The 221,753-nt window shown below is 45.5% G+C and overlaps 2 protein-coding genes, 2 long non-coding RNA genes and 1 pseudogene across 9 annotated transcripts; 2 read left to right on the plus strand and 3 right to left on the minus strand.

Annotated features, from left to right (window-relative positions):
- Positions 1–57,915: 57,915 nt before the first annotated feature.
- On the minus strand, positions 57,916–66,321 carry LOC117195812 (uncharacterized). Its single transcript, XR_004475629.2, has 3 exons — positions 65,711–66,321; positions 62,460–62,709; positions 57,916–60,883 (listed from the first exon to the last, which is right to left on the minus strand). It is a non-coding gene; the product is annotated as an uncharacterized LOC117195812 (long non-coding RNA).
- Positions 66,322–73,037: 6,716 nt separating this feature from the next.
- RFX8 (regulatory factor X8) lies at positions 73,038–129,681 on the plus strand. The gene is given in 12 exon segments (XM_033401757.2): positions 73,038–73,157; positions 110,286–110,397; positions 110,732–110,733; positions 111,004–111,057; positions 113,898–114,011; positions 115,053–115,178; positions 115,180–115,204; positions 117,270–117,328; positions 118,927–119,083; positions 122,424–122,518; positions 126,040–126,154; positions 126,903–129,681. Coding segments are annotated over 12 exon segments (1,080 nt in total). The 5' UTR covers positions 73,038–73,085; the 3' UTR covers positions 127,052–129,681.
- LOC125960834 (uncharacterized) lies at positions 108,271–113,514 on the minus strand. The gene is made up of 3 exons (XR_007470903.1): positions 112,376–113,514; positions 111,371–111,478; positions 108,271–108,648 (listed from the first exon to the last, which is right to left on the minus strand). It is a non-coding gene; the product is annotated as an uncharacterized LOC125960834 (long non-coding RNA).
- A 5,325-nt stretch (positions 129,682–135,006) lies between the features above and the next one.
- Positions 135,007–180,943, plus strand: CREG2 (cellular repressor of E1A stimulated genes 2). 6 transcript variants are annotated; one of them, XR_007470897.1, is made up of 5 exons: positions 135,007–135,748; positions 138,383–138,552; positions 163,432–163,595; positions 168,999–169,112; positions 180,787–180,897. XR_007470897.1 is itself a non-coding variant. In XM_033401758.2 (4 exons), the coding sequence occupies exons 1-4, from the start codon at positions 135,341–135,343 to the stop codon at positions 180,926–180,928; spliced, it is 834 nt and encodes a 277-aa protein (XP_033257649.1). In that variant the 5' UTR covers positions 135,012–135,340; the 3' UTR covers positions 180,929–180,943. The 6 variants fall into 6 exon arrangements, 3 of the variants coding, with proteins under 3 accessions (XP_033257649.1, XP_049552046.1, XP_004277789.1); XR_007470898.1 differs by lacking the exon at positions 180,787–180,897 and adding an exon at positions 171,647–172,008; XR_004475633.2 differs by lacking the exon at positions 180,787–180,897 and adding an exon at positions 172,015–172,228 and having other exon boundaries at positions 135,010–135,748.
- A 19,603-nt stretch (positions 180,944–200,546) lies between these two features.
- LOC101277214 (mitochondrial nicotinamide adenine dinucleotide transporter SLC25A51-like) lies at positions 200,547–201,494 on the minus strand (annotated as a pseudogene).
- Positions 201,495–221,753: the final 20,259 nt, after the last annotated feature.

Raw genomic sequence — 221,753 nt, forward strand, 5'->3', positions numbered from 1 at the left:
TGATCATCTCTTGAACATTTTTAAATCGGCACCTCTCTGGCCCCGCCCCAGGAGACAACCGATCCCCCATCCCCGTGTGCTTTCCTATTTTATAGGATGATTAGAGCCTGCAGGGCCCTAAACCTACATTATATTCAGTCTGGTGTGAAGAACGGCAATGATTCACAAAGGTTCAAAATGGGAGATTTGTGATGCAGAAACTTAAATAGAAACATGCCAGTTTCCAGCAATGAGCAACCAATATATGGACCTTTCTGGAACGCAGGAGAGAAAGCAACTAGAGAGTCTCACATTTTAATGAAAGAAAAATAAAACCCTATGAAATATTTAAAAAAAGAACTAATTTAACCTAGAGGTTCCATCTGTGGATTTTATATACGGAGGTGAGGCTCACTTACATGCATTCCTAACATCTGATAGGAGTGATGAACCAAGAAGGAAACAATAACAGAAATTTAGACACATACAGAACATTAACGATCATCTGGTTTCATACACCTGTCCTTTGCAGGCCCTCATTTTACAGGAAAGACACTGAGACCAGGACAGCTCAAGCATGTGCCCTAATTCAGAAATGTATCTTGGGGTGACAGATACATTTATTACCTTGATCGTGGTGATGGTTTCAAAGTACATACCTATGTCAAAACTTATCAAATTATACACTTTATTTTTTTCTGTTGCTGTACTTTAATTTGTTTCCTTTTTTTTTTTCTTTTGGCGGTACCACATGGCATGTGGGATCTTAGTTCCCCGATCAAGGATTGAACCCATGCCCCCTGCAGCGGAAGCACCGAGTCTTAACCACTGGACCACCAGGGAAGTCCCACCAAATTATACACTTTAAATGTGTGCAGCTTCTTATAGGACAAGTGTGCCTCAATAAAATTTCTTTCAAAAAAAAATGAAGGTAAAATAAGAATGTTTTCAGGGGAAAAAACGCCACTGGACTGTTACCTTGAAAACTCCAGAATGTGAGGCATGTGCTTCAGTGAATTAATTATTAAGAAAAACAGAAAGAGAAGGAGAACCCATACATCGGAAGAGGTGCAAGGGACACAGCTATCAAATGTAGTCCATAGACTTGTCTGGATCCAGGTTCAAACAACCCAACTGTAAAGTAACATCGGGAAGGTTTATACACGGACTGGGTGTCTGATGATATGAAGGGATTCATGTTTTCTTTTTTAAGTGTGGTAATGGCATTGTGGCTTTGCTTAGAGAAAAGAAAATGGTGTTTATTTTTTAGATGTATAGACAACTATTTATAGATAAAATATTAAGATGCCTGTCATTTGCGTCAAAATAATCTAGTGGAGGTATTTGAAATGTTAAGAAATTATTCGGATTTTTGGTGTGAAAAAGCTATTCTGGGTACTTTTTAAAGGGCCTTTGTATTTGCAAGATGCATGATGAAATGTCTACAGATGGGATGAGGCGATTTCTGGGGTTTGCTTCAAAATAAACCGGGCAGTGGGGAGCTGGTAGGATACAGATGGTCCACATTGAAGCTGGTGATGGGCATGTGAGGGTCCAGGCAGAAGCTCCCCTCTGCTTTGTATGCATTTGACATTCTCCCAAGTATAAAGCTTAAAACCCAATGTCATGAAATTATGAATTCAAGTCTGGATTATGAATTGACATTAAGCCATCACTTGAATGGCTAATGGGGAACTGGCATGTCCGCACACAGATTACCAGCTGAAAAAGGAGAATCACACTGCTTTTAGGATTGCATGAGACTCTGAAAAGTAAGATATACAGAGGACAGTCAAGAAAGCTATCCAAAAAAAGAAAAGAAAAAAATAAACAGCGTCTCCGAAGACACACTAAAACCATAAAACTTCCATTATCATCCGATGTCTTCACGTGCTCTTATTTAAACTGAAATAAATGTGCTGGGTTTTAAAAACGAAAAAGACACCACCAAAATACGAAGCAAAAGTTATAAGAAACTCTTATATACTTTTGTTTCTGCTTTTTCTACCTAGGTTAAAGATGATGGTTTTCTCAAAAACACCCTTAAAGTTTGGATTTTCCAGTTCTGCATCACATCCTGCTTTAGGCTGCCCTAAAACAAAACCTGAAACAAACAAACAAAAAAACACCATACTTCCAATAGGCTCTTCTAGTTCTGCAGAATGAAGCCCATCATTTTTTCCTTTGGCTCAATTTTTATGTTTGTGTCTCCTTTGTCAATATGTTTATCTTCCTCACTTTCAAACTGCATTTCCTGTCCAGAAACACTACCTCAAGCGTTATATTTAGCGCTTCACATAGAATTCCTCCTGCTGCATCAGGAAACAGAGCCCTGTAAGTGGAGGGTGGGACCCCAGGGTCAAGGTGTTTCCTGGATAACAGCTCCATCAGTGCTCTGTCCAAACTTCCAGCTCCCTCACCGCGCACCACGCTCTCCTCCATGTCAGAGGACATGTGTGATGGTGAACAACTGCTAGCAAATGAGGAGCTAATTTCGTGGGACAGTTCCTGCCTCCTGGTGACAGGGGAAATGGATTTTGTTGACCCCCATATCCTTGTAGACCATGAATGTAGGTGGCTGTCACCTAGGTACGTGATCTTTCTCTGTCCAACTACTTAGCTCGTCACTGCCATTTATCACCCGTTCACTTTACGCAATGCTTCAGAAGGGATCGTTTCTCCCCGAGTATAGACCCAGTTGAACGGTAGATGCAGCAGTCGGGTAGATAGTGATCAAAATATCAGCTTGGTTACCAATAAAAGCTAGGCTGGAGGATGGGGTGCAGGAGAGGAGCCCTCCCTGGCTTCCTAACACTCTCCACCTCGTCCTCCTACCCACACATCCTGGTCATGGACAGCCCATATGATGGGTTTGCAAGCACATCCTCTTAGCCAAGATTGTGCCTGACACTGGTCTGGGGCAGAGAGGGAAGAAGAGAGGTTGGTACCTCAGTGCTTAGAGCCTTGTAATAGATTAGAGCGTGGACCAGTGGCTGTCACCCATGAATCACATAACCTGTGGAGGCATGAGTAAGGGATAGGGCAATAGGCCAAGAGGGACACTCAAGGGGCCATCACCTCATGGGCACTGGGAGGAGTGGTATGAGCATTTCTTTCTAGTAGATGGATGTGTCCTGGGGGTGGGGGAGGTGGGAGGTGGCAGTGAGGGTCCAGGTTAAAGGAGCAAAAAAAAAGAAAACTAGGCATCAAACTCCCTGTCCTGGGGATCACGAGCTTAATGGAGGGACAAGACCAAGAAAGGGCTGGTGTCAGATGAGTTATTTATGGGTTCAATTAACTAAGTGATGGCCTTTCATGTTATAGCTTTGCTGAGTCTAGGCCTAAATAGATCCTGAGTGGTAAAAAGGAAGCTTAGTGGGAATTGTTTTTAAAACACAGAGCCAGATGAGAAAAAGGAAATCCAGTTTCTTCTTCAGGACCTAGGAGCAAAATTGGATAACTGACCCTGTGGTGGCCTTGGCAGTTAAGCTGATACACACAGGAAATGACATGGCTTTGAGCAACCTCTAAAGTTAACTTAAATATTCATGGTCTCACTCCAACAGAGGGAAAAGGAAGTGAAGTGCTTATGTACTGTAATCATTGTCATTATATCTAGAATTAGATGAGGCCAAATATGTAAATTTCAATGTTTATTGATTATTGTGGTCAGAAAATATCTGGAGTAAGTCCATGCAAGCAGGGGCAGTGTCAACTTTTGCTTACAGTTTTATTCCTGGTACCTAGCAGAGTGCCTGGTACATCATAGGCACTCAGCAAATACTTGTTGAATGAATGAATGAATGTCAAGTTAGTGGGCACTGATAGAATATATATTGTTGGGTTGGAAATTAGGAACTGGTTTTATCAAGGGGTTTTCTGCTGTCTAGGAGGACAAGGAAGAAGGTAAAGAATTTTGATTATCAGAGGTTAAATAAAGACATAGACAACAGCCAAACAAGTTAGTCTGGGCTTGGAGAAACAGGTCCATCACTGAGGTTAGATGTAAACCAGAGAACAGGTTTCCAGGCTTGGCGATATCAGGTAATGTGTTCTCTGACCCTGCTCAGCAGGAGGCGTTGAGGTTCAGAAGCTTCATCAATTTCTCATCTAAAAAAACAAGCCTTTGGGACTTCCCTGGTGGCGCAGTGGTTGAGAGTCCACCTACTGATGCAGGGGACACGGGTTCGTGCCCCGGTCCGGGAAGATCCCACATGCTGCGGAGCGGCTGGGCCCGTGAGCCATGGCCGCTGAGCCTGCGCGTCCGGAGCCTGTGCTCTGCAACGGGAGAGGCCACAACAGTGAAAGGCCTGCGTACCGCAAATAAATAATTAAATAAATAAAATAAAAAAACAAGCCTTTGTTGTTGGATGGAAAACATTCAGAAACAAAATGAACTTCTGCTTCTTGTCCAGGTGGAGTAACAAGGACTGGATTTATCCTCTTACTTGAAACAACTAAAACACAGAAGAAAATATAGGTTTTCAAGACATTGGGCATCAGGCACTGAAGGACCATGATCCCTGAGAGGGAAAAGCAAGCAAAATTTGCCCCAATTTCTGTAGCACAAGGAGGAGAGCCTCAGTAGAACTTCACAATCTCTCTATGTTGACTAGATGGAACAGGTAGTCCAAGGAAGCCAAGGTGACTGAGTTCTCAGGGCAGAGAACTAAAGATCTGGGAGCTGCATGCAGAGAGCTCTCTAGATCTTCAAGGGGTCCCCTCAAGTTTTCCTTCACACACATGTGAGGAAACTTCCTGAAGTCAGGGAAAGGGTCACCCAAAAGGATTAGAGGGAACAATCCCCTAAGCTCACACAGGGCCAGAAAAGTTCCTATTGCCACCAGCCAAAGTGGAAAACCTCACAATTCATGGAGCATCAGGTAGAGAACTCAGGAGAGTTTTGCCTCAGTAGTGGAACAAAATTATCACTGGACTAAACACTACAAGTCTCACCTAGCAAAGCTTAAAAGTAAGATCTGAAAGTATCAAACTGTTTCCAAGTAACTTAACTGCATCTCAAAATAAAGTTCAAGTATATTTATAGGAATATGAAAATATCCAGCACTCAAAAGATAAAATACACAGTCTGCATTCAGTTAAAATTCACCAGGCATACAATACAAACAGGATAATATGATCCATAATGAAGGGAGGAAAAAGCCATGAATAGAAACCTACCCAGAAATAACACAATGATAGACGCAGTAGTCAAGGACAGGAAAACACTTACTATAGCTATATTACATATGCCTGAGGGCCTAGAGGAAAGATTGAACATGATAAATAGAGACATGGAAGATATAAAAAGACCCAAATCAAACTTCTAGAAGTGAAAACTTCAATGTCTGAGATGAAAAATATACTGGATAGTGTTAACAGATGATTAGAGATTATAGAAGAAAAGATTAGTGAACTTGAATACATAGCCATAGAAATCATCCAAAGTGAAACACAGAATAAAGACTGGGGAAAAAAAATAAAAAGGGCATCAGTGAACTCTGGGACAACCTGAAGTGACCGAATATACATGTATATGAGGCCCCAAAGGGAGCAGGGGACAGAAAAAATATTTGAAGAAATAACAGCCAAAAAATTTCCAAATTTGGGACTTCCCTGGTGGTCCAGTGGTTAGGACTCTGTGTTTCCATTGCAGGGGGCCCAGGTTTGATCCCTGGTCAGGGATCTAGGATCCCACAAGCCACGTGGCATGGCCAAAAAGAAATTTCCAAATTTGATAAAAACTATAAACACACAAATCTAAGATGTCCCATGAATCCTAAGCACAAGAAATATGAAGAAAATAACACCAAGGCATATCATGATAAAATAGCTTTAAAACATGACTAAATAAATAATTTTAAAAACCACCAGGGAAGAAAAAGGACATATTATGTACAGAAGAACAAAGATAAGAATAACAGATGTCCTGTTCGAAGCAAGGGAAGCTAGGAGACAGTGGAGTAAATTTATGAAGGTAAAATTGTCATCTTAGAATTCTATATCCAAAGAATACATGTACAAAACAAAAGTGAAATAAAAACTTTTCTAGACAGACAGAAGGTGAAAAAATTCATCACCAGTAAAGTTGCATTGCAGGAAATGGTAAAGTGCTTCCTTTAGGCAGAAGGAAAGTGATACCAGAGGGAAACCTGGGATCTATGCAAAGGAAAGAGGAGCACTTGAAATGGTAACTATGCAGATAAATGTAACAATTTTTTATTATTTTAATCTCTTTAGAGGATGATTGGCTGATTAAAGCAGTGACAATGATAATACGCTGTGGACTTTTTGACATATGTAGAAAGAAAATGTATGACACCAATAGCACAAAAGCTAGAAGGGAAGAAATAGAAGTACACTGTTGAAAGTTTCTTGTACTAAACATGAAGTAGTAAGGTATCACTGGAAGGTAGACCATAATAGGCTAAATCACAAAGCAACCGTCATAAAAATGCAATAAAGAGTTATCGTTAATAAACCAACAAAGGAGATAAAATGCAATTATTTTAAAATGTTCAACTAAGCCAAAAGAAGGCAGAAAATGAGAAAAGAACAAAGAACAGATGGAATAAATAGAAAACATATGGCAAGATAGCAGATTTAAACCCAACAATGTTCGTAATCACATTATATATACATGGTCTAAATAGTCCAATTAAAAGGTGGAGACTTTGGGGTTAGATAAAAGATTAAAAAAAAACAACAGAAAGACTCAACTGTATTCTGCATCCCAAAAAGACAGATGTTCTGTAACCCATTAACCCACAATGTCCTGATGACACCAGGACAAGTGCCCCCTTCCCTTGCTAGTCTCTCTATCTGTAACTGGTCCTTCTTCGTCCAATGAGCCTCCAGTCCTAAAACCTTTTATGTCACAACATATGGCTTTAAGTCTCTTCTTCTGCCATGATTCCCATTACTGACCCACTCAACTCAGACTTCGTTTCAGGCAACTGTGTTTTGCCCAACCAGCTTCTGTCTGTTGACAATTTGGCCACTATGACCAGCCCACCTTCCTTCTGTGCCAGCTCTCAGCCACACAAGCCATGACAGTTACGTGAAGATACAGGGGATCAGAGCTTTGCGATGCAGGACCGAGATTTGCTTGGGCTTATCTATCAATCTTCCTCAGCTCCAGTTGCCTCTACTCCTCAGGGCGAGGGCTGCATCAGACGGATGCTGCCTTTAGCAAAAGCTAAGGGAGATGACCACAATGCTCCCTCATGGCTCACCTGGCTGTGACCATGTGCCCATTTGTCATAACTTCCTGAAATGCACCCTCAACTCATGCCCCAGGTCTAACAGATGCCCCTGAACAACTGCAGACTCTGCCCACTGGCTTTCCTGTTGCTGCCTGGAGGTTTAAGAGTTTCCCAATCCTGGTTTCTCTCCAACAGCACTCTCCCTGTTTGTCAAAGAATACCCATTAGCTTGTGTTAGACAATCCCTGACATCAACGACAATGTCATCACTCCCGCCTCTGCTGGTGCCACCAGCAGCAGCAGCAGCAAGGAGCCGTGATTTACTTGCCTGGGCCACCCCCCATCTGTCACTGTTGCTCTGTCTTAGAGTGATGGCCTGAACCTCCTCCCAGTACCTATTCCACTTTAACCACATCTAAAGTCTTTCTCACGCTGCAATGAGCCTTCTCAAAAGAGTGGATGCCTAGGCTGAAGATGACCAAAACACCTTGGACTGTTTGATCATGACTTCTGAGAATAATTACCTTGGAGAAAACTGGGAACAGCCATGGATGGACCAGCTTGTCTTTTATACATTCATGTCGGTGGTTTTTTTTTCTCCCTAAGAGCATCAGAAGCCATATTACCAATACTTACAGGTGCTCTAGGAGAATGGAAAGGGCTGGGTCACATCTGGCTCCTCCTGATGTCTGCCTATGTGATTCATTAAAGAATAAACAACAATCTGTCTTAATGTCAAACTAAAGCCGTGACTACTGTATGTAAAGGGCTTAGCCATGTTTATTCTTCCTTCAGCCTCAGTCTAGGCTGTGGTTACTGTTCATCCTTGAGTTGTTCAAGACAGAGAAGAACCCAGGCAGTGGTCTGCCTACTCTAGAAGTCCAATAAGTAGTGCTAAGTTTGAAAAGTAATTCTTAGAAGAAGATGTTGTGTTACCGTATGAGAGAGGGAATGAGGGAGAGCAAAGGCAGAAAGTAGGGAGAAATGGTTTCGTCCATGAAATTTTGATGTCTTCCTAAATGATGCATAATGGGAAAGAGCTCCCCACACTCCACCCATGAGTGCTGTAAGGCATAAAGGTCAACCGAGGAGTATTGCACCAAAGAGAGATGGATCAGAGTTCATTTATAGTCTGTGTGTCAGGGAGTCCATGACAATGCAAAATGTCAGCTGCAAACTATCCTTGCGGCTTGCAATTGTGGAACCAACCTCACTGTCCCCTTGGTTCCAAAAATGGTACAAGTCGTGAATGAGCCATACATACGCATAGACTCATCCTTACCACGTCTATGGTATTATATGTAATCACTGCAGGACTTTTTCTAGCTGGACAAGGCGGGTAGAGCATAGAAAATGAGGTTCTTTATTTTAAAAAATAAAAATCTCCGCCCCTATTCATCATCACATTAGGTTATGAAATATACAAGGAAAGGAAAAGTAAAGGATGAACTGAAGCAGCATTAGCAACACCAACTCACCACAGATAGCTGGACAACTCAGTCCAAATCCCTGCTCTTGATGGAATTTTACTTAACAGATTCCTGTGGTCTCTAGTTCCCAGGATCCCTGACATTAGGGTAGGGCTTCCCATGATGTATTTATCTGCCCATTCTCAATCTGGAGACACAGTAAGGAGAAGAGGGCTGGGAAGGGAAAAGTTCCATCTGTCCAATGCCATAGGGGGATGAGGCCCCACTTGGGAAAACTTTTATTTTATACCACAGTCCTATTTGTCTCTGTTTTCTAAGAGCTGGAGAAAGAGAGAGGGAAGGAAAGAGAGAGGGAGAAAGAAAGAATTCTCATGACTTGGAAGCAGAAGACAATGTCCAAAGTTAGCAGGCCTCATGTTTGAAATGCTTCCCCAGAAACAGGACAGGCCGCCCTTCTGTCTTCAACCCAGTGGGCAGGGGGTAGAACAGTTGTTCTTTGGGCAAAGATAACTGCCCAGTTTGGGCTCCAGCCTGTGCTTTGGCTTTCACTTCCCCATGAGAATCGAACCTCTCAGCCATGGGTGAAACATACAGTCCACACTAAAGGAATTCAGAGACAGGACAGCAGTAAGGACTAGTGTTCCTTACAAGGAAGGTTTCCAGGCAGAGGGTGTGTTTGAACTAGGCCCTCAGGGTCTTTACAGAAGGATCGCTTCTCTAAACCTCAGTTTCCTCATTTTTAAAATGAAGAAACTGGATGGCCCTCAATTTCCTTATTAGCTTGACTCATGGAGAAGAGAAGGGCTTTCCCAGGAAGGGATGCCCGGCCCACCCACAGGTGGAAGATGCTGTTCTTGGAAATGATGCCCTCCCCAGACCCGCCGTCACATTCACATGGACCATTTGAAGACTGGACGTGCTTAACACCTGTCATGAATGACTCCAGCCGAGCACATCTAGGGAAGAATTAGTTATACCAGGATAGTCATACTTTCCATGTTCGACCTGGGACATGGAAACCGTCTCCTCTTTTCCATCTTTAATGTTGGGGTAGGTTACAACTCACCATTGTTCCCTTGATCTGTCCCTTCCAGGCCTGTAACTTTCAAGAGTTGTCACAAAGCCACGGAGGGCGGTAAATGACTAAGGCTCTGGTGCTCAACCAGCAGCTCTCAGAGCCCAGTGATTAGCTGGGGACTCCCGCGAGCTGCTTTCCCAGCTCTAAAATGTGACTTGTAATAGTTAATGTAGGTGAAACAGTACAAGGCCAGGGACTGAAGCACTGAACAAGTGTTATTGTTAGTCATCTTTTAAAGACACAGCCACGCCAGTAAAGTGGTCATGAAAAATCTTACCTTCTGTCTCCCACTGGGGGCTGCTGTAAAATTTGAAGTCATGAGTATTAAAATACATAAACATCTGTCTACTCATACATTGAGCTCCATCTACAAGTCTCTGCTGAGGATGGCTACATTGGGGAAAACGTCCCCTGGGGAAGGCTTTTTACCATTCCATTAACTAAACTCCCTTAGATTAGAAAGGCAGATAAACCAGTATGGGGCAGTTCTGCTCTGTAATAAGTGAGGCGGGAGCAGGCTTCAGGATCTAAGAGGCAGTGTTCAAACTGAAACTGCCAGTTGCCCTAAAGGAAATAGGTTTCCGTGCCACTGGCTTTGTTCATGGGATTTCTGGCCATGGCCAAGTAAGAAGATCAACAAACCTCCTCAAAAAGCAACTATAAAGCTGGGTAACTTTGACAAAAACAACGATTTCAGTGCCCTGGAATTTGACCAAAGGCATACAAAAAAAATCTAAGAAACATTTATGCATGAAAAACTGTGAAGTACAGTGGAAGTCTGGCATCCTTGCCTGGGAATGCTCCAGCCCCCTCCCCAGGTCAGAGGAGGAGAATGTCCCACCAGGGCAGGAAGGACCAGCAGCTTCACAGCTCAATCAAAAGGCCTTGCCTGATTTGGAGCAGTGGGTCACACCCACATCCAACTGCACAGTCTGGAAACGACCATCCTGGCAGCGGACGAGCTGCTTATTCCATCAGACTGGGGTTGCATTCGTGGTGGGGGCCAGCCTATTCATGGCTGGGTCTGCATGCATGCACAGCTAAGCCACACACTCCCGGCCAATCCTGAGGTTATACACGAGACACAGAAGGAATGCAAAAAGGCCAGGTGGAAAGGAGAAGCTTGGGGAAGACTTGAAAGTGACCCAGGCTTCGCATGTGCCCACCCCCACCCCAACCACGCACAGAACCAGCAGTAGAGGACAGAAGCCTAACTGGCTCCAGGTGCTTGGACAAAACCTCTGTCAGGTCTAAACAATCAAAAGGCAGAGACTGTCATACTGTATCCAGAAGAGAGTTCAAGTAGGTATATTCATATCAGACATGATAGACTAGAATATAAGACGTATTACTAGGGTTATAAAGAAATATTTTATAACAATAAAAAGGTCAATGCGTCGGGAAATAGAATAATTACAAATGTAATATATGAGGCCAAAATTGACAGAATTGAAGTTGAAGTAAACAATTTCACAATAATAGCTGTATATTTTCAATACTCCCCTCAATAATCAATGACAAAACTAGATATAAAATCAACAAGGAGGGCTTCCCTGGTGGTGCAGTGGTTGAGGGTCCGCCTGCCGATGCAGGGGACATGGGTTCGTGCCCCGGTCCGGGAAGATCCCACATGCCACGGAGCGGCTGGGCCCGTGAGCCATGGCCGCTGAGCCTGCGCGTCCGGAGCCTGTGCTCCGCAACGGGAGAGGCCACAACAGTGAGAGGTCTGCGGAAAGCAAAAAAAAAAAAAAAAAAATCAACAAGGATATAGAAGAGTTGAACAACACTATCAACCAATTTGCTCTGACTTATACAGGACAGCCGACTACAGAATACACATTCTTTTCAAGTGCCCATGGAACAGTCCCTAGGAAAGAACATATGTTAGGCCATAAACCAAGTCCCAATGTATTTAAGCAGATTAATTATATAAAGTCTGTTCTCTGACTACAGTGAAATTAAATTAGAAATCAAGAAAAGAAAGAACCAGTTCATCTGTATCAACTGGTTTGCAGGGCAGAAATAGAGACACAGATGTAGAGAACAAACGTATGGACACCGAGGGGGGAAAGTGGGAGGAGGAGGTTGTGTAATGAACTGGGAGATTGGGATTGACATATATACACCAATATGTATAAAATGGATAACTAATAAGAAGCTGCTGTATAAAAAAATTAATAAAATTCAAAAAAAAGGAAAGCAAGAAATATGGAAATCCCATAATATTTGGAAATTAAACAACATACTTCTAAATAATCCATGGGTCAAAGAAGTAATCACAAGAGAAATTAGAAAATACGGTGAGCTGAATGTAAATGAAAACACAACATATAAAAATATGTGCAGTCAATACATATTGATAAGTGGGGGTGGGAATGGGGGAAGTGGAGGTGGGATTATCATAATTTACTAAGATTTTCAACTTACGGCTTGTAAATTGCAAAGGAACAAATCCAGAAATGTTTAGGGCTATCGCAATATTACTGGAATAAATAGTAAAGTAAAGTAGCCTGAGGTAACTATGTGGGAAGCGTACTTTCCAGCATATTATCCTAAATCCTTTTTCCCTTTGTCATTTATTATGAACACAAATTAAAGAAAGTAAATCTAGAACATGAAAAAAAAATATGTGGATGCAAATAAAGCAGCGCTTAAATGGATATTTACAGCACTAAATGCTTATAGCAGAAAAAGCTCAAAAATCAATAACCTGAAGTTCCACGTTAAGAAAGTAGAGGGCTTCCCTGGTGGTGCAGTGGTTGAGAGTCCGCCTGCCGATGCAGGGGACACTGGTTCGTGTCCCGCTCCGGGAGGATCCCACATGCTGTAGAGCGGCTGGGCCCGTGAGCCATGGCCGCTGAGCCTGCACGTCCGGAGCCTGTGCTCCGCAACGGGAGAGGCCACAACAGTGAGAGGCCCGCGTACCGCAAAAAAAAAAAAATTACAATTACTTACTCATGAAGAAAGAAACAATCTGAATAGGACTCTAAGAAGTAGAGAAATTGAATTAGTGTACAACATCCCACAAAGAAAGCTCAGAACTTGATGGCTTCAAATAATTAAAGAAGATATAATATCAAATAATTAAAGAAGATATAACACCAACCTTTCATAAGCTCTTTCAGAAAATCAAGGTACACTTAACCACTCATTCTGGGAGCCCAGTATTACCCTGATATTAAATCCAGACAAAGACAGCCCAAGAAAAGAAAACTATAGACCAACATTCCCTAATACGCACAGATGCAGCTATCTTTAACAAGATATTAGCAAACTGAATCCAGTAACATATAAAAAGGATGATACACCATGACCAAGTGGCATTTACCCCAGGAATACAAGGTTGGTTTAACATCTGAAAAACAATGACTACAATACAATATATTAATAGAATAAAGGACAAAATCCACATGATCATCTCAACAGATGCAGAAAAGCATTTGACAAAATCCAACACCCCTTTATGATAAAAACTTTCAAAGTATTAGGAACAGGAGGGATCTTCCACAACCTGATAAAGGGCTTCTGGGAAAAAACCATAGCTAACATCATACTTACCAGTGAAAAAGTGAATACTTTTACCCTAAAATCAAAAACAAGGCAGCAATGTCCACTCTCATCTGTTCTTTTCAACATTGTACTGAAAGCTTTAGCCAGTAAAATAGAAAACAAAAGAACAACAACAAAAATTAAACTCATCCAGTTTGGAAAGGGATAAATAAAATCATATTCTCAGAACACAAGACTCCGTATGTAGAAAATGCCAGAGAAGTCACATAAAATTAATAAGAACAAAAATAAAACAAGTTTAGCAAGATTGCCTGGCACAAGAACCACATTAAATTATCAATTGTATTTTCATATGCTAACAATGAAAAATCCAAAAAGGAAATTAAGAAAACAATTCCATTTACAATAGCATCACAGAGAGTCAAATACTTGGGAACAAATTAACAGAAGAAGTACAAGACTTATACACTGCAAAACTACAAAACACTGTGGAGAAAAATTAAAGATCTAAATAAATGGAGAGATATTCCAGGCTCACAGATTTGAAGTCCTAATATTTTTAAGATGGAAACTCTCCCCAAATCGATGTATAAATCTAACACAATCCCTATCAAACTCCTAGTAAGCTTTTTTGTAAAAATTAACAACCTGATTCAATAAGAAAACTATGTGAAAATGCAAAAGACTCAGAGTAGCCGAAAGAGTATTTTAAAAGAAGAAGAAATTAAGGACTTACATTACTTAATTTAAAACTTACTATAAGACCACACTAATCAAAACAGTGTGGTGTTAACACAAGGATAGGCATATAGATCAGTGGCACAGAATTAAGTGTCCAGAAATAGACTGTCACTTTTACGGCCGGTTGATTTCTATGAAGGTTCCAGACAATTAAATTCAATGATGAGGGGCTTCCCTGGTGGCACAGTGGTTGAGAGTCCGCCTGCCGATGCAGGGGACGCGGGCTCGTGCCCCGGTCTGGGAAAATCCCACATCCGCGGCTAGGCCCGTGAGTCATGGCCGCTGAGCCTGCGCGTCCGGAGCCTGTGCTCCGCAACGGGAGAGGCCACAACAGTGAGAGGCCCGTGTACCGCAAAAAAAAAAAAAAAAAAAAAAAATTCAATGATGAAACGGTATTTTTTTTTAATTGAAAGGTAGTTGAAGTACATTAAGTATATTATGTTAGTTTCAGGTGTACTATATAGTCACTTGACATTTGCATACATTACAAAATGATCACCATGATATGCCTAGTAACCATCTGTTCCCACACAGTTATTATAATGTTATTGACCATATTCAAAAGGGTAATACTTTCAACAATGTTTCTGCAACAACTGGATGTCCACATGCCAGAAAAAAAAGAACTTAGACCTTCATCTTGTAGTATAAACAAAAAAATTAAGCCCACGATGGATCATAGACATAAATGCAAAAGCTAAAACTATTGAACTCATAGAAGAAAACATAGGAAAAAATCTTTGTGACCTTAGATTGGGCTATACATTTTTACAAATGACACCAAAAGCAAGGTGTATAAAAATACTGATAAATTGAACTTCAAAATTTAAAACGTTTGTGCTTTAAAAGATACCATTAAGAAAATGAAAAGACAAGACACAGACTGGAAGAAAATATTTGCAAATCATATATTTCATAAAGGACTTATATCCAAATTATATAAAGAACTTTCTGAACATGTTGATTTAGAAAAAACAAGTAATGCAATATAAAAATGGTCAAAAATGTGAACCAAAATTTCACCAGTGAAAATTAAAACCACAGTGAGATGGTACTACATACTCACTAGGATGTTTTTAATAAAAGAGACAAAATCAACTATGACAAGGATGTCGCAAAACTGTAGCCCTCATATGTTGCCAGTGGGAATTTAAAATGGTGCGGACACTTTGGAAAACAGTCCAGCATTTTCTTAGAAATTTAAACTTACCACTTGATCCAGCAATTCCACCCCTAGGAATCTGCCCAAGAGAAATGAAAACACATACTCACACACAGATGCATATGTAGATGTTCAGAGCAGTATTATTCATAACAACCCAAAACTAGGAACAATCCAAATGTCCATTAATTGATGAACGGATAAGCAAAACGTGTCATTTGCATGCAATGGAATATTCAGCAATGAAAAGGAAAAAACTACTGATACATCCTGTGACATAGATGAACCTCAAAACACTGCTAAAACAGAGAGAAAGAAGCCAGACACAAAAGGCTAATCATTATATGATTCCGTTTGTATTAAATGTCCAGGAAAAGCAAATTTATAGAGACAGAACGCAGATTAGTGGTTGCCTAATTAACCTAATTATCTGCAAACAGGTTTGAGGGAACTTTGTGGGCTGATGGAAATGTTCTAATACTGGACTGTGGTGATCATCAGACAACTCCGTAAATTTGTTAAAGATCATTAAATTGTATACTTATGATTAGTGAATTTAAAGGTATGTGGAGTATGCCTCGACAAAACTGTTTAAACACTTGAAAACGTGAAATATAGAGATCTAAAAATCCAACTGCAATCCAGTTGGCTCTACTTTGCTCTGAAACATTTCTGCTGCTGAAGTTAAGCTAGAATTTGGAGCGATTATGTGAATGTAACTGATAGATCTCCAAGAAGATTGGTTTTAGGTACACAATGATATTTAAAGAAATAAACATTCAGTTAATTTCACCGTCTCTACAGCAATTTACTATTTGCTATGCTTTCTTCAGTGCAAGCTACTGCCCTACTCAGGGGGTATTACTGCTCAATGTAAGTAGTAATTAATTAAGGGCTCATCTCCCGTGCTAGAAGAAAGCAGAAGGACAAAGAAAGCCAAACAGATGTGCCCAAAATGAGTCTGATTCTTCTAGCAAGTTTCCTAATTACAAATAATACAAACATGTGTCATGGGTTGGAAAATACTCATTTCCTCTCAAGAATAGCAATAAAATAATTGGCCAGAAAAAAGGAGAAACCCTTTAATTCTTACGTACTGGCAGTTGAAATGTGTAAGTATAAAATCAGCTCATGCAATGAATCAACTTTGATCATCATGACCAAGTGGGGAGGATGTTTGGGTGATAGAGATGATTTAAAGAAGAAAATGGGTTGTGTTGGGGCGTCAGTGCGTGCATTTGCCTTATCAGATATCAAGATATTTTGAAACACTAGTAAATTGGCATTGTGATAGATGAACAGACCAAAGAAACCAGAGAACCCGAAACAGAGCCACATAATATTCTATCATATTATAATGAAAAAACAATACCTTAGAGTACATTGAAATTAAACAGACTGAAATTGTTGGAAAACAATTGAAACCAGATTCAGCAAACTTTTTTCTGTAAATGTCTAGATAGTAAATATTTTATGCTTTGTAGACCACATTCATCTCTGTCCCTCCTCCTCCTCCCCCTTCTCTTCCTCCTTCATCTTCTTCTACAAACCTTTAAAAATGTAAAAACCATTCTTAGTTCAGAGTCCTATAGAAACAGACCATGGGCAAGGGCCACAGTTTGCCAACCACTGATCTATAGTATTTATAAATGGAATACATAAATATAAAAATATATAAATAGAAATAAAGGGCAGTTAAAATGAATATATAGATATACTTTCTAGACAAATCCTATAAAAATTTGTTGTATCAAAAATTATATTTCAAGTTAAGAACTGAGAATAGCTAAAACACTATGAAGAGGTTAGGATGCTTCTTTCCCCAAACCTCAAAATTTATTATAAAGCTATGATGGGGCTTCCCTGGTGGTGCAGTGGTTAAGAATCCACCTGCCTATGCAGGGGACATGAGTTTGAGCCTGGTCTGGGAAGATCCCACATGCCACAGAGCAACTAAGCCCGTGCACCACAACTACTGAGCCTGTGCTCCAGAGCCCGCAAGCCACAACTACTGAATCCCTCGCGCCTAGAGCCTGTGCTCCACAACAAGAGAAGCCACCACAATGAGAAGCCCACACACTGCAACGAAGAGTGGCCCCCACTTGCCACAACTAGAGAAAGCCCACGCACAGCAACAAAGACCCAACGTAGCCAAAAAATAAATTAATTAAATTAATTATTAAAAAAATAAATAAAGCTATGATGGTTAAAATAGTATGGAATTAGTGCAAGGATAGACAGACAAACTGACGGGACAGGAGAAACCGAGAAACAAACCCATACATATGTGGAAAAAACAGCATTGCAGATCAGTGGGGAAAAGGTAGCTTCCCCATAAATGACACTGGAAACAATGTTTCCCCATAAGGAAGGAATATGGAATTGGATCCTTGCCTTATACCATCTTACAAACAGGTAAATCAATTTCAGGTACATTAAACACTTAAATATGAAAGGCTAAACTTTGGAACTCTAAGAGGAAAATATAAGACAATATCTTTGTGATGTCAGAATAGAGAAGGGTATCTTAAATAAAACCCCAAAGTGCTAACCAGAAAAGGAAAAGACTGACAAATTTGAATATTTTAAAATTGAGAATGTTTCTTCATCAAAACACCATGAAAATGAAATGACAAGCCATAAAACAGAAGTAAATATTTGCAACATATATAACCAATAAAGGATTAATATCCAGAATATGCTAAAAGTTCTGACAAATCAATAAGAAAAAGACAAACCCAATAGAAAATGGACAAAGAATGCAAAAGTCTCTTCCCAGAAAAAGGAACTGCAAATGACCAGTAATCATATGAAAAGATGATCAACATTGTTAATAATCAGGCAAATGGAAAATTAAGCTGTAACAAGACATTGTTTTGTCCCGAGTAGTTTGGCAGATGTTGAAAAGACTGAAATACACTTAATACACTCTGGTAGAGGTATACACTGGTCAAAATCCTGGTGGGGTATAAACCAGTAGAACCACTTTGAAAAATTATATTAATAAATGTAATAATATAAGGACCCAGAAATCCCACTCTTTGGAATTTACCACAGAGAAATTCCTACATTTATATACATGTAGGGACGGCTTCCCTGGTGGTGCAGTGGTTGAGAGTCCGCCTGGCGATGCAGGGGACACGGGTTTGCGCCCCGGTCCAGGAAGATCCCACATGCCGCGGAGCGGCTGGGCCCGTGAGCCATGGCCGCTGAGCCTGCGCGTCCGGAGCCTGTGCTCCACAACGGGAGAGGCCGCAACAGTGAGAGGCCCGCGTACCGCAAAAAAAAAGCTAGGGAAAAATACAGTAATTTCATAACAGCAATGTTTGCAGTAGCAAAAACTTGAAACCACTGAAATACCCAATGGCAGTACAAGATATGGTGTGTTTTTCTGATGGAATACTATACAGCACTGGGAAAAAAATCAGTGAAGCATAATTACACTCATCAACAGGAATGAACCTCACAGATATCAACAGAAAACAGTCTCGGAAGAATCCGTACAACATGACACCTCGTTCTGTATATGGTTTAAACATATTCAAAATGAAAACATACATTGTTCAGGGTTACATATATTATGGAAAACCATAAAGAAATGTAAAGAAACGATAAACCAGCAATTTAAGGAAGTGGTTGCCTCTCACAGGGGTCAGGGGGGTGAGATTTGGGAGGGGCACATGGGCACTTCAGAAGTATCAGCCGTGATCTACTTCTGGGCGGTAGGCACACAGGCATTGGTTTTGATGATGATGATGATGTATATCTTGCATATAACATATATAATGTCTTCATAATATATTTTATAAGTTTAAATGAAAAACAATACTTGGCAGAAAGTAAAGTACAGTAAGAGTAAAGCACAGAAGACAAGAGTGTATTTCGTTTCTGGACGCACACAAATAGGAAAAGCAAAAAAAAAACACCCCATCAAGACACTCACTAATACAATAAACAGTGAGTTCCTTTGGAAGAGAATGGTGGGTGGTGGGAGGGATTGCTTGGGAAAGATTACAAAGAGATTGCAACTGTGACCTGTAACTTTCTGTTTAAAACATAAAAATAGCTCAGGCTAAGATAGCCAAATATTACTATTCGTGAACTCTGAGTGTTGCGTACATAGGTGTTGGGTATCAGGTTGCCAGACCTCGCACAAAGAAAAAAAAAAAAAAAAAGCAGGACACTCAAAGTGAATTTCAGATAAACAACAAATAATTTTTAGTATAAATAATTTTCAATACGGTATATGTCCTATTGGGACAGCCTGTGTTTTATCTGGCAAACCTAGTTATATTAATCTCTGTATCTGAAATATAAGAAAATATGCTTGCCCTGCCCATATACATCGTGAAAAAGTTGCCAGCAATTCCGTATTTAGAATGTACAGAATGAGCAGAGGGGATCACAGAATACCTACTGCCTGTATCTTCAAGTCTTCTGAAAAGGTCCATTTTCTCTGATTACGTAGCTCTGAAACCAGTGTACCTATCATTTATAAATGATAATCATCATTTATCACATGCTAAGCTCTTGACATGCATTATCTCATTGGATCTCCTTAACCAGCCAGTCCTGGTATGACTGTTCTTAGGTTTCTTATAGTTTCTGGTACTTGCCCAGGGCTCAGAAATTTGCCAGGGTTGCACAGCTGGTGAGTGCTTCCAAATCCATTGTTCCTTCCACCTGACCCTCGTCAAACATAAACACACACACACACACACACACACACACACACACACACACACACACACACACACACACATGCACCATCTTTCTCCAGGTCTCCCGGTCTCTCTCCTCCCAAACTTCCCCATCACTCTGTGTCAGGGTCCTCCTTTGGCCGGGAGCATTGGTCACCTGTCTTGTTACCTCTCTAGATACAGAACACCCTCCTTCTTAGATCACGTATCACTACTCAGTCCGAGCTCCAAACCTCTGGCTTCTAGTTTCGGCAAAGAGAAGGCACTCAGTACGTATTTATCAGGACACCGGTCAGCATTTTTCCCAAGGGCGTCCTGGAAAGCAGCCGCGGACCTAGCCACTTCCAAAAGTTCTACTTTAAACACAAAGTTCCTTGCCTTTCAATGGTCGCATTCAAGTGCTCTGATCTCTTCTGGTCAGCAGAGAGCATGCCTGGGTCTTGAAGCCTCTAAGAGGACACCACGCCGGGGAGTCCAGAGATAATTTTCTTGTGAACTTCAGTATAAACAGCCCAAGTCCATGGCCACTACTAGTTTTTAAAATGCCCAACACAAACCCTTTTTGTCACTCAGAAGGAAGAGTTCCTCCTGCCCCACAGAAGACCAGTTGGCTTCCTTTCAAATATGCTAATTGCCCTGCTTCCAAGTTTCAAGCCCCTTTTTTATGCCTGACTTAAAAATAAAGCCCTGACACTACAGGCTTGAATGGAAATGCTGACGACACTGAGCGGTGAGAACCAACTGCTATTCCAGAAAAGGAAACACACGCAGAGGCAGCGGGCACGGTTCCAACCTGCGCACAGTAGGGCCGCCTCTTTCCAGCCTGGCCGACAAGCGGCTTGCAAAGGCCCAGGGCCCAGCCTGATGTCTGCACTGGGGACTCAAGGAAATGTGATCCCGTCTTCCTGTTTTCTCCAGATAAAACTGGAGCTAGCTTGGGAATTCCCTGGCGGTCCAGTGGTTAGGACTCAGAGCTTTCACTGCCGAGGGCGTGGGTTCAATCCCTGGTCGGGAAACGAAGATAGAGTAAGCAGCATGGTGTGGCCAAAAAAAAAAAAAAAAAAGTGGAGCTAACTTTGTCTCTTTCAGTTCTGTCTGAGGGAGAGTTTGGACCCCTGTGCTTGGGAGGAGCTGTTGCAGAAACTCCAGAGAATCCACGTGCACACGTGGACCCAGGTCAGTGTCCTGCCCACTTGTGTGCAGTTTCCCTCTTCCCACTGCCCACTTTGTTTGAAAGAAGTCCAGGCTGCATGTAAAGCCGCTTTTCCTGGGTGACGCTGAGAGCTGTCGTCATAATCCAAGATCTGGGCCCCGATCCAAATGTTAGCAGCTCCGTGCGGGTAGCAGCCTTAACGCACTGTGTCAGTGGAGGTTGCCCCCCGATTCTAACCAGAATGAGTGAGAAGCTCGCCCGTGTTTTCATCTCCTTTCATGTAAATTCACCTGTGCGGTTGGCATACTTGTCCTCATTTTACAGGTGAGGATCCTGAGCCTCAGAGGTTAAATCAGTTCAACAAATTGCCCTTGACCGCAGTGTGAAGAAGTGAGAGAGATGAAATTCAAAACCAACAGTGAGGGGCTTCCCTGGTGGCGCAGTGGTTGAGAATCTGCCTGCTCATGCAGGGGACATGGTCCGGGAAGATCCCACATGCCGGGGAGCAATTAAGCCCGTGCGCCACAACTACTGAGCCTGAGCTCTAGAGCCTGCGAGCCGCAACTACTGAAACCCACACGCCTAGAGCCCATGCACCGCAGCAAGAGAAGCCCCCACTCGCCACAACTAGAGAGAGCCTGCACGCAGCAACAAAGACCCAACACAGCCAAAATAAATAAATAAACAAATAAATAAATAAATTTATGTTTTAATAAAACCCAACAGGGCTTCCCTGGTGGCGCAGTGGTTGAGAGTCCGCCTGCCGATGCAGGGGACGCGGGTTCGTGCCCCGGTCCAGGAAGATCCCACATGCCGCGGAGCGGCTGAGCCCGTGAGCCATGGCCGCTGAGCCTGCGCGTCCGGAGCCTGTGCTCCGCAACGGGAGAGGCCACAACAGTGAGAGGCCCCCGTACCGCAAAAAAAAAAACAAAAAACAAACAACCCAACAGTGAGATGGGATGGGGTTCAGGACACGCTTCCCCGGGTGATGGTACCTGGCGTTGTGAATGCTTCCAGCTGAAGGTGGTTGCGCAAATGGCAGGTGCAAAAGGTCACTGACACTCCCCCCAGCCCTTCTCCCCTGAGGCCATAAATCCCTCATGCGAGAGGTGCCCTCCCCAGAGACAAAGGGACACCGAAAAGAATCCAAGCAAACAGGCCTGGCTAAGTTTCTCCCAGTTTACAACACTCACCTCGCCCTCTTTGACCTTCTGTATTTCTGCACGTCGGCCCGCGTTTCAGCAAACCCAGCAGAAGAGTACCCAGGGCTGACGGTTTCTACGAGTCTTCTTACGTGAAGGCTCCCACGTCACGTACAGTTTATATCCAGTAAAGGTGTACGCTTTTCTGCCGTTAATTTGTCGTTGTCAGTTTGATTTTCAGCCCCCGCCAGGGACCCTGAGAGGGTCCAGGAACACTTTTTCCTCCGTATCGGTAACACACTGCACCCACCCTCGCTACTCAGAGACGGGTCTGCGGACCAGCAACCTCAGTATCACCTGGGAACTCGCTAGAAATGCAATCTCAGCCCCAGCTGGGACTCCTGGATCGGGATTTGCATTTTAACGAGATCTCCAGGGCTTCCCGTGCGTAAGGAGGTTTGAGAAGCGCTGATTGACACCCAGCCCTTCTCCAGTGACCCCTGCAGAACAGAGAGGGGTGAGTGTGGCCCTGTGGGGCTCTTGGGAGGTAAAGCTGGGCATGACATGAAGTGCTGAGGAGAGCGGCTTCCACGGAGGGGCCGCACACTGTCACGCTGTGTCCCAGGGGTCTGCCTTGGGTCCAATATGGGACAGAAGAAAGCCATAGTCTCTGGACATGGGTACATTCCAATCCTGGTTCTGCTGTTCACTAGCTACAAAAGCACGTGAAAGTTGTTAAACCCTCTGGGTCTCAGTTTCTTTCTCTCCAAAATGAGAATAGAGCTACATCCTATGTTGTTCTGATGTTCAATGAGACGTGTGTGTGTGTGTGTGTGTGTGTGTGAACATACACAATGTGACTGGAATGTCATAGATCATCAATAAGTGGGTACGTATTAAATATTAATACCCACGTTAGATATTATGTCATCCAGAGTCTGAGGGTACATTAAACAGAGTTTTGCAAACACCAGAAACCACTCTGTCTAGTTCAAGGGATTCATGAACATCATTAATGGTGTTCACCCTTCATTAGGTGGTTTACAAAACTCACTGTCAGAGGCTGATTCAAGCGGGAGCATCCTCCCGCCGCCTTGCAGGAGCCTGCCCCCACCCCCCAGCTCGCCACTCGCCCTCTGCCCTCTCCCTCCTGGCTCTGGTCCAAGCCGAGTCCCCGCTGAGGCGCATCTCACTGGCAGAGCCTGGATCCCAGTGGGAACGGGTTGCAAGGAGATCTGGGAAATGCGGTTGTCAGCTTCCAGTGGCTGCAGAACCAGGAGGCACTCTGGGAGGGGTGGGACTGGATGGCCGGGGACAGTCACAGTAGCCACCACAAGTCTGATGGCAAGTCTTCACGATGCCCTGAATAGGACAAGCTGATCTAGGGGTCGGGGCCTCCTCTGGGGGCCGGGTGGAGGGGGGTAGGGATAGGTCAGCAGACGTGAGTAACTGGAGAGCAGAATGTCTCTCCGAGCTGCAGAACAGCCGGTAGAGAAGTTCCTTCCGGGGACTGTGTGGGATTTGCTCTGGGGGAGGGAATTCAGAGCTGGTAGTTGGCAGGACTTTGTGCGGTGACATTAACAGGCAAGCTTTCTCTTTGTGCCCAGGCCTGGCACCCAGCCTGGAACCCACATTGCATCTGGGCACCCCGATGCCCCCTGCAACCCGCAACCCCGGCAGCCATACTCCCTGGTAAGACTTGATCCAGAAGAACATGGAAATTAGGGGCTTAGGGCTTGATGAATGACATAGTCCCAGGGATGTGTCTGAACTTCGCTGGCGCTTCCCGGTAGTGAGTTCCTGGCCATGGGAGCATGCAAGCAGAAGGTGGACACTCAAGGGTGATTCAGGCACCATACGGAGCATTGGGCCAAATGGCCTCCAGGCCCTTTCTAACCCTGACATGCAGTGTTGCTGTGAGGCTCCATATCTTAACCTCCCAGAAAGAGGCTGTGGTAGGTAGGAAGGTAGGCATTGGGCAGACTGACAGGGGAGATTTGGGGCCAGGGTTCCCTACAACCTGCGAATCGTCGTCAGAGCGGTGTCTACTTCCCTAGTTTACTTACGCACCTGACCAAGGGGCTTCTTAGAGGCAATAGTACCCCATCCCTCTATTAGACAATCAAAGCATTGTTCTGTGTGTGATTGACCTGAAACAGTTAATGCTCTTCCCAAAGAGGCCTGGCTTAGGCACTGAAAGGATGAGAGGAATGCCCGCTTTTACAAACCAACAAGAGTTGACACATAAATAGATTCTTTCTGTAATATTATGAATGTCTGTGGACCAGAACTGTTCGAAAATCTGAAACAACAAAACAGAACAAAACCGTGTGTTGTGGGTAGCAGATAGGATTACGGTTAAGTTTCTTTTACTCTTTTATTTTAATTTATGTGACTATTTTTATAAAGTTTCTTTATAAAGACTTCAGGAAAAGAAATCATTTCTCTGGACTCAGAGGTCATTTCATTAATCACTATATTTGGAAGATTCAGGACATGTTTCTATATTTGTCTCATTTCATCTTTGGTGGCTATAGGCTATCAGTGGGTCCAAAGGCCTTGGGTCCATCTAATTCCAAATCTGAGTGGACGGCATTTCCCGTCTGTGTGTGTCTTTGTTTTGCTTGGTTTGGTTTGATGCGGCCAGGTGGGCAGATTTGAGGTGTTGGTATCCCAACAGCAGCAGAGAAACAAGAAGCTCTGGAGTCTTTTCCTTTCTTACAAAAGCAAACGTATTCCTTGCTGGTCCACTGCTATGGTGCTGACTTCTGGGGAAAGATGGCGGCCTGAACCCCTGCCTCTGATTCTGGTCTTTCCTGAAACCTCACTGAACTGTAACAGAGAGAACAGGGGAAGAGATACCAAGGTTTTGGAAGCTGGAAAGCAGATCAAAGCCAAATCCGGCAGTGCAGAAAGACGAGATTCTCCACCATTGACATGGTAACATCCTCAAAAAACCCAGGAAAAGGCTGACCAGGCACTTCTGGGAGTGGGGGTGAAGGAGGAGGGCTGCAGGGTGTTGGAGGAGCGGTTAGGTCTGCAGGTGCCCCCTACCCCAACTGCCTCTCCCCATCCCTGTAAGGAGACTGGAGATCTAGTCTATGGAGAAAGCAGACGGGACCATCATGCTTACGAGGACAGGGCCCTGCGCTGAAAGGTGGGGAAAAACCACACGCATTGTGCCCAGTGGGGGCTGCGGTGGGCAGCCCTCTCCTCTCCCTCATCTCCCAGAATGCCAACAGGCAGGTCCTCAGCCTCCATGGAGGATACTGGGGGCTCAGATGCTGGAGATGCTGACATCACACGGCCCGGAGAAGATCACCCCACCAAGAAGCTGATAGTCAACAGCACCTCCCAGCCCCAGTACAGCGTCCAGCCAGCCTTCTACTCCCTGCTCAGCCATCTTCCCCTCCTCTGACAGGCAGGGAGCTGAGTGTCTTTCCGCCTCAGGCCCCACTCCTCTTGGGTTCTCCGCCCTTCCCTTTTGATCTTCCCAGTAAAGACACTTTGAACCTCTTCCTGTCAGAGAATAGAGCCTTCCAACTAGCAATGGAGCCACCAAGTCGCTTCCACCTTGTGGAGCCTCCTTCAGTCCCTTCCCACCCCGTCTCCCGTCAGAGCTGATTTCCTCACCTTCTCCTTCTCCATCCATTCCAGACAGTCTTATGCCTCACAAACCCCCAAAGTCCACCTGCCCAAGGAAGGGCATCGAAATTACTATAAACAAGAGACATCTCAATCCTCTTCTTGACTCAGCAAAACCACTCAACGGTGTTGGCCACCACCTTCTTGAAATACTCTCTTGCACTGGCTTCCAAGGCACCCTGTTCTCCTAATTTCTCCCCTACATCACTGGCCACTTCTCAGCATCCCTGGCCGCCGCCTCCTCCCCTTCTCAATCTACCAGTCCTGGCGCTCCTCAGGGTTCAGTCCTAGGCTTCCTACTTTTCTCACTCTACACTCTGTCCTCAGCTGACCCTATTCACCTGTTCCCAAACCTGTGTCTCCAGCTCAGGCCCCACCTCCATGTCCAACTTCAGATTTGGAGGTCTTGCAGCATCTCCAACTCAGCGTGTCCAGACTGAACTCGCCATTTCCTTGCCAACGTGCTCCTCTTCCAAAACCGTCCTGGTAAAGGGCCAACATCTGCAGAGAGAGTTGTGTCTGACACCCTCTCTTCACCTCCCATGTTCAAGCCTATACAAGCTAAGTCCTGTTGATTCTATCTCCAAACCATATGGCAAATCCATCTTTCTCCATCTCCACAACCACCACCCTAGTTCCAGCCCCCTGCCTCCTGATGGCCTGCCCCATGTTCATTCCTGCTTTCCAGTGTCACGCCCCTGCTGCACTCTCTCCAGTGGTTTTCCACTGCTTCTATTTTAGAACAAAATCTTTCACTTGGCTTCCCATGCCCAGGCTAACCCGGTCCCTCCTCCAGCTTCCACTTTTGCCTTTCCAGCCACCCGGTCACTCCTTCCCCTCATGACCCTGGGCCTCTGCACTTATTGTTCCCTCTGCTCACAGCATCCTTCCTTCCTTCCTTCCATCCTTGGTGTTACAAACTGAATGCTTGCATTCTCCCCAAAATTCATGTGTTGAAGCCCCAATCCCCAATGGGACTATATTTGGAGACAGGGCCATTATGGAGGCGATTAAGGTTACATGAGGTCATAAGGGTGGGGCCCTAATACAATAGGATTTGTGTCCATATTAAAAGAAACACCACAGGCCAATGGAGTTTCCCCCACCCCACCCCGGTGAGGACACAGCAAGAAGACGACCAGCCATCTACACCATCTACAAGCTAGGAAGTGTTCCTTATCAAAAACTAAATTGGCTGGCACCCTCATCTCCAGAACTGTGAGAAATAGATTTCTGTTTTTTATTTTGTTACGGCAGATCTAGCTGATGAATACACTCAACTAACCTCTATCCTTCAGGTCTCTGTTTAAACCACTTAAAAAAAATTGCTGATTCCCCACTCCCATGCCACACTCTCACCTGGACAGGACCCCTGATACTCAGTGTCATAGCAGTTGTATTGTCCTTTTCAGTGTTACTTTTCACAATAGCATTAATTAATTGTGTAGCTATCAGCGCTTCTCTGTGAGTCTATGCTTGATCAAGGTAGAGATAGCATCTGGGTTGTTCAGTGATGTAACCCCAGTGTCTAGCATAGGGTCCAGACACAGTAGATGCTCTATAAATATTTTTAAGATGTGATCATCTTAAAAACTGTCTCTGGGGGCTTCCCTGGTGGCGCAGTGGTTAAGAGTCTGCCTGCCGATGCAGGGGACATGGGTTCATGCCCCAGTCCGGGAAGATCCCACATGCCACAGAGCGGCTGGGCCCGTGAGCCATGGCCGCTGAGCCTGCGCGTCCGGAGCCTGTGCTCCGCAACAGGAGAGGCCACAACAGTGAGAGGCCTGCGTACCGCAAAAAAAAAAAAAAAAAAAAAAAACTGTCTCTGAATTTGAGGATATCTTTTGGAGCAGTTTTAAAAATTGTGTTTCTAACTCTACAACCTTATAGGAGAAAGGAAACCAACCTTGCAGTTTGTATCACCCTTCTTCATTTGCAATGTTGAACATTATCAGCACTCAAATATACATTTTTATGTGTATTCACTAGTGTTGCCTTATATTCTGCCATTTTTACTGCAGAAAGGATGCAGTAAAAGGATGCAGATGGAAAGGATGCCAGAAAAGTCTCCCAGTGGGACCTGGGCCTCCAAGGGAATGCTGGCTTTTTCCTTGTGGTCACCAGACTGTCCCTTACAGTGGTTCAAGCCTGTGGGCCCTGAGTTGTATACAAAACGGTGTGGCCTGTAACCGTCTGGTAGTTTGAATGTAGGTCAAATGCTAGGTCTGAATGACAAGCCTGTGATTGACCATCAGCGATGCAATCTGAGTAGATGGTAGTTCATCTGTGCAAGTGCGGGCTAGCCCCTGAGCACCCGGCCTCTCTCCCCAGAGCCATGACTACACCCAGTTAGTCCCACAGAAGAAGCAGCTCTCAGGCCTTCCCCTGGCCTGGGCTATTTCTGTGTTTGGCCTAACATTCGCGGGTAGAATTGTCCCCACTAGTGGACTAAATGTTTGTATCCCCTCAAAATTCATATGCTGAAGCCCTAGTCCCCAACGCAATGGTCTTCGGAGGTGGGGCCTTTGGGAGGTAATTAGGTTAAGATGAGGTCATGAGGACGGGACCCCCCATGATGGGATTAGTGTCCTTATAAGAAGAAGAGACCAGAGCCCCCTCTCTCTCTGCCATAGGGGGATATAGCAAGAAGATGGTGGTCTGCAAGGCAGGAAGAGAGCCCTAAACTTGCTGACACCTTGATCTTGGACTTCCAGTCTCCAGAATTGTGAGAAATAAATTTCTGTTGTTTTAACCACCCAGTCTGAAGTATTTTGTTACAGCAGCCCAAACAGACTAAGACACCCCCCCACCCCAATACCTCCTCCTCGTAAGTCTGTACTGTATTCTCTCCCATCTGGAGACGGCCCACTTCCTTCCAGGGTCTCCGTTGAAGGAGGTTATTGAGTTTACTTTTTTTTTTTTTTTTTTGCGTTACACGGGCCTCTCACTGTTGCAGCCTCTCCCGTTGCGGAGCACAGGCTCCGGACGCGCAGACTCAGCGGCCATGGCTCACGGGCCCAGCTGCTCCGCGGCACGCGGGATCTTCCCGGACCGGGGAACGAACCCGTGTCCCCTGAATCGGCAGGCGGACTCTCAACCACTGCGCCACCAGGGAAGCCCTTGAGTTTACTTTTGTTTGACTCCTACCTGGGGACATTTTGCTGTCTGTGTAAAGTCTCACTATGAGGAAAGTACCTGCTCTTCATCTCACTCTCTAAACTAGAAAATTCATCTTTGACTAGAGAAAACATCACCTAACAGATTTCATGTGCACAGAGACAGAGTTCACGCCTTCCACCATTTTTCATGCCCACGTGTTCTACTGATTCCTCACAGGTGACTGAGTCATTCTCTACTGTTGATCCAGGTTTTCTGATGTGAACATTTTTATACCGGTCACTTTTTTCGAACTCTTAGATTGTTCCTCAGAAGAAAGTTTCCTCGTTCAAGCATCTGAGTTATTTTATGCCTCTTCTGTGAAGCCACCTTGCTTCACCAAAGCCACAACTTTCCGCAGAGCGCCAGCCGTGCACGGAAGAGCCTGCTCCCCCCACACCCCCCCACCCAGGGTCCTGCCGTCTCTATTTTCAATATTTCTTTCTAGACAGAGTTACGTTGAGATGAACAAGATGCCAGCGCTCAGAAAATCAGTCATCGTCTGCCAACAATCAGAAATCTCTGCTTGAAGACCCTTCCGCTCTGATGCTGACACAGCGCTGTCCCCATTCTCAAAGCCGCAAGTGATTTATTTTTAATATTAGTGATACTTCAAGGGGTTTAAGGGGACACAGGGCGAAAGGGAAAGCAAACAAATGAGCAGATAAGCAAGTGTTTCCTTCGTCAGCGAGGGCCTCTCCCCGCCACAGTGTTCATCGAAGGCCATCTAGTGGATCCACGTGGGAAAAAGGCTCAGAGCGGTGGCGGGGAGACCTGCCCCCAGGCACCTCGGGAGGGGAGCAGGCCCTTCAGGCCTCAGAGTCCCGTTTCCCCGCAGGAGGGAGAGCTGTAAGTCTCCCCAACTCCCGTCAGCTCCCACGGACTATCATTTCTCATTTCTTGGAGGAGGCGATAGGACTGATGCGGGTGTGTGGAAACCGGAAGGGAGCGAAAGAGTTGTTACGCCTACTAGGCCGCACAAAGTTGGGGACTCGGTTAAAGGTATGAATTTCGAACACACACATAACCACGATTCCCATAAATGGAGGTGCCAACGTTGCGAGTTTTTATTCATTCACCAAATATTACTCGAGTTCCCGGTGTGTGAGCAGTGCCGTGCACGTTGATGCTGCTGAGACCTACCATCTAAAGGAAGGGAAGAGACTTCCCCATGGAAAGTTAGCTAATGGGAGAAGGCTGTGAGGTGTCAGGGGCGTGAGGTCCCCCTGCAACAGAGAATCAGAGAAGAAGCTTCCACGGGGAGGTGGAATTTTTTTCCTCATGGGTTTATTTTTGGTTATAGTTAAACAAAATAATACATACTTATAAAACTTGAAAAAAGCAAAAGTGGACGTTCCTCTCACTCCCCATGTACTTCCATTCTCAGCAGGTAACCACTGTTTAGGGTTTGCTTTGTGTAATTCCAGGAGATTTTTTCTGCACTGGGTCTTCCTTGCTGCACATAGGTTTTCTCTAGTTGCGGCAAGTAGGGTGTACTCTTCACTGCGATGCACGGGCTTCTCATTGTGCTGGCTTCTCTTGTTGTGGTGGTTTCTCTTGTTGCAGAGCACGGGCTCTAGGCACATGGGCTTCAGTAGTTGTGGCACACGGTCTCAGTAGTTGTGGCTCGCGGGCTCTAGAGCACAGGCTCAGTAGTTGTGGCACACGGGCTTAGTTGCTCCGCAGCATGTGGGATCTTCCCGGACCAGGGCTCGAACCCGTGTCCCCTGAATTGACAGGCAGACTCTTAACCACTGCGCCATCAGGGAAGCCCTCCAGGAGATTTTAAACTGCGCCTTAGAGGATGAAAATGTTTGGTCAGTGGAAGAAAATGGGAGAGGGACGGGGTGGTGGGACTCTTTGGAATGGGAAGAGTTAACTCCAGATGGGCACCCACCCCATTATCATTGTGATATACTAATTTTCTGATGGTCTCAGGTCCCTTGAGTTTCTAATAGTACTTATAATTTTTTAAAAAAGAGAGAGAGAGAGAGAGAGAGGAAAAAGAACTAGTTAATTCATTCCAGATACCTGGCTTTTTTCAAATTCCCCAGATTTTTTTTTTTTTCTTCCTTGGTTTGACCACAAAGTGAACCTAAGAGTATGAATCATAAGCCTTCACCTCATGAATGTTTTATTCCAAGAACGTTGACTTACAGAACTTTTTATGTTGCATTCAAATCCACAGGCAACTCAGTATTTTCCTGCTGCAGCTGGCCCTTGGAAAGAAGGGCTGTGTTTATCTGTAAGTGGGGCGGGAGGTCGTTCCCTCTGCAGCAGCAAGAACCTAACTCCCAATTCGGTTACCAGCAGCCTTGGTCTTTGCAGACCTCCTGGACTAGTTTCTGTGCCCTTCTTCTGGACAACCTATACTTACCTCTGTCAGAGGACTTAAGAATCCATGGTACATTGCTGTTAATTATTGGGCTATATGCAGCCCGTAATATCCGCGCAGCCTGTCTACCTCAGTGGTGGTCTCAGTGCCTCGGACCTCTGATATTTGCAGAAGGAATGTATGAGTGATGACCATAGAAGTTCTCTATTCAAGAAGGGGCCACAGGGCCAAGTGCATCAGTCACCAGCCACGTGGGATAAAGTGACAGCTCACCTGGGCATACTCCCCACACAGGAAGTCGGATTTAGCCTCCTTTGGGGGTATCCCAGCTCACTCACCCTGGAGGAGAATTAGAACTTTCCAGGCTCCAATTGTCCAGTGCATGACACACTCTCCCTGACCCTTTCCCAGCCACCACTTCTCCAGGCAGCGGTGACCCACAGTCAGGGTGTGCCACAAAATCCTCATTAGCATACCTCCTGGGTTGTGTCACCCCACGGCCTGTGTTTCCCTTCCCCAACCCCCCGGACCTTCAGAGGGACCCAGCCCGCCGTACAGAGTGTGGACAGCCCAGCATTCATGTCTCCCCAGACCCCCTTGCCACCAGCCTCTTGGTCCACATTTCCTGTCTCTTTCCCTTAACTCTTCAGCCCCTTGAAGTCCTTCTCAGCATCCTCGGGTTCTCTGTGTTACTAGGTGCTGCTACGAGAACAACCCCTCTAAAAATCTTAGAGACCCGCGACAGTAAGAGCTGATTTCTTGCTTAGGCTACACGTCCACTCTGGCTTTTGGGGGGGAGGAGCTCTGCTCACTACGGTCATTAAGCGACCCAGGTGGATGGAGGTTCCCTCCCCACGCACTATCCCATGATCACAGTGGGATGAGGAAGGTGACACAGCAAATTACACACAAGCTCCCTAAGCTTCGGGCCATAGTTCATTGGCCAAACAAGCCACACAGCCATGCATCATCCCAGTGAGTGTGCAGTACGGTCCTGCCATGTACAACAGGACAGCAGAACTGGAACATCTGCACAGCTTTGGAGACTGACTACCAGACTCTCCCTTTCCCGACAGTGTGGTTGGACTTGTTTGTCAGCCAGGCTGACATCGGCCATCCTGCCCAACTCTCAGCTTTGCCTGTGTCTGCCGTTTGAATCCACCCATAGTTGCAAGGGAATAAATCTCTCTGGCTGAGGAAACCAGGCCGCTACTTCCTGCCAGAGGAAGGAACTGATCATCATTCACGGGAGATCAAGAGGCATGTTATTAACAATACTCCCAGAGAGTTTCCAAACACCTTCTCAGCCAGCAGTTTTCATGCAGCCAGCCAAGGAAGTTCCTCCAACATTGCTTAAGCCCATTTTCTGTGCCAAGGACTCTGGGAGGTGCTGGGGTTACACCTACCGACCACATACTGCCCCTCCTGTGAAAGAACTAACGTACAGCAAGCAGATTCAGAAATATCCAAAGCAAGTCTTATCTCTTTACTATCCCAGGAGCACAGTGGGTAGGGATGGGCAGAGGAAGGCATCCTAGGGGAGCGAGTCTGGAAACCCAGCATCCGTGGGGTCAGCCGTGCTCAGGAATGTAGCTGCCATTGGTGGAGAGGGCTCAGCCCACACCGTTGTCTATGGCAGAGAAGCTGTGTCAGGAAATTGTGTCATTGCCCAACTTGAGGCAGGACAAATAGAACATAAAGTTGTTACTTCCAGCAAACCAAGGCTTTACCGGTTAGTGAGGTGTCTAATGGCTTTTGCACGGCTTCAAGTCTCGGCTTCTCCACCTACAGGAAGGCCAGTCTCTGGGCTGTTTTGTCATCTGTAAAGTGAAGTTTTTGTGAGGCTTAAGTGAGATACTATATACAAAGCACTTACCGCAGTGCCAGGAAATGTCAGCTTCTGCTAACATCACTGGAAGCGGGTCCAAGCACCTGCAGTGGGCACCCAGAGCATTTGACATCTGGAGTGGAGGGAAGAGTTTTTATCCCCCTTCCTCTTTCACAACAAAACAGTTTTCAGTAGTAATTAAAAAATGCGGTAAAGTTTTCCTTTTACTGAACTTTCTAGATAATGATGACAGCAAAACATAAAATACAAAAGCAACACCCTGTACAACAAAGGAAATAAATTTCCAGTACAACAAAGGAAAGAAGCAATGGATTAGTGCTTTTTGATTACATTAATGTATTTTTTTTATAAAGGAGGAAAAGGTATACCTAAAAATTAGTCCATCATGGTAATGAACAATACTATAGTTTCAGAGCAATTGAATAAAAAAGGAAGGCAAATACAAAAAATAAATTTGAATTTTAAATAGTCACATTTTCAAATATCACTTACATTTAATCACATATTTCATGTATGGAAAATTTGCACGTAACAATTATACCTGGCAGTTTGCACAGCGTCATGGTTTTAAATTTTAAAAATAAACCCCCATGTGATCATACAGAACGCCAGAATAGCAGTCATATTCCATTTCGCCTCCACAACTGTACTGCTCTCATACTTTATTTCAAATCTGCTGCTTCAACGCAGGAATATGCCGTTCCACAGAGGATTAGACATAAACTCAGAGTGAACTCGCTCAAAAGGGACGCAAGGGTATAGCTGAGCCCAGGCTGATCCAGGGCCAACGGCATAACTGGAATCTTCCGATTCGCTTTCCCCTAGTGGACAAAGTTTACTCAGGATGGGGGTGGGCAGAATTCTAAGACGGCCCCGAGATTTCCAGCCCCTGGGTCCAGGCACCATCTCCCATTAGTCAAACACTCACTGAGGCACTGCTGGGAAGGACTTTGCAGATGGAATGACGGTCTCCAATCAGTTGGCCTTTTAGGAAGATTATGGAGGCGGACTTGGTCTGATCACAGGAGCCCTTCCAACCTGGGTGAAAAGAGACCTGAAACCCAGGAAATCAGAGATTTGAAGCAGGAGAAAGACTGGACTCACTGTGGCTGGTTTGAGGATGGAGGGGCCGAGAGCAGGCCCCAGCTGGCCATCAGCAAGGACGTGGGAACCTCAGTCCTGCCACAACGAGGAACGGAATTCTGCCTCAAGGATGAGCTTGGAGACAGGTTATTTGTCCCCCGGAGCCTCCAGGTGAGGACTCAGGTTGGCTGACACTGAGCGGAGACCTGTCTGAGCATCACTGCGCCCGATGCTAAGTATCACAGCTGTGAGCTAAAGAGCAGGTGATGGGGTTGGTTTGTTTAGTTGGTTTTCAGCTTTCCTGAAATATAATCGATGAGCAGAACTCTGTATTTAAGACGTACAACTTGATGTTTTGAGATATGTATACATTTTGATGTGACCGCCACCATCAAGCTAATTAACCTGTCGAGCACTTCACAGGGTTACTTTCTGTGTGTGCGGAGAACACTTCAAGTTTACCCTCTCAGCAAATTTCACGTATACAATATAGTATCGTTCACTGTAGTCACCAAGCTGTACGTTAGATCCCAGAACACATTCATGCTGCATAATGGAAACTTTGTACCCTTTGACCGACATCTCTCTGTTTCCCTGCCCCCCGGCCCCTGACAACCCCTGTTCTACTCTGTGCTTCTGAGATTGACTTTTTCTTAGTCTACATGTCAGTGAGCTCATGCAATATTTGTCTTTCTGGGTCCGGCTTCTTTCATTATCTTAGCATAATGATCCTCTTGTTCATCCATGTTGTCACAAATGAATTGCTTTCTTTTTTATGGCTGAATAATGTCTATATATAGATGAATATTTTCTCCTTCCATTCATCCTTCAAGGACCTTAGGTGGTTTCCATGTCTTAACTCTTGTGAATAGTGCTGCAGTGAACAGGGGAGTGCAGATGTGTCTTCTATAATGTCTTCTGATGTGTCTTCTAATCAGTCTATCTACACTGATTTCAGTTTTTTGAATGTATGTCCAGAAGCGAGAGTTGTTTTAAGCCACCACGTTTGTGGCCATGTGTTATACAGAAATAGAAAAACTAATATAATGGATAAGTAATACAAATGTGCTAAGGTTTACATAAATATTATTTAAAAATCTACAGTAATTGCGCCAATCATTTAGAACATAAACCAAAAAAGATTCTTGGGGGGAAGGAGTATTTTAACACTGATTTCATTTAGAATTGCTCAAGTATGGTGATAATAAAAAGATGATGGACATCTAGTCAGTCTTATTATTATTTTACAATTATTTGCAGGTGGGGCATCCCCTTACTGCCGCTCCCTTTGATCTACTCTTGGTGAGCCACTGAGTACCTGGGACCCAAAGGGAGGAAGAACCTTCCAGATCAGGCAGCTACTCTGCAGTAGAGCAGAAACCCAACCCTGGGCTCCTTGACTCCCAACCCTCCCTCTTATTAAGGGGCCCTTCATTAAATTAAGGCTGCAGATGTGCTGGGCACAACTGTGCCAAGTCTTTTACAAGTTTTCTGGTAAAATTCTTAGTAAGATAACCAGCAAGGATCCATCAGTAATCACCAGCAAAAGAATGCAAACTTTTGTCCAAAATGAACACTTAATTGATTTAATACTACTTATACCAAATAGGGCTGCTTAGATTGCCATCTGTCTTAGTCTGCTCCAGCTGCTGTAACAAAATACCATAGACTGGGTGGCTTAAACAACAGACATTTGTTTCTCACAGTTCTAGAGGCTGGAAAGTCCAAAATCAAGGTGCCAGTCCATCTGTTCCTGGCGCGAGCCCCCTTCCTGGCTTGCAGACGTCCATCTTCTTGATGTGTTCTCATCTGGCAGAGAGAGGGACCTCTGGTCTCTCTTCCTCATCTTACAAGGGCACTAATCCCATCAAGGGTGTCCCACCCTCATGACCTCAGCTAAATCTCCAAATACCACCTCGAAATACCATCACCCTGGGGATTAGGACCTTGACGTATGCATTTTGGAGGAACATTCATAACGTCAGTCCCTAATACCATCATATTCCTCTCTGCTGTGATATGATTTCATACCCTCTGAAGGATGTGCTATTTCAGAATTATACAGCTGGAAAGGGCCCTGGAGATCTTACACTCCAGGTGTCCAGTTCTGAGTACATTGTCCCCCACCGTGGCTTCTTTCCACTAAATCATCAGTCACACTGGCCACGTGAGGGTCCTTTATTCCACACTTGCTTCAGGGACCCAGAACAATGTCCAGAGAGCCAGGGGCCCAGGGCAGGCTGGTCACCACTCATACAGACCTTGGCCATAATTCCTTTACATTTAGAGACACCATGGCCACATTTATTGATATTTATGTCACAACTCATTGTCAAGGGGCAGCTGTGGCTTGGCAGTCATATGTAGTTCATTACCCATTTAGTATATGGCAGCATTTCTCAAATCTGTGAGCCTGGTGACACCTGCGGATATATCCCTGGCTCCTAGTTTGAGAAACCCTATGGTAAAAGTTAAGTACCATATCTTCCAGTAATAACTGTACGAATATGTTTCAGCCACAAACAAAAATGTGGACAGTCACAGTACACGGCTTTCCATATTGAGTCATGGTGGGGGGGGGGGCGTCACTGTTACTAATAATAGAAATCACTTGTGACCTGCTCACTACGCGTTGTTGACTGTCTCATGTGCTCCTCATGGCAGCTCTAACTTGGTACTTTTCTTTCAATATTTCCCATGGGGAAGGTCTAGACAACAAAATGATTTGCTGTCATCACACAGCTAGGAAAGGGCAGGGCCAGGATTTTTTTTTTTTTTTTTTTTTTGCGGTACACAGGCCTCTCACTGTTGTGGCCTCTCTCGTTGCGGAGCACAGGCTCCAGGTGCACAGGCTCAGCGGCCATGGCTCACGGGCCCAGCCGCTCCGCGGCATGTGGGATCCTCCCGGACTGGGGCACGAACCCGTGTCCCCTGCATCGGCAGGCGGACCCTCAACCACTGCACCACCAGGGAAGCCCTAGGGCCAGGATTTGAACCCAAGGAGAGAGCACTGTCATGGGAGGTAAATCTTCATGGGTGCAAGTGGGGAGGGTTCCTTATGACCTGGTGAACCCCAAGATTATACTTGTGGGAGACGTGGAATGGTGAGGTGCAGAGAGAACCCCAAAAGGTGAGACGGGGTTGAAGAGAAGGAAGTTGAGCTACCACACACATTTGCCAAGAGCAGGTACTAATTGCTTAAGATTCAAAGAAACAAATTGAAGATACTACATCCAAGAGGAAGTGAGAGGGGCAGGCCAGGCAGGGTGGGGATCCGGCTAGATGAGCATCCCAACTCCCCCAGGAGTTTTGTGTCTGGCCTCTCTCACTTAGCCCCATGTTTCTGAGGATCACTGTGTTGTAGCGTGTGTCAGACTTCGTCCCTCTTCATGGCTGAGTAATATTCCACTGAGTGGTTGGGTGGCTGGATGATGGATGGATGGATGAGTGAGTGAATGGATGAGTGGATGGATGGGTGGATGGATGGATGGATGAGTGGGTGGATGGATGGACGAATGGATGGCATTGCTAGTTCTTTCTAAGCCTGTGCCTGGCCCTTCCTGCCTGCTTGCCTGCCTTCCTATCTTCCTATCTCTCTCCTCCTCAAGGGCAGGTTTTCACTGCCCTGTTATCAGCACCTAAACAAACACCCAGCAGATAGTGATCCCTCTTAAGCATTTGCATCCTGACCAGCTGACTGATTTGTTTCCATCCCCTCCCACCTTTGTTGTTCAGCTTCCAGCCTTATTCAGCAACAAGTAATTAACCACCATCCCATCTTGGGAGGAGGCTTGGGCCCCATTCAGTCTCCCAACAGCCTGCAGTGCAGTGTGGGGCACTTTCGTTCTATAGCTCCGTCACCATCCTTGGACTCAGAGGTATTTGCAGGCCCATCCGGAGTTCTGGCAGCGGGAGAGCTGCCCACATGGGGAGGCTGCCCGGGGAGCCAATTAAGCCTCAGGGCGCCCTGGGCGGACTCGTGTGTGTGGCTGGCGGTGGAGGGGGGTGGACCAGGGGGACCGGGAAGGTATTGGGAACTGTCCGCGGTGAGCACCCCTCCCTGGCCACCCTCGACATAGGCAGTGTTTCCATCCATCAGTGGAGCAAACTCAGATCCTCCCTCCATCTTCTGGGCTCTGTGCCTCTCAGACCTGGAGCACCCTCTCCTGATGTGGGGCACAGAACCTAGTCTCGTTCTTGCCACTTCTCCCAAGTATTTTTTCTGTGCCCAAAGCCAGGAAACCCCTTTGTCACCTGCTGACCAATCATGTACATCCCAAGGAAGTGAGCACAGGACAGCGTCTGTCTGAAGTTTGTGCATATAGTGAACTGCTTCAGGGGCCTTTTGTGAATGATATTCTGGAATAAAATGGTGACTAGGATCAAGTCCCCGCCCTTAGGAACCTCGGGAGCTGGGCGGAGTGTCTCTCTCGTGACCACCAATCTGCCCAGCTTTTCCATCCCATCCACCTCGCCAGGAGCCTGGCTGTTCGGCTCTGATGATTGAATTAGGCTCTCTTCAGAGGTGGGAGTAGCTTAGCCTCCCAGCTCCGGTAACTGTTTCCAAACTTACCTCAAGTAACATTATTTCAATAGATGTAGCACAAAAGTGTCTAAAGTGCACTTTATAAAATAACGTGAAAGCTACTTCTACAAACAGACTAAAAAGCATTCTTTTTTTTTTTAAAGCCAAAGTATTCTCATTTTGCCATTCACAAGATGCCTGAGAATGACCTGCAGAAATATTTTTCCCAAAGGTTACAAAACGCCTTGCATCAGAGGTGGCTCTTTGATTTGGTAATAAAAAGTGATCACAGGGGCTTCCCTGGTGGCGCAGTGGTTGAGAGTCCGCCTGCCGATGCAGGGGACGCAGGTTCGTGCCCCGGTCCGGGAAGATCCCACATGCCACGGAGCGGCTGGGCCCGTGAGCCATGGCCACTGAGCCTGTGCGTCCGGAGCCTGTGCTCCGCAACGGGAGAGGCCACAACAGTGAGAGGCCCGCGTACCGCAAAAAAAAAAAAAAAAAAAGTGATCACAGGAGCCTATTCACTTACAGAGATACTTCAAGCCTGGGATACAGTCTAGAATTTTGTAGGCAGTTACTAACAGCTGCAGAAAAAAACACCGTGAATCCTGGGGCGGAGAAGAATCATCATAAAAATTATAGCAATGGAATCTGCAAGGATGAAAGAGCAGCAACAATATAGTAGCAATCAGACTAATTTTAGCTTAGAAAACACGTCATATAGCTGAGCGGCCTCCCTGGATTTAACCTCAACTCAGGTGAGCACAATTGTGAGCACCTATCATGTGCCAGGGATGTGCATGGGCCATAAAGACCAAGCAGCTGTGATAAGCTCCATCACTGAAAAAGTACCTTCCTTCTAGAAACACAGTGGAGGGAATAACTAATTTTCACCAGGAGTTGGGAAGATTCCTAGGAAGAAATCCCTTCTGTCCACTGTTTGGATCTAAGGCAGGGAAACAAGAAGGGAGGAACCCAAAATATCTCGAGGCTTTCTAGCCTGGATATCAGGACAGGTGAGGCTAACTAACCAGGGTAGGCTTGGAAGGGCATTGGGGCTGAGTCTGCACACCTGACATGGGAGGTGCCTGCAGGATTTTCACGTGGCTTTTGGGGAATTCAGGCAACAAGAGCAACAATATATTGTTATTTTCTCTTTTTTTAAGACTGCAAACACAGTCCATTTCGTACTTTTTAAAAGGCGGGCTGCTAATCTTTAACAGCCGAGGTTCTTAAATTATTCTTGGCTCTATACTTGGATGTGTGTGAACTCAGAGCTCTCCTTCGTTTTCTCATCTCATGCCGGGGGAACCCAGATAATTTCTGGTCACAGCTGCAGATCTGGGGTTGTAAGTGATCTCCTGGAAAATAGCCGTAAAGTTGCTGAAATTATCCTTTAAAATTTTTTATTTCATCTCATGACATAAAATCCTTGAGCTTTGTTCTTGCGGCTCAGTCTTGATTCCTGACATTTCCCCAGCCACGCTGTATTATCAAAGGGCTTCATGCATTTTTAAACAAAATGATCTTACTTCCCGGAGTCTTTCATTTCTTTTTTCAAGGGCTTCAACTTTTTAAAGATCAATTACACTTGCAAAAAATTCCAAAACATTACTAATGGTGGCTTCCATTACCCGCATGTGAACTTTTAAACTTCTCCTTTAAATACATTCTTGGAAATTATTCAATCTTTTGTTTTTCTAGTAAAGTCATCTTTTTCTTAGTGTGCCATTGTTTATGACTATGCAATTAATTTTTCCTTGCCTACCTGAATTTGTCGATGCTTAGAAATAACCCAACTTCCACAGCACCCAGAATATAGATAAGGATGTAGAATCAATCCCTACCTTCTAAGAAATTCTAAGCTGCAAAAGTATATATATGATTTTATCTTGATACTAGGATCACAAATTATATTTTTAAAGGTTAACTATGTAAAATATAAGACTTGCACATGGCAAAAATTCACCCAAACAATAAATTAATTAGCTATTTAACAAAGCAAAAGAAAGGTACAGGGAAATGTTTGCAAAATATCCAACTGAAACGATTAACATCCAAATTACATCCTTACTATGTAAGAGGTCTTACGAATCAATAAGAAAAAACCAAAAACCCTAATAGAAAAACTGTAAAGAATACGATTACTCTTTTCACAAAAGAAATTCAAAAGGCATGAACTGTGAAAAAGGAAAACAACTTTAGTAATAATCAAGGAAATAAATATTAAAGTAGAAATGAGGAAAAACACATTGATTAGATTAACAACTTTTTTTTTTTTGAATTGGCTTCCAAGACAAACCCCAAACATCTGATGTTGACCAGGAAACAAAGACATGGGCAAGCGTTCTGAAGCATTGTGTGTTTCAGGAAAAGTAGGGACAACTTTTCCAAAAAGCAATTTGATGGTATCTATTAAAACTTTAAACATGCTTCTTAACCCAACAATTCCATGTCTAAGAAAACATACTAAGAAAAGAATCATCCACTTGTAGAGAGAACTCTGTAGAATTTTATTCATTGCTCTATTGTTTAAAATGAGGGGAGGGGATAAGATTTCCTATTTGTTTAATGACAAAAAATATTGCCTATTAAATAACAAAAATGAAGCCAGTATTACTGAGGGAGAAATAAAGTAAGTCATTGAAGTTTTTCCAGAAATGAGAATTCTTTATTATATATACTGTGGAGAGCAGCAATAATTCCTCATTCACTTGACACAATTTGGGGAACCTAGAGGTGGCTGAGTGCTGGGGAGTGTCTATCAAACATTAAAATAAGGCAAAGGTCAATTTAAACCAGCATAATGTTAATAGCTAAGAACGCTCAGTTGGATCTATCATCATTTATGACAGAATCATTTGTAATAGATACATTAATTATTCATGTGAAAATAGCTCTTATAAAGTAAATTTAAGCATCTATGGAAAAAATTAATTTTAGTTTCTTAAATCCATTTTTCCCACAATACAATGGTTTGATTTAAACCAGTGACTAAATTAATTAATGAATACTTACAAATTTATTATGAGTTTTGTTGTGACTTTTCAATCTATATATAAATTGAAAGAAGCAATAAGAGTTTCAGTGTTATTATTAAGTGGATTTTGCCAATAACCTAATCTTGGAGAAATTCCATTGAGTTTCTCTGACAGACTGACAATTTTCCCAATACCTACTGTATATTACTTATTTTCCTAACCTCTTGCATTGTCTCTTGTCTGTTTTTACATTTTTGTTGTATTTGTTATACGTGTGGGAAAAAAAAAAAAAACTATGCCAAATTGGGATTACGATAAAAGGGTGACTGCATTTCCTTTCAGTATTATTTTGGGACACTGTTGAACAGGCCTGCTCAAAGTTTATTTGATTCTCTAGGGAACATACCTTTGTTTGAGTTATTAATTACTACTAACTATGGCCCAGATTCTTAATTACAGGTTTGTGTCCAGTAGATTTGCAAAGATTTCTGTCTGGTGAAGAAAGTTACACCAAAGGTTACAGTTTTCTTGCCCTATTAGGATAGTAACTAGCTTTGTCTCTGACACTGAGTCTTAGGGACTGAATTTTGTACCGCTCCCCCAAATTCATATGTTGAAGTCCTAACCCTCAGTACCTCAGAATGTACTTGGAGATAGAGTTTTAAAGAGGAAATTAAGTTAAAATGAGGTCATTGGGGTGGACCCTAATTCAATAGGACTGGTGTCCTTAGGAGAAGAGGAGATTAGGACACAGACACACACGGAGAGCAGCCACGTGAGGACACAGGGAGAAGATGGCCGTCTATCAGCCAACCAGAGAGGGCATAGAAGAAACCTACACTGCCGACCCCTTGATCTCTGACCTCTAGCCTCCAGGATCATGAACAACTAAATTTCTTTAGTTTAGGCCCGCAGTCTGTGGTACTTTGTTATGGTAGCCTTAGTAAACTAATACACTTAGCAAAGTCATTTCAGCGTGCCTTTCCGAACTGAATAAATAAATTCTTGTATTCTCTGAAGCAGCTTTAACGTCTTGCTGAATCTCTCACTAATGTGTTAAATAAACCTCCTATATTTGTATGAAATTCATGTTTTTAACCTTTTGAACATTATACTTTGACATAAAGCAATGCAATTACCTCCCTATTCTCCTATTGGACATTGATTCCAACTGAGTACTCATTTCCAAATGTCCTATTGTTAATTCTTTTGATATCTGATAACATATCAACCAGTATGTTGTGAGCCAGTATTTTCATCAGCTTTTATTTTTTGTTTTTGTATTTTATTTTTAGCATCCCACAGGGACTTCAGTTAGAATGCCCTGTGCCAGCCTTTTTCCAGTTCATCCAGAGAGTTCTCTTCCTTCTTTGTGTTATCTTAGGTCAATGGTTGCTGAAGGATTTTGGCCACTGAAAGGTCCAAGCCCTGAAAGGCTTTTTACAGAGGACAAGCAGGTGAGGGAAACTGAGGCTTTTCAGGCTTAAGAAAGCTGTTAGGGAGCAGTGCATCTGGCCCGTCACAGGGGAGGGGAGGCTGCTCTGTGGGGAGCATGACATTGGAGATTCTGTATCAGCCCCATTTCAGTGATGTTAGCAGACATACAGTCTAAGAGAGCCCTTTTGCCATTCATCTGGGACCTTATCTTCAATCTCACCCATCAGAATCTGACACTTTATTCACAGCAGGACACCCTCTATTTATATTACAAAAACAGCTATGCCACAGCTCGAGGGTGGATTAAATTGGGGCCATTTACCAAAGACAGGGAACAGGCCTGATTCCTCACAATGCAATGGGAGGTAGTTGTTTCTATTTAGAAAGATACTCAGTAATTTTCAATTAGGAAAACATGTTTTAGCTTATTCACGGGACTTGGAGGCCACGAGGAAGCCCTTAGCCCAGGGTGGAAAATGGTATCAGGGTGTCTGGAATAATTAGTTATTAAACAACTATGTAATTACATAATTCACTTAAAATTAATGATTCACATAAAAATAAATAAGAAAAATTACATTTCAATTATAATTATAAATTTAGCAAAACTAGCGAGCACTAACGTAGAGGCCTGCTGGGTTGGGGAGGGCACAGGGTAGTAGAAGTCAGTTTGGAGGCTGGGGACCCTGGCCCTGAGTGAGTAGAGGCCCTGGGACAGGAGACGGAGAAACTACCACACTTATTTTCTTTCATCCCCAAGAGGAAAAAGCAGTAAATATTTTAAGTGTCTGTTTTCTGGAAAGTGCTGTGCCATCCGCTGTCGGGGCCAGGGATGTACATGCTGGACCTGCCACTGAGCTCAGGGCTAGGATAACAAGAGTAAACACTGTCCACTTCAGGCACCTGGTGGTCATTGTCCTCACAACCGACCCTGAAGAGGAGCTAGTCTCCTCCCCTTTACAGATGAGTGAATAAAGATCACAGAGTTAGGAACCTCGCTCACAATCACATGGTGGCCAAGCTGGGCACTAAATTCTGAACTCTGGTCTAATCAATTCCCCAATTCATCCCCTTTTAGGACACATGAGCACCAATAATTCCAATGTGAGTCATCAAATGAATTAGGCATGACCTGGAACCAATAAGCATCTTTCTTAAATGTTTTATCTCGTCAGCCATAGTGTAACAATGTTACATAGCATTTTTAAAAGAAAATAATCATAATCAACAAAACCCTGTTCATCAACATTTGAAGGGTAACCAATGCATCCCTACCTCATTACCTTACAGCTTATGCCTTCTTCCTGTCTGTTTTGCCCATGGTTTGATTTTTTTCATTTCCCTACTTTGGTATTTTTTTGCATAGTTGTTTTATTATCTGACTCTGATCATGTCCCTAAAGTCTACCTTTGCTGTATTGTACAAATTTGATTTTGACATTACACAAGGGTTCTTCTGATATCTTCCTCCAGATCAGGAGAATGAACCCACTCCAAGAATGCATTCAATCAACAAATATTTAGTAAAAGCTCCTAAAAACTATGTCAGGCACTGACAGTAAGTGCCAGGTTCTGAGGATACAAAGAATGAAAACAAGGCAGCCCCTGACCTCAATACACCTTAGACCTGGAGGAAAGAGAAGTGAACACTTGCAGTACAGCTGATAGCAACTAGACCATTCAGACCAACCCACCTGCTAAAGACAATACACCTTAGACCTGGAGGAAAGAGAAGTGAACACTTGCAGTACAGCTGATAGCAACTAGACCATTCAGACCAACCCACCTGCTAAAGACAATACACCTTAGACCTGGAGGAAAGAGAAGTGAACACTTGCAATACAGCTGATAGCAACTAGACCATTCAGACCAACCCACCTGCTAAAGACAACTTTAAAAGGTGAAGAAAACATTTTTTAAAGAAAACTGAAGAGCATCAAGGAGCTGATAATGTGACAGTGAAATGCTACCAGGCCAAGATCCAGGAAAGGTAAAAAAATCCAGAGGGATGAGCGATGCAGTTGGAGTTGCCTTGGTGTGGGGGTATTTTTGAGCTGGAATAAGTGGCTCAGAGGTTCCACTGCATGTTTAGAGCCTCCTGAACATGTAGGGACAAAAGTCAGAGTCCAGAACCTGCTAAGGGTGGGTACCCTGCTAAATTTATTCCCTACCTCAAGAAGGGACCACAAAGGTCTGATTTTGAGAAATAAGGGTAAGTCGAAAGAAAATCGGCCCTAGCATGGAAGAAAACCAGATTTTGAGTCCTTTTGGTGACTCAGAAAATCTCTACTACTGAAGATAGTTTAAGGTCATACCCTATTGCTAGAGTACCCACACATCTGACAGACAGAAATGAAAACCTTTTGTAAGGGAAGACAGCATTATTCTAAACTTCAGATTATTTCTACATATCATTTCTCAAACATAATGTCAACACGTAATAAAAAATAATCAGGCACCACCTCACACCCACTAGGATGGTTATCAGAAAACAGAGAATAACAAGTATTGATGAGGACAGGATAAATTGGAACCCTTGTGCTCTGTTGGTGTGAATGTAAAATGGTATAGCCGCTGTGGAAAATGTTGTGCTGGTTCCTCAAAAAATTAAATGTGGAATCTCCATGTGATCTAGCAATTCCACTTCTGGGTATACAGCCCAAAGTTGAAAGTAGCATCTCAAAGAGATATTTCTATACCCGTTTTCATAGCAGCATTATTCACAACAGCTAAAATGTAGAAATAACCTAAGTGTTCATCAGCGGATGAATGGATAAGCAAACTGTGGTCTATACTCACAGTGGAATATTATTCAGCTTTAAAAAGGAAGGAAATTCTGACATACGCTTCAATGTGGATGAAACTTGAGGTCATGATGCTGAATGAAATAAGCCAGTAGCAAAAATACAAATACTAAATGGTTCCAGTTACATGAGGTACCTAGAGGAGTCAAATTCATAGAGACATGGAAAGTAAAATGGTGGTTTCAAAGGGCTAGAGGGAAGGGGAAATGGGAGAGTTATCATTTAATGAGTGTATAGTTTCCATTTTGCAAGATAAAAAGTGTTCTGGAAATGGGTGGTGATGAAGTTTGCACAACAATATGAATGTACTTATTAGCACTGAATTGTACACTTAAAAATTGTTAACATGGTAAATTTTATGTTAGTTGTATTTCACCACCATAAAAAACATTGAGAAAGTATTTGAAACAAACAAAAAAATTACCAGGCATCCAAGAGACAGATAATATTAATGAGAATTTTCAGGAACAGCAAGAATTGATGATCTTATTAAGTTACACCCAGAAAGCAAAGATGATAGGCATGGAGGTTGTGAAGATGCTGTTCACTCTGGAGCCTTTGATGACTGATCTGATTTCTTTTATTTATGACAATGTTAGAGGCAGTTTTCTTGTACCCTGAGTATTACACATGAAAGTGCAAAAAGCTTTCAAAAAAGAAAACAAACACCAAAACATAGAAACAAGGACTCCAGACATGGGAATTGCCAGATTATAAAACAACCATTCTCACTATGCTCAAAGAAATAAAAGCTTGAAAATTTTGGCAGGGAATCAGAAGGTGTAAACAAACAGAATCAAGTGTTTGTTAGGCATTCAGGGAAAGGGAGTGGAGGAATAAAAAGATGAAGCCCTGGGATTTTTAGGACAGTGAAATTATTCTGTATGATACTGTAGTGATGGGTACAGGGTGTCATGCATTTGTCAAAACCCATTGAACTGTACAACACAGGGAACCTTACAGTAAACATGGGACTTTAGTTAATAATAATGTATCAATATTGGTTCATTAATTGTAATAAATGTACCACACTGATGCAAGATGTTAATAATAGGGGGGTGGGGAGGGAGGAGGTATATGGTATAGTGTCTATACTATTGGCTTAATTTTTCTGCAAACCTGAAACTATTCTAAAAAAATGAAGTCTATTATTTAAAAAAAAAAGGAGAATCACCAATATTTTAAAAACCAAACAGAAATTTTGGAAATGAAAATTACAATAACAAAAATAATTCCACAGATGGGTTTAACAGCTAATTAGAAACAGATGGAGTGAAAACTGAATGAATTGGAAGATAGGTCAGAAAAAAAAGCTATCGAGAATGAAGCACAGAATGTGAAAGGGATGAAAAATACAAAAGAAGAGGATTAGTGGCATAAAGAATAGAGTGAGAGACTTCCCTGGTAGTTCAGTGGTTAAGAACCTGGCTGCCAATGCAGGGGACATGGGTTCGATCCCTGGTCCAGGAAGATCCCACAAGCCACAGAGCAACTAAGCCCGTGCACCACAACTACTGAGCCTGCACTCTAGAGCCCACGAGCCACAACTACTGAGCCTGTGTGCCACAACTACTGAAGCCTGCATGCCTAGAACCCATGCTCCACAACAAAAGAAGCCACCACAATGAGAAGTCTGTGCACCACAACGAAGAGTAGCCCCAGCTCGCTGCAACTAGAGAAAGGCTGCGTGCAGCAATGAAGACCTGATGCAGCCAAAAAAAAAAAGAATAGAGTAAGAAGATGTTACGTACATGCAAGTGGCATCCTAGAAGGAAAGGAGAAAGAAAATGGGGCAAAAATCAACATCTAAAGAGATTAAGATAATAGCTAATCATTTTCTAATACTGATGAAAGATATTAATTCCCAAATTCAAAATCTCATAAATTCCAAATAAAGTAAAGGAAAAGAAATCTATCCCTAGACACGTCATAGTAAAATTTAACCCTAAAGGCAATGAGAAAAACTTAAAAGCAGCCAGAGAATTAGAAATAGATTACCTTCAAAAGTTAGACAGCTGACTTCTCAGAAGTGCAGAAGTATGGACCAGAGGGTATGTTTTCAATATGAAAAAGCAAATCTGCCAACTTAGCATCCTATAAGCATCTTCAAGACATAAGAACATTTCCAAATGAAAACTGAGAGTCTACCAGCAGCAGAATTACACTACAGAAAATTTGAAAATACTCATTAGACAAAAGGAGAATAATGGCAAATGGGTGGTAAAGATGCAGAGGGAAAGAAGTACAATGCAAATGATAAATACATAGGCCAAGTTAAATGAATATCAACTCAAAAAGCAATGTAGATTAAAAAACACATAGAATAATTATGTATGACATCTAGGGCATACAAGTTGGGAGGAGGACAGATGAGGTTAAATTTTCAAGGTTAAATTGTATTGTTCAGGAGGATAAACGTACCAGTCATCATTAGACTCCAATAATCATGGCTGCATGTCATAATTTCTGGAGTAACTACTGCAAGAATGACCAAAATTTGAATATCTTTCAAACTAACACTAGGAAATATGTAATAATAAAATAATAAATCAAAAGTTAGCAACGAAACAGAAAAGAGAAAGGGAGGAAAGATAAAGCAAGTACTAAGAGGGTAGATTTCAACTAAATTATATGAGTAATTACACTAAATGTAAATTTTAACTTTTTGAAATTAAATTTTAAATTAAATGTAAAAATTTAACATTTTAACCAAATGTTACAGTTAAAAAAATAAACATTGAATTTCTTTAAAATACCCCAAGCACGTACTCTTTGCAGGAAGCACAAATAAAATATGAAGATGCAGGCAGGTAGAAAGTGAGTTGTAATTTACCTAGCACATCTTTTTTTAATCCACCCATTTTCTCTATTGATTGATTTACCAGGAAGATAAAAGACTTTAAGATCTCTACACCTAACACCATGGCATCAAAATATATAAGAAACAATGGAAAAAGTACAGGGAGAAATAAATAAGTACACAGTGGTAGTGTGAGATCTTATGAAGAAGGAGATAGGAAGAACCTGCAGAATTCATGTTCTTTACAAGCACACACGATTTACTATGCTATCAAGTAAGTCTCATCAAATTTCAAAGGATTGAGATGATTCATAGTGTATTCTCTGACACAGTGCGATTATACTTGAAAGAAATCACAAAAACACAGTCCCCATGTGTTTGGAATAAGAAACATATTTCTCATAAATCAAAATACAGATCATAACATACGGTAGAAAATTATTTGAGCTATATGATAAAAAATACTACAAAAATAATAAAATTTGCTGAATGTAACTAAAGCAGTAATTAGATGGAAATTTCTAGTCTTGAATTCAAATATAAGAAAAGCCTAAATTTAGGGAGCTAAGGGTCAGTGTCAGGAAGATAAAGATAACCCTCTTAAAAAGTACAAAAAAGAGAATTATTTTGAAGTAGAAAATAAAAGATGAAAAATAGAAAAATACAATTAGAGAAGATCAACAAAGCTAAAATTTGGTTCTTTGAAAGAGAAATAAAACTAATAAACATCTGGCAAGAGTTATTAAGAGAAAAATGAAAAGACACAAGTAACTACTATCAGGAATGATATAGTTCTCATAGTTATAGATTATTAATAGATCTTATAAATATTAAAATGATAAGAGAATATTTTGAAGCACCGTATAATTTAAAAATTACTAGGAAAATTCAATTTACCAAATTGGCCCAAGGGAAAAGAAAAACTAAATAACCTATAAGTATTTTAAAGTGGGACCTATAATTAAAACTTTAAAAAAAAAAGTCCAGGTTCAAGTGACTTCCAGAGTGAGTTCTATTAAGCTAAAGCCAGTATTGCACAAATGTTTAGGAGAATACAAAATAAGGCAATATTCCCCAACTCAGTGTATGGCAAGCAGAACTTCATATCCCAATCCAGCAAGTATAGTACAAGAAAGGAAAAACATAGGGAATTCCCAGTGAAGAACATAGAAGAAAAAAAATCCTAAACAGAGTATTAGCAATTCAAGTTCAACAATATTACAAACTACCATATGAAAAGGATAATAGATCATGACCAAGTTGAGTTTATTCCAAGAATAACAATCATAATTCGCTACATTAACCAATTTAAAGGAGAGACATCATATGATCATCTCAATAATGCAGAAAAAGTGTTTGATAAAATATAACATCAGTGCATGATAAAACAAAAAAAAATCTTAGTAAGTTAGGTAAAGAAAGAAACTTGTGTAATCTGGTAAGTATTATCTATTTTAAAACCACAGTAAGTATATTTAATAGCTAAAGCATTGAAATCTTTCCCTTTTTTTTTTTTTTTTTTTTTTTGCGGTACGCGGGCCTCTCACTGTTGTGGCCTCTCCCGTTGCAGAGCACAGGCTCCTGACGTGCAGGCTCAGCGGCCATGGCTCATAGGCCCAGCCGCTCCATGGCACGTGGGATCTTCCCGGACCGGGGCACGAAACCGTGTCCCCTGCATCAGCAGGCGGACTCTCAACCACTGCGCCACCAGGGAAGCCCGAAATCTCTCCCTTTGAGATGGGAACAAGACAAGGATACTTGCTATCATCTGTTTTATTCAATATGGTATTGAGGTAACAGTGATGTAAGGCAGGAAATAAACATATAAAGGCAGTAAAGGAAGAAACAAAAACTGTCATTATCCTTAATATAATTTTATCATAGAAAATACAAAATAATCTATAGAGGAGATCTTAGAATTATAAATCAAGTTTAGCAGTATTGCTGGATAGAAAGTCAGCACATAGCGTATGATACAGCAATTCCAGCTTCCAGGTAAATACACAAGAGAAATAAAAAAACATGTCCATACATTGGGAGACTGGGATTGACATATCTATACTAATATGTATAAAATAGATAACTAATAAGAACCTGCTGTATAGCACAAGGAACTCCACTTCACTGTATAGTAGAAACTAACAGAACATTGTAAAACAACTATTTTTTATCAATAAAAAAAATGTCCAGACAAAAACTTGCACAAGAATGTCCATAGCAGCATTATATCCCAAAGGTAGAAACAACCCAAATGTCCATCAAGTAATGAATGGATAAATAAAACGTGATGTATCCATACAAAGGAATAGTATTCAGCAATAAAAAGGAAAGAAGTACTGACACATGCAACGACATGGGTGCTCCTTGAAAACACTGAGCTAAGTGAAAGAAGCCACATGCAGAGAACCATATATCGCATGATTCCGTTCATAGTTGAAATATCCAGACTGGGTAAATCCGTAGAGACAGACAGTAGATTAGTGGTTGCCTAGGGTTGGGGAGGATGGAGGAGGTGGGGGGTGACTACTAAGGGGTGCAGGTTTTCTTTTGGGAGTGATAAAAATGTTCTAAAGTTAATTGTGGTGATGGGTACAAAACTCTGGGTATACTATACTAAAAGCCATTGAATTTTACGCTTTACATTCTCTGCTGGATTGAATTTCCTGCCCGAGAGAGTGGGGGAAGTGTCCACTCAGGCTAGAATCTTTTATCTTTAACCACGTGGAGCAGCAGGAACCCTCCTACGCTGCTGCTGGCAGTGAACACTGCTACAACCCCTTTGAAAATAATTTAGTATGCTGAATAAAAGCGACGAAATACATACCCTGTGACCTAGCAGTCCTACTGCTAGGCATTTCTGGTAGAACAGAAATGCTTGCACATGTGTACCTAAAGACGTTTCATAGGAACATTATTCAAGATAGTCCCAAACTGGAAGCAACCCAAATATCCATAAGGAGTAGAAAGGATAAATAAATTGTAGTATAGTCATACAACCATGTGGAATGCTATACAGCAAAGACAATGAACTAACTACAACTGGATGCAGCCACATGGATGAATCCTAAAAACATAAGTTAAAAATGTCCTGATGCAAAAAATTAAGTGATTTCATATATAATATTCAAAACAGGTAAATCTATATTGTTTAAGGATGCATATTATTAAGGTGGTAAGGCTGTTTATAAAAGCAAAGATGGGGCTTCCCTGGTGGCGCAGTGGTTGAGAGTCTGCCTGCCGATGCAGGGGACACGGGTTCGTGCCCCGGTCCGGGAAGATCCCACATGCCGCGGAGCGGCTGGGCCCGTGAGCCATGGCTGCTGAGCCTGCACGTCTGGAGCCTGTGCTCCGCAACGGGAGAGGCCACAGCAGTGAGAGGCCCGCGTACCACAAAAAAAAAAAGCAAAGATGGGATCATCATAAAAGTAAATATAGTGATTTTGTTTGTGGGAGGAATTATGATTGAGAAGGGCCAAGAAAGGCAATATTTCATTTCTTAACTTGGTTGATGGTCACAGGAATGTTTTCATATTAGTATAAATTACTATAGAGTCAGCAAACTATGACCTGTGGGCTAAATTCTGCCTGCCACATGTTCTTGTAAATAAAGTTTTGTTGGAACACAGCCTCACTCATTTGTTTACATATTATAAACATGTGGCTGTTTTTGCACTACAGTGGCAGAGTTCAGTAGTTGTGACAGAGACCGCCGTATGACCACAAAGCCTAAAGTATTTACTATCTTGTCCTTTACAGAAAACATTTGCCAACTCTTGGTTCATACTAATTTGTTAAGCTGTATTTTATATTTAATGTACTTTTTGTAGGTGCAGTATATCTCACCAAAAAAAAAAAGATTAAAAAAGAATGCAGTGTGATAAGTACAATGATGGCAGTATACTCATGTGGACAGGCTTTGGGGTCACGGGGGCAGGGCTTGGAGTCTCATGAGAAGAGCTAGGAGTGTAAGGAAGTACTCTGGGGAGTTGATGCCTGAATGTGTCTTGATGGGTGAATAAGCATCAGTCTTAAGAAAATGACAGAGGAACTTCTAATTTCTGGGAATACAATGGGCTAGGTTACTCGGAATAATACTCCTGCTATAAATCAATGAAAAATAATATATGAAATATTTTTAGATACATTAAAAGTACCAAAGAGCTGACAAGATAATAAGGAATTACCAAGACAAACATCTACATGGAAACCTGGACAGTCAAGTGAAGCTCTGTTGTTCCTTCCACCCTGGAAGCCTCTGCCAATCTGCTCAAAACTGAGCTTGGATTTTCTTGGCTTCATAGGACAATGGCAGAAAAATCAACACCCAGGGCATGATCAGGGTCGAGCTGGTCTTAGGGGAGACCCTCCCTCCATAAAGGTGGGACCAACAAAAGGCTATTACTTCAGTAAACATCCCATGAGAGAACAGATTATAAGGAAAATTTAATCGCTACTGAGCAGAGTATAGGAAATAAAAATTTCCTTAGAGTCATAACCACAAGCCAGCCCTTGTGTGGATTTGCAGTCCATGACCATATCACCCAGTGGTCCAATAATACTCAAGCCTTGAGGTTAGTTTAAACATATCCTGCACTAGTAGTGTCCAAGACTGCTGACAAAAATAAGCAAAAAATTCTCTCTAGAAGAAAGCGCTTTCAGCCTAGGGCAGATAAAACTCCAAAGATAATTTTTCAAGAACAGTGGCCAACACATAGCCAGAGCAAACAAGCATGCAGAGTAACCAGACACCTTGAGTGAGAACTAGTACAGTAGTAGATTAGAGAAACGGAACTGCCGAGATTTCAGACAATCAATCGTCAGATAGAATATATAGCAAATGCTTGGTATCTTTTTAAAAAGAAAAGCTCATAAGAATCTAAAAAGTTATGTTTGCAAGAAATACGAAAGTATGAATGTGATATAGCAGATATTAATAATAACCAAGCAGAACTTCTAGAAATGAAAAATACAATAATTGAAGTAGAAACTCAGTAAGTGAATTAAACAAAAGAAGAAAAAAATCCATAAAGAGAAATTTAAAGACTTAGAAAATAGACTGAGAGAATCTAACATCCATTTCATCAGAGTTCCAGAAGGAGAGAAGAGAATCAGATGGAAGAAATGTTTGAGGAGATAATAGCTGAAATGTTTTCACAACCGATGGAAGACACTGATCCGTAGATTCCAGAAGCACCACAAATTCTCTTGAAGGGTAAAATATAAGAAATTCACATCTAAGCCCATTGCAGTGAAGCTGAAGAACACTAAAATCAAAGAGAACTTAAAGGAAGACAGAGAAAAAAGACAAACTTCCTTCAAAGAAAGAACAGGCTTACAACTGATTATTCGCTGTCAACAATGGAAGCTAGAAGGTGGTGGACTATCTTCAACATGCTTAAGGCAGTAAACACCTATCAAGAATTCTAAAACCAGTGTAAACATCTTTCAAGAAAGTGAGCAAAATGAAGATATTAAAAAAAAAAATTTGAGAGAATTTTCCAAGAGCAGATCTTCAATAAAGATAATTCTAAAAGACAATCTTTAGGTAGAAGGGAAATGATGCCAGATGGGAGTAGTGTGATGAAAGAAGGAACAAAACAAACAACAAAAGAAAATGGAGAATATATTGGTAAACCAAGCAAAATTGGCTGTATAAAAAATATTAACACTGGGAAGTGGTAAAAAGATAGAATTCAAATAAATGACATCTATATATAAGTAGAAAGGTAAAAGGAATTAAGCATTTTAAAGTTTCTTTTAGGCTAAACAAATCGACTGATTTCGACTTTGAGAAGTTAAATATTTATGTTGTAATTTCCAGGGTAAGCATTAAAAAAAAAAAAAGAAGATATTACTTCCAAACTACTAAAGAATAAAATATGGAGTGATGAAAATAGTAAATCCAAGAAAGGAGAGAAAATGATTTTTTAATTTATCATGATAGATGATGCTCAACAGATAATGAAACTAGTAACACAGACATCATGATAGGAGGTCACTATTAAATGAAAGGAAAGCAGGCATTCTTTCTCAGCAATTATCAGAGGGAGGCATAAGATAAGATCACAGACAGAATCTCTGTTTCACCACCTACACAAGCATGTGGGGGACTCAACCGCACCTAGCTTCCTCTAAAACATTTGATGACTTCATGGTGTGTGTTTAAACATGTATATTGTCCAAAGATGCTATAACTAAGTGAATCCATTCTCCAGTGGGGCCCTGACAGCCCCTCGTCCCTTGACCAGCCTATGGGTTTGCAAAGTCACTTGACCATCAACCTGTATTATGAATATTCCTCTCATTCCCGGCAAAGCTGCTTTATCCAGGAAGAAGAGTTGCCTTTCTTGGGTTTGAGGAACTCTCTTCCTTGTAAAAGACAAATAGTTTTTTCAGCTACACGAGAGCTGAGTTTGGGGGCCATTGTTTAAGCTTTCCTGTGCTGCATTTTGTGATAAATGGAGACTTTTGTTTTGTTTTGTTTTGTTTCCTTGCAGAGGAAATCAAATGCAGCAGAACTCTTTATGGTGGGCTGTGTCTGAGGCGGCAAAGGCAACCAACTCAGGAAGTTCAAATGATGTCTCCTAGGATGGGCCCAAACAAAAAAACACCACCCCCATCTAACAAGACAGAAAATATTATGCTGGAGCAAAAGATGCAGGGAATGGTCCTTTTGAGAAACACAAAACTCATCTCTTCTTAGAGGACATTTCTCATTAGTCATTCAACAAACATTGCCAGTATCTGTCCACCACTATGCTAGGTACTCCCTGCCTTAAGGAACTCACTTTATAGAGGAGGGACTGCCCAGCAGGAACAATCCTGGATGAGTATGGGAGGGCACTGGGAACACCCACTTAAGCCGGACAAGGGGAGATTAAGCTGAAGTAGTCTGGACACCAGTTAGCCAGGAGAAGATGAGAAGTCCTGAGATTCCAGGCAGTGAGAGCAGCTTGTGCAAAGGCCCTGAGCCATACACATGTGCAACTCCTCACGGAACTGCAAGTTCTGTGCTTCGGGGAGGTGGGTGAGATGAGGCTAGAGCAGCAGTTGTTCAAATCTGAATAATTTCTGTAAGAATATTTGGAACTATAGGCTTCTCTCTGTGGAGAAGAAAAGAAATCCTCAGGTGTGTGGTCAGGGACTTGTCACCATTTTTGGTAAACTGAGGATCCAGAGTACGACAGAAATGTGAACGACCAGGGCACAGATTTAGTTGCAATAAAAATTGGAACTGTATGATCTTGACCTAAATGCCCCACTTCTCTAAGACCTCAGTTGATTTACCTACAAAACAATAAACATATCTATTCCACAGATGGATGGACATGAAACTGTTTCGTGAGCAAACGTGATATAATGGTAACAATGATTGCATTAAGGGTCACTGGGTTTACCGTTAGTGTTATTACGATCGCAATCTTCATAATTATCAGATGACTACCATAATCATCATCACGGCAAGTTTAATGACTAACTTCCCAGCATGATGAGTGATGGAAAGGAAGGAGCACAGAGAAGATAAAGTGAAGGCGGAAAGGAGGGGAGGTGCGGGGACTCCAGACCCCAGAGGCCCTGGGAGTGTTGGCAGAGGGAAGCCAGCATGGAGGGCCGGGAGGAAGGCTGTGGCCGTGGCGCTTGGGCTGCAGAAGGGGAAGTGGCTCATTGTACGGCAGGCAGATAAATTAAAAAGGGAGTCTGTGAATTGACATTCTGTGACTCTCAGCATATTTCTTGAGCAGTTATGACCACACTCTTTTTATCTGTTTTTAAATAAAATTTCCAGGGCAAGGAAATCCTAAACCGGTGGGTCTATTCAGGTTCCACGGGGCCTTCCAGGACACAGTCAACACGTGAGTTCAAGTGCTGACTAGCGGAAAATAGGAGAAAGTCTGTTTGTATCATAGCAGAACACAGAATGTATAAAACGTGACTCCATGTGTGTTTTCGACTCCACAGGTTACCTCTCCTTGGTTAGAGCCAACAGCTGACTTAAATCCTGCCACAGAAGCAGACTGAGCCATGTGCGATCGTGGAGGGCAGGGTGGGAGACAGGCCTTCACCCCAATCCCCAAGGAGAGGAAATGTTTCTAGCGCTTCTGGTTCACACTGCTCCTGTGGAAGGGGTGGGTGCGATGAGCTCAAGAGGTACCCCCCCATCTCTGGGTGTGGGGTGGGTCCTGGGGAAGGAGAGATGGGAGCAGAGAGGTGGACACAGGAAGCAGGAGACAATGACCATTCGTTTAAACCAATCTACACTCCTGGGACAGCCCACAAGATCTGACTTATTCTGCACCGCAGTTCATACCAGTGTTTCCCAAACTCGGTTCCGTGGAACCCCAGTACCCTTTAAGAGGTTCATCCAGGGTATCAGTGTCAACAGACAAGTAAGCCAAAAAATGGGGGAGGGGTGGGATTCTATAGACAATTAAACTTGGAAACACTAAGTCAAACGGAGGGAGTGAAACAGACTTATTTCCCACAGGACCTCTCAGATCCTTTAATATGATAATACACCCGGGAATCACCAAGCCAGAGATAGTATTTGGGAGTTTCAAAAAAAGAACCTTTTTTTTTTCTGCAGAACATTAAACCAGAGTCCTCATAGTGCCATACTGATAAAACACTAGTGCTCATTATGCTGTTAATAATGTATCATATTTGAGTATCTGACACGTTGAAGAGAGTTTTTAGGCAGATCTGAAAGTAGTGTGCGTGTATAAATGTCTTTCATGCGTGATCCCCCAGAATACTGATTATATATATATATATATATATATATGAAATAACTGAACTCATTTTATTAATTTATTTTTTTTACTTGCTTATTTTGGGCTGCTTTGGGTCTTTGTTGCTGCACATGGGCTTTCTCTAGTTGCGGTGAGCAGGGGCTACTCTTCGTTGCAGTGCGCGGGCTTCTCACTGCAGTGGCTTCTCTTGTTGTGGAGCACAGGCTCTAGGCACGCGGGCTTCAGTAGTTGTGGCTCACGGGCTCTAGAGTGTTGGCTCAGTAGTTGTGGCACACGGGCTTAGTTGCTCTGCGGCATGTGGGATCTTCCCAGACCAGGGCTCGCACCCGTGTCCCCTGCAATGGCAGGCGGATTCTTAACCACTGGACCACCAGGGAAGTCCCTGAAATCATTTTTTTCATTTTTTTTTTTTGTGGTACGCGGGCCTCTCACTGCTGCGGCCTCTCCGGTTGCGGAGCACAGGCTCCGGACGCGCAGGCTCAGCGGCCATGGCTCAAGGGCCCAGCTGCTCCACGGCCTGCGGGATCTTCCCGGACCGGGGCACGCACCCGTGTCCCCTGCATAGGCAGGCGGACCCTCAACCACCGCGCCACCAGGGAAGCCCCCTGAAATCATTTTAACAATTCCTTTTCAAGGGCAGCTGGACATAGGCAACAGTCACAAGTTTATTGAGCACTTACTATGTGCCAGGCTCCATGCTCAAAGCTTTATCCACTTTCTTTTGGCCTCACAGCTACACTCGGTGGTAGCTACTATAGTGGCCCATTTCACAAACGAGGAAACTGCCACTTAGACCTCCCCCAAGAGTGGTTAAGCCTGTGGCCCTGTGCGTGCGGCCACTTATACACTGTGTGGCTTTGGACATGGTTTCTATGAGCCTTCTTTTCCTCCCTGTAAAATGAGGCAAACAAGAAAATTCAACTCGAGTGGACTTACAGCCTCATGTCTGAGACCCTAAGGGTGCTGTGTTCTCCTGCGTGTGCAGGGTACCGGGGGAGAGATCTAAATTTTAGTGTGATCTTCTACAGTGAGCCCATGTAATGATTCATTCAGCCCTCTGAGATCATGCCTGGTCTCCTTAGGTAAACAGGATTTATCTCTCAGGTTCATTTCCTTCCCCTGCCTTTCCCCAGGATGGCCCTCGGCCACAGGGGGAGGGAGGTGGCTTGTGTGTGGGAGGATCACGTTATGTACAGTTTAGGCCAGGACACTCTTGAGAACGGCAGAGAGCTAGAAACAGTTGCACAGGGCTGCAGGCGTACACCCACCTGACGTGGATCCCCTGTCAGGCCTTGCCCTCTTCCCTGGCCGCTGGGACTCAGAGACCATGGCCTTGTCCTCTGGTGGCAGCAGGGCCAATGTCTGCGGCTGGGCATGGCTGGACCTCAGTCACCCTCCGTGGGGACTTGCTCCCTCCCCTTAGTGAGGGCCCCGGAGGTCTGGCTGTATCTCCCCAACGCTCCCTGCCAAGAGCCCACCCTGGGACCCTGAGCTATGTGCCCGCTCTGACAAGGTCCTTGCTAGACCTTCAACCACTGTCTAATGTGTTCTCTTACACAGAATATTTGGGGGTAGTTCTGTTTTCACTCCTGTGGCTTTGTTAGGGGCAGTGATTGCTGTGGGTACCACCAGGGCAGGTACCATCGCCATGTGTCCTTCCTGAGGTCTCCACAGCCCCGAGTACGCATAGCTCATGTAAGTGCTTCATAAACATTTGTTGAGTGATGGCTCAAACCTAGCCGTCCCTCTGCTGAGCCGTGATACACTTTGAAATGCTCACCTCCAGGATGGTGTGGGACCGACCTGCTCCTCCCAGAATCCTCCCTGAGAAGATAAAATACCTGACAAGTATTAGAAACGCATCCATTGGCCACAAGGAAATCTGCTCAAAGGAGCTCAAGTGTAAAGGTAGTTTGTTGGAGAACACAGAGGAATCCTGCGGGACTCAACTTCAGGAGGGACCGCTGAGCCACCTGGGGACTAGAAGGTTCTCACACATCTGCCCTCTCCAGCTCTCCCCACCTGCGTCCACGGCCTCTCACCTCAGCTTCCCTCGGCTCATCTGCTTCCTGGTCAAGGTTCTAAGAAGTGTTGCCCAGCTGAGCGGTCTGGGCGAGGGTGGGGTTGCCGGGGGTGGGAATTATCAGAGGCAGGTGGGCGATGGATCTCCCTGGATGGCTCAACTGCACGTAGATGAGGCTGAGAGGCACTGAGCAAGCTTCTAAGCTTCTGGAACAGCAATGACACATGAAAATTATATTTGAGAATGATGATCTTGACAAACTGTTTAGGTCTGGGCCTGGCTCTTTGGGGTCTTAATGTTAGTGGTTTTTTAACCCAGGTGAAGACATGCTTCTTTTCATCAAACAGACTTTAACAATCTTTTGGCACGTATTGGGATGTTTACCTTTGTTCGGTAACAAAGCATCCAGGCAGATGTTCTTTATAAAGCAGCTTCTTGCCTCTCCCTGCTGGGGAATTCCAACTGTGAATTAGCAGGAGGGGGTCGCACAACCCATTGAAAGGTGTCTACCATCCTTTAGCAGCTTTCAGAAAGATAAGTCAAACATCGACTTTGTTTGGGGATGCTTTAGTGAAATTCATTTCATGGTAAGGAGATCATGAGATAATTCCATGCAGAGCAGTGAGGACCAAGCAGCTGTCAGAGTATGTTTTTACCAAAGAATAATGTAAACTGTTAGGAAAGATGAAGGTTCGTCACGTCAGAAAGTCAGCTCATGCTACCATTTTTAAACTGCCTTAAAAAATGAATTCCTCCATGCTCATGAAAACCTTTAAAATAGTATTTCCAGAAGCCCAAAGTAATTACTTAATGTGCCTTTGCCCGTTCTCTTGGAAAGTTATTAAATGAATCAGGGTATGATTTATGATTTTGCACACCACCATGATTTGGACAAGTGCCTTTTGAGGTTATGTGACAGCCTAACAAGAGGACTTATTAAATTCCTACTGTTCCTTTGCAAACAAGGAAACCACTTTCCATTTTTGTTTTCGCTTGGTTTTCTATCAGACTTCCAGAAAAAAAAATCCCACTTTTAATGTAACAGAAGAGTTCAAACGTGTTACTCTACAAGCATTCAGTGATGAATGAAGCCTGTTCTTTCTTATTCCACAAGTTCTCAGAGTTCCCAGTAGATAATACTGTCCGTCACATACCATGTGGCCCGCCTTTCACGTGACCTCTGCGCAATGGTAGGAAGGAAAACCGTGGATCGGTGGAAAACAAGTTGTGCAGAAGGGGTGCATCCCTGCGGTGCTCCAAATCATGGATTTCAGATCAGGAAATGGCAGAGATGTGCTTGATGTGAAGCTGGATTTGCCCATCACTCACATGCCTGTAAATGTCGTGTTCCCATCAATTTCAACTAGAACGTGAGCCAGACACTCGGAAGGCGAATCTAGACCAAGGAAAATTTTAACATATGATAGTGATTTGGAATCTCTCCAATGAGATCGTTTTGCTCCGGCATAGTTTGAAAGTCTCCACGGCTTATTAGTTTAGAGCCCAGTGATCTTAAAAGGTCTCTTCCAAGCAAAAGTGGAACATACAGCTGTCTGTTCTCTGTAATTCCCTGTGCATACAGATGCTAACTACACTCTACATTCTTGACTAGATGCATCAGACTCATTAGCTGTATTTTAAAAAATACATCTATTGCCTGGAGACACCTGGTACATCCACAGAAAGTGACTAATTGCAAGGATTGAATGAAATTAAGCACCCCGGATCGAGATGGTTTTGTGTGAGGATAAGGCCCAGCTGGTGCCCTTTTAAAAGGTGAAATGAGGCTAATTGGATCATCTAGAAACCAAGTAGACTGAAGTAGGCGAAAGAAATTGATGTTCAGCTAAAAGAGATATATTCTCTGGAAGAGGGAGAAAAAGCTTTGTGTGTGCACAAAATGTGACATCAGGAATTGGAAATCTTTTGATAGAAACTTTAAGATTTCTTTTCCCTTGTAATGATATAGGACCTTTTGAGTGAAGATGCTGAATGTGAATTAGAGGGAGGCTGGACTTTTCAGGTACAAAAGAGCATATACCTGTGTCTGGCTGTCTCATGAAAATTCTTGTTAGGTCAGTTGCAATGAAACATGCTTTGAAAAGAAAATGGATTTTATACCTAATTCTACTTAGTAGTCTATGTGGCTATATGCTCAACCCAAATGAAAGCCTTAATTATGCTGCTAGTAGAAGAATCACGTGCAGAGGTAAACGCCCTTTGCACATCCAGCACATTAGGAAGGCAGAAGTTGTGAATAAATCTGAGAGTGTTATTGTGCTAGTATGTACCTACTCGGAGGCTGCATCTGTAAGAGGGCTGGTTAAACTAGGGACACCAGCTGTTACCTGCTACGGATGAAATTAACCAGTCCTTCAGGTGGAGGGTGTGAAATTGACCCAGTGGCCTCATTCTTATAGTCCTCTAACCACCAGACCTCAACAGCTCTGGAGCAAGGTGAGGTAATGTTTGCGTTTCATAGCATCTTATATTTGATGCAGTGAACAGCAGAGAGACCAGTGGTCAGCCAGAGGGTCCTGGTGTCCCACTGTATTTCCAGGGTCTGTCCCAGTGCCTCGTGCTGACTGGGGCTCAGTAAACATGCAAATTTTACATAATCAGCAGTGACATAACAGGACCACAGGTTGGCCTTAAATAACGGTAAGCGCTTCTCTTGTTTATTTCCAATCCCTGTGGAAATGGGTAGGCATCTTGGGGAGTTTCTTGGGTGGCAGGGAATTGCTGCAGGACCAGCAAGAGGGATGGAAGGAGCCATGCTTTCGGCTTCCACAGGCTACTGAGAAGGACGCCCACTGCTGGGGGGTGAGCACTCAGGCCAAAGCAAAGCCCATGAAGGGGCCTCACAGGGCTTCTGCCCAAGGCCCTGAGGACCCTGCCACCTCTTCTAGAAACAACCAGAGAAGGGCTGGTCTCAAGAGAGCTGCCTTGGAGGACCTGCCGTACCATTTTACCTTGTGGCCTCCTTTCTCCATCACTGCGGGTCCTCCGTCACTGTGGCCTCTCTGCCTTCCCCAGCAGAGTCTCCTGGCACTGCCTGAAACTGGCTGCTGCTAACCTGTTTCTTACCCACGCAGTTGGCGTCCCATCCTTGCCGGTTATGAAGGAGTCTCTCCAGACATCGTTACCCTTGGTTCCTGGCTTGAGAGGGGCTGACGTGGGGTCAGCTGTCCCCTACTGGATGGCTTTTTAAAGCAGCCAGCCCTGAAATATAGGACATTCAGCTGAGAAGAGAAATAGGGCAGAGAGCAGCCGCCATCGCTTGTTAATTACAAGTCCTTCCCAAGTACCCGCCCATCCCACCACCACCCGCCCCCAGAAAAACCTCCCCAAGTTTCAGGACCAGGGTGATCCCTGGCACAGCTCCCCAGAGGAGAGCCAGGTACCATCTAGGGTTGGCTCCAGTGACCTGTCAAAACTCAAGCCTCAGGCTCTGCAGTGAACGTCCTGTGATGTCTCCTCTGGGACTGCCCTTGGAGCCTAACCCCTGATGCCCTGATGCTGGGGTGGACCTCTGGGGTCCTCCCTGACAACTACATCCCAGTGCTGTCACATGGAAGGCAGTCAACACTATTTGTGGACTGAATCTCTGCCCTGCTTCCAGAAGTGGTTGTCAGATGTGCATATGGTATTATTGGTGGCGGCTGGATTTTTGTTTTGTTCTGAGATTTTTTTTAATTTTGGTAAAATACACATAGAACATAAAATTTGAGATTTTAACCATTTTTTAAGTGTACAATTCAGTGGCATTAAGTACTTTTACATCGTGATGCAACTATTGCCACTATTAATCTCCAGAACTTTTTCATCATCCCCAACTGAAACTCTGTACCCATTAAACAACTCTCCATTCTCTCCTCCCCCCGCCCCTGGTAACCACCATTCCTTCTGCCTCTATGAGTTTGACAAGCCCGGGTACCGCATATAACGGAATCATCCTTTTGTATCTGCCTTGCTGCACTTAGCATAATGTCTTTGAGGTTGCATGTTGCAGTCTGTATCAGATTATCAGAATTTCCTTCCTTCCTAAGAGTGGATAATAACCCATTGTGTGTATCTACCACATTTTGTCTATCCAGACATTGGTTGATGGACAAGTGGGTTGCTTTCATCTTTTGGTTATTGTGACTAATGCTGCTATGAACTTGTGGGTACAAATTACAAGTATCTATTCAAGTCCCGGCTTTCAATTCTTTAGGGTACATACCCAGAAGTGGAATTGGTGGATCGTATGGTAATTCTATTTAAATTTTTTTAGAAACTGCCTGTTTTTATAGCAGCTGCACCATTTTACGTTCCCACCAGCAATGAACACCATTCCAATTTCTTCACATCCTCATCAACCCTTACTTTTTTGTTTTTCTTTTTCTTCCAACTTTCTTGACCCATAATTAACATACAGCACTGTATAACTTTGTGTCCAGCATAATGACTTGACTTACGTACATCATGAAATGATGACCACAAATGTAGTGAGTATCCATCATCTTATACAGATAACAAAATTAAAGAAATGAAAAAAAACCCTTTTTCCTTGTGATGAGAACTCTTTGGATTTGCTGTCTTAACTTTCATATATAACGAAGAGCAGTGTTAATTATATTAATCATGTTGTACATTACATTCCTAGTACTTATTTGTCTTATAACTGGAAACTTGTACCTTTTGACCACCTTCATCCAGTCCCCACCCCTCCACCGCCGGCCTCTGGGACCCACAACTCTGATTGACGAGTTTGTTTGTTCGTTTTTGAAGTATAATTGACTTTGAAGTACAATATAATTGTTAAGTATAACATAACAGCACTATGTTAGCTCCTGGTACAAAACATAGTGATTCGATATTTCTATACATTTCAAAATGATCACCATGATAAGCCCAACTACCATCTGTCAGCATACAAAGATATTACATAACGATCGACCACATTCCCCACACTACATTTCATACCCATGAAGTTCCAGTTATTTTGTAACTGGAACTTTGTACCTCTTAATCCCCCTCACTTATTTCTCTCCTCCCCCCAGTACCCTTCCCTCTGGCAAGCACCCATTTGTTCTCTGTATCTATGACTGTTTCTGTTTAGTTGTGTTTGTTCATTTGTTTTTAGATTCCATATACAAGCAAAATCATACAGTATTTCTCTTTGTCTGACTTATGTCACTTAGCATAACACCCTGTAGGTCCATCCACGTTGTCGCAAGCAAGATTTAATTTTCATGGCAGAGTAATATTCCACTGTGTGTGTGTGTGTGTGTGTGTGTGTGTGTGTGTGTGTGTGTATATATTCCACATCTTCTTTATCATTACTCTTTAAAAAAAATTGCAACCTCAGTGAATGTGGAATAGTATCTCATTGTGGTTTTGATCTGCATTTCCCTAATGACTAATGACATTGAGCATCTTTTCATGTGCTTATTGGCCGTTTGTATGTCTTCTTCAGGCGAACACATTCATTTGAGTCCCTTGCCCAAATTTTAAGTGGGCTGTTGTTGTTCAGTTGTCGAATGTGTTGTTGTTGTTTTTTTTAACATCTTTATTGGAGTATAACTGCTTTACAATGGTGTGTTAGTTTCTGCTTTATAACAAAGTGAATCAGTTATACATATGTCCCCATGTCTCTTCCCTCTTGCATCTCCCTCCCTCCCACCCGTGTTTTTAATCTAGATGAAGAAATCCTTACCAGAGGCTCTCAACCAGTCAGCAGTCCAAGTAACAGTGGCCTGACTGAGCTCGTGCTCACGCCACTTGCCTGTGTGTGAACAATCACATACCCCGCCAGAGAAGGGCGGTTAGGAGAGAATAAGCAGCTCAGTCTCACAGCAACGCATTAACTAAATAGCTCTTGAAGGCAAGGACCACCAAGGCCGGGCTGCAGACCTGGGGACTCATCTAGGGCAGGAGCTCTCACCCAGGCTCAGCCTCTCAGAAGTCCTGACCCAGCCACGCTGAAACTCCCAAGACCAGTGGGTCTCACCACCGGGCGCACATTAGCATCACTAACCTCCAGGGCAGCTTATAAACACGGGGTTTGGGACTTCCCTGGTGGTTCAGTGGTTAGGCCTCCGTACTCCCAATTTAGGCGGCCCGGGTTGGATCCCTGGTCAGGGAACTAGATCCCGCATGCCTCAACTAAGACCCAGTGCAGCCAAATAAATAATTTTTTTTAAAAAAATCAGGTTTGTATAGGCCAAACCCCTCATACCTCAGACCCTCTAGGGGTGGCGCTGGGGCAGTGATGTTTTTGAAAGGTGCCCAAGTGATTCCGAAGTGCAGTCAGATTGACGACCACCGCTCACCGAACACCGCGACCTGACTTAAAATGTGTGCGTCCGTTGGTTTTTCTTTGTTGTTTCCCTGTTGGATTGCTTGTAAGAGCGGCACTTGTGTTTCTGTCCTATGAGCGTTTGATCCTGTGAGAGAGGACGCCGCCTCCCAAACCCGCACAGCAGGTGCAGGGCGTGGCCCGACGCCATCCCGAGGCCCGCGTGGCCCCCAGGCTGCCCCGCACGCGCCCTAGCTCCGCCCCCAAACGAGCTCTGCCGCCCTCCTCCGACCCCGCGCCCCACGCCGCCACGTGGCCCTGCCCCGCCCAGCTCACGTTCGCGGCCGGTCCCCTACGCCCCCATGCGCCTCCTAGGCCCCCGCGCGCCGGGCTCTAAAGTAAACACCCAGGAGCGGCGGCGGCCGGACGGTGCGGCGCCTCCGCCCGCTCGCCGCCTCGGTGCCGCGGGCGGGTCCAGCCATGGCCGAGGGCGTGCCGGCCTCCGGATCGGGCGGCGCGGGCTGCCGGGGTGTGGCCGGGGCCTGCGCGGCGGCATCTCCAGTGGTGAGCGGGACCGCGGCGGGACCGGGACCGCCCCGGAGGATGGGAGGGGCGAGGGGGGGGCGAGGAAGGTGAGCGTGGCTCCCTCGGCTGCTGTCCCCAGGACCTCGGACCAAGTGCCAGGGGCGACCGCCTGCGCCCCCGGGGCCCTGGTAAAAGGTTCAAAAGGACAGCCGTTCACACGCAGGACCAGCGCTTCTTCATGCCGCCTGGGATGGGACTGGACACGCACACACACGCACACACGATGGGGCAGTGTGGGTTTCCCACCTTGGGGCCTCCCCTGTTGGTCACGCTTCCCGTGGGAAGCAATCCAGCCTGCCCTCCACCGAGGGGCTTGTTGGTGGGCCTGGGTTTACATATACATCTGAAAGCACGAGGGCTAGGCCAGGAGAGGAAATGTTTTCTCTCAGTGTGCGATCCAGAATGGGATGTTTCCTAACTTAAAGCAAAGCAGTTTTTAGCTCTAACAACGCATTCCACCTTTGAGAAATTCACTTCTGGCCATTTAAATAGAGGAAGAAAAAGCTGGAAAGAAAACTATCATCAGCCCTTGGGACTGATGAACTCATGGGTTTGTAGCGCTTCATAAATAGGAAAATAATTGAAACCAGTCCTAAAACATTTCGTTTTAGAAGGTGAATAACTAGTAGATAGCTGATTACTTCCTTTTTTAAGTTTTAAGGAGTATTTCTCAAGAAAGAAATACTTTCTGAAAAAGTTCAATGAGTGAAATAGAAAAATGAAGGGGGAGTGTTTGTGATTAGAACCCAAGAAGGCCTAAATGGTCACCCCTTTCCTCCGAAAGAAAATTTTTGATGTATTTTCCCTTGCATAAGAGAAAAAAATCAAAATAAATATTTTTAAATAATTCTAAAAATATTTTTTTAAAAAAACAAAACACCACAGCACACACAGTGTTTTTAGAGCGTTGCACAGCAGGACTCTATTTCTTTCTCACTTATACCCCTCAGCATATCTGCACCTTCAAGTTTCAGGTCACCATTTAGTAAATTAGAGTTTCTAGGACTTGAATAAGTCGAGAGACTCGTAAGAATGGTTAGGGTTTCAGAAAACACCTAGATGTTCTCCTCAGGTCATTTGTGAACTGACGGTGCAGGCTGCCCGCACAGCAGGTGCCCTCAATCACTTAGGATGGTACTCAAGCCCTGTGTCACAAACTCCTGTCCCTGCAGGCCTCGGACCCAGGGGGCCAGGTTATGCTCTTCAGGTGGGGGGGAGGCGGGGCCACGGAGGTGAGGAGGGGCAGAGTTTCCCTTGGAAGACTGCTCTTTAGGCATCCCATCTACGAGGTGCGATGCTTGAGAGGTCATTGTGCAACCCACCTGGGTCCCTGGACTCTTTAATCAATAGAAGTTGATAAGACTCCAGAGGAGAAATTCAGGCAAGGCTTTATTGGGACTCGAGCTACAGCAAGAGGGAGCGAAAACAAGTAACAGGTCTCCTTGCTTGCTCTCCGAGGAGGGCGGGCTGTCGGGCTGGGGGGCCGGGGCTTAGGTGGCGTGCCCACCCCCTTGGTGGTGCCTTGCGCAGGGGTCGTGTGCAGGACCCTGCTTTTGCTCCTAGCTCCTCAGAAGTGGCAGTTGGGTTTTGGCGGTTTTGAATCTTCTTGTTCATAATTTGCCCCAGCTGCATGTGCATGCAGTTACGTGTAGTCCCTTATGTCAATAGTTTCTTTGTATTGATGCTCTGGGAGACGCTTGTCTGGGGCAAGCACTCTGGTAAAGGGTCCCAGGTCCCAGCCTGTCTCAATTGGTGCTGGTGGTTTGAACATTGGCATTAAAAATGCAACTGCAACCACTCCACGCTGGTTAGGATGGCCACTATCTGGTTAGGATGGCCATCATCAAACAAACAAAAACAGAAGATAACGAGCGTTTGTGAGGACGTGAAGAAGTTAGAACCCTTGGGCACTCTTGGTGGGAACGTAAATTGGTGTAGCCACTGTGGAAAATAGGATAGTGGTTCCTCAAAAAATTGAAACTGGAACCACCATGTGATCCAGCAATTCCCCCTCTGGGCATATGCCCCAAAGACTTGAAAGCAAGGATTGGAACAGACATTCGCATCCCCGTGTTCAGAGCAGCGTTATGCACAATAGCCAAAGATGGAAGTAACCCAAGTGTCCATCAGCAGATGAATGGATAAACAAAACGTGGTCTATACGTACAACGCACTATTATTCAGATATAAAAAGGAAGGAAATTGTGATACAGACTGCAACGTGGACGAACCTTGAAGACATTATGCGAAATGAAATGAGCCCGTCACAAAAGGACAGATAATATGTGATTTCACTTATACGAGGCACCAAGAGGAGTCAGCTTCATAGAGACAGAAAGGAGAGTGGTGGTTGCGAGGGGCTGGAGGAGAGGGAACGGGCAGTAGCGTTTCTGGCCGGTACAGAGTTTCGGTTTTGCGAGACAACCAGAATTCTTTGGTTGGGTGGTGATGCACCAGCAATTGCACAACAGTGAGAAGGTACTTAATGCCACTGAACTCTGCATTTAAAAATGGTGCATTTTATGTTACGTATATTTTACCAGAATTAAAACATGAACAATTTTTTAAAAACCAAACACAGCAGAGCCCCTCGGTTTGTAACAGAGCTTGGCGTCCTGGAAGGTGTTAGAGGATGGCCAAGGAGACCAGCTTCCTGGAAGAGTGGCGGTGGGTACCGGCGCGTGAGGTGTCCAGGTGCCCAGAAACAGCTCAGGCTTCCGAGTGAAAGCCCAGGGAGGGGCTGATTGTTGTGGTGTGAAAGAAACGCTCCGTTTTTAGCATATTCATTGTTTCATCTCCCAGTCAGTCCTGGTTGGGCTTCCCATGTTCCTTAGAGACTTCAGTGCCTCTGCCACCAACTTGTGATAAGTTCTCCAAGGACAAAGAAAGGTCCCACAAGGAGAAAGAAAGGCCCCGCCCCTGGAAACCGAAGGACTAGAAGTTTTCTGTTTCACGGACAGGAAGGATTGTAGAAATGGGGAGAGAAGTGGTCAGACCTCTGAGGAGCGCAGAAGGATGAAGTGACCTGATTTCCTCTGCTGCGGGTACAGATCCGGCAGGTCGGACAGGTGGGCCCCCTGGCTCAGACCTCAGGCAAAAAAATCTAAATGTCACCTAAACCCTACGCACGCAGAGCCTGGCTGTAGACCAAGTAACTGTCTCCTGCATATAAGTACGGCTTTCGGATTTCTGCAGACTCTTGCGGTTCATAAGGTGGAAATTTACTTTGAAAGGTACAGAATTCGTAATAGCCTTTGATCAGGCTGAATCAAAGGGTACAGTCACTCCCAGTGTTACATTTTTCTTTATGAGGAAAAGGAGCCCTCAGAAATGTGAGAGCTGCAGGACCCGGTGTGGGTGCTCTGAAGTTGGCAATGATCAGATTGTCCATCACTCAAAACGAGGAGAGCATCATGAGGTTCTCAAGACCTTAGCTGTCAGCTTCATCTGATAGTGAGACCTGGGGAAGGTGATTATGCACCCAAGCAAGGAACTGAGTGATCTGATCGAATCCAGCCTTGGACAGGCTTTATAATCATGTATCACCAAAAACCGTATTGGTGGCTCCGTGTGAAAGCAAGCCTTGGCCCGTCTCACCTGCCAGGAGTCCTGGCCAGCCCTACTGCCTGCATATCCTCATCGCACCCCCCACTGGACCCACGTGTAGTTCAAAGTCAGGCTCACCTGCAGTAGGTGCTTCTGTGCTGCCGGTCTGCCAACGTGGACGCCTTTCTTGCTTCCATTCAGGATTTTGGAGGTGGACGTAAAAATGATAACAGTAAGAGCCGCCTGTGCTAGCCAGTGTACCAGCCACATCCCATGCCTGGATTTCTCATCACAAAAACTCCAAGAGATGTCTCAGAGTCAGAACCTACACCTGGGTCTGTGAGCTTTGAAGCCCTGGGTCAGAGTCATGGTCGTAAGTTCCTCTGGGCATGGAGACTAAATGCAAAAGCACGTACTCTTTAAGCCGAAGTAAAGGCACCATCTGAACATAGATGCTCTTACAGGACCTTCCACTTGTCCACTTAGTGTGTGCTGCCTCCTCCCATGGGCCATCCGTGAGATCTGGCTGTGAACTTTGGGGAGAAGATGAAAGGCCCTGGGCTGAATCTCCTGGAGCAGCAAAAGTACCAAGCGTTGGCGCTGGGCTCGCGACCAGGAGGCAGCCCTTTCTCTGAGTGTGGGCGGAGAAAAGACTCTGGTCCTGGACCTTGGTGGGATATCACTGATGGTATAATTTGGTCTTAATTGTCCACTCAGATGGCCGTCAGACTCAGCAGTGTCATTTTGAAATAGGAGGACAAGAGGCCCAGAGCACATGAATTTCAGTGACAAGGAAGAACAACTGGCAAAAGTTCATACCCAAGCTCATTTTGGAGGGTATTTTGGGCATTTCTTTTCTAAGGAGACCATTCCATGACTACATCGGAAGTAGCTATGAATAAACAAAAGTGAGCTTGTACTTAATGTTGGTCACGTTTTGCTGCCCCTCCCCAAACTTAGCCAGTGTTTCCCTGTGACACTTCACATGCCGGTTTTTTATACGTCAGCAAATGTCTTAATAAAATAAATATCAATATCTCATGGATCTGTGAATTTGCCACTGCCCCACACACCACCAGTGACATTACCCCGTGTTCAACCGTGAAGCAAATAATTGGTGTCCCAGCAGCTGTAAATAATCCATTGTGAGGTGTCCAAAGTGTCAGGTTCCCACCCTGATGCTATGGGAGAGTCTCAGAAAGTGCCCTCCTTGGGCTTGGACTGGGTTGAATGGTGCCCCCCCCAATGCATGTCTGTATGGAATATCAGAACGTGACTTTGTTTGGAAATAGGGTCTTTGCAGATGTAACCAGTTAAGAGGAGGCCCCACTGGATTAGGGTGGGCCCTTATAAGAAGAGACGACGAGGGGCCTCCCTGGTGGCTCAGTGTTCGGAATCCCCCTGCCAATGCAGGGGACTCGGGCTCGAGCCCTGGTCCGGGAAGATCCCACATGCCGTGGAGCAACTAAGCCCGTGCGCCACAACTACTGAGCCCGCGTTCTAGAGCCCAGAAGCCACAACTACTGAGCCCACGTGCCACAACTACTGAAGCCCACGCGCCTAGAGCCCGTGCTCCGCAACAAGAGAAGCCACCGCACCACAACAGCGAGTAGCCCCCGCTCACTGCAGCTAGAGAAAGCCCGCGCGCAGCAACGAAGACCCAACGCAGCCAAAAACAAAAAAAGAAGAGGCGAGGAGACAGCCAGGTGAAGGCGAGGGCACTAGAGTGATGCGTCTACGAGACAAGGAGTGCCAAGGGTTTCTGGCAGCCACTGGCAGCCAGGAGGAAAGCGTGGAGCACACGCTTCCTCAGCGCCTCTGGAAGGAGCCAACCTGGCTGACACCTTGATTTGGACTTTCAGCTTCCAGAACTGTGACAGAATATACTTCTGTTGCTTTAAGCCACCTGGCCTATGGTGATTGGTTACCTGAGGAAACCAATACAGGGCCACAGCTTCCCCTCACCCCGCCGTCCACCGTATGTTGACTTTTCCTCCTTCCAGGAAGCAGGTGGGGTTAACAACTGTGGTCTCTTGCTCTCGAGGAAAGTAAATGTAGGCCTCAGCCTGCCTCAGCCCAGAAAATAAGCTGTAGGTCATCAGTAAGAAAGGAGGAGATGCATTGTTGGTGAATTCCCTGCTAAAGAATTCTTCGGTGTTTAAAAACTATGCTGGCTTGCTTTATGTATTTCTTTAAAAGAATGAGGAGAAACCTGCCAGTCTGTCCCCAGCCAGAAAAGGGAAGGCTGTGACTGGGTGTCAGGGTGGACCACACCTTCTGAGCCCAGTCACCTGCCGTACCTGCTCCCTCACTCCCATCCTGCTGCTGGGACAGGCACCTGGCGGTCCCCTCGGGGCTGGACTCTGGGCTATGAGCCACGGGCACAGCCCCTCGTTGCCAGGGGACCCCACCTGCCCCGGGGCCAAGGAACATTTGGGCCATTGAAGGTCCCACCCCGAGCAGGGCCCTGGGGGCTGCAGATCACATCTGAACGCTACCGAGCTCTGCGCCCAACGGGAAGTAAAGGGCAGGGAAAGTGGCCTGCCTCTCTGTCCCTAGGTGTCTTCCATCTTCCATCTCATTACAATTTAAAGAATCAAAATGTAGTGGCCCCGCCCTAAATCACTCGGGTTTAACAGTCGTGCAAATGACGGCTTCGGGGGTGGGGGGAGGGGGGAGGAGCTGTGCACGCCTGTCCTGGGTCCTAGGAAGCCACATGGGCTCCAGCTGTCACCTGCAGGGGTGATCGACTACTAGCGGCAGGCTGGCGGCATTGTTTTGTGTTTTAGCGAGTAAATCTCTGCGTCACAGTGGAGACCTTGGCTGCCACCTTTACAAAGTTACATGAAGCAGCGTCTGCTGAGCCCAGTAATTTGGGCTTCTTTTTAATATGCCTGCACGCCAGAAAGATTGAACAACAACAACAAAACCTCACCATAGTCTAAATCAATATTCTTAACTCCGGCCTGAGCACATTACAGATGCCGAAGGGTGAGACTTTGCATTCGATAAAGTAAGCGTATTTCATTCTGTTGGGTCCCTTGCTTGCGTCTGCCCCTCATCAAAGTGTCCTCACTCGAGAAAAACTGAGGCCAACCTTCTCTTCCCGCTCTTCTTCCTCCCCGCCCCCAGGTTGGTTGACACCTTCTGCATCTGCGAAGGGTACATTGTGCCTCGCTGCCTCATGTATGAGACTTACGTGGAGACCTGCGGGCAGAATGCTCAGAGCCAAGTCAACCCAGCCACGTTTGGGAAGGTAGGTTGTGAAGATACAAATACATGTCCACTGAGTAAAAAGGGCACGCAAGTTAATGACGAGGAAATGCTGGGATTTATTTGGGTCTGATGGCTTCCCAGGGCATATAACTGGCTTCACCCTGGGAACCAGCCTCATCTCCATCTGAAAGCCGTTCCGTCCTTTGTCCATACTTCATAGTGAGGGGCCAGGGAAGTTCAAGGGTGGGGTGGCATTCACCCAAGCGAATGCAGCTATGGCAGCCTCAGATACCCCCCATTCTCAGCCAGCTTGCTGGGCCGTTATTCCCTGCATAGAAATGCCACAGCTCAGGACCCCACAAGCTCAAAGAGCCACTTTGTGGTGTCAGACAGCTTATGCTTCCCACAATTCGGTTGTTCCCAGAGAATTCACGGGCACTCAGAGGATTCCTCTGGAGGTTAAGAACTCTGTCAGGGGTTTGTTTAGACCACGCAATACACAGCAAACGTTAGCACAAGGGTGGCCTATCTGAGACCCTCCACAGCTAACGTATTTATTGAGCAGCTGCTATGTGCTGGCACTGTTTTAGGTGCTGAGTGTACAACAGTGAACAGAACAGAGAAAAATTCCTGCCTTTACTACATTTATTATATTATAGTTGAGGGAGATAAAGAAGATAAAGTATATAGTCTCTTAGGTGGTATAAATGCTAAATGGAGCAGAAGGAGGAAAGGACCGTGTGTGTGGTTTGTTTTTTTGGTTTGTTTTTTGGGTTTTTTTGCGGTACGCAGGCCTCTCACTGTTGTGGCCTCTCCCGTTGCGGAGCACAGGCTCCGGATGCGCAGGCTTAGCGGCCATGGCTCACGGGCCCAGCCGCTCCGCGGCATGTGGGATCTTCCCGGACCAGGGCATGAACCAGTGTCCCCTGCATCGGCAGGCAGACTCTCAACTACTGCGCCACCAGGGAAGCCCCGTGTGTGTGTTTTAGGGGAGGCCTTGTAATTTGAGGGAAGGCAAACAGGGAAGGCCTCCCTGAGAAGTAACATTTGAGTCCAGATTTCCAAAAGGTGAGGCAGTGAGTATGGGGCTATATGAGCAAAGAGCAGTGCAGACAGAGCCAACGCAAAGGCCCTGAGGCAGGAGGGGGCTCAGGTAGCAAGGGGGCTGCAGTGGCTGGAGGGCAGAGACCAGGGAGACACGACTCAGGGAGGTGGGAGGAGCCCAGGCATGCAGGGAGTGGACAGGGATGCAGCAGCGGGTGTCGTGAGAAGGGGTCAAAATCTGGGTGTATTTGGAAGACAGAGCCAATAGGATTTGCTGATGGAAAGAATTAATAGAATCACGGGGCTTAATTGTTATTAAATTAACAATAATAACTTTCAATCGTATATTGCATCGTATTTATTTTCAATCCGGTTTTCAGAAATAGACAGACATCCACTCAAAACAAATTAAAAGGAGAATTTTTTTAAAGGGATATCTCATTTAATCCAACTGCAAGAAGTTGGACTGGGCCTTATAGAATTTAGTCCAGTACTACCCAGTAAAAATGTAATAGAGGCTTCCCTGGTGGCGCAGTGGTTGAGAGTCCGCCTGCCGATGCAGGGGACACGGGCTCGTGCCCCGGTCCGGGAGGATCCCACATGCTGCGGAGCGGCTGGGCCCGTGAGCCATGGCCCTGAGCCTGCGCGTCCGGAGCCTGTGCTCCGCAACAGGAGAGGCCACAACAGTGAGAGGCCCGTGTACCGCAAAAAAAAAAAAAAAAAAAAAAAAAAAATGTAATAGGAGCTATAGATAGAATTGTAAATATTCTAGATCCTCATTTTAAAAGTTTTTTTAGGGTGAAATTAATTTTTTATAACTTTTAAATTCAACCCAAAATATTCAAAATACTGTCATTCAACATGGAATCAGTATTTAAAAATGAACACGTTGTTTTTTGCATTCTCTTCTTCGTGCTAGATCTCAAAACTCCGACACGTCATTTCACATGTACAGCCCGTCTCAGTTCACATGTACAGCCCGTCTCAGTTCACGTGTACAGCCCGTCTCAGTTCACGTGTACAGCCCGTCTCAGTTCACGTGTACAGCCCGTCTCAGTTCACGTGTACAGCCCGTCTCAGTTCGGACCAGCCACATTTCAAGTGCTCAGTGGCCACGAGTGGCTGGTGTGTCCCCTCTGAGAAAACCCATGACTAGATTACGTCACCAGGCATCTCCTCTCTCTCCCTCTGGTGTATCCGTATGTAAACCACTGGGACCCTGCTTCTCCGCACTGGGCTGCTCCCGGCCCCTTCCCAGAAGCCAGCTTCTGCCACCACTTAGCAGCTTCCCAAGGTGGCTGCTTGTCCTGTGATTCCCGTGATGCTGTCCGTGACCACCTGCCCCAGGGCCCCACACTGTAATGGTCTTTAGGTGAGAGAGGCCCACAGGGAGGACAGGTGGGTGGGAGGAAACAGTTGGCATCTTTGAGGCTTTGTCTTGTGTCACAGCCATCAGCAGAGGCTGGTAGCATTAGAAGTCAAGGAACAAACCAGGAGTGATTACGGTGGAGGGTCCCACAGCCGGTTACAGTGCTTGGGCAGCAAATCTGGTCTCCTTCGTTACGGGTCAGTCCTCTTTCCACCTGCTGTTCCCTCACAAATATCCTGGACTTCCAAGAGAACTTGGAGGTCACTGGTCCAACTCCACATCCAACGCAAGAGCCCTTCAAAAGCACCTCTGGCTGGGAGCTTTTATGAGAACAAAATGCCCTCTCTGGGCAGAGACAGCCATGGGGGCTCGGAGCTGGGAGTGGGCAACGCGTTTCTGCAACAAGGAAGCTGCTCTTCCTCTGGGCAGACGCGGTCCCTCCCCAGGATCCATGCTTGGCAAGCAGAGCACAGGCGGATGGAAAGCCACCCGACTCCTTGCAGGCCTGGGGACAGCTCACAGCCTGCAGGATCAGACCCCTGCAGGGGCCACCTGGCCGGTGCTGAAATGACCTGGGGGACAAGCCTGCTCACGGCCTCAGAGATGCCAGTTCAACCTCTTGCTCCCATCTTTCCTCCCTTCCTTCTTGCTCCCTGTTTCTCGGTGGTCATCAGTGGACAGAATGGAATCGGTTCATGACACGCTCTTACCTTAGATCCACTCACAGCCTGATTCCCTCTGGTTCTTTCGTTCTTTTTTTTTTTGGCGGTACGCGGGCCTCTCACTGTCGTGGCCTCTCCAGTTGCGGAGCACAGGCTCCGGGCGCGCAGGCTCAGCGGCCATGGCTCACAGGCCCAGCCGCTCCACGGCATGTGGGATCCTCCCGGACCGGGGCACGAACCTGTGTCCCCTGCATCGGCAGGCGGACTCCCAACCACTGCGCCACCAGGGAAGCCCTCTTTCGTTCTTTTTTAACAATGTTATAAGCATCTGTGAACCCACCGCCCTGTATGAACCATATGGCCAGATCCCTGTATCCATCTCCCTGCCTTCCCCGCTGGTGGGAACCATCAACCCCTTCATCGTTATCTTTCCTTTCTAAAAAGAGTTTTAGTGCATTTGTATGTCTTTCTGTTTTTCTTTTTTTTGACCTTTGACCCCCTTCACCCATTTTGACCACCCCCATCCCCTACCTCTGGCAACCATCAATCTGTTCTCTGTTTCAGTGAGATTGGTGGTTTTGTTTTACTGTTGTTTTCTACATTGCATATATAAGCAAGATCATACCATCTTTGGCTTTCTCTGTCTGACTTATTTTATATAATGTATTTCTTTTAAAAGCCCATTTTTTATTTTTGTGGCTTAACTTTTTAAAAAGGAGGGTCATGTTATATGTCATCTTTTGGGACTTGTTCCACTTATTATTATATCAAGATTCCTCTACATTCATTGACTGTTGTGTAGTAGTTCAGTTTACCTACCTTCTCTCCCTTTGATGAGCATTTGGGTCGTTTCCCAATTTTGCTGTCGTGAACATTCACATGTGTGTCTCCTGCTATGCACGTGGAGATGTTCTCTTGGGCGTGTGTGTCCAGGGCTGAACTTGCAGGCTGACGGGCTGTGTGACTATGACGTCTGGGGATGGGACCAGATCGTTTTCTGAAATGATGGCTTCCGTTGCCCTCCCACCGACATTTCTGTAGATTCCTATGATGTTTCCAAAACACTGACATTTTTAGACCCATTTCTCTAGCCGCAGTCGTCATCCCTGAAACACAGTCATTGGTGGAAGCTCTGCACTTTGGATAATCATAAAATAAGGAGTAGAATCTTCTAATACGGCAGCTGCTCAAATATCGGAAAGGATTGTTTAAACCTTCGTGTCTTCCCTTCTTCATTGAATACTCTTCAGTCCCAAATTTTTACTTCCCTGACTACTTGTTTCGTTTTGACTTCAATTTATTGGTGTTTCTCTTGAAAGGTAGGTTCCCCAAGGGTACAACCCAGTGTCTCAGGAGGGCTCAGAAGACGGGGCTTTTATTTTTCTTTTTTAACTTTTTGGGCTACTGTTCGCTTTCATGCTTCCATGCCACTCTGCTGGTTTCATTTTAAGCTTGTGATCCAAAAAAAGAAAAAAAAAACCCTTCGGTATTTTTTTCACACGAATTAAAAGTAAGCTAGCCCTCCCCAAACTGCTTTATAAACTGTAAAGCACTCCACGTAGATACAATATGTTGTCCTTGTTATCAGACTGTGGTCACTATGCCCGTGACCGTGGGAACCCAAGAGTGGCTGTTCCCTTATTCCGAGTTGCAGCTTCTTAGTGCCGACCTGCCGTGTCTTCTAGACTCACAGTCATCCAGTCGTCTCAGCCTGCTGAAGCTCACACGTGGGAATAGCACATCTCTTATCCCTCCTTCAATAAATCAAAAGCAATGTGGACACGTGCAAGGTGTTAGGCTCCGGAGCTCGCTGGGTATCTCTGGAAGGTTTTCCAACCAGCCAGGAATTCCCCCGGCTGTCTTATCGCTCAGCCCACATTTGGTCCTTTCTTCACTAGGCACATTGGGCACTTCCTCAAGGGCTTTGCTAGTCTGGGTATCCTGGCACTAAGCCATTTTCTTATCTGGCAGCCTTATCAGATGGGAGTTGGGTGATGAGCTTGACATGTCTTGGTTCTAGATGATCTCTGCTTCCTTTTTTAAGAAATCAAAGGCTCCTTTTCAAAACCTCTCTCAGATTTTCTTCTAAGTGGTTTCCCCTCAAGGGCAGTCCTACTACAGGGTGTTCCGAAAAAAGAGTTAAAAACAGCCTCCGGTGCGTGACCATGGGCATTTGTCTAGCATTTTTGATCTTCCTACTTCCCTTCGAATCCATCCCCCAAGACACTGAGGTCCTGGCTTTCAATTCTCGTTGGGAATTTGCCCGAAGAATGAGTCAGTTCAGTGGTGCTGGTCTTGGAAAGGGACCCTGAGCTGCTGAATCTGTGACTCGGTGGAGAAGGGAGAGGAAGGGGAAAAGGATGTGATCCCAAAGCTTGTTTACAAGAGAAACAGCAAAATACCCACTTCTCATTTCCTGCCCCCCCCCCGGGATTGGGGTTGATTCCAGACTCCACACCAAGTTCCTGTGCAGATGTTGGGGTGTTTCTTGCTCTGCTCAGCAGTCCCGGGTGTACGACAGGTCATCTCACTCCCAGTGCAAGTGATGCCTTATGTGGATGAGGAAATTTCCCAAAGGCTGACTTCCTTTTTTTAAAGTAACATTTCCTGATGTTTTTCTGATTATGAAAGAACACATTCCCTTTATAGAAAATGTGGGAATTCGAGAGAAGGGTATAAAAGAAGAAGAAGATAAATGCCGGCTACGACCTCACTGTCCAGAGATGCAAGCACGCGTGTGGTTTATTTGCAGGCCCCCGACACACTCACATACACGTGCCAGCAGGAGCGGGGAGTGATCACAGAGGCCTCTCTGTTTCCCACGTCCCTTCGGTCCTGCCCACGCAGTGGTGCTTCCTCCCTCCTGAAGGAGCATCTGAGCAGGCAGCCTGGCCTCTCTAGAACTCCTTGGGTGACACAAAGCCCCATTGTCCTTCTAGTTTACCAAACAGTATCCGTCTGACGCTTCGAATGTCCAGCCCCACATAACGTCCAAACTCTGAGCTGGGTTTGACGTGGAATCGCTTCCGCAGTCCTCCAGCGAGGTTTCTCGCCAGCAGAGAACTAGTTGCGGGGGTCTTCTCTTCCTCCCTCCCTTTCTTCTACCACCTTGCTGGGTGTTGGTTGGACCCCGTGGGAGGGGAAGGTTAAGAGTGGCTGCAAAGTTTCTACTGCACAGCTTCACACTTTGGGAGGCCAGGCAGACCCTTGTCTCCTGGTGCCTTTGTTGACTTCTGCAGGGCAGCCCTTGGGAATGTCCTAGAATGCATCCCTGGCCTTGGTGAATGACTCTGAAGCCTGACTGCCCATCCTGGGGGGCCTTGCTGGGCAGAGTCCAGGCTCTCCCACCTGTCAGCTCTTTATCACGGGTGACCAGTGTCTGGCCATCGAAACTTCTCAGCCACTCTTGGCCTGAACGGGCTGTGGGTGTGCTGAGCCAGGGCAGCAGCCGTGCCCCTCTGCCTTCCCCCCAAGGCCACTGGCTGGCCAGCCGTCTCTCATCCATCCAGAGTCCTCTGCCCAAGCCAGACACTGACTGCGAGGGCCTCACGATCAGCCCTTCAGGCAAATCTGTGAACCCCCTTCCCCTGGGCCCCAGGTGACTGGACCATCCCGTCCTGCACACCCTTCATAGGTCAGGGAGTGGTCTTGCTGCAAGAAACCCCCTTATACATCCTCCGTTTCCTCCTCTCTCTGTCTCATGGTGGGTGATTTGAGTCGAGGACTTTTTAGAGTTTTATAACCAAATTTTAGCTGAAAGCCTGAAGGTGTAAGTCCCCTGGCAGGGCGTGTCTCACAGTTCACCTTGCTGTCTGTCTCTGTCTTCACGCCCCAGCCTCTTGTGTAGACACCACAAGGATGGATGGATTGAAAGATCAATGTGTGGATGGATGGATGGACATGTGGATGGTCAAACAGGTGGCTGGACAGACAGACAGACAGGTAGCCCTAAGCCTAGAATCAGACTAACTAGTTTATAATCCTGGGCAAGTTATTTAACTTTTTTGTGCCTCAACTTCGTCATCCGTAAAACGAGAATATTCATAATGTTAATAACAGTACCTCCTTCATAAGAGGCTTTTAAGAAATTAACGCGAAAAACACACGTAGAGAGAATTGGACAGTGCTGGCACGTAGAAAGCAACCAAGGGCCCTTAACTTTCATAATTATGTACATGCATATTTTCTCTTAGAATGTCATAAACATTTTCACATTAAACTATTTCTAAATGCATGGTGTAGAATGGCTATGAAATATTTTTTTGGCTGTTCCAGAATCCATTTAACCATTTTCCTTATTGGAAATTTATGAAGTTTATAATTTTTCTCTATTCTGAGGAACATGAGTCTCCACCTGTATCTGGTAATTTCCCTCCGAGAGATTCTAGACAATTGTAAGCCCACGTGCTAGTTCTTGATGTTCTTACCCTAATCCATAGTATCCTTGACCTAGGGAACTTGTTGGGTAAGAACTACATTTAGCTGTGTTTCAACTTGCATTCATTGTGTGGTTAGGGAGGGTGAGTCCTTTGACATGTGTTTTGGTTATGTGTATCCTTCGTGTATGTACATTATTATCCGATCACTTTCTCTTGGGGTGTTAGTGTTTTTCCTGTTGATTTATGTGAGCTCTATATACTAGGTAGATACGTTGTTTTTTTACTTATTACATCTTTTGGAAATAATCATCTCAGTTGCTTTTTAAATTTTGACTGTGGTGTTCCCGATTATAAAGTGAAATCACAGGATAGTCTGGGGTTGGAAATACTCAGTAAAATAAGACGTGTGGATTACCGTCCTGCCAGGCAACTAGGAATTTGTTTCTGCTTCTCCCTCCACAACACCAGATGATACGCCAGGGCCTTGAATCTGAGCCTGCTGCGAGCTTGAGGATAATCCTTCTAGGTAGCACGTATTTTACAACTAGACCTAGAGGGAAGGTTTTAAGCGATGTTCTCAAGAGAAGATGAAGTGGTCAATCTACAGTTGAAAGTAGGAACTTCTGGCTCCGAATGCTGCCTCTAGACGTGGCTGACGTTTTCTTTTAACTCCTGTTGTCACTTGTTTTCGTCGTACGTTCTGGTTCTCCTTCCCTGAAGGAGCCTCCATTTGGCCTCGTGACCTCGATGTGCCAAGACCTGCCTCTCCGTCCCTAACTTGTGCCTTCCCACCTGGGCTTGGGCGGCTTCCTGGAGGAAGAGGTGGGGCCTGGCACCAGCCAAGAGAAACGCTTCAAGACACTGTCAAATCCTGCTGCTTTTGGAAGCTAAGAATAAACAAAGGAGGCTGGCAGAAGCGGAGGCTGAGTGACTACGGAGCAAATTGTAGAAAATCACAGAAATCATTACATGACAGCTTGGCACATCCTGCCTTCCTGCTTTGTATTTTGTAATTTTACCACAGTCCAGGATTTCCCTTTTCAACAGACATCCACTTGGATACCATGCTTGTCATGGACCTGTGAACGACCTGTAACCCTGTAAAAAAAACAGACTTCTGTTTTTTTAAAATGTAATTGGTCATAGACATCATATCAGTGCTGTCTAACAAAACGCACATCAGAAAGATGGTGGGGTTTGGGACTTCCGTGGCGGTCCAGTGGTTAAGACTCCGCGCTCCCAATGGAGGGCGCACGGGTTCGATCCCTGGTCGGGGAACTAAGATCCTGCATGCCGCATGGCACGGCTGAAAAAAAAAAAGATAAGATAACGGAGAGATGAAACGTTGAGTCCAGAAGTACCTCTGTTATTCAATATTTAACAGCATTTGCTAACAAAACCTTTAAAATGAAAAAATTAGGTAAACAAATGAATAATAAAAAGTGAAAATGCCAATCACATTGGAAGAAAGAAACTAGTAAAATCATGGCACACTCACATGCTGGACTATTTTGCAGCGTTTGTATTGATACTTCCCTGTTTTCAGAGGATTTTTAATGGCAAGGGGAAGTGTTTATGGTACAAGCTGGAGGGAAGAAAGTGGAAAGCAGAGCTGCAGGCATGCTAATTGTGCGATGCTGGTATTTCCTATGTAGACCCCCAGAATCCGTGTACATAGTGAGGCTTCGGAAAAAGATGGGAATGGACCACATTGAGGTCTACACGGCAGTATCCCTCTGAGTGGTGTGTTTCCTTCTTTATACTTGTCCGACTTTTCCAAATTTCAGTTACATATATTTTCTTAACGATCGGAAAAGAGGGAATACAGTTTAAACGTGGCAAGAGACGAAGCTGGAAGTTCTATTTCTAAATTTTCAAATTGCAGCTTTACATCTGGCTTATTCTTTTAGCTCGTGCGCTTGGTTTTCCCTGATCTTGGCACCCGGAGGTGGGGCACAAGAGGAGGCGCCAGGTAGGTTGATCATTTTTGTTTTATTATTTTTTTCAATAACACTTATTTCTTAAAAGTTCACATGTGCATAATAGGAAACCAAAAAACAAAAGAAGCAAAACACAAAGTCATCCATAATCACAAGCAGTTGGTTTGTTTTATTGTAAATGTTAAAAACACACATTTTGAAAAAAATCACAAAATGGGTGACCAGAGAAATGCAAAACTAAACAAACGATAAATATCACCTCTTACCAAAGAGTTCCTACAATTATATGAAATTCCCAGTGCCTGGTATAATTCAGGTGATGCCAGGACCAAGTATGAGTCTCTACCTTCTTGAGAGATTTGGTTAACATACAAAAGTCACAGTGTATTTTTCTGTTTCTGATACTTCCAACGTTTAGACATGTAAATGTCTAACTGTTGAAATAGTTAAGCAACTATATCCCTAGAACAAGAAAACTGTTTTAATTACTCCTCGAACTAAAATTTCTAAGCGTTCATCTAATTCGCATATTTGGATTCTATTCTGGAGACAGAAGGTACCCGGGTGGTATTTTTAACTTGGAAGGAAATTCCAGTGTTATCGGGTGCATCCTGTTATAATTGTCACTCAGTTATCATTGTTATTTGTTGTTTGTTTTAAATCAAGAAAAATCAGGAGAAATCAGTGAAATCAGGAAATCAGTAAGAAGGGATGGAAACCAAACTAGGGAAGGAGCCTGCCACCCTTGAAGGAGTGGAAGGCATGGAAGAGTTTGCCAAGCTAAACACTGGGCAACAGTTAATTTGAAAAAACTGTGTTGGGCTGCTAGGAGCCCATACGAGCTGCTGCCTTTCCCCAGCTCAGCAGAGGAGGAACCAGCCTTCCTACTGGGGGTCTGAGAACCTGAGTCCATTCAGCAGAGGGGACACTGGCATCGGTCCACCTCCCTTTGAGAAAGTCAATGGCGGAGGCAACCGGAGGCTTTCCCTGTGGCATCTCTTTAAGATTCGAGTGTCGTAAGTCGGGAAAGCAGAGGAGAACATCTGCAAGCCCGTTTCAAAGTTGATGCATGTGAACTAGTATGAAATTGTCCACCTGACAGAGCTTGGTCAGGCCGTATGACTGGTTAGCTTTTCCTAATAAATGGAGTCAGTGATGAAACCCAGAGAAGAACTCTGGGGCTTCCCTGGTAGCGCAGTGGTAGAGAGTCCGCCTGCCGATGCAGGGGACGTGGGTTCGTGCCCCGGTCCGGGAAGATCTCACATGCCGCGGAGCGGCTGGGCCCGTGAGCCATGGCCGCTGAGCCTGCACGTCCGGAGCCTGTGCTCTGCAATGGGAGAGGCCCCGGCAGTGAGAGACCCGCGTACCGCAAAAACAAAAAACAAAAAACAAAAAAAACCTCTGTCTTCCTTGGCTAGTCTGTTCTGTGTCTTCTCTAAAGCACGCCAGTGGTTTGACATCATCTTGAAGACAACCTTTATTTTTCAGGTATCATTAACGACGGGATCCGTATCAAGAACAGTTCTTTCTTCTATGCCCAGTACTGCTGCCTTCTGGGTGAAAAAAGATATCACAGGTTAGTACCTGTCATTTAGGTCACAGCCTGATCCGTATTAGGACCGTTCGTACTTTGAACCTAACTGGCTTTTCGGCTGTTGTGCCATTCATCTTTTTAAGGATGCAAGCACACACATCACATGACCATGCCTCTGACACGGGCCACATCGTTGGCCAGAGAAATGCGCATCGCGTTCACTTCCTCGGATACTGTTCATTTTCATCCTCATCTCAGTGGCCAAAGCCGTTTTGCACAAAGTCTTCGTCCTTCTCCATCCCTCTGTCAAATATGACAGAATGAGCTACTTCCTGCGCGAAACTTCCTCTAGCCCTCAGGACTCTGCGTCATCCAGTTCCTTCCCCAGAATGAGCCCTTCTTGGTCTCCTTACCTCTCCCCGCCCCCCGAGGGCATGCATCTCCCTGAGATCCAACCCTTCATAATCCATGATGCTCTTCCCACACTTCGGCCCCAGGACACCTCATCCCTTTCTGTCTTCCACCTGCCGCTCCGTCCACGGATGACTCCTTCTAAATCACTCTCCCACCTCCTAGGCTTTTCTGTCTGGCTGTCTACTGGACATTTCCATCCAGAAGACCCACTGGTACCTCACACTGAGGATGCAGAAATTTAACTTCATCCTCTCCCTCCAATCACTTCTGCCTCTTGACGTCCCTATTTCCATCTGCGATCCCAATAGATACAACCTGTGCAGGGCGTCACCCGAAAGCCATCCCTGACTCCCTCGGGTCACAAGTCCTGTTCATTCTTCCCTTTCGGGTCTCCTGACCACTCTTTATGGTTACTGATGTTTCCTTGAAGCCCTGGTCATCTCATAATAATCAGGATTATTTCCATGGATCCCACGTGACCTCCCTCTCCTCAGCCTCACCTCTCTGTAAACACAGCCGTGAGTAAAGCAACTACACTCCGGTAACAATTAATTTAAAAAATTAAATTAAAAGTATAATAATAAATAAATAAATGGAAGGAGTAAGAAAATAATGGATAATCTTGATTTGGCAAAACTTAAAACTTCTTTATCTTAAATAATTACAGGGAAATTCCATGTGTCTATGGGCCACATTCTTAGATATAATTTAACAAATGTAATACTTAATAGCAAAATATTCATGTTAATTCATATGAAGGCTGAGAACCCAGCAGGACCAAAACCAAAAAGAGATATTTAAAAATGAGAAATATGAATTCTGAAACATATCAAGAAACCTTAATACCTTAAGGAATTCTATGAAAACTGTCTTTGTAATACTACTCATTAATATAAATACAAACCCCTAAATTTCAAAAGAAGTAAATAAATAAATAAACACAACTGTGAGACTAACCTCCCCACAATTCTGCATTTTCTTTGTCTCTTCCTTGCTCAGAAACACTCAGGAGCTTGCTCGTACCTCCTGCGTGAAGCCTACGCACCCCCCTTTCCCAGACTGGTGTCCGCCCCCCAGATCCTTCCTACTGCACTTTATCCGACCCTGTTGCCAGTTTCTCCCCCATATAAGCTGCTGGTTTCAGCCATACTCACTTTTCTCTGAAAATGTCAAATGCGGTTCTGTCTTTGCTCCTATCATCCTGTCCTTGCATGATGTCATTCCTTCTTCTCTCTGTCTCAGTGGACCTTCCTGAATCCTGTCCCTTCCCTGGGACATACCTCAGGGACCACCTGCTCCAGGGAACCGTCCTCAGCAGCCCCAGCTCTAGGGAAGACCCCCTCCTCCAGTGCCCCACGCCGCTCACTGGCTGTCGACCCAGCCAGCGTTGCCTCTTAATTCATACATTGTTCATGGGGCCTTCATGTGGCATAAATAGAGGACCACATATCCAAGCAGCCAGGGTCAGTTTTACCTTTACTTCTAGCCCAGCATGATGATTAAGAGGCCCCTTCACTCTCCAAAGGGTTCTAGTGTGGACAAGAAACTGCAACGAATTAGATGATCACCTTTTGTATAAGGTACCCTGTGTTGTAAGGCAGCGGCCAAGGGGGAGCCACGGGGAACCACCGGTATGGGTAAGACGCGGACCCGTCTCTCTGATGGCTTCATAGAGGAACTAAGTGTACATTTCGCTTGATAGCAAGTATAACGTGATGGGTGTCAGAAGTGTACACAAGGTCCCGCGAGAACTCAGAGATGGAGAGCGCACGTCTTGGGCCAGGGGATCAGAGGGGCCGGGGAGAGAGGCATGCTTTGAAGGAAGCTGTGAAGGACAGAGCATTGACGGGTGGAGAGGGAGGCGGGAGGGAGAGGATGTCCAGGCTCAGGGAGGGAGGTGAGCATACACAGAGGTGTGACGGCCGTGCAGGATGCGGAGATAGGGTGGAGCAACAGCCTGGGGAAGGGACTTGAAATCGATGCTGGGGGCAGGGAGTCTGTAAGCCTTTGGAGTCGTCCTCTGGGAAACAGGGTGGTGTCATCATGGGAACCTCTGCAAGGCCAGGAACCATGGAGCTTGTTTTATCCCCAGCATTGCCTGGAAACAGTGTCAGCCCTGAAAAAGCTGTTGAAGAATGAAGAGCTTGGAATTAAGGTTTAAAGAGACTAGACTGGAAGGAGAGAGTGACAGGGGCCAGGAAATGGTCCTCAGTTGTCGTGATGAGCGCCTGGACCAAAAAGGAGGCAGAGCTGCAGGACCCTTTGGAGGCAGGGTCTTTGGATGATTGAGCCCGTGTCCACAGATGGTGGCAGGGATGACTCAGGCCAGCCCGTCCCACTGAAACCTCGAACTCAACCTCGAGTCGAGTCCTTATTACCTGCTTCCCACCAGCTCCCCTCTTACATCTCTTATTCAGCCCTTAGTCACAAAGATGGAAAAATGAGAGCAGCAAAAATAGAGAAGTTAGGGAAGGGAGCCGGAAGGATGAGAGATGTGTTTCAGTCATAGTCGGACCTCTCCTGCGCAAAGGGGATATCTCGCTTGCTGACGTGTGTGTGTCTTTGTTTGCCCAGAGCACCCAGCAGGTGGTGTGGAGAGCCCTGCATGTGCCCCCACCCCCCACCCCACACACACACAAGGAAAACAACCAACAGGGCAAGAACTGTGCAGGGGTGAGAGGCCATCAGTGTCCTGAGGCCTCTGCATTGATGTCACAGAGAAGGGGGCTGGAGCTGGTCTTTGTGGGGAAAAAATAGGCTTTACCCTCATCGAGGAAGAGGAGGGCTTCACGGGACAAAGGTCAGAACAAGGATGACATGGGCTTATTCTGGAGATCAGCCCAGCAGCAGGTGCTTTTAATGTCCTGCGCTCCTCACGTGTCTGATAATAGATAAACGCTAAAGTCTTGGCCAATTAAGAGATTTTTTTTTAAAGCATTAAGGGTTTTTTTTTTGGAATTTTATTTTATTTATTTTTTTATACAGCAGGTCCTTATTAGTCATCAGTTTTATACATATTAGTGTATACATGTCAATCCCAATCTCCCAGTTCATCCCACCACCACCACCACCACCACCCCGCCACTTTCCTTGGTGTCCATACGTTTGTTCTCTACATCTGTGTCTCAATTTCTGCCTGCAAACCGGTTCATCTGTACCATTTTTCTAGGTTCCACATACATGCATTAATATACAATATTTGTTTTTCTCTTTCTGACTTACTTCACTCTGTATGACAGTCTCTAGGTCCATCCACGTCTCTACAAATGACCCAATTTCGTTCCTTTTTATGGCTGAGTACTATTCCATTGTATATATGTACCACGTCTTCTTTATCCATTCGTCTGTCAATGGGCATTTAGGTTGCTTCCATGACCTGGCTATTGTAAATGGTGCTGCAGTGAACACTGGGGTGCATGTGTCTCTTACAATTATGGTTTTCTCCGGGTATATGCCCAGTAGTGGGATTGCTGGGTCACATGGTAGTTCTATTTTTAGTTTTTTAAGGAACCTCCATGCTATTCTCCATAGTGACTATATCAATTTACCTTCCCACCAACAGTGCAAGAGGCTTCCCTTTTCTCCACACCCTCTCCAGCATTTGTTGTTTGTAGATTTTCTGATGATGCCCATTCTAACTGGTGTGAGGAGATACCTCATTGTAGTTTTGATTTGCATTTCTCTAATAATTAGTGATGTTGAGCATCTTTTCATGTGTTTTTTGGTCATCTGTATGTCTTCTTTGGAGAAATGTCTATTTAGGTCTTCTGCCCATTTTGGGATTGGGTTGTTTGTTTTTTTGATATTGAGCTCCATGAGCTGCTTGTAAATTTTGGAGATTAATCCTTTGTCAGTTGCTTCATTTGCAAATATTTTCTCCCATTCTGAGGGTTGTCTTTTCATCTTGTTTATGGTTTCCTTTGCTGTGCAAAAGCTTTGAAGTTTCATTAGGTCCCATTGGTTTATTTTTGTTTTTATTTCCATTTCTCTAGGAGGTGGGTCAAAAAAGATCTTGCTGTGATTTATGTCAAAGGGTGTTCTTCCTATGTTTTCCTCTAAGAGTTTTATAGTGTCCGGTCTTACATTTAGGTCTCTAATCCATTTTGAGTTTATTTTTGTGTATGGTGTTAGGGAGTGTTCTAATTTCATTCTTTTACATGTAGCTGTCCAGTTTTCCCAGCACCACTTATTGAAGAGACTGTCTTTTCTCCATTGTATATCCTTGCCTCCTTTGTCATAGATGAGTTGACCATAGGTGCGTGGGTTTATCTCTGGGCTTTCTGTCCTGTTCCATTGATCTATATTTCTGTTTTTGTGCCAGTACCATATTGTCTTGATTACCGTAGCTTAAAAAGCATTAAGGTTTAAGGGTAAGTTTCTTACCGACACCATGTTTTAAGAAATACAACATGTATATTTTGAAGGCAGAATATAATAAATGTTAATACTGTTGTTAATCTAGGAACTGTGCTGGTGAAACTGTTTTCTATTTTATTATATGACGTCTTTTACATTAGGACCTGTGTGACCTTTTAAAAATTAGGTCTGAAAATAAAAACTTCATCTCTCTGCTTTCCAGGTAATGAAAACTATCTCTCTCATCCATTCATTTATCTGTTCATTCAACAAATATTTAAGTTCCTACACTAAGTCAGGCCCTGTTCTAGCCACTGGTGATGAAGCAGTAAGCAAGATAAACAAGGCCTTCCCACTGGTCAGGTTTATTTATTTTTTTAATTATTATTTCTTTTGCCCCAGCTTTTTTTTTTTTTGTGGCCGTGCCACGTGGCATGCAAGATCTCAGTTCCCCGACGAGGGGTCGAACCCAAGCCCCCTGCAGTGGAAGCGTGGAGTCCTAACCACTGGACTGCCAGGGACTGCCCCCTCTGGTCAGTTTTCGTTGGGGAGAAAGACAGTCAAAAAGGAACGATAGTGAGATTGATCTGAAGACCATAAAATGCAGCCATGGGAGGCCTCCCCGGGAAGATGCCTTTGGAGCAGGAATGTGAAGAAAGCAAGTGGCCAAGTGAAGATCTGGGCGCCCAGCATTCCGGGAGCGGGAAGGGCAGGTGCAGAGGGCCTGGGGCAGGGGTGAGTGCAACAAAGAGCGAGGAAGTCCGAGGGTGGAGGTTGGCATGAACAGGAGAGTGGGCGGAGGGGGATCTGAAAACACACGCGGGGCCCACAGGTCTTGGGAAGGAGGCAGGATGTTATTCCGAGTGTGATGTGAGCCGCTGGGGAGACTCAGGCTGGGGAGTGACGCAGGCTGAGTGGCATGTCAAGTGGAGATCCTCTGGCAGCTGTGCTAATTCTGGGCTGTAGGAGGAGATGGAAGAGGAGGGGGAGGGGCCCGTGAGGAGGCTTAGCAGCAGCCCTGGCAGAAATGCCCACTGAGACTTGTCACTGGAATTCCTTTCATTCTCTGAAAGAGGCAGCAGAATACCAAGCAACACCACACGTGGACAGGAGCAGAGACTCTAGGACAGACTCCCCAGCTCCACCTCTAGAAAGCTGTGTGATCTTAGGCAAGTCGCTCAACCTCTCTGTGCCTCAGATTCCTCACCCATTAACAAGGATACTAATATCTACGTCACAGGGCTGTTGTGAAGATTAAATGAATTAATACAAGGAAAATGCTTAAAACAGTACCTGGCACATGGTAAACATTTAATAAGACTCTTCAGCATATTGCCCTTGGCTTTGATGTATTTATTTTAATATATCTGCATGATTTTTTCATAGTGTTATGTGTATTATTTTTATTTTGGCTCTTGTGTTTTTCGATCCTATCATTCCCACTTGGTTCTGTTGTGTAACTTCTGTTTCCTTGCAGAGGTTTTCTATTTTTTTAATCTGTTTCAAAAGAATTCATAATTACTTGGAACACTATTATAATGACTGTGTGAAAATCTTTGTCGCATAATTCCAACATCTGGTCCATCTCAGTGTTAGCGTCAGTAGATTGTCTTTTCTGATGCAAATTATGATTTCCCTAACTCTTAGTATTATGGGTGGTTTCCTTCCTCCCTCCCTCCCTTCCCTCCTTCCTTCCTTCCTTCCTTTCTTTCTTTTCTTATTGAGGTATAATTGATATACAACATAATATTAGCTTCAGGTGTACAACATAATGATTAGGTATTTGTGTATATTGCAAAATGATCATCACAATAAGTCTAGCTATCATCTGTCACCACACACAGTGACAGAATTTTTTCTGGTCATGGTAACTTTTAAGATCTACTCTGTTAGCAAATTTCAAATATATGACACAGTATTAGTAACTGTAATCATCCTGCTATACATAACGTTCCCAGGACTGACTTATTTTATACCTGGAAGTTTGTACCTTTTGTCTCCCTTCACCCCTTTTGCCCACCCTCCAGCACCACCAGCCCCTCCATCCCTGGCAGCCACTGTATCTGTGAGCTTGGTTTTTGCTTTGCTCTTCTTTTTAGATTCCACGTGCAAGTGAGATCATACAATATTTGTCTTTTTCTGTCTGGCTTAGTTCACTTAGCATACTGCCCTCAGGGTCCATCCATGTTGTCCCAAATGGCAAGATTTCATTCTTTTTTATGGCTGAATATCATTCCACTGTGTATATATACCATAATCGGCTTTATTCGTTCACCTGTCAGTGGACACGTAGGTCGTTTTCATATCTCGGCTGGTGTAAATAATGCTGCAGTGATCATGGAGGTACAATGTATCTTTGCAAGTTAGTGCTTTTGTTTTCTTCAGATAAATCCCCAGGAGTGGGATTGGTGGATCATATGGTGTTTTTACATTCCCGCCAGCAGTGCACAAGGGCTCCCTTTTCTCCACACCCTCTCCAGCACTTGTTCTCTCCTGACTTCTTTTTTTTTTTTTTTTACATCTTTATTGCAGTATAATTGCTTTACAATGGTGTGTTAGTTTCTGCTTTATAACAAAGTGAATGAGTTATACATATACATATGTTCCCATATCTCTTCCCTCTTGCGTCTCCTGTCTTCTTGATGACAGCCATTCTAACAGGTGTGAGGTGATACCTCACTGTGAAGGAAATGATGTGCATTTCCCTGATGATCAGTGATGTTGAGCACCTTTTCATGTACTTGTCGGCCATCTGCATGTCTTCGTTGCAAAAACGTCTGTTCAGATATTCTGCCCATTTTTAACTGGATTGTTTGGTGTTTGCTGTTGAGTTGTATGAGCTCTTTCTATTTTGGATATTAACTCCTTATCAGAGATATGATTTGCAAATATTTTCTCCAGTTCCATAAGTTGACTTTTCACTTTGTTGATGGTTTCCTTTACTGTGCACAAGGTTTTTAGTTTGATGTAATCCCACTTCTTTGTTGCTTTTACTTTTGGGGTCAGATTTCCAAAAATTCGTCACCAGGATCTATGTCAAGGAGCTTACCACCTATGTTTGCTTCTAGAAGTTCTTCTAGGCTCAGGTCTTACATTCAGCTCTAATTCATTTTGAGTTAATTTTGTGTATGGTGTAAGAGAGTGATCTAATTCATTCTTTTGCATGTGTCTGTTCAGTCTTCCCGGTGCCATTATTGAAGAGACTGTCCTTTCCCCGTTGTATATTCTTAGCTCCTTTGTCGTAAGTTAATTGACCATATATGTGTGGGTTTATTTCTGGGCTCTGTCTTCTGTTCCACTGATCTTTGTATTTTAGGGGTGATTTTCTGTCGTATCCTGGGCATTCGGGTTATGTTAGGACACTTGACCCTGTTTAAACCTTCTCCTTTAGCAGGCAGGCACTGATTTAGGCGTAGCATATAGGATCTGGTCTGCTTTTGTGGGCTCTGGTTCCAGTGACAGTTCAGTTTTCTGATCATGCTGTTCTGATCTGTTTCACTCTTCTGGCACTGCCGGGGCTTGTGCTCAGTTACCTGCTGGGCCACCTGCAGGGGCTGAACCCACCTCCATGGGCCACCTTCTCTGGGGAGCTGGGAGAGCCAGAGTGCTGGGCCTGCATCCCCTTATGCCACCTGGTGTAGGGCAGGGAGACACCAGTCTCTGCTGGTATTACCCCTGTGGGTAGACCGCCTGCCCTGCTGAGCTCCAAGTGTGGACTGGGCGTTGAACTGGCGAGGGGCTTCAATACTGTCCCTACGTCAGTGTCCTGGGGGTGGTAGGGGGTGGTCAGCCCACCAGCACTCTAGAGCTGCCGCTGTGGGCATTTGGGGTGGCCAGCTCCTGCTGTCTCTGTCAGGCTTCCCTCTCCTGGTCCTCTTGGGATTCAGGTCCGTGCCTGTTGACAGTTCTGGGTTCCAGGTCCCTCCTGTGCGCAGTCCAGATACACATGGGCGATCAGAACAAAACAGCGAACTCGTCACGTGGTTGCTTCTCCAGTCCTGTGCTCCCAGGCCGTCCACCATCTTCGTTCCAGCTTTCAGAGCCCTTTCCTCACGGGCGATTGAATCATCTCCAGGGTATTGGTTTGGATTCGAGGGCAGGAGCCAGGAAAAGTGAATCTACAGCCTGTTCCCTGGACATGATTCAAGCTACTCCAGAAACTTTTTGAAAAAGACCATATATACTTTATAAATCAATGTTAATGGTGAATGAAATGCTTACTTATATGTTTGTTCCTCATCAATTAAAATATGATGATGGGGGACTTGCCTGGCGGTCCAGTGGTTAAGACTCCATGCTGCCAATGCATGGGGCGAGGGTTCGATCCCGGGTCGGGGAATTAAGATCCCACATGCCGAGCGGCCAAAAAAAAAAAAAAAAAAACGTATGAAGTAGAAATCAATACTCCAGAGATCCGCTTTAAGAATGAGACACTGGTTCATTGCAGCTCTATTTACAATAGCCAGGACATGGAAGCAGCCTAAGTGTCCACTGACAGATGAATGGATAAAGAAGATGTGGCACATATATACAATGGAATATTACTCAGCCATAAAAAGAAACGGAATTGAGTTATTTGTAGTGAGGTGGATGGACCTAGAGTCTGTCATACAGAGTGAAGTAAGTCAGAAAGAGAAAAACAAATACCGTATGCTAACACATATATATATGGAATCTAAAAAAAAAAAAAAAAGGTTCTGAAGAACCTAGGGGCAGGACAGGAATAAAGACACAGACGTAGAGAATGGACTTGAGGACATGGGGAGGGGGAAGGGGAAGCTGGGACGGAGTGAGAGAGTGGCATGGACATATATACACTACCAAACGTAAAACAGATAGCTAGTGGGAAGCAGCCGCATAGCACAGGGAGATCAGCTCGGTGCTTTGTGACCACCTAGAGGGGTGGGATAGGGAGGGTGGGAGGAAGACGCAGGAGGGAAGAGATACGGGGATATATGTATGTGTATAGCTGATTCACTTTGTTATAAAGCAGAAACTAACACACCATTGTAAAGCAATTATACTCCAATAAAGATGTTAAAGAAGAAAAGAATGAGACACCGTAACACAACACTGTAAATCAACTATACTCCAATAAAACTTTTTTTAAAAAAGATGATGGAGCCTTTGGATTGGGACAGAATGGCGTAGACACATTTCTTTCTGCTTCTCCCTGCTCAGTACAACTGTAAACCCTGGAAATAATGCAAGAAGCAACCAGAGGAAAACTCTGAAAGGTGGTAAGAAGAAAGTGAGCAGGTTGGGAACCCCAGGGCTACACACAGCACAGAGGCGGGGTATCCCGCAACCCCCGACGCTAGACCCAGTGTTTCCCACCACCACCACCCCCAGCCGAGCAAGAAAAAGCATCCCAGACAGACTCATTCTTCTAACAATACCAGGCAAGGGGAAGCGCTAGGGAGATTCCCACCAAATACAAACAGCCAGAGGAAACACTCTCCTTCCTTGCTGGGTCTGAGACATCCCTTTTCCACCAGGAGATACTGGGAATGCGAGCCCACCTGTCAGGGGAGGCCCAGCTACAGCAAGCAGCCTGGTCCAGGAAGCCTCTTTGTCCCCCCAGCCCACCCAAGAAGCAGCCAAGGAGTCCAGCTGACGGAATCCCTCCGCTACAGAGGGAAATCCCTGCCCTGCCTGAGAAAAGCTCTCCAGCCCCTCAGGCCACACCAACAGGGAGCTCTCAGCCCCGGCTAAGACTGACTACAGAGATGCAGTGAGGATACACAGATCAGAAGGGAAAGAGAGGCACTGTCTGGAGGGATCCACGTGCAGCCTTTCTCCTGCTCTCGCCCTCCCCCGAGGGCTCCCACAGAGCACAGCCCTCTGTGCAGGAAAAACACAGCAACACGCGTGTGATGTTTCAGCTCAGGGAAGCCCATCGGAGACTGTACACGCAAAGGCTTTACTAAGGGCTGGTCCCATAAGCACCTTCTTCCTAGCATGTGCCGAAACCACCAAGAAAGTTTACTCAGCCTCAACTACACTGTGTGCAGAAACAGTCCAGGCACAGTGAACCCCTCTTACTTGTTGCTTGTTGACTGGAAACACTCCAGGAGCCCAGTTCTCAGACGCCAGCCGAGGGCCAGTCTGGCAAGCAGGCCTCTCTGAGGATAGCAGTCTCAGGCCTACCGTGTTCTGTCTTCTCTGCACAAGTACGTGATCTTGTGAATAAGCTAAGAAAACACCAAATTGTGCTTTTTTTTTTTTTTTTTTTTTTTGTCGTACGCAGGCCTCTCACTGTTGTGGCCTCTCCCGTCGCGGAGCACAGGCTCCGGACGCGCAGGCTCAGCGGCCATGGCTCACGGGCCCAGCCCCTCCGCGGCACGTGGGATCCTCCCGGACCGGGGCACGAACCCGCGTCCCCTGCATCGGCAGGCGGACTTTCAGCCACTGTGCCACCAGGGAAGCCCTGTGCTCTTTATTTTTATTGAAGTATAGTTGATTTACAATGTTGTGTTAATTTCTGCTGTACAGCGGAGTGATTCAGTTATACATACATATATATATGTTCTTTTTTAATATATATTCTTTTCCATTGTGGTTTATCACAGGATATTGAAGAGTCCCCTGTGCTATACAGTAGGACCTTGTTGTTTATCCATCCTATGTATACTCGTTCGCATCTGCTAAGCCCAAACTCCCAGTCCATCGCTCCCCCACCCCACCCACCTTGGCAACCACAAGTCTGTTCTCTATGTCTGTGAGTCTGTTTCTGTTTCATAGATAAGTTCATTTGTGTTATATTTTAGACTCCACATATAAGTAATATATGATATTTGTCTTTCTCTCTCTGGCTTACTTCACTTAGTATGATAATCTCTAGTTCCGTCCATGTTGCTGCAAATGGCATTATTTTGTTCTTTTTTATGGCTGAGTAATATCCCATTGTATATATGTACCACATCTTCTCTATCCATTCATCTGTCGGTGGACATTTAGGTTGTTTCCCTGTCTTGGCTATTGTGAAAAGTGCTGCTATAAACATAGGGATTCATGTATCTTTTTGAATTAGAGTTTCGTCTGGATATATGCCCAAGAGTGGGATTGCTGGATCAGATGGCAACTCTATTTTTAGCTTTTTGAGGAACCTCCATATTATTTTCCACAGGGGCTGCACTAACGTACATTCCCACCAACAGTGTGGGTGGGGCCCCTTTTCTCCACACCCTCTCCAGCATTTGTTATTTGTAGACTCTTTGATGACGGTCGTTCTGACCGGTGTGAGGTGGTACCTCACTGCAGTTTTGATTTGCATTACTCTGATGGTTAGCAATGTGAAGCATCTTTTCACGTGCCCGTGGCCGTGTGCATGTCTTCCTTGGAGAAATGTCTGTTTAGTTCTTCACCCGTTTTTCGATTGGGTTGTTTGCTTTGTTGTTGTTAAGTTGTAAGGGTTGTTTGTGTATTTGGGAGATTAAGCCCTTGTTGGTCGCATCATTTGCAACTATTTTCTCCCATTCCATAGGTCGTCTTTTTCATTGTTTACGGTTTCCTTTGCTGCAAATTGCACTCTTTAAAAGGGTGAATTGCATGATGTGTGAATTATCTCTCAATGAAGTTGTTCTTTAAAAAAAATCCCAGCAAGGTTTTTTTGTAGACATAGACGGCTTGTTCTAAAAGTTATATGGAAAGGCAAGGCCCTAAAATAGTTCAGACAACCTTGACAAAAAAGAGTCAAGTGGGAGAAGACACTACCTGATATGAAGACTCACTCTGCAGCTATGGTAATCAAGACAGTGTGGTTTGGTGGAGGCATAGGCACAAAACAGGGACAGAGTAGAGAACCAGAAATAGACCCGCTCAAATACGCTCACATGATTTTTCACAAAGGTGCAAGAGTAATTCAGTGGAACAGGACTAGCTTTTCAACAAACGGTGCAGGAACAACTAGACGTCCACGTGCAAAACGTGAACTTCACAACTGATACAAAAATCCACTCAGGATGGGTCATACACTTACATTTAAAACATAAAACCAGGGGCTTCCCCGGCGGCGCAGTGGCTGAGAGTCCGCCTGCCGACGCAGCGGACGCGGGTTCGTGCCCCGGTCCGGGAGGATCCCACGTGCCGCGGAGCGGCGGGGCCCGTGAGCCATGGCCGCTGCGCCTGCGCGTCCGGAGCCCGTGCTCCGCAACGGGAGAGGTCACAGCAGTGAGAGGCCCGCGTACCGTGAAAAAGAAACAAACCTGTACACAGATGTTCATAGCAGCTTTCTTCGTAATAAGCAAAAACTGGAATCAGCCCTGATGTCCTTCACTGGGGGACTTTAAACAAAGGATGGTACGGCCACACCATGGAATACTGTGCAGCAGCGAAGGGAGCAAACTGGTGATACAACCGCTCGGATGAATCCCCAGGGAATTACACGGAGTGAAAAAACTGCCTCAAAAGGTTCCATACTGTATGGTTCCATTTATAAAACATTTTGAAATGACAAAATTTTCTTGTATTGAAGTATAGTTGATTTACAGTGTTGTGTTAGTTTCAGGTGTGAGCAAAGTGACTCAGTTACACATGTATGTATATATGTGTCATATTCCTTCCCATTGTGGTTTATCAGAGGATACTGGATACAGTCCCCTGTGCTATACAGTAGGACCTTGTTGTTTGTCCATCCTATATGTACTAGTTTGCATCTGCTAAGCCCAAACTCCCAATCCAGGCCTCCCTTGCCCCCTTCCCCCTGGGCAACCACAAGTCTGTTCTCTATGTCTGTGAGTCTGTTTCCGTTTCTTAGAAAGGTTCATTTGTGTCATAAGTGATATATGGTATGTGTGAAACGACCACGTTTTTGAAATGAAGGACAGTTTCCTGGTTGCCAGGAGTTAGGGACCTGGGGGTGAGGGAGCAAGAGATGGGTGTGGTTACAGAGGGGCAGCCCCAGGGACCCTCGTGATGACACGGATGTTCTGTGTCTCATCTGTGGTATTGAACGCACGAATCTCCATAGGTGATAACATTGTGTTGAACATACGCAAAAAGGAGTTGAAGTGAAACTTGGGAAATTCGAGTAAGATCGGTGAGTCTGCATCAGTGTCAAAAGCCAGACTGTGACCTTGTACTGTAGATGGGCAAAATGTTGCCGTCGGGGGAGATGGGGCAGCGGGTAAAAGGGAGCTCTCTGAATCATTTCTCACCGCTGCTACCTCGATTACAAATAACGCATCAAGCCTGACCCTACAGTCCAGGAAGACACGGGACCGCGGGTCCCCTGAAGTAGCGGGTCTTCCCCTGCCCCTGTCTTCTGCTCGCGCCCAGTCCCCCTTCCCGCAGAGTCGGGCTCATTCCTGTGTCCCAGAGTGCCCTCCTCACTCTGGCCTGGGTAGGGGTGGGACAGGCAGCACAGCTGTTCACGTGGCACCCTAACCAGGGCCAGCCCTGCTGCACACCTGGGAGCAGGCAGCCCCACGGGCAGGTAGCTGTGTCCGCCCAGAGCACACGCTCAGGGCCGGCTTCTGAGAGCATGAGCTCGCCAGTGTTTAGATCCCAGATGAGCATTTCCCTTGTTCCCCAGAGTGATGGCCCCAGTGAGGCAGGCATTTCTCCACGGGTGCAGCCACTGAAGTCTGATTTACTTTCCTGATAATGTTTGCCTAAGGGAGGAGTAGGCATCTGAATTTTTCAAGGGCATCTTGTCTGCTCTTTTTTTTTTTTTCTCGACCGCGTGTTAAGGAAAGAAATGGAGCCACTGATGAGGGCATCAGCATAGAGATTTGGCCAGGAGCCAGGGATGGTGGCTTTAAGGGACTCTGGGGTCTGCTTTCTCATCACCGCCACCACCAGGTGCTGCAAAAAAGCATGTAATCTAATTAAAATCAGCTTAATCTTGAGGTAAGCCCCTGTGTCCCCCACGGTGCCCCTCCGAGCCCCATCAGTGGAGAAATTCTGATGCTCAGCTCTCTGCTACCCTCCACCCCTCCCCCTCCCCCTCCCCCATGCCAGCGGAAGCAGCAGGAGGACACGATCCCCAGCCAGGGACCCCCTTTGTTGGACACCTGACAGGTGGCCCAGGAGCAAGCAGACCGGGAGTCCTGGTGTCAACAGCATTTGTTTTCCCTGCGGAGGGCGAGGGGGCAGGTTGTGGTGGATTCCACTGAAAACTGCTGAGGCAGCACCTGCCCTGAACCCAGGAGAGACCAAGGCTTGATCTTCAAAACCAATGAGAAGCTTGAGGCTGTGTTTTTTGTGTGTGAGGAAAATGACTATAAATATGCAGTGTGGGGCTTCCCTGGTGGCGCAGTGGTTAAGAATCCGCCTGCCAATGCAGGGGACACGGGTTCGAGCCCTGGTCCGGGAAGATCCCACATGCTGCGGAGCAACTAAGCCCATGCGCCACAACTACTGAGCCTGCGCTCTAGAGCCCGCGAGCCACAACTACTGAGCCTGTGTGCCACAACTACTGAAGTCCGTACGCCTAGAGCCCGTGCTCCACGAGAGAAGCCACCACAATGAGAAGCCCATGCACCGCAACGAAGAGTAGCCCCCGCTCGACGCAACTAGAGAAGGCCCGCACACAGCAATGAAGACCCAGCACAGCCAAAAATAAATCAATTAAAAAATATATATATGCAGTGTGTGCCAGATGAAAAGGACCCCTTCCCAAAATCCAGGACGTTTCCCACCCTGCTCCAGCGTAACATAATTTCACAGGAAACAGGTCTCCCCAGATCCCAGTCTTATTTAGCAGGCATCCAGGCTGAGTCCTGGACCTGAGTCTAAGTGCTGACTTAGAACCTACTGGAGAATTGAGGCCAAAGTATATCATCAGGGGAGGGGGAGGGGAATGGAGAGAGTGTGTGTGTGTGTGTGTGTGTGTGTGTGTTGCCACATCTCGAGAAGCAGCTCTGCTTAACTCAGGTTTATTCTCTATCTCTTAGGCCAAATCCCTGGCTCATATGTTACAAGGAAAACTTTGACAGATGACTCCCCATTCTATCTCACGTGACTTCTGACGTCAGTGGGACAGAGGCTCACGTTCCTCTCAGGATATACGGAAACTAACCGTTGCCCTCATTCCTCCCCCAGCACACCACACCACACACACACACACACACACACACGCACACACTCCCTCTCTCTCTCCCTCTCTGTCTCTCTCTCTCTCTCTCTCTCCCTCCCCCTCTCTCTCTCTCTCTCTCTCTCTCTCTCTCTCTCTCTCTCTCTCTCTCTCGGCTTTTCCAATGTGGCGTGTTAAAGCCTGTAGAAAGCTGCTAACTTGGGCTTTCCCCAGTCTGCGCCATTGTTCTTCTGCCAGCTCATGAGCCCAGGGGGCTGCCCGGCGGCCCTGCGCCCGCAGAACCCAGGGCTGTGGGTCCACAGCTGGCTAATGGTGCTGACAAAGCGGAAAGGCTCAGGGTTCGTCTTTCAGACTCACCACCCCAGGAGGGTGAGGTGACAGGGAGCCGTCAGCCGGGCGACTGTGGGCACCAAGGACCCAAGGACGCCAGAACGTCAGCAGTTACCTCGGAGCTTTTCTTTCTGTCCGTGCAGCCCTGGTAACTGCAGGAGCTGAGCCCTCCTGGGGCCAGGGCTCTATCGAGCCCCGTGCGGCCTCCCTCTCAGGTATAATCAGGGGTCCAAGTTGCAACCCGCATTTGGGCCTTGTCTGCCCTATGCTTTGCTAGGCTGGTTAGAACTTGTTAAGGTTAAAAAAAGTAGGCGTTACCTGATCGTTGTCTAGCAGCTCAGAAAACATAGGTGTAGAGGATCCTGCCCTAGACTGCACCTTTGCTCAGGGAAGGTTTTTAAAAAAAAAAAAATTACTTATTTATTTATTTTTGGTTGTGTTGGGTCTTCGTTTCTGTGCGAGGGCTTTCTCTAGTTGCGGCGAGCGGGGGCCACTCTTCATCGCGGTGCGCGGGCCTCTCACTATTGCAGCCTCTCTTGTTGCGGAGCACAGGCTCCAGACGTGCAGGCTCAGTAGTTGTGGCTTATGGGCCTAGTTGCTCCACGGCACGTGGGATCTTCCTGGACCAGGGTTCAAACCTGTGTCCCCTAGCATTGGCAGGCAGATTCTTAACCACTGCGCCACCAGGGAATCCCTCAGGGAAGGTTTTAAAAGCCGGTAATGCTCTGAAGCTCCCAAACTATCTCACGTGTTCAGAGCGTCCCTCACGTGCTCATCTCCAGCTGAGACGCCGAGACAAGGCAACGAATGTGCTGTCTGCTGAGGGAGCCTGGCATCCAGTTGCTGAGTTTTGTCTCCGGAAGGTGAATGTGAACAAGTTAGACTTTCAGCACTTTTAAAGGTGTCCCGCCAGGCCATCATTTTGCCACTATTGCTCATAAAATCTAATGGGAATAGAGTTAAGCAGTGTAAAAGCAACAGCCCCCAACGCAGAAAATGACAAATCCACGGCGCTCCCCTGACCCGGTTTAAGAAGAAGGTTGTTCTTCCTAAATGGGAAAAGAATGAAAAAGAATAGATATACGTATACGTATAACTGAATCACTTTGCTGTACACCTGAAACTAACGCAACATTGTTAATCAACTGTAGTCCAATATAAAATAAAATAAAATTTAAAGAAAGAAGGTTGTTCTTTTCCACTTTGTCTCAAAACTCTCGTGTCTTCCTTTGCCCTCCTTGTGTATGTTATTTGTTATCATACACACGTGTGTCTTACAAGACGGAATAGTGGAAGAGGTCATAGAGGTGAAGACGTGAAGTTAGAGCTGGGTTTCTGGCTCTGAATTGTTTCTCGTTTCCCATGCGTAAGATGGGAACAATAATGAATTATTACCCACCACCTAACGGGTTGTTGTGAGGACTAAGGTGACGCATGTAAGGCGCTTAGCAATGGGTAAATGCTCAGCGTATTTCAGTGATTAGCATCATTAGTGTAATCAAAATTATATTAAATAAAGCTTTTGCAATCATAACACCCATCCTGATATGAATACCATTACTGACTGTTTAACTTCAGATATAAAAATATCAAGTTGAGGGTATCTTCTCCTAATCAAAACCAAAATAACTAATTCGTGTGCTCTGAGTAAAAATTGTAATTAGCTCCCTCATTGATCAGAAGATGAAGCACCTTCCCTCCGACATCTGACGCTGAACAAGTATGGGAGGTGAATTCAGTCTTATTACATTTTTATCCTCTTACCTTTGTAATCGCTTCACGTTGTTTCACTGCTGTTAGAATGATTTGCAAGGGCAAATGACGATGCCCAAATGATGTAAATGAAGGTCTGGATTAATGATAACTGATGTCAAAACCTGAGAATGTGGATGCAAATTGCAGTTAGAACTAAAAGAAAGTTAAATGCCAGAAGACATATTAAGACAAAGGATTAATCTCCATAATTTATCAGCAGCTCATGCAGCTCAATAACAAAAAAACAAACAACCCAATCCAAAAATGGGCAGAAGACCTAAACAGACATTTCTCCAAAGAAGATAAGCAGATTGCCAACAATCACATGAAAGGATGCTCAACATCACTAATCGTTAGAGAAATGCAAATCAAAACTACAATGAGGTATCACCTCACACCAGTCAGAATGGCCATCATCAAAAAATCTAGAAACAATAAATGCTGGAGAGGGTGTGGAGAAAAGGGAACCCTCCTGCACTGTTGGTGGGAATGTGAATTGATACAGCCACTGTGGAGAGCAGTATGGAGGTTCCTTAAAAAACTACAAAAAGCCAACATGACATTTGAAAGATTTTCTAGGGAAAACAAAGGATGAGTCATGGGGCAATACAATCATGTCTCAGCCCTCTTTATGTCGGACCCTTCTTAGCCAAATTGATGGTAAAAACTAATTAAAGCAAAATGTGGTTTTTACGTGTCTACGCCTTTAAAGCATCTCAAGAAAAAAAAAAGGTGGGGGGGAATTCCCTGGTGGTCCAGTGGTTAGGAACTGGGCAATTCACTGCCAGGGCCCGGGTTCGATCCCTGGTTGGGGAACTAAGATCCCACAAGCTGTGCGGCCAAAAAAAAAAATTTAAAAAATTTTAAAACTAAAGCATCTCAGGCCTCAGAGGATGATGGAAGAAGACGTCCTGTTAAGCTGGAAGCACTTGCTTCCCAGCAAGGTCAGCTCTGGGTGTTTGCTATGGTTTTCTTAGAGCCCTGTTTTCACAATGACTGTGCTTTGGATCACAACCTAATAAATGGCCCGAAGGACTGAATCGGAACCACACACGGGAAATGACACAGGGACAGTGACTGCCCCCCCCCCCACCGAGAACACGAGGCCATCCTGGCTGGACCCTGAGAGCTAAAACTGTCCCCTCCAGTCCTGCTTCAGCCCCTCACCCTGAGCGCCCCTGCTCTCGGGTGGAAGACCCCTCGGTGGGGCACCTGGCTGCCACGGTCGCCCCTTCTAGCCTAGCCCAGCCTGACCTGCAAGATCAGAGCACAGTCAGCGCTGCAGTGTTCACTCGGCCAGATGCTGTGGGCGCCGACACCCTTGACCTGGACCTGCACGGACCTTCCCTGGTAGTAGGGCTGGTCTCCGGCAGCTGTTGTCTGCTCAGCTGCTGTGTAGCCTGGCTCTAACGTGGCCACCCTCTGTCTCCTGCAGATTTAATGCCACTTGGCTAGCATGGGACCTCTGCAACTAGGTAGTTTTTAAAATAGATAATGAAGATCTTACTGAACCTACATGTTGACCCATGTGATGAGCCATTTATTGAATGAGGACCTTCCAAAGGTGGGAAGAGACAGCCTCTCTGTTCCTTTGCACAAGAGAGCTATCGTCGTCTGGCTACGTGGAGATGAGGACTTTGTAACAGATGACCGAATCTCTCCGTGAGGTTGACAAATTTCTCTTTCCCATTATTGTCGTCTCAGTGCATAAAATCCCCCAATCAAGTGCTACAAAACTTGCATATCTCCCCAGTGAGCATAGCTGCATTGCGTCCCCTTGTCGGCCTCACACAGGCTTCTGCGTGGCGAGGAGTCCCCTGGTAACACTACCCTCCTTTCAATGGCTGTTGAGTTCAGCTCATACTCTACATTGAACCGATGGCAGCAACTTGGGAGTTTCACTTACAAATCCCAAATTACTGAGTATCGCTCTCAGTGGCTTAGCCTCCAAAGCTGCCTGAGTCAGGGCTGGGGGAGGGGTGAGCCATAAGGTGGAGGGTTTCCCTTGTCCTTCCTTTAAGTCAGAAACCAGACCTTCTGGCTTCCAGATTCCTGAGTATCCAAAGGAATGTCCCAGGAAGATGGCTGTTACCATCCAAAGATGGTAAGCGCTCTCCAAGTGCAGGGTTGTGATAAGTACCAACCAAAGCGCACTGACCAGTCACAGGGGAAGCTCCCCTGAGCTGCTCAAGCTGCCAGTTTACAGGCCCCTAACCTGTTGAACTAACAAGAGAAGAGGACGGGCCCTCTGACGTAGATTCCCCTGACAGCCTGGACTTTAGCTGTCATAACAATGACTTGGCAATTATTCGTGTTAACAGCTTTTCTCCTCCACGGGCTGTAACCTCTCAGAGGGCAGACCTTGTCCGTCACAACCACAGCTGTATCCCCCAGGGCCTAGCGTGATGCCCGCATATAGTAGGTATGCAGTAAATAATGGACGCATGAATGAGAAATGGATGGACGGAGCGGAATACATTCACGGTCTTGCATTCATTTTCCAAAGAAGACATATTAGGGGCAGCAGGAGAACAGCCGTGGATCGTAGAGAAACTGCTCTCCCTCCAGTTCAGCCGACGGAAGCCTCACAAGTGATCCTTAAGCATCTCTTAAAGGCTGATGATCCTGTGTTCCTACTTGGATTCCTTTGCTATTAGCCCTTTATCCAAGGAGCCTTGGTTTCTGACATCCCTTGTCTTCCTTCACTCTAGGTTTTATGCTTTCAGGCGGTGATTGCCGCTTGTTGTTTTCGTTGCTGGAATGTCTCAGAATCTTTGTGGCCGTGGGCTGTTCACAGATTTTACCTGGAGAAACTCCGTCGTTGTCCACACCTACCCAAGATGTCATTGAGACATGACAGATGGAACTCCCAAGACATTTCAGATTCTCCGTCAATCCACCATCCTGGATCTCCTCCAGGTTGAACAGATTCCATGTCCTGAAACCCTCTTGCCAATGAGCAGTCCACAGTACACTTCCTGTTGTGATAACAACTCCTACTGAACAGTGAAGAGGGTGGCTTTCTAGTGGGCATGTAGGCAGACCCTGAATCTCTCTGCCCTGTTTTGAAATAGAATATCATGCAGAAACATTGATCACGTGGGTATCAAGTGTTCTGTCCAGATTTCCATGGAGAATGGACTGACCCAAACGTTCAGAAGAGAGCTCCCAGGGCTGTAGAGAGGCTGGGAGGGGATGTAGGATCTTCCTGTGTGAGATGAAAGCCATTTTCCTCCACTCCCCTCTGACTCCCACCCCGCCCCAGGCCACCCCTGCCTTGAAGACCATGGTCTTGCTTCCAGAAGCAGAGCATTCGCCGGCTACCTTCCTCTTTGCATATTTACGTAGAATTCAAACAGTCAGGCATGAGGACATGTGCGGGAGTGGAAGGCGCAGCCACAGCTCTGGGCAGGGCGTGGAGAAGCCACCACCTCCGCCATCTGGAGGATGCACATTTCCTGTGCAAAGTGGGGGGCCCTGGGCTCCCAGTTTCTCAATGCCCACAATTAAAGGGGAAATGCCCCACACCACATGGATAGAACTGAATCTGTTCTCTGCGACATATAAATAAACGTCTCCAGTACGATATGTGAACCCAAGAGACATGGTGACATGGAACTTACATCTTATTATTCATTCTCAGTTTCCTTGTTCTGGGAAGCTGCCCTGCTCCATCCACCAGCTCAGAGGATGTTATCGTTTCTGAGTACATCATTTTCAAAGCCCCAAATCAGAAAATAGAAGACTTCATTTCCGTGATAATTTTTCTTTTCTCACTGGAGCAAGTCCTACCCATGATGACATCATATTCTTGTTTCTGAAGGGAATAAACCTATAAAAATAAATATGTGGTTGTCCCAGTTACAGAAATGGATTAAAAAAAAAAAACTAAGCGAGTGATAATCAGCAGTTGTGGAAAGAAACTTGGAGGAGGGTTTCGAAATCAAAGTTACCCCCCAACAAATAACTCACTGCAAAAGAAACTTTATGCGGGCTTCCCTGGTGGCGCAGTGGTTGGGAGTCCGCCTGCCGATGCAGGGGACGCGGGTTCGTGCCCCGGTCCGGGAAGATCCCACATGCCGCGGAGCAGCTGGGTCCGTGAGCCATGGCCACTGAGCCTGCGCGTCCGGAGCCTGTGCTCCGCAATGGGAGAGGCCACAGCAGTGAGAGGCCCGCATACCACACAAAAAAAAAGGAAAGAAAAGAAACTATGCTTATGCTCAGAAATGGGTGTCTGACTGAAATTATTTCTTTGTTATCTGTTATGTCACAGTGGAGACGTCATTGCCTTTGACAAATCTACTAATTATAACAGCATTCTCCAAGAAGAAGGAGCAGTGAGTGTTGAATAAAATAGATTTGTATGATAGACCCTGGAATATTCAGAAATTGCTGAATTAGATGCAACTGTTTTCCTGTGTGTCACATTCTTATTATGGGCAGCCCTCAACCACTCACCCCTCCAGCCAGGACTGTTGCGTGTCCACTGTGTACACACGACATGAGGGGACAGAGGAGGTCCCTGTCCTCAGGAACAAACTACCTAGCTACTCATCAGCCGTTTAACAGTGTTTCTTCTGCTATAATTAGAAAAGAAGCATAGGTTATTAGCAACAGATCTGTGTGAAAGTGTCTCCAGTTACATTTATAACTCTTTGAATTAGGACACCAGAACTATGAATAGCTAATCTGTGACATCACGAGGTGAACTTTTCTTTGGTTGCCCAGGATGACAGGATAGCACTCTGATATGACAAGTGGCATTGAGTAGACACCCTTTGAAAAGCCTGTTTTGTGACCAACCCTCTTGAGAGCTGAATGGGGTGTGAAAGAAAAGTAAAAACAAAGAAACAAAAAGCATATTCCCCAAACTTGAATAGAATACAGTTTCGTAGCTGGGGAGCTAAGACAGACATAAAACTATGGGTGTGCTGTGAGGGGCCCGTGCCTGCTACAGGGGGATTGGGAACGCCACAGGGAGTGAGGGAGGAAGGATGTGGGCCAGGAGTAATTAGGGAAGGCTTCATGGAAGAGGTGGCCTGTGTTTGTTTCCTGTTGCGGCTGTAACATACTAGCACAAATTTCATGACTTAACACAAGCTTATTATCTAAAATTTCTAGAAGTTATGAGTCTGACTAGTTCTCACCAGGCTAAGGGCAAGGGGTTGACAGGGCTACATTCCTTCTGGGGGACCTGGAGGGGAGAATCTATTCCCGGCCTTTTCCAGCTTCTAGAAGCTGCCCACATTCCTTGGCTTGTGGCCACTTCCTCAGCCAGCAAAGGCAGGCTGAGTCCTTCTCATGACACCATCTCTCTGGCTCTCTGCAGCTGGGAAAGGCTCTCTGCTTTTAAGGACCCTCGTGATTACATTGGGGCCACCTGGAGGATCCAGGATCATCTCCCCATCTCAGGGTCCTTAACCGTAATCACATCTGCAAAGCCCCTTCGCCACGTAAGGTTCCAGGGACTAGGATGTGGGCGTTTTCGAGGGACTGTTATTCCACCTATCTTGCTGCCCTTGAGCTGGTCCTGGACAGAGTTGCTGAGGTCCTCTTTTTAGGAGGTGTTGATCTTGAGGGTATATGTAGCTTGCATTCATGCTGGGGGGTGTGCGGGCAGTGAGAACCGGAAGTGAGGATGTCGGGGAGAAGTAGACTCAACATGAGGTCCAGGTGGTGGACAGCTTTTCAGTGCCAGGCTGGGGAATTTGGGTGTCGCCCAGGAGACTGTGGGAAAACCACTGAGGCATCTTCAGAAGCAGAATGACAGGATACATTTGCTTTGGGGGTGATAATTCTGGGAGCAGTGTCTTCAAGAGTGCAGGAAGGACAAAAGGCATCAAGAGAATCAATAGAGTAACTCAGGGGTGGCAGGTGGTGCCTAAAGGGCCAGGTGATGACAGGAAGGTCCTCCAGCGTTTCTCCAGGGGCTGACACTTAGTACGTGCTCACTAAAGGTGGGCGGAATAAATGAATGATAATAACCCCAATGGCTTTTCTTGGATCTCCTGAAGATCCCAAGCTGTATTTAATACACCTAAAAAAATCTGAATAGAATTTCTCACTTTTTTCTTCGTCATTTTGCTGAATTATTTCTCCAGAACAGGAATCCCCCTGATTCTTTCCTGAATGCCTTGTCCCGCAGAGATTCAGACTTTAGTAGTTCTGCACCAGACACTCGCTCCCTTTAGATTTCTGATTGTTTATATTAGGAAGAAAAGATTTCAATTTATGATTTTTTTTTTTTTTCCTGAAAGATCAGTTCTTTTCACAGGAAGAGCCCAAAAGGAATTGACTTCAGGAATGCACTGAATTTACTTATTATTATTTTTGGTCGTAGCTTCCCTTTCCATTCTGACAGTACTGTGTTTTCAGATGACTTCCTCTGCACAGGTGAAACTGTGAAGTATCGGAAATTAGAATTTTGAATTCTAATTAGAGGTCGCCGTGTTTAATGTAGGGGTTTCTGCAGAGTTGGACGACACAGCCTGCCCGGAGCTGCAGTCTCAGCTTGCGATGCATAAGGCTCACCTGGGGAGCTGCTTAAAGCGAGAGATTTCTGGCTTCATGTGATTCATAGCGATATGAACCTCAAGCACCCCAGGAATCCTGATGTAGTTGGTTTCAGGGCCACCCTTGAGAAACACGGGCTTGGATACTGGCAGAATCAGTGTCAGGAGAGCATTGATGAGCCCGGGAGGTCATGTGTGCTGCGGAGAAAGTGGACGCGGTTAGGATCGTGCAGTGTGAGGGGAGAGAGTAGCCCAGGGTTGGAAAGGAGGATCCCTCAATTCTTCTCCAGTAGAAGCACTGGTGGCCAGGCCAGTGAAGTCCATGCAACAGCCCCATCCTTCCTGATGACCAGCCCGAGCATCGTCCCCCCAACGCACATCCTGGAAGTGTACCCATCAGAGGACTCTGAATGTTGCCAATGTTAATGGTAGGAATGAGGGTGGAACAGCCCCCAGTGGAAACCACACAGCACCCCATGGAATGATGCCTCTTGATCTATCACCTTTCTGTGCTACTGCTTTATTTATTTAGACATCTACACCCCTACTTGCTTCCAAGAATATTAACAACGGGAGTTTAACTTGGCATCTTCACAGCATGTAGTGCGTATTGTGCATTTTTCTGGGGAGAAGGTCATTTTCATCACATGCTCAAAGGGGTTCAGGACCACAAAAGAGTTGAGAAGTAACAGATTTTAAGTCCTTCAGGAGACTGTTGAGTGTGACCCTAAACGCCCCCGGACTTCAATGTGATATTGGCTGATAACAGGGAAGCATCAGCTCAGGAGAAAGCTGGCGGTGGCTGTTCTCTGTGGGTGCAGCGCGCAGCTGGGGGCACTCCTAGCCCTAAGGATAGGGGCTGGCGGTTCAGAAGGCCGCTCTGGCCTCCAGTGGCTTATAGACAAGAGCCTACTGCAAACCCACATAAACGATCTACTAAGCAAGATATAAGCGAGTAGCTCGGTAAGGCTCTGAGCGCGTAAGAACGGAGAGAGCAAAGGAGGAACTGCTGACCTTGGAACTGTGCTGCCACACAGCGGGCCATTAGGTTGGAGGAAATGAAAGGGAGCCAGCTGCCCCCCCCCCCCCACCAGCTGCAGTCCAGCAGGCTTAGCTGCTTAACTTCCAACCCCCAGGGATGCTTTCACCTACTCTATTAAAGTGGAAGCTATTCAAAAGGCGTCTGGGAAAATCCTGAAGAAATCATGTCAAATACAGTTGATGTCCTTCATTCAAACCAGGAGCACATGCCTCCCCTTGCTCTGGGGGAGGAGGGGGTGGGAAGGGGAGGCGGGGAGAACAGCAGGGATGACAAAAGGCAGGAATATTGAATTCGCTTTCCTCATGTTGCCTTTTTCCATCCTTGATGGAAAGGTTTTACGTTCTGTAATCTGTTCTTCTAAAGGAAAGTCTGTGCCCCTCATTTTCCTTGTCCGTTAGGCCCTGAGATTTTCTATATGACTCACCGTTTGTATAATCCAGGCACGGTGACCCAGACAGGATATGGTTGTAGTTCAGGGAGGGACAATGAGATAGACAAGAGTTGTAGAATGTACTTATGGCATCAAATTATCCATAGGTAATATTTTTATTGTACGTCACTATTCAGTGTTTGTAATACACGGCAGTAAGAGTGCAATATATTAAATCCTAATTCCTCCCTGATGACTGTAGTGCGTAGACTTACAGAGGAAGGTTATTTTTTGCAGTGAAATAAAAGGGAAAATTGCTGGGATCAACAGTGTGTCCAGAGGTGTGGATAAAAGATTACTCCACAGCAGCAGTGTAATTATCACCTGGCTTAAAGAAAGAATCCACGTGTAAATGGTTTTTAGGGTGACAGTCATTCGCCGAATAAGACAGACCCAGTTGGGTCGCCTTTGTCGGAATTCGGGAGAAGTGCATTCTGGGAGCAGGAACTGGCAGACAAGCTTCTCCTACAGAATAGTAGGCCTGCATGCATCGGGGAGTTTAACGTTCACGCCTTGGCTACCTGGGGGCAGTAACTGGCTTCTTAGTTTGCCTGTGACCATAGTCGTACCAGATGGAGTAATGTTTGCTTTCTCCCAGACCAGGGAGAACCAGCATTCCCTCCTGGGCTTGATGGTGGTCAGGAAACTCAGGACTTCTCTTCACGTCCTATAGCAAGGCTCCACGTGGGACCACGTTGTCATCTTTTAGAATGAGGGCCTCCCCGTGACAGAGCAGGGAACACATATGTGCATTTCCTGGAACCTGGGCTGGGGGATGTGGAGGGAGAAATTGGGGTTAGGGGAGACAGTGGTCAAAGACCGGTGGCCTTTAGAGTGGGTGGTGCAGATCCTGGAAATGTACGAGTCATGGCATCAACAATGGAACTCCATCAATTTCAGGCCAATAAGTGATGCATGACTCCACATAGCTAAAAAACCCGCGGCCCCAGGCAAGAGCCCGGCTGCTGTCATAGCCAAATAGCAACCCATGCAGCATCTCAGGGCCTCAGAAAGGTCTTTGAGGAGCAGTTCATTCTGGAAGTGGGCTGCAAACTGAAATGATTCTCCATATCCTCCCTAGATGGCCTTTCTCGCTGACGAATACTGCAACTATTGTCAAGACATTTTACAGAACGTGAGGAACCAAGAACTGGAGAGAGAAGAGTAGGTTTGAGCTGCAAAATACCAGCATTTATGACTTGTTCTTAACCTTTCTACTGGAAAAGACCCCTGGAGGGATGTCTGGTGGGAATTCATTGCCTGAAGTGCTAAGAATGCAGCTGTTTTATAGTCAGTGAGCTCTTGAAGGTGTATTTTTATTCAGTTTAATCATCTGGAAAGGTTGCAAGGTGCTCATACGGATCACTTTACACTTTAAATAAAAATTCAGCTATTTTTAGATCCTAATTCCAGCTGATTTGGAGCACCGTATTGGTAACGCGACTTACCCTGGAATCCTCAGGGATGCTTCAGAGCCGTCATGGGTCCATGCTGACTGAACAAGAAGGGTGCTCTGACACGGGTATCGTGATGATTGGATTTTATTCTAGAATTGACTGTGGAAGACACGAGCAAATCTCTTAACCATTGTGAATTCTGGCTTTTACTATAGAAAATGAAAATCCAGGGAAGCAAGTGCACTCTTAAAAGTTTTCTGAGGCCTCCGTGTTCTAAGCACTTCAGCTTTGGGAGATAATATTCACTCAGCATGAACGCATTTTGTACTTTGTGTAAAGCAGCGGAGGGAGGGAGGGACCACGCTGTCTTCAGAGTGGCCCCTGGCCTGTTACTGCTATGTTATAAACATCCATGCACGTTGGACAGCTAATCCATTCCTTCTTGGAACTTCCCTGGTGGTCCAGTGGTTAAGACTCCACCCTTCCAATGCAGGGGGCGTGGGTTTGATCCCTGGTCAGGGAACTAAGATCCCACATGCTGTATGGCATGGCCAAAAAATTTTTTAAAAAAAGAAATCTATTCCTTCTTGCCTTCATTGCTTCATCAAGTACTAACTGAATTCTTACCCTGTGACCAGCACCGTTTCTGGAACTAGGAAGGTATTCCTCAGGAGGCTGGAGAAGCTTATAGTCTGGTACTGAAAGGAACGATGTACGCCAATGAATGTGATACCGTATGGAAAGTTCTAGAACACAGTGTGATGGACTGTTCTGGGTGCCCAAGGGAAGAGGAACAGAGACAGCTGGAGCGGGCTCCCCGGGGGAGGCCACGTTGCTGGCAACTCTCTTAGAAAAGCAGAAGTTCAACAGACTCGAAATGGGGTAGAAAAGGGATTCCAGGCGGAATCAGTGGTGCGGACAAAGGCAGCAGGATGGTCACCGGCATCACAGGACAAGAAGGTCGCTGTGGCCGGATTTATCTCGAAAGCAGAGAAGCCAGAGGGGAGGTGGGAATCGGCCGGTGCCAGGAAGGGCCTCTGGAAGACCCTGACTTACTGAGGAGACAGGTTGGCAGTGACATCCAAGGGCCATATTGGAGCAAAGGGTGCGGAGGAGGTTTTGTCGCAGTCAAGGTGAGAAGGAAGGAGGGTTGGATCGGGAGATCCAATGACAGTGACGTCAGAGAGAAAGCGGGACCAATCAGAAATATTTCTGAAGCAGACGCACCGGGATTAGACGGTTTGGGACAGGGGTGCTGGGGGAGTGAGCGGAGGTGGTGCTGTCTCATCCAGACCCGCGAGCCCCAAAAGCCTCCAGCCTGGGAGTCGAAGGATTAACACATCCTGCTCATCCCACTCTTGTCTTTTTCGTTAAGTATCTATGAGTCTCTTGGGAGACGTCTTCTCTAGAAGAGAGTTGAAAATCAGGTGAGTCCAGGGTCGGGCCTCACTCCCTTGACAGCCTGCACAGAAGGAACAGCCTCTTGCCTGGGGTCACTGGAGGGCCCTGGGGTCAGTATTGTGATGTCTCAGAATATCTGAGCTGCAGGAATCCCCAAAGGCAAGAGTCCTCATGAGCTGACAACTCAGGTTGGCCACCTGGTCCAAAGATGGACTCTGAAAAGTCAGCGTGGGGGAGAACAAAACAGAAGCTGTCCACAGAAGTCCTTAAAGAAGGCTCCTTGGTGCAATGGAATCCCACCAGATCCCTTTAGTCTACGCCGTCCTTAGGTGAATTCTGACGTGATGTCAAGGAGGAAGTCTTTTTTTTTTTTTTTTTTAGTATTTATTTATTTATTTCGGCTGCACTGGGTCTTAGTTGTGGCGTGCGAGCTCTTAGTTACGGCATGCATGCAGGATCTAGTTCCCTCACCAGGGATCAAACCCGGGCCCCGTGCGTTGGGAAGGTGGAGTCTTACCCACTGGACCACCAGGGAAGTCCCGAGGTATCTTTTTTTTTTTTTTTTTGCGGTACGCGGGCCTCTCACCGTTGTGGCCTCTCCCGTTGCGGAGCACAGGCTCCGGACGCGCAGGCTCAGCGGCCATGGCTCACGGGCCCAGCCGCTCCGCGGCATGTGGGATCTTCCCGGACCGGGGCACGAGCCCGTGTCCCCTGCATTGGCAGGTGGACTCCCAACCACTGCGCCACCAGGGAAGCCCCCGAGGTATCTTTGATTCCATACGGTTACACTTCTTCCTGAGCTGAAAACTAATTGAGGGGGTCAATCAGTCAATGAAAATTTATTCTAAACTCTGGTTTTTACCCCTGGGCCCTGATCCTCATCCTGTTGAAATCAGTAGGAGCCCCCTTGTGGTCAGAAACAGCCTTCCTTCCCGAAGACGCCTCAGGAAAAGGCGGTCCACGTTCTCCCGCCCCACTGGCAGGTGGTCTCTGATGGGTGTAAAATAACTTCTGAGATACAGCTTGGAAAAGCCAATCGGCAGAGCTTGACGTGGGTTGGAATGAAATTCATTCCGTTACCATTTGGGGCTGATGAAGAGTCAGGGGCAGGTGGGCTGGATAGGCCTCACCGGGCGCAAAACGAGCGTTCAGAGATACGTTCTGTTCTTCACATCGGGTGGAGGACTCGCTCACGTCCTTCTGGAAATCTCTGCAGCAGGACACGGTCACGCTCGTGTCATTGCCTGACGTGTGCCAGCTCCTTAGATGCTACGACGGGCAGCCGTACAAAGTAGGAGGACGCTCCTCCGAGGCGCCGGTTTGCATCCTTCCCAGAAATTGGTACCAGGTGCTGGGGTTCGACCCGCAGCCCTCACTCTCGGCGGTGTCCGTGGCCCTCAGACCACGAGGCAGTCGTGGGGCCCATGGACCGTGAGCCTTGGGTCTTTCCCTAAGACTCAGCTTTTCTTTCTGAGTTCACTGAGAATCTGAGTTAGCTCATGTAGAGAAAAAGCCAGTGCACATGGTGACCTGCGGCTCCGGTGACCCGTGAACCCTGAACTGAGCCAGAGTTCTTCCTCTGCTATTTCAGCCAAAAGAGAGCTTTTTAAAAGGAGTGATTGGAGTAGCTGCTTTGCATTATATATAACTGCCAGGCCTTGCGGGTTTGTTTTTTAAGCTCTGGAGTGATTATTGTAGTTTGGGGGTCAATCATATATAATTTCTACAGTGAAAATGTGCTCCCCTTAAGCTAGTCATGAACTTTTACCTTTTATTTTATTATTTTCTTAGGGAAAAAAAAATCCAGGGCTTCTAAATTTTTACCACAAAGGTTGAAAACTGGAGGCTGGGTCCAGCCCTTAAATATTTTGGTTTGAACTCCCCTCCTGCCCCCCACCCCGTACTGGCCAGCATTTGGGGTGTTTAAATTTTTGAATCAGTTATCAATACTTGGAAATCTTGGGAAGAATTCCGATTCCAGCTTCTCCAGCCTGATATCCTGCCCAATGGGCAGTGGCCAGGGCTGCGAGGTAGCGGAGCCCTCGGCAGGTGGAGACCTGGCCTCTCGCTCTCTGTCTGTGGCTCACGTGAACTGCGGCCACTCGTAACCAGAGGCCGTCCACACCGGCCGGCAGTCACATGTCTTGACACTTCTTTGAGGCTGCGTCGTGTCTTAGTTGCGGCCCGCGGGCTTAATTGCCCCCGCGGCGTGTGGGATCTTAGCTCCCGGACCAGGGTTCCCAGGCTTCGAACCCGCGTCCCCCGCATTAGAAGGCGGATTCTTTACCACTGGAACACCAGGGAGGTCCCTGTCTTGACCCTTCTGTTGTAGGGAATTGAGGACGTTCTCCTTCATGACTTTTTGGAAGATGTTTCTATTCAGCATCTGAAATCTGTCCAGTTGTTTAGTAAGAAGTTTAAGCTGCGGTTACTCACTGCTTCGGAAGGTCCTCCAGCCCCTCTTACAGACCTCCAAGCTCAGAGGCAGGTTTCGAGGGACAACATAAATGCTGTGAGAGTAGAAGAACTTTCCACGTGGGGCAGGCCTTCTCCCCTCTTGTGTTAACTCTGTCCTCAGGCACTAAACTGCAGTCCACCAGGCCTGGCCGCTTCGGCTGTCCCGGCTTTTCCTGTGGTACATCAACACCCTCTTACCATTTCCCCCTCGTGAGTCGCAGCGGGGCCAAGGGAACAGGGAGGTGGGAAAGGGCAAGGGGCAGGCGGGCCGTGCCTCCCCTCCCTTGAGCCAGCTCCCGGCGGCAGCTGCAGTCCTCAGCTCTCTGCCCACCCAAGCAGGGCCGGCAAGGGTTCCGACCCCAGCATCCTCCCGCCTCTCCGTGCTCTGGGTGGGCTCCCGCTAGGCTCAGAGATTATCTCGCCCTCCTTAGAAATTCCGCCCACGTGGTCCCAGTCACCCTGGTGACTTTCCCCTCCATCCGGCTGCCAGGGCGCGGTGTCTGAACACTTCTGCTGTCGCAGAAGGCTGTTCGTCCGCTCAAGCCTGCGACGGCTTCCTCTTGGGAGCCCGAGCTGCTCTGCTGGCTGTCCCCGGCCTCCCTGCATCTGACCCCTTGGTATCCCTCCAGCTCCGTGGCCCTTGTGAACGCCGTCACACACCCACTGTGTGGGTCGCGTGTTTTACGGTCCTGGAAATTCCCGGTTTTCTCCCTCCTGCCTTTGTGAGGTTCTCCATCACTGCCTCTAGCTCTCCCCGCCCGCCAAGCCCTCACCACTTCCTTCCCTTCCCCTCTGCAGATCTGCCACGCTTGCACCCTGTGCGCTCTCTCCCCCGAGGGTCCGCAGAACAGGCCACGTCTAATCTTCACCCACGCCTGGCATCCCCAGCACGCCGGGCTGTGTTGATCCCTTTCTGACCCACTTGGAAAAGTTCACGTGCCCAGGCTGGGCCCTTGGGCCCGTGTGATTGCCAGCCAGGAAGGCAGCAGGAAGCGTCCTGCAGAGAGAAAGTGAGGTCTGGAACTTGCTGGGAAAGGAGGGGCGTGAAAGGGGTCCAGTTTTCCGGTGGCCCCTTTACCGCCTGCGCTAATCCTAGCCCTCTGGCTCTCCAAACCCCTCTAGGATCTTCAGTAGCTTCCTAGTTGATGGGCCTGCCTGCAGCCTTGCCCCGCCTCGGTCACACGCCCTTCCCCTCCCAGCAAGTGCTCTATAACAGCAATTCCATCAGTTAACAACTGTCCACGGCCCCCATTGCCCGGATGGTCCTCTCTCCTTCACTGCTTGGCCTCTGGCCCGACCCTGTCCCCCTGCCCCCCATGACCTGCTGGCGTTCCCCAGCACCACAGACTGGTCGTCCCCAAGAGGCCCTTATTCCTACTGCTGTCTGTGCCTAGTCGCCCCCACCCTGCCATTGCTCCCCGCCAACTCCTACCTATGCGTTAAGGCCCAGGCAGAATGTCCCCTTCCAGATGAAGCCGTCCCTAATACCTTCTTCCGCTACAACTGCTCACTTCCTTCCTGTGTCTCACGTTGCCGGGAGCACTTACTCTGCTGTTGGGACGCTGTTTGTGCTCCTGGTAACCTACCCTTTGTGGGGAGCCCCTGGAGGGTGGAGGTCATTCCCCTTCATCCAGCCGTGCAGCCCGCACCCAGCAGATGCTGCACGAGTGTCCCCGGTAAGTGAATATGTGAATAAATGCGTACATCCAGGAGAGCACCTCCTCTCTCATGTTTTCTCATTTCTGATCGTTTCCCGAGGAGAGCATGTAGAGATGAGAAGCTGGGGGAAGTCAGGGTTCCTGGGCAAAATCCTGAACGTCACGGAGCACACGGCAGACGCTGGAGGACATCACTTTCCTGGCATTGCACGAGTGGGGGGCGGTTTAGGCAATGCGCCCCTGCCGGGATCTCGGAGCCACTTGGGAGGGGCGAGCGGGCAGGGGGGTAGGGAGGCTGGGGGCCTGGCTGGGTGGGGCAGATGGACGGCTCTGCCCTCCTGGGCGGGTGGGTGCGCCCCCCGTGTGCGCTGCCTTCCTGCGTGCAAACCTGAAGTTACAGCGTCAGTAATGGGCGTGTTCATTGTTCTTCACAGAAGTTACTATGTTTGTCAAAAGACTAAGAAGAAAGACGTACCTTTCCAACATGGCAAAGGTAGCTTTCAGGCAACCAGACAGGAGGGAACAAAGCAGCTTTCCCAAAGTGAAAAGTGCAGGCTGCCAGTGTCCCTCAGAGCGGGCAGCAGGCCCCGTGCAGGGAGGCCGGCCCACCCACCTGGAGGGCAGAGGACAGCTTGCTGGGCCCCAGGTGCTCAGCTGGAAGCCACCCCTCCTCCCCTCCGGCCTCCAGGCTCTGCCCGTGGAGGAGAGGACACAGGGCCAGCAGGTCACGGTTCTGAAGTTCCAGAGGGAGGCCTCCCAGGGGTGGCGTCCCGGGCAAGCCAACGTCAGAGGTGGAAGGGCATTGTAGCAGAGCCTAGGACAGACGGACAGGCAGGCAGACCCTGCACCCTGTGCATATGGCCCTGCGGACTCTGTGTGTCGGGGCACCAGGTCCTCAGCTCTGACCTTCTCACTCCTGGGTGTTAGCAGAGGGGAGAGAGGGGCTGAAGGAGAGGTTCTACGATCTGTTCTGAAATCCCACGGCGGCAGATGGGGACGGAGCCTGGGACCGGCCCTCTGCCCCAAATCAGCCCCGGCCAGGGGGCGCCCAGCCGGGACCACCCTTTGACCACCTCCATCCCCCACCAGTAGGGTTGTTTCTCCTTCTGAGCTAGAGGCCCATCCGGTTCTGGGCACCTTCACCTTCCCCACTGGGGCGATGGCAACGACCTTGCAACACGACCTCCATCCCTACCCACTGGAGCGGCCGGCTCAGGGTCCAGAGCCTGGCCTGCTGGGAGCCGTACCTTTACGCTCACTGTTCCAGGAGAATTTACTGAATACCCAAGGGCCCCTTTCCTCTCCGTAAAACAGACATGGCTGTAGTGCCTGCTCTTGGGGCTGGTGTGAGGATGACTCACCGCTCGTCCTGCAGACCCCGAACACATAAGGGAGAGGTTTGTCCCATTGGACAGCAGAGGCCCAATTCACTGACCCAGGCTCCCCAGAGGAAGGACAGGAGAGCTTCTGAGTCCCCACAGCCATCCTGTAGAGGCCGCCCGCCCTGTTCTCCAGAACTGCACTTGCCTGGCAGAGCCCACCGTTTCCCTCTCTAGAGAATTTAGGCCCCTTGCTCGGGGTGCAGAGAATAGGGAACTGGGAGGAGGAGCTGCAGGCCCCTGAGACGTTTGCCCGTGAGCAGAAGCGTCCTAAATGCCGACTTTCAGAAAGGCGGTTCTAGAATGTGTGCAGTTTGAACATTTTGATTGTCATTTAGGATTCAGGGTTTTGTTTTGGGTTTTTCTTTTTTTGCGGTACGCGGGCCTCTCACTGTCGTGGCCTCTCCCGTTGCGGAGCACAGGCTCCGGACGCGCAGGCCCAGCGGCCATGGCTCACAGGCCCAGCCGCTCCGCGGCATGTGGGATCTTCCCGGAACGGGGCACGAACCCGCGTCCCCTGCATTGGCAGGCGGACTCCCAACCACTGCGCCACCAGGGAAGCCCTAGGATTCAGTTTTAACGGGCAAAACTACCCAAATCCACTTTTCTTTCTCTTCGACAGCAAGAAAGTTTGGGTAATTTGGAGAGGGGGCATTAGGCCAAAGTAAGATGACAAGATTTCACCAAGTGTAGCGTTTGCCGTTGTCTTTAGACCATGAGAACGGTGCTGAACAACAGCAGGAGAGTCGGCGTCCTGCAGCTGGATCTACACGCCATCATGCATCAGGGCGCCTTGGGTATTTCCCAGCAAGCCCTGACGAGTAACGCGAGCGGCACTGACGACCTGGAGGGGAACACAGAGATGAAATGTACTCCTCCTTCCTCAGCTGCTTGGTTGCAGCGTTTGGTATATAATCAGGGCTGCTGTGGCCATCACTGATTTGTAGATTTCCTAATAGAATTAGAACGTTCCTCTTTGACGTTATAATTTACCTGCTCGCACACCTCTTCCTGCAGAAGGTGAGGAGTGCCCCGAGAACCCTCTTCCAGGGCCTGCCCTGGGGTCCATAGTGCCAGGACGTATTTGCCGAGTGAGTGTGGTTGCTGATGGACAATATTTCTTGTCTCCTTTGGAAAACCCTCCTGCATCCCTCTTGCAGATGCACAGATCGCCTCTTCAGGCCTCAGTGGGATTGACCTAGCTCTCTGCCTTGCCAGTTTCTGCTCTAACTGTAGTTTTGTTTGTTTGTTTGTTTGTTTACGCACCCTCGCAGCTTGTGGGATTTTAGTTCCCCGACCAGGGATTGAACCCAAGCCCACGGCAGTGAGAGGACAGAGCCCTAACCACTGGACCGCCAGGGAATTCCTGCACCAAGTGTTATTTTTAACAATGTGAAGTTTAACGGTGGTGCTTTGACCTTATTTCACTACTTCACAAACAAGTGCTATGTAAGCCCATGAATATTCGTGCCCTTTGCTATTGTCCGGGGAAGGGGGAATTTCCCCCTCTACCCGTCTTGAGTTCTCCTGGCTGGATTAATAATCAACCTGGCGCAAGACAGGTTCACAGGAGAAAAAGACACAAATTTTAAATCGTGTGCACAGAGGTCTTATAGAAATGGGACCTAAGAAGTAGACAAAGAAACTTAGGTTTTGGGGTGCCCAGTTAGTGAAGAAGCTAAACAGAATTGGGGCTTGGGTAGTAAATTAAAGAACTAACATGGTTTGGGACTTCCCTGGCTGTCCAGTGGTTAGGACTCCGTGCTTTCATGGCCGAGGGCCTGGGTTCAATCCCTGCTCGGGGAACTAAGATCCTACAAGTTTGGCGGCGCGGCCAAAAAAAAAAAAAAGTAACATGGTTTGTTTATACATGGTTTGTTCGCAGCCTGAATTCCCTGTCTCTGGGGATAAGGGTGTCTCTTTACATCCTGGTGCCGGAAGGGCACCTTTCACACCGGAGATTTATTTCCTGTTTTCAGGGGGACCGAGGGGGAGGGTCAGTGTCCTTCCTGTGTTGGCCGTTTCTTAAGTAACTTTTCAATCAAATCAACCAACATGCCACTAAGGCACATTTTGGAGCCGCGTACTCTGGGCCCCGACACTAGCTGACAATTGTAGTTAATCTTAAGGAAGAAAATCTCCATTCTGATGCCAAAATCTGGCCTCTGTACGCTGGTGCCAGATTAAATCTCAGCGTTGTGGGTGAAGTAGAAAGAAACAGCTGTATTGCTTTGCCAGGTAAGCGGGCCATAGCGGGCTCATGCCCTCAAGACTGTGTGTCCTGCCCTGGAGGGGGTCGTGAGGAATCTTATAGCGTTCAAGGAGCAGGGCATGGTCAGCTCGTGGACACTCTTCTGATTGGTTGGTGGTGAGGTCATCGGGAGTCGGCATCATCAACCTTCCGGTTCCAACCGGTCTGGGGTCTCCGTGCTCGTGGGCAGCAGACAGTTAACTTCGCCCACCTGGAGGGGCTTTCAGTATCTGCAAAACAGCTCAAGGAGCAGGGCTCAGAATATTCTCTAGAGTCCTTGAGGAGAAACTAAAGGTCCTTGACTGTGTTTAATGGCTAAAGTATTATTATTTTGTCTTGCTTGCCTGTTTTCCTTTCTTTCTGCGTTTTCTCACTTCTCTGGTTAAATTTCTTCTTTGGCTGAAGTTTCTCTACAGACAAAAGGCAGGCGGGGGACACGGGTGGAGGTCTATTCTGGGAAGGCCCCGTAGGGTCCTCCCTCAGTTACAGTTCCACGAAGAGCTGGCTTACGCGTCGTTACATCACTGAGAGGGGACAGTCACCACAGCAGGAGGCTCCCCACTCGGGGGGAGCCGGGAGCTGCTTCAGGAGGGGCTGCAGATCAGTTACCACCTCCTTCCCCGGTCGCTAGGCTTTGGTCTGAGGGCTGCCAGGAGGGGTCAGCCATGCATAAAGCTGCCCCCCAGTGCCTGAAGCCGCCTCAAGGTGTGGGCTGTGGGCTTCATCACGGCCCGCCCAACACGGGGCTGCACACGGGGCACCTCGGCATTTCACCAGCAGATGGCTACATGGATTCAGCGATGCATTAAAAGCACCGCAAAGTATCCTGTCCTCTTCCTTTGACCTTGAGGGGGGGCTGACTTGGTAGGATTGTACCAGTTATTAAAATAGTGAAATGGGTCCTTACTTGCTGCTAAGCAGCTCCCTCCCCCCACTGCTTGCCTGTCCCTTGATTATATCCCCTGTCCCTACTGCCTGGCTGTCCCAGATCCCAGATCCTCCCCTGGGAGACTCCCCTCCAACCAGACCAGCAGCTGAAAGGTGAACACCTAACCCAGCAGGCTTCAGGGCAATGGAAGCCCCCCTCCCAGGCCACTGGCTTCCCCAGCAATCCCAGCTGGCTGCCCAAACCTTGCTCTCACCCCCAGCCCAAGCCCAGGGAGACCCAGGAGGCATGAGGCCTCTCCCCCAGGTGCCCGCCAGCCTGCCAGGGGCTCCTGGGCTCCTGTTGGCATCCTTGCATGTCCTTTGCAGAGGGCGCAGAGCCGGCAGGGAGACAGCATGACCCCTGGCAGACGAATGCCTGAGATGTGCCTGGAAGATCTTCCAGACGGAGCCTGACCAAATGTGCACCAGGGCCGTGGCAGCCCACTGCGTTATCTAAATCTCCTTGGCACATGGGGGCACTCAGACAGATGCGCTTCCACTGTCCTTCCACTCTCAGCGCTGCCTGCGTGGGTGCGGGACCCAAGTCCCAGTGTCCCGCACTTGGGCTGCAGCCCTCGGGCCTGTACTGACAGGGTCTGTAGCCCTGGGCAACTCACCTAACATCCCTCAGCGGCTTTGATGTCCACCATCAGTTAAAGGACTTGAACAAACTACCCCCTTTATAAAAATGGCAGGGATGGGTGAGGTCACGTCTGTACCCTCCAGTGAGCTCACTTGGAGCCCGGTTCTGTGTGATTACAAGGTGTAGTTATGATTTCAAACTATTTCTTCCCATTTCAACAAGTAGCCGAGGGGATTGCTAGAAGGCGAGACCACAGAGCTCTGAACCAGAAGACCTGGGGTGACAGACCCAGCCCAAGGCAGCCTTTGTGTTCAAAATGAGGGCGAGGCCGCGGGGAATTCCTTTGAACTGCAGTGGGATGTTATCCCCTAGGTCACCTGGGATACAGATACCTACGGGGAAATTCTGCTCTACCGCTCACAATCGGGTTTGTTTTGTCTGTTGATAGGTTTGAGCACTTTAATTTCTTTGCTGGGGACATCAACAGACCTCAGTGTATTCCTGAATTGTCTGTCTTCAAGCCTCCAAACATTTGTCTTCCAGGTACAAAACCACGATTTTTTTTTTTTTTTTCAGTAGAAGAAGTGGGTGTGGGTCATTCTAGCTACATTATAGCACTGAGTGCCCAGGACCTGGTGCAAAGGAAAAGGTTTTCTCTGGCGCTCTGGACAGAAATGTGTCAAGGCCGGGACGGGGTTCGGGTTGGGGAAGTGGTATCTCAGAGGCTGGTACACGCAACTCTGTGCGTGTGTTTGCTTGCAAGTGAGCACACGTGTGCATATGTGAGCGTGTCTGTGCGTGGGAGGGCATGTGAGTGGGCGTGGGGAGGTAAGTGCTGGTGTGCAGTTGAGGATGCATGCACCAAGCAGGAGTGTTCAGGAGGGAGATGGGTTGGTCTGTTTGGGGAGAACGGCGCTCATCTGGGGGTTTCGCAGACAGTCCCAGTAAGGTGTCAGGCTTGGGTTCACAAAAGCCAAGATGAATTGGTTTCGGACGTGGGCGGGTTTGGTCCTTCTGCTGGACGTGTCACTTGGACTTCTCAGTAGGCCCGTTGGCTTGACTGTCGTCATCACCCTCATCAGCAGTCACGTTACCAAATCAGGTCCAGCTGCTTGCAGCGCAAAAACCAGTACTCACGAGAGGCAGATGTCGGCAGGAAGGGAAACCGCCTTTGAGCAGGATACCGGCAGTCCGGGGAGACGGTGGACTCGGTGTTCTCCAAAACCGTCTCCGAAGATTCTGCTCGGCCGAGAAAGTTTTTAACGCGGAAAAGGGAAGTCATCTCAGGTAATCACTGAGATGGGCGGTCAGAGTGGTCACCATGCCCCACTGTGTGCAGGCTTGTCGACTTCCTGTGCTCTTTCTTTAGATGCTGCCGTGTTCACACAGTTCTTGAGATTACTGAAGGGGAAGCTGGGGAAGAGATCGGTCATCATTTCTATTTCTTTGATCTATGGAAAGAACCTACAAGTTAGGCAAAGTATCGTGTGATCAAAAGATTTGAAAGGTGTGCTAGGGCCAGAGATGAGTAGAGCATGGGGGCGCCTGGTTTGAGGTTAGTGACAAGACGAAGGGACCTCCTGCAAAGAGCTCTTTTCTGCCCAAAGCTGCTTACAGTCACCCTGTAAGAGCGGAGGATGCTGTCAGGGGAAGCCCCAGCACCTGGCCCCAGTGGGCCTGAAACACGGGGCCTCCCGCCCCTCGAGGCGTCATCCTCTGAAGGCCGAGGCAGCAGGAAAAGACCTTGACGAGGGAGTTGGGTTCCGCTGGGAAGGGTGGGCGTAGGGAAAGTGGGGGACCGGTCTAGGGAAAAGGGGGGCATCTCTGCAGCTCTCTGCAGCAAGGACCTGGAGGGCCTGGGACCAGAACGTGACTCGGGTTTTCTCCTTAAGCCTCCAGCCACATGTCTTCCTGCCCCCTCCATCTCCCCCAGAAAACCCAGGAAGGAGCTTGAAAGCTGGTTCCAAGCCTTGGCAGGTGTCTGTTTCCATTTTTTGCTCCTTGGATATAGTCTTTCCAGATTCTGTGTGGTTTTGATTCCCTCTCCTTGGTCCTCGGCAAAGCTCACTTGTACCAGTGGTAATGTGCGCGGGTGCATAGCTGCAGAGACAGTGATTCATTCGACAGGATGAAGCTCTCCATCCTCTGGTCCTTGTTTCAGACACTCACGCAGCCTCCACTTCACCCCCGCTGAGCCCCCGAGACCGTCGGTACTGGTCCTGCATGCAAGACCGTGTAACGCGGTGTTTCCGTCCTCACCCCTGCAGCATCACGAGTGAGGCGTCTTCTTCGAAAAATGGTGGTTTTGTAACTGCCTGCCTTTGAAGGGCTTGTTTTTGTAAAACAACCTGGCTGACAAAAAAACAAACAAACAAACAAAAAACCACTGTTGTCAATGAGATACTCAGACTGTTAAAATGTGACGGGCTTGTCCACGATGACTAATGGCCTCAAGTTGTTAGCACCTGGCAGAGCCAGAGGAGAGAAATGCTCAGCTCTGTCCTGCTTCATTTGTTCCCCTGGTTCTCGCGCAGTTTGGGCCCAGGGGTCCTTTCTAAATGTAGGAACCTGAGGTATCACGCTGCCGGCGAGAGGAGGAAAGCTGGGTAATGTCTGTGTTCACTTGTGAATGTTTGTGCGGAGATCGCCCACAGCTCCTTCTCTGGATGGTTTTAGGAAGCATCCTTGTGTGTGTTGAACACCAGCAGGGCTCCCCCCGAGAGCCCCGTTCCAGGTGGTCGTGTGGGGAGGATGCCGCTGCCGAGGGGAGTCTGTTCCCAAACCCAAGTTCACGTGCCCGATGCACAGTGAGGCCACACAAACCGAGAGGCTGGAGTTCGGAGCAGAGAAAGGTTTATTGCAGGACCCAGCAAGGAGAGAGGAAGGAGATGGGTGACTTGTGCTCAGAATACCCCGGGACTCCCGGAAGGGTTTCAACAAAGCAATTTGAAAGGCCAGGGGAGGGGAGGGGCCGGGTCCCGGGGTGTGTGATCAGCTCGTGCACAATCCTCTGATTGGTTGGCGGTGATCGGTCCTTAGGCCCCAGCACGTCTCATGATCATCAGGTAGTTAATTTCTTCCATTTGGTGGGGGCGGGGGGGTTTAGCATCTGAAACTCTCAGGAAATATGCACGAGATACTATTATCTAGGTACTTCAGAGAGGAGCTACAGCAGAGGATATTGGGGAGGGGTTCTGTCCTGGGAGGGCCCCATAGGGTCCCGCTTGGTTACAGGTCCACACCCACCCAGAGCCCAGGGTGGGCCTTTGGGGGCTCTCAGCGGGGGCTGAACAGAAACCGAGAGGAAAGGGCACCTCCTTATTCCTGGCCGGTCCCTGCCGTTCTTCCTCGGAGACTTGCGGTTGAGTGTCTGGGTGGTCCTCACGCAGTAGAGTCAGGAGAGACTCGGGGGGTTCACTCCAACCTGTGCTGGAAATTACATATGCCTCTGTTGGTTTGTAACTCACCTGAAGTGTGGCCCGAGGCTGCTGTCAATCTAGTGGGGAGTTCCTTAGTCTGCACGTGGAGGCATCTCCCCGGTACCCAGTTTAGTGCCACTCAGGCCATCGATGACCTTGGCTCCGCTGGACACACAGGTGGGCCTTCCAGGCCTCAGATAATTCACGCGGCGCAGCGGCCAGCTTTGTGCCTTGCAAGGTCGGCACCCTTCCTTCCGTCACTGTGGGACTCTGGGCCCCTTCTTCACAGTGTCAGACTCGCCACGTGTAAATTAGCCCCCGTCCCGCAGGCCTCCCTCCCCTGTTGCTCCCCACAAGTGACCTTTTTCTAAAAAGAATTGTGTGGGATTACAGAAAAGAAGTCAGCTGCTCTCCCACCTCCTGCCTTCTCCCCGCCCACTTCAAAGGCTTCTGCCTGGGACCATCCCCACAGGAGATGGTGCAAGACCCGGCCCAGGCCTGGGCCGCCTCTCGCCTCGGCTTTCCTTCTTCCTGCCCCACTTTGACCTCGTGAGACTGTGCGCCACCCGTGGGTGCATTTGACAACATGCTCGCCTTGATTTTTATCATAAACCCCAGCATTTTTTTCTCTCTAAAATGTCACAGCCGAGCAGAAGCAAAACGGAATTTATCAGATTGGCCACCAGCTTCCAGCTGAGATGGAATTTCCTCCTCACTGCCGAGAGCAAAGCTATGACCCTCTGGCACAGAGACAGCTTCGGTAAGTCCGAGAACGCACAGCATTTTGTATTCTACCTTTTACAGATGTTATTACAGCCTAAGCGTTTTCCACATTGCTATGTGGAACCCACTCGTCTTTTTCTCGCCTTTTTATGTAAAATACGACACACAGAGAACCACACACACACAAAACCATATTAATCTTATTATTACGGCAAGATGGTAGTTCATCAAACAGCTGGACAACACCTCACTCTCCTGTCAATGAAAATAATCAATAAACAATCTAAAATAAGAATAGAAAAGGGTTTTATGTGAGCCAGACTGAGGACTAGCCTGGAAGCCAGCTTCCCAGATGACTCTGAGAAACTGCTCCGGAGAGCAGCGCAGTTTTATATCTTGTCAAAACAAAGAACATTAAACAAGTCAGGGTTTCATTTCTTCAAGGTTATTTAAAAAAAAAAAAAAAAAAAAGAACAGACCAGCACGTACCCAGCAAGTCAGTATGGCCTTGTCACCTGGGAAGGGGGACTTAACCATCAAAGGAGTAACAGGTATCGGTGTCCCAGGAAGGGAGGCATTTAATCTTTATTTTTAACATGGACATTTTTACTTCTGGTCAGTGTGTCCTTTTCTCTAATAATTAAAGCCGAGGTACAATGTAAGCTTTGATAGGCCACACACAGGCTATTTTAGTTCACTCATGTATAAGCCAGAATGACTTCCCTGTATCTCAATACGTGGACATGTCTTTTGTCACTCCCCTGCCATCGTTGTCGGACGCGCAGGAAACCTCCCCGGGCTTTTGAATTGTGCGTTTTCAGACATCGTGAGCAAAGCAACAAGCATCCACTTTTTCTCCATCTCCCGACTGAGCTGGACCAAGAAATGGGTTCTTCGGGGGCACCCGGATTTAACCTTCAGGAATAAGAGTTGATAAAGTCCCCACTGCGTGCAGATGGTGGAAAGAGTAAAGCAGTGTCTGTTTTGCCAACTTTCTGGTCCAGTAGAGGGTCTTTCTGGGCCCAGGGGGTCCCATTTGTCACAGCTGTGGTACAGACACAGCACAGGAGAGTCGCGGGGAGGGACAGTCACCACTGAGCCCCCCAGCCCCACGGAGGCGATCAGTCGTTTCAGCAGATGTCGTGCGTCCCTGCAAAGTCCCAGGCACCTTCCTGGGCACTGGACACACAGCCGTGGACAGACAGACAGACAGAGCCTCCAGCCCACAAACTCACACACCTATCAGGGCAAGGAATCCTTGCCCCAGGGCTGCCAGATGCCCTTGCAGCGGGTACACAGGACAGGAAGAGTAGACAGGCCCTGTTCTAGACCGTTCTGCAAACACTGGGGCCCTTTGGAGGGTTGTGGCTGTACACAGCCATATATGTGACCCCCATTCGTCATGAGGCTGTCCCCGCAGATGAAGGTCAGCACAGAGTTCACGTGCAGCCACAGGAGGAAAGCCAGCTCTGTGGTTAGTGCTGTCGACTGAAAAAATGCACAGCCTGAAAGTTGAGAGTTGTGTTTTATTCAGTGGACAAACCCGAAGACTAAGGTCCGGGACACAGCATCTCAGATCACTCCGAGAGGCCAGGTGGGGGCCGGGGTAGATAGGAGCCGTTTTTGCAACAAAGACCAGGTAGTCGGAACATCAAAAGATGACTGTTAATTAAAGAAAACCGGACATCTCGAGGTAAAGAGCTTAGCACTTTTCTACGTATGGGAAGACGCAAGAGTCTGGGCTCTCTGGCATCGTTCCTTTGATGTGCTCCTCGGCTATCTGGGGCCAGTATCCTGCGTTTTCTCCTCCTGAGTCTCCTCAGGGTGCACGGCTCGGGGTGGCTGCAGCAGCTCACTGCTAGATGGGGGCATCCTGCCCGGATCCTGAGTTCCCTCAGGGCGCACGGTCTCGGGGTGGCTGTCATGTGACGGCTTCGTGGCTGCAACACCCTTTGTTTACTGATACGGCCGGTGGCGTCCTCAGTTCACAGTGCTTTCCCCTCGGCCTTCTAGGGCCTTCATGTGAAGTCAGAGTATTCACACCACTAGTTTTTCCCCTTCATGTGGACCATGGTTTCACAAAGTTAAACAAGCCAGGAGTTGTTTGTGGGTCAGGCTTATTCCAGACCAGGCCATGCCTCTCGTGGAGCCAGGTTCTCTCACCTGAGATCTAGCAGAGAATAGTGAATATCGTAGATAAAGCTTTGAAATGGACAGAAAGGGTCAACACACCCTTCTGGTCTTCTTTCTTCCTTTTGAGTTATTTTACGAATCTCGTAAGTTGTAGCAGACAGATACTATTGCAGATGATTCTCCTCCACACAGTGCAAACCAGTGCGTCAGCGGGATCAGTTGATAAGTGCCCTGAGCACAGAGCTGTGTGGCATCTGTCTGTAGATTACTGTCAGTGGCATGCTTTGTTGTCTACGTATGTATGTATGTTTAGTGTCTTGAATTCTCTCTCCTTTTTTTAAAAAAAAAATTTATTTATTTATTTTTGGCTGCGTTGGGTTTTCACTGCTGCACCTGGGCTTTCTCTAGTTGCGGTGAGCTGGGGCTACTCTTTGTTGCGGTGCGTGGGCTTCTCATTGCCGTGGCTTCTCTTGTTGCAGAGCACGGGCTCTAGTCGCGTGGGCTTCAGTAGTTGTGGCATGCAGGCTCAGTAGTTGTGGCACACGGGCTTAGTTGCTCCGCGGCATGTGGGATCTTCCCAGACCAGGGCTCAAACCCGTGTCCCCTGCATCGGCAGGTGGATTCTTAACCACTGCGCCACCAGGGAAGTCCTGAATTCTCTTTTGAATCAGCTGCAACATCTTACTAGTTCCCTCATTAATTGAGTCCCATAAAATCTTTAACACACATTCACTTTATATCTGTATAAGAGATATTTATATCTCTTCATTAAGTAATTGTCTTTTAACGATTATAATAGGCCAGATTACTGTGTAGCACAGGGAACTCTACTCAGTGCTCTGTGGTGACCTACATGGGAAGGAAATCCAAAAAAGAGGGGATCTGTGTATACGTACAGCTGATTCACTTTGCTGTACAGCAGAAACTAACAAAATGTTGTAAAAAACTATACTCCAATAAAAATTAAAAAGGAAAGAAAAGCATTAATAGCCAAAAAAGAGAGAGAGAGAGAGAGGCAAGGATGGGAATGTTACTTCTTACAAGATTCACAAGCAAGGTGTAATTTGAAAAGAGATCCAAAGAAAGTAGGAAGAAGGAGAGGTGTGAGAGTCTTCCAGAAGGGAGGGAGAATGAATCAGAGACATGAAGTAGCCCCTGGGCCCCCGTGATGTTATTGGCCATGAGTTTAAAACGATTAAGGAATTTAAAATCCTCATTGGTTTCCAGGAATATGGCAAGCTAGTGCAGTTGAACCAACTCATCAGGTGAACACAATACTTGTTAGAAAAACTATAAAATATCTTGAAAGCATCAAAAAGCGGGCAAGGGACTTCCCTGTCAGTCCAGTGTTTAGGACCCCTCGCTTCCACCGCAGGGGGTACGCGTTCGATCCCTAGTGGGGGAACTAAGATCCCGCAGCCAAAAAACGGCCCAAAAAACCAAAACATAAAAAAAAAAACCAACAAGCAATATTGTAACAAATTCAATATAGACTTTAAAAATGGTCCCCATCAAAGAAAAAACCTTTAAAACAATAAAAATAAAAAACATAAACACCAAGGCGATGTTTTGCAATCCACACAACCTGGATGACCTCTTAGTAGAGGGCAGTCATCAAATATCACACCTGCCCAGGGTGGGGAGTCCAGTGGCACAGCTCACACACCAGAACATCCAAAGGGCTGCACTGCAGGTAGGGGTGAGTCAGAAGTAAGGCTGCACTCCTGACCCCTCCTACCTGCCTCCACCCACCCAGGAAACAACAAAGAGACTTGCTGAGTATCTCAGGGTGGGGAGAGCTGTCCTGAGAAATTGTAACCAAGAGCTTGCCCCAGATCAGATTTTAAAAACATTTTTTTGGAGATATACATACCCTAAATTCTTCTCATTTAAAGTGTACAATTTGTTGATGAAAAAATTAATAAGTAGTCCATCTCAGAAAGGAAAATGTTTATTTGAGCCAACCTGAGGATTATTCAGAAAGCTCTGAGAACAGTTCTGCCTTGACCTGTCAGAGGTCAAAGCATAGTTATATAAGTTTTTGAGACAAAAGGTTATACGTCAAATGGCATATTATTGACAGTTTACACCATCCAGATCTACACGGACAAAGTGAAGAGCTGGTCATGGGTCATCTTGGCCCCTTACAAGATCAAGAAGGAAGGTTATCTGGTTAACGCAGATACACAGTATACACTATAGAGAAGGCAAACAGGCAAAGACAAATTTTATAATTAAATTTTCTTGGCTTTCCATAAAACGTGAATTTCATTTCATCAAATTCAGTGATTTTAGCATATCTAGAGAGCTGTGCAACCATGACCTTGATCTAATTTTAGAACATTTTCATCACCTCAGAGAATCCCCACACACATTCACATTCATTACCTTTTCCCCTTTTTCCTGGCCCCCAGAAACACTCCTTTTATTGAAATGATAATTCCATTGAATGGATATACCACATTTTATTTACCCATTCATCATCTGATGGACACCCAGGTGGTTTTCACTTAATAGAAAACATGAATAAGTTCGTTTCCGTTTGAATGATGCCTCTGTAAACATTTGTGTACAAGTTTTTGTGTGGACATATGTTTTCATTTCTCTTAGGTATATACACGGAGGAGTGGGATAGAGGGATAAATTAGGAGTTTGGGATTGACATATACACACGACTATATTTCAGATAGATAACAACAGGGACCTACTGTATAGCACAGGGAATTCTGCTCAATATTCTGTAATAACCTAACTGGGAAAAGAATTTGAAAAAGAATAGGTATATGTATATGTGTACCTGAATCACTGTGCTGTACACCTGAAACTAAGACAACTTTTTAAATCAACTCTACTCCAATATAAAATAAAAATTTTTTTAATTGTTTAGAATTATCTGAAAAAAATGTTTTTCAGAATAAATTGGATGTCCTAACAACTTCTAGTGATGACTTATGAGGATTTGTTTTTAATTTTGTTTCTAATCATTATTCACTCAGAGAGACCTGTGTACCCTCTACCCAGTTTCCCCTCTACCCAGTTTCCCCTAATACTTATATCTTAAACAACTGGATTGTAACATCAAAAGCAGGAATTTTCCATTGATGCAATGTATGTGTAGAGTTCTAGCATTTTCCATCACCTGTGGGTTCATGTAACCACCACCACAGTCAAGATACAGAACTGTTGATCACCACAGAGATCTCCCTCATGCTACCGCTTTATATAGCCACACACCATCACTAACCCTTAGCAGCAACTAATGGCTTCCACCCCTATAATTTTGTCATTTTGTGAATGTTATATAAATGAAATCATACAATATGTAACCTCTGAGACTAGCTTTTTTTTTCTCAGCAGGATACTCTTAAGATCCACCCAAGTTGTTGCCTTTATTAATAGTTTGTTTCTTTTTAGCGCCGAGGGGTATTCTGTGGTATGGATACACTGCAGTTTGTTTATTCACGTATTGAGGGACATTTGGGTTGTTTCCACTTTGGGCCTATTATGAATAAAGCTGCTATGAACAACGGTGTCTACAGGTTTTTGTGGGGAACATATGTTTTTATTTCTCGGGGATAAATGCCCAGGAGTGCAATTGCTGGGAAGTATGGTAAGTGTACATTTAGGCCTTTCTTTAACTGCCATCATTTTCCTTTTTGATGCCTAAATTATTCCATCTTTTCCCAGTGGAGGACCTTTCAAGTTGCTTCTTTTGACATGTTTCATTGGTCTTTTCTAGCTGCTGCTGCTGCTGCTTCTTTTGACTGGAGAAGACATCCCAGGCTCCTCTTGCACATTTCCAGCCCCAAACTTTAAATGGTGCTTCGGTACCTTTGACCATGAGCCTCTTATTGTCCTTGACAAGGTATTTGTTCATGGGAAGTGATAGATAAGCAGCAGGTCTGCAGTCCGTTTTCTCCCATTACAAGTCAGATCTGCTCGTAAATATACCGAGGACCAATTTCCTGCAGGCAGACCTCATAGTATTTGCCAGTGGGGGAGTCCTTTTCTATAACAGCACACACATGATGGTTCAGGATTGCTTACAATAAAAAATCTGAGATCTATGGGAAATGTTACCAAGCCAAGTAACTGAGCCCCAATTCAGAATAGCTCCTTCTTTGTGAAATCACCTCATGCATCATTTAGAGACCTCCTGAAGTACTCATATATTGCTAGTAGAACTATAAAACGGTCAAAAATCATTTTGGAAAACAGTTTGTCAGTGTTTTCATCTGCTTGGGCTGTCATAAAAAAATATCGTAAACTGGGTGGCTTAAAGAAACAGACATTTATTCCCCACGGTTCTGGAGGCTAGAAGTCCAAGATCAAGGTGCCAGGTGATGGTTTCCTGGTGAGAGCTCTCCTCCTTCTTGCAGACATCTGCCTTCTTGCTGTGTCCTTACGTGGGCTTTCCTTGGAGCAAAAACACTGTGGGGAGGGGGGCGCAGGGACTCTCCCTTTTCTCATAAGGCCATTAATCCCCTCATGACCTAATCTAACCTTACTTACCTTCCAAGAGCCCCATCTCCAAATACTGTCACATTAGGGGTTAGAAGTTCAACACATGAATTTGGGGGGCACAAACATTCAGTCCATAACAGAAAGTTCTGCATAAAAGGAAACATATACCTACGCTATGACCCAATGATTTTACTCCTAGGTATTTACCCAAAGGAAAGAAAACATACATTCACAAAAAGACTTATAGAAGGATATTTATAGCAATTTCAGTCCTAACAGATAACACCTGAAAACAAGACTAATAACCATCATTAGGAGAATGGATAAGCTCATTTCAGTATGTTTATTGTATTCATCTGCTTGGGCTGCCATAACAGTAAACTACAGATCTGGTGGCTCAAACAGCAGAAATTTATTTTCTCATAGTTCTAGGCTGAGGAGTCCAAGATCAAGGTTCCAGCTGATCCATTTTCTGGTGAGGGCTCTCAAACCTGACATCTCGAAGGCCTCAGAACCAGGGGGACCAATGCAGTGAGTCCAAAGGCTCCAGAACCAGGAGTGCCGATGTCCAAGGGCAGCAGCACATGGATGTCCCGCTTAGGCAGAAAGCAAATTGGTCCTTCCTCTGCCTTTCTGTCCTATTCAGGCCTTCACTGGATCAGATGCCGCCCACTGCATTGGCGAGGGTGATCTTTACTCAGTCTGATTCAAATGCTAATCTCTCCCAGAAACACAGACATGCCCAGAAATAACGTTTTACCAGCTATCCGGGCATCCCTTAGCCCAGTCAAGTTAACACATGAAATTAACCATTCAAACAAGCCAAAGACAATCTGTGACATATTTGAACACCCAAAGCCTGGAACATAGGAAATAAAATTAATTCTAATAAATCAATACAAAAAAGTACAGACAGCCCGATACAAATGGACAAAAGACATTAACAGGCGTTTCACAAAAGAGGGTATCCAGCTGGCCAATACCTGTATGAAAAGGTGCTCAACCACGTGAGCCATTAAACTAAAAATGAGTTCTCACTGCTCATCCGCCAGAGTGCCGGGATGGGGGACAGACAGCCTCGCAGTAATCTGTGTCGCTGAGAATGTGGAGCAACAGGAACCTCCACGCACTGACGGTAGCAATAAATTGGTCCCATCACTGAGGAAATCAGTGTGATGTTATATAATAAAATGAAACAGACTCGTGCCCCGGAACCCGCAACTCCACTACAAGGTACACACTCGAGAGAGCTCTTGCGTGTGCGCACCTGTACCTGAGCTTGGCATCCTCTCGAGAACTGGGTCTGAGAAGAGGACCTGCACCTAGCTAGTCATTCTGGGATGCAGTCCTACAGAACCAAAGTGGGGGGATTGACTAGAATGACTGGAACACGGAGGATGGAAAGCCATTCTAAGGGTGCATCACTGAGTTGGTTACCATTGTGAGTAACCGGGGCTCAATCCTGTTGGAGACCCTCCGAGAAATTGTGGAGAGTGGCCTTCGGAATCATCCATTTGTGACTTGGGAGTGGGGAGTATTTATCTTCTGGCTTTTGGACCCATTCGCCAAGGGTCGTGGCCATGGGGGGTTAATGTTCTGCACTCGTGGGTTTTCACATTGCTCAGTGGAACCCTACCTATGTCCCGCGTGGCAGTTGGCACAGAGGCCCTGAGGCAGAAAGCAAGGGACACGCAGATTGGTGAGGTAACCTGCTGCCGTCTGTACCACCATTAGTTGGTTACCACAGCAACAACAGGAGAAAACAGGAGCCCAGAGAAGTGAGACAGAACATAAAAGATACCAACACATCAGAACACAAGACTGTTCATAAAACTTTATTATTGGAAACAAGCCAGCTTCCCATCGATACGAGAATGTGTTTAAGGGCTGTGCGTTCATACAGTCCTCTGCCACACCATCCTGGCCACGTTCTCGCTGGCTACTGCTGACTCCCCTTTATTTTAGTGTATGTGTAGTGAGCAATTTGATTCTGCTTTTAGATGAACTGGAAGCAATGCCCTCCTGTCACAGCGAAGTGTAGGATGGTCACGGTCCTTACAGAGCAAAAGGATGGGCTTTGGCCTCAGACGGACTTGGCACTAATCTTCATCATTCGCTCGGCTTCCTCCGCCATAAAATGATAACCATCCCTACCTTGTGTCTATTTCACAGCACATAACGCTTACTCCGCACCACACACTGTTCTAAGCCTCTCCAAATATTAACCCGTTCCATCCTCCCATCCCTCACTCCCATGAAGTAAATACTGTTTTATGCGTTTCCTAATGAAGGGACCGGGCACAGAGAGCTTACGTAACTCGGCAGGGCCACACAGCTGGTGAGTGGAGGAGTGCGCTGAGCCGGGATTTGAACGCCCCCCTGTCTGGCTGCAGAACCCGTGCCATCCAGCGGGAAAGAGGCGCATCCCCGGCCCAGCCGCGCAGAGAGGACTGCGCACCGTGTCTGCCGTGCGTGCGGAGCCCCACCTCCCCACGCGGCGCACGGCTGCGAGGGCGGCCCCGGGGCCCCGCCCCCGGGCGCCTGCGGCGGGGGCAGCGGGTTCTTCTCCCGGTCCGCCGTCGGGGGCCGCTGCCCGCGGTCCCCGGCGCCGGGCGCGCCCCGCAAGATGTCCGGGCGCCGCGGCCGGCAGCCCGGGCCCCGCCTGTGCTGGCTACTGTGCTGCAGCGCCCTGCTGTCCCCGGCCACGGGCTACGTGATCGTGAGCTCCGTGTCCTGGGCCGTCACCAACGAGGTGGACGAGGAGCTAGACAGCGCCTCCACCGAGGAGGCGCTGCCCGCGCTGCTGGAAGACTCGGGCAGCATCTGGCAGCGGAGCTTCCCGGCCTCGGCGCACGAGGAGGAGTCTCACCTGCCGCCCCCAGAGGGCACCGCCCGCGCCAGGCCGCCCCCTGCGCCGCCCGGGATGTTCTCCTACCGGCGCGAGGGCAGCGCGAGGCTGCGCCCGGGCACCGCCCGCTTCCTGGCCCACGCCAGCGCCTGGGGCTGTCTGGCCACCGTGTCCGCCCACGAGAAGGTAAGCCACCCGACCGGGAGCGGCGTGCAGGGAACAGGGAGAGCCTGGGGCCACTCCCGCGCTCGGATCCAGGTCTAGCAGACGTGCGCTGGAGGCTGGATCGGCGTGGACAGCGTGTAATTAATGCAGCCAGATTGTACTTCGGTTACCCTGGCACCCTGGCAAAGGCAGGAGGGGTGGGGGGGGGTGCTGGGGGAGAGGACGACAAGCAGGCTTCCTGCCAGGTGGATGGGGACCGTAGCGCAGTCGAGAAGCGCAGTCTTGAAATGGCCAAAGAGGTGTGCAAATAACCAGCGCCCGACCAGAGACCTGGGCAAAAGAAGCCTGAGCCACCTTTGGCATCACCGAGTAGCGCGTCCAGCCCCTGCCCGCCCATAGACCAGAGCTGCCCCATCACTTACTGACCCCGAACAGGGGCTTTGGCGGAAATTTGCATTTTAAAAAATGGAATTCGAGAACTGTTCTGGAAAGGAGATTTATTGTGCGAAGCGTGTAAATGTTGGACTGACAGCGCTGTCGTCAGCTGCAGCTTTCATCGTTCGTTTCACAGATGTTTTACTCACCTGTTAGACATGATTCCACCTGAAGTGGAAATGCCGTGGATACATGATAAAGATGTAACATCCATACGTGTACACCCTCCAGAAAGCTTTTAGGGCTGTTAAGACAGATGTAAGGGTTTTATTACAGGGCAGTAATTTGAACTCCTATTTATATCATGCAAAAAAAAAAAAATACTGTTTTATGGAGTGTGTAAGTCATTGGCCAGGGGAAAGGTTCTGGGCCCAGCTCTGGGTCTCACCAGCTCAGAGACTGTGGCCAAGTCAATGGGTTCTCCACTTTGCTTTCCTCATCTATGAAATTAAGTGGTGGACTAGGTAGTTTTGAACGTCCTTTTTTGCTTTGAAAAAAAAATATCTAAATGACAACTTTTTTTTTTTTTTTTTTTTTTTTGCGGTACGCAGCCCTCTCATTGTTGTGGCCTCTCCCGTTGTGGAGCACAGGCTCCGGACGCGCAGGCCCAGCGGCCATGGCTCACGGGCCCAACCGCTCCGTGGCATGTGGGATCTTCCCGGACCGGGGCACGAACCCGCGCCCCCTGCATCGGCAGGTGTACACTCAACCACTGCGCCACCAGGGAAGCCCGACAACTTTATTTTGATGAGAAATGATCATAAGGTCTTTCACAGCTTCCAAATAGTTCTTCACAGCTATATCTTATACTCCTAAGACATACCTTCGGAAGATATGAAGCTTAAATATGAAGCTGATCTTGGTTTAAAACACAGATCACTTCAAGCAATTAAAACTCTAGTGCCAGTGTATTCAAGGTATTATGACTTTCAACATCCCTTTTCTTAGCTTTGTTAGTAGTTCCCTTTTCCAGTATTGACGTATACTCCAAATGCAATAAATTCAGAGAACATTTACCATGTGCCTGGCACGTGTGCAAGACATGACTCTACTCAGTTTGTGAGTGACCAGCTGAGAAACAGGATCTGGGAATGACATATTAGCATTTTGTAGGATTCCTCAACATTGGGTTTTCTAAAAGATTAAAACCACCCCTTATCACAATTCTACACACTGTTGTCATGCGACACTTCAAAGACAAAGATAGCCCCGAGTTCTGAGCTAAGTAACAATGAGGAACGCTCTGTGAAGGGTAAAGGTCATGATGCTGGACCCAGCAGGGCTTGGGAGAAACCTAAGAGGTATTTGTGTACGTGTCTGAGAATTTCATCTGCTCTACTGGATGATCGTGAGCAAAACATTGGTTTAGCATGTTTATGTGTCTTCCTTGAAGCTAGAAGGATAAGAAACCAAATTCCCATAAGTTGCTGAGTTATTCTATTAAAATATTATTGATTACAATTTTAAAATGTGACTAATAAGTGAGAAAGTGGTGTGACCCTAAAGGAAACAATACCAGAAAGTTCCTGGAGTCCAAAGACCAGGTAAGATGTTAGGTTAAGACTTAGCTTCTGGGCTTCCCTGGTGGCGCAGTGGTTGAGAGTCCGCCTGCCCATGCAGGGGACGCGGGTTCGTGCCCCAGTCCGGGAAGATCCCACATGCCGCGGAGCGGCTGGGCCCATGAGGCATGGCCGCTGGGCCTGCGCGTCCGGAGCCTGTGCTCCGCAATGGGAGAGGCCACAGCGGTGAGAAGCCCGTGTACCGCAAAAAAAAAAAAAAAAAGACTTAGATTCTATCCCCAAAGTTGCCAAAAATATGGGGGAGGTGGTGAAGGCAGTGGGGCTCCCAAGGGCTAGCTTGTGAGAAAGGTTTTAGTGAGCCTCCACCCTTCCATGATTTCATTGTCTTTACCCCAATAACTTTCAGTTTAATAGAGTGTGTTTGCTGTGTACCTGCAGCTTCAAGAATAATCCCTGAACCGTCCCTCCTCTACAGATGCCACTGCTAAGCTCCTCTGTAGGAATTCTGGAGCCGTCACTGGGTGAATTGGGCAGGTGGGGAACCACTTTGCTTTGATTCACGACCTGTCAAAACCACGGTGATGCCATGCTGCCCTCGCACCCCCAATGCTGTATTTCCTGGTCAGAGACACAGACTAAGCTCCCAGCTCAAGTCAATCCACAACCCTGCATTGAAAAGGCCTTTTTTGGTGTTTGTTAGATCCCAGGACTGCCGTTTGGGAACTGCCTGCCGGTCAGTGACGGCCCCCTCAACAACAGCACGGGGGTTCCTTTCTTCTACGTGACACCCAAGGACCTCCTGGTGGCTGATCTGATGAAGAACCCCACGGCCTCCCTCCTGCTGCCGGAATCCGAAGGAGAGTTCTGCAGGTAGGCAAGGGCCCGGCCTCCCCCATCCAGGTCCTCTGCACAAGGCAGGGAGGCTGTGGCTTTCACGGGGCCCTGAGATGCAAAGCATTGTCTCTGCCACTTGGCTAGGGGCAGGTTCTGGGCCTGGCTCTGGGTCTCACCAGCACCGAGACTGTGGCTAAGTCACTGGGTTCTCCACATTGCTTTCCTCATCTATGAAATTAAGTGGTGGACTAGGTAGTTTTGAAGGTTCTTTTTTGCTTTGAAAAAAATTATTGAAATGACGACTTTATTCTGATAAAGTGATCTGAACTTCTTATGTGGCTTCCAAATGGTTTTTCACAGTTATATCTTAGGCTCCTAAGACACATCTCCAGAAGATACAAAACTTAAATATGAAGCTGATCTTGGTTTAGAATACAAGTCATTTCAAACAATTAAAAGCCTAGAGCCAATGTGTTCCAGATACATTGGCAACGTATGTTGTAGAAATGTATTTTCACGTGGAAAGAGTATATATAGCCGTGGAATCAGATCAATAGAATTCTACCACTCACCAAGCTGTGTGATTGGGGGCAAGTTATTGAACCTTTGGAGCCTCAGTTTCCTCATCTGTAAAATGGGAATAGTGGTTTCTACCTCCTAGGGTGATGGAGAGAGTTGGAAAGATTTGCAGTGTCTTGCACAACACTGGATGGAGAAATGGCAGCTCTCTTTGTTACGGCAAAGGTGGGGGTGGGGGAGGGGAGGGGAGGGGAGGGGAGGGGAGGGGAGTGAAGGAAGAGCCAGTGGTTTGTCTCCAAGGCACATGCAGCATAGAATACACTTATTGTTTTTCAAATTAATTTCTACCTGCCCCAGTGAAGTGTGTGCAGTAAAGACCCAGAGTCCCTTAAATCACTTTCTCAAAAACTCTCTCAAAGAAAGGACAGTTGGGCAAAAATGGAACACTGTATCCAACACCTTTGTCTGAAATCAGAATGTGGAGCTTGAGGTCCAATCCTGCCACTGCCGTGTCTGCGCCGAGCTTGCGGAGGGTGGGGGGCGGGACGCACGTGGGAGGGCACCCCTGCAGTAGCAGCAGAGGCAGCAGGGGACCTTGGGCAAGTCCCTTCACCTGTAACGTAGTGATGCTTTTAGAACTGGGATAAGATACCCCCAGCTCCAAAATGCTATGACTCTTTATGCAAAATATGAAAAACACATTCAGCAAACAAATGTGTCAGTTCTTTGAGGAGGGGAAGTGGTAATAATCAAAGCAACAATGTACCATAAAATGCAGCCTGGATAGGACCCTGTCGCTTACCCCGGGAGCTGGTGGGAGATCCATCCATCAGGGTGGAGGCAGTTCAGCTGACCCAGTGCCCTATCAGGGCTGGCAGGAAGCCAGGAAAAGGAGTGCCTCCTCTTTTCATGGAATAGTCTCCTTGTTCTTGACTATTTCATGGAATAGTCTCAACAAGCTTGCTGTTACTAGAAGTATATTCCCAGGTACCTTTCTAGACGTCTGAGGTGTTCCTCATTCAGGCAGCCTAAAGGCAGCCATTGTGCAGGGCACGTTGATCGCAGACCCCAGAGCACACCTGTCCCTGGAGGTGGGCACAGAATGGAGCAGAGGACGCACTGCAGCACTCAGGTTGTGGAGGGAATTGTCTCCTGGAAGGTCCCAGGCAGCCGTCAGCAGGAGCTTGGGGCCGTGAGAAATCCAGCTTAGAGAGGCCCTCTCTGGGGGCTGGGGCTGGGCACGCTTGGGGCCATGTGTGCGGACCCTCTTCGCAGCAGGTACCTCCGTGCAGCACACCAGGGTACCTGGATGAGGCAACTCACAGCCGGAGGGGACCACCCAGCCCCACCCCACCCCCCAGGGCCAAGGGCACCAGTATCCCAGACCCTTGTAACTCTGGCCTGGAGGAGGAGGGATGAACCACCACCCACTGGTACCCCTCTGTCTAAGCCCTCATGTGAAACTCTACTCCCTCGCACTGTGCCAGCTTCTGAAGTCTTAAAATACAATGTAAATAAATATCTACACAATTAACTGTGGCCTTAGTAAGCATCGCGCCTCGAAGCAGGGATTGTCAGACAATGAGGCTCGTTGTCCCCCCGGGTCCACTACTTTCCAGGACCTGCTTCAGCCCAGGTGTGATTCATCTGCGTGAAACTCACATTCCAAGTGCAGCATCACCCTGTAGGTTTTGCCTCCAGAATCTTGGTAATGTTGAGCAGAGACTTAACAAGTCAAAGGCGGGCAAAGAGCAGAGCCCTGAATTGAACAGCGCTCCTCGGGCCACGGGAGCGTAAAGAAGCATCAGGTGGAAACGTCCGTGGCTAAGAACGTCCCTGACAAGCACCTGCGTGAAGTTCAAAGGGCCGCCTGCAAGGCTGCAGGAAGCTGCCCCTCCTGCCTGATCCCGGCCTGCAGAGATTCCCACGGAGCAGGGAGAGCCAGAAAAGCACCCACTTCTCACGGTGATGACGGTAAATCCAGGACACCTGATCCTTTGACCTTTGGAAAGCATGAGAATCGCCTCCGTTCCGTGAAGCAGGTGTTCTTGTGAACTGCAAACTTTCAGCAGCATTTTTACCCTCAGATCTGGTGCATTCTGTGCGCTCATGTCCCTCTGTGCACTGGGGTGGAGGTGGATTTTCCCTAAGCGGGAAGACAAAGCCAGGACCCGGCCTGTCTACACGATGCCTCCTGAGACTCCTGTAGGCCTGGGGGGCCATGTTTGTCTGAGGAGCCCTTAGAGCCTGAACCATAAACCAAGGTCGGACAGAGAGGGAGCAGCGTGGCCACTGATGCTCTGAGAGGAGGAAAGAGGTGCCTTCCCAGCCGTTTCCTGCAGGGTCCACTGGGCATCTCAGCTGCAGGCCTGCCTCTGCATCCAGCAGGGTTAGCCCTGGTTCCTGCAGAGTCTGGACTGGGGCAGTCTGGTGAGCTCGACCTCCACCGACAGGACATAGCTTGAGAAGGAAGCCGTCCAACAAACAGAAGCGAATGTAAGTCTGATTCCACTGCAAGGGCAGGCTGAGCTGGCCCTCTGTACTTCAGAGCTCCGTTGGGTGTACAGGACAATTGTATGTATAATGTGTATGTGTTTAATAAGCAGATGGGTGGACAAGACAGAGAGAGAGAGGGAGAGAGGGATGATGATAGATAGATAGATGTGTGTGTGTGTGGCTTCCCATATTCAACTATTATCTGTTCTGAGAACATATACTACAGTTGCCCCCAACTGGTCTCCCCAGTTCACTCTCTCTCACCTTGATTTCATCCTCAATCCAATATCTGAAGTAATATTTCAAAACCCATATAAGACCCTAGGATTCTCCTGCTTAAACTCTTTCACTAGGAGAAATAGCAAACTCCTGAATATGGCCTAGGAGGCCCTGCCTGGAGGACACCTGCCTCCCTCTCGGAATAAATAATAGTGGCCAATCCTTTGCTGATTGACTTAGTATGTGACTTATACCCTAGTTTTATTAAATGGAGAGGTTTAACCTGAACACTTGTAATCTAAACTGATGTGTGTGTCTGGCGTACAGCTAAGAAATGCTTTTTTAAAAAATTGAGATATAATTGATGTATAACGTTGTACATGGTGTTAATTTGATACATGTATGTATTGCAATGTGGTTATCCCTGAAGTCTTAGCCAACGTCTCTGTCACGTCACATAATTATCATTTCTTTTTTGGGGTGAGAACATTTAAGATCTAGTCTTTTAGCAACTTTGAAGTTTATAGTACAGGATTGGGGGCTTTTTTGTTGGGTTTTGTTGTTGTTGTTTTTTTAAATTTTATTTTTTTTGGCTGCGTTGGGTCTTAGTTGCGACACACGGGACCTTAGCTGCTGCGCTCGGGCTTCTCTTTAGTTGTGTGCGGATTTTCTCTTCTCTAGTTGAGGCACGTGAGCTCAATAGCTGTGGCACTCGGGCTTAGTTGCCCAGCAGCATGTGGGATCTTAGTTGCTTGACCAGGGATCCAACCCACGTCCTCTGCATTGGAAGGTGGATTCTTTACCACTGGACCACCAGGGAAGTCCCTGTAACACAGTACTGTTGAATACACTCACTGTGTTGTGCATTAGATCTCCAGGACTTATTCGTCTTCTAACTGCGAGTTTGTGCATTTTGAACAACATCTCCCCAGTTCCCAAACCCCCAGGCACTGGTAACCTGGTAACCATTAAATCTCTGTTTCTATGAGTCTGGCTTTTTTAGTTTCCACATATAAGGGATATCGTGCAGTATTTGTCTTTGTCTGATTTATCTCAGCATAATGTCCTCAACGTCCATCCATGTATTGCAGATGGCATTATTTCACCCTTTCTTATGGCTGAGTAGTATTCAGTGGTATATATAGGTACCACAACTTCTTTATCCATTCATCTGTTGATGGACATTTAGGTTGTTTCCACATATAGGCTATTGTAAATAGTGCTGCTATGAACATTGGGGTGCATGTATCTTTTCGAATTAGAGTTTTCATCTTTTCTGGATATATGCCCAGGAGTGGGATTGCTGGATCATATGGTAGCTCTATTTTTAGTATTTTAAGGAACATCCATACTGTTCTCTATAGTGGCTATACCAATTTACATTCCCACCAACAGTGTAGGAAGGTTCCCTTTTCTCCACACCCTCTCCAGCATTTATTACTTGTAGACATTTTGATGATGGCCATTCTAACCAGTGTGAGGCGATACCTCATTGTAGTTTTGATTTGCATTTCTCTAGTAATTAGCGATGTTGAGCATCTTTTCATGTACCTGTTGGCCATATGTATGTCTTCTTTGGAGAAATGTCTATTGAGATCTTCTGCCCAGTTTTTGATTGGGTTGTTTATTCTTTTGATATTGAGTTGTATGAGCTGTTTGTATATTTTGGATATTAACCCCTTGTCAGTTGCATCATTTGCACATATTTTCTCCCAGTCCATAGGTTGTCTTTTTGTTTTGTTGATTGTTTCCTTTGCTGTACAAAAGCTTTTAAGTTTGATTACGTCCCATTTGTTTATGTTTGCTTTTATTTCTTTTGCCTTTGGAGACTGATCTAAGAAAATATGCCTGTGATTTATGTCTGAGAATGCTTTACCTATGTTCTCTTCTAGGAGTTTTATTTAGGTTTTTATACCATTTTGAGTTTAGTTTTGTGTATGGTGTGTGCGGGTGTTCTAACTCCATTGATTTATGTGTAGCTGTCCAGCTTTTCCCAACACCATTTGTTGAAGAGACTGTCTTTCCTCCATTGTTGTTCTTGCCTTCTTTGTCGAAGGTTAATTGGCCATAGGTGTGTGGGCTTATTTCTGGGCTCTCGATTCTGTTCCATTGATCTACTTGTCCATTTTGGGGGGGCACAGTCGTCTTGACTCCCATCTCAGGACATATTGAATTAGGTGCTATTACCCTGTCCTTCTTCCTAGAGGAGAAAATTTGGAAAATGAATCAGACAGGATGATAAGTAGAGAATGACTTTCAGTACTGAAAAAGGACAGAGTAACCAAGGAAAGTTTCTGGAGTATCTTACCTATTCAGCACCTCGCTTTGTGCTGGAGAGGGAAGGGGAAATCTGCAGGCCTTCTGGCTTCATGGGTAGCTGGAGTCAAGATAGTCCGAGAGTGGAAAAGACAGAATAAGTGAGAACAGCGTCTAGATTGCTACAGGGAGGCTAAAAAGAGCAAACTCTCACAAATTAGAGTAGTAGAGTGACTTTCAATTCCATGGAGACAGAGTGAGGGTGACATACCATAATGATCTGGACAGCCTTGCCCCTCCCCCAGCCCAAAGATGAGAACCACTTGGGGGACGAGGCTTCATAGTTTGAAGGAGCTCGGAGGTGAGTTCTGACACTTCTTTAGGTTGGTTAGGACGTGGGGTGGGTCTGATAGGCATTTCCTGGGTTTCCAGTGAAGGCTGCTGAGAACTGCGGTCCAGCCCCCGGATGACTCACATCATTTATAAAACAAAGTCAAGTTACAGTCTGAGAATGGTAGGAAGGGAAGTGGCTTTTCCACCTCATTATTCATTACATCCATCCAAACCAGAACCTACAAACATGTCTTGCCTAATTATTGTTCGTTTGTTTACAGTTTGTTTTATTCACTTATTCCGTTTACCCCTTTGTGCTGTGATTTCTTCATTTAATTCATTAGATGAATTAGGGATGTGAATCTGTTTCCTAGCTCAGGTGAAGATGACGAGTTGAGAATAAGATTCCAGTTTGCAAAATTCACCAGCAATCAGCAACCTCTTCTTTCCCATTTCTTCTCCCTTCAACACATCGGCCTGTACAGATGCTCCTGGGACGCAGTGAAGTTATGCTCAGACCGGGGGCCCAGTTGTATGGAGATTCACTAAAAATTGACTTGACAAAGCCCACTTGAGAAATTTCTCTTCCATTGCAACGTCTTTCCTTCCCGAGCACGCAGGCCTGAATGCCGTGGGCCTACATTTTGCATCTTCTTAGCCAAAGCAAAGCAAGCCCTCGGGACCAGAATGAACCGCATTCTGCTGGCATAGGCTCATCTTTCGTGTTGAAGATCTGGAAATAAATGGAATCCGGAGGCTTTTCCTAAAATGAAAAAATGTTTTCATTTGATAGTTTGGACAAATGCTAGGTTTCTAGAAAGACAGAGTTGATTATCAAGAAAGGAAGATCTGAAGACGCTTTTTTTCCTTTCCCCAAAAGGCTTTTAACAACAGGTGGTCGTGGCCATTGCCATGGGTCACAGCCCCTTTCCTGTCCCAGGCCGAAAGCATCCCTGCCCAAACAGTGGTCAGAGCTCTAACTGACCAGGCCTCTGTGATTTGGCATCAGAGGAGATGCTAAGATTCTAGTTTTTAAAGGTATCTAGTTTCTGAAGGAGGGGTGCCAGACCATGACTAGATTGAAGCCCTGTGGGCTTATTGGACCAAGAATGGGAGCCTTTCAGAATGATGACCCATAAGGGGTGCCTATTACAGAGGCAATTCAGCACTGAAGAATCACACATCGAAAGGTGTTGCTCGGGCTTCCCTGGTGGCACAGTGGTTGGGAGTCTGCCTGCCAATGCAGGGGACATGGGTTCGAGCCCTGGTCCGGGAGGATCCCACATGCCACGGAGCAGCTGGGCCCGTGCGCCACAACTACTGGGCCTGCTCTCTGGAGCCCGTGCTCCGCAGCAAGAGAAGCCACTGGAACGAGAAACAAACAAGGAGCAGCCCCTGCTCACAAAGAGCGGCCCCGGCTCACTACAACTGGAGAAGGCCCACATGCAGCAACAAAGACCCAACGCAGCCAAAAATAAATAAATAAAAAAAAAAAAAAAAAAAAGGTGTTGCTCACATACAGTTTCGGGCAATGTGCTTGAGCATAGATTCCTGCCCTAGCCTATGAGCAGGTCCTGCATTTTATAGGCGTGTTGACAGGAGAAGAAACTGCTTTGGTAAAACAGGGTAAATAAGAGGGGGCTGTTGGTGGGAGGGTGGGCCTGCCTTTATGTGCCGTTATGTGCCGTGGGCACCGGATGAACACTTAGCACAAACAACCAAATTGTATGCACTGAGTTTAATCCTTTTTTTCTGTGCGGAAAATAAAAAGAGATTCCAGAACTCTAAATGCCCGTTAGCCATCTCTATGTTTTTAACTGTTTTTGTCAGAAGAAAAGATATTGTTGAATGATAGCTGAAAGCCTCAGCCCAGCCTAATTCCAAACGCAGGCTCTGCGAGTTGCTGCCTAGAACTGCGGAGAGGGCACGCCTCCATGGTTCTTTAGATGAGCCCCGTCAGATGAGCTTACAGAATAAGCCTGTGCTTACAGTAGCTTGCCTTCTAATAGCCAAGATGTGTCTCACGTCCACCTGGGACATGACGAGCATTTCAAAGTACAGGGCCCAGCCCTAATCAGATAAAGACGCTGAGTTCCAGTTCTCTTCTCTGAATTGTGTTCATTCCCCTTGAAGGCAACATATAAATCTTCTAAATAAATTGCTCTCTGGCCAGATTCATGTCACCTCTTCTCCTATGCCCACACATTCCTGTAATCAGAAAGTTAACATTAACTCAAGTAACTTTTATTTATTTATTTATTTGTTTTATTTTATTTATTTATTTTTGGCTGTGTTGGGTTTTTGTTGCTGCGCGCGGGCTTCCTCTAGTTGCGGCGGGGGCTACTCTTTGTTGCAGTGTGCAGGCTTCTCATTGCAGTGGCTTCTCCTGTCGTGGAGCATGGGATCTAGACACACGGGCTTCAGTAGTTGTGGCACGTGGGCTTAGTTGCTCCGAGGCATGTGGGATCTTCCCGGACCAGGGCTTGGACCCGTGTCCCCTGCATTGGCAGGCGGATTCTTAACCACTGTGCCACCAGGGAAGCCCTCAAGTAGCTTTTAAAAGAGCTGTCTGGGGACTTCCCTGGCGGTGCGTGTTCGAGCCCTGGTCCGGGAAGATCCCACGTGCCCCAGAGCAACTAAGCCCGTGCGCCACAACTACTGAGCCTGCGTGCCACAAATACTGAGCCTACATGCCACAACTACTGAAGCCCGTGCACCTAGAGCCCGTGCTCCGGAACAAGAGAAGCCACTGCGATGAGAAGCCCGTGCACTGCAACGAAGAGTAGCCGCTGCTCGCCACAACTAGAGAAAGCCCAGGTGCAGCAACAAAGACCCAATGCAGCCATAAATAAATAAATAAATAAATAAAATTTAAAATAAAATAAAATAAAAGAGCTGTCTGGGAGGAGTCAGAGAACCCCACAGAGAGAAAGCTTAGTGAGCAGATGTTTGAGTATTCTCTTCCTTCTTCTACTCATTTCTCTGGCCAGCTCACCTAGCAACCTGCAACCACTTCTCTCTCCCTTATTTTGTTTCAGCTCCATGAATTTTTGTCCCCACGGTTCCCAGGGGATCCATTTCCTGAAGCCACTGATGATTCCAGTTTCTCTGTCCTTATGTTACCATTTTCCTGCACCTTCCAGCTACTTCTTGCCATCCGGTTCACAAACGTTCTACTTACCTGTTAGACATGATTCCACTGTGAGCTGAAATGACATGAATTGACAATGAGGTTGTAAGTCCCATACATATACACCTGCCAGAAAGCTTTTAGAGTTGTTAAGGTAGATGTAAGCATCTTATTACAAGGCCCCTAGCCTCTGGCAGTCACCAGTTTATCTTCTGTCTCCGTGGACTTGCCTATCCTGGACATTTCATATAAATGGAATCATATAATATGTGGCTTTTTAAACTTAACTATAGTTGATTTACAATATTGTGTTAGTTGCAGGTGTACATCTTCAGGTTTTCCATTATAGGTTATTATTAAGATACTGAATATACTTCCCCGTGCAGTACAGTAAATCCTTGTTGCTTACCTGTTTTATATGTAGTGGTGTGTATCTGTTAATACCATACTCCTAATTTATCCCTCTCCTTCCCTTTCCTTTTTGGTAACCATAAGTTTGTTTTCTACGTCTGTGAGTCTGTTTCTGTTTTGTAAATAAGTTGTATTTTGGGGGGGGATTCCACATGTAAGTGATGTCATATAATATTTGTCTTTCTCTGTTTGACTTCACTTAGTATGATAATCTCTAGATCCGTCCATGTTGCTGCAAATGGCAATATTTCATTCCTTTTTTTACGGCTGAGTGATGGTTCATTGTATATGTGTACCACATCTTCTTTATCCATTCATCTGTTGATGGACACAAGTTACTTCCATGTCCTGGCTATTGTAAATAGTCTGCTATGAACATTGGTGTGTATTATGTGGGTTTTGTGACTACTTTCTTTCACTTAGCACAATGTTTTCTGGGTTCGTTATGTTGTAACATGTATCAGTACTTCATTCCTTTTTCTAGACAAATACTATTCCATTGTACGAATATGCCACATCTTCTTTATCCAGCCATCAGTTGATGGAAATTTGTTTCCACATTTTGGCTGTTAGAATGCGGCTGTGAGAATTTGTGTGTAAGTTTTGTATGGACATATGTTTTCCATTCTCTTTGGTATGTATCTAGGTGTGGAATTGCTGGATCACATGGTAACTGTGTTTAACGTTTTGCAGAACTGTCTTCCTCAGTGGCTGCACCGCTTTATATTCCCACCAGCAATGTATGAGGGCTCCAGCTCGTCCACATTCTCGCCAACACTTGTTATTGTCAGCCTTTTTTTTTTTTTTTTTTTTTTTTTTGCGGTACGCAGGCCTCTCACTGTTGTGACCTCTCCCGTTGCGGAGCACAGGCTCCGGACGCGCAGGCTCAGCAGCCATGGCTCACGGGCCCAGCCGCTCTGCGGCATGTGGGATCCTCCCAGACCGGGGCACGAACCTGCGTCCCCTGCATCGGCAGGCGGACTCTCAACCACTGCGCCACCAGGGAAGCCCTTGCCTGCCTTTCTTATTATAGCTATCCTAATGGGTGCAAAGTGGTGTCGCACTGTGGTTTTGTTATGCATTTCCCTAATGACTAATGATGCTGAGTGTCTTCTTATGTGTTTATTGGCTATTTGTAAATCTTCTTTGGAGAACTGTCTATTCAAAGCCTTTACCTATTTTTAAATTGGATTATTTGTCTTTTTATATTAGATTGTAAGAGTTCTTTATACATTCTGGATATGACCCTTATCAGACATATAATCTGCAAGTATTTTCCTAATGCATTTTAATCTAATTTTCTCTTCTTTTGTCATTGGAAGAAACAGAAAAACTAAAGATTCAATATGACATTCCAATTGTACATATTCTTGGTCAATGTCCTTTTGCTTCTTCCTTTTTTTTTTTTTCTTTCCCTAACTTTTAAATTTGGGCTTTTTTTAAAAAAAAAAAAAAAAGATTTTTTAAAATTGAAGTATCTTTTGCTTCTATAAGCTGGGCCTTCCCCATGAGAAAAACACACAATTGAAGTAACTTTCCTGAGATAATACAGAAGTGTACCTAAATTATCTAGTGTGTAGAAATACTAAGAAAATGTCTGACCAAGGAAAGAAAAAGATTTTAATTAATCGGCTTACGAAGGGATTTGAGAAGGAAAGCTGATACTCTAATAATGTAAAGACAAAGTAGGAGATACTGATAATGAATTCAATTGAACATTAATGGAATTAGGCATCCTTTGTACAAAGGAACATACTAAATGTGGCATTGAGAATGAGAATTTGTCCTTCCAATGATATTCATTGAGCACTTCACTAACGCCAGGCGTGCATAGGTAAGACCTAAGAGACACAGGCTCCTCCCTGCTTACTTGTCATCAGTCATTTGAATCCAGAGAGTGAGATCTAACACATGACCACATATATAAAGGGCCCCCCTTTGTTAAAACCATGCCCTTCCACAACAGGGGAGGAGTAGAATTCCACATTGTACCTGTGGTTTCCACCAGCTCAGCATCTTTTCTTCCTGTCTGTCCATCCACCTCTCCATCCTTTCCGTTTCATGCAACTCAACCTGACTTGGCCTTTAAATGTAAGACACTAACCTCCTGAAAGTTCCTTCCATTCTTTACTGCTCTATTCCCATCTTAAGGCTGTGTTCAAATTTTCTAGTCCCAGTAATTGTTCCCCAGGATGCATTTCATTTTCTGTCTGACTTTCTTTCTTTTCACTCGTGAGGACTGCCTGGGTCTCAGTCCCTGGGCCCAGACCCAGACCCCTCCCTCCGAGAAGACCACTCGGCCCCATTAGTCTGCCAGAACAGGGGGTGTTTGCACGCGCTCCTGGCCCCTTGCTGATCCTGCTTCACTCGCTTCCTTTCCGCCTTTTTCTCCTGGTTGACTGAGCTGCAGGCACATGTGACTCATGCAGCAGCAAAGCTTTCCCTGGAAAATGGGACAAGACTCCAGTGTACTTAGAAGTGCTTTCAGCCTGGCAGAGCCCTGTCCATCCACTCCTGCCTTTCATTTTCCAGGTTAGGAAACTGAGGGCCTGAAAGCTGGAAGACGGATGAATGGATGATACGGTATTCAGTTTCCGTAGCATCCCCTGTCTCCACCGCACCATCTCTGCAGCTGGCTCTCCTCCTGGCCCAGCACCCCCTGCCACCCGGCTTCTGCTCTCCCTGTCGACCCCGTCTTTCCTTTCAAGTGAATGAAGTGGTCCAGCACCAGGCAGCTTCCCCTCTTCTAGTTCATCGTTTGCTGCACACCTCTCAGCAAGGTAGACAATAGGATTTTGGAAAAGAACAACTGAACCTTCAGTGCAGGGATGGGGACGCTAGGTAATGTGTGTGTTACACGTTAGACTAGAGAGACAGCCCCTGGAGGTGCCGTGATGCGGGATAAGGAAGAAAGCTGAGCGCACTCTGAGGGTTCCTGACTCTGTGGGGGCTGCTGTCCTCTTTCTTTCTTTCTTTTTCTTTTTTTTTTTTTTTTGGCTGTGCCTCACGGTATGCGGGATCTTAGTTCCCGGATCAGGGATCAAATCCATGTCCCCAGCAGTGGAAGTGCAGAGTCTTAACCAGTGACCCACCAGGGAATTCCCTGCTGTGCTATTTCAACATCATCCAGGCTGAGACCAGGGGGACCATGGTGGAGTTAAGATTCTCAGGTGGCCGCAGCTGAGCACTGCGCCCTGCCGGCCCTGGTGGGGTCTCAGCTGAGCCGGCAGATGGCAGAGGGAGCTTGGCTGGATCACGGAAGTGGTTGATTCTGACCAGGTTTGATTCTGGAACCCTGTGGCCCAGGAACATGACTGAGGTTTGATTGTGGAACCTTCTGGTCTGGGAATATGACTGAGGTTTGGTCGTGGAACCCTCTGGCCCGGGAACAGGACCAGGTTTGAATTTGGAACTGCCTGGCAGGCTGCAGGGTAACTAAGCCATGCTTGGGGAGCAGGCTGAGACCAGGAGAGACGCCAGGTTTGCTTGTAAAATGCAGACTCCTGGGCTCCAGCTGTCTCTGATGAAGGGAGCTTAGAATCTGCATCTTCACGGAACCACTCAGGAATTCTTAACACATACTTAAATTTGATTGCTCCAGTATTAGAAGAAAGCTTCTGATTTGAGGTTCATCGATTTGACTCCTAAACCCACCAAGTGATACCTACCTGGGCGCTTTCCTGGTGGTGCTGTGCCGTTAAGAGTCCGTGCTCCTAATGCAGGGGCCCCAGGTTCGATCCCTGGTCAGGGGACTGTTATAGATCCCACATGCCTCAACTAAAGATCCTGCAGGTGCCGCAACTGAGACCCAGCGCAGCCAAATAAATGAATGAATGAATGAATGAATAAAGAAATAAAAATACGTGACTGCCCTGAACAACCTACTTAACTTATCTAGGCCTCAATTTCCTTAACCCTAAAATGGGAACAACAGTATTCCCGTGTGCTGTGGGAATGAAATGTTTCAGTGAGTGTAAAGTTTCCAGTGCGTGGTCAGTACTAATAAGTGGTAGCTATCGTCATGAGCAGCTGTCTCCTCTGTGCAGGAGTTGGGGTGACAGAGATGGGCAGAGGAGGAGAACATTGACCGCGCCCTGTCTCCACTGCATCCCTCAGAGGCATAAGAGCAATCGTGTAGCTGGTACTTCTTCTGTGTCAAGCACTGTTCTAAGCAACAGAGACGTATAACCCATGTGACCCTTTCAAGATGCTCACGAGAGAGGTGCTATTGTTAGCCCCTTTTTACAGATGAGGAAACTGAGGCCCAGAGAGAATGAGGAACTTGGACAAGAGCCCACAGTCCAAGTTCTAATGGGGGCTGAGATTCAATCCCAGACACCTGGGCTGCTCAGCCCTGCTGCTCCACCGTACCCCCTGCCCCCTCACAGCAGCTGCCGCCTGAAAGCAGGGAACCTCCCCACCTACCTCTCAGAGAGAACTGAGTCAGAAGCTGCAAGATCTACAAAAATACAGAAATGTTGTCTGTTTTAAGTTGTTCAAATATAACTTCCATCGTGTGAGTTGCACTGAGATAGAAGCAAGACATGAAATCTGTTTTAAATTCATACAGGTGCAGGCTGCCAGTCGGTTGCAATAGAACATCCGTTTCAGCATCTACTGTGTAGTGAACTGTGCTAAGCAGTGTTAGGCACAGAGATGACAGGTAATAGTACCCCCCCACACCTTTGAGAGGAGGAAAAGGTTGTAAGACACACGTGGAAATCCTTCTAGAACAAGCTGAGCGTGGTAAATCCTCCAGGAGACATTGGCCTGGAAATGGTTGATGGAGAGAGTCTCTCATGAAGGAGCCTTGGCATCTTCACTCTCTCTGCTCTCCCTGCTGTACCCCATCCGCTCCCAAACACTGCACTTACATGCCAGTGACTCCCAGACTTATATTCCCATCTGAGACCTCCCATCTGAGTTCCGGACCCCAACTCCAGCTGCTTCCTGGGCATCTCCACTTGGACATCTCAAGGACCCCTCGAGCTCAGCCTCTTCCTCCTTCCCCAGAGCGCTCCTCTTCCTGGGCTCCCCATCCATTTGGCTGTTCAGAGCAGACCCTTGGGTACCACCATTTGCTGCTTCTTCTTACACAACCAGTCAGCTACGTCCAACTGGTCTACCTCCCAGACCTCTCCCCCAGTTGACGACTTCCCTCCAGCTTGCTTCTCCCCACCACCTGGCCCAAGACTCTACTGTTGCTCACCTGGACTCTTTAAATACTCCTGACCAGTGTCCCTGGATGCCTGTTTGCCCCTTTCCAACCCACTTTCCATCCTAAAACTGGAGGGATCTTTTCAAAAAGCACATCTCATCATTCCATTACCCTGCTTAAAATTCTTCAATGTTTTCCCATTGCTCTTAGGATGAAATTTTAACATCTTAACATGGCCTCTGCGGCCTCTGTGGTCCACCCCTGGCAGTGCCAGTGTCTGTGGCATCACCCTTCCCCTTTGTGCTGGCCCCAGTGGTCTTATGGCTCTTTTCTGCCTGGGGACCTTTGCCCTTGCTCTTCCTTCTATCTACACTGATTTCCCTGCCTTTACCTAACTAATTCCCACTCATTTCCTAGGTTTCTGGGTTGATGTTATAACATGGAAGGCTGCCTATGTTTTTTGTTGTTTTTTTTTTTAAATAAATTTATTTATTTATTTTTGGCTGTGTTGGGTTGGTTTACGTTGCTGTGTGTGGGCTTTCTCTAGTTGCGGCAAGCGGGGGCTACTCTTTGTTGCGGTGTGCGGGCTTCTCATTGCAGTGGCTTCTCTTGTGGAGCACAGGCTCTAGGTGCGCAGTCTTCAGGAATTGTGGACGCGGGTTCTAGAGCGCAGGCTCAGTAGTTGTGGCACATGGGCTTAGTTGCTCCACGGCATGTGGAATCTTCCCATACCAGGGATCGAACCTGTGTCCCTTGCATTGGCAGGCGGATTCTTATCCACTGCGCCACCAGAGAAGCCCCCTGCCTATGTTTTGAGGGTCAGGAAACATAGGCAAGTTTCCATGTTATAGTAGCAACTGAATAAATCATTAATTGTACAGCAGGCTGTCTGCCGTCTGCCTCTCCTGCTAGAATGTAAGTCCCGTGAGGGCCAGGACTGTGTCCTTCTGACTCTCCACCAGCCCCAGAGCCTTGCACGTAATGAGGCTATGTTCAACTAATGTTTACTGAGTGAATATATGGAATATTTGAGTTAGGCCTTGAGGGATGGTGTATAGTTTTCTATTGCTGCTGTGATAAATTGCCTCAAATTTGCGGTTCAAAAACCACACAGGTTTATTCTCTTACAGTCCTGGAGGTCAGAAATCTGAAATGAGTCTTACGGAGCTACAATCAAGGTGTTGGCAGGGCTGGTTCCCCCTGGAGGCTCTGAGAGGAGAATTTGTTTCCTTGCCGTTTTCAGCTCCTAGAGGCCACCCGCATCTCTTGGCATCTGGCCCTTCCTTGCATCATCTAACCTGTCGATCCCATTTCCTGGATCCTACAGCTCTGATTTTCCACCTCCCTGTCTAAGGACCCTTGTGATTTCATTGGGCCCACCAGATAATCCAGGATAATCTTCCCATATCAAGTTCCTTAACTTAATCATATCTGTAAAGTCCATGTTGCCATACAAGGTAACAGTCACACGTGCTGGGCACTAGGACGTGGACATCTTTGTGGGGAGACCTTATTCAACCCACCGCAGATGGATGTACCAGTCTCAATGCATTTGCAGGTGTAGATAGAGACATGGTAATTTATTCTAACGTATGCTAAGGCACTCATTGGTGTTTTGGGGGAGTCATGATTGTTCTTATTTATAATATACATGCTTTTCAAATATAGATATTAAAATGACTCGAACATGTGTGATAATCAATGAATGTTAATTTTTAATTTAATAAATTTTTAATTTAATTTTAATTAAATTAATTTTAATTAAATTTTTAATTTAATAAATTTTTAATTTAATGAATGTTAATGTTTAATTTTAATATATTCTTAGCATGGCAAAATGATAGAGAAAGGTGAAAACTGCAGAGAAAAGGGTTATAAATTGAGCAGTCTGCTTAATCGTGACCTGTCAGAGTGAACTGTTTTTAGCATCCCTGCTCCTCTCCTGCCTGGAAGTGGACCTAGTTCCCCCTTTTGCATGTCGTGTTCCTTTGTGTATGACTGCCTGGGGTTTATTGAATCATAAGATTTGATGCTGCATAAGAGAAAATCCTAGCCCAAGATGCTTACAGAAATGTAGCACTCTGTCCTTTAAAGACATATGGCCAAGGCTTCCAAATAACACAAATTTCATTCCAAGAAACTCAGAGAAGCCATGGATAAGAGCATTGAACTGAAGGGTGGAAAAGGCGTCAACACAGCATGAAAATGGACCAATTTGTTCAGAGTCTCAAAAAAACAGAGGCTGGGAGGGTCTGCAGATGAACCCCAAATAACTTTCATAGTTATTCCAGAACAGACCATTTTTTTAAATGGTTGTGCACCCAAAACTGAGAAGAAGCAACCACCTCCAGGCAGTAGTAGTTGGGGAGGCTGGCACGACGAAAAGGCCATCCCTTTCTTCGATAGGTTTATTACTGGGTGATAAGTCAGGAAGACGATTGTCTACTCACTGTATGTGGATTTCCCTGAGGCCCTTGACAGAAAGCCCGAGTGATGTTCTTATCGACAAGATAGAATAATACGAACAAGGGATCGTAGTGCTGGGTAGGCTTCTTTCTCTCGCGTGTAATACATTTGTTTTTCTTACACCTAATTTCACGAAGATGTGAAACTGTGGATGGATGGATGACTGGCGGGAGCCCCGAAGGTGTTGATTAATAGGAGGGGGTTTCATCTGAGTGCTGAGGGGAGGATGTTTCTGGTTCCTTGGCCATTTACAGCCCCTGGAAAGTGGTGGGAACCTGGGAGCCAGTGGAAGGGTCCTGGGTTGAACCAAGTGGGAGCTTGAGACACTGAATCCTGTTGGAGAGACACAGAAAAATTGTCAGGAGAAGCTGAAGCCACAGCCAGGAAAATGGTGCCAAGGAGGAAGGAGAAAACTGGGGGGGGGGGGTGGAATTTAACTGGGACAGTGAGGCATTATACTGGTATGCCATAAAATTAGAATTAAATCAAATTTAATATAAAAATTTAGATGAAGTAACGTAACATAACATAACATAACACGACATATACACGCTTCCCTGGAAGGATGGAGTAGGGAGTGGCGGACGTGACCTACTCCTCTACTTCGTGAACCTTCTGCTCGAGCAGTGAGGTCCATCCTGGATACTAAAGTTTAACAAGAATATTGACAAACCAGCAAGTCTAAAAGCAGCCAGACTGAAACAAGTCTTGAGAAATAGGTAAGTGCTTTCGGCAGATGTCTGAAAGGCCAGGCCAGAAAATGGCAGCTCTGTTGTTCTGATGTCGCCCTGGAGGCGCGAGCAGAACAGGTGGGTGGAAGCCACAGAGGCCTCGCGGTTTCCTCTCCACTGCCGCCCTCTTCTCACCTTCAGCATCGTGCGGGTGGTCGATCCTACACCCGCGCTTCTCCAGCAAGGTTTTCACTTCCTCGGCCACATCCAGATCTGGTAGCACACGCCCCACATCCGAATCTCCGTTCTGAGCATCCTACCCCAGGCCCTTCTTGCCTGAGTCACCGCATGGAGCCCAGCCGTCCTCTGCCCCATCACCATCTTATCTCACCACGGTCAGCGCCTCCTGGCTCCCCTTCCCCTTCGCCCAGCTCAGACTCCATGGTCTGTCTTCATAACCCCCCCCAAGACCACCTGCAAGTTCTCTGCCCCTCCCCCTCTGAAGCACCCCTGGCTACATCCAACCCCATTCAACCTGATCCCTCCTCCTCTACTTCTGCACCCAGGAGGCTCCGAGTTACAGGAACAAACCACATGGCCAGGCTGACTCTCCCACTTTAAATTCATGAACAGAATCCTCCCATGCATTCCAACATCACTGGAAGATTCTCCATCTCCCACCAAGGCTCCTTTCCCACCCTCAGGTTCATGCCTACTCCCTGTTTTTCAGACCAAATCTACTCATCCCCTCCAGTCTCTCTGGGTTGCAGGTGACACCCACGTTTCTTTGACAAAATGCAAACGCCTCTCAGCCTCTCTCCTCTCCCTCCACTAGTCTGTAAATGTACCGGTGTCTGTGCCAGTGGGTCTCAAACAGAATTGGGGGGACCCCTCCCCAGGGACATTTGGCAATGTCTGGAGATGGTTTTGGTTGTTACAACTTGGGGAAGGAGGGTGCTACTGCAATCCCGTGGGTAGAACCCAGAGACGCTCCTAAATATTCTACAATGCACAGGACCCCCCCAGCCCGATGAACTGCCCAGCCTCAAGTGTCAATAGCACCAAAGTGAGAGACTGCTCTACACCAGCTGTCCTTCACTTACTAAGAGAAAGCAGCACATCGCTGTGTGTTCCCAAGTCAGGTCCCGCTGCTCGGCGCTCGAAAATCAATACTCGAGAGAGACAAATGTTGGTAGAAAGGAAAGTTGCTTCTCAGCAGAACGCCAGCCATCTGGGGAGATGGTGGACTCAGGGTCCCCCAAAAACCATCTCCGAAGATTCTGCTCGGCCATGAAAGTTTTTAAAGGGAAAAAAGGGAAGTCATCTCAGTTAATCATAGAGATGGGGGATCCGAGTGGTGCTGCGCCCCACTGTGTGCAGGCTCGTCGACTTCCTGTGCTCTTTCTTTAGATGCTATCTCGTTCACACAGTTTGCTTTTGAGATCACTGCAGGGGAAGCTGGGGAAGAGATCTGGTCATCTGTTAATTACTGCTTCATTTCCACTTCTTTGACCTAGGGAAAGAGCCAACAGATTAGGCGAGGCGTTGTGTGATCAAAAGGTTTGAAAGGTGTGCTGGGGCCGGAGATGAGTAGAGCGTGGGGGCGCCTGGTTTGAGGTTCGTGACTAGATAAAAGGGGCCTCCTGCAAAGAGCTCTTTCCTGCAGAGCTGCTTACATGGGGGTTCTGCTGTGTTTTGGGTGGCATGGTTCATTGTGCAGGAAAGTCCCATGCATCACAGGACATTTCGGATTCCCCGTCCCTGCCCGCTAAATGCGAGTAGAGCCCCCAGCCCAGCCGCTGGGACAAAGGTCCACAGATTTCCCAGCTTCCCTTATGGGCAGAAACACTTCCTGGCTGAGAACCACTGTACATGGATCGGATGGTGATTGACATTATATCCCTGTCACTCGGGGACTGCATGAAACAAATTTTTTTTCTCTAGTTTAAAGAATTGAAACAAAGTTGAATATTTTAATGTCATTCACCCAGTATGTCTATGCGTATTGGCTTAACTTCCTAAATCCAAAAAGAACATACTGTCTGCTTTTCTCTAATGTTTTTCTTTACCACTGAACACAAATACATCAAAATAAGACAGGCCTTTAAATGTATCGTACTAACCAACAAGACATAAAGTGTTTGGGAAGGTTGAATGTAAATTTATTAGAAAAATGCATCCCTTGTGAAGCTCTTAGAAAATTGTAGCTCATAAAAATGTGAGTATAAGAAAAACTGTAGCAAAAGGAGGATTACTTATCTTAAAGGATTGCTCAAAGAAAGCAATCTTCTCATGTAATTGGAAGTCATTTAAGCGCTCCACCGCTGTCTCATTGTTTCCTTTATAGCCCCTGGGTCATCTAATCCACTTTTTTACCCACAAGGTTCTAGAGCTGACTGTTCTTTCTATTTAATAGCATTCTGGAACCCGGGTGTGGATGGGCCCATGCTTTGACACAGTATTGCCTTTTGGATCTCTGCCTGTGGGCGTGAAGCCGTCTCCCTGTAAAAGAACAGACTCTTTTTATCTTTTGGTCCCTGAGTTCCCTGGCTTAAACTATCAAATTCTATATTAGATTCTGTTGGAGGAGGGACTTCCCCGTGGTGGTCCAGGGGCTAAGACTCCATGCTCCCAATGCAGGGGGCCCGGGTTCGATCCTGGTCAAGGAACTAGATCCCTTGTGGAATGTTTTACAAGTATTACATGTGTTATGATAGAAATATATATAGGGCACAAGTTTATATGAGTGGTGGAGCAAGTTACTTGGAATGAGCTAAGTTTTAATATGTTTATTAGGCAACCAGTGATAGGTGAGTGTGTGCGTGCACACACACGTGAACATGCATATGTGTGTTCATGCATGTGGAGGGTTCATCATTCTAGGAAGATAGAATGGTGTGAGAAAGGCTGGGAGGTTTGAATCTTGGTGTAAAAGTAATTATTTATATCCAGAGAGCTGCAAAGGATAAGGCCAGGAAAAAAGACAAATACCTGACCATTAGGAACATTTTGTACCGTATTTTCAGATTTTGGTTGTGCTTGTATAAGTAGAGGGGTATTAAAAGTGCATGAAATTAGAAGGTGACAATTTTTTATTTTAGAAAGATTACTCTAGCAATAATGTAAAGGAAACCATGCCATCAATGTATGAATAATAAATTAATAATAACCAAAAAAATGATTCTGTTGGAGGAAAAATTAAAATAAAAAGGTTAAAAATAAGTTCCAGGCTGGGGCGTGCGAGCATTCCCCCTAGCAGAGGCCACACAGAGCAGTAGCACAATGTAATGAACACAGCCAGGGACCAGGGCAGGCAGAGGGCAGTTCCTAGACAGCTTCTGCCACTTTCTAGAGGGTCCTCAGGCTGGTAAGTCATCCTCTGGGTTCTCCAGGTGACCACCTGAGCAGACCAGGCTTTTCTGGTCCTGCCCTTGAGACAGAAGTCCTTTTGGGTCACTAGCTGCCCATCTGGCAGAGTGCGGGTGGCAGGCTCCGAGGACAAGTGGAAAGGAGAGCGATGCCCAAAAGAACGTCCCCTAACCTGAAAGAGAAATAGAAACAGTGCAGCCCAAGGCCCTCAGCCCCGAGGGGCAGCCCTTCCCGCAGCACACAGATAAATTAACCAGATTCTCACCAACTGCGGAAGGCAGAAAGCCCGCCCAGACATTTCCAAGGAACCCGGAGAGGTGCTGATGACGCAGGTGGGGACCATCACCGCCCCCCCCCCCCGTTCTCCCTGCCCCCTCCTCAGCCACATCTGGATGTCTTATCACCACACCTGGTGGCTTCTCTCCTTTGCCATGCAGGGACACTGGGTATAACAGACTTTTACTAGGGTCTGGGGACATAGTGGGAGGGGTGACTAGGGTTGTCGGGTGAAATACAGGATTGCCAGTCAAATGTGAATTTCAGATAAACAAATACACTTTTAGTATAAGCGTGTCCCAAATATTGTGTGGGACATCTTATACTGAAAAAAAAATTGTCGTTTATCTAAAATTCAAAGGTGACTGGGCATCTGTATTGATACCTCCTACGTCTGGCAACTCCAGGTACAGCACTGGACAGCAGCCACATGGCGGGGCATCCCTGCACCATCACTGGCCACCCCTCATCCCAAGGTTGGAGGACACCCCTGCCACATGGCTGGGTATCCCCTCCAAATTCCAGGCCTCCTCCCACTGCCTTTCTTTTCTTCTCTGAGTCTCAGCGACCTCCCCAAACAAACACAGCAAGACAAAACCTTCTGTGTCTTCTGCCGAACCGGAATTCAGAACGCAGTAACCTCGGGGAGGCGTCAGCTCCCTTTCTCTCCCTGCAAACACTGGCCTGGGTGCCGTGAGGAGGGGGGCCTGGCCTTGTCCTGATAATCAAGACCCACTAATACACTTTCCTAAACAGAAGAGCAGCCCGTCCCGAGATGAATTTGCTTCCCTCCGTTACCATCCCCACTTCAACCCCAGTCACACAGAGATGCACAAATTCAGAATCAGCTGCTGTCATTGTTTCCTGAATAGTGATTTTTGTCTTGCCCCATTAGAAGTCAAGGAATGGAGTTCAGCTAGAAGCAGAGGCCAGGAAATAGCAGATGGTGTCTCAGACTAGGGGGTCTGTGCACATGCTAAACAGGAAACAAGAAGAATACAGACGGACTCAGGAGGTTCAAGGAGATGGAGTGGGACTTCCTTTGTGCCAGGGCTTCTCACATCCCCAGGCTGCGGATGGGCCCCTAAAGGCCCTGGGCTAGTCCAGGGAGAGCAAGGCCACACAAGGGTTCCAGACTTTGCACCAGCAAGAGCTCTTTCATTACCTTACTCTATAACCCATGTAATATGAAACACTTTTGTCTGAAGAACAGATAACATTTTAAAATAATTTTATTTCACCATCTTTATTTTTTTATTTTTTAATAAATTTATTTATGTATTTGTTTATTTTTGGCTGCGTTGGGTCTTCGTTGCTGCGCGCGGGCTTTCTCTAGTTGCAGCGAGCAGGGGCTACTCTTCGTTGCGGTGCACAGGCTTCTCATTGCAGTGGTTTCTCTCGTTGTGGAGCACGGGCTCTAGGCACGCAGCCTCAGTAGTTATGGCGCGCAGGCTCAGTAGTTGTGGTTCGCGAGCTCTAGAGTGCAGGCTCAGCAGTTGTAGCTCGCGGGTTCTAGAGTGCAAGCTCAGTAGGTGTGGCACATGGGCTTAGTTGCTCCGCGGCATGTGGGATCTTCCCGGACCAGGGCTCAAACCCGTGTCGCCTGCATTGGCAGGCGGATTCTTAACCCCTGTGCCACCAGGGAAGTCCCTCAGCATCTTTATTACTCAAAGATACACATATGCAAATCAGAGCTTCTGATCAGCATGTTATAATTATTTTTCCCTTGCTGTTTCCAAAGTGATTCAATTCCAACCAAAAACAGAGAAACTGAATATTTTTACATGGGTCAAAGACTGTAAAGACTCTAAGGTTTTACCCTATTTGCAAGCAAGCTCACCTGGTTCATTCTAAGTAACGAGTCAGCCTGCCGTGGTTCACGGATGGGGGCAGAAGACACAAGCCTCCTGGGTCAGAGGCAAAGGACTTTGGTACCCCAGCAATGGCAGCAGCCAGCGCGTTCGCAGTTTATAGTGGGATTTCCCCCGGGCCCTAGTTCCCCCGGGGGGATGTGAAGAGGGCCGGGGGTCATCTGCACACACGGTGGGGTGCATTGCAGGAGAGGAACCCTGAGCCTAGAGAACCAGAATCTGTACAGTGGAGGCAAGCCTGCCGCCCCCAGAGGGAGCCCATTCTGCAGCCCTCTGGACAGGCCACCACCCCATGGGGAGATGCTCTGTCTTCCAAAGCTGTTGGCTCTGTAAACATCTTTGTGAAAAGATAGTTCAGAGCCAAGGGAGCTAGTCCTATGCTTACAAGACGTTCAGAAACACGAGAGACCATGGAAAACTGCTTCCTAATACATGGTAGATACAGTCTTATCTCAAGGAAATATATAAATGTGCAAATATTTTAAAAATACAGGCCAGGGACTTCCCTGGTGGTGCAGTGGTTAAGAATCCGCCTGCCAATGCAGGGGACACGGGTTCGAGCCCTGGTCTGGGAAGATCCCACATGCCGCAGAGCAACTAAGCCCACGAGCCACAACTACTGAAGCCCACGCACCTAGAGCCCGTGCTCCACAACAAAAGAAGCCACCACAATGAGAAGCCCGTGCACTGCAACGAAGAGTAGCCCCCCCTCGCCGCAACTAGAGAAAGCTTACGCGCAGCAACGAAGACCCAATGCAGCCACAAATAAATAAGTAAGTAAGTAAGTAATTTTAAAAAAATACAGGCCAGGACTTCCCTGGCAGTCCAGTGGTTAAGACTCCAGGCTTCCAATGCAGTGGGTGCAGGTTCGATCCTGGTCAGGGAACTAAGATCCCACCTGCAGCTTGGCAAAAAAACCAAAAAAAACAGGCCGTCTTTGCTCCTCATGGATTGTTACTAATACCATCCAACGTTAGCTGGACATGCCTCAAGCATATGATCCAGTCCAAGAACAGAGACAGAGTTCCTGAAACTTGAAGCCCTTCTATAGCGAGGAACCTCTCAGTTGCAAGAAGTAGAAAAGTAAGCTCAGATGTGCTTGGAGAATTAAGGAAGCTGATTAGTTGACATATTTGAAAAGTCCAGAGGTAGGCTTTTCTTAGGAGCTCTGCAAGGTCAGCCCAAATGAGATTTTCCCATCCCTCCTCACTGCCTTCTCCAGTGTCTGCTGCATTTTGAGGGCCGCACCCTCCCACCCCTGCCCGTCCCCCACCTGTGATCCCCTGTGGCTGCCAGCCACTTCCAGGTACACGTGCTTCGTTTATGTCCAGCAACAGCGAGCATCTCTCCAGTTAGACTCCAAAGGAGAGGGAGGGGTTGCCATTCCAGAAGTCCCCAGCAAGTAGCTCCTCGAGCTTTAATGAGCAGACTTGCTCTTGTGCCCATCCCTGAGTCCGTCACTATGGCCAGAGGATGGAATTTGCTGGTTGGCTTGGGCAATCCCAGCTCTCAGGATCTAGGGACGGAACAGGGTTCCCTGAAGCCGTGTGAGGGAGAAGTGGATGCCTAAACAATATTCCACATGCATTGCCAAGAGGAGGGGGAATGTTTTTTGTCTTTTACTTTAAGTATAGTTGATTTACAATATTATGTTAGTTTCAGGTATACAGCAAAATGATTCAGTTATACGTATATATGTATATATCTATATTCTTTTTTTTCAATTCTTTTTCATTATAGCTTATTACAAGATATTGGGGAATGTCTTCTACAGCAGCTGTTCATCAAAGCACGCTCTCATAAATCAAAAGCCATGGATCAGGGTCCTGGGGTACACAGCATCCTCCTACCTGGTTGCTGTGCACTGGCTGGCCATTTGGGAGCAGCAGGTGCGGTAACCTCAGGTGTGTTGCACTCACATGGCTCAGGATAGGATTGGAGTCCAACTCCCCTCCGATGGTGTATTAGTTTTTTTGTTTGTTTGTTTTTTGTTTGGGGGGGGTTTAACTTATTTATTTATATTTATTTTTGGCTGCGTTGTGTCTTCGTTGCTGCATACAGGCTTTCTCTAGTTGCGGCGAGCAGGGGCTACTCTTCGTTGCGGTGCACAGGCTGCACATTGCGGTGGCTTCTCTTGTTGCGGAGCACGGGCTCCAGCATGCGGGCTTCAGTAGTTGCGGCACGCGGGCTCAGTAGTTGTGGCGCATGGGCCTAGTCGCTCCGCGGCATGTGGGATCTTCCGGGACCAGGGCTCGAACCCTCATCCCCTGCATTGGCAGGTGGATTCTTAACCACTGTGCCACCAGGGAAGCCCCGGTGTATTAGTTTTCTAATGCTGCTGTACCAAACCACCACAACTTAGTGGCCCAGAACAACACAAATGTATTATGTCATAGTTTCGGAGGGCAGAAGTCCAAACAGGTCTTCCTGGGCTAAAACCAAGGTGTCCTTTGTGGAGGCTCTAGGGGAAAATCCATTCTCTTGCCTTTTCTTGCTTCTAGAGGCTGCCTGCACTCCTGGGCTCTAGCCCCCTCCGCTGTGCAAAGCCAGCTATGGCCAGGAGAGTCTTTTTCCCATCATATCACCCCAACACTCTCTTTTGCCTCCCTCTTCCACTTTTAAGGACCTTTATGATCGCATTGAGACCAGGTGCGTAATCCAGGCCAGCTTACTGGCAACCTTAATTCCCCTTGGCCGTGAAAGGTAACACAGTCACAAGTTCCAGAGGTTAGTACGTGGACATCTTTGAGGGGCTGTTATCCTCCAAAAGGATAAAGCTTTCTGTTTACCTATTTAAACACATCATCTTCTTTCTAGTCTTTGTAATCTCCACCCCTGGAGAAGCAAACTGCTCCCTTCTTAAATGTAATGTGTTCTTCTATCATGACTGGAGAAGCAAACTGCTCCCTTCTTAAATGTAATGTGTTCTTCTATCGTGACTTACTTATGAATCCTAATTTCATTGCTTTCATGATGGAGCGATTTTGTGAAAAAAATTGGCTTTAATAGCAAACAAATTGGGTACAACTGATGACAGTCTCGTCTGGTTATCTGTATGTTCAGTTCCCATTTACTATTTTTATTTATTTTCTCCAGTCCATCTCAGGTTTTTTACAGAATTCAGTGTTGATTCAGTGTTTGCAGTTGTGTAGCGCGCCTCCCGTCATTCTTTCATCTTTGAAAACTCCACAATTCAGCAACTACATTTTTGCAGCGTCAAAACCTCAGCCGCCTGTAACAGTTTCAGATGGTACACGGTGTTCTGACAGGGAGCATTTCACCTGAGTATGTGGGCGTGTCCACTCTTTCTCTTATTGTGACTCAACGGAGTGTATACTAAAGAAAAACTTGTAGGCAGGTGCAAACAAGTCCCTTAAGTATAACAAAACATATGTTTTGCTTAACAAATGTACCTTTCTTTAATGTTATAACGGACGGGAATGAGCTCTGATGAGTCATGCCTCCTGGAAGCAGCCGTTCTGTGATACACACCATCTGTGAAAAGAGCATGTGCAGAGTCTGCTTGGTCAACTGTGTGGGAGTCCCAAGACCACCCTCAGGCTCAGTGATTCGCTGGAAGGACTCACAGGACTCAAGAGCTCATGGTCTGTTCCAGTGAGAGGATACAGATCAAAGTCATCAAGGGCAAAATGCACATGGGGCGCCGTCCAGGAACATCCAGGCCCAAGCTTCTAGGAGACCCTTCCCACTGGAATCATACAGGGACACACTTAGTTCTCCCAGAAATGATGTGTGACCACAGGTGCAAGGTATTGCCAACCAGAGAAGCTCACCTGAGCCTTGGTATCCAGGGTTTTTACTGGAACCCTATCACATGGCAATTATAGCATCTGCATGATTGATCTTAGCTACGCAGACTCAGGGCCCAAGAGGTTAAGCTGACCCAGCGTGGCCCAGGGTCTCAGACGCAAAAACACTCTGGTGAAGCAGGACATTTCAAGGGCTCGGTGGTATCTTCTGGGAGCCAGCCAAGGGCCAGTCCTCCTGAAGACAGGCCTTTCTTTGGAATGTGCAGGGTTTGGACAGCCCCGGTCTGCTGCGTTGCCCCTTGACTGCCCACCAGGAGATAGTGTTATGTGACCATTATTTTTTTGTCTTTTTTCAGCTTTATTGGGGTATAATTGGCAAATAAAATTATAAGATATTTAAAGCACACACCATGATAATTTGATATACGTATACATGATGAAAAGATTCCCACCATCTAGTTAATTGACGCATCCATCTCCTTGCCCGTTGCCTTTTGTGCGAGAACATTTAAGTTCTCTCCTCTTCGAAAATTTCAACTATACAATATAGCGTTATTAACAAGAGTCACCATGTTACGCAGTAGATTCTCAGACTTTTTCATCTTATAGCTGCAAGTTTGTACCTTTTTACCAAACTCTCCCTATCTGCCCCCCAGCCCCTGCTGGAAACCACTTTTCTGCATTACATATGTAATATTCAAAGAATATAGAAATATATAAAATAAAAAGGGGCTTCTCCCCCTATACACCTCGAGCCCCTCAAATCCCCTTCTTGAAATAACCAAAGTTATATCTTGGAATATATCCTTCCAAGAACCTTTTCTAAGCATATATAAACATTATATATATATATATACGTACATACACACACACACACACACACACACACACACATAGTTTTAGGATTTCTTTTTTTAATGGGGTCCTACTGCATGTCTTCAGCTAACTTTTTACTTATATCTTTCTTATGGCCACCTATAGCTCTATCTCATTCTTTTTAAAGGTTGTATTTCATGCTGTCGATAAAACAATTTATTTATGTTCTCCCACTGCTGAGCATTTTGGTTACTTCCCATTTTTTGTTGTTTTCTTTTTTTAATTTTTATTTATTTTATTTATTTATTTTTGGCTGCGTTGGGTCTTCGTTGCTGCGCGCGGGCTTTCCCTAGTTGCGGCGAGCAGGGGCTACTCTTCGTTGCGGTGCGCGGGCTTCTCATTGCGGTGGCTTCTCTTGTTGTGAATACTGGGCTCTAGGCGTGCAGGCTTCAGTAGTTGTGGAACATAGGCTCAGTAGTTGCGGCTTGCGGGCTGTAGAGCACAGCCTCAGTAGTTGTGGCACACGGGCTTAGTTGCTCCGCGGCATGTGGGATCTTCCTGGACCAGGGCTCGAAACCGTGTCCCCTGCATTGGCAGGCAGATTCTTAACCGCTGCGCCACCAGGGAAGCCTGGTTACTTCCCATTTTTGCCATCACAAATGATGCTGTAACAGATATCTCTGCACACACTCTTTTTCTGTCATGTGATACTTTTTTTTTTACCCCTAAGGTGAACTTTTTTCTTCCCCCTAAGCTGAGCTTTTGAGAAAGCATTCACCAAAAATTAAAATGTAATTAAACATGATATCTAAGAGTCCACAATCAGATAATAAGAGAGAGAATCCATAAACATTGAGCACGCATAGGATCCAGGAGGTGAAGGAGATGGTCAGTCTGGGATACGCTCAGATACAAGTGCGAGGCTCCCAGGCGGCTGCCTTCCTGCTTGAGGCCAGAGGACCTGGGCTCCGACAGGTGCTGCAAGCCCCGCGGCCCAGGACAAGTCACGTAGCCCACCTGAGTCGCATTCCCCTCATCTCTAAAACAAGGTCAGTCATCACACCTACCTCCTGGGGTCGTCATGAAGATGAAACAGAACGAGGCAATGTACAGACACACACAAAACAAGGCAGTGTACAGACACATCTTGTTGCCCCACCCTGGAACCACCTTCCCAAGCACATATGGAGAGATTGTGAAATGCGTAAGGCACCAGCTGTCACCTGGGGGAGGTGTCTCTCCTGACTTAAGATGAAGCCACGATCTGAAACATGAAGATTCAGATTCCCCCATTTATGCTTCTTCCAGAAATAGGCAGCCGCGCATGATGAGAGGTGGGTGGGAGCTCTACATTGCCCTCCCACACTTTCAGTGCCAGGTGACTCTTACAAGGAAAGTGAGCGTTTATAGAAGAATCCTGCCACCATGGAAACGCTTGGCACACGATGTTATTTCTAACATCCCTTATGTTCAGTAAGGGACCTCTGTGTCTGACGACGGGGATGCCTGAAAGCCTTTACCGTGGCCACTGCTGGATCCAGGCAGGTGCACTGCGTTGCTCCAGGGGTGCCATTCATAGTATCTCGAGGGAGCGGCACTGCCTAGAGTCATGCAGAACAGCAACCTGACTCTGCATAGTGGCTCCCTATGGGGGTGTTGCAGAGCCTTGCCCTGGCCTGTGCACTCTCGACTAGGGTACTTCCGGGGTTGTCTGCCACCCGCGAGGATGCACACTGACATCCAGCCTACACAGACACACCTGCCACACTGCCTGTACCAAAGTTTCTTAATTTTTTCATAGTTTATTGAAGTATAGTTGATTTACAATATCGTGTTCATTTCTGCTGTACAGTAAAGTGATTCAGGTACACATATGTGTACATTCTTGTTCATATTCTTTTTCATTATGGTTTACCACAGGATACTGAATACTGTTCCCTGTGCTCTACAGTAGGACCTGTTGTTTATCCAGCCTATATATACTAGTTTGCCTCTGCTAATCCCACACTCCCAATCCATCCTCCCCCACCCGCCCTCCCCCTTGGCAACCACAAGTCTGTTCTCTATGTCTGTGAGTCTGTTTCTGTTTCGTAGATAAGTTCATTTGTGTCATATTTTAGATTCCTCATATAAGGGATATCACATGGTATTTGTCTCTCTCTTTCTGACTTACTTCACTTAGTATGATAATCTCTAGATCCATCCATGTTGCTGCAAATGGCGTTATTTCATTCTTTTTTATGGCTGAGTAATATTCCATTGCATATATGTACCACATCTTCTCTATCCATTCATCTGTCGATGGACATTTAGGTTGTTGCCATGTCCCGGCTATTGTGAATAGTACTGCTATGAATATAGGGGTTCACGTCTCTTTATGAATTGGAGTTTTGTCTGGATATATGCCCAGGAGTGGGATTGCAGGATCATATATGCTAAAGTATTTTCAGGTAATTCCAGAAAATGTAAAAACCTGAACAATATAACCAGCAATGTGATCACTATTTTCTTTTCTTTTCTTTTCTTTTTTTGTCATGGTGCGCAACCTGTGGGATCTCAGTTCCCCGACCAGGGATCAAACCTGGGCCCTCGGCAGTGAAAGCGCGGAGTCCTAACCACTGGCTCTCCAGGGAACTCCCTCTATTTTTAATAAAATCCTTAGTATGTCCAGCTGTTATTCTATCGTCATTTTAATATCTGAAAAATGTCCTTCAAATGCAGAAAAAATATCGTCGACCCAGAAGATCCCCGCTGTGCCCGGTTAACGCTCACTGGCCAGATGGTCGCGGTGTCTCCGGAAGAAGTGGAATTTGCCAAGCAAGCCATGTTTTCAAGGTTGGTATCTGCTTTAAGATTGGTTTGCCCAGAAACATACAGTGTGAGAAGCAGAGGTTGGGGCTATGCCATTTGATGCCTCTGAGGTGATGACAGTAATGGTCTGAGCTGTCCTTTGGTGGCAACGCTGCCATCTGACGCTGAAAGTCTTGGTCGCCTGAGGCGGCAGCAGAGGCCACGCATGTGACCTTGCAGTGGGCTGTCCGTGCCTTTGGAGAGCGCCCCATGCTGGGGTTGCAGGCACTGTTCCCTGCATACTTCCAGCCTTTCACAACGGCCCTGCCTTGGAATGGAGAAAAAGGGGGCTTTGTAGTCCGGTCAATACAGCAGACATTTGCAAATGTCCACTCTAAGCAGAGCTCGGCGCCAGAAGTGACAGCAGTGTTCCTTCATGTGGGCCCCTCACCCCTTTTATAGCCGAACCACTTAGGATGCAGCTTTCGAGCTGCCCCCCACCACCTGCTTCCCGAATTGGATGCCCTGGAGGTTACACTCAATCAAAATTTTAAAACGACATCCCGGGAAATCGGTATACATGCTGCTAGGGTCAAAACGAGTGACACAGGAGCCCCGGGAAGCGGGGGAGGAGATCAGCGTTTGCAGAAAGTGAGAAGGGTGGTCCTGCAGGGGTGCTGGAGTCTGTCTCCATAGGTGAGGAGAGGGTCTGTGCAGGGGGAGGCCTGAGGTGGAAGGTCAGAGCTGGAGTGAGGAGGGGCGGGTATCCACATGGGGTGTGGGCTGGCAGATTGGTACTTGTCTAAGTTAGTGGGAGAATAACATGAAAGCAGGTGGTAAATTAGACAAGCCATCCGCATCCCTATGGAGATGGGATGATTGTACATACAGGGGAATCATGAAATAAGTAAACATACAGCAAGTCCCCGGCATACGAACGAGTTCCCTTCCGAGAGTGCGATCCTAAGTCCAATTTGTTTGTTAAGTCCGACACGGTTAGCCCAGGTGCCCAACTAATACAATTGGCTCTACAGTACTGTACTGTAATAGGTTTATAATACTTTTCACACAAATAATACATAAAAAAACAGACACACAAAAGAATAAAGAAAACATTTTTACACTTACAGTACAGTGCCTTGAAAAGTACAGCAGTCCAGTACAGCAGCTGGCATCCAGGGGCTGGCATCGAGGGAACAGGCAAGAAGGGTTACGGACTGGAGGAGGGAGAGGAGGGGGGAGGTGGCAGAGCTGAAGGATCTCCGGCAACAGGAGACGGAGGGCGAGCTGCCATGTCACTCACGCCCGACGCTGACGGCACAGGTTCTGGTTCCCTGCTGGATTCAATTGTTCACATCTTTGAAAGTTCACAACTTGAAGGTTCGTATGTAGGGGACTTAGTGTAGTAATAAGTAAACACAGAGAGAGGAAGCCTGGTTTCTCACCGCCATGGAAGAGAGTTAGCAACACGCACAGGAGGACACTAGATCAGCCTGGAATTGGATCCATCCACACGGACTTGTGGTTTTCAATATACAGACAGAGAGATAAATGGAGATGCGTGTGTCTGTGTGCCTGTGCGCGTCTCAGCTGTCACTCTTTAGTTCTAATTTCTCCTCTTCCACGTTATGATGGGCAGTGAGATGAAGTCAAAGCCGCAGGAGACATTTGCGTTCATTAAGTTCGTTTCCTATTTTCCACATTACCGCAGGTAACAGTGTTGCCAGAATTTCCACTACTGGATAATGTGGGTCCCTTTACCACACGCATCCAACCACCTTGTCTTTACCTTCTTTAAACGCCCATGGTCAGTCTCCTACGGTCCTTCCAGCATCCTACTGCCTGGACCCCAAGCCAGGGCCTCACGGACTAAAATTTGCTGTACCTACGTTCCCCTTGCAGGGGCCAAAATTTGTTCCGGTTATAAATACAAAACTAGTTGGCTTAAAATAACAACAATCGTGTTATCATCTCAGCTGCATGAGTGTTTGGAGCGTTGGGGCCTCAGATCAGCAACTTACTTTCAAATGGTTTAGGAAAAAAAAAAAAAAAAGTTCTTTATACCGTACTTTCAACCTCTCTGTCAATTTGCAATGATTCCAAAAAAAAAAAATTTTTTTTTTTTAAAGGCATCAACCTATCACTGCACTGGCATCGTTGCAAATGTTTTTCCCAGTTTACACTTGGTCTTTGAATTTTGTTTATAACATTTTTAGATGTAAATAAAACTTCTATTTTTATGAAGTTTTAAAAAAGTGAGCGCCAGACCCTGCCCTCAAGGAGGATGCGTGTTTTTAGGCCTACGCCTGAGGGAGAAGGAAGTCAGAAACAGAGGGCGGAACGTGAGGGCTGTTCCCTGTCTACGCTGGCTGGTTCTCAGGTTGATGCGACCGTTGTAGGCCTCTACAGGAATGGAAAGCTTCCCGTGAACACATGTGTTTCCCGGACTTAAAATTCAGCATTTCACATAGAGATGCTTAGAGCCTTTCATGATGCTTCCTGGTAACAATGGCCCCCGTCCCCTGGGCACGTCCTCTAGGCAAGTGCTGTATGTGTCTCATCATTTGCTGCCCACACAGCCCTGTGATCTGACCACCATCCCTCTCGCCCCATGTGCCTGGGAAGGAGACCGGGCAGGCTTAAGAGAGCAACGGCCCATGAGGCATCCCAGCAGCTGAACTGGAGTTCGAACAAAGTTGCCTGGCTCAAGACTTGAGCTGTCTGCCCCTCTGTGGTGACAACAGTTTCCTGCCCTCCTAAGGCTGCCCCAGACCTTGACCCTGGCTCCCTGGCTTCTGCCTCTAGCTGGTTTGAGCAGGTCTCAGCCTAAACACAGCCTGGCATCTGGAGGGCCCTATGACCTGACCAAGGATACATCTGGCACTGTGCTCGGGAGAGCCCACCCTCTGATGAGAACGGCTTTAATGTGACGTCTTTATTTCTGCAGACACCCAGTTATGAGGAAGTGGCCTCGTCAGTATGAATGGTTCTTTATGAAGATGAAGATAGAACATATCTGGCTTCAGAAATGGTATGGAGGAGTAGCTGACATTTCCAGGGAGGAATATTTCAAAGCAGCTCCAAGAAAGGCCTGATGGAGTGAAAAGAAGGTCCTTGATGTTTGCGTAAAATGAAAACCTTTTGAGCGATGCTGCCAGACAGCAGTTGACTGCTGTCTCTTTGTGAAAGGGTTCATTGCAGCCCTGTCAGTCTTACAGCAGAGTGAGAGCGGGTCACCACGGACCCCTGTGCTAGCTGGAGATTGGAGTGGCCATTTGCAAATGGCCAGATCACACAGGGACTTCACATAGAGAGTCTGTTTACATGTGTTCAGTCCAGACTCCTATGTGGGATCACTGTTGGTTGTCAAAGTGACATGTTGAGACAGTTGCTGTTCCATTCTTTAAGATAAAAAACAACAAGAACAACAAAAAACCCTATGCCTGTATGTACAATGTGATTGCTTTGTATCGTGAGAGTATGTTTGTTGCTTGTTGTACCCAAAGCAGTGTCCTGGTTCTGAGCTCATTGCAACCACAGAAGAACTAAATACGCATCATACAGCTGCCGTCTTGTGTTTAGGGTGAGGGTGCAGGACTCTTTGTCTGTGGGTTACCATCCTGCTGCAGAATGGCAAATGCGTTATTGAGCCCCGTTTGCTAGAATGTACTGGTCACTCGTGAAGCTTTTTTCCCACTGCAACATGACAAACCATGTGGGAACCCCCCGAGTTTGGTGCACAGCCCTATTCTAGGTGATCGGGCCATGGTGGTACATTAAGGGAGGGGCAGCTTCGGCAACAGGCTCCCCAGATCCCCTCTGCTAGTGCTGGGATAGAGGGTCCCCTTCTCTTAGGCATGGGGAGTGGTACTCAGTCTGTGGTAGAGAGAGAGGAGGGGGACAGGGAGAGGCTGGAAAGGAAGCAAAGGCAACGTATAAGAAAAGGAAGGAAAGAAGTAAGTAACTGGAGGTACGCTCCCTACGCAGCCATGGGCCAGGCCCTTGACGGGGTCATCTCACTGAAGCCTTACAGCCAATGAGATGAATCATCATTGCCACTTACAGACAAGGACACTGAGGCTCAGAGAGGCTAAGTCAACATCCCAGGGTCTGATTCCACCACTCACTGCACGCAATGGAGAGAGTGGTACCTAGACAATTTCCAATTCTAAGAACAAGACAAAAGAGTTCCTGGTAGTCATTGAATCAGTAAAATCAGTAAAGCGATGACTAACCTGCCTGTAGATTGGCCACTGTTTTCTACCAAAAAAGAAAACAAGTCTCTGAAATTTGATTCTCATTACAGATTTTAAATTTTCTACAAATTGTATGCAGGAGCACCTGCGTTGTACCTGTGTGTATACCTAAGGGCTACAAGGACCTATGTGTATACTTCCAAGACCTCTTATATTGAAATTTATAAAGGGTCTAGCACCACCCAGTTTTCTGCCTTTTTATATGGCTCTAAACCCTCTTTGGTCAGTTAGGTATATTGTATAAATATAAAACTACAATACACAAAATATAGGAAATATACATTAAAAAAATAAATAATAGTGTTATTAATGGTTACACTTTTGTTTAAAAAATTAAGACACAAAGAGAGTTTGAGCTGTCCAAATATTTTTAAGTGCCTGTTACTAAAAGCATAGTAAGAGGCACAGAATTCTTTATTTATCAAAAGTCAAATCACAAAAGTGTTCCTTAACAATAGCAATTTCTAATATATAAGAATAAGGTAACTTTGAGGGTATTTCATATTTTCAGAGTTTAAAATTGTTGCTACCCCCATTTAGAGGTAAGAGGGGAAAACTGGAAGGAGAAACCACATACTCCATAAGCCAACCTCAAATTGTAATTCTCTGGAACGTCTCTGTGTCCAAGTCCCGTCTGAAAGATAATTTTCCTAACGCTAGTTTTGCTTTTACAATCAGGTTTCACTTAGCTTGTTAAAGCTCACTCAGCTGCCTCGAGGAGCTTTGCAGCTTAACCACTGATGACGGTTATCAGTTATTCATCCAAATTACAGGGAATGGAATCTGAACAGGTTGGATGATAAGAAGAGTGCTGAAAAGGCATCTGCTTGAAAGGGAACCCTCTTGCACTGTTGGTGGGAATGTAAATTGAGACAGCCACTATGGAGAACAGTATGGAGGTTCCTTAAAAAACTAAAAATAGAATTACCATATGACCCAGCAATCCCACTACTGGGCATATACCCAGAGAAAACCGTAGTTCAAAAAGACACGTGCACCCCAATGTTCAATGCAGCACTATTTACAATAGCCAGGACATGGAAGCAACCTAAGTGTCCATCGACAGATGAATGGATAAGGAAGATGTGGTACATATATACAATAGAATATTACTCAGCCATAAAAAGAAACGAAATTGGGTCATTTGTAGAGACGTGGATGGATCTAGAGACTGTCATACAGAGTGAAGCAAGTCAGAAAGAGAAAAACAAATGTCATATATTAGCGCATATGTGTGGAACCTAGAAAAATGATATAGATGAACCGGTTTGCAGGGCAGAAATAGAGACACAGATGTAGAGAACAAACATATGGACACCGAGGGAGGAAAGTGGGGGTGTGTGTGTGATGAATTGGGAGATTGGGATTGACATATATACACTAATATGTATAAAATAGATAACTAATTTAAAAGAATCTAATTTAAAATAGATATCTATAAAATAGATAACTAATAAGAACCTGCTGTATAAAAAATAAATAAAATTCTAAAATTCAAACAAAAAAAGCAAAAAAAAAAAAAGAAAAGGCATCTGTTTGAGAATAATGGACCCCATTCAGGCCAGTAAGTTTTAGCAAATCTCTAGAAATTTACATTGATTAAAATTTTAAAGGCTGTATTGGAAGTTCTGGACATGGCAATAAGGCAATAAAAAGAAATAAAATGCATATGATTGAAAAGTAATAAAAGTATCCCTATTTACAGATGATGTAACTGTCTACATAGAAAATTCCAAAAAATCTATTTAAAAAAAAAAAGTAAAACAACTGATTTCAGCAAGGTCTTAGGATATAAGATCACACAAAATTTAATCATATTCTATATATTAACAATAAACAAAGTGGAAACCAAAATTTTAAACACAATACCATTTACAATCACTCCAAAAGGAAAAAAAAACACTTAGGTGTAAGTTTAACAAAAATGTGTATAGGATCTATATGCTGAAAATTAAAAGCGAATGAAAGAAATCAAAGACCTCAATAAATGAGGAGACATACCATGTTCATGGATTAGAGGACACAAAATAGTAAAAATGTCAATTCTCCCCAGATTCATCTATATCTTTAATGCAGTTTCTATCAAAATCCCAGCAAGGTTTTTGTAGACATATTCAAGCTTATTCTAAAAGTTCTAAGGCACAGGCCTTGGAATAGCTAAAACTATCTTGTAAAAGAAGAATAAGTAGAAGAAACCACTCTACTCAGTATAAAGACTTATTAGGTAGCTACACTCATCAAGACAGTGTGGTACTGGTGGAGGCATAGACACAGAAGATCAATGGGACAGAACAGAGAATCTAGAAATAGACCCATACAAATATGCGCAACTGATTTTTTTTTAAGTACAAAAGTAACTCACTGGAGGGAGGATAGTCTTTCCAATAAACGTGCTGAGCAATCAGTTATCCACGGGCAAATAAAAAGAACCTCAGGCTAAATCCCATACCTTATATAAAAATTAACTCAAAATAGATCCTAACGCTAAACATAAAACGTAAAACCATAACACGTTTTTTAAAAAATAGAAAATCTTTGGACCTAGGGCTAAACTAAGCAGACTTCTCAGACTTGACACCAAAAACCTAAAGTCCATAAAAGGAAAGTTTGATAAATTGGACTTCATCAAAATTTTAAACTCTTATTCCTCAAAAGACCATGTTAAGAGGATGAAAAGACAGGCTACGCTGGGAGGAAATACCTGCCAACAGCATATCCAACAAAGGACTACCATCTAGAATAGATGGAGAACTCTTACAGCTCAACAGTTTTTTAAAAATCCAATTAGACAATGGAGAACATGAACAAATGTTTCTCTGAAGAGGATATGGCAGATTAGCATGTGAAAAGATACTCAACATCATCAGTCATTAGGGAACTGCAAATTAAAACCCCAGTAGATGCCACGAGGCACCTACCAAACTTGCTGAAACACAGTAACAACACCAAATGTTGGCAAGAATGCAGAGCAACGGGATCAACCTATAGCTGGTGGGAAAGTAAAACGGAGCAGCCACTCTGGAGAACCAACTGACAGTTTCTTATAAAACTAAACAAGCAACTGGCATAAGACTCAGCAGTTGCACTCCTGGGCATGCATCCCAGGGAGATGAAAACGTATGTTCACACAAAAACTTGCGCATAAATGTTCATAGCAGCTTTATTCATAATATTCCAGATCTGTAAACAACCAGATGTCCTTTATTTTTTAAGTTAATTTTTATTGGAGTATAGTTGCTTTACAGTGTTGTAGAGGTCCTTTAACGGGTGACTGATGAAACAAATTGTGATACATCCATGCCATGGAATACTACTCAGCAATAAAAATAATTTCCAATACAAGCAACAACTTGGATGAGTCCTCAGAGAATTATGCTGAGTGAAAAAACCCATCCCCAAAGGTGATGTCCTGTATAATTCCATTTATATAACCTTTTGAAATGCAAAATTCTAGAAATGGAGAACAGATTCAGGGTCACCAGGGAGGAGGGTGGAGAAGGAGAGAGGTGGGTGTGTCTGTAAAAGGGATCCTTTATTGTGATGGAAATGTTCCCTAGCTTGTCTGTGTCAATGTCAAAATCCTGGTAATGATATTGTATCATTTTGCAAGATGTTACCATTGGGGGAAAATGGGTAAAAGGCACACAGAACCTCCATATTACTTCTTACAACAGCATGTGAGTCTACAGTTATCAGCAATTCTCTCGGAATCTATTATACAATTATCTCAGAGTAAAAAGTTTAACACAAACAAAATTTAAGGCTTAGCTTAAATAAGGCATTTATGCCCTCTCGTTGGTCCCTAATGAAATGAAGAACTGAGCTACGTACCAAAACCTAGCAGAATGGACATTTGTTTTCTTTAACCATTAATATATGCGTTTTTGGAAGAGAGAAAAAATTTATTTGTAAGTTTTCAAAATGTATTCAATTTAATACTGAATACAAATGAATAAAAATTCAACAAACCTGTATAGATTTTATGTGGGACGCTTAGAAGAGGAGGCTGTCTTTCAGTTTCTGGAATAAATATGTTAAGCTACAGGTGTACATAGGTATCCAAGTCTGTGCACAGTGATTCTCCACTGATGTTCATAGCAAAGAACAGTATTTCCAGTAATCCTCCTCTAAATATTCTGGGAAAGAATTCTTCTTTTGTATCTATGAATAAGCCATATCCTAACCTCCACATTTTTATTTCCCATGATTGTACACATCCATAGGGTTGACACAGAGAGTGTAATTCTGATGTGACTTGTTTCAATATGCCTTGTATATACTGACTCGTTATAAAAGAGTGGTTTTGGGTTAAAATGTATTTCTACAGTTTTTCCAGAAAGTCTGTATTTCATATTTAATAATTTAACCATCAAATGCTGTTCTGAAAATAAACCTTCTCTAGGATAATTTATTGATGCTTGTTTGATTGCTTGTAACAAGTCAATTGTTATAAAATCTGAGTTGTAATGAAGCTGTGGTTTGCGCTATGTAACGCATGTGCAGTGTAAAATCTATTTTCGAAACTAGATGTCTGTCTAACCAAAGACTATTTCACTCCTGCTGTGATATCCATGCTTGATTAAATAAATTTATAATATTTCTACACAGTCCTTTCATGTAATATTACAAATTAACATTATTAGATTTCTAAGAAAATAAATGCTATTACAATAAATCAGCAGTTACGTTTCCAATAGAAAGAAAAGAACTAGCTGGGTGACTTGTTGATATTGATTTTTTAAGGCTCTGAGTACAATGCGCTTAATTTGCAGACTGGAAAATGCTGAGGCAACCACACTTTGGTGCTCCCACTCTTGGAAGTATTTGCCATTTTTAGCATAGTTGTTATTCTTCGAATTCAGGTCTACAAAAAAGCTCCTTTTGCTAATAAGAAAACATGCCACAGGGTCACACTTAAGACTGTGGCAGAAGATGACGCATGCCCACAAGAGTGATCAATACTGCAGCTTCCGTAGACCGCCCCCAACACTTCGGCTTCTCAGAGATGGTCTTATCTTAGAGACAAGGCAGAGAGAGACCAAGCGGCCCAAATGACCCAGGACTGAGGGTCCCCGGGACACAGGACTTTCAGTGGTAAAGTCAGAAAATCCAGGGCCAATCGAGATGGATCGGTCACCCTACCTTCACTCCACCTCACGCCCCAGGTCCTGAGCGGGTCACCTCCAGATCCGGCCCACCTTGGAAACTGTGCATTTGAATATTCAGGCACCTCCAACCTCACCTCCCTCCTTCCAGCCCCCTCTCCTGCTCCGGAGCCCTGAGCTGCTTTTCTGTCATCATCTGACTCCCTTGTTCAAGCAGGTGAGCGACAACATGGTGGGATTACAGTGGAGAGCAAAGCCCAGCCCTCAGGAAGCTTATGTTTTGTAAATAATAAGTAAACAAGCAGATTTTGAAGCCAGGTGACCTGGTCATGTCTGTGGATTCTGCTCCATCACGTCAGCCAGTATCCTCAGAATCCCCACTGTTTTCTGTTGGAACCACAGGGCAAACCCTGCCCTGGATAAATTCCGCGATCATCTCTGCAGCTGAATTGTAACAGAGGAAAGCCACCACCACAAGAATTGGTCTCACCTTACATCAGGCATCCTCATCCTTAACTGGGCCCTCTAGCTGCCCGGGGACCCCAGCATGGTTCTCCGTCCAGCTCTCTCCCACTCTCGTAAGCAGCTGTTTTCAGGACTGTCCACAGTCTTCAGCCCCTGGAGCCCACCCCTCGATTCCCTCACTCTCAGCTTAAAAAAAAAAAAAAAAACCACTTCCTGGAGATCCATGAAGCCTCCAAATGAGCACCTCCTCAACCACAGAATTTTCTGTTCCTCTGTTCGTCCTTCTCTCCTGACACTCTCTGCTGCTGGATGATTTTTCTGGCTGCCCCGATGCAGGCGTGAGCATCCCATTTATGGGAGGTAGAAGCCAGTGCCACGGAAGAGGGTCAGATAAGGGAGAGTATAAGGTGTTTTTAAGAGTACTTGAGGGAATTCCCTGGTTGTCCAGTGGTTAGGACTTGGTGCTGCCATTGCCGAGGGCCTGGGTTCCATCCCTGGTGGGGGAACTAAAATCCTGCAAGCCACGCCAGGTGGCCAAAAAAAGAAAAAGAGTAGCTGATATGCCGCATGGTGGGAACTAAGCTGGGGAAGGAAGTGAAGGGAGGGAGGAAAGGAGGGAGGGAAGAGATGGCAGGAGAAGCTGGACCATCAGGGGACCCAGTGGGGGTACTTGAGCCCACAAGCTGGAAGGCGGGTCACTGGGAACAGAGTGAGATGTGTGGACAGGTACTCTCGCAAGCAACAACATCGGTGATGGCAAAGGCCAGCCTGTGGTGGTGGGAGTGGAGGGCCAGGTGACCAGAAGATGGTGGCTGGGTGACGCCGTGGAGAGAGAAGGGTGAGCAGGAGATGGGGATGCCAGCCGGGGTGGAGGGGCACCAGGGAGTGTGCTGCCATCCTGGTTGTCAACTCGCGCTGAAGTTCACCGAAAGTCCAAAGTTGTGAGTTTTCAAGGAGCAGAGCTGTTTGGGTTTTCCTTGCTTTACCGCAGGAGTAATGATTTTTAAAACGTGGCCTTTAAAACAGACTGGCATAGCAGGAGTCCACTGTTTCTCAGCTTTGTGAATTTTGGAAACTAGTGAATCCTTTGAAGCTCAGTTTCCTCGTGTGTTAAATGGGGTCATTACAATACAGCGCCTGGCACAGCGTAAGGGTCAGAGATGGTGGCCTTATATGTCTCGTTATTTTCACGTGTATGTTGGTCATCTGCGCATGTGTCAGCCTCCTCAGCGAGGCTGTGAGCTACGTGAGGGGCTGATTTCACACACCGCCCGTTTGTGGCTCATGGCAAGTGCTGGACAAATCGATAAATGATCTGTGGGCTTTAGCCCAGAGCCCCTACCCTTCACTGACACATTTCCTTTTCTCCTCCTCCGGCTGTGACTCTCCTCCTGGCCTGCTCGCCCCTCACTGAGGTCTTCCATCCTCCTGACCACTTCCAGATAAGCCACTGACCCTCCCAGAGCTTCTCACAAACTCCCCCAGTCCTGGCGATTTGTCCCAACAGCTTCGGCAAAGAACCGTGGCGCCCCCTGGTGGCTGTAGCTGGGACCTTCGCCTTGTTAAGTCCAAATTCCTGCCGAGAAAGAACCCAGAATGTAGAATCCAGGCCAGGATGAAACTTTGTCCCTGGAGCCACCAGCTACATCAGCAAAGTATCTGTGGTGGACGCACAGATACACACTCTGCTTTGAAAATACAATGTTTTCCTGCCCATGATGGCAGGACAAACGCAAATACTTCATGACATTTTGATAGTTATTTTAACTAATTATTTTGTTATTTATTTATTTTTAGTTATTTCTAAATAATTATTTAATTACAGCAGTTACTGTAATTGAACTCGTCCTATAAGCTAGGTATTTTACATACTTTTTTAAAAATCTCATTTAGTTTTTACATCCGCCCTGCAAGGAAGAAAAGGCTTCAATTTTCCACGTGGGAAGTCTGCTCAGCGAGCAGCTCTCGGACCAGCATTCCTGGGACCCAGGACCAGGTAGGAGGCCCAGTGGGTACTAAACCCAGGTCTGTCTGATTCCACCCTCCTCTCCCTCTTCTCAGTGCTTGGGGGTCTGGAGGAGAGCGCGGTCCGATCTGCGTAGTTTTTCTTCCCTGCCTTTCGTCCTTGGTCCCGGGTGAGTGGCCGTCCCTGGCGTGGCCTCAGGCTCAGGCAGGCGCAGCTGCCAGCCCGTGCAAGGACTGTAAATGAGCGGAGAATTTACTGAGTGCCCTGTGTTGCTCTTCACAAGCTGTACCTTGTTTAGTCCTCGTGCCAGCCCTGGGAGGCGGAGAATTCTAACTGCCGACTGAGAAAACCTGACCAGTGTCCCCCAGAGCGTAATTGGGGGTGTAAAAAAATTAATAAACAGAACCCTCAGCTGAATAGAGTCAGGTGACCAGAAGGGGGCGCTCCCACGCTGTGCCAGGTAGCAGATTCTTCTCTCCTGGCAACAGTTGAGCCAAAGGAAAGCCATGGGCTCTTTGTTTACCCTAACCCTCCCAGCTTCCTCTTCCCTCTTTTAAAGAGTTCTCCTTCCCTTGCCACGCAGGCAGCTGCACTTGGCTCCCCGGGGTTGCAGACCCCAAACTGCAATTCTCTGCTGATCCCTAATAAACCCATTTTTTGGCTGGAGAAATAACTGACCTTTGTTTTAGGTCAGCCGTGGCACCCATGGGAGCCCAGACTTCCAAGTCCATGCTCTGAACCACCACCCAACAGGCTTACCCAGGCTTCTTTGTGTCTTTTTCAGTATCAAATTGTGATTCACATTTTTATTTTGATTCAATAATATAATACTTCCAAGAACAATAACTCAAGCGTGGACTCTCAGCCTCCAGCCAGGCAGTAGGAGCTTCCACCATCCAGCCCCACACCTCACACACTTCCTCTTGGGTCTTTGGCTGCCCTTCTAGCCTCTTCATAGCTAAGTCCCTGCATTAAACCCCTCTTTACTTGAAATATCCTAAGTGATTGAATGCTGACTGACATGCCTTTCAACATAAATGAAATGTACATGGCATTGATCTCTTAGTTTCTCGTGGAAGGAAAAAGCCTTTGTTCTATCAAGCCTGTATCTCACATTTCCCAAATCACCATATAATATTTTAATAAAACCATGCTCTGGATCTGTCTTATATGAATGCCACGTTTTATAGACAGTTTTGAAAGGATTGTGTAGTGGACCTAAAAAAAAAGGTGTCTGGAAGTGTCTGGAAATAATGAAACAGGGATGTTTGTTTATTTGTTTTTTAATGTAGCAGTTGTTTTTATTGTACTCATGGTGTACGTGAGTACAACAAAAATAAAAATAAAAATTGTACTCACGGTGTACTTCTGCAAAGTAGATGATGATTTTTTTTTAAAGACTCAAATAATTCTCTCTCCAGACACTTTCCAGAAAAAGGAAAACTCTGCCCTGAATCTGGCTGGCACACTAGACACAAAGCCAGCTGCAAGGTTAACTGGAAACAGTATTTCTCCCAACGTCATGCTACAGCTGTAAAAAACATCATAACAAACCCCTTTATGAGTAACTTCTGATTTTTTTTTCATTTCTATCACTTTATTGAAATATAATTGACATACAATCAACTACAGGTATTTAAAGTACTTGTCCAATTTGACAAGTTTTGACAATGTATATACAGTGAAACCATCATTATATCAATATAATGAACATGTCCATCACCTGCAAAGAGGTTTTCTCACGCCCCTTTGTTGTCCCTCCTTCCCACCCCCCATCCTAAGATAATGACTGATGTTCATTTTGTCTCTATAAAATAGTTTGCATTTTCTAGAATTTTATGTAAGTGGAATCACCTAGTATTCATAATTTTTTACTGCTTCACTCAGCATAATTATTGTGAGATTCACTCACGCTGATGCATATAACAGGAGTTCATCTTTTTTACTGCTGAGTAGTATTTCATTATATGAATCTATCCTAGTTTTTTGATCCATTTACCTGTTGATGGACACTGGGATTGTTATTTGGGGGCTATTACAGATAAAGTAGCTATGAATATTTATCTCTTTCGTTTAACTTTTTTTTCTTTAATGTGGCAACTATGAAATGTAAAATGTGCTCACGTTGTATTTTTTTAATACACAAAAAGGTTAATATTTATTTACTGATTTCTTAGTGAGAAATCGTGTTCTAGAATCAGCAACTGTCAGAAACTTCGACGTTTGAAATCTAATCCGTAACGTTACCCCAAAACTGGGTTCACCTCTTGGTAGGTGTTGAGCCAAAAGCTACAACCGAGCCGAAGATGGGGAGAAGGAAGTATTTATTACTTGCGACAAGTAAGGAGAACAGCGGGGACCTTTCCCAAGCAGTGTCTCCCCTAACAGCAAAATTGGGGGGGTTTTAAGCTAAGGCACATGCATATTCATGAAGGGGCTTGAGCAGAGGAGAACTCAGCATAGAATTAGGGCAAAGGTCGACAGAGTCCAGGCTTTAGTTGACTGAAGTCAAGAGGGTCAGAAAAGGTCATTATCATCATCTCTTACATTCCAGTTGATCTGATGGCTTGGGGGCTCCAGCGTTTAAATTCTGCAAAACAGCTCAAGAAAGAGCTTCAGGCTAATCTTTACCATTGAAACAGAACTTGGAGTCTTTACAACTGAGTTATTATCTTTGCTATTGTTATTTCTCTTGCCTGATAAAAGTCGTTTGTTCTTTTATTCCCTTAAGATCATTATCACTGAGACCTGTTCAAGAGCAAGCATTGTGTCCAGGCTTAGAACACAAAATGGCTTCTCTTGTGTAAAAAGGCTACATCTGGTTCTTTTCCTCCAGGCCCCCCTCCCCACCCTATCTGCTTAAAGTAAGAAGGAAATATTCCATTTTGCCTGAAAGATCTATGTCTTTTTTTTTTTTTTTTTTTTGGCCGCTAGGCTTGTGAGATCTTAGTTCCCTGACCAGGGATCAAACCCATGCCCCCTGCAGTAGAAACACGGAGTTCTAACCACTGGACCGCCAGGGAATTCCCATGAAGATCTATGTCTTTAACATAGAGAAGCAGCCTCGATTTCCAAAGCAGAAGCAGGCTCCAGACATAGGACGTTCTAGAAAAGACTCTGTATTGATATCTTAACTTGTCATTTCCAAGAAACAGGACCCTGAGTTCACTTTGCAGTTTAGACCCAAAGCTGACCCCTGTTTGCCTTGAGGCTATCCAAACATGGCTTCATTAAAATTTTACCTAAACTCCCTTCCCCCATATCACATAATAACCTTATCTCTTTCTTTCTTTGGTGAAATGCCCAGGCTCTGCTGGAATGCAGGCTCCCTTTCCAGGGGCCGATAAACCTGACCTTGCTGGACTTGGCGCTTGTCCTCATGCCTTTGGCTGAGTGAGCTCGTGAAGCTGAATCTGGCTTCTGCACCCCAACACTGAATTAAATCTCAGAGACAGAGTTTGGGGTGAACTAGAAAACAATAGCTGTATTGCTTTGCCAGGCAAAGGGGGCCACAGCAGGCTCGTGCCCTCAAGACTGTGTGTCCTGCCCTGGAGGGGGTCGTGAGGAGTCTTATAGCGTTCAAGGAGCAGGGCGTGGTCAGCTCGTGGACACTCTTCTGATTGGCTGGTGGTGAGGTCATGGGGAGTCGGCATCATGAACCTTCTGGTTCCAACCGGTCTGGGGTCTCCGTGCTTGTGGGCGGCAGACAGTTAACTTCTCCCACCTGGAGGGGGTTTCAGTATCTGCAAAACGGCTCAAAGATATTGTTGTGTGTATCCCTTTCTTTTTTTTTTTTTTTTTTCTTTTTTTTGCGGTACGCGGGCCTCTCACTGTTGTGGCCTCTCCCGTTGCGAGCACAGGCTCCGGACGCGCAGGCTCAGTGGCCATGGCTCATGGGCCCAGCCGCTCCACGGCATGTGGGATCCTCCCGGACCGGGGCACGAACCCGCGTCGCCTGCATCGGCAGGCGGACTCTCAACCACTGCGCCACCAGGGAAGCCCCCTTTCTTTTTTTTTATAATTAATTTTTATTGGAGTATAGTTGTTCCACAATGTTGTGTTAGTTTCTACTGTACAACAAAGTGAATCAGCCATACGTATACCTGTATCCCCTCTTTTTTGGATTTCCTTCCCACGTAGGTCACCACAGAGCACTGAGTAGAATTCCCTGTGCTATGCAGTAGGTTCTCATTAGTTATCTATTTTATATATAGTATCAATAGTGCATATATGTCAACCCAGTCTCCCAATTTCTCCCAACCCCCCTTTTTCGTTATGTGCATCCCCTGAGGGGAACCAGGACCCTGCCCCAAGGCTGCACTATTGTTTCCTGACTGCTCCTCCCTGGTCTCTGCATCCCCTCCTTTCCCTGATTAGCAACTGTTTGAACCTGCCCTTGGAACTCAGGGAAGGTCCTGGAGGCTGAATGAAGCCTATTTCCTGTAATCCAGAAGTGGGGGACACGGAAAGGCTTTCGTGCCCAGGAGCCCATAGGGCCCTGCTTGGTGTCACTAGGACATCAGCCTCCACAGGCCCAAATGTTTCCACTGCACAATCAGGGTGCCCCACCCTCCTTCCCAGCCACCAGGGAAGCTGAATTATTATTCAGAGTTGTTTCATGAGCATACACACAGAGCAAAAGAGTAGAATGGATTGGAAGGAGTTATTCACCCAAATTCAGAGACAGGCAAACAAGATCGTCTTTATTCCCCAGCAAAGAATGCAGCCAACTTTCCCTTGTAACTGTTACCCAACTCAGATCCGGCTGTTTGCTGCTCAAAAATTCATACCTGAGAGAGGCAGAATTTGGTAGAAACGAAAGCTGCTTTTAATCAGAATGCTGGCGATCTGACGAGGTGGTGGACTCAGAGCCCCCCCAAAATCATCTCCCAGGAGTCTGCTCAGCCGTGAAAATTTTAAAGGGCAAAGGGGAAGTCATCTCAGTTAATCATCGAGATAGGGGGTCAGACTCGTAGGCTTGTTGACTTCTTGTGCTCTTTCTTCAGATGCAGTCGTGTTCACACAATTTGTTCATGAGATTACTGAAGGGGAAGCTAGGGAAGAGATCTGGTCATCTGTGAATGACTTATTCTTCATTTCTACTTCTTTGATCGACGGAAAGAACCGACAGAGTAGGTGAAGTATTGTGTGATCAAAAGATTTGCTAGGGCCGGAGATGAGTAGAGCATGCTGGTGCCTGGTGAAAAGTTAGTTACAATATAGCTTCGCTAAATTGACAAGAAAAGGGTTTTCCTGCTGAGGGCAGTTTCCGGCAAAGAGCTGCTTACAAATCCCCTCCCCCATCAGATGTTATTCCACTGCCATGGAATTAGGGATGAAGGTCTGCCTTCTGTAACTTCTTCATGCTGAGAAAGTGTGGAGGTCTTAGCGTGAAAGATATCAAATGAGTTTGAAGCATCTCTTTTCTGACAGTTGTAGTTGCCCACTTACATATATGGGCAGAACAAGCTGCAATTACTCAGACGCCCACAAATATATAGATTATGAGCAATAGTGTTAATCCCATTGTCTGAAGGCCGGTTCCTGGAATTGTGCTCAATAGACTCAGTACTGCTCAAGGTGGAGCAGCTTGTGTCACGGCTGCAGTCTGGTCATCATGCAGTTGGCTTCTCCCTCTGGTGGCAGTTACAGTATCTATAAAACAACTCGGGAACATGTATCAGGCACTGAGTCTGTGACCCAGTTTTCCTAATCATTAGTGGCTTCAGCCTGCTCTTTTGAGACTCAGCTTTTCTATAAACAAGAAGCAGGCGACATGGAGGGGCCTTTGTACCTGGGGAGTGGGGGAGGGTTCTGCTTGTTTCCACAACCAGATTTAGTGGTTCTCTCCCTATGAGACAGTGATGGGTAAATGCTTAATATCACTGTCGAAGCTATATTTCAAGGTACTGTTCTATAAGCCATGAGACATTCTGTCTCCAACAATTTATTATCTACTGATTTAATTAGAACTACTCGGTAAGTTTTAGGATGTCCTGCCATGGCGACCAGCAGTTTCTGTATCGTCTACTCAGCTGATGCAGATTGTATCTCAGTGTTTTAGTTATCTATTACTGTGTAACAAATTTTCCCAAAACTTAGCAGCTTAACACAATATTTATTATCTCACACGGTTTCTGAGGCCAGAAATTCTCATGCATGTTGCTAAAATTTTTAGGGAATTTAAATCCAGTTAAAAATAAAGTTGCTACTATTCCTATGTGAATGGGGATATTATCTATTTAAATTAAGTTAATATGAATGCAGCCCTGTGAAAGCTTTCACTGCTGTTGTCCTCAGTGTCCTAGTACATCCATGTATTCATGCCCCTCAGGTCTAGAGTACAAATACAATTCATGTTGGGATCCACAACTCATGGAAATTGTTCAGTTCAAAGAAGGAGAGCAAGTTTATAATAACATTAAATTATTTTAGGAAACATATCACTTAACTGCTCATTATGTGACCAAAGAAACACTAAGTGGGAAATATATAGAAAGAAATATACATATACATATATAAAGTATTGTCATTAATTTAGGGTCCTGGAGTAACCTTCTACTTTATACAGTAACTTCTGTTGCAGTGGTTGGTTAATGTAAATCAGCCCCTTTCTTCTGATAGGTTTTCTTTATTAAAAATAGAAAAGGTAAAGAGGAAAGACCTTTTAAAGTCTTTTCTAAAGCAAATGGTATTTTTATATGTGACATAAAATTTGTCATGCCTTCTAGGAACCTGTCAGTATTTTTCAGACACCTCATCAGGACTTAATAAAAGATAAGGCAGTGTGTACTGACTGAGGCCAGGGCAATGGACTCAAACAGACGAGCTTGAGGACAGGCTACGCCACTTACAAGTGTATGACCTTGGATAACCTAAGTTCTCTGACCCTTCATTTTCTCAATAGTAAGCTGAGAATAATAACACGTAAATGCCATAAGATTGTTTTGAAGATTAAACGAGATGTGAAAGTAAAACCCTCTTAGCACTGTGCCTGGCGTATCATAACTGTTTTTTAAGTAATAGCTCTAATGATTACAGTCTATCAGGACATCACAAAGGGAGTGTAGCCATGTACAAATACAGAGCAACTTTATATGTCCATTGGTCAACTTGAAAAGTTAAAAATTCAGTTAACACAAAATAAGTAAGTATAAGAAAAAAGCTCGGTCTTGATCTCTTCTATGTTTCTCTTTCTTTCATTTTTCCACTAGTCTGATATACGTTTGTCTATCTTTTTAGAAATACTAAAAATATGTTTCAGTATGTTTCTTGTTTGCACCAGGGAAACTGAATTATTATTTGGGGTCTAGTTTTGTTACCCAAAGTCTTATTCTTTTAGTGAGTTAAGCCCACTCGCATTTATTGACGTAACTGATATGTTTGGTCTCAATTCTGTTGTAATATTTTATAATGATGTGTATTGTATTTGCTGTGCTTCTTTTTCTACAAGATGTGCATTCTTTACTCTTGTTTATTTAAATATGTTTGGTATTTAGGAAGGTTCATGTTTTTGTTCTGGTGGTCACCTTTGTACTTACGCCTTTTTTTTTTTCCCTGCAGTGTGTAATCTGCTATTAATTCCATCCAGTGTATTGTTTATCTATACAATTTCCATTTGTGTCTTTTTTATATCTTCCTTGTCTCTACGGAACAGATTCAGTCTTCTCCTTCTTGGACATATTAAACAGTTATATTAGCTGTTTGCTTTGTCTATTAGTTCTATCATCTGGTCATTTCTGGGTCTGTTTCTATTGATTTATTTTTCTCCTCACTCTGGGTCATGTTTTCCAGCTCCGTTGCATGCTTTGCAATTTTTGATTGAATACCACCAGAATACTGGGATTTTTAAGTGAATATTATATCTTCTTGGGTGCTAGATATTTTTGTATTCCTATAAATATTATTAAGCTTTGTTCTGGAATGAAGTTATTTAGAAACTGTGATTTTTTTCAATTTTTATTTAAGTTGATAACATGGAACAGCCTTTAGTCGAAAGTTAATTACTCCATTACTGAGGTAATAATCTCCTGAGTACTCTGTTCAATGTGCCATGAATTAGGAGGGTTTCCACTCTGCTGTTCTCCTCAGAGCCTCCATAGAGGAGCGTACCTCTGCCACCCTGATTTTTGAGAACCATGTCAGTCTTCTAACCTCCAGAACTTTAGGACAATAATACATGATGTTTCAAGCCAGTAAATCTGTGGTAATTTGTTACAGCAGTAATAGGAAACGAATACAGTACCTATTCACGACAAATGAGCTCCCGTGAAAAATTAGTAAAATGTGAAGAATCGGATACAGTTAAAAACAAAACTCAGTTACATGAATGATTGGACCTTGCTCGATTCAATTAAAGGAGGTGACCTCGGAAGTTTTTTAAAAATAATAATGTTGGGGCTTCCCTGGTGGCGCAGTGGTTGAGAGTCCGCCTGCCGAAGCAGGGGACGTGGGTTCGTGCCCCGGTCCGGGAAGATCCCACATGCCGCGGAGCGGCTGGGCCCGTGAGCCACGGCCGCCGGGCCTGCGCGTCCGGAGCCTGTGCTCCGCAACGGGAGAGGCCACAGCAGTGAGAGGCCCGCGTACCGAAAAAATAAAAATAAAAAATAATAATAATGTTAATTGATTTTTATTCTTTATGTCAGAGACCTAAGCAGTAAAAATGGGGAGAAATGAGAGAAAGTCTGATACAGACCCTCCCTCCCACAGACAATAAAAAGAGCTTTTCTTGATAAAAATTGCCATCACTATTAAGGAAATATTGTTTTCGATCAAAGCCAAGAAAGTGCTATAGGGTTAAGAATCCGCCTGCCAATGCAGGGGACGCGGGTTCGTGCCCCGGTCCGGGAAGATCCCACATGCCGCGGAGCAACTAAGCCCGTGCGCCGCAACTACTAAAGCCCGCGTGTCACAACTACTGAGCCTGCGCTCTAGAGCCCGTGCTCCGCAACAAGAGGAGCCACCGCAATGAGAAGCCCGTGCGCAGCAAAGAAGAGTAGCCCCCTGCTCGCTACAACTAGAGAAAGCCCGCACGCAGCAATGAAGACCCAACGCAGCCAAACATTAATTAATTAATTTTTTTAAAGTGCTATATATTTTGAAACTTGATATCTAAATTAAAGATAAAAATATAAGAAACAAAGGGTATATTCTGCCAATATATAAAACTTAAAATTTCCAAACAAACTTACAATGATAGTCCTCATAATTTGACATTAGAAAAATTTTCAACAACCTATGAAGAAGAACAATGCTAATTTCGTTGGACATTATGTTCCTGTGGGGCCTCTAAATGGCTTTACTTCGTAAAAAGAAGCATCTTCTATTCGCAGAGACAGGAACTGAAAAATACAATTAATAAAGAGCAAAAGCTTCAGAACTATCTGCATTCATGTCATAATATTGCATTATAACTATCTTAACAAATTCTTGCACAGTTTAGTTTTTTTTTCCAAAATTCCTTTTTAATGATTTCATGCAAATTTAAAAGTGGTAATTTTCTGAGCATGCATAAGAAAGCATCTTGAGACATCTTTGTGTTTTTCTCAATTATTTTCATCCTCTTGAAATAGTTGGGTTAAATGGTCAGTGCAAACAAGTCCTCCACATCATGTTTCATCTATGAAATGATTAAAACTCATGAGCTTCACTGAAAACAAAGCTACCCAAAACCTAAGAACTATGAAATGAGTCTCAGCATAAGTTTAAACTGAAGCAGGCAATGCGAAATCTTTTAAACATCCTTGAATCTAGGTGAAAACTTTAGCCAAAGAAGTGTTTCACTGCAAAAACAGATACTTTAAGAGAAATAAAATTGAAGTAAAATCCACATATCACAGAATTAACCATTTTAAAGTGTGCAATTCAGTGGCATTTAGTACATTCTCAATATTGTGCAACCAAAAAATTACTTTTTAATTTATTTTCACATATCTTTAAGACACAGAATTACTCACCAAGTATTCATACATGATTCCTATAAAGACTCCATCGTTTTAGCTAAAGAGGCCAAAGAGCAAAGAGCTATTAAACAGTGACAACTCTTTGTCTTTTCTGATGACAACAAAGATATCCAAATCCCTTCAGCTAAACAGTCAACAGAGATCAAAGGGGTTCCTAATGTTACCACTGAGAAAAATGCATGCTCTCTTTACACATTTTAATAAATCAGGAATGCCCAGTGACCTGCGCAGAGGATAATGTTCCACAGGCTTTCAGAATTTCCAGGGTAAATTTGTTAGTGACATTAGTGACATTAGCGATAGTGATTACATACTGATGTTTGTATTTTTTAATACAATGTAATTTGGTCTTGCAATACTTCAGTCAGTTAGCAACTTCAAATATAAGATCCAAATAGCTGGAAAAGCTGACAATATGGTTTCTTATTCTTCCATTAACTTGAGCGTAAACACTCTTGAATACTTAAGGAATCTCACCTGTTGAAGGAGCAGAGTTTCTCTCCTTCTCCTCTCCTAGGATCTCCCATCAGTGCCTCCTGCTGGCAGAAGATAACAGGAAGTCATCTAGCAAGAGAGCCCGGGACCCCCAGATCCCACACTCCAAGAGAGTTTGCAGATCCCCAGCCTCGACATGACAGAACCAAGTAGAAAAGAGACATTGTGGATTTAAGAAACAATTGGTCGATAATTGGCCTAGTTCACCCCTTCCACTACTCGACATCTACATACTTCAATACACATTTAAACATCTATTCACCACCAACAAACCTCATGCGTTGCCCTTACAAGATGCAAGCCCACTTTGTACAAATAAAGATACTCACAGTCTCTCCCTGAAAAGAGGAGATTTAAAGTCCCATCAGCCACTGTATCCCACTCTGGGTGATATTAATTCCTGCCTGGATGTTCTGTAACCCAAAGACCAAATTATAACATTAATCGCCACCAGTACTCCTCATATAACACAATAGAGGAAAGGAAGAGGGAAATTTGGGGTTAATGCAGATGAACTAATGAGCAGCAAGCAGGGAGGAAAAGATAATAACTTCTGTAGCTCCTGTTATATCACGGGTCACAAAGCCACAGTTGATATCCATAACTTCCTTCTTCCTCTATCCATCTCATGTTTCTTTTCATCTCAGTTAGCAGTTCAGGTGAGGTTCATTCCCAGAGGAGCATATGAAACCTTCTTTCCTGGAAACCATTAACTATTGTCCATGAACCAATGTAGACCACCTCTTTGGCCATCGCTCCATCCAGGTGGATCTGCCCAGGAGTTTCCTCTCCTGTTGTCCTTCGGACACCCTCCTGGTTGAAGCCACGGTGCTGCAGCTGTCCACTTCAGTGATGCCAGCATACCATCAACTAAGCCCAAGCTTGTCTGTGTTTTTCCTCAGTGAACTGATCATAGAAAACTCCCCATTAAAACTGAGTGATGTGGGCAGTAACATACCATCTTGGAACCCTTAGAGCCTTTCTTATACGGGTCAAGAAACGGGTCAAGAAAATGATGTCCGGGCTTCCCTGGTGGCGCAGTGGTTAAGAATCCGCCTGCCAATGTAGGGGACACGGGTTTGAGCCCTAGTCCGGGAAGATCCCGCATGCCGTGGAGTAACTAAGCCCGTGCGCCACATCTACCGAGCCTGTGCTCTAGAGCCCGTGAGCCACAACTACTGAAGCCCACGCGCCTAGAGCCCGTGCTCCACAACAAGAGAAGCCACCGCAGTGAGAAGCCCGCGCACCGCAATGAAGAGTAACCCCCGCTCACCCCAACTAGAGAAAGCCCGCACGCAGCAACAACAACCCAACTCAGCCATAAATACATTAATTAATTAATATGTTAAAAATGATGTCCGATTGTCCTCTAAGTACTTGCACCATTGGGCTCAGTTACTGGTGCTACTTGAAAGAAGAAAAAGTGAAAGAAGGAAGATTCAGAAGTCATATCTTCACAGCAGCTGAAAAAAAAGCGGAACTAATTCAAGAATTTCCTTAAAACACTAGAGCTTACCTGAGAAGTAATGAGAGCCCAAATGAACTTCAAGAAGGCCAGAAGACCATAGAATTCGATTTGGAGGAAATTGGTCTCTCTCCCCTTTCTATTCATTCATGGATTTTTTATTTCACTTGTTTATTGATCTGCTCTAACACTTATTGATCATATACTTTATACCAAGCCCAGAGTGGATGCAACAGTGAATAAAATAAAGCCCGTGCCCCAACGGGGCCTCTATCATAGAGGCTGGTTGTTGTGAGGATTAAATGAGTTAATACAAATAAAGTGTGTAGAATAGGACCTGGCACATAGTGAACACAGAGGAAATGTTTGTTATTCTTACATTCTATTTTCTACCCACAATTTCACACAGAAAGAGAGAAAATCTGAGAGTGGGGAAGGAGCCTTAGGGTCAGGCAATTCAACATCTTTGTACGGTCAGGCAACCCAAGATGGCTGTTCTCTTGCTCTCCGTCCATCCCCTGCTCTACCAGTCCCTGCTTCGCCTACACCCGACCCACATGACTATCCAATCCTCTTAATTACTGGACTTAATCAGTAACTGCCTACAAGCTTGCCCCCTGTCCCAGCCGCTGGTTCCCCTGGTAACTGATGAGCCAACCTGATGTGAATTCCGCCTATAACTGGTAGCCTCCAGTCCCCTCCCCCATCCCCCCGGGACTGCAGACTGCTGCGTTTCCTGCCTGTGGTCTACAGTACATGGCGGGGTGTCTCCAGGACCTTGCTTCAGACTTGTAAGATCCCCTATCTAATGAACCATTGATGTCTCTGTTGCTGTCTCTGTCGCTCTCCAGGCTCTTTCTTCAGTCTTTTTTTTAAATAAATTAATTTATTTTATTTATTTATTTTACTTGTTTGTTTTTGGCTGCGTTGGGTCTTCGTTGCTGCGTGCAGGCTTTCTCTAGTTGCGGCGAGTGGGGGCTACTCTTCATTGCGGTGTGAGGATTTCTCATTGCGGTGGCTTCTCTTGTTGCAGGGCATGGGCTCTAGGCGCACGGGCTTCAGCAGTTGTGGTTCGCGGGCTCTACAGCACGGTCTCATTAGTTGTGGCACACAAGCTTAGTTGCTCCGCGGCATGTGGGATCTTCCCGGACCAGGGCTCGAATCCGTGTCCCCTACATTGGCAGGTAGATTCTTAACCACTGCACCACCAGGGAAGCCCTCTTTCTTCAGTCTTGAGGCTGGGCAATTACAGGGCTTGCAGGCCTGTCGGGGGCAGCCCAACAATTGGCAAGCCAGCTAGGAGACCGAGGAAACGCCCATGAGCACCAAGACATCGGGAAATAAGGGATGGGAAAGGGAAGTTGCGGGGGGAATCATGGGTGGCCATCCATTAATATGTGGGCCCCAATGGCGGCTGTTCTTGATGCATGGAGGCCACCAGGAGAGTACAGAGAACTCACAGACACCCCTAAGTGTGTTGTGGAGCTGTTGGCTGCCATTATAGTGAAAAAAGAAGCTAGACAATAAGGTAGTAGCTGCAGCTGTGGGCTGGCTGTTGCCTTTTATATTAAGAAAGGACTTAATATATACTAAGTATATATATTTACTTAATATATCCCCAAATGACATCCAGGATGAGAAAAAGATGACAACAGTGGCAAGCAACAGACCAGACCTGTAAGGCCCATCCTACTAATTTAATTGAACTCTTTCTTGCTATCAATATTGAAAATTATTGTTTTACTTCTAACTGTGCTGTTGCCCCCAATGTTCAGGATACAAAGAGAATTCTCCAGTGAACTTGTCACCGAGAATAACTGCTGTATAACAATGCTTGCTTTAAGTCCACAGCTAAAAGCACGTGTACAATATTTGTGTAACAATTTGGTATAACTGATAAAATGTATAGCCTCTAAAATGTTTCTCCATTGACATGCCTCTGAGCTTGTCTGATTAGTTTTCTCCCATTGTGGATAATTAGGCAAACATATATACATATATACGGCCTAACAATCTCCATGTTACAGACTTGGAAAATAGAGGCCCAGAGGAGGCCCTCCCAGATCCCACAGGGTATAAGTGGTGGCACCCAAATCATAACCTGAGACCACGATGAACACCCCTAGGAGTGATTTGAGAGATCCCAGCACAACATTACTGAGTCAGACAACCAAATATAGGTGCCAACTCCATCACAACCCTGAGCAGACTCTGTTTACCCATGAGGAAGAAGAGGAAGATCTTGAGAAGTTCCACTGAGACACCAAAAGTGACAGTGCTTTTATTTTATTTATTTATTTTTTAAGGAAGCCAAGTGTTTTAGTTTTACTTTTTTAATGTATTTCTTTCTTTATTTTTGTCTGTGTTGGGTCTTTGTTGCTGTGCGCGGGCTTTCTCTAGTTGCAGCGAGCGTCGGCTACTCTTTGTTGAGGTGCAGGGGTTTCTCATTGCGGGGGCTTCTCTTGTTGCGGAGCACAGGGTCTAGGTGCGCCGGCTTCAGTAGTTGTGGCACACGGGCTCAGTAGTTGTGGCTCATGGGCTCTAGAGCGCAGGTTCAGTAGTTGTGGTGCACGGGTTTAGTTGCTCCGTGACATTTGGGAACTTCCCAGACCAGGGCTCGAACCTTTGTCCCGTGCATTGGCAGGCAGATTCTTTTTTTTTTTTTACATCTTTATTGGAGTATAATTGCTTTACAATGGTGTTTTAGTTTCTGCTTTATAACAAAGTGAATCAGTTATACATATACATATGTTGCCATATCTCTTCCCTCTTGTGTCTCCGTCCCTCCCACCCTCCCTATCCCACCCCTCAAGAGCTGATCTCCCTGTGCTATGCGGCTGCTTCCCACTAGCTATCTACCTTACGTTTGGTTGTGTATATATGTCCATGCCTCTCTCTCACTTTGTCACAGCTTACCCTTCCCCCTCCCCATATCCTCAAGTCCATTCTCTAGTAGGTCTGTGTCTTTATTCCTGTCTTACCCCTAGGTTCTTCATGACATTTTTTTTTCTTAAATTCCATATATATGTGTTAGCATACGGTATTTGTCTTTCTCTTTCTGACTTACTTCACTCTGTATGACAGACTCTAGGTCCATCCACCTCATTACAAATAGCTCAATTTCGTTTCTTTTTATGGCTGAGTAATATTCCATTGTATATATGTGCCACATCTTCTTTATCCATTCATCCGATGATGGACACTTAGGTTGTTTCCATCTCCTGGCTATTGTAAATAGAGCTGAAGTGAACATTTTGGTACATGACTCTTTTTGAATTATGGTTTTCTCAGGGTATATGCCCAGTAGTGGGATTGCTGGGTTGTATGGTAGTTCTATCTGTAGTTTTTTAAGGAACCTCCATACTGTTCTCCATAGTGGCTCTACCAATTCACATTCCCACCAGCAGTGCAAGAGTGTTCCCTTTTCTCCACACCCTCTCCAGCATTTATTGTTTCTAGATTTTTTGATGATGGCCATTCTGACTGGTGTGAGGTGATACCTCATTTGTAGCATTTCTCCAATGATTAATGATGTTGAGCATTCTTTCATGTGTTTGTTGGCAATCTGTATATCTTCTTTGGAGAAATGTCTATTTAGGTCTTCTGCCCATTTTTGGATTGGGTTGTTTGTTTTTTTGTTATTGAGCTGCATGAGCTGCTTGTAAATTTTGGAGCTGAATCCTTTGTCAGTTGCTTCACTTGCAAATATTTTCTCCCATTCTCAGGGTTGTCTTTTGGTCTTGTTTATGGTTTCCTTTGCTGTGCAAAAGCTTTGAAGTTTCATTAGCTCCCATCTGTTTCTTTTTGTTTTTATTTTCATTTCTCTGGGAGGTGGGTCAAAAAGGATCTTGCTGTGATTTCTGTCATAGAGTGTTCTGCCTATGTTTTCCTCTAAGAGTTTGATAGTTTCTGGCCTTACATTTAGGTCTTTAATCCATTTTGAGCTTATTTTTGTGTATGGTGTTAGGGAGTGATCTAATCTCATACTTTTACATGTACCTGTCCAGTTTTCCCAGAACCAGTTATTGAAGAGGCTGTCCTTTCTCCACTGTACATTCCTGCCTCCTTTATCAAAGATAAGGTGACCATATGTGCGTGGGTTTATCTCTGGGCTTTCTTTCCTGTTCCATTGATCTATATTTCTGTTTTTGTGCCAGTACCATACTGTCTTGATTACTGTAGCTTTGTAGTATAATCTGAGGTCAGGAAGCCTCATTCCTCCAGCTCCATTTTTCGTTCTCAAGATTGCTTTGGCTATTCGGGGTCTTTTGTGTTTCCATACAAATTGTGAAATTTTTTGTTCTAGTTCTGTGAAAAATGCCAGTGGTAGTTTGATAGGGATTGCATTGAATCTGTAGATTGCTTTGGGTAGTAGAGTCATTTTCTCAATGTTGATTCTTCCAATCCAAGAACATGGTATATCTCTCCATCTATTTGTATCATCTTTAATTTCTTTTATCAGTGTCTTATAATTTTCTGCATACAGGTCTTTTGTCTCCTTAGGTAGGTTTATTCCTAGATATTTTATTCTTTTTGTTGCAATGGTAAATGGGAGTGTTTCTTGATTTCACTTTCAGATTTTTCATCATTAGTGTATAGGAATGTCAGAGATTTCTGTGCATTAATTTTGTAACCTGCTACTTTACCAAATTCATTGATTAGCTCTAGTAGTTTTCTGGTAGCATCTTTAGGATTCTCTATGTATAGTATCATGTCATCTGCAAACAGTGACAGCTTTACTTCTTCTTTTCCGATTTGGATTCATTTTATTTCCTTTTCTTCTCTGATTGCTGTAGCTAAAACTTCCAAAACTACTTTGAATAAGAGTGGTGAGAGTGGGCAACCTTGTCTTGTTCCTGATCTTAGTGGAAATGCTTTCAGTTTTTCACCATTGAGGACGATGTTGGCTGTGGGTTTGTCATATATGGCCTTTATTATGTTAAGGAAAGTTCCCTCTATGGGCAGGCAGATTCTTAACCACTGTGCCACCAGGGAAGTCTGACTGTGCTTTTAAAGAGAACGGTGTGCTCCACTTGTGAGGGGATAAACTTCAGTGTTTCCTTGCCGCCCTTTCTGATTTTGTCTTTAAGGGAATCTCCTGAAAGATAGAATACAGTGGCATCAATAGAAACCACTTCTGCTTAACTTAAACAAAGGAAAGAGTTGGTAAGCTTCAGGGGTGGCCACAGACTTGGAAGGAAGTCAAAGTTGCTGGCTTCTGAAGGATGGACGCAGAGCAGCTGCAAGTCTGGTGCAGGTGCCAAGGGAAGGTCTCTTCAGAGTCCTGGCCTCTGAACAAATGTTCTCCAACCCTTTCCAGCTTTGTGCTCGTCCAATTCAGGTTCTGGGAGAGAGCCCCCTTTTGGACTAAGTTGAATTCCTTACCAACCCTTGAGTGAGAGAGGGGAAGCATCTCGAGTGACATTCCAATCAAGACTGTGTCCAGAATAAAAGGCTAGTTCCACAAAAAAATCGTGGTGCTCCTGGCAGAAGAACAGGAAGTGGGCCCTGGGCAGGCGTACCCGACAGATGTCCACTACACTTGGCTCAGTGGCCTAGTCAGGGATATGCCCCCCCCAATCAAATCTTAATTCGTTGAGACAGTCCCTTTGTCTCCTCATCAGTTAAATGACAAAGAGGAAACCTGCATGTCATGGTTAATTTAATGCGTCAACTTGATTGAGTTAAAAGGTGACTAGACAGCTAGGTAAGCATTGTTTCTGAGTGTTTGTGACAGTGTTTCCAGAAGAGATTAGCATTTGAATTCATAGACTGAGTAAAGAAGAGCGCCCTCCCCATGTAAGTGGGCATCTGAATAGGACAAAAAGGGGGAGGGGGTGAAATTTCTCTCTTTCCTTCAGCTGGGACATTCCTCTTCCCCTGCCTCTGAACATTGGTGTTTGTGGTTCTCACGGTCTTTGGACTCAGACCACAATTTATACCATCAGCCTCCCAATTCTCAAGCTTTTTTTTTTTTTTTTTTTTTGCGTTACGCGGACCTCTCACTGTTGTGGCCTCTCCCATTGTGGAGCACAGGCTCCGGACGCGCAGGCTCAGCGGCCATGGCTCACGGGCCCAGCCGCTCTGCGGCATGTGGGATCCTCCCGGACCGGGGCACGAACCCGCGTCCCCTGCATCGGCAGGCGGACTCCCAACCACTGCGCCACCAGGGAAGCCCTTCGCTTGTTTTATTAGTTATTCAATTGGTGTATGAGTCACTTTGCCTTATTTATCTGGCAAAAAGTATGTTAAAATCTGATTCCTTTGACAAGTAAGGTTTTGTCTGTTAGGTAAGGGATAAGTATGCTATCCACCTATCACCAACTTCTAGAATTTAAAAGTAACCCGTGAAATATCTTTATTTAGGTCTTATCCTCTCAAACTGTCTTACTGTTTAAATGATAAAATGGTAAAATTGGGTTCCCAAAATGTAAAGATCCTAATAGAAGTCTCCATTTCTAAGAGTAAAGTAAAAAAGACAGCTTGACACTGTGGGGTGAAAGCTATCCTGAGGTTTCTTTTTTTTTCCCCTTCCCTGGAACACTTAAGAACCAGAAAAAAAAAATCTGAGGTCCAAAATAAAATTTTATGGAAGCATTTCTGTTGTTGTTTTTAATGGGAGTTTCAAGAGAACAGGAGATTTGACTATGGCAAACTACTACTCAAAGGAAAGAAAACCAAAACTCCAAAGCTCTTCACTAAATTGGCAACAACAATTCAAAGAAGCTGAGCTAAACAGAATTGTATCTCTAATGCAATTACAAGTTTTCCCGCATTCCTGTGGAACCTTTCGTAAGCCCAAATGGCATAGAGTGAAGACGCAATTACCTTTTTTTGTGAAAGCACAAATCATCCTCGTATTTCTTTCCGTTAGTGAAAACAGGTACTAATGTAGGTCTTTTGTAAAAGCAAAGTGGCATAAAGAAAAGGGGGTGATGCCTGTAATATGAAACTTCTTAATGGGATGAAACACCACTAACAAAAGTTAAGTCTGCACATCTTTTGGCAATGAAATAAGTGAAATTAATATAAAAATATTTTGGAAAGGTTTAAGGTCACATTGAGAGCTACAGAGAAAACTTTCATCCTAGAAAGCAAAATGGGAGATGTCCTTAGTTGCTTTAGTCTACCACGTCTAAAGAGAAATAATTCGGATAATGACCATCCCAACAGGTGCTTAGTTTCAAAACGAATACAAGCAATTTATCATGAAAAACCTACACGTAATAAGCTGTTTTTCTTCTCTGTTCTGCTCCTTTGTCCTACCATGTATAAGTTAACAAAAACTACCCTTTGCAACTCCTCCTAAAAGCAGAGAAGCAAGAAATGGAGTGATAGAAGTAAGCCTGAGAATTCATGGAACGCTAAGAGCCGTTTCTCTGCCTGGTCATGGCCACTGACGTTTCAATATGGAAGAGTTGGAAAACTAGAATCATACCTTGGCCGTTAGTTTCCTTGTCAAAAGCCGTCAGATAGACAGCTATTAACCAGGCAATTAGCCTAAAGTTCTCAGATAATGATTTAAAAAAATAGAACCAGACCCGCCCCCCAAAAAACAAAACAAAACAAAAACCAAAACACCTTACATTTTCCTACTGAAATCTTTTATTCTGGATTTGTTGTTGCTTAAAGAAAACAGCTTTGCCCATAATTCATTGTGCCCTGGATTTATGACACCAATTTGTATTTGGCCGATTAGAAACAAGGCCAAGCTGCATTCTTCTTAGATCTATTCAGTTGATAAAGGGCACGTAACTGATTTCTTTCATATAATCTTTAACAAGAACTCAGAAGTCGCATTAATTATGCCCCAAGAGATGGGGGACCGATGGTAATTCAGATGGGCACCTCTGAAAAGGTTTGTCAGTTTCCTGTCCCATTGTAGCCATATTTTTTGTAAAACCTTAGGGAGAGACTGAAATTCCCCACCAATCTGAGATCGCATGCGAGTTTTTGCAACATTAACTGGAAAAAACAAGATTCCCAACATGGCACCCAACAGGCCTCTGCAGATAAAATCATCGACCAAAGGAGCACTGTGAGTCGTTGCTGTAGGCAGGTGCTCCTTGATGGGACATCGAAGTCCAAGAAAAAGGACATTGCTGAATCCATTACGGAAAAGAACGGGCGCCAAGCCTCGATAATACTAATTCCATGGCATTTCAGTGCCTTGAAAGCCTGATTAGTGTTTGTAAATTTGTCATGATGCTGTGGGCTCAAAGCAATGTTTGAACGCTTTCCAATGGACTGAAAATTGCTTCTGTTGTCCCTGCAAGTACTGCAGCCATGCTAGGGTTGCAAACTCCGGGGTACTGATATGCTTACGGAGAAGGCAAGATAGATCCTCATACAGACCAGCCAGTGTAGTCGTTTTCTGCATTAATGGGGGAAGGATTCTACCATACAAGTTTCGAAATCCATCCCTCCTCAACTGAAGTACTGAATACCAGATTTTGATTCCATACAGCCGTTGCCGAAAGAGCTGAATGGGAAATGTGATTGCTATATGGTTGAGAGCTGCACGGCTGCCACACAAGTAATGCTTCATTTCGCTAACATTTGCAATATGAGGTGATATATCTTGCTTTGAAGATGTTAGGATTTGTGACCTCTTTTCATGAGCTTCTGAATCCATCGTGTTGCTTAAGATCTTCTTCAGGAAGGATTTTTTTTTAACCTGAAACACCATGATAACTTTCTCAATTTCTTCCATTGTTACTGGTCTGTTAGGTTCTCTCTTCTGGAGTCAACTTTGATAACTGGATTTCGGCGCAGGCGCAGACCTTGACCAACCCCAGAGCTCAGGGCGGAGCGTGACGCGCTCAATGCCTCCGCGCCCCCCTCCCTAAACCCGCGGAGGGTCAGGTGACACCGGCCAACTCCTGGCAGCGGTTCGGCGCCACAGGGCAGGTGTAGGGTCACCCATCACACCTGTTGTCAGGCTCTAGGGTTCTGCTTGCTTGATATTACACACTTCTAATCGAAGAGAGCTCTAAATTCTATATTTTTCCCCCTGTGTGGTACGTTGGCAACTTACTATCACCGGTAACTTATTTTTTTTATTGAAAAATAAACATTTGTTGCTGTACAATATTGTGTAAGTTAACAGTGTACAATCTAGTGATTCGCAATTTTTAAAGATTTTACTTTATTTTAGTTCTAAAATATTGGCTGTATTCCACACGTTGAACAATATATCCATATAGCTTGTTTTATGCCTAATAATTTGTACCTTTTAATCCCCTACCCCTATATTGCTCCTCTCCCCTTCCCTCTACCCACTGATAACCACTAGTTTGTTCTACGTATCTGTGAGTTTGCTTCTTTTTTGTTATATTCATTAGTTTGTTGTATTTTTTAGATTCCATATATAAGTGATATCATACACTATTTGTCTTTCTCTGTCTAATTTCACTTAGCATAATGCCCTGCAAGTCCATCCATGCTGCAAATGGCAAAATTTCATTCATTTTTATGGCTGAGTAGTATTCTATTGTATTTGTACTTTATGATGATAGCCATTCTGACAGGTGTGAGCTGTTATCTCATTATGGTTTTGATTTGCATTTCCATGATGATTGATGGTGTTGAGCATCTTTTCATGTGCCTGTGGGCCATCTGCATTTCCTCCTTGGAAAAATGTCTATTCAGTTCTTCTGCCCATTTTTTATTTGGGTTGTTTGTTTTTTTGATATTGTGTTGTATGTGCTGTTTTTATATGTTAGATAGTAATCCCTTATTGGTCATATCATTTGCAAATATTTTCTCCCATCAGTAGGTTTTCTTTTCATTTTGCAGATGGTTTCCTTTGCTATGCAAAAGCTTTCAAGTTTAGTTAGGTCCCATTTGTTTATTTTTGCTTTTATTCCCTTTGCTTTAGGAGACAGATCCAAAAACATATTGCTGTGATTTACATCAGAGAGTGTTCTATGTTTTCTTCTAGGAGTTTTATAGTATCCAGTCTTTCATATAAGTCTTTAATCCATTTTGAGTTTATTTATGTATATGGTGTTAGACAATGTTCTAAGTTCATTCTTTTGCATGTAGCTGTCCAGCTTTCCCAGCACCAATTACTGAAGAGACTGTCTTTTCTCCATTGTGCATTCTTGCCTCCTTTGTCATAGATTAATCGACCATAAGTGTGTGGGTTTATTTCTGGGCTCTCTATCCTGCTCCATTGATCTATATGTCTGTTTTTGTGCTGGTACCATACTGTTTTGATGCCTGTAGCTTTGTAGTATAGTCCAAAGTCAGGGAGCATGATTCCTCCAGCTCTGTTCTTCTTTTTCAATACTGTTTTGGCTATTTGGGGTCTTTCGTGTTTGCATACAAATTTTTAAATTATTTGTTCTAGTTCTGTGAAAAATGCCATTGGTATTCTGATAGGAATTGCACTGAATCTGTAGATTGCCTTGGATAGTATGGTCATTTTAACAATATTGATTCTTCCAATCCAAGAACATGGTATATCTTTCCATCTGTTTGTGTCATCTTCAGTTTCTTTCATCAGTGTCTTACAGCTTTCTGAATACAGGTATTTTGCCTCCATAGGTAGGTTTATTCCTAGGTATTTTATTCTTTTTGATGTGTTGGTAAATGGAATTGTTTCATTAATTTCTCTTCCTGATAGTTCATTGTTAGTGTATAGAAATGCGAGAGATTTCTGTATATTAATTTTGTCTCCTGCAAAATTTTACAAAATTCATTGAGGAGCTCTAGTAGTTTTCTGGTGGCATCTTTAGGATTTTCTATGTATAGTATCATGTCATCTGCAAACAGTGACAGTTGTACTTCTTCCTTTCCAATTTGGATTCTTTTTATTTATTTTTCTTGTCTGATTGCTGTGGCTAGGACTTCTAAAACTATGTTGAATAAGAGTGGTGAGAGTGGGCATCCTTGTCTTGTTCCTGATCTTAGAGGTAATGCTTTCAGCTTTTCACTGTTGAATATTGTATTAGCTATGGGCCGTATATGGCCTTTATTATGTATTTTCCCTCTATGCCCACTTTCTGGAGAGTTTTTTTATCATAAATGGATATTGAATTTATCAAAAGCTTTTTCTGCATCTATTGAGATGATTATATAGTTTTTATTCAATTTGTTAATGTGGTATACCACACTGATTGATTTACAGATATTGAAAGATCCTTGCATCCCTGGGATAAATTGCACTTGATCAGGGTGTATGATCCTTTAAATACAGTGTTGAATTGTATTCAATTTGTTAGTGTTTTGTTGAGGATTTTTGCGTCTATGTTCATCAGTGATATAGGCCTATAATTTTCTTTTTTTTGTAATAGCTTTGTCTGGTTTTAGTATCAGGGTGGTGCGGGCCTCATACAATGAGTTTGGACGTTCCTTTCTCTGCAGTTTTTTGGAATACTTTGAGAAGGATAAGCATTAACTCTTCTCTAAACATTTAGTAGAATTCACCTGTGAAGCCGTCTGGTCCTGGACTTATGTTTGTTAGGAGTTTTTAAATTACTGATTCAATTTCATACTGGTAATTGGTCTGTTCATATTTTCTATTTCTTCCCGGTTCAATCCTGGGAGATTGTACATATCTAAGAGCTTTTCCATTTCTTCTAGGTTGTCCATTTTATTGGTATATGGTTGTTCATAGTAGTCTCTTATGATCCTTTGTATTTCTGCGGTGTTGGCTGTAACTTCTTTTTCATTTCTGATTTTATTGATTTAGGCCCTCTCCCTTTTTTTCTGGATGAGTCTAGCTAAAGGTTTATCAATCTTGTTTACCTGTTCAAAGAACCAGCTTTTAGTTTCATTGATCTTTTCTATTTGTTTAGTCTCTATCTCATTTACTTCTGCTCTGATCTTTATGATTTATCTCATTCTACTAACTTTGGGTTTTGCTTGTTCTTTCTCTGTTCACTCTAAGTGTAAGGTTAGGTTGTTTATTTGAGACTTTTCTTGTGTTCCTGAGGTAAGCTTGTATTGCTATAAACTTCCCTCCTAGAACTGCTTTTGCTGCATCCCATAGGTTTTGGATCATTGTGTTTTTGTTTTCATTTGCCTCTAGGTATTATTTGATTTCCTCTTTTATTTCGTCAGTGATCCATTTGTTGTATAGTAGCATATTGTTTAGCCTCCACGTTTGTGTTTTTCGCAGGTTTTTTGTTTGGTTGGTTTTTGGTTTTGGGTAGTTGATTTCTAGTCTCAGTGTTGTGGTCAAAGAAGATGTTTGATATAATTTCAACTCTCTAAAATTTACCGAGGCTTGTCTCGTGACCTAGCATGTGATCTATCCTGGAGAATGTTACATGTGCACTTGAAAAGAATATGTATTCTGCTGCTTTTGGATGGAATGCTCTATATATATCAATTGAGTTCGTCTGGTCTAATGTGCCATTTAAGGCCAATGTTTTCTTATTTCTGTATGATCTGTCAACTGATGTAAATGGGGGTGTTAAAGTCCCCCACTATTACTGTGTTACTGTTGTTGCCTTATGTATTTAGGTGCTCCTATGTTGGGTGCATATATATTTACAATTGTTATATCTTCTTGGATTGATCTCTTGATCGTTATGCAGTGTCCTTCTTGTTACAGTCTTTATTTTAAAGTCTATTTTGTCTGAAATAAGTATTGTTATTCTGGCTTTCTTTTGACTTCCATTTGCATGGAATATCTTTTTCCATCCCCTCACTTTCTGTGTGTGTCTCTAGATCTGAAGTGAATCTCTTCTAGGCAGCATGTATACGGGTCTTGTTTTTGTATCCATTCAGCCACTCTGTGTCTTTTGGTTGTAGCATTTAGTCTACTTACATTTACAGTAATTATTGATATGTATGTTGTTATTGCCGTTTTGGATTTGTTTTTGTAGGTCTTTTTTTCTTTCTTCTTTTGTTCTCTTGTGATTTGATGACTATCTTTAGTGTTATGTTTGGATTGCTTTTTCTTTTTTATGTGTATATTGATTATACATTTTTGGTTTGCAGTTACCATGAGGTTTTTGTATAGCAGTCTATATATAATATATACATGATTATTTTAAGTTGCTGATTTCTTAAGTTCAAATGCACTTTAAAAACCCTTCATTTTTACTCTCCTCCCTTCACAATTACTGTTTTTTTGTGTGTGTGTGTTTCATTTGTTTGTTTTTGGGGTTTGCTTTTTTTTTTGCGGTACGCGGGCCTCTCACTGTTGTGGCCTCTCCCGTTGCAGAGCACAGGCTCCAGACACGCAGGCTCAGCAGCCATGGCTCACGGGCCCAGCCGCTCCGCGGCATGGGGGATCTCCCCGGACCAGGGCATGAACCCGTGTCCCCTGCATTGGCAGGCGGACTCTCAACCACTGAGCTACCAGGGAAGCCCCACGATTACTGTTTTTGCTATCACATTTTACATTTAATTGTTTTGTGTATCCCTTAACTGCCTATTGTGGATATAGGTGATTTTACTTTTGTCTTTTAACCTCCCTATTAGTTTTGTGTATGGATGATTTCCTCCCTTTATGGTATGTTTGCTTTTTCTGGTGAGCTTTTTCATTTCATAATTTTCTTATTTCTATTTCTGGCCTTTTCTTTTTTACGTAGAGAAGTTCCTTTAACATTTGTTGTAAAGCTAGTTTCATGGTGCTGAACTCTTTTAGTTTTGCTTTACTTTAAAGCTTTTCATCACTCCATCAAATCTGAAGGAGAGCCTTGCTGGGTAGAGTATTCTTGATTGTAGGTTTTTCCCTTTCATCACTTTAAAAATAGTGTGCCACTCCCTTCTGGCCTGCAGAGTTTCTGCTGAAAAATCAGCTGACAGACTTATGGGAGTTCCCTTATATGTTATTTGTTGTTTTTCCCCTGCTACTTTTAATATTCTCTCTTTATCTTTAATTTTTGTCATTTTAATTACAATGTGTCTTGGTGTGTTCCTCTTTGAGTTAATCCTGTATGGGATTCTCTGTGCTTTCTGGACTTGGGTAACTGTTTCCTTTCCCAGGTTAGGAAGGTTTTCAGCTATTATGTCTTAAAATGTGTTCTCAGCCCCTTTCTCTCCCTCTTCTCCTTCTGGGACCCCTAAAATGTGAATATTGGTGCGCTTGATGTTGTCCCAGAGGTTTCTTAAACTGTCCTCCTTTCTTTTCATTCTTTTTTCTTTTTTCTGTTCATCAACAGTGATTTCCACTACTCTGTCTTGAGCTCACTGATCTGTTCTTCTGTATCATTTAGTCTACTGTTGATTCCGTCTAGTGTATTTTTCATTTCAGTTATTGTATTCTACATCTCTGTTTGGTTGTTCTTTATATTTTCTAAGCTTTTGTTTAAAACTTCTAACTTCTGGGCTTCCCTGGCGGCGCAGTGGTTGAGAGTCCACCTGCCGATGCAGGAGACACAGGTTCATGCCCCGGTCCGGGAAGATCCCACATGCTGCGGAGCAGCTGGGCCCATGAGCCATGGCCGCTGAGCCTGCGCGTCCAGACCCTGTGCTCCGCAATGGGAGAGGCCACAGCAGTGAGAGGCCCACGTCCCAAAAAAAAAAAAAAAAAAAAACTTCTAACTTCTCACACTGGGCATCCATTCTTCTCTCGAGTTGTTCGATCATCTTTACAATCATTACTCTGAACTCTTTCTTGCGTAGATTGCCTATCTCCACTTCACTTAGTTCTTCTTCTGGGGTTTTATCTTGTTCCTTTATCTGGAACATGTTCCTCAGCCACCTCATTTTGTCTAAGTTGTTATTTGTACTTTTCTGTATGTAGTAGAGTTAGTAATGCTTCTCATCCTTGGAGAAGTGGCCTCCTATAGGAGACATCCTATGCGTCCCAACATCGCACTCCCCTCTCATCACCCAAGCTGTTTGCTCTAGGGATCTCCCCTCAGAGGGATGCGTGGGTCCTTCTGTTGTGGTGGGCTGGCTGTGTGGGTGGTCGTGTAGTCTTGGTTTGCCCCTAGCCCAGTTGCCTTGTGCAGACACTGCTGGCTGCTGTTTAGCAGGGCTTGGTCACGAAGCAGATGACTGCAGAGCCCCAGGTGGGGCCCAGGGCTAGTGCTGGCTCCCTGGAGGGCGGAGTCAGGGACCAGAAGACTCCAGGCCTGTTGCCCTCCCACTGGTGGGTGAGTCGGCACCTGAGGTTACTGCCGGACTATTGGCGGGCAGAGCCAAGTCCTGAGTCTCGCTGCAGGACTCAGGGACCTCAGAGCTGGTGTCGTATCAGTTTTGGTGAGGGGGCCGGTTCCTGACCCAGGTGGGCATGGGGTCTGGAGTGTCCTGAAGGTTGTGTTGGCCTCCTAGTGAACTGGGCTAGGGCCCAGCTGGTCCTAGGGTAGGGTCTGGCCTGCTGCAGGCTGGCTGGGTCCGCAGGCTGGGATTGTGGTTTTCTTGTATCTGGTGTCTGCCCCCTGGTGGGTGGGGCTAGTCTGGAGGCTTGTGCGGGCTTCCTGGAGGGCAGCTCCTGGAGGGCAGGTGCCAGTCCACTGGTGGGTGGAGCTGGGCCTTGGCCTTCTAGTTGGCAGGGCCATGTCTAGAGGTGGCTGTGGGCTAAGGAAGATTTAGGGCAGTGTGTCTGCTGATGGGTGGGGCTGTGTCCCCACCCAGTTAGTTGTTTGGCCTGAAGTATCCCAGCACTGGCGACTGTAGGCTGTTGGGGGAGCCAGGTCTTGGGCTAATGAGCTAGAGTGAAGATCCCAAGATGGTAGCCACCAGCTCCCAAATATGGCTTCCACCAGTGTCTATGTCCCCAGAATGAGTCACAGACACTCCTTGCCTCTCCAGGAGACTCTCCAAGACCAGCAGGTAGGTCTGGCCCAGGCTTCTATCAAATTACTGCTTTTCCCCTGGGTCCCAGTGTGTATAGGATTTTGTGCGCGCCCTTTAGGAGTGAAGTCTTCCCCCAGTGCTTTTGGACTCCTGAAATTAAGCCCCACTGGCCTTCAAAGCTGAATGCTCTGGGGGCTCGTCTTCCCCATTGCAGGACCCCTGGGCTGGGGAGCCAGACCTGGGGCTCAGGGCTCCCACTCTTGTGGGGGAACCCCTGCAATATAACTATTCTCCATTTATGGGCCACCAACCTGGGGGTATGGGACTTGATTATATCACAAGTCTGCTCCTCTTACCCATCTGGTTGTGGTTCCTTCTTTATGTCTTTAGTTGCAGAAGATCTTTTCTGGTAGGTTCTGGTCGATTTCATCGATGGTTATTTTGCAGATAGTTGTGATTTTGTTGTGCTCGTGAGAGGAGGTGAGCTCAGGGTCTTTCTACTCTGCCTTCTTAGCCAATCTCCTCCTAAATTCTATATTTCCTGACTTCAGTCTCAGCAGCATAAAAAGTTTTTTCTGGAAGAAGTTTAATTACAATAAATTGCCTCTGATGCCGATGTTGATGCCCAGCATTGCAGCTTTAGAACTTGTTTTATTAACTCATCCATGAATTAATATGTTTCCCATGCATTGCATTCACACAAGACTGGTTTGTAAGCCATCATGCTAATTGATTAATGTTAAAAGAAGATAAAATATTTGTAGTAAACCATGATCGTGGTCTTGATATTAGAACTATTGATCTGGAGAAGCCAAATTAGAGAGCAATACTGCAAGGTAAGCCTGAGGACAAAAGAAAGGAGGGTGAGGGAATTTTCTGGATCTCTGTGATGCCATAAGCAGGCGTGGGAAGTTTCTGTAGAGGAAAGGAAGCCGAGGTTCTGTCGTCTTCTCTCTGGCAAGTGGAGATAGGACAGCTGCTGACAGGGCGCTGACTCAGCCTTAGAAATAACACTGCTTCTCTCCTTCCGCTGTGTGGTAGCCATTTAATAAGAATTTTTATCTTGTGGCACTTATTTGTTCAATAAATATTTATGAAGTATGAGCATGGTAATTGCACTGGGTATTAGGACTACAGTGCTGAGTAAGGCATGAACCTGCTCTTCACCTGCAGTGATAATGTAAAATACATAGAAAATGGGCTAGATTATATCTCTAGAAGGCCCCACTCTCTGCTTTCTTTACTTCGCCCTCCAGGGACCCCCACATGGATGATCATGCCATCTGGTTCTACCACACATTCTTGGATTTAGATGCCATTGGGCTCCCAGTGGTCTTCAGAAATCTATTTACCCATGTCTGGTGGACTCTGTACCTCATTCCCCAGCAGCTACTTCAATCCTTTCCCTTATTCTCAAAACCCAACACCTGCCCCATCCTGGTGTCTGGTGACCTCACTTTCTATTCTCTTGAGAAGTGTAAGCTGCCCACTGAGAATGCCTTCAGCTTCCTGCCTGTGTGCATCAAAATGTCTCCGTATCCACACTTCCCATTTCATCCTTCTCCCCTGTGTTGAGGAAAGACATATACCTCCTTTCTTCTAAGGTTCCTCCTCTACTTCAATCCCATCCTTTTTGTGACTTTTTGCAGACTTGATCCATCAACCACTCCTTCTAACCTCCATCCTCAATCTATACTTATCCCTGGTTCCTTCTCCTCAGTCTACAAACATTCCCATCTACCCCACCCCAAGAAAGAAAATGCTTCCCTCAATCCTACTACTCCTTAGCATTACCACTCTTGCTTCTCCTCAAATGATTTAAAGTGGTATATACTTACAAGCCCCCAGTATTTCAGTCAGTAGTATCCTTGGGGTCTTCTTCCTTTCAATGTTTCTTCATTCTCTTGCCCTTCCCAACCACTACTCCTTCTTCCCCCGAGGTTCTCTACCTTCTCTCTTGAAATAGTTTCCTTCGCTGGGCATCTCAAACCTCATGGCTCCCTAATCATCTTTGTGCTGTCACCTCTCAGATTAGGATCGCTAGACCTCACCTCTCTCTCTAGCTGCTGACCTACATTGCCAGTGCACATTTCTACTTGAATGGCTTGCCAAGCACCTTCAACTCAATCCAAGACAATTCATCATTGTCCCACCAAACCAGTTCTTCCTGCTGCTTTCTTTACCTTGGTTTGACACCGTCGTCCTTCCAAGCACCCTTTCTTTCCCTTGTTGTTCATATTTGAGCAGTTTTTAAGACCTATAAATGCTGCCTCAATCATAACTTGTTATACGCTGTCATTCCTCTCAGATCCCAGTGCCAACACCGTTGTTCAGTCCATCATAGTGGTCTCATTATTTAAATAGCATCCTAGCTAGTCTCCCTCACTCTAGTCTCTTCCTTTTTTTTTTTTTTTTTTAATTATTTATTTATTTATTTTGGCTGTGTTGGGTCTTCGTTTCTGTGCGAGGGCTTTCTCCAGTTGTGGCAAGCGGGGGCCACTCTTCATCGCGGTGCGTGGGCCTCTCACTATCATGGCCTCTCTTGTTGCGGAGCACAGGCTCCAGACTAGTCTCTTCCTTTTAAGACGCCCGTTCCTCCAAAGATATGAAGTTAATCTTTTAAATCAAGGCAGAATCATGTCACTTCCTGGGCCAAAAAATATCAGTAGGTCCCTATTGTCCACCAAGTGAAGGATAAACTCCATGGTATGGAATCCAAGTCCTTTCTAATATGGCTTCAAATACTTTCTGACCTTACCTCATTCTAACTTCTATACCCTATTTTCCATTCAAAACTGACTACTTACTGGACTCCAAACCTTTGCTTATACTGTGTCCTACCTCAAATGTCTTATCGTTTTACCCTATCAAGCCCATCAAAATCTTAATCATCATTCATAACCCAATTAAACAATGGCAGAGGACCCAAACAGACATTTTTCCAAGAAGACATACAAATGGTCAATAGGTGTGTGAAAAGATTAATCATCAGGGAAATGCAAGTCAAAACCACAGTGAAATATTACCTCACACCTGTTAGAATTACTATTATCAAAAAGAGAAGGGAGGGGCTTCCCTGGTGGCGCAGTGGTTAAGAATCTGCCTGCCAATGTGGGGGATGTGGGTTCGAGCCCTGGTCCAGAAAGATCCCACATGCTGTGGAGCAACGAAGCCCGTGCACCACAACTACTGAGCCTGTGCTGTAGAGCCCACGAGCCACAACTACTGAAGCCCATGTGCCTAGAGCCTGTGCTCCTCAACAAGAGAAGCCACAGCAATGAGAAGCCCGCGCACTGCAACAAAGAGTAGCCCTTGCTCACCACAACTAGAGAAAGCCTTCATGCAGCAACAAAGACCCAACACAGCCAAAAATAAAGAAATAAAATAATTTTTTTTTTTAAAAAAGGCAAGGGAATTCCATGGTGGTCCAGTGGTTAGGACTCCACACTTCCACCGCAGGGGGCACGCATTCAGTCCCTGGTGGGGAAACTAAGATCCTGCATGCCACAGGGCAAGGCAGAAAAAAAAAAAAAAAGAAGGCAAGAGATAAGTGATGGGAAGGATGTGGAGAAAAGAGAACCCTGTTGGTGGGAATGTAAACTGGTACAGCCACTATGGAAAATATTATGGAGGTTCCTCAAAAAATTGAAAATAGAACTATCATACAATCTAGCAATCCCCTTTCTGGTTATATACCCAAAGGAAATGAAATCCATATCTTGAAGAGATAGCTTCATCGCATTCAACACTATTCACAATAACTAAGATATGGATACAACCTAAGTGTCTGTCAATAGGTGAATGGATAAAGAATATATGTAGTTCATCCATTAAAAAAGAAGAAAATCTTGCCACTTGTGACAACATAGATGAAGCTGGAGGACATTATGATAAGTAAAATAAACCAGGTACTGAAAGACAAACTATATGGTATCACTTATACTTGAAATGTAAAAAAGTTGATCTCATGCAAGCAGAGAGGAGTATGGTGGTTGCTAGGGGCTGAGGGGTGGGGGAATAGGGAGATGTTGGTCAAAGAGTACAAACTCTCAGTTATAAGGTAAATAAGTTCTGGGGATCTAATGTACAACATGGTGAAAATAGTTAATAATACTGTATTGTATTCTTGAAAATTGCTTTTAAAATGGCACTTGGGGCTTCCCTGGTGGCACAGTGGTTAGGAATCCACCTGTCAACGCTGGGGACATGGGTTCGAGCCCTGGTCTGGGAAGATCCCACGTGCCGTGGAGCAGCTAAGCCTGTGCGCCGCAGCTACTGAGCCCACGTGCCACAGCTACTGAAGCCCGTGCACCTTCAGCCTGTGCTCCGCAGCAAGGGAAGCCACAACAATGAGAAGCCCGTGCACCACAACAAAGAGTAGCTCTTGCTCGCCACAACTAGAGAAAAGCCCACGTGCAGCAATGAGGACCCAAATGCAGCCAAAAATAAAAATAAATAAATTTATATTAAAAAATCATAAAATAATAATAAAATGGTACTTATGTGAGATGACTGATGTTCTGACTTGACCATGGTAATTATTTCACAATGTATATTGGATCATCATGCTATATGATATACATATATACCTTATGTATATCAGTTTTGACTTGTCACTTATGCCTCAATAAAGCTGGAAAAATTATTTTTCTCCCTAAAAATTTTTTTCACCATCATTCAAATTTTAGTTCATATTCACTGCTTCCTTGAAGCATTGCCAGATTTTTCCATTAGGAAGCTCTCTTCTTGTTTGGAGCTTCTCTGGAACCTATTACAATTTACCTAGTAACAAGACATAGAAAAATGTGCGCTTACCTCTGCTCCTCAATTGTAAGTAGGCTTATGTTTGACCTATCTTTGCATCTCCCCATACGGTGCCTCATACAAAGTATGGTTCCCATCACTAAGAACACTGCTCAGTTCAGCTGAATTTTTTCTTTCTATATCAAGACTTTTTTTTTTTTTTTGACTGCGTTGACCTTCATTGCTGCACGCAAGCTTTCTCTAGTCGTGACGAGTGAGGGCTACTCTTCGTTGTGGTGCATGGACTTCTCATTGCGGAGGCTTCTCTTGTTGCTGAGCATGGGCTCTAGGGTGCTTGGGCTTCAGTAGTTGTGGTTTGAAGATCCAGTAGTTGTGGCTCGTGGGCTCTAGAACACAGGCTCAGTAGCTGTGGTGTACGGGCTTAGTTGCTCCGCAACATGTGGGAGCACATGCCCTGCATTGGCTGCAGTACGCGGGCCTCTCACTGTTGTGGCCTCTCCCGTTGTGGAGCACAGGCTCCGGACGCACAGGCTCAGCGGCCATGGCTCACGGGCCCAGCCGCTCCGTGGCATGTGGGATCTTCCCGGACCGGGGCACGAACCCGTGTCCCCTGCATCGGCAGGTGGACTCTCAACCACTGCGCCACCAGGGAAGCCCCCAAGACTTTTTTTTGATAAAGGGAACAGTAGATTGATTTACCCTCTGGAAGAAGTCCCTTGTCCTGTGGCAGACCATCAACAAACAGCTCACTGACTGGCACCAGACCACAGACCACACTTCTGGTAGTACTGCCCTGGGTCACAGTACCTTCCAATACATATTTTAAATGAATAAGTACTCTGGTCACTGGGCAGTCTTACTCTTCTCTATTAAAAGTCATTACCAGTAATCTTATTGACGCACTAAATACTTTTCCCTTAGTGTCACCTGCTAGTTCCTATCTATCTGTATTAGTTTCCTGTAATTTTTTTCATTGCTTCTTGATATAGAGTCTTTCACCTTGGCAACTTAACATGAAGATAAGTATATCAAATATAATACACAGAGAAAGAAAACTTCTGGATTAGCAGATTAAGGACCTCTGCAAGCCTACATCTCCACAAAAGCAATAAAAACACCGCCAGAAAATGGTCAAAATCAACTTTTCAGACCTCTGGAATTTAAGCGAAGGCTTGCAACAATCCAAGAAGCATTAATTCAAGAAAAATGGCTGAATCTCAGTGAGAACAGCAAGCTTTGCGGTGTTGTAACTGCCCTTCCTCCACCCACCTCTTTCCAGCTCCACAGCAGCCTTTAAAACCAACAGCCTTGCAATTGTGTTAACCATGAAAACCAGTAGTCTGGCAACCAACCCAGTCTATCATAATGGGCTCAGAGCTCCCAATAATGCCCCATTCCCAGAGAACTGCATTATTTGACCTGTCTGGAAGTTCCCTGGAAACACAAGAGTTTATCTTTATTTGACCTAATTCAGAGCTTGTTCAGTGAGAATAGCCTTTCCCCAGGGGCATTTATTGAAAATAACCAGCCATTTTTAAATTTGTCAGCTGCCTAAAGTAGTACTAATAGCTGGGGCAAATGAGAAGCTGACCAAGAAACTTGAAAAGCTGAATAATGAAATGTCCATAGGGACTTTGAAAACCTCCAAAATAGTCTTGGGAATCTAAAGGCATAGGCCTGTGCAGAACTGTGTGCATGCTCAGGAAAGACTGAGAAGGCCCTGATCTCTCACCTATGAGACCTTGAGGCTCTGTACAACCCAGAAGGGAAAATTAAGGCAGAATTGTAAACGGCCTTCTGGAACATTGAAAACATGCCCTGATGTGCACACAGAGCCCTTTAGCAAAGCTAGGAGACTTAATGGTTCAAGGCACTTAAGAGAATCTCAGACCAGTCATCAACAGACCAAGGATTCCATATTCAGAAAAACTATACTTCAGAAAAATGTAGGAGCAAGGCTTCCCTGGTGGCGCAGTGGTTGAGAATCCGCCTGCCGATGCAGGGGACACGGGTTCGTGCCCCCGTCGGGGAAGATCCCACATGCCGCGGAGCAGCTGGGCCCGTGAGCCATGGCCGCTGAGCCTGCGCGTCAGGAAAAAAAATGTAGGAGCAATTAAGACATTCCCAGATAAACAAACAAAAAATTAGGAGAATGCATTTTTCAGCAAACCTGCTTTACAAGAAATTTGAAGAGGGTCCTTTAGACTGAAATGAAAGAACACTTTTGTTTTAAACTTCTCAATAAGTTTAAGTTTAAACTTAATTGAAATCATATAAAGTATGTTCCCCACACACAGTGGAATTAAATTAGAAATCGTAACAGAAGTAAATTTGGGGGCTTCCCTGGTGGCACAGTGGTTAAGAATCCGCCTGCCAACACAGGGTACATGGGTTCAAGCCCTGGTCCGGGAAGATCCCACATGCCGAGGAGCAACTAAGCCCATGTGCCACAACTACTGAGCCTGCGCTCTAGAGCCTGCGAGCCACAACTACTGAGCCCACGTGCTGCAACTACTGAAGCCTGTGTGCCTAGAGCCCATGCTCCACAACAAGAGAAGCCACCACAATGAGAAGCCCGCGCACCACAACAAAGAGTAACCCCTACTCGCCACAACCCGAGAAAGCCCATGCGCAGCAACAAAGACCCAACACAGCCAAAATTAATTAATTAATTAATTTTTAAAAAAAGTGTTGTTTGAATTTTTAAAAAAAAGAAGTAAATTTGGGAAATTCACAAATATGTGGAAATTAGGCAACTCACTTCTAAATAACCTATGGGTCAAAGAATAAAAAAACAAGGCAAAAGTAGAAAATACTTTGAAATGAATGAAAATGAAAAATAAAACATACTCAAACTTACAGGATGCAGGTAGAGCAGTGCCTAGAGGGAAATTTATAGCTGTAAGTGCCTTTATTAAAAAAGAAGAATGAAAAAAAAAAAAAAAAAAAGAAGAATGATCTCAAAGCAATAACCTAAACTTTCACCTTAAGAAACTAGAAAAAATGAGCAAACTAAACCCAAAGCAAGCAGAAAGTAGTATGTAATGGACCTTAGAGCAGAAATAAATGAGATAGAGAATAGAAAAAATAATAGAGAAAATCAATGCAACCAAAAATTGGCTTTTTGAAAAGACAAACAAAATTGACAGACCTTCAGTTAGACTGACAAAAGAGCTCAAATTACTAAATCAGGAATGAGAGGGGACATTATTGCTGACCTTACAGAAATAAAAGGAATTATAAGAGAATATTATGAACAATTATATGTCAACATAGATAGCTAAATGAAACAGAAAAATTCTTAGAAAGACAAATATAACAGTTATCAACAAAATGGTGCTATATTTATTTGCCTGTCCAAAAATACATATTTCCAAAGACAAACTGAAAATTAAGGAAGGAGATAGAACATTTTGAATATTGGTGAGTGAGTCTGTCATATGCCTTCTTTTATTTCTTTATTTTGTTCTTAGGTTCCCCTCTAAACGTACAAGTGATTATCTAAATAGGATTAATGAAGGAGAGTCGAAGAACCTTGCCTCTTCTTTTAAATGTCCTCAGAAGGACCCCTCATTATATAAGTATAAATGAACAAATGTATTATTTGTTTCCAGAAGAGCAGTGCAACCCACAAACTTGAGGAAATGGAAGACTTTCTCACCATGATGAGCTATGACATTGTATAACAGGCTCTGCTAACACAAGCTGTAATTACTGGATGACCCAGTACTAGGTATGCACTTAAGAACTTACAAATTACGGCCTGCACCAGCAGGCAAAGCCTTACACACACCCCTGTTTATGAGCTTTTAGCAACCATTTACAAATCTGTGTATTTATTAAGTTTGTGGGATGCTGTAGCCTGCTTTTTTCAGTAGGATAAAAAAGGTTTATACAATTGTTTGGTAAATATCCAACCTCATAATTTTTCATCATCTGGTAAACTGTTTCATATACTGGTGCTAAATTTTCAGATGGTAGTAAGGCAAAGTTTCTATTGATCCATTTAGGAATATTTATTAGAGAATCTTTTTTTTAAATTTATTGAAGTATAGTTTGAAAGCAGGAGCTACTAGGTACATAAAATTCCTGAGAACTAAGATCCTTGGTACTTGAGAAAGAACCTTGATTGAGCAAATGTCAGGAAAGACCTTTTAAGACCCCGTGTGAGTCATTAAGACACAGTTGTGTTTGGAGCCCATCAACAAGCACCAAATACCATGTTCTTGCTGGACACAATAGCAATGTCTCAGGAAATCTATTTGTATTTACCTGGTCCTACACAGCCCAATAAAATAGCCACGAGCCACATTTAGCTACTGAGCACTTGAAATGTGGCTAGTCCTAATTAAGATGGGGTAGAAGTATAAAACACACACTGTATTCCAAAGACTTAGTACCAGAAAGATGTAAACAATCTCAGTTATTTTAATATTGAATATATGTTGAAATACTGTGAGTGTATTAGGCTGAGTAAAATATATTATTAAAATTAATTTCACCTGTTTCTTTCTACTTTTTAAATGTGGCTACGAAAAAAATTCAAATTTACATGCGTGACTCACACTGAATTTTTTTTCTGGACAGTGAAGACCTAATGTGTTACAGACAATTTGACATTTCCAAAGGGAGAAGGCTGAAATTAACATCACAGATAGCAAGAACCCCAGAAATGCCTGCAGAAATCTTCCTGAAAATTCATCACAGAAATCTTTTGGAGAATGGAGTCAGGTTTTATCCGTCATCTCTTTTTTTTTTTACTGGCCCCCCAGTAAGCGGGCCTCTCACTGTTGTGGCCTTTCCCGTTGCGGAGCACAGGCTCCTGACGCGCAGGCTCAGCGGCCATGGCTCACGGGCCCAGCCGCTCCGCGGCATGTGGGATCCTCCCGGACCGGGGCACGAACCCGCGTCCCCTGCATCGGCAGGCGGACTCTTCAACCACTGCGCCACCAGGGAAGCCCTATGCATCATCTCTTAATGCTGGCAGCGTTCAGAAGACTGAAGAGGTAGTTAGTAGGTTAAAAAACAAACACACAAACAAACAAACCAGGCTACTGTATAAAGGATGCCCAGGCCTGGATCCAATTATAATTTGAGTCAGTCCCTGGAAAGGATGTTTGATAACGTTCTAGTCAGTGGCCTAATGACCAACTTTGCCCGATTACCTGCCTTGATGCTTCAGTGCCATATTTATGGGCTTTTTCATTTCATTCAATCACTTATTTCAAATAGTGATTGACAAGTGGAGAAAGGTCCCAAGGCACCCCTGACCCATATGAGAGCCATTCCGGAGCCACTGTGGCTTATAGATTTAGACTCAGGGAACCTAGAGAGATCTCTTCTTCTCAGGAGCCACCTGGGATTTTCTGCTTTGAGTAGCATCCCATAGAAGTTCGCCCTGGGGCAGGCGCCTCCAGGGCCTCTACCACCCACCTGGGGTCAGTCGGGCAGAGCCTTTGACACACGCCCCAGGGAGCCTAGCAAAGCTCTGTCCTTTGTTCCTCCAGGGGTCAAGCCCTGTGCTCCTCCCTCAATGCACTCCTACACACCCCAAACCGAACCAGGAAGACTTTGCAGACTTGGCAACCCAGGTTTCACTTAAGCTTGTAATATTTATTTTACTACCAATAAAGTCAAGCAAGTGCATTAAAGAAAATGTCTAAAATAGAGGACAGAGTTTTAAAAATCATAGTGAAATCAATCTAAATTTAGAAAATTCACTTACAGTAGGACCGACCACAAAAACAACTACTATTAACAATGATGTGATTTCCATTCAAGTCCTTTTTTAGACATACTTGGGTTGTGTCAAAGTGAATATGTCTTTTAAATTTTTAGTAAGCTATTGTTTATTCATTCATTCATCCATCATCATGATTATCTGGGTATACAAATCCAAAAGCCACAGCCCCTGCCGTCAAGAAGGTCCTTTGTCTAGGAAAAGGGGTTTTAAGCTTCTTTAGAAACTTCTTTTTTGAATCTCAACAGAATTCCGATATGTATATAATCACACAGAAATCAGATAAGTGATGCTTTTTTAAAAAAATTTTTATTGGAGTACAGTTGCTTTACAATGTTGTATTAGTGTCTACTGTACAGCAAAGTGAATCAGTTATACGTATATATATATCCCCTCTTTTTTGGATTTCCTTCCCATTTAGGTCACCACAGAGCAACGAGTAGAGTTCCCTGTGCTATACAGCAGGTTCTCATTAGTTATCTATTTTATACCTAGTATCAATAGTGTCTATATGTCAATCCCAATCTCCCAATACATCCCCCCCCCATAAGTGATGCTTTAGTTGCAGAGCCTAATTTCATAATTTCAAATTGGCAATATCTATTTTGAAATACTAGTTTGTTTGTTCTCCTCTCTATGCCCACATCACCCCACACCCTCCTCAGCTCAAGCAGGTCCAGGGCTTGGTTTTCCTTTGCCTCAGAAAGCTTTGCAGAACAGACAACAGAAGCTGTTCTAAGGCTCTTCCACCCTTTGAAGCCGTCCTCACCAGTGTTACACAAAGAGTGGTCCCTGAGGAGCTGTGTGCTTGTTAGAAATGTGAATCCATGGGTCCCACCTGGTCTCTGGAATCAGGGTCTTTGAGGGTGAGACCCAGGAAATTCTTGCAACAGCTTCCTCAGGCGATGAGCACACACAGTACGGTGAGAGAGCCAGCGGTTAGAGGAAGTTTCCAGAGGCAGAGGGGAGGAAGGCGGAAGACAGGGAACAGCCTCCAGGGCTGGACCCAGGAAGATGTTGAGACTTAGATGAGGTGGCCTTGGGTTCCCTGCCGGCCAAGCCTCCCTGCCCTCCGTGATAGGCAGGGAAGCGGTGTGTGAACGGACTTCAAGGCACCAGCAGAGACCTTGACAGTGAGGGTCAGTGTGTCCACAGTGGACTGCTCATCGGGGCTCCTACTCAGTGCAGCCCTGGATTCTGGACCCCATTGGAGCCCGCTGCATTTTGCTGGGCGCCTGTGCAGACTGAGACCCCCATCCTGGGACCGAGCCCACAGGCTGACTGACTGATGGCTGGGACTCACTTTGGAAAACTGCGCTCGGGCTCCAGGAGCCACATCTCCTGCCTAGGGTCCAACCTGAAAGCAGAATTGGGGTTTGGGGAGGATGTGGGGAAAGTGACGAGGAAGGGGCGGGGCCCCTCTGTGTTCCTGCCCCTTAACGGGTCCCTCTGACGCAGCTCAAAATTTCCCTTTCGAGGGTCTCCAACCACAGGGCTGGCTCGGGGCTTCCCCCTAACAAGAGAGAACGCCCAAAGTAGGGGCCACAGACTCAGATACTTTCAGGGTGGGCCAAGTAACAGGGGTGGTGAGGTTGAAAATGTGAAGTCACTCTATAACTTGAGAATGCAGAGAAAATGCAAGGCTTAGGTTGCTTGCCCTGAAGCCTTGAGATGAGCTTTTATTTTTTCTCTCTCTTTTCTCTTTTGGTCCCTTCACCCATATGGAGGTTTATCTGCAGGATAAACACCTAGAAGTGGTACTGAGTGAAAGCTGAGTAGGTACATTTATAATTTGTTTTAACATTTTATTTAACCTTTTGACTCCTTCACCCATCTTTCCCACCCCGGACTGCCACCTCCCCTCACCCCTGCAGCCCCAGTCTATCTGTTCTCTGTATCTATGAGCTTGGTTTTTTTTTGTCTGTTTGTTTTTAGATTCCACATATAGGAGAGGTCATACAAGAAAGGGATTTTTCTCTGTCTGCCTTATCTCACTTAGCATAATGCCCTCAAGGTGCATCAGTGTTGCTGCAAATGGCAAGATTTCCTTTTTTTATGGCTAAATAATATTCCATCGTGTATGTACACCATGACTTCTTTATCCATTCATCTATCAATGAACACTTAGGTTGTCTCTATATCCCAGCTATTGTGAATAGTGCGGCAATGAACATAGGAGTGCTTCTATGTTTTCAAATTAGTATTTTTGTTTTATTTGGATAAATACCCAGAAGTGGAATTGCTGGATCATATGGTAGCTTTATTTTTAATTTTTTGAGGAACCTCCATACAATTTTCCATAGTGGCTGCACCAATTTACATTCGCACCAACAGTGCACAAGTTTTCCCTCTTCTCCATATCCTCTCCAAAACTTGTTATTTGTTGTCTTTTTGGTAATAGCTATTCTAACAGGTGTGAGGTGATATTTCATTGTGATTTTGATTTGCATTTCCCAGATAAGTAGTGATGTTGAGCATCTTTTCATGTACGTGTTGGCCATCTATATGTCTTCTTTGGGAAAATGTCTGTTCAAAACTTCGGAATTTTTTCTTAATCCGATTGTTTTTCTATTGAGCTATATACATTCTTCATATATATTAGATATTAACCTTATCAGATATATGATTTGCAAATACTTTCTCCCATTCCATAGGTTGCTTTTTCATTTTGTTGATGGTTTCCTTTGCTGGATACAAGCTTTTTCGTTTGATGTAATCGTACTTGTTTATTTTTGCTTTTGTTGCTTTTACTTTTGGTATCAG

Source organism: Orcinus orca, chromosome 13, assembly GCF_937001465.1.
Source record: "Orcinus orca chromosome 13, mOrcOrc1.1, whole genome shotgun sequence".
Taxonomy (NCBI): Eukaryota; Metazoa; Chordata; class Mammalia; order Artiodactyla; family Delphinidae; genus Orcinus; species Orcinus orca.

What these genes read in the sequence shown, in the direction of transcription:
- CREG2 (XM_004277741.3), top strand. Translation starts at nt 135,341, where the DNA reads ATGTCCGGGCGCCGCGGCCGGCAGCCCGGGCCCCGCCTGTGCTGGCTA. An exon ending in TCCGAAGGAGAGTTCTGCAG is followed by an intron (nt 138,553 to 168,998) that starts GTAGGCAAGGGC and finishes CTTCAAATGCAG; the next exon opens with AAAAAATATCGTCGACCCAG. An exon ending in AAGCAAGCCATGTTTTCAAG is followed by an intron (nt 169,113 to 172,014) that starts GTTGGTATCTGC and finishes TTATTTCTGCAG; the next exon opens with ACACCCAGTTATGAGGAAGT.